This window comes from Rhinatrema bivittatum, chromosome 8, assembly GCF_901001135.1.
Source record: "Rhinatrema bivittatum chromosome 8, aRhiBiv1.1, whole genome shotgun sequence".
NCBI classification, from domain to species: domain Eukaryota; kingdom Metazoa; phylum Chordata; class Amphibia; order Gymnophiona; family Rhinatrematidae; genus Rhinatrema; species Rhinatrema bivittatum.
In genome coordinates, this window is record NC_042622.1 from 84055462 (window position 1) to 84340339 (window position 284878).

Consider the following 284878-nt stretch of genomic DNA (forward strand, 5'->3'; position numbering starts at 1 on the left):
TTTTGAGACCCCTCCAAATTTTGGCGCCTTAGGCAACCACCTAATTCGCCTAATGGAACACCAGCCTTGATTGAGGTTAAAAATATGCTGAAGCTGTCTGTTAACCACAAATGTACCTTGAATTTCATCCTTCAGTGCCAAAGGATGAAATGAAGAGTCATGAAGAGGATGGGAGAAAATTCAGGACAATGACTAGAGAAATAAAACCAGCAGCAGTTATTTGCATGTTTTGTGCATGTCTGTCTTTTTCTGTATATACGTACATATTTCTATACATATATAAGTAACCGCACCAGTTTACAGCTACTTATGTGAATGAACTGCCAGAGCCGACTCCATGAAACGGGCACATCTGTTCATTTCAAAAGTCACTGAAATGTTCCTCCATTGAGCAGGATCCATGTGCATTTCTGCCACGTCTCCCTTTGTTTCCTACTCTTCTTCTGTGTCTGCACTGCCTGCGCCGCGAGGCCTGGTGAGCCACACAACATTTTTGATAATGTTAGTGTTCCTTGGGCTTGCAAATGCACCTTGGGACACGAACCACCGCACTCCTACAGCGGCATTGCAACAGCACTCGCGTATCTCACAACTGCACAGGAATCCCACCTCCCTGCCGCCCTCACGTGCTCCCGGGCTAAAGTCGCGGCCCACTCCTGACTCCGCCCCCCTGCTTCCGACCTCGCGCTCTGTATAAGGCGAAGTTCGCGAGCCAGCCCGCTGACATCGGAGGCGCGAGGCAGCGGGTGAGAAGGGGAAGTGGAAGGGGAAGTGGAAGGGTGCCGTCATTGGTTCTACTGGAGAGCTTTCCCTCGGTATCTGCCCAGGCACGGCGGTGGCACTGGCTCGCCTCTCGCCCGCGCTACCTGTGGTGGGGAGGCTTGCATCGGGCTGGGGCAGTGCTTTTCCTGCTGAAAATAGAGAAGTGGGGAGGGAAGATAGAGGAGGAAGAGCAGGGCTGGCGCTCTCCAGCCCCAGCAGTGCCTGAATTCGTCTCCTTCCTATCACTGCGTGAATCCCCCTGCCCCGCCTTCCGTGTAGGCTATATTTCTGCAAAACAGGTTAAATTGTCATGCCGATAAAGTTATTTGAATGTTGACTCACATCGGTTGGAGGGGGGATGTCCTACTTAATCCACCTTTACCCACCCTTATATTTTTAAATCTGCATTCAGGAAGCATTATAACAGAACAAGCTTTAATCTCCTGGAGTGATTCTCCAACAGGAAGCCCTCACCAACTGCCCCATTGCCTCTCTGTCCTAGGACAGGTGCACAGACAGGGGATCGGCCCCCTTTTACATCGCAGAATCTCTTATCGTCGTTACCATCCAGTCACAGGTTTTCAAAAAGTGGAAACCAGAATAGTGTGGGATTTCAAAATATATTTCCAAATCTGGAGATGGGCAATTAAAAATTAACTGATCCACAGTCTGCCTGTAATTCTTAGTTCCAAAATAATTTTGGATTTTAGATTGCTGTCCTCCAAATCTGGAAACGTTCTCTTGGTTTTTTTTTTTTTGTTTGTTTTGGCTTTTTCATATTCATTGCTTCATTTCTGCTTCTTTCCATAAGCTTTGGGTGTTGCCGGGTTTCAAAGGTCTTCCTGAAAACTCTTTCCATATTCAAGATCCTTGCGTTTTTCAGATGTTGAAGGGGAAGCCACTTTTTTCTTTTCTTTTTTTTCTCCCCTTTCCTATTGCTTTCCTTTTTCCCTTCTGTTCATTCCTTGGCGATCCCTGTGAAATAGGTGGGGGACACAAGGACCCACTGGAACAGACCATCTCTAATGTTGGAATAAGATCCCAGGAAACCGAGGGAACACCTCTCCCATCCTGAGTAGACTTGATTTTCTGTTCCTGTACAAAAGTAATCTGCCCGTTTTAGAGTTGCCTGCTTTGTAATGCGAGCTGCATGCAGGCAGGCAGAGTCTGATTCACTGCGTGATTGCACAAATGTGCAGATATTGAATTATGTACTAGCCTGCTTTCTATCACAGGTCAGAGGAAGAGGAAATGATGCTGACACTGCTCTGTACAGTTAGCAATAATCCTTCTACTTCATGCTAGAAAAATGGATGCATGCGCTTCTTTAGTATCTAGATTCGTGCTTACTTCGGTCCTAACAAATTTTCAGTCCTGCTCTAGCACATTGTCCCCTGGATAGAACTGTGAAACGTACAAAATTGCCTCCTGGCACTGCTGTGCTAATTGGCATTATGAAATCGTTGCTTCCTGCCCAGTCTGTGATTAAACTAATAGGTACTCAGCACATAGCCCTGCAGTAATCCAAGGACCACTGTTAACTTTAAAACTGATTGGACTATGTTGCCCCTAAACTTCTGAGGGAGTAGCAAATTGACATGATTAGCAGGTAATTATACAAATCCTAGAAACCAGAATATATTAAGTTTCATAGAGGTTTTTGGTTCCTACATTGCTAATAGAGCTATAGAAATGATGACTAGTAGAAGAAGAGCTGAATCATGGATTGTCAGAGGGATTTCCTCTACTCTCATCCCTGGCATTAGCTGATGCATTGTCAGCGTGTTTATTTATAAATGGTGTCCCTCTTCCCAGTGCAGCTGCAGAGCAGTGCCCCTTATTTCCTTGTGATGAATTGTGCTTCTAACCTTTGCTGAGGGTGACAGAAAGAAGCAAAAAGAATCCTGTGATAAATTTCTTTAAAGCCTGATCCAAGCCCAGAGAATCCCTAGTTGTGAAGAAGCAAAAGGAAAGTGAGATTGACTGGGGTCTACAGCACTGCACCAGGAGACAAACTGGTTAGACTAGTTGAGTCTTGTCTGCAGTCACATTCTTAGCTATCTTTGCACTAATTGTTGCGCTGGAGGTGGACCCTAGGGCTGAGATGGGGTTGACACAACCCGCAGGCGAGGGCCTTTGGGTTCCCACCGTCAGCAGGTGGAGTGGGCTGAAGCTAGAGGCCACTGGAGCCTCACCTATACCAGCCCACGTTCCCCTCGGGTTGAGCCTTTGGGTGCCGGGGCCAGCAGGACTTATGCGGGCCTCACGGTTAGCTGGAGGTAAGAGGTGATTCAGCCCAGAGGCAGCAACTAGTATAGGTATCAGTCTGTACTACACGAGGCAGAGTCCCGGAGACCCGGGCGCCAATAGGAACACAGTTTGACAGAAGGTGCCCGAGCAAGAGCAGGCCGAAGCCTGAATGTACCACGCCCAGAACAAAGGCTGAAGAGACATCTCTAAGCAAGTTGGGATCAGGGCTGGCAGCAGTCTGGAAGCAGTGGCAAGCAAGGCTGAGATCTAGATGAGGAGAGAGTCAACAGGATGGTCAGGTGAAGCAGAAGTCCAGGGCTGGAGAGAGGCAATGGAGTAGTCAGGCAATGCAGAGGTCCGGGGCTGGAGAGAGGCAGGCGTGATCAAGCGATGCAGAGGTCAAAGTCCGAAGAAGCAATCCAAAGGTAGAAGGATTCAGGAACTCGAAGAATCGCCAGGAGGCAATAGGGAATGAGAGAACCTATTGCAAAGGCAAGCTCTGACTGCCAGAGCTTACCTTAAGTAGATCCTGGTGGATGACGTCACAAGGACGGGCCGGCAGCCTCAGTGTGCCGCAGCCCCTTTAAATCTAGCTAGGGAGTGGGCACACGCGCCTAGAGACCCCGGAAGGAGGAAGCAGCCAGTGGCGATGTGTCTGCCGCGAGGCAGGGCCGTGAAGAGAACATTAACGGCATCTCCATCGCGCCATGATTTCCAGGACTGCCGAGAGGGGGGGCAACGTAGGAGGCGCTCCTTCCGCATCGTGGAGAGGCCCTCGCTTGCTCCTGAGACGGCGGCAGGAGGTGAGGAAGGCCGGCCACGGAACCCGACGTAACACTACATAAGAACATAAGAAAATGCCATACTGGGTCAGACCAAGGGTCCATCAAGCCCAGCATCCTGTTTCCAACAGTGGCCAATCCAGGCCATAAGAACCTGGCAAGTACCCAAAAACTAAGTCTATTCCATGTTACCATTGCTAATGGCAGTGGCTATTCTCTAAGTGAACTTAATAGCAGGTAATGGACTTCTTCTCCAAGAACTTATCCAATCCTTTTTTAAACACAGCTATACTAACTGCACTAAACACATCCTCTGGCAACAAATTCCAGAGTTTAATTGTGCGTTGAGTAAAAAAGAACTTTCTCTGATTAGTTTTAAATGTGTCCCATGCTAACTTCATGGAGTGCCCCCTAGTCTTTCTACTATCCGAAAGAGTAAATAACCGATTCACATCTACCCGTTCTAGACCTCTCATGATTTTAAACATCTCTATCATATCCCCCCCTCAGTCGTCTCTTCTCTACTAATCACTAATTACCTTTGTTCTCTTATATTTTTTCATTTTTCTATTCCTGGATTCTGTTTCTTATTTTCAGTTGGGAAACAGAAGATCTTAGCAGAAAAGGACCACTAGGTCCATCCAGATCAAGACTACTTGATCTGTAGTCTTCTCCTTTCCTCCACCTCCAAGGTCCCTTTGAGTCTATCCCATACATGCTTGAGTTATGCCATTGTTTTGGCTCCTATAACCTCTATTGGAATTTTTTTCCAAATTTCACTACATGCTCAATGAAAAAGCATTTTCTCACATTCTTTCTGAGTCTCCCTCCCTTCAGCTTCATATTTATTTTATTTATTTATTTATTTTAACTTCTTTTACTATACCGACACTCAAGACCAGGTCTTATCGTACCGGTTTACATTAGAACAAGGGGAAAAATCAATTAACGTATAAGTGGAAAAGAGAAGAGAATAAGGTAAGGTCAAGAGAATAAGGTAAGGTAGGTAAGGTCATATGATGACCTTGACCTACCTTATTGAAGCCTGCTAGACATTTGAATGTTTAAATCATTCCCTTTCCTTTTTCAATATGGAAAGTATATTTTTATCCTTCCCTGTCTCTCTGTATGGCTTATAGTGCTGTCCATGCACCGTTTTGGTTGCCTCCCTATGAACTGCCTACAACTTGTCGATGTCCTTTTGTAGATGCGGTATCCAGAACTGAACACAGTTCCTTCCCTCATTTTCATGTTTCTTCTTGGATTGTTGAGGGCTATAAGTAGAGTTAAACTCTTTAGAATCTGCACATTACTGCAGATGACCCTGCCCTAGACCTTCTGCTCTGACTCCATCATGGGGCCTTCCCTCTCACGCACTCTGTGCATGACTTGGGTTGTCATGTGCTTTGCAGCAGTGTAGTTATGACATTGTATGTTTTGTGTCTGTAGAGTAATCCTGTTGCATGTTTGAGGTTAAGTAGTAATAATGTTGCATGCTTTGCAATAACAAGACATGTTTATATCATTGCAGAGCAAATCACTTGGCATTGGATTTCCCAGGATTCCTTACTGTCTGTGCAAGAACCACATTGGCAATTAAAAGGTATGCTTGAGATGTATTCTCTCCGCTCCTCCTAAACAGTTTTCCAAAACATCTCTGCTGTCAATCCCGGTCTTTTCTCCTCCTAAAACAGGACACCCAGAATTTTTAGAAGTGTAAAGCTCCAATTAAATCACAAATGACAGAAGTTTATAGTGTGCCTTCTGGTATGGTATTTGGAAGAATATTTACAATTGAGGGGTCTAGAAATTTTGGAGTTTCAACCAGTAAATTAAATACATCTCATGTGATGAGAGGTACACGCTTTAGAAGGCATTGAAGTAATCTGCATGGAGTCAGGATTGCAACCCTAAACAGCAGTAGTAAAACAGCATCCGGCTTCTAAGAAGGCTAAGGTAACCTGCATGGAGGAACTATTACTGAAAGCCAAACTTCAGTGAGCATGGGGAAGCTGGATTTATTTTATTTTTATCTATTTATTACAACAGTCTTGGTGATGCAGGACCCCAGGGGCAGGCAGAGCTCCAGAGTTTCAATGCATGGATGAGACGATGGTGCAAGGAAGAGGGCTTTAGATGTGTTAGGAACTGGGAAACATTCTGGGGAAGGGGGAGCCTCTTCTGACAGGATGGACTCCACCTTAACCAAAGTAGAACTAGGCTACTGGCACTAATTTTGAAAAACTAGACCATGGACAAAAGCTGACAGTTGCTCAGAAGTGCATGGTTCAGAGCGAGAATCTTCCAAAGATTCTTGCAAAACGGTATTTAGAATATCCCAGTAGAGAGGTTGTGGTTAAGGCTGAAGTAGCCCAGATGGATATAGACAAAGAGCACACATATGTGAATGACTCTAAACTGCTTGTTTAATTTGCTAATAAGCAGGTTGTGAATAGAAAGAAAAATGAAAGTAAAAATAAAAAACATACTTTAAAATGTCTGAATGTGAATGTCAGAAGTCTGAAGAGTAAAACTAGTGAGTTAGAATGTTTGGTATTGTACAAGAATACAGACATTATAGGTATTTCGGAGACATGGTGGAAGGAGAATAACCAGTGGACACTGTGATACCAGGGTATAAATTATATTAGCGTAATAGGGCAGATCAAATTGGTGGAGGGGTGTTACTGTACGTAAAAGGTGGCATTCGACAAATCTTGCAGGAAACAAAATGCACTGTGGAATCCTTATGGATAGAAATTCCATGTGTGACAGGAAAGAGTACAATAGTGCTTGTACACTACTGGCCACCTGGCCAAGATAAAGAAACAGACTGAAATGTCTGAAATTTAAAAAGCAAATACATTTCTCAACACAATAATAATGGGAGATTTCAGTTGCCCCAGAAGTGATTAGGTCAATATCTCATTAGGACATACTAAAGAGGTTAAGATTCTAGATGCCATAAATGACTGCCTCAAGGAGCAGCTGGTCCTAGATCCGATGAGAAGGACAGTACATTTAGATTTAGTTCTCAGTGGAATATGTAACCTGGTGCAAGGAGTTACTGTGGTGGGGCCGCTAATCAATAGTGATCATAATGCAATCAAATTTGACATAATCACTGCAGGGAGGACATTACCTAGAAACATAGAAATGATGGCAGAAAAGGACCAAATGATCCACCCAGTCTGCCCAGCAAGGTAATGATAGCATCTGCCGTGCTGTGCAGATTACCCCTTGCTTATCAGACCGTAAAAGTCAGGGCCCTCACTGGATGATGTTTGAATCCAAGTTCCCTTAACCCTTGTCATGGAAGCAGAGAGCAATGTTGGAGTTGCATCAAAAGTATCAGGCTACTGAAGTAGCTTCTGCAGTAGCGTATAACTTTATAAAGGGTGACTATGTTTGAATGAGAAAATTAGAAAAAATAAAAGACTCATTTGCCTAGGTTAAAAGTTTGCATGCAGCGTGGACATTGTTTAAAATTATAATTTTGTAAATCCAGATAAAATGTATTCTGTGCATTAAAAATATCAAAGGAAGATTAAACAACTGCCAGCATAGCTTAAGGTTAAGGAAAAGAAGGCAGTTATAGCTAAAAGGGCATTGTTCAAAAAATGGAACACAGACTGTAACACAGTGGGGTAGATTTTCAAAGGGGTACGCGCATAAGATACGCGTGTACCCCCCGAAAACCTATCCCGGGGCTTGCAAAAAGGGGTGGTCGGGGGCGTGGCCAGGGGGCGTGGTTTGGGATCGGGGGCATGTCCGGGGGCGTGTGGGCGGTCCAGGGGCGTGGCCGAGTGCCCCAACACAGCAGCCTGTGTCGGGGCCTGCTGCACCGGCGCGCCGTAAGTTACTACTGCCCGGAGGCAGTAGTAACTTTTCCGATAAAGGTAGGGGGGGGTCTAGATAGGGCCGGGGGGGTGGGTTAGGTAGGGGAAGGGAAGGGAATGTGCGGGGGGGGTGTAGAAAGAAAGTTCCCTCCGAGGCCGCTCTGATTTCGGAGCGGCCTCGGAGGGAACGGGCAGCGCGCGCAGGGCTCGGCGCGCGCAAGTTGCACAAATGTGCACCCCCTTGCGCATGCCGACCCCGGATTTTATAAGATACACGCGACTACGCGTGTATCTTATAAAATCTGGTGTACTTTTGTTCGCGCCAGTGGCGCGAACAAAAGTACACACGCGCGTATGTTTTTAAAATCTACCTCAGCGTGAACAATCTTTGGCTTGCTGGGGGACAGAGACGACTGGACTCCAGCTATTCTTTTACAGACTTGTATTATTTATAGGCAAAAATTAAACCACCAAGAGCCTGCTTACATCAGCAGTGCTTGAAATAAAAGTTCAGCAGCAATATACGTGCAGTATTTCCTGCTTCCTTGTCTAGTCTGGGGCCTCCTGGTGTTATCCTTCTGCTAGGTGAAATGCCCTGGGACCAGGATTCCTTTGCTGTGTGTGGCTCAAGGTGGGCCAGACCAGATCCCTGAGGCTTGTTCCTTAAGATGTTCTGAAGCTCCCTATTATACTTTGTTACACAGACCCAAATGAAGAAAATAGGCAAGAGCACTATTTTCTGGCAAGTTAGATATAAAATAGTAGTAGTAAGACAGACTAAGAAATAATTTGAGAAGAAGCTTGCCAGTGAGGTAAAAACTAATAACAATTTTTTCAAGTACATTCAAAAAATAAAAAGCCTGCAAAGGAGTCATTTGGGCTGCTGGATGACTAAGGGGCAGAGAGGGTGTTCAGGGAGGACAAGGAAATAGCAGAAAAACAGAATGAATTCTTTGTCTCAGTCTTTACTGAGGAGGATGGTTGGGAACATATCCATGCCTATAACATTCTTTAAAGGTGGCGATTTTGAGCAACTAATCAAATATCTGTTACAGTGGAGGGTGTCATAGATCAAATTGACAAACTAAAGATTAACAATCACCAGAACTGGATGGCATCCACCCCAGAGATCTAAAAGTACTAAAACATGAAGTGATCCATATTCAAAAGCATTTAGCTGGATAACTCAGCAGTTATCCAGCTAAGTGGAGATTTGGAAATTTATCTGGCTTAAGTCTAGCTGGATAATAATCAGCCAGCTAGAATTTAGCTGGATAAATTAGGGGCATTCTAGTGGTGTAACTGGGAGGAGTTGAGTTAACCGGATAACTTATCCAACTAACTCTGGTTGGCTCGTAGGGCTGTCCTAAAGTTAGCTAGATAAACTTATCTGGCTATCTTTAAGATAACCGGATATATTCAGCGGTATGGTTGCACTGATGACGTATATATGGGTTAAGATAGTCGGATACGTTGATCTGGTTAACTAGCTGAACTGCTCAGCAGCTGAATAGGGCTCTCCAAATTGCTAAACTGTTACTAGCAATCCGTAACCATTAATGTAAAACAGCCATAATACCTAAAGACTAGAAGATGCTCAATGTCACACTAATTTTTGAAAAGGGCTCCAGTGGTGATCCAGGAAATATAGACTGGTGAGCCTGGCATCGGTGTCAGCAAAATGGTAGAAGCCATTCTTAAAATAAAATCACTGGCCATATAGATAGACATGACTTAATGGGGAAGAGTCAATATGGTTTTAGTAAAAGGAAGTCTTGTCTTATCAATCTTTTTGATTTCTTGAAGGTATAAATAAATATGTAGATTGTGGGGTAGATTTTATAAAGATGTGCACACGTGTACTTTTGTTCGCGCACCAGGTGTGAACAAGAGTACGCGGGATTTCAATAGGTACGCGCGTAGCTGCGTGTATCCATTAAAATCCAGGGTTGGCGCGCGTAAGGCTGCCCAAAATCTGCAACCTGCACGCACCGAGCTGCGCAACCTGCCTCCGTTCCCTCCGAGGCCGCTCCAAAATTGGAGCGGCCACGGAGGGAACTTTCCTTCGGCCTATCTACACCCCCCTACCTTTGTCGCGAAAGTTACACCTGCTCAAGGCAGGCATAACTTGCGCGTGCCGGGCCGGCTGCCGGCGCGCCATGTTCCAGTCCAGGGGCTGATCCAGAGGCTGCGGCCACGCCCCCAGAACACCCCCGGGCCGGAACCGAGTCCGCGGCCCTGCCCCGCCTCCGGATGACGCGCTGGCCGCATCACGCCCCCGATGATGCGCCAGTCGCGACACACCCCCTGACACGCCCCCCCAAGAAAGCCCCGGGACTTACGCGCGTCCCGGGGCTTTGTGCGCGCCGGAAGCCTATGCAAGATAGGCTCGGCGTGCGCAGGGGGGGGTTTGGGGTAGGTTTTCGGGGGTTACGTGCGTAACGTACGCACATAACCCTCTGAAAATCTACCCCAAAGTGTATTTGAATTTTCAGAAGGCATTTGACAAAATCCCCCATGAGAGATTCCACATGAAATAATGAAGTCCTGGGATCGGGGGCAGTGTCCTATTTTGGACTGGTAACTGGTTAAAAAATCAGGAAACGGAGCACCGGAGTAAATGGTCAGTTTTCCAGATGGAGAAAAGTCATTTGTGAAGAACTACAGGAATAGTACTGGGACCTGTGTTGTTTAACATAGCCATAAATGTTCTGGAAAAGGAACAACAGTTGAGGTGATCATATTTGCAGACGACACAAACTTATTCAAAGTCATTAAAACAGCAGCGGATTGCAAGGTACTACAGAGGGACTTTGTGAGACTAGGAGGCTGGGCAACTGAATGGCTGATGATATTTTTTTTTCAATAATATCTTTATTCAATTTTCAGTGAATACAGTTATTTCAAGAACACCAAATAAACAAGTAACATTAACAATCCCCAGGGCCGGTGCAAGAGTATTTGCCGTCCTAGGTGAACCTTTGGTAATGCACCCCTTCCCCATCTTACCTATTGGTGGCAGCTCCAGCACAGTACTCCCTCCTACCGGTGGCAGTGGCTCCAGCACGACGCCTCCTTCTTTGGTAGTATTAGGTCTTGTACAGCATCTCTCTATGCTAGCACTGGCAGGACTGCCTAGTTTTCCTAATGGAAGCACCAGCCCTGACAATCTCCCATCAGATCACTAGCAAGAAAAACAAGAAAACTCCCTCAGTAATCTGACAGAACCCCAACAATAAGCAGTCACGAAATATTCCTAACACAGCCTCAGATAGTCTATAACCAGACCCCATTTGATCTTATGTAAACCTTTCTTGAATGGTCCAGGGTAATGAATGAATATAAGTGCCCCACACTTGCATAAACATTTTGTGTGAACCAGGCAGTTTAATATAAACTGTTTTATACTCTAAACACATAGAAGCTAATATTTAGCATAAATTAGCTGGATAAATAGGGAGTTATCTGGCTAAGTAGATAGCCAGATATCTTGAGGGTGGGCAACAGGCAGATCGAAGCAGGGCAACATATCCAGTTATTTTATTTATTTATTTATTTATTTGGTGCTTTTCTATACCGGCTTTCATGATACAATCATATCATGCCGGTTTACATGGAACAGGGGTACAATGAACCTTAAATATTAACATAGCGAAGAGAAGCAGACGTTACAATAAAACAGGGGTGCTGGAACTGGGGAAGGAAAGACAAAGCAAAAGTAACTCAACGGTAAGAAGAGTAATTATTTACATTGTGTTGAATGTATAGTAATGGTTGCTATGGTGAATCAGTGAGTTTCGGGAAAGGCTTGTTTAAATAACCAAGTCTTAAGCCTTTTTCTAAATGTCAATAGCCATGGTTCTTGTCTGAGATTGGGGGAAATAGCATTCCATATGGTAGGTCCTGCAGTAGAGAAAGCCTGTTCTCTAGATGCTAGATGGAGTGTGGATTTGGTTGGGGGGGCGTGCAGGGAACCTCTGTAGGCTTCTCTGACAGGACAAGATGAGGTGTGTAGTTTGAGTGGGAATTGAAGGTTGAGAGGGGTTTGGTTATGGATGGTTTTGTGGATGATGGTGAGGGATTTGTGTAGAATTCTGAAACGTATTGGTAGCCAATGTAGATTTTTTAGAATGGGAGAAATGTGGTCTCTTCTGCCAGAGTTTGTCAGGATTCTGGCCGCCGCGTTTTGAAGCAATTGAAGAGGTTTGATTGAAGAGGTGGGGAGACCTAGCAAAATGGAGTTGCAGTAGTCTATCTTGGAGAATATTACGGCTTGGAGGATGGTTCTGAAGTCTTGAAGGTGAAGAAGTGGTTTAATTCTTTTTAGTACCTGCAGTTTATAGAAGCAGTCTTTGGTTGTGTGGTTGATGAATGTTTATAAATTCAGACGGTTATCAATTAATACTCCCAGGTATCTTGCTTGGGTGACGAAGGTATTGGTGAATGACTTTTGAAGAGTATTGTTGTCGTCTGGGGAAATGAGGAGGAGTTCAGTCTTAGCTGAATTGAGTATTAGGTTTAGGTTAGAGAGGAGGAGGGTGATCTCTCGGAGGCAAGTTTCCCAGTGTTTGAGTGTTTTTGTAATGGATTCTGTAATGGGGATCAAGATTTGAACATCGTCGGCGTATAGGAAGTGTTTTAGATTAAGGTTAGTTAGCAGTTGGCACAGGGGAAGGAGGTATATAAGTGCCTTTATTTACCCTTATCTGGTTAAGTTAACCAAATAATGTAGACCTGCTCAATAGCAGGTCTAAAGGCATCCGAATATAATGTATCCAGCTAACCAGAACTTATCCGGTTATATTCAGCAGCATAGCCATGCCACTGAATATCCTTTCTAAGTTAGCTGGATAAGTTATATCTGAATAACTTAGATAACTGGATATCTTTGAATATTTGGCCCAATAATTCCAACATTTCTACTTTCCAGAAGGCAACCATTGGAGTCTTAGCAGCTAATCATGTAGTTAATATACATCACTTGGTTGGTAAACAATATTTAAATACAAATAAAATGTACTCTGGCTGTGGCCCTCCAATTCCAAGACTAGGCCTAAAATGCATAAGACGAGATGGGGAGCATACAACAGAGCAAATATCTTGCCGGAACTGACTAATAGGAGCACATTCCCACAGATCATGATTGAGAGAAGTGTGATCTGCCTGGCACATTATACAGCACACTGATGTTGACATCCCAGCTCTGAATGCTCTCTGGAAGGAAAAAAATCATTCTGTGCAAGATTCTATACTGCAGCTCATGCAACAGGACCCATTAAGTACTTTTATAAATTCAGGTTATGCATAAAAACACATCGTCCTCTAAAATGTTCCTAATAATCATCTCGCTCCATATAGTGGTAGGATCTCATAGCCCTGAATAAGCCATAAGAGTGGAGAAATTTATATAGGTCGATAATGAGAATTTACCTGCTTTAAACAAATGCCTTGTTCTTTGGAACACACCTGATGTGAAATTATCTACTTCCAATTTAAAAGTAATAGATATATAACTCTTAATTTGAGTGTAGAATAAACAAAATAATCAAAAGGGGTAAATCTGGTTAGTTTGAAGATCAACAAAGTCATAAATAGTCTGAAAGCCCAGACATTTACCCCCCCCCACCAACCTGTTACAGACATTGTACATGACCCCCTGCAATCCCAGAGGAAACCAGACACTTTCTTCACAATTTCCAAGGTATATTGCATAGATATGACTAAAATTGAATTTGTCAAATTAGCAGGTAGTTGCCTAGGTTCCACAAGCATAATACACCTAAGATCAAATGGGGCCAACATCTTCTTCTCCAGTTGTAAGTCAGTAAAATGGCTGTTATCCTAAAGCCAATTTCCAAGCAATCTTGTGAGACTAGTTATATTACACAATTTAAAATTAGGAAAATGTAAACCTCCTTCCTCCTTTGGATTGATAGTTTTGTGACCTTTAATCTTGTGCTCTTTCCCTTCCATATGAAGGTAGAACAGTTAGAATTCAGCAAACAACAATCTTTACTTCTCAACCTTAAGGGTAGCATTTGCATAGCATAATAATTTGGGTAATAAAGTCATCCTAAGTAAAGCTATTCTACCGGATATAGAGATAGGGTAATGTATTGAGCTCATCAGTTTACTTTTAAATTCCTGAAACAGGGCAGGTATATTCATACTATTCAGATCAATATGTACCTTTACTCCAAGATATTTAACATGCTTTCCCACTTACTTCCGTCTAAAATGGCCCAAACTCCCTCTCAGGGAACCCTCCCAATATCTGTTGCTTCCGATTAATCTAAATTTATTTTATATTGAAATCTTTTTATTAACAACAATGCACAACATAATCACATTAGGCTTAAAACATACGATACATACCACATGCTCATACAACTCTTACCAATATTCATCATAACTATGGAACCAAGCCCAATTATCCCCCCCCCAGTCCCCTCCCTCCACTCCAATCCCCCCTCTACCCCCTCCCCCCCTCTGCTGAGAGGACATGAACATACACTACCAAACATATATTAGTAATCAATATAGTTTAGTATGCGACTCTGCACTCTGTGCGGCAGGGACTGTATATAAGGCATCCAATGTCCGCTTTTTAAGCCAAAAAGAATAAGACTCTTTACACGAGAGTAGTTCCATAATTAGTAAATTGTAGATACTGTTATGCCACTGGGTCAAAGCAGACATACCTTGAAGTCTCCAGACGCGTAGAATAGCCATAACTGCTAGAATAAAAATGTTATTAATCCACAATTTTTGTTTCATGTTCCCCAAAAAAGATGAAAGAAATATACCAGATAATGCTGTTTGAGGAAGAAGAGGTATGTAGGTGGTCAGCATACTGTTTGTATGAGCATGTGGTTGTTTGCTGAACATCTGAACACAAACACAGTCCCATAGAGAATGTTTGGGATGAGCAATTCCCTGGTTACACTCTGTAAATTTAGCTAGACAAGCCTGATATGGTGAAATATAAAGTCTATACAGAATGTTATATCGAGTTTCTCTCATTTGAACATTGCAGGATATGGTGCGAACAGCAGAAAAGCTAGCAACATAGGCTGATAATGGAAATTGGGTCCGGAATTCCTGCTGCCATTTAACCCATGCAGTGTCCAGGGACCCATTATTAAACTTATTTGCCATAGCCTTATAGAAAAAAGATATAGAGTGTCGGCTAGGCTCCTGCACATCAAATTGGAATTGTGAAGGTCTGTGGCATTAAGAGTCTGTGCACAATGACGAATTTGATAGTAAGGGAAAAAAATCCTTCATGGATAGGTTAAACCCCGCACACAGGTCGGGAAAGGGAAAAATACACCCATTGGTTTTAAATAATTGCACAATGAATATTAACCCCTTCAGGTCCCATGCTTGGAAATAAGACGGACCAGGACCCGGAGGGAAGACCACGCTCCCTTGAATAGGCAAAAAAGGAGATGAGCATGAATGTAAGAAGGAGCGGGACATAAGCCACCTCCACGTTTTTCGAAGGGTGGGGGCAACAAAAATTGCAGATTGCACATATTGAGTGGTGAGAGAATAACGAACCTGGAGTGTACGCCTGAGGGAAATAGGGGAAGTCAGGTTTGCTTCCAAATCAGTGTCAGAATAGTAATTCATATACATAATCCAGTCTCCAATGTGCCCAAGGTGAATCGCATGATGGTACATCTGCAAATCGGGTGAGCCAAAGCCTCCTTTATTGAGAGGTTTTATTAGGACCTTCAATGCCAGTCTGGTTTTCTTACCCCCCCCCCCCCAAAGAAAATTTCTAAATGACCCATGCAACCTCTTAAGAGTGTCTAAATTTATTTTAAAGTCAGAGAATCATTCATAAAAATATGAAAGATGCTCTGTAAATACACTTTGGCCTGGGATAAATAAGTAAAGCAAAATGTCATCCACAAAAAGCCAAAACTTCATAACAGGGCCTCCCCATTCATACTGCCTTTCTGTATAATGGAGTTCACCTTATGTACGAGTGGTTCTAGAGACAAAATAAACAAGAGTGGTGACAAAAGACACCCTTACCGAGTACCTCTGTAAAGCTGAAATGGGGAAGAGACAGTACCAGTCGTCCAAATTCTAGCACCCAGGTTAGTATACGGTACTTTAAAGTATTGTAACGTTTATTCCTGGAAGCCAAACCTACATAAAGTGTCATCTGAAAAGACCCATGAAACCCTATTGAATGCTTTCTCCATATCAAATCCAATAAGGATAGGGTCTACAAGGCCTGTGGATATGTATGCTAGAGATCCTACCCCATACACTCACTTCTGGAACTGAACTTTAACCTTGATACAGAGAGCAATGAGGTTGTCCAGGCCTGGTGGTACCTCTCTTCCAGCAAGCTCTTCCTTAATGTGCTCTGTCAGTAAGGCCTTGCCAAAAAATGGCCATCACGTTCTCTTGATTCCATTGGAGACCAGATGTGAGGGTTCAAAGTGGATGGCATACTCGCCAACTGTCTTGCTACCCTGCTTCAGGTGAAGTAGTTCTGCAGATGAGGAGGGTCCAGGCTCATCAACAATTCTTTGGGGCTGTGTCAGGAATTTGCCTAGGTTCCCCGTGAGGGGTTTGTTTCTTTCCCAGAGGGGAAACGCCCAGGTTAGGGTGGGACCGGCTAGCAGGGATAGGATGAAAGTTACCTTTGCCAGTCTGATGGGACGTTTGCCACTTGAGGCTCAAAGTACATCAGGCATTGGTTAATGAAGCTTTGGCAGAGTCTCCATTCTGCCTGGATGGCAGAGCCAGGTGTGGCATAGGCATAGCTGTATGAGGTGGAGCAGGCAACTGCAGAACTGGAGGTGCTGGTGCAGGCATCTAAGACTGCTTTGCATCCTTATGCACCGCCAGACCCTGCAGTAAATCTGCCATCTGGTTTAGCTGCTTCTGTTGTTGCTGTACCCAGTGAGCCAGACCGGAGATAGCCTGAGATGAGGGTGTGTCCGCCAAACTCATGGCCTCGGCAATCTGTCATAGGAAGAATCAGCTGGGCCCACACTGACGCAGGCAGACAAGCTTGAGCAGGGACTGAACTAGGTATCACCTATACCAGCCTCTTCCCCCTGCAGGTTGAGCCATTGGGTTCTGAGGCCGGCAGGACTTAGGCAATGGTCCAACAGGAGAGCGGTCAGGTGGAGTCAGATCACAGCATTGGTCAGGGCAGGCTGCAGTCAGGCAGAGTCAGGGTCAGGACAGAGGGCAGTCTTGCAGAGTCAGTATCCGAGCAGAGGTCAGGGCAGGCAGCAATCAAGCAGAAACAGTATCCAAGCAGAGGTGAAGCACAAGAGAACAGTCAAGAGGGGAGCAGGAGGCAGGAGCAGGATGAGGTGTGGAACAAGGCAAAGGCAGGATGAGGTGTGGAACAAGGTAAAGGCAGGAGCAGGACAGGATGCTTGCAACTCGCACTGCAGGCAGGAAGCATGGTAGGAGACCTGTTGCTGAGACGCTGGTATGTGGGAGCACTGGGGTTTAAGTGGCCCGCTGGCAGTGATGTCATCTTCTGGGGCTGCGGCCAGATTACCACTGCAGCGCCAGTAAGAGGGGAAGAGAGGCGCTTGTGCCTACAGAGCAGCAGTGCCTTGTGGACGTGGCAGTGTCCTGCCGCGATGGCCTGGTTAGATGAGGCTGGCTGCGGGACGGCACTGCAGTTGGTCCATGGTTACATCTCAAACCAGAAATGAACATAGAATCAGATTTTGTTTTAACCAGATTTGTTTGCCTTGTTCCCGAATAAAAATAACTTGTATTTCAGGAAAGTCAGAGAAGACAATGCATTTTATCATTATGTAACTGCTGAGATGTAAAAAATGTTTCCTTCATAACTTTAGCATTCGGACCCAACATTCCTTTCTTATAGGTTTCCAAAGCCTTAGTCAAATCTAATATATCCCTTTCCTTTTCTCATTTTTTTCCCCAATTATGTCTCTTAAAACTGCTTTTACGGTCTCCCAAAAGAATAGGATTATCTCTATGAGCTGCAATATTAGTCTCAAACTCTAGCCATTTTTCCAGTAGAAAATCAGAGAATTTCTTGTTAGTCAACCAAAATGGCATCTGCCATCTCTCATATACTTTGCTCAGAATATGTTTCTCCAGTGAACACGAGACTGGACAATGGTCAGAGATGACCAAGGCTTCAATCTTAGTCTTTATGACTGTAGTGAATAAGTCTTTTGAAATCAATATATAATCAATTCTAGATTTTGAATTGTGAGCTCTGGCTAAATAAGTAAATGTCCTTCACCATTGGATTGAAGATCCTCCAAATATCTAGGAATTGTAATTCATTTCACAAAAAATCCATTCCTTTATTCTTTCCTCCCTGTCAGATACCCTATCCAAATCCGGATCTCAAATACAATTTAAATTGTCCCTCAAAAACATTTAGTGGGCCCTAATCAAGAGATGAGCACAGAAAATTGAGAGAAAAACCCAATAGTCATAACAGTTGGGGGCGTATATTAAGGCCAGAGCTGTAACCTCTCCAAATAGCATTCTCTGAACCAATATATCAGTTTATCCCTCTAGAATGAAATGTTTTTATGCATTAAGATTACAACCCATCATCTTATGAAGTGTCTTGAGCTGCAAAAACCTCAGCCACCCATCTTTTATGAAGTTTTTTATGCTCTTTCTCAAGCATATGAGTCTCCTGCAAAAATGCTATATTACCTTAAAACCTGTTCAAATAGGATAGGGCCTTCTCCCGTTTAACAGGGGTACACAACCCTGCTACATTACAAGTAATGTAATTAACCTGAGTCTCTATCCCATACCTCCGAGACAAAAACTAACAAGTTGGACATAGCTATAAACCCCTGAGACCCACCTAGTCCCAGCACAGCAATGGGCTCCAGAAATACAAATAATTTCCTTGTTTAGTAGTCCTTCTTGGGAGTAGGCTCCAATTGAACATAAGTGTTCTACTATCTCCTTTCCAATTTTCCCTACTACCCCCCCCTTCCCCAACCCCCATCCTCACCCCTTCCTCCCAACCAAGCAAACATTCCATGAACACAAACCACAACATACTCAGTATATCCCCTGGTTCCACAGAGGCCTGGAGACAACAGGATGTATTCAGGTGCCACCCTCACACACATATATTTACATTTGTAGAACACAATCTACTTAGATGAATAAGAGGAATCTTCAACACAAACAACAAACAGGCTTAAACTTCAATATCTAACACATACAGTATGCTGTGTCCAGTCGGATATACCCCACTAGCATATCATTTGTAACTTAATTAAACCAGATCTCCACATCTACTAACAAGAATTATACACCCATCTTCAGGCTCAGACCAAACAAGAAAAATCAGGAAACAGTGCTGCAGTCACATAACATCTGTAAATCAGTGTGTCATAAAGACTGGTGAGGTAATGCCACTATGCATTCTCAAGTCAAACGAAGAACTAAGGATGAAAGAATCACACTGACCAGTAAATCAGCATGAAATAAAATCTCACCATCGATACTCATGCTTAGGAGTGCATTGTCCCCTATCGCCATCTTCAGCTGAGAAAGGCTACTTATATCTAGATACCCTCCAGAGTAGCAGGCACTAGAGATTCCACTAACAAAGTTTAGTAGAGGACCTCAGTCCGTCACACCCAACAAGAGAGGGTGTGAAAACAAAAATGAATATGGTACTCAGTAATATCTTTAGCAATATTCAGACTATATTACTGAGTATCCATACTTGTCGCAGAACCATGCAGCCCTTCATACCAGCTCACCTGCAGCAACTGAAGATGCAGCGTCCTCAAGTATAAGTGATCCAGGCAATTTCATGGAGCTACACAACCCATTGAACTTGCGCTCTGATCCAAAAGAAAACTCTCTCCAAAATAATATCACAGTTGCAACATAGTTCTCATAAGAAATCAGAAGCATACAGTGCTTTATACCGAAGCGGTTATCAATTTGTTCACTCATCCATTAATGGCTTGCAGGCCATTGACAAATTGTCATGCCAAATCTGAAGTTTAGCTGGATATTGAAATGCAAACTTTGTTTTTGGGTGAGCTCAGAATATAATGGCACAAACCTCTTTCTTTTCATAGAGACTTGGTTGGAGAAATCTTGGAAGAGCAGAATGCATTAGTTTTGATGTAGAAGTTCCTTCTTTTTGTGGTACGCTTGCAGTACTATCAATTTCTGGACATAGCTAAGTAGTTTTAGAATCACCACACTTGGACTTTCCCACCCAGTCACCTTACCTCCCAACCTGTGCGCCCTCTTGAGCATTAGCTTGCCTTGAAGTTCTGCTAGGCCCACCTCGGCAGGAAGCCAGGATTCCAGGACGGTCACAAGCTCCTGTTTGGGGACAGATTTCAGGAGTCCTACCAACCGGCGGTTACTGCAGCATAACCTGTTCTTGAGATCATCTAATTTATCTTCACAGTGGGTGAGAGATTTTTCCGGTGCTTGCAGTTTTTCCCTAAGGGACTTATTGTCATCTTCCACGATTTCAATTCTCCCTTTCATCCAAATATGAGCCAGTATCAGAGGTCGAATTCTTGACCTCAGCATTCTGCTTTGAAATAAAGTCCAATTTTCTGTTCAAAGCTAAGGCAACAGCAGAGGTACCACCGCCTCATCTAGGATGGTGCATTTTCTTTAGTAAAGTGATCTTTGCATTGGTAAGGCCAGCTTTGTCCTTACCGTTCTTCCCTGATTTTGAGGATATTACCTCAGGAGATTTGTGTAAAAATCTATCCATAGGTTTTCGGAGTCCAGTAAACTAAAATTCTAACCTTATATTAGTGGAAGAGCAGAAGAATTGTAGCTGTTTTGGGGACTGGCACCCAGAGCTCAGAAGGAGACACCTATACAAGTTCACCACATCATGTCAGCAGATAAAATTTAAAATGGAAAAGTGCAAAGTGATGCACATAGGGAACAATAATCCCACCTACAGGTACACGATGCTGGGTTCTATATTGCAAGTCACCACCCAGGAAAAGGACCTTGGAGTCCTTGTGAACAACATGTTGAAATCCTTTGCTCAGTATACGGTGGCAGTCAAAAAAAGTAAATAAGAATGTTAAGAATGATCTGAAAAGGAATGGAGATGTAAAATAGAAAATATCATATTGCCTCTGTATCGAGCCATGGTGCAATCACACCTTAAGCATGGTGTGCAGTTTTGGTTGGCCCTTTTCAAAACAGACATAGCGGAACTGCAAAAGGTGCAGAGGAGGGTGACAAATAATAACAGGGATGGGACAACTCCCCTAGGATGAAAGGCTACGCAGGCTAGAGCTTTTCAGCTTGGAGAAGAGAAGGCTGAGAGGGGATGTGATAAAAGTTTATAAAATCCTGGGTTGAACGGGTAAATAAATAATTGTTATTTACCCTTTCAAAAAATGACCAAAACAAGGGGACACTCTATGAAACTAACAGCCAGCAGATTTAAAACAAATTGTGGAAAGAATTTATCCATGCGGAACACAATCAAACTGTAGAAACTGTTGCCAAAGGACATAGTCAAGGTAACTAGCAAAGTGGGGTTTAAAAAAAGATTTGAACAAGTTCCTGGAGGAAACGTCCATAACATATTATTAACCAGGTTGAGTAAAGAAAGCTATTGCCATCCCTGGGAGTGAGTAACAGGAAATAGTCCTACTTCTGGGATCTGACAGGTACCTGCGACCTGGATTGGCCACTGGCCTGGCTCAGTATGGCATTTCTTATGTTCTGATGTTCTTATGTTGATAATAATGATGGAGGCTGGCAATTGGTATAGAAATGTATTACTTTATTATTTTTAATGTTACATTGTATTTTTGTATATTGTATTTTGTTTTATAATTGTACATCGCTTTGGGCGGGGGCCTGGGTGTTGGCTTATGTTTCAGCCTAAACGCTGAAGGTGGCAAGGCCTGAGATGGCTAAGTATTGGAGGTGGTGGAGGCCATCACAGGAGCAGATTTTGGTCATTCTTGAAATAGATGTGGAGGGCAGTGGTGGAAAGAGGGATGAAAGGTCACATAAAAGACATGGGGGAGGAGGGTGTTGATGTTTGGGTAGATGAGTAAATAAATACATGGGTATTTAGATGCTCATATACCCAAAGTGGACAAATCTATAATAATAATAGTACTTATCCTTTTTATAGTGCACAATGGTGACAAGTATTCAGGTACAATAAGTCCTTGCCCCAAACAATCATGGAGGATAACTTTCAGAGCTGCCTGTGTGCGCCCATATACGCATGTATATATGCTCATGGTAATTTACTACTGTATTTTATAATCTGCGCACAAATGATATGCACAGGTTGTAAATATGAGTACATATGTGTGCATACATGCTTATGTATTTAAACACCGTGAACCATGCAAGTTTGTACTTATCTGGAAAAGTAGCGGCACTTATCCAGATAAGTTCTGATTTATGCAGCTAAGTAGCGGCACTTTTGCCAGATATGTCTGAAAAGCGCTACTTGTCCTTCTAATTAGCACTTTTTGGACTTATCCAGGTATGTAAGGTAGCTGAATAAGGCTTAAACAAAGCGCTGTTTGAGTTGAAATTTGTCCATTAAGTAGAGGTAAAGGCGCTACTTAGCTGGATAAGTCGTAATTTAGCCAATAAATGTGTGCAAAGGATATACCCGCATATTTGTTCTTCCAGTTTTAAAGGGATATCAGCTGAATTTTAAATCGGCCACGTTCGCAAATATTGTCACTTAACGTGTGTGGCCGGGCCCTGTGCACGCTGCACTCATTTTCAAAAGGGCCCAGCCATGCGGGTAAGTGACGATACGCACATAATTACCAGGCCCTGAAAAGGAGGCAGGCTGGGGGCGTGGTCTGGGCGGGGAGGGGAGGGGTGGGACGGAGGCCGGCCGGGACAGCGGCAGTTGATCGGCGCGTGCAAACTACTTCTGCCCACAGATTTTATAACACGCACACAGCAATGAAATAACCAGTTTTACCAATTAGTCTACCAGTTTGCCCAGGCCATCTGCAGCTTCTGAAGACTCCTGGTTCTTCATCTGAAGTCCCCACTTTTCACCCAGACCCTCTACCTAGTCATTTTTTCACTTGTAAGATGTTTACGTTCACTTATACTACATATTGTGCAGGAGTAACTTGTGTGCGTCACTTTGGCAGTTTGCAAAACAGCAACTATTGCGTGCAAATGTTAGCCCTTCCCTGGGATGCCCTGGTCCACCCCTTTTTTACACATCCAAATGTACTCAAAGTCCCCGATATGTTGCAGCTTTTAAAATAGCACAGGCAAAATACAAGTAGTAGGCGAGCCCGCATCCAAGCAGCTCCAAGTCACAAGTGTAATGCGTGAGATGGGTTATAGGTGTCCCCCACTGACAACCAAGGTGTTGTTAAACAATGACCTAGGCTTTATTCAAGAGTTTCAAACTAGCACAGTGGGAGGGACTGCAGGGCAGAGAGCTGAAACCTTTTCAAACAATCACCCTTCAAGCCCTCACGTTGCAGCCTTCGGGCAAAACACGGGTCCGTGGCGGGGGACTCACCGCTCTGTTAATCTTCCTGAACAGTTTGGACGGAGCGCACTGTTACCCTGCCATTGGATGTGCGTTTTCCCTTACCCCTTATTCAGTAAGGGGCGGAAAACGCGCGTCCAACCCGCGGCACCTAATAGGGCCCTATTAGGTATCGCGCGCGATTCAGTAAGTAAAATGTACAGCCAAAGGTCGGCGCTAATTTCTTCAGACACCGGGAAAGTGCACAGAAAAGCAGTAAAAACTGCTTTTCTGTGCACCCTCCGACTTAATATAATGGCGATATTAAGTCGGAGGTCCCGAAGGGTAAAAAAAAAAATTAAAAAAAAATTTTGAAGTCGGCTGGCGGCTGTCGGGTTGAATACCGGATGCTCAATTTTGCCGGCGTCCGGTTTCCGAGCCCGTGGCTGTCAGCGGGCTCGAGAACCGATGCCAGCAAAATTGAGCGTCGGCTGACAAACCCGCTGACAGTCGCCGCTCCGGGCCAAAAGGAGGCGCTAGGGACACCTCCTTTTGCCCGTTTCTACCACCGGACCTAATATAAATACTGAATCGCGCGCACAGGTGAGTGGCCTGTGTGCGCGCCGGGAGAGCAGGCGTTCGCTTTACTGACTCGGCCCGTATGTGTGTGCAGTTTGTCCCCAGAAAACACCCTGGAGTCACTGAGTTAATGTCCAAAATGAAGATCTTTGCTAATGGGCAATCAGGCTGTAGAATTGCAACAGCCACAAAATCCTCTGCACCACAAATGTCTCTTTTCTCTTACAGTCCTTCCCCCTCTGTCTGTGCATGACTCAGGACTAGGACACGGGACGCATCCACCCTCCAGGACTTGGATAAATGGAGTTCCTGGGTGGGCAGGGTATCCTTAAACTGGGTGGAAAAACCCCTTCCAAACTGGTAACAATGATGAATACTGTCTTTTACACAGAGAGTCAAATCCTCTCTCTACTCAGGGTGTGAAGACTGGATGGGCGTCCTCAGTGAGCGCTTATTCACAGTTAGGTGATCTTCTGTTATCGCTCTGGTTCCTCTCTCTCTTTTCTGGATCCCTGATGGGAAGGATCCCCTGGAAACAGGCAGCTCCCCCTGCTCCAGTGCAGGCAAGGGGCAGCCAAATCCCTTTCTCCTGGATCTCAAACTGAAGTCCTTTCCCTTTCAACAAAATTCAGTACCGGAGCTCTTCCTTGCAGCAAGTCCCTCCCATACCTCCTTCCTTGCTGAGGGTGTGGTCGTCCCAAGGCTGGGAAGTCACAGACATAGGGTTCCCTGGGCCCTGTATCCCGGGGGTACCCCGGGTCTCCCAGGGCTCTTACCATGAAAAAGTATCAAAACCTGGACAAATGAACCCAGAGGGAAAATCTCAGCCAGCCCGCGGGAGGACTGGAAAGAATACTCTCCAGACCCTGATTAGGATGCCCAGGCAGTATGCGCCTAAAAACCAATTCAGGCAATTCAGGCTCCTCATTTCTAGCAAACCATAAGAGAGTGCCCATAGTCTCTCTGGAGAGAGCTAATTAAGAAACCTTTCCAGGGGACAGCTATTCCAGCATCTTCAAAGGGTTCATCCAGGGCTTAATGGTAACAAGCGGAGGGTCCGTTACACATATATTTGCATATATGGCATTTTATGCATGCATCTTTTGAAAATTCACCTCTAAGTGGGTACCTCAAACAATAGGAGATTAAGTGGCGTGCCCATGGTCACAAGGCATGTCAGTGGGAGCGGTGGGATTTGAACCCTAACTTCCCTGGTTCTTAGCCCATTGCTGCAGCCACTAGGCTACTTTCCCTCCTGAATGTCAACTGGGCAGAATGGATGGGCGATTTTGGTCTTTATCTGCTGTCATTTACCATGTTACTAGGTTACCTTACAGTACTGACCAGTCTCCTAATCCTTATAGTGGATGAAAGAGTCAGAGCCCTTTAGACACCCATCTCCGCAGAGCTGTGGTGTTCCTAACACCGCATGCTCTGCCATCTTAACTTGCTTCTCTTGGACTGCAATCGCCATTTCCTGGGACTGCGTTCACTTCTTCGGAGCGCCCTAATCATTCATGGCGCTGTGCTCACCTTCTCCTTGGGGTGCTGTAGTCACTTCCCTCTTTTTATTACCATCTTTTTATTAATTAATTATTCTAATAGAGTGAAATGCAGATATTGAGGAGAAATATCCCAACGTGTAATGGGGAACATTTTGGAAACAAGGCAGGGATGGTTTTCACCTTAACTAGGGTGGAGCCTGGCTGCAGACACTAAGTAATTCAGACACTGTCCTTGTTTCACCACCTTCACTGGCAGGCCGTTCCATGTAACCATGTAAAGAAATGTTCCTCATCCCCTTTCAACCTCATTTCATGATCCCTTGTATTAAAGCCTTCTTTCTGTTGAAAAAGGCTCGCCTCTTGTACATTGATACCTAGGGGATTTTTAAATGTCTCTAGCACAGCGGTTCTCAACCTTTATAGTTCTGCGACCCTTTTAATACAATTCCCCACTATGTGGCGACCCCAACCGTAAAATTATTTTCGTTCATAGGCCTAAGTAACTGTACTGTATATACCGTATTTTCCGGCGTATAAGACGACCCCCAACTTTTACAGTTAAAATATAGAGTTTGGGATATACTCGCCGTATAAGACTACCCCTCTTCCAACGCATTCCAACGTTTAAAGCAGGAGGGAGTGACTCGAGGAGCGAAGGCACGCTGCCCGATTGGTCGGTGCTGGGCAAAAGGAGCGAGGGAGCGCAGAATGAACTTTTTTACTGCATCCGGTGAGGGGAGGGAGTGACTCGAGGAGCGACAAAAAACCCATATTTCCGATGGTCTCTTAGGCGACCCCTAGCAAATCGTCATTCGACCCCCAAAGGGGTCGCGACCCACAGGTTGAGAACCGCTGCTCTAGCATATCTCCCCTATGCCACCTTTCCTCCAGGGTGTACAGGTTTAGATCTCGTAAGTCTACCCCCTTGTGCTTTAGATTGAAGACCACTGTCGATTTTAGTAGCCACCCTCTGGACCAGCTTCAGCCGGTTTATATCCTTTTGAAAGTGCAGTCCCCAGAATTGAATGCAGTATTGCAAATGAAGTCTCACTAGCAGGGTGCAAGTAGATTTTAATTCTTACTGGTACTATACTGACCTCGCCCCTTGGAAGACTGATTTGGGCAATTGACCTTCACTGCCTTCATTTACTGTATGAGAATAAAGGTTAACAAATAAAAACAAAAAAATATATAAAGTGAGACTTTTTATTATAAACTCTATTCTAACCCAAGGAAGGGAGTATTAGGTCCTGAAAGCTAGCTGAGAAATGTGTTAAATTAGTCCAATAAAAAGGTATCACCTTATATATATATTTTTTTGTTTCTTTTGTTTTTATTTGTTAACCTTTATTTCAATGTATTCAATTGGACTGCATGGCAATCACACTATTTTACTTCTACAAAAATAACTTTCACTTACCTAATGCTTGTCATTCAGATTGGAGTGCTTGGGTTTATTGTTGTCAGATCTGTTTGGAGTTGGATAGTGTATGCACAGAAAAAGAATGTGCCTAGCTGCCAAGTCACTCAGTTCCTGGAGGGAGATTTTAGACCAGACAAACCCCATCCTGATGCACTCTGGTACTTGTAGGGCTGACTTAAAATAGGAGAAGCAGAGACTACAAATCCCAGAATGCATTGAGATGCAAGTTAAAAAACCAGGACCGGCGCGCGCATGTTATAAAATACGTGGGCCGCGCGCACATACGCGCCGGATTTTATAATCCGCGCAAGGGCGGGGGTGGGGGGGGGGGTGTAAAATTTTGCAAATTCGTGCAGCAACAAGATCGGGGCTCCCCCAGTTCCCTCCCAGTCTGCTCCAATTTAGGAGTGGACTGAGAGGGAACTTTCCTTCCCCCTACCCTAACCTCCCTTCCCCTTCCCCTCTCCTCCCCACCCTTTAAATCCCTCTTTTTTTTTTTTTTTACCTTATTTTCATTGAGTTTCTTCAGGGCCCGACCTGGAGAAACTTGCGCCCTCCAGCAGCCGGCCGGCGAGCGAGGCTCCGGGACAGCGAGGAATGGCGCTGTCCTGCTCCGCCCCGCTCTGCCCCATGGACTGTCCATCTCCTCCCCCCGGCCCGCCCATTTGTCAGAGCGCTGTACTTATGCGCGCATCGCCACTTACACGCGTGGTCGAGCCCCGCAGGGCCCGGCCACGCACGTAAGTGGTGATTTCTACATGCGTGGACGATTTAAAAACTGGCCGTTAGCCAACTAGAATTTAGCTGGATAAGTGCCCAAATACTCATTCAGCCAGATAACTTCTGAGTTATCTGCCTAAGTGCTTCTGACTATGGACCTTCAAATGTATATTTTTCCTTTAAAAACTGCTGCAAAGACACCAGGTAAAAAAGTGCTCACAGTCTTTGCAACAATGCAGGAAGTTTGAGAATTGCCATCCCATATGACCAAGAGATAGAAGTATTTCCAGATATTTCCAATGTTGCTGAAAGTAATAGGAAAAGATTATTTGAATTGCACTGGTATGTGATTTCCATTGTAAAAGTTTACCTGCCAGTGCATTTTGTGGTATGGAGGGAATAGGTTTATCTTTTTTTGAATCAGAACAGTTGGGTTATGCATGTAGTTTTCTCCCCTGACTTAACCCTGAACCGGGAATGACCCCGCTATAATGTGGGTAAAAGTGACTGGCTTGTGAGACCCTGTGTGTAATTTTACCTGTGTACAAATGGGCATTTATCAGACCAGTAATTCATGTCGGTAAAACACTCAAAAAGGTAAATCTCTGTTCTTTTTGGTTTTTAAAAGTGTGTTTAATTGTTTTATTGAGGGTTAGTTACAAACAAGTACATCAAAGCACATTTTCTATATCCATACATCTTACAAACACGACCATTGTTTGTTTGAGATGCAGTATTGCCTTGCGGAAAATGGGCGCTCATGATTGAGCACCCGCTCTCCTAACACGCGTCAATCAACCTCTCTGGGGCACCCGATTTAATATTTAAATCGGCTGCCGCTGCAAAAAGAAGGCACTGGGGGAAATTGGGCACCCCTAGCGCCTTCTCGGCAGCGAGAGCCCAGGAGAGGTCGGCTGTCAGCGGGTTAGGAAAATGGACGCTCAATAATTGAGCATCTCTGTTCCTAAACCCAACCGTCGGGAAAAGTTTTTTTTGGACAGTTCGAATTTTTCATTGACTCCAACTTTTTATTGGGCTCCTCAAAAATTAACACCTGCTCCAGGACAGGCATTAATTTTGGAGAGTAAAAATGTGTACATTGGGCACACAGTTTCTTTTTGCGTCGGGGGGAATAGCTAATAGCCTCATCAACATGACTTTACATGCAGTGAGCGCCATTAGCTTCGCAGGGGGTTGGACATGCGTTTTGGATGCACTAATCCCCTTATAGAATAAGGGGTTGTGTTCTCGTGTCTAAAACCTGCGTCCAACCATAGGTTAAACAGTGCACTCGGCTGAGCGCACTGTATTTCATCGGCCCGTAGAAGAGTTAAGGCAATCAATAATCAAATATTTGACACAGTCAGCTAGAGTGAACACTAACCATATCAAGTATATTTATGACACCTATGTTAATCAAGTTTTGGCCAATGTTAATAGCTGCATGATACTGCCGTTAATTCCCATTGTGCATCTAGTGCATCTGTGTTAGCAAATACAGGACCCGGATGCAGAATGTCTCTGAACCTCAGGTTACTATAAATGATGAACAGCTCCAGGCCACCAGTCTGTAGCAGAAGACTCCAGGATACGTGTTTGTGACCTCTTGCTTTGCTTTTGTCAGGCAGAATGTCACAGCAGAAGGGCACCGTGGTTCTTGCCTACAGTGGTGGACTGGACACGTCTTGCATCCTGGTGTGGCTGAAGGAGCAGGGGTATGATATCATTGCTTTCCTGGTGAGTACATGGTACAGTGGAAGTAATTTTTATTATAAAAACATTAGGTTAACTTTCTGGGGGGTCTTCAAAGAAAATCCATCAGGTCATATCTGCATCTGTTTAACAGAGATTATCCATACTAAATACAGGACTACAGTTTACAATTCCTAATTACTCTTTCAGCAATAATATTTTGCTGGCACAGTGCAGTGGAAAATACATTCGTTATCCTGGGCTGATGGAGGGGAACAAAGTCAATGTTTACACTCTATTGCCTTTTAATATCCTGAGGAGGGGAGGTTTCAAAATGATTTCCGTGGATAAACAGTGTTTTAGCCACATAAATCAGCTGTCTAAAAACTGCAGCTAAAAGTCCACATCTTGTGCCACACAATGTGCACATTTTTAGCTGCATGGCAAGGCGGCAATCCTGGGGGCGTGCTTTGGTTGGGAGAGTTAAAAGTTCACATGTAAATTGCATTTTCAGATCTTTGCACGAGGTTTTCCCGCACAGTTCTGCTCGCACAGAAAGCAGACACAGGTGTCCGTGTGCACTTTGTACCCGCACAAGTTTCAAAGCGAAAGTCCTCACATATTTTCCTTGGAAAATGAGCGCAAAGGCTGGGCTTTTTGAATAGTGTCCCTTTAGTTCTTTATTGTATGTGTTAATGATTTTATTTTTTTTTCTATTGATCAGGCAAACATTGGGCAAAATGAAGACTTTGAGGAGGCAAGAAAGAAAGCCCTGGCTCTGGGAGCTAAAAAGGTAAAGTGAGAATCACAGCACGGGCTGGATGTCATGCCATGTCTCTCTCCCCGTGCTGCTTAATAACACAGTGACATTTACTGTTTAAATAGTGCCAGCCATTCAGTGTTTCTGCTAACCTAAGGTTAAGCACAGGGAGGCTAAGGGACATGTCAAGGTGAGTGGTGGAGTGAAAGAAATTCCTCCACATTCACAGCTTTGACCTTTTACCCGGCTCATTTCTGGGTGCTGGCCCCAGTATTTTCTCTGTATTCTTGATGGGTTGAGAACAGTGCAAGATACGAATAATTTTGAAGTTTTGTTCTTCATTAGCCAGTAGGTGGCAACAGAGAGCTGTGATACTGCTTAATAGCGATCAGCAAGGGGAGAAAGGTGATCCAGAGCAGTGCAGCCCAGGTTTGGTTTTCACCAGGGAGCTAGCAGCATAATCTCACTTTTTAACTCCTTCCCATCTTTCTAAGCAGAAACATAATTCACAATTGCTGATATTTCTCCTTTCTTCTTCTCCTTCACCTCCCACTGAAGGCAGAACTGCAGTGCTCACCTGTATAAGGAAGAACAGGATGCTGCTCCATCAAGAGCTGATTTCAAAGCCTGCCCACCAGCTGCTGCTATAAGTAAAATAAGTCTTGTCGCAGCCTCCCACAGGACCTATGAACATTCCTTCAGTGCCACTTGCAGCCCCAAGAGCAGAAGCTAGAAATGGAACCCAAGCTATGCAGACATCTGAGCCCAAGCTGGGACTGGAATCCAGAGTCTTGCATAGCAGTGCAGGTCACTAAGCCGATGCAGGGGTTGCCTGAGAGGACTCTGGATCTGTGGGAGCTTTGCTGAGACCGCGCTCTCTTTGGGAGGCCAGAGACTGGGTTTGGGAGCCTGGGCATTAGACATTTGGTTTGTGCAATGAGCTCATTTTTGACCAGAAGCAAGGGAGGAAAACTAAGCTGAAGAAGAGAGGGAGGATGCATAAGAAAAGGTCAGATCTTGCATCCTCTCTCCAGGTTTTCCTGTAAATCTACAGCAGCTGTATGTGCATAAGGGCCTGCAGAGCTCTGCACTTCTTGCTTTTTCTAAGTGTCTTCTGCTGTTCCACCGAGCATGTTATGATAACAAATGTAAGCAGTTCCTGTCTCGTCCTGCAGGTTTTTATTGAGGACGTGCGCAAGGAATTTGTGGAAGAGTTTATCTGGCCAGCAGTGCAAGCCAATGCCATCTACGAGGACCGTTATCTGCTGGGGACATCGCTGGCACGGCCCTGCATAGCTCGGCATCAGGTGGAGATTGCCAAAAAAGAAGGAGCACAGTATGTGTCTCATGGCGCCACAGGAAAGGTGAGGCCCATACTGCTCTTCCTCTCATTTACAGAAGATGCATTGAACCATTGAATTCGTTGTATGCATGTGCAAACGAAACCTCTGTAGAGCAACCCCCAAGGGTTCACTAGTAAAATGGAAATACTCAGCTGGGATTGTACAGGACTGTAGATGTGTGGATTCATATAGGAATGTCCCAAAGTATATGATGGCATATCATTGAATTTTAAAATTGTATAAAATTCAATGACGATATGATGATGGTTGCTGCCAATTATAATTAGAAAAATGTCTACCTATATGTCATACACTGTATGAGGTAGAGTGTGCTAAGAATCTATGAATTGGCTTTTCATCCTTTTAAGTTATGTAACATACTAGTTAGAGGGTTTCTTGAGATATATATACAATCGTATATAATTACATACATAGTTTGCATGTGGTTCAGTGCCAGATATGCACCTAAGTGCAGGTCTGCTAAACCCTTATCAATACTCCCACAAAGCAGAGTCTGGCTGGTACATCTGCTTAGAAATGTCTTTATGTGTCGGTGTATATTTTTTTTCTGCAAAGTATGGTAGTCTTTTTACTCAAATGAAATATCATGATGTGTATTTCAGGTCTTGTTTCCTTGCTGACTGCCTTGAGCCCCTCCTACGCAATCGGCATGGTTTGTGTGTTAGCATTAGAGGGAGCCAGAGGTCTGCATATTCCCTCCAGAAGTATCATGATTACCTTGGCATGCCAAAAACTGGGGGGATGCAATGAGATGTGAGATGCCTGCTGAAAACGGGCGCTCGTACTGAGTGCTCATTTTCCTAATGCGCGGGCAGTCACATCCCCTGGGCTCCTGATGCAACATTTAAATAAGAGGCAGCGTTAAAAAGGGCGCGCCAGCAGAGAATTGAGTGTCCGTAGCGCTTAATAGTTTATTGCATCGGGCGCTCAATACCAGCATCCGTTTTGATCTCACTTCTTTTTTTGCTATAATTCACTTCAGCAACCTCAGCAAAATATTAGGCGTCCCTTGCTATGGACGTCCAGATTGTGTGGCGATAAGAAAAGTGGTATTTTTTTTAATGAAGTGATAATATACAATTATTTTTCTTCACCATAAGAAGTAAATGAAAGTGTCACAATGATACTGGGGGAGGACACACTTAGCACAACACAGAGAACTTATTTTTCATGTTTTTCATGAGCCTTTGACTGCAAGCTGACTTTACTCCACCTCCGAGGCTGGAGTTAAATTTGCTGCATTAAAAAGTGTGTGTTGGGGGCCCAGTGCTTTACGGCATCGGAGGTAATAGCTAATGTCCTCATCTACGTGCAATTAACATCTGACAGTTGCTATCGGGTTCGTGTTTTTGTTACGGCGCATGTTTTGGACATGCTAATCTCCTTGCTGTATCCAGTGCTAGTCTAGCGCATCCAAAAGATGCATCCAGTCGCATGTTAACCGGTCGTGTGCTAGGCTGGGTGCACTTTACTGCATTGGCCCCAGAGTGAGGGAGAAGTGCCGGGTAGAGGGCCTCCCACTGCAGACAGACAGTCAGACAGACTGGCAGCACCCTGGCTGCACGCAGACTCTGCACTCCTTCTTTGGATTCATAGATATGGGTGACACACGTGACAGGATAAAAGAAACCTGGAAAGTGCGGGAGAAGCTCTGAGCTTAAAGCATAAAGTGTGGGAATATTGGGCAGGGCAGGGAAGATGGAAACCTGAAGTGGGGCAGCAACCCTGACCCCAGTTGGTACAGCAGCAGTGACAGAGGCCTCAGCTTCTGTACGGGGCACCATCTGTATCACTGCTCTTAGGAGCAGAAGGAAAATTAGTGGGATAAGGAAATATCTGGATGTTTGTGTGTCTGTCTACATACAAGTATGTACATATATATATTTCCAGGAGTATAGATCGAGGCAAGCCTGCTTATGTTAATCACATTCAGGCCGCTACAGTACAGTGCGCTCCGGTGGACTGCACTGTTAGCCGGCATTTGGACGCGCGTTTTCGACACGCTAGCTTTACCCCTTATTCAGTAAGGGGTAATAGCGCGTCGAAAACGCGCGTCCAACCCCCCCCCGAAACTAATAGCGCCTGCAACATGCAAAAGCATGTTGCAGGCGCTATTAGTTATGCCCGCGCGATTCAGAAAGTAAAATGTGCAGCCAAGCCGCACATTTTACTTTCAGAAATTAGCGCCTACTCAAAGGCAGGCGTTAATTTCTCTCGGCACCAGGAAAGTGCACAGAAAAGCAGTAAAAACTGCTTTTCTGTACACCCTCCGACTTAATATTATGGCGATATTAAGTTGGAGGTCCCAAAAGTTAAAAATAGTTGAAAACCGGACGCTCAATTTTGCTGGGGTCCGGTTTCTGAACCTGTGGCTGTCAGTGGGTTTGAGGACCGACGCAGGTAAAATTGAGCATCGGCTGTCAAACCCGCTGACAGCCGCCGCTCCTGTCCAAAAAGAGGCACTAGGGACGCGCTAGTGTCCCTAGTGCCTCTTTTTACCGCGGGCCCTAATTTAAATAACTTAATTTACTGAATCTCGCGCACAGGAGAGCGGGCGCTCTCCCGCTCTCCCACGATTTTTACTATATCGGCCCGATAGTTAGCACACACCCAAGGAATCCCTGGGTACCCTGTTCAGATGCTGCCAGGAGGTGAAGGGGGCGGGAAGTGTTAGTCTGCAGTAGTAAAACTGACACAGAGGCTGGCGGCACCGTATAAACTCAAGGATTTACTGGGCCATAGCCTGGAGCAGCAGATTCTTCAGTCTGTCTGGGAAAAAGGAAAACAGTGAGATTTTCTCTTCAAGACATGGACCTCAAAATTGCTCGACTGGTCTAAGCCATTCAGGCTACTAACTAACGGTATAAATACGAACCTAAAAAAAGCCACAGCGTGTACAGTAGGTGACTTGAGGCCTACCAAAAAGCCAGAGAGTTGACCTAGGCCAGAGGCTCAGTTAGAGCACTTTACACTGTTGTGCAGGAGACCTGGAGTCGATTCCCAAGCCTGGTTTCTGCTCCCTAGCTCATCCATGGGTGGAGGTGCTAGGGAGGCTGCACTCAAAGCTCCTAGGGAGGAGAGAGTCCCAGCCATGGCATGGCAATGACATCTGGCAGGACGAGTGTACTTGTGCTGAATTCCAGAGAGAAGGCCGTTTCCTGTTTCCCAGGCAAAAGGCAATTGCTGCGAACATTGGTCTCGGTGGGTGGGGGTTAAGAATGGAGGGAACAGAAGGTAGCAGTGCTTGAAGACTCAAGGTACCACAGCCTCAGAAGGGCTTGCTTTTCATTGAGCTGGAAGCCCAAAGGAGCAGGAGAAAGATGCAGAGTCCAAAAAGGGGGGAAAAGACACAGATGCCTACTAATGTTTTCCTTTCTAGCCCAAAAGACTTTCCTGATGAGACACAGCCTCTCCCAGATATTTGACTGTCTCTGCAACCTACCTGTTAATCCCTCTGGCTGGGTGGAGTATAGACTGGAGTGGGATGAGGACTCTTTTTGGAGGGGTGTGTGCTTGGTACAGGCTGTTGTGGGATGAACATTATTTTAGGGGGTCTGTGTTTAGTACAGACTGCTTTGGACTAAGAACTCTTGGGAGGAAGGAAGGGGTTTGCTACTGGAGTGGGAGAGGTGTGTGCTTGGCACAGACTGGTGGGGAATGAGAACTCCCCACCAGTTTGGGAGGGGGGTTCTGGGTTTGCTACTGGTGTGGAGTGGGAATAGTTTCTGCAGGTTTCCTTTTCACTCAGATGTTTGAAGGAGAATTTAAGCACTGCAAAGGATGTGATGACAAGTAATTGCTAAGCAGATCATATCACTGTATTAGCAGCAGTCAGCTCTAATTAGCTAATTATTATTAGCACACTGTCTGCTGTAAGGATTTGGGTCTTGTCTCTGGTAAGTTGTGAGTGACAGTGAAAGTTCTGGGAGTGCCAGGATGCTGTCAGAGCTGTCCTTATTATGGGGGAAGGAAAGGGGAGCCTTGGGAGGTGTTTTCATGCCTTCTGCAGGTTTACAAAATAGTTGCTTAAAGCTTTTGATCTGATTGTTACTGCGGCCATGTGTATGGTGTAATTCTCTTTATTGGAGCCTTGCTGCCATTGTGCACACGGTTGCCTGGTGCATTAACTATTGCCTTCATAAAGGACTTGTCTCAAGTATTGTGTAAAATTCCTAAAGTTGTATTACTTTAGAAACTTGCTGAATACAGTACTACTGTACTTCTTAATGTTGAAATCTGTTTCTTGCCAATGGTAGAATAGGTTCCTTATGTCCCTGAGACCTTGATGTGGGGTTGTTGGGGGGGGGGGGGGGGGGGGGGTTAGAGCTAGATTATGGGAATTTTGCACATTTTATGGGAATTTCTGTAATTCTTGTGGGTTCCATATGGAGAAATGGAGCAAGCTGTGAGCCCAGACCTGCAGGGAGAGAGACGTGGAGCGCCTTGAAGGCACTGCTGGTACCTAAAAAAGATGGGATCGTGGAAACATGAGGTTAATAAGAGAGAGAGAGAGAGAGAGAGAGATTCTCCCCTAGTCCACCTTTCCCCTTCACCCCCATAATCCCACTCTTGGGGTTTGAGGTGTGAAGCATGGAAACCGCAGGAACCGTTCCAGTGGTCAGCAGGCTGGGGTCTGAGGTCATTCTAAATGGTGACATCACACTACTCCATGGGAGAAGGTGGGGGTGAAGGGCGTTTGTAACCCCCCCCCCCCCCCGATACGTTGTACTTCTGTTTAAAATAAGATTCAATATTTTTCTTTACATGTGTTGTGTGCATGGTGTAATATTTGCAATATGTCAGCAAAAAAAAGCTAAGAAAATAAAAAGATTTAATTGGTTTAGGAGTCATGTGGATCTGAGGTGTTAATAATCACTGCTGCCAGTGATGTCTCCAGGAAGCAGGAGTCTTCTTGTACTGTCGAGAAGGGTGGTGCAAAATCCATTCCTTTTCCTTTGCAAAGGTCTTGCACAGCCAGCATAAGGGGGCATCTCTTTCTTCTCTATACCATAAAAGTGTCATAGCAAAGAACAATTCTCAGAAGGGCAGTGGAGCAAGCACTGGTCCAGCCACCACCTGTGTTCATGCCCTGGCACACTGAAAGCACTTCGACCTAAAATGTAAAGGGAATTCTCCAGTCTACCATTACCCTCCCATGTCTCTGCACGCTCACTGTTGCTTCCACTGCTGACCACCTCTTCTCTTTGTGTTTCAGGGCAATGACCAGATCCGATTTGAGCTGACTTGCTATGCTTTGCATCCAGAAATTAAGGTAAAGGAGCTGCAGGGCAGGGTTGAGGTGAGATGTGTGTGTGTGAGGGTCATGTCTCAGTCCCTGCACAGCTGGGGGTACTGAATGAGATGCATTGCAGAGTGAGTGTGTGTGTGTGTGTGTGTTGGGGGGGGGGGCCCTCAGTACTGGCATTAGAAGAGGGTCCTGCAGGGCAGGAGTGAGGGGGAGATGAAATTATTATTGGTGTGCTTCAAGAAAGTGACTGGTATGTTTATTGGCTGCTCTTAACAAAAAAAAACAAAAACCTTCTGAGGTGGGAGAGATCTGAAGGATACACTAACTTAAGCCAATGATACTGTACATCCCAGAAAATTGTTCAGTTTGGTTTTGTTTAGAGGAGGTGGCAGCTGGAGAAATAGGTGTTTTGATGAATTTTCCTAATTATCTTTGATGGGCCAAACAAGGCTGTGAGAAACAAACAGTAATAAGAGCCTGGCCTGGGGCGGGCAGTAATGGGCTCTTCACCACAAGCACATCCCATCACTTGTTGGGTTACAGTGGCAGATTGGGAGAGCTCAGGTTACTCCGCCTTTGTGTGCTAGGATTAAATCTTAAGAATGATCATAATCAGCTATCCCTGTTCCCTCTGCTTTGTGTGTGGGGGCGGGGGGCAGAGGATTGGAAAGAATAGGACCGGATTTAAAGTAATAGTGTAGGACTCCTCTTTTAATATGGAAGCACATATTTCTATAGTGGCTAAAAGAGAGTTTTTAAACTTCAACTAGGGCAGCAGTTCAGCTATTTTTGGACCAGAGCAGTTGTAAAGTGGTTATGCATGCACTTGTGCTTTCTCACATTGATTATTGCAATGCCTTTTCTAATGGGTTGCCAAAACAGTTCATCTTTAATTTGCCGTTGGTGCAAAATACAGCAACAAGGGCGATTTTTTTGAAAACCTGACACGGAAAGAGTGCTCCCTCTGCTTAGAGATCTGCACCAGCAGTTGCTGGACTCATGCATTAAATTTAAGCTCCTCACTCTCACATTTCGAGCATCGAGAGAAGCAGGTTTGCAGTATCTGAAGGGCTGTCTCAGATGGTACTGCCCTGGCAGCTCCCTGAGATCAAACCAAGAGGCTTTGCTGTGTCTGCCCTCCCTGCCAGAATTACATTTGAGTAGAATGAGGATTTTTCTTTATTACCCCTTCCCTGTGGAAGAAGTTGTCCCTGGAGGCAGGATGAGTGAATAATGATTTAGGCTTCAGAAAACTTATAAACTCTTTTTTAATTTTCCCAATTTATAGTTTGAGATAGTTGCATCTAGAAGAATATATGGCTGTTTGGTTTTTTTTATGAGGGGCTGATTTGTTAAAGTGTTTATTTTTTAGGTCTGATTTTGTAATGGTATTAGTTCTCATTTGAGTTTTTATGACATTTGTTTATATCTACCCTTTTATTGTCTGTTTTCGATTTTGCATGTTAATGTAATCATTGTAATCCACTCTGATTCTAGAAAAGCAGAATAAATATTATTTTAAATTAAAAGAAGTGAGCCCAATTCTGAGAAGACCTAAGGGCCTAACTTTCAGTCCAATGCAATACCGAGCACTGGCTGCAGCACACGGCTCAACCCGCGATTGGACGCACCCCATAACCCCCCCGATGCAAAACGGAGGTTAATGTGTCCAAGACGTGTGTCCAATTGCGCGCGTAGGTAGTAGCGCTCATCACATGCAAATGCATGTGGATGAAGCTATTATCTAGTCCCCTGATGCAAAAAAAGAAATGTGCACCCGACACGCACATTTTTACTTGCCAAAATTAATGCCTGCCCTGAGCAGGCGTTAATTTTGGAGGAGCCCAAAAAGTGTACAGAAAAGCAGAAAATATCGCTTTTCTGTACTTCCTCCAACTTAATATTGTGGCGACATTAAGTTGGAGGAACTATAAAATTAGAATGTCCCAAAAAAAAAAAAAAGGGTACTGGCCATCAGGTTCGGAAAAGGAACGCTCAATTAACGTGCGTCCATTTTCCTAACCTGCGCTCTAAAACTGAGCATCCCTTTTCTAACCAGCTGACAACCAGCTCTCCCAGGCGCCTGCTCCCGAGGAGGTGCTAGGGGCACGCAATTTCCCCTAGCGACTCCTTTTTACCATGGCAGCCCATTTAATTTGCACTGAGTGCCTCGGAGAGGTGGATAGGCATGCATTAAGGGAGCGGGCACTCAATCATGAGTGCCCGTTTAACACGCACCAATATTGAATCGGCCTGTTTTAAAGTTAAGCTCCCAATGTCAGGTTGAAGGCTTCCCTGAGTCAATGCCAGCTCAGCAAATATACAGGGAAGTTTATTCAAAGATATTTGATCAGGACAGACATAGCAATCTGGCTTACATTTCTACAGTATATACTACACAGCATAGAAATAATGCAGAAACAGTCCAAGAGTGAACTGTGATCAGTTAATCCAAATATCTCAATCTTCCATGCACTTGACAAAGTTACACAAACTTCATAAGAACATAAGAATATAAGAAATTGCCATGCTGGGTCCATCAAGCCCAGCATCCTGTTTCCATCAGAGGCCAAACCAGGCCACAAGAACCTGGCAAGTACCCAAACACTAAGAAGACCCCATGCTACTGATGCAATTAATAGCAGTGGCTATTCCCTAAGTAAACTTGATTAATAGCCGTTAATGGACTTCATAATATTTTAACAAGGCTCTTCTACAGGAACAGATACATAGGTATGGGCACTCATAGGGCTCATCTTGGCCTCTCGCCCTCAAGTTGCCGAAACACTGGTTGCTCCCAACAATCCTTTTTGAACTTCTGAGGACCAATCTGGATCCTCAAGGGCAGGACCTTGTATCAGGCTAAGAGCTGTCTGAGCAAAATCTCAAAGTGACCACCACCAGAGACAGCGATCCACTAAAATCCAAATCAGATCAAAAGCAGAAAAACTGCTCTATCGCTGTGTGAAGAGTATTTTTAAAAATTCTCTTCACCAAAATACTCTTCACCAATATATTGTTCATATACAGTGTAGGGGACACCTACACTGATTATGAAACCTTCTACTCTTCCTAAAAAAATGTTCTTCTTCAGGTTTTTTCAACAATTTTGAAAATTAACAGATCCACAGGGTGTAGGTATATGAAGCAATAACTGAGGCTATACAAAGAAAATGTTTTGAGTAATTTATTTTTAAGAGCTGTCTGAGCCTGTCTCTGTGACTATATGAAAGTACCAGCCTTTGACCTTCTAGGTTTTAAAGCCCATCAGAACACTTTTTGCCCTAACACTATACTTTTGAATTTAAAAATTTGCCATTTAAGAGTGCCTACATTTAGGGGTAGATTTTCAAAAAGTGCGCCTTCGCGTACTTTTGTTGGCGCATCAGGCGCAAACAAAAGTACGCTGGATTTTAGTAGATACGCGCGTATCCGCTAAAATCCTGGATCGGCGCGCGCAAGGCTGCCGAAATCGGAGCGGCCTCGGAGGGAACTCGCTTTCGCCCTCCCCTCACCTTCCCCTCCCTTCCTCTATCTAACCCACCCCCCCGGCCCTATCTAGACCCCCCCCCCCCCACCTTTGTTGGGGGATTTACGCCTCCCGGAGGGAGAAGTAAATCCCCGCGCGCCAGCGGGTCGCTAGCGCGCCGAGACGTGACCTGGGGGCAGTTCCGGAGGGCGCGGCCATGCCCCCGGACTGCCCCAGGACGAAACCACGCCCCCGGGCCCGCCCCTGACACGCCCCCCTCGAAAAACCCCGGGACTTACGCGAGTCCTGGGGCTCTGTGCGCGCCGGTGCACCTATGGAACATAGGCGCACCGGCGCACAAGGCCCTGCTCGCGTAAATCCGCCCGGATTTACGCGAGCAGGGCTTTTAAAATCCGCCCCCCAGGATCCTAAAATCACAAGGTGCCTAAAAAAGGGGAGAGGACAGGTCAAGGAAACCAAATTAGGTGTCTGGTGCTGTTTTCCAGCATAGCCATTCCTATAACTTGGTCTAACTTCAGGAGTCTCAGTTTAAAATTAGGTGCTTATGTTCTGAAAAAAATATTTAAGCGCCTGCACTTGTTGGATATAGGCGCTTTCATTCAGAGTCTCACATTCCGATTAAATAAAATGTGATCAGCTGAGCGCATGGTTTTGCCCACACTTTAAATGCACATTTTGTACAGATAAACATTGCTACCGATTCAGGAAGGAGTTTTACCTGCACAAAATGTGTGTCTAAGAATATGCGGTCAGTTCAGTGCCCTCACATGGAAATTCCAAGCAAATGAGGGCATTAAGCATTCCTCCCAATGCAGAGAGGTGCGCTGGCTGAGTGCACATTTTCTTAACACCAGAAACTTTACTCCTGGTCAGAGGGGGAGTAACGTTTCTAACCCTGGATCTAACACCCCCCCCCCCCCCCCAAGACAAGCAGCAGAAGCTCAACAGTGCATTTATTTTTTAAGTCTAACCTTGGCTAGATAGCCAGCTACCAGCACAACAAAAGATATGCTCCTAAATTAGAAGCACCAGAAAAGATATGCTCCTGTATGCTCTCTCCCGTTCAGTCCCTCCCCTCCCCTCCTGAGCTAAAATGTGCATTCAGCTTGTGCTGACCGCACATTTTAAGACAGTGCATACACATTTTAACTCCCGATGCATTAGCAGAGCATTGGATTACTGCACTGGGAGTTTTCAAAATTTAACCTGTGTGTTAAAACCATGCACTGAAATTCAGCACACAGGCTGTTAATCCACAGGATATTGCATCGGCCTGTCAGTATGAACAGATCCAGTCAGCAGTTAACGTAAACCTTCTTCTGGCATCTATCCCTTGTGATCTTGGAAAAAGGCAGTTTATAAAGTTCCTTTCCTTTCCCCAGTGCTATCAGACATCTATATCAGTGTTGTGCCAGTTTCCCCTGCACCAGCATCACCTGGTCTAGTTTTTGATCACCCAGATACAAAGCCTCTGTAGGAAAAGGATTCAGATTGGACCTTGTTTGAGTTTTTCACCCTTCCCAGAATCTGGCAACTCTGCAGTTGCATCACCTAAAACAAAAGGAGTTTTTCAAGTAGTATTCATAATACAGAGGTGTGCAATAAAATAATGAAAAGCTGTGAATTGGTAGTGAGAACTCCCAGAGTTTCCCAGTGCTCTTGCAGAGAGAAGTATTGTTCAAGTACTCTTCTGAATCCTCGCATGATGCCTGTGAGGTACTGGGAGACTCTCCCTGTATCTGTAAACTACAGCTTTCCACTTTCAATAATATGAACTCTTATAGGAGGAGGGGCTGTGCCTTCTTCTTTGTGACGCGCCCCTAATTACAGAACTGATTGTAAGATTTGATTTCTGAATGATTGAATAAATGAAAGCCCCCCAGGCCAGGCCACATTAAGGCTCTGGTGCACCCTGGTGAAGGATCAACTGGTAGGTCCTTTCTCCCTCCCCCAGCATACCATTGGTATTTTGTGATCTTCCAGGGTCCTAATAATCATGTCAACCTGTGATTTACCTGTGTGCAAGTTTATAGCACAAATATCAAAAACTTCTCCAACGATTCACCAATAATGTTGTCAACATAATGAATTGTGGTAGTCAGTCAATGTGACTTATGTCAGGTGCGGAGTCCACACAAATCAAAAAAGACTTTGTTGCTTTAATTTCTTCCTCAACTGCATTCTGTACCTGGAAATGAATAAACGAATAAACCCTTCACGGATCATCAGGGATAGGTTAGCGAGGTCACCGTTACCTTTGTTGCCTTATTATGCAGTGTGTGCAGCTAAGAATGAGTCGCTCTTTGCTGGTGTTCACCAGCGTTTTCCTACTGTCTGAGCCACTATGTGCATGTTTCCCATCACTGACAAGGCAGGACCTCATACAGAGCAGGATGTGGGCCTTTTGCCTGTTGGATAAAATGGCCTTGCCCACAGGAAAGAATCTTTGGCACTCAGGAAAACATTATTCCCCAGAAGCCCCTATGGGGGTTCTGCCAGCCAGCAGCGACACTGTTTTTTACCAGGTTGGTTAGAAATTGCACGTGAAGGAGGGGTGATAAGCTCAAGTGCCACAGTGAAAAGTGTCAGAGCCGGCAAGGATTTCAGTTTTCTCTCCATCCAAGGCCTGCTTGCACACTTTATTAATCCTGGTGGGAAGAAGATCTTCCGCAAGGCTGTTAAAGTTATCCTGTAGGTGGGGGGGGGGAGGAGCAGGCCTCGTACCATCCCTCCTTACTTTTTTTTTTTTTATGTTTCTTTTGACACACTACAAAGGGGGCTCAGTAGTTGGGGAGCAGACCTTCTCATATCCAAGGGTCTCACACTCACTACCCTGTCACACTCCTTCTGTGCAAGAGAGGCTTAACAGATGGGGTGCCTGTGATTTGTGTGAGTCCTCCCATATAACTCTTAAATGGCCAGACTGAACTGAACCAAACTTTGTGTGCAGCAAGGCCCTTGGGTGGACAAGTGACCTTTCTGGTTTTCAGTGTTTGAGAGTGATGATTGGAGAGACACAAGAGAGGGGTAAAATGGACAATTTTCCAGTAGGAAATGCATAGGGGGAGCATTATGAACGAAACATAATATCTGGACAGAGGAACTTTAGTTGTATGGAATATATTACAATTGGGGAATGATTTGGTGGGAGGCACAGACTTATCTGCTTGTTTTCTATTTGCTCTTGCCCCCTCTTGTTCTTTCACTCGTGCTTTCTCTGTCTTTCTCCGCCTCCCTTCTCTTCACTCTCCCTGCCCCCCGTTTTCTCGTTACCTGCCCACCCTATTTCCATCTCACCATGTTTCCCTCTCTCTCTAGATCATAGCTCCCTGGAGGATGCCAGAATTCTATAATCGCTTTCAAGGCCGCAGTGACCTGATGGCCTATGCAAAGGTAAAGCAGATTTTTAAATGTATTCTTTACTGGGTTGCTCTGGTCACATCACATAGCCACGAAAACAGACAAGAGTAACAGAAAGAAAGCAATGAGTGCACCATATTCAACTTTCTCTTATACCGAAATGGCAACCAGTCATTGTGCCAAACATGTTAGCAAGGGGGGAGAATATGTTTAGCAAGCTTAGTATAAGATTTAGTGGTTTGGGGGTTAAAACAAAAAAAGTAAAAAATGTATATAGGGATTAGTGGAGCAAAGGATGATGATTAGCTAAAGGACACACTAAAAAAAACCATGAGTGAAATCTTTCCTTTTGATAAACAACAGGCATTGTAGATTTCTGTAACTTCATGCTAGGAAAGCATAATTTAGATATCTGTGCACCCGTTGCAATATACTTTTGAGCGCCAGAAACACACATTTCTCCCTAGCGGGCCCTTTTTTTTTAATGCCACTTCCATTTTATTCTGATTGATTTATTTATTTAGACTCTTTTATATACCGAAGTACAGCAGGCTGCCTTCACTCCGGTTTACAATGTAAAATATTGAATATTGCATCGGGCACACAGGGTTGTGGATGCGGGCGCAATATGGACACCCGTTTTTTTGGCATGTGTCTTATTGCATCGGCCTGCAAAAGAGGAGGACAGGCAAAATTGCCAAGAGAAACAAGGGGAGACAAGAAAGGCAATTAGAGAGGCAGAGGGATATAATGGAGGAGTATATTGCCCAGGGCTTAATTTCTGGGGAAAGGGCCTGTAATGCAGAGCCCCCACTTCTTTTCAGACATTTATTTATATTCTGCGTGTTGGTTCTACAAAGTGGATTGCATTCAGGTGCTGTAGGTATTTTGATATTCCTTGAGAGTTTATAATTTAACTTCGTGCCTGAGGCAACGGAGGGTAAAGTGACTTGTCTAAGGTTTCAAGGGGCGGCAGTGGGATTTGAATCCTGGTTTGTCGCCTGCTGCTCTTAACCACAAGGCTACTCCCCCACTTAAGAGGCAACGCAGAAGGGATGTTCTGCTCCAGTCCTTCCCCTTCAGGCAACCTGTATGGAAGAGGAAAGGAGGGGAGAGGGGTTGAGCCTGGAAGACACAGTTCAGAGAACAGCCATTTTGCTTTCTAATCCAGTCCCTCCCCCTTCCCTTCTGCAAGAAATAAGAGAAGGGGGTGTTATTGAAGCAGAAACTGCAGAGCAAAGAACAGACACAAAAAGTTACTGAAATAGCACTAGTTTGAAACTTACGAGCAGTCATCAAGACTTCAGCTATGGCCTTGATGATGGGCACTACAGCTTACAAGATTCAAATATGATAATTCAATCTCTTTTTGTGTCTGGTCTGAATTTTTGGTGGAACCATCCAGAATGATGTTCGATCATCTTTTCTGGGGACCAAGGAAATGAAGCAGTGTAAATCAGTTCCAGCTGCCCTGCAGAAATGGAGCAGGGCCAGTGGTGGTATCGATCATTTCTAGCTCCTCGGGCCCTGGAAGCAGGGAGTGTTGGAGCTGCTGAACCTGAGACAGGAGCAGCCACACGGCTTTGATTTCTGGGCAGCTTCCTGGCACAGTTGATGAAGCCATGAGGGAGAATGGCCATGGTTGAAGAGGCATGATGTGAATGCTTCTCTCGCTACTGGGTGTGTCAACTTCCGGGCCCAATGGCTTACTGGGCTGGCTTCCTGGGCCCCAGCTCCTCTGCTGCTGGTGACCACACTGGGAAGGGAGAAGGTGCAAGAGAGTGAGTGAGGGAATGGGGGGGAGAGTAAATGAAGGGATTAGAGGGAAGGATAATGAAGATTATGGGGAGGGAAAAGAGTGACTGAGGGAATGTGGGGGGACAGGGGCAATTGTATAATGAGGCAGGGCGGCAAAGTTTTTGAGTGGCAAAAAATGCCCCCAAAACGCTCTGGCGGCTGCCTCACCTTGCCACCAAATTTACCGATATGCCCACAGGGTTCCCAATTCCCGCAGGCCAGAAAAAGAGCCTCGCGGCGGTGCAGGAAAATGACGCGTCCACAAGGACAAAAAAAAGAGAAAAGTCCCTACGGGCCGGCAGCAAAGAAGAGAAGAAGCCCAGCGGGCCGGCAGCGGCCAAAGATTGGAGAAGGCGGGTTGGCCGCTGGCGGAACCAAAACCCGCCAGTGGGCTGCCGGTGGAGCCCAACCTGCCAGCAACCGGCATATGTGGAAACTCGCCAGATTCGACCCGGAGACTCCAGAATTCCAAAGGAATTGCCAGGGCTCCAGGTCAAAACTCTGGGTTCGAGTGTTGCTGCTGCTCAGAGCTCCTGCGTGGGCCTTTATCAGGAAGTCAGCTGTGCCCGCGTGGGCGGAAAGAAGGCGGAGCTTCGGGCCCACGCCAGAAGGAGCAAGGAGAGCGTCGGGCACGTGAAGGATCAGAGCAACACATCAGTGGGCCCTCACGTAAAGAAGGAGCAGGGGGCGTGTCAAGGCACACCGAGTTGGAATCGCCCGCGTAGCAGGAAGATAGAGCAGTCCTGAGGGCCGCGCGAGAGAGGTGGTGAAAGTTACTGTGTGTGTGTTTGGACATATTTGTGTGAGGAGTAAGTATGTGAATGGGCATATGTATGTGGAAGGGTTAAAGAGTGAGTTAAGTGGGTTTGTGTGTGTGGAAAGAGAAGTATGAACGTGAGAGCATGTATGTGTGAGAATGAGCATGTATGTATGTGTTTGTGTGGGTTAGTGTGCGCACTATCCTCCCCAGTCCCCTTGCCTCCCCCGCCCCCTCCAATCCACAACAATCTCAGGGTGGCTACAAATCAAAAGTCCCCAGTTATGGCGGCAGGCTGCTAGCGGAGTCCAACCTGCCGCCGCGAAAAATGGAGGCCACCCACCAGAAGACAATGAGGCTGCTGAGCTCATTGGCCCACAGCCAAAAGGTAAAATGTGAGTGAGGTAGAGGGAGAGTGTGTGTGTGTGTGTGTGTGTGTGTGTGTGTGGTGAGTGTGTTTTTGTGAGGGAGCATATGTGTATATGAGTTATGTGTGTGTGTGTGTGTGTGATAGAGCATGTGTGTATGAAACAACGTGTGAACGTGTATGAAAAAGCATTATGTGAAAGCATCTGTGTGTGAGAGCATACTGCTGGCAGCAGTAGCATGGGATCTTCTTGGTGTTTGGGTACTTGCCAGGTACTTGTAGCCTGGTTTGGCCACTGTTGGAAACAGGATGCTGGGCTTGATGGACCCTTAGTCTGACCCGGTATGGCAATTTCTTATATTCTTATATGACAGCATCTACGTATGTGTGTGAAAAAGAATGTGAGCATGTGTATTTGTGAAACAGCATATAAAAGCATGCATGTGTGTGCAAAAAGGATATGAAAGCATCTGTGTGTCAGAGCATGCATGTGGGTGTGTGTGTCTGTGTGTGTGTGAAAGTATCTGTGAGTGAAAGCATGAGAGCATTTGTGAGTGTGTGAAAGAGCATGTGTGAGAGCAACTGGTGTAAGAAAAAATGAACATGTGTATATAAGAGGAGGAAAATCCCCTCCTTGCCCCTCCCCCTGCACAATTCCAGGGCAATTTCAGGAAACTGGAAATCAAAAGTTCCTAGATATGGAAAGTGGGAATTTTTAAAATCTCTTAGTTTTAATTATTGGGTGTTATTTGATGTATTTGTTATTTTTTAATATTTTATTGATATTTGGGAAATTTTGTATAATTTTTGTATGAGTTTTTAATAGCTGTTGTTCTATTCACCAGCTGTTTTTTGAAATATTATTTTTATTAGTACGTTTTTACTATTGTGATATTTTATATTCTTTGATTTTATTATTTTGAGGAGTAGAATTTCAATTTTTCCATTTCTGCATTGCATAGTGTTTGGCTTGTTGTGGTTTTCAGTTCAGTTTCTGTTTATACTTTATGGTCTCTTCATTCTGTATTTGGTAATGCTCTGCATGTGTGACCGAGATGAGGTATTTTGCTGGCATGTAGCTTCTGTATAGGGATCTATAGCAGCCTGGCTTGTTCTGTTTTCCTAACAAGAGGTGTATTGCTGTTTAGGGCCTGGTATAATATTTGCATTGTTGCTTTTTTGTATTTAGGATTTTTACTGTTTGAGTGCTGGCAGTTAGTTCTCTTTTTAGTATGGGAGGTTTACTGTAATGTAATTGTAATTCAGTTTACTCTGGGCTTTCTGTGGGCAAAGCCCACATCTGCATTACAATAGGCCTAATACCATATGCCCTCCACGTGCGTTTATTGCAAGGTTGTGGTTTTTTATCTGAGAAGACTATACTTTCAATGTCCTTTTTCTAGTAAAATTGGTTATTTTAAATGTGGAATTTTGAATTGTGCGTTGTGAGGGTGGTGGTGGTGGTGGGGGGGTGTTATGGGTACAAGGCTGTGAAGTTCACCTATGGTGCCAAATGCCCTTGCAGTGGCTCGGAGAGAGTTTGCCACACATAGATCTGCACCATTCACCCAATATCCCACTTCTGCGGGGGAGAACGCTGGGGAAAAGATGGGAAACAGGTTTTAGGGTTCCTGGGAGTGTGGCAGGGTTGCCGGATTCCTAGAAATATTATCACTGACACTATTTGCCAATCTGCCACTCCTCTGGGAACTCTGACCCCTGCGTTTCCTCTTCCACAGCATTTGAAATAACAGAAAGCGTGCCGTGTCTTGGGGGGGGGGGGGGAGAAAGGGGAGCGCTATCTCACCCCTTGCCTCAGGCAGCAGATTGCCTTGAACTGCCCCTGTGGGGGGGATAAGAGAGTGAGTGAGATCGGAGGGAGGGAAGGTGAGGACAAAAGAGTGAATGAGGGGATTGGAAGGACTGTAAGGAGTGAGTGAGATGATAAGATTGGGAAGGGCATTCTGAGAGTGAGGTAATTGGAGAGAGTGATTGAGAGGAAGGAAAGAGATAGGAGGGTGTGTGGTGGGGGACAGGAGTAAGGAGTTTGGGAGTGAAAAGACAATATGGTGTTGCTCCCTTCCTTCCTCCCCCAAGGAGGCAAAGAGTAGGATGCACTTTTGGATTCCAGGCCTCCCCCACCCCATCTGAGGAGGTTGCCATTCTGCCCCACCCCATGAGGCAGAGGATAGCCAAAGAGGATGCCTGTGCCGTACTGGCCAAGGAGGGAAAGGAGGAGAGTTGCTGGAGAGGATAATTTTCTGGAGAGGGGGAACTGGTGATCATCAGAAGGGGAGGGTCTCAAGGATCCCCAATGATTGGGGTGAGACTTAGGAGCTCTAAGACCACTGAAGAGGGGATGAGAACCACTGGAAGATTCATGGGGGGCTTGGGATGAAGAACCAGGATCACCAGGACAGAGATGAGAGGAATAGAGTAGAGAGAAAGGGCTTATTCCTTATTGTTCCCCAGACCAGTCCAGATGCATAGTTTTTCTCTCCTACCAGCAGATGGAGACAGAGAATAAAAGCTTTGCTGCATTTTTGGTACTTAAGCTACTGTGCCACCTGCAGTCTCTCAGTATTCTCTGTCTCCAGCAGATGATAGAGGAGGCTGCGATTAGACATTTTTCTGAAGAAATTGCTCCCAGGAGTGTTAGGTTCTGGATTGGGACCATCCCCCTGGTAGATTAGGGATGAGCAGAGGGTCTATGGCCCATTTTTGGCTTGTGCCTTGGATTTTGGGAGCGTCCGAAAGCCAGTGGTGCTGACTTCCGCAGACCTTGTCCTCTTCCTCCCCTCCATAGAAGTCCGGATCTGCCTTAAGAAGGCTGCTATTAAGGGAAGTACCTATTTTCCTTTCCTTTTTAGGGTAGTCTCTATTCGAGATGCTATTTCTTTAAAGAAACCTTGCTTTAAAAAAAAAAGTGAACTTGGAAGCAGGGCACAGAGTGACTGGAAAGCTGTGAAGGCTGGGCAGCACAGGAGAGTTTGTGGCTCATTCCCCATGGTGCGGGGTCCTGGGAGGAGGTAGATTTGACTGCATGGAGGGTGAAGGAAGTATTTGCAGATAATTTTCTTTCTTTCCCATGCCAAATATGGCTGCAGCGGTGCAGTGCAGGAAGCACTGTGCAATGTATGGGGATCGTAGGGTTATTCTGTTAGCTTCCAACTTTCTGTGATATGTGCAAAGGCAGTGGAGAGGGTCCTTTGGGGGAGGCCTATTCCATGGATCTCAAGAAAGGGGAGAAAGCAGTATTTAAGGCCTGCAGAAACTGCTTCTCATAGGGATGCAGTGAGAGCAGGAGCAGCAGCAGCCATTTTAGAAGCTGCTCCCATGGTGCAGGGATCTGTAGGGGAGAATTCCACTGATCCTCCATCTTTAATTCCTCTCAGGCTGGGCTCATGGACGCCACAGAAAAGAACAGGGGACACTTCTGGGCTGCACTGTGAGTCAGATGAGGAAGAAGGACTTTTTCACCAGAATTTCTGTTGCTTATGGACAAGGCCTTATAGTGAAAAAGGGGCTGCCTGCAAGAGGTCTGTTTCAAAGAGATATCTCTCTAGGAGTTCACTGGCTAGTTCTCACCCCAAGAAGAGGAAGTCCAACCCCTGTCAATTGGGTTTGGATTTGGGTGGACTGGGGAGTATTCTCTTACAGAATTTCTCGTAGACCTCCCATGTGTTGTGAGCATGGGTGCTCGAGGGCATGCTGTGAGAACGGGTGCTGTGATGCAACCAACACATCCCCAAGGCTGGCCATGGTCCATGCTGCTGGTGGACAAGCGCATCTGAGCATGGACTAGCTGAAACAGAAACACTCTTGACTTGGAAAAGGAACATTTAGACATTCAACACTCACCAGGAACTGAGAACCAGCAACCCATGCTTGTCTCTGGGGTAGCCTTCCGGCCATTCCGAAAGCTCTTTTGGACTACCACTTGGAAGTGATTTGCGTGAGGACAGACGGAGGCAGAGGACTCAAAGGTGACTCTGGAGACGTGGACAAGACGCAGGGGACTTGGACGTAACATTGAAGACTTGGACATAACGAATGCTGAAGACTTAAATGTCCAAAGGCTGAAACATGCTTGAAGACTGAAGCATGGCTTGAAACAGGAACATGGCTTGAAGATGGACACAAGGCTTGAGATAGGAACATTGCTAGATAGAGGTCCATACTTGACAAGGAATCAGACATGGATTGGAGACAGGGATCCAGGTGAGGACAAGGAATAGGCAGAAGGCTGGAACAAGGACTTTGGAGACCAGGGACAGACTCAGGAACTCAGACTCATGACTTGGACTCGGAACTTGGATTCAGGAATTCAGACTCAAGAGACTCGAATCAGCAAGGAAGGCAAAGACAGGACTACAAACCAGGAGCAAGAACTGAGGCTCTGAAGATTCTGGAGACTGGAACAAGATGATGAGTTTCAGCTTTTCTGCATATCTCAGATTCTGGGGTCTCCCTCAGGACGATTCCGTCCTTTTTACCGAAGGTGGTCTCCTCCTTTCACATTAACCAATCGATGGAGATTCCGGCATTTTCGGCTTTGGAAGAGGAAGTGCCGCATGCTCGGGAATTACGGCGCTTAGACGTCCACCGAGTTCTCCTGCGTTATTTGGAGGTCACAAATTCCTTCAGGGTTTCTGATCATTTGTTTGATTTTGGCATGGTACAAAGAAAGGCCAACATGCATCCAAGGCAACTATTGCATGTTGGTTGAAAGAGGCTATTGTGTCTGCTTACATCTGCAGAGGCAGGCCTGTTCCTGAGGGATTGAAAGCACACTTACTGCGTTCTCAGGCTGCTTCATGGGCTGAATGTCAGTTGGTTTCGCAGCAAGAGATTTGCAGAGTGGCAACCTGGAAGATGTTGCAATCGTTTGCTCGCCATTATCGATTGGATGTCCAGGCTCCGGATGTTAACAATTTTGGCAGTGGAGTCATTTGAGCGGGACTCTCAGGGTCCCACCCTGCATAGGGAAGCTTAGGTACATCCCAGCAGTCTGGACTGATCCAAGTACAGGGAAAGGAAAATTGGTTCTTGCCTGCTAATTTTCATTCCTGTAGTACCACAGATCAGTCCAGACACCCTCCCAGAAAGAGGGTTCAGTTCTTTTCCTGGAGAGTCCGCTCTAGTACTTGGTTTAGTAGCCGAAGGTATCTGAAGAAGATGACATGTTACTCTTTCCTATATTCCGGTTGCTCAAAGTTGGGTTTATTATTACCAGTTTGACTTGTTGATCTGCCAAGTTAGTCTGAATTTTTTAATAGTTCTCTGCTTTGAGACTGTTTATACTGAGGAGATGCAGGAGATGCAAGATTTCTCTGTCTCCATCTGCTGGAAGGGAGGCAAAACCCAGCAGTCTGGACTGATCCGTGGTACTACAGGAATGAAAATTAGCAGGTAAGAACCAATTTTCCTTTTCTCCTGCTTTTTTTGTAATAGAGCAGGGCTGGCCAGCTCCGGTCCTCCAGAGCTACAGACAGGCCTGGTTTTCAGCATATCCATAATGAATATGCATGAGATAGATTTTCATACAATGGAGGCAGTGCAAGCAAATCTATTTCATGCATATTCATTGTGGATATCCTGAAAACCTGGCTAGTTTGTGTTTCTTTGAGGATCAAAGGATCTACTACCCCGGTAGTAGAGGTTGGATGCATTTTTTGTCTAAAGAGGATAATTTGTTAGATTATTTTCTGCTGTTGTATTTTTAGATATGTTATGCTTATTGTTGTTAACCAGATTGAGTCTTCTTTGCATTGAGGAAGGCAGTATACAAAAGTGAATATTATGGTCTCCCAGGAGAGTTTCCTACTCATTCTTTTATGGGAAGTGTTTCATTTTTTTCTGTCAGTTTGGGAAATGTGCATCTTTGATATCTTGTATTTTGAACAAGGAGGAAATGCATTTCTTTTTCTCCAGCGTTGCACTGCAGATAGACTAGCTTTTTGGTGTTTCCAGTAAAATTTGTGTCTGCGTTTTTTCTGTTTCTTATTTGTGTTTACTTATTCTGCATTTGATGAGGGTCTGTCTGTGTTTTGCATGTGCTACTAAGATGAGGCAATCTGCTGGCATGCTGTTTCTGTGTAGATATCTCTAGCAGCGAACTCCCCTCTTGTCATTTTTATAGCAGTCCAGTTTATTTTGTTTTCTAACTTGAACTTCCCAGTAGAGTTCTAAGATGTTGGTTCTCAACCTTTCTTGACAATTGTGATCTTTTTCAGGAGTTCTGGATGTTTCGTGTGCCCCTAGTGTCACAAAATTCTAAAATTCACAGCAAATGCTATAGTCCCTATTCAAAAATGTATAATAAGGCATTTGTCATTAAAAAAAAAAGGGTGAAGAATATGTGCTAAATTATGGTAAATATTTTTTCATAACATCCCACAGGGTTTTAAAAGACTTTGGAAGATATAATAAATGAACAGTGGAATCAGCTATCAATTTCATATAGAAGACATTTATATAGGTTAATTGTGTCTCTGAGAAGAGTGTGTGTGTTTGCCGGGCAAGTGGCAACTTATAGACTAATCAATATATTGAGGCATGGGCTTTTGAGGTCAGAATCTACTTCGTCAGATGCATCTGCATCCTCGAAAGCTCATGCCTCAATAAATTGGTTAGTCTATGAGGTACCATTCACTTCTTGTCATTTTTACTACTCCAGACTAACACGGCTGTTTCTCCAAAGATATATATAAACATATATATATATCAGATGTAACCAAACTTGTGGGTGGGGTGGGGAGGACTCAACTAATTGCACTGATGGAAAGGGTGTACTTTACTTAGTTATTTAGGGAAAATGACATTTATTTGCAGATTTTTTTGGCTCAGTTCTGCCAGAGGTGTATGTACTCCAGGTCACCTGATGTACCTCTCGAGGGTCTGCTTGGTGGTCTTTAGGGAGCTGTTGAAGCTCGCGCTGCAAAGAGAGTGCAGCAGGGAGTCAGATATCTTGTGGGCCAGTTTAGAAAAAAAATCCCTCTGGGGTTGATCTTTTCCTGCAGTTTGCCCCTGTTGTTCCTAACAAGGGTCAGAAGGCATCTAAGACCTCTATTGCTAGATATGTTAAAGAAGCGATTGTATCTACCTACATTTGTAAGGGCCTGGAGGTGCCCATTCTACTTAGGTGGTGGCGGCCATCGTAAAGATGGCCGCCGCCATCTTTAAAGATGGCGCTGGCCATCCAGTGCTCCTACCATGTGACAGGAGCCGGCCAATGGCACAGATACCCTGTCACATGGTAAGGGCAAAGGGCCATCGGCGCCATCTTTATGAGTGGCAGCTGATGGCCCAAGAACGGGAGATCGCTCCCAGGAGCACCACTAGACCACCAGGTAATTTTAAAATGTTTTGGGGGGCTCGGGAGGGTGGGGGAAGCTAAGGGGTCGTTTTTAAAGGGTCGGGTGTTTTGGTTTTTTTATCGGGCCATCGGCGCCATTTTTGAGTGGCAGCCAAAATCGTGCCGATGGCCCGAGAGCAGGAGATCGGTCCCCGCGCCCCACTGGACCACCAGGTAATCGTAAAAAGTTTTGGGGGGGTTCGGGAGGGTGGGGGAAGGTAAGGGGTCAATTTTAAAGGGTCGGGCCTTACTAAAAAAAAAAATAACGATGTGAATCGGAACCTATTCCGATTCACATCACCACCGATCAGATTTTTTTCCCCCTCTAGCCGAACCCGATCGTTAAGACGATCGGGCACACGATTCACATCCTTAGTATTCAATATTCTGGCACAAAGGAAAATACACAGTGTTGTGAGATCTGATGGGGTACATCCCAGAATACTGGAGGGGCTAAAGGAGCTTCTGACTGTATCCCTCACAGCTCTATTCAACTTAACACTTGAAAAAGGAATGGTTCTAAGAGGTTAGAGAAGAGCGGATATAGTACCACACAAGGGTGGAAACAAGAAGGAAGTGGAAAACTACAGACCTGTTAGTTTGATATCAGTGGTGGGCAAGTTAATGGAAGCTTTACTGAAAGATAGACTAGTGAAGCACCTTGAAGACAATGGTATAATGGCTACAGGATCATAGACAACATGACTGAGTTCTGTAAGGAAGTGACCAGAATAGTAGACTGGGAGGTGCAATAGATATGACCTATCTTGATTTCCATAAAGCCTTTCACACTGTTTCACATACAAGAATGTTGAACAAGCTAGTCAGTCTAGGAGATGGAAGAAAAATGATAAACTGGGTGAGAAGCTGGTTGAACACAGCACTTAGAGGTCGGTAATCAGCAGAGTCCATAGTGTGGATAGGAAAGTGACCAGCAGGGTCCCCCAGGAATCAATGCTAGGTCCACTAACATTGAGGAAGTGTTGGAATGTAAAGTATGCCAGTTTGCAGAAGATACCGGTAATAAAATATACAATTGTGTAGATATTCCAGGAAGAATAGATAAGAGAAAAGATTACTTTAAAAAAATTGACTTTAATTCAAAAATTGCAGAATAGTGCCTCTGGAGTGCAGAAATCTAAGGGTCAAATCCCATTTTGGAAGGAAAGAGCCTGCAGTCTTCGGGTAGGACTGAGAACCACTGGCCTGACTAAAAAGAACTTCCAGGCATGTGATATCTTATCTACTCCAGGAGGAAGCGCTTTTTGACACAATGCAAATATTAAAAAGGGCATTAGCAGTAAATTTGAGAGATGGAGATCATACTCAGCATGCTGTGGCTTATGAGTGAGGTTCATTCCTCTCAAGGTATTTGCAGTCTTAATCCATTTGGAGACATTATTCTGAGCGAGAGCTAGTAGTCACTATTCCTAATGACTTCAGGGTAGCTAGTCAGTGTGACAAAGCAATGGGAAACCCAGGTGTTGGCCAGGGGGTCAAAGAAGGATAGAAGTTTGGTTTTAGTAGCTGTTTGGATTGTTGCAGGATTCTGTGATTGTTGTGTTCCACGGCTGCGGACGGCCGCGACCACGTCCCCCTACCTGACTTGGGCCGGCAGGCTGCCACGGCAGTGTCGGGTAAGTTGCGGGTACTGAGGCCTGTAGGCCTCTGCGCGCCGGCGCGGGCATCCCCAAGGGTCCCCAGGCTTGGGAGCCGTCCCTGCTCCCTCCTCGCGGCGTTGGGCAGCTTCCCCCGCGGGCTGGGAATCCAAGATGGCCGCCACCATCTTAGGCATGAGGCTCGCCTCCTCACCAGATTTAAAGGGACCTGATCCCTTTAACTACCTACAGCTGATTCCAATAAGCCAGAGCAGAGGAAGTATAAAAGGAGGCTTCCTCTGCTCATTCCTTGACTTGGCAACGGTCCTCGTTGGTCAGGTCTGCTTGCTTCGGTGAGTCTTTGTGTGTTTTGGATCCTTGTTCCTTGGTTCCTGTCTCGTCTTAGTGATTCCTGGTTCCTGACTTCGGATTGGCAAGCGGTGATTCCTGGTGTGTGACTTCAGACTGGCAAGCGGCAATCCCTTGGTGTGTGACCTCGGACTGGTAAGCGACGACCCTCTGGCACTTGACCTCGAACTTCTTGTGGAGTATCGTCTCCAAGGGCCCATCTAAGTCCCAGCTGCCTGCCTACGGGCTCCTCCCGGGGGGACCGCAGGCTTCCAGGGGTGAAGCTCCAGTTAGCCCTTGCACTGATCTCACGACTCCTTGACCTCTCAAAGGTCCACCTAAGTCCCAGCGGCCCGGGTCCCTATGGGCTCCTCCTGGTGGGACCACGGGTCTCCAGTGGCAAAGACTCAGTTGCCTCCTCGACATCACGACTCCTCATCTGCCTCCACAGCCACCTCAGTCTCCAGTGCTGAGAGTCAGCCGGTCGCATCTTCTGTCCTACCTCGCCACCCGACGGGAGAACCTACGGATCCACCTCCTAAGGTATTCCATCCTCCCGTCGGCCCAAGAGTTCACAGTCTGAGCATAACAGATTGCCAAATCCATGAACCGGCGGAGGCATCCGCCCGCCAGGCCATTCCTGGAATGGCCCAGCATCTGATGGACCAGCAAAAGACCCTGGACGCCCTTGTCTCTGCAGTGGAGGGCCTGAACCAGCGCTTCGAGGCATTGAGGCCCATGAACCCCACTCTGCCGTCTCTGGCGGTGGTTTCCGGGGGCCGTCCAGTAATCCGCCTGCCTACACCGTCACACTTCTCAGGGGAACCCCGGGCCTGCAGGGGTTTCATTAACCAGTGCAACATGCATTTCCGCCTGTAGTCGGCCCTCTTTCCCGACGACGCTACCAAGACCACCTTCATTTTCTCGCTCCTCGAAGGGAAGGCCCTAGAGTGGGCTTCCCCCCTCTGGGAATGGGATGACCCCTTTCTGAGCAATCTGAGGGAGTTCTGGGAGCTCTTCCGGATGAGCTTTGGTGATCCTACACAAGAGGTTTCCGCTGGGCCCAAACTGCTTCAACTACGCCAAGGTTCAAGGACATTGGCCGAATTTGCCATAGATTTCCGGACCCTTTCATCGGAGCTCGGCTGGGGCCCCGACTGTCTAAGAACCATCTTCCTTCAGGGGCTTAGCTCCAGAATTAAGGATGAGCTCGCGGGCCAGGAACTACCTAGGTCCTTGAACGCTCTTATCGATCTGGCAGGGCGTATAGATCGGCGCCACCAAGAGCGCCGTCAAGAGGCCCAGATGACACCGAAAGCCACAACTCCTTCCAGGCGCCCTCGACGCTCACCTTCTCCCAAGGCTAGATCGGGAACCTCCCGACCTCCGCCCAATGAGCCCATGGAATTGGGTCATGGGAGACTTTCCACTCAGCCCCGGCGGCGAATGAAGGAAGGCCTCTGTTTTTATTGCGGTGCAGTGGGCCATCAAATAGCGCGACCGGGAAACTCCCGGGTCTAGGACCTGAAGGAGGTCTCTTCTTGGGCCTAACCTCACCTATACCTCCACTAACACTACCAGTGGCACTAACGTCGGTGACCAGAGAATTCCACACGTTAGCCCTGGTAGACTCTGGCGCCGGCGGCAACTTCATTATGAAGAGTCTGGTGGAGCACTTGAAGATGCCACAGGTCCGTGTTCCAGCTCCATTGGTCATCTCATTTATCCAGGGTAAACCCCTCCCGGGACGTGTGACACACATCACGGAACCCGTCCAGTTGAGGGTTGGACTCCTTCATTGTGAGCAGTTACCCTTCCATATTTTGGAGCATTCCATACATCCTGTCGTTTTGGGCCTCCTCTGGCTCCAGGAACACGGTCCCCAGTTCGACTGGAAGACCTTGCAGCTATCTCGCTGGGGGCGAATTGTTACGGCAATTGCCTCCAATCAGTGATTCCAGTCTCATGCTCCATTGCCTCCACCAGTCTTCAGGGCCTGCCGGCCTCCTATGCCTCGTACGCGGATGTCTTCTCAAAGCAAAAGGACGAGATACTTCTGCCTCATCGACCATTCGACTGCGCCATCAACTCCTCCCTGGCACTGTGCCCCCTCGGGGGTGCACCTATGCCCTCTCGCCTGCGGAGACACAGGCCATGACACAGTACATCAAAGAGAACCTGGAGAGGGGCTTCATTTGGAAGTCAATGTCCCCAGCGGGGGCTGGGTTCTTCTTCGTTGGAAAGAAGGATGGAACCCTTCGCCCTTGCATCGACTACTGGGGCCTGAATGCTATAACGGTCAAGGACTGCTACCCCTTGCCTCTCATCTCCGAGCTCTTCGATCGGCTGCAAGGTGCAAGGATCTTCTCCAAGTTGAATCTCCAAGGGGCCTATAACCTGATCCGCATCAAGGAGGGTGATGAATGGAAGATGGCCTTCAATATCCGAGACTGCCACTATGAGTATTTAGTGATGCCGTTCGGGCTCTGTAATGCTCCAGTGGTGTTCCAGAACACCATGAATGAGATACTCCATGATCTCTTGTATCGGTGTGTGGTCGTGTACCTGGATGACATTTTGATATTCTCGGACTCTCTGACCACTCACCGTCAGCACGTCGTCCAAGTATTGCAACGTATAAGGGAACATAGACTGTATGCGAAACTTGAAAAGTGCCTTTTTGAGCGGGAGTCCCTTCCCTTCCTAGGGTATATTGTCTCCAGTGAGGGATTCCATATGGACCCCCAGAAGCTAAAAGCCATTCGGGAATGGCCGCAGCCGTCCGGACTGAAGGCACTCCAAAGGTTTTTAGGTTTCGCCAACTATTACCGATCCTTTATTCCTCATTATGCATCCATTGTTGCCCCAATGACAGCCTTGACCTGGAAAGGTGCGGATCCCAATAACCGGCCTCCGGGAGTGGAGGCCGCCTTCCACCACCTCAAAGAGACGTTCCTGCAACAGCCGTGCCTACGCCATCCGGACCCGCAACGGCCGTTTGTCATCGAAGTGGACGCCGTTCTGAGCCAGACTTCCAAAAATCACAAGTTACGCCCATGTGCCTTTCTCTCTCGTCAGTTCTCTCCAGCAGAGCGGAACTACGCCATTGGTGACAAGGAGCTCTTAGCCATAAAGGTGGCCCTAGAAGAATGGCGTCCTTGGCTAGAGGGGGCACAACACCAGTTTACGGTCTACATGGACCATAAAAACCTTGAGTACCTGTATCGGGCACAACGACTCAACCCTCGACAGGCATGTTGGGTGTTATTCTTCACCCGATTCAACTTTATTCTACGCTATAGACCTGCCAGGAAGAATCTCAAGGCCAATGCCTTGCCACGTGTCTTCAAGGCTACTGAGACGTTGGATGACCCTCAGTTCATCATTAAGCCGTCACGTGTCCTACTGTCCGCCACCACGACCATCCCTCCCGGGAAAACTCTGGTTCCGCCGCACTTGCGGAAACAAGTCCTGGCGTGGGCTCATGACTCTCGTTACTCCGGCCATCCAGGACAATCTCAGACCTTACAGACCCTGCGCTGATACTACTGGTGGCCTAAGGTCAACAAAGATGTCCGGTCTTACGTAGAGTCCTGCCAGTCATGTGCTCGTCATAAGAGGATCCCACATTCGATGCCAGGCTTGCTTCAGCCCTTACCAGCTCCCTCGGAACCATGGACCCATCTTGCGATGGACTTCGTGGTCAATTTGCCATCATCCAGTGGGAACATGGTCATATGGGTGGTCGTTGACCGATTTAGTAAGATGGCACACTTCGTGCCACTCCCAGGATTGCCATCCGCACCACATTCGTCCAGCACATTTTTAAACTACATGGTCTACCAAGAATTATCCTCTCGGACCGAGGCCCTCAATTTACTGCCAGATTCTGGAGGGCCCTCTGCCAGAAGTTCGTCACCCTGGACTATACTTCTGCTTACCACCCGCAGACCAACGGTCTTGCGGAGAGAACGAACCAAATGTTTAAAGCAGTTCCTCCGTATTTACGTAAATGAGAAACAGGATGACTGGGCAAGTCTGCTGCCATGGGCAGAATTTGCACTCAATTCTCATCTTTCCATGGCTACTGGGTCCTCGCCATTCCAGATAGTCTATGGGAAGCAGCCACACCCGCCGCTGCCAATTCCCATTTCAGTCACGTCCCCGGTAGCCCAACTTTCTGCAGATGAGCAACACTGCCTGTGGATTTCCACACGGCGCGCATTGATCAAAGCCAGTCAAGTGTCAAAAAGGTATGCCGATCAGCGATGAAGACCATACCCGCCCCTAAGGCCGGGTCAAAAGGTATGGCTGAGCACCCAGTTCATCTGCCTGAAGCTGCCATCAGCATGATTGGCCCCTCAATTTATTGGGCCATTTTCCATCATTCGACAGGTTGGTGCGGTATCATATCAGCTCCGTCTACCGCCTTCACTCAAGATACACAACATGTTCCATGTCTCCCTCTTGAAGCCTCTGGTGTTATCTTGGCCTTCCAGTACGCCTCTGACTCCCCAACCTATTGCCTCCGAAGACAACCTCACCTATCAAGTCCGGGAGGTATTGGACGTACGGAAGCATAGAAAGAAATGGGAGTATCTGCTAGCCTGGGAGGGGTTCGGCCCTGAAGAGAACACCTGGGAGCCGTTGGCCAACATACTAGACTGGGGCTTGCTTGAGCAGTTTCATAAAGACCATCCGTCTAAACCCAGGCCTCCGGGGAGGCGCCCTAAAGAGGGGGGTACTGTTGTGTTCCACGGCCTCAGGCGGCTGCGACCGCGTCCCCCTACCTGACTTGGGCAGACAGGCCGCCATGGCAGCGTCGGGTAAGTCGCGAGTATTGAGGCCTGTAGGCCTCCACGCGCCAGCACGGGCATCCACAAAGGTCCCCAGGCTTGGGAGCCGTCCCTGCTCCCTCCTCGCAGCGTCGAGCAGCTTCCCCCGTGGGCCAGGAATCCAAGATGGCTGCTGCCATCTTAGGCGTGAGGCCGCACCTCCTCACCAGATTTAAAGGGACCTGATCCCTTTAGCTACCTACAGCTGCTTCCAATAAGCCAGAGCAGAGGAAGTATAAAAGGAGGCTTCCTCTGCTCATTCCTTGACTTGGCAACGATCCTCATTGGTCAGGTCTGCTTGCTTCGGTGAGTCTTCGTGTGTTTTGGATCCTTGTTCCTTGGTTCCTGTCTCGTCTTAGTGATTCCTGGTTCCAGACTTCAGATTGGCAAGCGGTGATTCCTGGTGTGTGACTTCGGACTGGCAAGCGGTGATCCCTTGGTGTGTGACCTCGGACTGGTAAGCAATGACCCTCTGGCACTTGACCTCGGACTTCTTCTGGACTATCGTCTCCAAGGGCCCACCTAATTCTCAGCGGCCCGGGTCCCTACGGGCTCCTCCCGGGGGGACCATGGGCTTCCAGGGGTGAAGCTCCAGTTAGCCCTTGCACCGATCTCACAACTCCTTGACCTCTCAAAGGTCCACCTAAGTCCCAGCGGCCCGGGTCCCTACAGGCTCCTCCCGGTGGGACCGCGGGTCTCCAGTGGCGAAGACGCAGTTGCCTCCTCGACGTCACGACTCCTCGTCTGCCTCCACAGCCACCTCAGTCTCCAGTGCCGAGGGTCAGCTGGTCGCATCTTCTGTCCTGCCTCGCCACCCGACGGGAGAACCTACGGATCCACCTCCTAAGGTATTCCATCCTCCCGCGGCCCAAGGGTTCACAGCCTAAGCATAACAGTGGTGGAACATGGTGGCAGTGAAGGCTGATGTTGGATTAAACATGGGATCTTATTTATTTATTTATTTATTTGTTTGTTTGTTTGTTTGTTTGTTTTTATATACTGATGTCCATGGGGAAACATCACATTGGTTTACAATGTACTAATATATAAAAACACAATTTAAAAATATACAATGAAGTACATGATTAGTTAAAAGAAACATTAAAATAAAGATAAAGATTTTTCTGAAAGCATCTTAAGACAGCAATTACTAAGTTAGAGTAAGATTTATCAGAAATGAAAAGGTAAATAGAGATGACCATTTTTGATTATACATAAGCTTATTTGGGAATCTACCCATGATGGTAGAAAACCAATGAGGAAGCCAACAAAAACCGAGTCATACTCTACAAGTGGTTATACTTCTATGGCTGGCAGCTAGGATATATCTTTGCATTGTGTATAGAAATAGCCAGGCAGATTAGATGAGCCAATTGGCCTTTTTCTGCCATTATCTACTATGTCACTGTAATATTGTACTTGGGTGTATAAGCAGATATGTCTTTTAGGAAAAAGAGGGGAAGTAATAGTATCTATCTCTATGCAGGTCTCTGATGAGACCCCCATCTTAAGTACTGTGTTCAGCTCTGGAAACCACATCTACAAAAGGACTGATAAGGTTGAGGCAATTCAGAGAAGGGCAGGCGCTCAAGATGTACTCTCTAGAAGAAAGAAAGGAATGGGGAGATGTGTTACAAATATTCAAATATCTAACAGGCTTCAGTAAGTTACCAGAAGGAAGCATTTACCATAAAATGAAAAGTTCAAGGATAAGGGGTCATCATATGAAACTAAAGGGAAGAAGGCTTAAAAGGAAGGAGAGAAAATACTTACCACTGAGAGGATGTATACTTAGATCAGGTGTCTTGTGGAAGTTATGGGAGCCAAAATAATAGCAGAAGAGGGGAATAACAGAGGAAGTGAGGGAAAGAGCAGAGGTTGAGCCATACCTGTGTCAGCACAGTAGACAGGCACACATGGGCAGACTGGGTGGATCAAATGGTTTTATATGCTGACATCTATATTTCTAGTGTCTTAGAGCACTGTCAGTCCTCTGTCTTATCATCAATGAAAATGAAGGTGTGAAAAATTATTTGGGAAGTTGAAAAATGTGTCTGACAGAGCTGAACTCTCTTTAGAGAGTACCCTAAAGTCCTGATAAGCAGAGAGGACATGAAATCAGCTTCCAGGGTTAAGGAGCATTGTAGTGTGTGAGCACCAAATAGGTCATAGCTATTGACTCTTCAGGACCGTGCGGCCAGAATCAGCACTGCTGCTGACAACATAATATCTTAGCAGAATGTACCGAGGAAACCTATGTAGTGACAGTACCCCAGAGCACAGTCATGTGAGCAGCCGTGTGCTGGAGAGGGGTATTGCTGCATTCCTGGAAGCTTCGGGATAGCTGTTACTGAATCGGAATAAGAACAGATAGTCAGTTCCCTCCTCAGTCATAATCCCATGTGTTATTGAGGTGATAGAAACCGAGGTAGCAGGCATTATTCTGAGATAATTTTCTCCCGTAGCAGAGGTCCAACTAAAGGTACTATTACTGTCTGAAAACAGAAAGTTAATTTTGGTTCCAGCTTTCTTTTCTCCAGGCTCTCTATCTCTCATTGCTGATAGTTGGTTCTCTCTCTGTCTCTTCTGGGTGCAGCTCTCTCTTTCTCTCTCCCTGCTGGTTACTGGATCTCTCTCCCTCTCTTTCTGTGACTCCTGTAGAAGTGCCAGTCACTATCTCTATCCTGGCCACTGCAGACAGTGCCTGCTGTAGAGTGAATCTGATTGGCTCAGGCAAAGGTTCCATGTTCTGATGCCAGGGTAAGATTGTGTAAAAATTATTAGATGTCTCCTGTGGAAGTGAGAATGTGATAGCTTCTGAAACAAGTCTGTGCAGCCTGGGAGGGAAGGAAAGAGCATTACTTTACGGCCCCCTGTGCTGGTGATTACAGCTCATTCAGAATAAACAAAGAAGAGCATTAATCGGCTAACAAGCTCTTGAAAAGTAATGGAGCGAAGTGTGACTGTGAAGTCACTGGGGCATGCAGACCTCTTCTATCACTGCAGTACACTGAAACAGCAGTCTCATCCCTGGGGTGTGAGTGAGCGACAGGTGGGGGGGGGAGGGGGGAGGGATAAAGGAATTATGAAGAACTCTTTGCAGTCCCTGGGAGAGCATGCATATGGAGTGTAGTGGAGGGTGTCAGATGGATTAGAAGGAGGCTATCTTTGCAAGCCCTGGGGGAGCCTGATGGATAGGTTTGGAGGAGAGAGGCTGTGCAGGCTCTGGGGGGAAACTGTTGGATGGGTTTGGAGAAGAGTGGTGTTGCAGACTCTGGGGGAAGCTGTTGGATGGGTTTGGAGGAGATGGGTGGTGCAGGTTCTAGGAGAAGCTTTGAATATGTTTGGAGGAGTGTTCATGCAGGCTCGAGTGGAAGCTGTCAGATGGGTTTGGAGGAGCCTGTGCAGGCTGTGGAAGAAGTTGTTGGAGGAGTTTGGAGGAGAGTGGCTGTGCAAGGTCTGGGGTAAGCTGTTGGATGGGTTTTGAGGAGAGACTCAGACATGGTTTGGAGGAGGCACTGTAGTATGTTGTTACTTTCCTGATGTACTTGGTTTATGGAGCAAATGGATGTATTTGTAGGGCAGTAAAGATTTGGCAAGCTTCCATACATTTCTGTCAGATAGAAGTATTACACCATGCATATCATCACAGCACAGCAGAAACCTTGTTACTTTTTCAAAGATGTTTTCTTTCTTCCCCTACTTTGCTTTCTCATATGTTTCCTGGACAGCATCCTAGTTTCACAGAAACATAGTAAATGATGGCAGAAAAAGACCCAAGGGGTCCATCCAGCATGCAGGGTACCCTAGTTAATACGGGTTACCCTGTAACTTCATCTTCATCCTTTAGCCACTAGAGGTTCTTTGTGTTTATCCCAGGCCCTTTTGAATTCCATCACCATTCTTGTCTTCACTGTTTCTTCCCGGGGGGGCATGCCATGTTTCCCCCACCCTTTCCATGAAAAAAATATTTCCTGAGGTTGGTCCTGAGTCAGCTCCCTTGGAGTTTCATATCATGACCCCTAGCTGTAAAGCTTTCCATCGGAAGAGGTTTGATTCCTCTACATTATTACCTTTCAGGTATTTGAAAGTCTGTATCATATCACCCTTGTCTCTCCTCTCCTCCAGGTTATACATAGTTAGGTTTTTCAGTCTCACCTCATAAGTCTTTCGGTGCAGAGCCCACACCATTTTGGTCAGCTTTCTCTGAACGATCCTGTCTCTATCCTTTTTGAGATACAGTTTCCAGAACTGAACATGGAACTCCAGATGAGGCCTCACCAAAGACCTGTACAAGGGCATCACCACCTCCTGTTCCCTGCTGGTTATTCCTCTCTCTATGCAAGCCAGCATCCCTCTGGCCCTGGCCACTGCCTTGCCAATTGCTTTGCCACCTTCAGATCCTTAGACAGTATCGCTATGAGATCTTTCTCCCGGTCCATACACATCAGTCTTTTACCGCTCCCGCCCACCCCTCCCCTCCCCGAGCACGTACAGCTCCTTTGGATTTCTTCACTCCAAATGCATGACTGCACTTCTTAGCACTGAATCCCAGTTGCCAAACCTTTGACCACTCTTCAAGCTTTCTTACATCATCTCTCATTCTCTCTATTCCTTCAGGTGTGTCCACTCTGTTGCAGATCTTATTGTCATCTGCAAAAAGACAAACTTTTCCTTGTAACCCATCTGCAATATTGTGCACACTGAACAGAACCGGCCCCAGAACTGATCCTTGAGGCACTCCATTTTTCATGCTTCTCGCTGTCTGTCAGTCAACCAATTTCTAATCCATTCTACCACCTTGGGATCCACTCCCAGGCTTCTCATTTTGTTCATGAACCTCAAGGTCAAAAGCTTTGCTGAAATCCAAATAAATCACATCAAGTGCTCGTCCTTGATCTAATTCTCTAGTCACCTAATCAAAAATGTCCAATCAGACTCATTCAACACGATCGTCCCCAGCCAACCCTTGTGATCCTGAGTCTCCTATCCCCTAGGGACCCTGATCCTCTGGTCAGCCTGATTCCATAAGAACATAAGAACATAAGAAATTGCCATGCTGGGTCAGACCAAGGGTCCATCAAGCCCAGCATCCTGTTTCCAACAGAGGCCAAAACCAGGCCACAAGAACCTGGCAATTACCCAAACACTAAGAAGAACCCATGCTACTGATGCAATTAATAGCAGTGGCTATTCCCTAAGTATAATTGATTAATAGCCATTAATGGACTTCTCCTCCAAGAACTTATCCAAACCTTTTTTGAACCCAGCTACACTAACGGCACTAACCACCTCCTCTGGCAACAAATTCCAGAGCTTTATTGTGCATTGAGTGAAAAATAATTTTCTCCGATTAGTCTTAAATGTGTTAATAGTCCTTCTATTATTCGAAAGTGTAAATAACCGAGTCACATCTACTCGTTCAAGACCTCTCATGATCTTAAAGACCGCTATCATATCCCCCCTCAGCCGTCTCTTCTCCAAGCTGAACAGTCCTAACCTCTTCAGCCTTTCCTCATAGGGGAGCTGTTCCATCCCCTTTATCATTTTGGTTGCCCTTCTCTGTACCTTCTCCATCGCAACTATATCTTTTTTGAGATGCGGCGACCAGAATTGTACACAGTATTCAAGGTGCGGTCTCACCATGGAGCGATACAGAGGCATTATGACATTTTCAGTTCTATTAACCATTCCCTTCCTAATAATTCCTAACATTCTATCTATTTGCTTTTTTGACTGCTGCAGCACACTGAGCCGACAATTTTAAAGTATTATCCACTATGATGCCTAGATCTTTTTCCTGGGTGGTAGCTCCTAATATGGAACCTAACATCGTGTAACTACAGCAAGGGTTATTTTTCCCTATATGCAACACCTTGCACTTGTCCACATTAAATTTCATCTGCCATTTGGATGCCCAATCTTCCAGTCTTGCAAGGTCCTCCTGTAATATATCACAGTTTGCTTGTGATTTAACTACTCTGAATAATTTTGTATCATGCGCAAATTTGATAACCTCACTCGTCGTATTCCTTTCCAGATCATTTATATATATATATTGAAAAGCACCGGTCCAAGTACAGATCCCTGAGGCACTCCACTGTTTACCCTTTTCCACTGAGAAAATTGACCATTTAATCCTACTCTCTGTTTCCTGTCTTTTAACCAGTTTGTAATCCACGAAAGGACATCGCCTCCTATCCCATGATTTTTTAGTTTTCATAGAAGCCTTTCATGAGGGACTTTGTCAAACGCCTTCTGAAAATCCAAATACACTACATCTACCGGTTCACTTTTATCCACATGTTTATTAACCCCTTCAAAAAAATGAAGCAGATTTGTTAGCAAGACTTCTCTTGGGTAAATCCATGTTGACTGTGTCCCATTAAATCATGTCTTTCTGTTGCGGTCTCCACCGCTTCCCCTTCTTTAGCTCTGAACACTGCTCACCTCCGCTGCTGGAAACGCCGCGTTCTGCATGCCCGGGACGCCTACGGCTCTGCCGGTTCCTCGTGGCAGCCGCCATTGCTTGCCCGTCTCCCCGCTGCCTCACGCGCGCGTGAGGACGCACACTATGTACGCACAGTTCCCGGAAGTCTGGCCCCGCCTGTGCTAATGGCGTCACGCCCTAAGCCTGATATAACCGGCGTCCGGACACCTTCTCTTTGCCTTGCAACGAGGTTCACTACTGCCTTGTAGTTTTGAGCTGCGCTTCGTCTGTTCCTCGTTCCTGACTTGACCTTTGGATTGCCTTTGACTTCGCTTCAGCCTGCCGCCTGCCTCCGACCTTGGTCCGTTCCTGACTTCGCTTCAGCCTGCCGCCTGCCTCCGACCTTGGTCCGTTCCTGACTTCGCTTCAGCCTGCCGCCTGCCTCCGACCTTGGTCTGTTCCTGACTTCGCTTCAGCCTGCCGCCTGCCTCCGACCTTGGTCCGTTCCTGACTTCGCTTCAGCCTGCCGCCTGCCTCCGACCTTGGTCCGTTCCCGACTCCGCTACAGCCTGCTTCAGTTCACAGCCAGCTACAGACTCCGTTCCAGTCTACAGCCTGCTCCAGTTCCACTGCCAGCTACAGACTCCATTCCAGTCTACAGCCTGCTCCAGTTCACAGCCAGCTACAGACCCCATTCCAGGCTACAGCCTGCTCCAGTTTACAGCCAGCTACGGACTCCGTTCCAGCCTACAGCCTGCTCCAATCCACAGCCAGCTGCAGACTCCCTTCCAGTCTACAGCCTGTTCCAGTCCACAGTCTGCTATCGATTCTACCTCAGCCTTCAGCCTGTTCCCGGTCCAGTATTCTCCAAACCCTGCCTCACGGTCCGGCTTTCTACAGGTATCGCTGCCGCTCGCTGTCCTGTCATCAGCTGGCCCTTGACCTGCACTGCCGGCCTGCAGACTATCCTTCACTCTTTGGACTTTTCTTACTACACTCCCTGCCCAGGCTTTATCTGCTATTTGACTCTGAGCTGATATCCCAAGTCCCAAGGTTCCAGGACCCTACGGGCTCCTCCTGGGGGGCTCCTGGTTCCCGGGTGAACACCGCCAGCCTGTGGCTCTGCCTCCCGGCCTACCCGGTCACCCTGGGTAGACCGGCCCAAGGGTCCACTATCCTGCCTGCAGCACCCAACTGCATCATCTTTCTATATGCTCTACGATTTTGATCTTGAGAATAGTTTCCACTATTTTTCCTGGCACTGAAGTCAGGCTCACTGGTCTATAGTTTCCCGGATCGCCCATGGAGCCTTTTTTAAATATTGGGGTTACATTGGCCACCCTCCAGTCTTCAGGTACAATGGATGATTTTAATGATAGGTTACAAATTTTAACTAATGTTACTCTGAACTGCCCCTCCCCATTCCCTTCCTCCCCATCTGGCGCTTCTGACCCTCCTTTCTGGTTGTTATAGTGCTCCATTTGTTCCCCAGCTGGGGCAATGTTCTAGTCACATCTGTTTGACATTAAATGCAATAATTCATCAAAATTGGCTCCCTGATTAGCTTCTGTGCCAGGGTGCATGGTGGTATGCCCGCCTGCATCCCCCAGTACTCAGCAGTGTTGGGCTTATTATATTCACATTTCAGAGGACTTACTGGCTCCTTTCTCTCTTGTGCATTACCCCAGACACTTCGCTGAGTTGATTTTCTCCCTCCTTGTCCCCCTTTCTTTCTTTTTCTCTTCTTGTCTTTCTTTCAGTCTTGCTTTGTCTATCTGCCGTTCTCACTTGACTGTCTCTTGCCATTTGACTTCATGCCTTGGAGCTGCCCTTTTCAAAGGAAACAAATTAGCCAGTAGACAGACCTTCAAGTATAACAATTGAGTAGATAAAGGGAGTTTCTGAAAAGGAAAAGGAGTTTACTGAGCAATTTATCACCCAAACCCTTGTGTCTACTTAAGAGGTTCCCCCACCCACCACCACCACCACACACATCTCTGCTGGTATTTATCTCCCCAGCCCTGCCCAGGGAGATCTGTCAGGAGCCTTCTGGGAGGGGAAGAGGCTTAATGTACAGAGTTAACTCAAAGGAGGTTATTAACTGGGAAATTACACCAGGAACAAAGTGGCAGCAGCCCTCAGAGATTCTTCCTGACAGCTAAGATAAACACCTCCTAGGTGCCCCAGCCCCCTCCCCTAGATAAACAGGAAGACGAGGGAATACTTCAGCAGGAACACTTAACATGGAAATTAACCCAGGGGGAGATGGGGGCCCCCCAACTCAGGAGGGCACGCGATTGAACGTCAGAATGAGACAGGCCCACCTTGACCAAGGGCTGAAACTGGGCATAGGGGTAAGAGGCAGGTGTCAGGGAGCACCTGGGCAGTTGGCTTTGGGTAGCGGTGGCCGCAAGGTGGAGACTGGTTTCTGCTGGCAGGTGGCAGGGGGAGCGCAGCAGTCACTGGCTTTAGATAGTGGGGGGCCAAATAAAGGTTATTAACAGCAACAGAATAGTTTTGCATAGTGGAAACTGTGAGGTGCTTCTCAGCTTGTTGCCAAGCTGGTAAACACGGTCTTTCTTATATGTGTGCTTACCTGATCTGGTTCACTGGCCTCACCCTGATGCCAGGGAATAGTATCATGCATTATGTTTTTAATTACCTTAATAAAACCTCAGCCCTTTTTTCACTCCACGTCTGTCCGCTTGCTGGTTGTCCGGGGAGAAGGAAAGGGGAACTCCAACTGCCAGAGTTAGTCTCAGCAGTGGCAAATGAAGATCGAGGTCACAGCCTTGCTCAGAGCCAACCTCTGTGTTATCTCAGCTTTGGGCAAACCTGGAAATGAAGTTAAAGACTGATAAATTTCCTGCTGTTGAATGTGCTGTACTGTCCTGCAGGGCAGACTTCCTCCATGCCCCATGAGCAGGCAGCGAGCCTGGCCCCAGTGGAAGGCTGTGACAAGGGCTAGGAGTGGGCTTATGTTCCGAAATAATCTTATAGCTGTTTTCTGCTGTTGCATCCCAGTGCATTATGGGGTTTTCAGTCTTGCTTATTTCATTTTAAATCAGCAGTACATGTACCAGAATGCATTGGGCAGGAGCGGGTGGTGGGGGTGGATGTTCAAAAAGCCCAGCCTGGTCTAAGGTGACACTTCAGTAACTGGGTCTCAGGAAAGTATGGGCCTTCTCAGATATTCTGTTCTTGACAGTGTATCTCGGAGGGGTGATGGTGACTAATGCCAATTCTGACTGTATACTGTTCCTTCCTCTCCTTTAGAAACATGGGATTCCAGTTCCCACAACTCCCAAGAATCCTTGGAGTATGGACGAGAACCTCATGCACATCAGGTGAGAGGCTTATAAAGTGTTCCCTCTACCACCTCCAGGTTTGCTTCACCTGCAATGATCTCTGAGACACAGGGGGCTAAAATGGCAGAAACTCAAATGGAAAGTGAGCTAGATATCAAAGAGATTTGCCCTGGAGAAACCCCAAGGTTTAAAAGTCTCCACCCTCTCACTGGATGATGCTGCCAGGAGCAGTGTGAGTCTACCATGCGCCCAGCAGCCTTCCAGTTTAATTTATTATTCGTTTATCAGAAGGATTTACAGTTGTCTGCAAATGTTGAGGCATCCCTGGTCAAACTATTTTTCAATGAATCTCTAAGTGAACCGAAGTGGGCATAACCTCTGTATAGTACAAAGTTAAACACTATACAGAGGCATAACCTCTGTATAGTACAAAGTTAAACACTAAGAAGCACAAAGAACCTCACAAAAATTACAAAATAATCTTAAACATTAGTACCAGTCTTCTAAAAAGTAGGATCTAATGGTATCCAAAAGATGATCAATCCATAGTGAGTGCAGTCAGTCAAAGAATCTCCTACAGGCTGGTGGTACTTAAAATATAATTATTTACTGTTAGTAGAATCCCTGGTTTACCGTGGCAGATTTTTCAAGATTCTGTGGCAAGACTTTTTTAAAAATCTGCAGATATAATGTGACAAATTTGCATAATTTTGCCTATATTTCCATATTGAAAATGTACTTTTTTCTTTATAGAAATAAAATTATTTTTCTGACATTTCTGTTTCCTATTTATGTGGTTCTTTATTATATGACGTTCATTCAATCCCTAGAATCAAAAAAAGGGGTGGAGGGATCCTTCTAGCCACAAAAAAAGGCCTAGGGCTCTCACTCCAATTATCTACCACAATAAACAAGACTGAAATTGCCTTCTTCAATTCGGACCATCTACAAATAGCTTTAGTCTACTCACCACCTGGAACTTTAGACACAGACCCTTCACCTCTAATTGAGTTCACAACAAACATTGCAAACAGGACAAACCAGCTATTTTGATGGGAGATTTCAACTTACATGTAAATAACACACCACTAACTCATAACTGTGATATCCTTCTCTCAGCTCTCAACCACTTAGGCTTCAACCAGATAGTCAAAGATCCCACGCACAAAGCAGGACACACACTCGACCTGATCTTTCTCAACAATGGCATATCACCAACCAATAACCCTACCTGCGTCCCAGTCCCTTGGTCGGACCACCACGTCATCTCGGCAGAACTTCAAATTTCAGACCAGCCTCGTCCCATATATCCAGTAACCACTATACGTTACAGGAAACCCTGCCCCATAGACAATCTTAGTAACTTACTTTCCACAGAACTCGACCGACTGGATTTAACAGACGCATCCTCAGCTATTACCTCCTGGCTCAATATTACAAACAAGATTGCCGATCTTACCTGTCCCGCTACCACCAAATCCTTAAAACCACCCCAAGCAAAAAGACAACCGTGGTACACTCCAACACTCAAAACCCTCAAACAAGAACTCCGGAAAAAAGAAAACAGCTGGCGCAAATCTCCGTCCACCATCACAACGCGAATTTACAAATACCATCTTAACACATACAGATTAGCCATCCTAAAAGCCAAAAAAGACTTCTTTGCAAAAAAAATTCACAACTTTGCACTGGACCCAAAAGCTCTATTCTCATTTGTATCTTCCCTAACAAAACCTACTCCTCCTAGCATTCCAGATGAACTAGCAGCCAACAAAGCTGAGGAACTAGCAATTTACTTCAACAAAAAGATCACCAACCTCCTCAAGCCTATCCTTACCCAACAAAAAACAGTACTACAGCTGACAACCACACCATTTATCAAAGAATACAGCCTTTCATCGTTCGAAACTCCTTCATCGTTAGAAATCGAACTTATCCTCAAGAAGCTCAAACCATCTTCCCATCCTCTGGATACTATACCCTCCAATCTTCTCCTAGCGACCCCAAACACCATTTCTAAACCCATATCAGACATCATCAACTGCTCCTTAATACAAGGAAAGGTCCCAGACCAACTCAAAATAGCAGTTTTGAAACCGTTACTAAAAAAACCAAACCTTTCAACGGATGACCCTGCAAATTTCCGACCTATCGCTAACCTTCCCCTTATTTCAAGAGTGATGGAAAGATTCGTCAACAAACAATTGTCGGAATACCTGGAGGATAACAACATTCTCTCCCCTTTCCAATTCGGCTTCAGGAAATCACAAAACACTGAAGCACTCCTAACATCGTTATCCGACACCATACTTCTTAATCTGGAAAAAAAACAACCTTACCTCCTCGCTCTTCTTGACCTATCCGCCGCATTCGACACAGTCAACCATACCATACTACTCGAGCGACTATCCGACATTGGAATTCAAGGAGAAGCACATAGCTGGTTCCAATCGTTCCTGGATAATAGATTCTACAAAGTAAAAATCAACAATGAAGAATTGCAACCTATCAAATCAACTCGAGGAGTACCACAAGGATCATCTCTCTCTCCTACGCTATTTAATATTTACTTGCTCCCACTCTGCCACTTACTCTCTAACCTCAAGCTAAAACACTATATTTTCGCTGATGACATTCAGATTCTCATGCCCATCACAGAATCACTACAAAAAACTTGGGCGCATTGGAATATCTGCTTACAAACCATCAACTCTCTCCTATCCAGCTTGAACCTCATACTTAACCCAAACAAGACAGAAATCCTCATCATCTCACCAGACGAAAATCACACCCTTACCAACTTTCAAAGCGTAACTCAATTCTCAAATACAATCACTAACCTCTCCACCTCCGTCAGAGACCTGGGGGTGCGTCTTGACAACAAATTTAACCTAAAATCCTTTATAACCAACACAACTAAAGAATGCTATTACAAACTCCAAGTGCTGAAAAATCTCAAACCTCTTCTTCACTTCAGCGACTTCCGACTAGTAGTCCAGTCTTTAATTCTGTCTAAGCTGGACTACTGCAACTCTCTACTGCTAGGTCTCCCAGCTTTATCCACCAGACCATTACAGATGGTGCAGAATGCAGCAGCAAGGCTACTCACCAACACTAATAAAAGAGCCCACATAACACCTATTCTTCACAGCCTACACTGGCTTCCGATAAAAGCTAGAATCACCTACAAGACTCTATCAATGATCCACAAGGACATAATGGGCATCGCCCACCTAAATCTAAATTCGCTTCTCCGCCTTCACACATCTCAAAGACCCATCAGGCACAACTACAAAGGTTCCTTATATGCTCCCCCGATCAAAACCACATTAACAAAACAAGCACTCTCAACAGCCGGACCCACACTCTGGAACTCACTACCGCCAGATCTACGCCAAGAGACCTGCCATCTAACTTTTAAGAAAAATCTAAAAACGTGGCTTTTCAGGCAAACATATACAGAATCACAAGTTTACTTAGACACCGGCCAAAAGAAAAATAGCTCAACACCAGATCCAGTTTCACCTTTACCCCCCATCAAGACTCAACTACATCAGATCTGAACTTCTCACCTTAAAGACTTCTTAAAGACTTCTTCTCTGATTCATCTGTCTTCCTTAACTCATGGATTTCTCGCATACTTTGCACATCAACATGGTCTGTGCACCCTCAAATCTCAATTTAGTCTACCCTTTAATTTTTTTCTAGATATTTATTCTCGCTATAAACATGCCGAATATTTACCTACGTCCTGTTGACGAGTTACTATTATTATTATCTATGTAATATTTAATTTAATTTATTATTAATATCTATATGTTATAGGTTATATGCTAAATGCAATATGTTATACGTTATATGTTAAGAAACGCTGTTCCATGTAACGCCATTTGTGCGAAAGTTTTGTTATATGTAAACCGACCTGATTCGATACTTGTATTGAGAATGTCGGTATATAAAAATCCGAAATAAATAAATAAATAAAATAAATAGTAAAATCTTGGTGTTGGCGACAAAGAGGAGGAGGGGAAGGGATCTGGGAATGGGAAGTGAGTGGGTCTAAAGCAGGAGAAATAAGGGATGGAGAGGGATAGGGGCACAGAGGAAGGAGAAGAGAGGAAGGATGGATCAGGGATGGGGGGAGGAGAAAAAGGGGATAAGGAGAGGAAGTAATAATCCACTCACACCACTCTCCCTATCATATATCCTGACTCTCACTTACACTCCACACTTCCTTCAATACCCTCACTCACACCCCACACCCACTCCTATTCTTTTACTCGCTCTCCCTTCATACACACCTCTCCAATCTTCAGCCTCACTGTCTCTCCACACACACCCCTATGATCACCCTACTCATACCTCACAACTCCTTGATTCTTTCACCCCCTCCCAATTCCCTAGCAAACTCCACAGCAACTCTGATCCTCTCATTCAGTCCGTCTCCTGTATCCTCTCCAATTCCCTCCCTGCCTCCCCCACATCCCCTCCAATCCTCCCACCCACAGCCAATCTTGCCCCTTGCACCTCTCACTTACTTTCCTGTCTCTGCAATCCCTGACATCCCTTCCCTCATACTTGCCTCCTCACCACCAACCTTTCACTCCCTGTTGCACCCTGCACTTCTCACTCCCTCTCCTCACAACCCCTCAAGTCCTCTGTCCTCTCTCCCAACCTCTTACTCACTCTTGTCCCCACCCCCTTACTCTACTTCCCCCCCCACCCACATCCCCTCAAATCTGCTACCACTGCCTGGCCTCCACTCCCCAGTCCCTCCACTCACCCTCCCATTGGCTGTACAGCAGCTCAGATCATGTTGTTCTCTTCTGCCGGGGGCCGATGCACAGTGAACTGCTAAACAGTGGAGCAGTTGGGAACAGAGTCCTTCTGGCTGTGCTGAGCATACCAAGGAGTGAGGAGGAGGAGAGAAGCAGTATTGCAGCACCAGGCTCTGGAGGATGATGTGTTTTTCTCTCTCTCCCCTCCTCTCATCACGAGGCAGTGATCCTACTGGCCACCATAGAGCTGATTACGGCACATGTAGGTGATGGAGGGAGGCCTGCAGGACAGAAGGAGCAGGGACAGATTTAAGTGGTAGTGGGTGGGAGGAAGTGACGTCATCCATGCAGATGGCAACCTGAACCCGCGGCTCCTCTGTTCCGAGACAGCATCTTACTGCATCGAGCACTCCAACGGCCCTAGTTCGGGGCCAAAAAGCACACGGGGCACCCCTGCATTCATCTAATGTCGAGTCGGAAGAAACCGCTCGATTTTAAAAAATACTCATACCACAAATTGGCGCTGGCTGAGGAATCGCTGGGAGGCAACATGGCGGCTGGCAGCGTGGACGCGGCGGAATCGCCCGGGGAGATGGTGGAGGACCCGCTGGATACCTCAGACCTGCCTACCAGGGCGGACATGAAGCGGTGGTTCGCAGATCTAAAGCAAGAATTGGCTGCAAACACGGCAGACCTACGTGCCTCGATAGAAGATATTAAAGGGGACTTGGCCGAGAACGGGCGGCGCCTATTTGAGGTGGAGACCCGAGCTGAGGCAAACAGCGAGGAGGTGAAGGTAAACCGCGAGAATATTACCCTTATACAATCTGAAGTGGACCGTTTGCAAGAAAAGGTTGAGGACCTAGAGAATAGGTCACGGCGGAACAACCTCCGTTTTCGCGGAGTGCCTGAACTCCCTGCTTATGCAGACAGTGCGGCTGTGGTGAAACAAATTTGTGATATGCTCCTGACTGATGGAGAGACGGCCCAGTCCCTACCTGAGGAAGCAGAGGTCAAGCTTGTTCGGGCGCACCGGGTTCTGGGCCCGAGGGTCAATAATTTCCCCAAAGATATTATTGCCTGCTTTCAGGACTATGTGTTAAAGGAGAAAATAGCAGGTATTGCCCGGCGACAAAACAAGTGGCATTGGCAAGGCCACGAGGTTATGGTTTTCATAGACCTTTCCCCGGTGACCATTAAGAAAAGGCGGGATTTCAAACCAGTTACTGAGCTTTTGAGAAGGGAAGAAATCCGCTACAGATGGCTGTTTCCCTTTGGGCTGTCTTTTTCAGTGAAAGGTGAAGCGCACCGAGTGAAAACCCCAGCGGAGGCTTCGCAAGTGCTACAGGCAGCCGTCTTTGGAGCGATTGCGGAGCTGCCCGCGGCCCCTAAGCCACCCACGCGCAAGGAAGATCCACCACGGTGGCAAAGGGTTAATCGAGGGGACAAGAGGCTGCGGAGACATTCGGATAAAGAACCACAGGGCTGAGCTTTTTCTGGGCCCGGGTTTATTGTTGCTTTGAGTCTGGACAGTGCAGATAAAATTTCCTAGCGCTGCGCTGGGAAGGCGCAGAGTATGCTGGGATTCACAAGTCCTGCATGGTTGCAGGTCTTTTGGACTGTTTATCTTCAGTTAAAAACTTGGTGCTGCCATGCTCTCTATAGTTGAAATGTTGATCATTATTGGTTTGGTTGATAATCAGATTTATTTATTTATTTATTTATTTTTAATTTTTATATACCGAGGTTCTTATAGAGACTACAAATCACTCCGGTTTACATATAACGATAAACTGCCCAACAGAGATAAGGGGCTTTACATAGAACTGTGGTACATATGGAACAATATAACTGGATGACAATTTAACATAATAATAAATAATATGGTATAGTTTAACATTGTAATTAATAAAATTATGTAATATAATCTATAAATAATAATATAAAATGAATTTTTGAACTTAGAAATTGTAGTCCAGTTGCAGAGGAAAATATAAATAATAAGATTAATTTTTAGAACTCAAAGATTGTTGTCCAGTTGCAGAGACCTGAAGGTAGGACTTGGTATGGTGACCATAATTAGGGGATACTTCTTATTTGGGAAGTCTTTCCGTCTTGGTAGTATTGTGAGTCTGGGAAGACTTGTTGGAAAAGAAGAGTCTTTAGTCTTTTTTTGAACTCTTGATGATTTTCTATTTGCGGGAGTGCTTGAATGTCTATTTTTGAAAGTATATAAGGTTTATAGCTGTCGGAGGGGGAAGGCTGTTGCTGGAATGATTGTGTCCTCCCATAGTTACAGGGTATGGGCCTCTGCGGAGGACCATACCGATCGGGGGGTGGGGGCTCGGGGAGGGGGAATAGAGGTGGGTTTGTATTATGCTTTCTTAACTGTCAGGGGGCATGCCAGATGTTTGTTTTGGGGACAGGCTGGGAGTTTGCTACTGTTTCGCTTTAGTCCGACTCAATTAGGACTACCAATATGCTTTTGTCATGACGACCATACATATCCAAGCACTAAATGTTAAGGGACTCAATACCCCCTTAAAACGTCAGTCCCTTTTTTCGGATCTGGCCCAGCATCACACTATGATAGCGTTCCTACAAGAAACGCATTTGAAAAAACGATATGAACGCTTACTACGTAATGGCGATTATCCGGGACAATACTGGGCGGCTAGGCCGCCAGCCCACAAATATCTGGGGGTGGGTATCCTTATCCATAAGGATTTGCACTATGAATTTCTTGGTTGCTGCCCAGACCCGGAGGGCAGATATGTTTTAGTAAATGTGGCCATTGCGGGTATTAAATACTCTCTACTTAGTGTTTATGCTCCTAACGTGGCTCAGGACATCTTCCTGGCTCGCCTGTCGCAGCTTATTGATCAGAGCGCAGAGGGCCACCTCCTTATAGGAGGGGATTTTAATTTAACCACGAACCCCAGGCTAGATAATTCTAATGGCCGCACTTCCAATAAGCGGAGGGAGCGCCAGGGCTTCCATAGTTTTTTAAGGCGTTATAGCCTGATTGACACATGGCGGGTTTGGCATCCCAAGCAAAGAAATTATACCTTTTATTCTAGGGCCCATAAAACGTACTCCAGAACTGATTATCTCCTAGTCGACCAGGGATGCTCTAACTAGGTTACTCAACCTGCCATTGGGGCTATCACCTGGTCCGACCATGGTCCGGTGTCTTTACAATTAGCTATTATGGCATCAGATTCCGGACAATGATATTGGAAGCTCAACGATAGCCTATTGGAGGACGAGGGCTTCTGCGCTCTTTTGTATTCAGATCTTCAGGAATATTTGTTAATTAATGATAGTCCAGATATCGCCCCGACCACGCTATGGGACTGTCTCAAGGCCATAATAAGGGGTAAACTCATAGCTAAAGGAGCCTCCCTTAAGAGACAAAAGCAGAAGGATAAGCTGGAGACCATACAACAGTTGCAGAGGCTGGAGCTTATACACGCCAAAACTGGGGAAGCTCGCATCTTGCTTCAGATGGACCAATTGCGTATGCATTTGGTGTCCATAGAGGCGGCGCAGATAGCCTATCAACTGGCCCGAGTAAAACAGCTCTTCTATGAAGGGGGGAATAAGGCAGGGAGCAACCTGGCCCGTAAGCTGAAGGCTAGGCAAGCCCAGTGCAACATAGTAAAAGTAAAGGATGAAAGGGGGAATATTCTTACCTCTAATACAGCTATTAGGCAGCGATTCACTCGTTTCTACTCCGAATTGTATGCCTCCAATTCTAACATTAGCCCAGAAGCTATAGCGGAATACATACAGTCTACACCGCTTCCACAGGTATCCCTAGAGGACCAAAAGTTCTTAACCCGCGACATTACGGCAGCGGAAGTACTGTGGGCGATCCAATCACTGAAAGTGGGCAAGTCCCCGGGCTTGGATGGGTTTACTGCAGTTTTCTATAAAAAATGTGCTAATATATTGGTAGCCCCCCTAGTAAAATTATTTAATTCGCTCCAAAACCAGAGCTCCCTGTCTAGGGAGGCTAATTTAGCTGGGGTGACTTTGATAGGCAAGCCTGGGCGTGACCCTACGGTATGTGGTTCTTATCGTCCCATCTCCTTAATAAACCTGGATTTGAAACTCTTAGCGAAAATCCTCGCCCAACGGCTCAACACCTTCCTGCCTGCTTTGGTTCACTCAGAACAAGCTGGTTTTATTCCAGGTCGGATGGCATCCGATAATGTTCGTAAGGCGATTGATGCTATGTGGTGGGCTAGAACTCAGAATATACCCATGGCCTTGTTGGCCATCGATGCTGAAAAGGCCTTTGATTATGTGCACTGGCCCTTTTTATTCCAAACCCTACAAAAGTATAATTTAGGGGACACATTTTTAAGGTGGATCCGCAAATTATATGAGGGGCCGACAGCCTGCTTAAAAATTAATGGCGGTTATTCCTCCTCATTCGCTGTTCAACGGGGAACCGGCAAGGTTGTCCCTTATCCCCCCTACTCTTTGCCCTATTCTTGGAACCCTTTACCTATCGAATTCGGCATAATAATAACATAGCGGGGGTTCGGGCCGGTGAGTTCTCCTCCAAATTGTCCCTCTTTGCGGAAGATTTACTGTTTACCATTACGGACCCCTTGCTATCCTTACAGACTATTACGAGGGAACTCCAGGCTTTTAGTGCGGTTTCCGGTTTCACCATCAATTGGGAAAAGTCTGAACTTTTCAATGTCACCCTAGCCCCAGAGATGGTAACGCAGATCACACAACACTTTCCATATCGATGGGCTAGGAATCAGTTGAAATATTTGGGAGTCAATCTGGGACTGGGCTCCGATTTGTTTCAACTAAATTACCCACCATTATTGGCTAAAATATATAAGTGGTAGTGGGTGGAGTGTAGTGGTGTTCGAATCTAGCAGTAGCAGCAGCTTCCAGTTAAATATAAGGATGCTCCTGCTGATTCTCTGACACCTGGTCCCCCATGGCAGTTCTGCAGGGAATGGGCAGGCCCACTGGAAGGCCTAGATTTTGTGGCCTTTCCCGGGGATACGGAATAATGAGAGACTAGAGGCCCTGAACATTAGTCACTTCATTCTATTTTTATATCTACTGTATGTATATGTGTTTTTTCATTGCAATTAAAATGTGCAAAACAGTCTAATCAGTAGTCCCAATAATTCTTTCTTTTAAACAAAATTACAAAATGAACATACTTAGATTGCTAATAATCCAATTGTAAAAATCCCTTGAAGCCACAAAATGTGATGTTCCCACCAGGTGAAGGACCATAGATGACAAATCATGACAAATTTCTCACATCATTCAGAGCACAAAATTCCTGATAACCAGCGTTTCAGCAGTCATGACTTCTTTATTTTATTTAACGCTTTTATATACCAAAGTTCATATGGAACATCACTTCAGTTTACATAAAACGGATAGAGAGGAGGAAATGGAAAAGGAAGGGAAGAAGAAAGGTTACATAATAACAGGGATAATGTTAATTACATTCAACAAGAATTCTTTTTATGGTGTTCCACTGGACAAAACATTCTCCTTTTCCTTTTAGGACAACAGATATGGCGCACCCTTTTGTAATTTTGTTTGAAAGAAAGAACTTTGGGACTACTGATTAGACTGTTTTGGACATTCTGATTGCAATGAAAAGCACATACGCATACATGTAAAAGAGTGAGGTGATTAATGGTATCATGTATATAGTTCAGATGGACTGAATGAAATCACGGTGAACCTAGAAGATGTGGTAGGCCTGATTGACAAACTGAAGAGTAGTAAATCACCTGGACCGGATGGTATACACCCCAGAGTTCTGAAGGAACTAAAAAATAAAATTTCAGACCTATTAGTAAAAATTTGTAACCTGTCATTAAAATCATCCATTGTACCTGAAGACTGGAGGATAGCAAATGTAACCCCAATATTTAAAAAGGGCTCCAGGGGCGATCTGGGAAACTACAGACCGGTTAGCCTGACTTCAGTACCAGGAAAAATAGTGGAAAGTATTCTAAACATCAAAATCACAGAACATAGAGAAAGTCATGGTTTAATGGAACAAAGTCAGCATGGCTTTACCCAGGGCAAGTCTTGCCTCACAAATCTGCTTCACTTTTTTGAAGGAGTTAATAAACATGTGGATAAAGGTGAACCTGTAGATGTAGTGTACTTGGATTTTCAGAAGGCATTTGACAAAGTTCCTCATGAACTTCTAGGAAAAATAAAATGTCATGGGATAGGTGGCGATGTCCTTTCGTGGATTACAAACTGGCTAAAAGACAGGAAACAGAGAGTAGGATTAAATGGTCAATTTTCTCAGTGGAAGGGAGTGGGCAGTGGAGTGCCTCAGGGATCTGTTTTGGGACCTTTACTTTTCAATATATTTATAAATGATCTGGAAAGAAATACGACAAGTGAGGTAATCAAATTTGCAGATGATACAAAATTGTTCAGAGTAGTTAAATCACAAGCAGATTGTGATAAATTGCAGGAAGACCTTGTGAGGCTAGAAATTGGGCATCAAAATGGCAGATGAAATTTAATGTGGACAAGTGCAAGGTGATGCATATAGGGAAAAATAACCCATGCTATAGTTACACAAAATAACATATTAGGTGCTTCTACCCAAGAAAGATATCAGGACGTCATAGTGGATAACACATTGAAATTGTCGGTTCAGTGTGCTGCGGCAGTCAAAAAAGCAAACAGAATGTTGGGAATTACTAGAAAGGGAATGATGAATAAAACGGAAAATGTCATAATGCCTCTGTATTGCTCCATGGTGAGACCGTACCTTGAATACTGTGTACAATTCTGGTCGCCGCATCTCAAAAAAGATATAATTGCGATGGAGAAGGTACAGAGAAGGGCGACCAAAATGATAAAGGGAATGGAACAGCTCCCCTATGAGGAAAGACTAAAGAGGTTAGGACTTTTCAGCTTGGAGAAGAGACGGCTGAGGGGGGATATGATAGAAGTGTTTAAAATCATGAGAAGTCTAGAACGGGTAGATGTGAATCGGTTATTTACTCTTTCGGATAATAGAAAGACTAGGGGGCACTCCATGAAGTTAGCATGTGGCACATTTAAAACTAATCAGAGAAAGTTCTTTTTCACTCAACGCACAATTAAGCTATGGAATTTGTTGCCAGAAGATGTGGTTAGTGCAGTTAGTATAGCTGTGTTTAAGAAAGGATTGGATAAGTTCTTGGAGGAGAAGTCCATTACCTGCTATTAATTAAGTTGACTTAGATAATAACCACTTCTATTACTAGCAACGGTAACATGGAATAGACTTAGTTTTTGGGTACTTGCCAGGTTCTAATGGCCTGGATTGGCCACTGTTGGAAACAGGATGCTGGGCTTGATGGACCCTTGGTCTGACCCAGTATGGCATGTTCTTATGTTCTTATGTTCTTATAATTGTGATTCAAAGTTGACGAATCCATAATGAGTGGAATCAGCCAATGGCACTCATTATGGATTAGTCAACTTTGATTCACAATTATATACATGATATCATTAGTCACTTCTTTTTTAGAAGATTGGTGCTATGATATAAGATTTTTTTGTAGAACATTAAACACAACATCTTTCTGCAATTTTTGATAAAAAATTATTTGTTGTTTTTTGTTTTTAAACTTTTTATTTTAAACCACACATAACAAAGTAGGTTCATCATGCATTACAATTTCACATCTTTTCTAAAGTTCCCGGTTAGTACCAGTACCCCAAATCATATTGATACTGCTAAATTTGTTTGACCCCTACATACTTTTTTTCACCAGTCTTTCTTTCTTTATTTAAGAAAGCGCTTCAAGCCCTCTCCATGCACAGTACGGCCCCCAATCTCTTTCATAAATGTATGTTTTATCCTTTAACTGGAACCTGAGCTTTTCCATCCAGGTAATGTATGTAACTTTGGTTCTCCAACAGCAAATCAAAGGAATTCTCTTCTACATCTGAGTCATTGTCAAGTGTCATTTGTAGGTTTTAACATTTAAATAATATAACAGTGAATATACTATGTGCAAAAGTTTGCATACCATTCCACTTGATTCATTACTACTTAAAAAAAAGTTATTAATAAGGCCCAAAACATTGATTGACTCATTAAGCCTTCAATTAGGTGAAGACAATTCTACCATTGAACAAATACTCTGAGCCTTCTAACCTCTCACGGTGTGATTGTTGTGCTGTATACTTTCAACAATTATGGGATTCTCTAAGAAGTTATCTGAACATATGAAAATGAAGGTAGAGAAATGTACTCTTACAAAGTAGGGAAAAGCTGTAAAAAAAACTTCTAAACATGACCAGCTAGCAATTTCAATTGTCAGAAACATTGTTAAAAAAAATGGGAGTTGCAGTATCTTACGTGGCTGTGGCCAAACAGTTCAATTTTTATTTCATCAATCTAAAGCAGTTTCAGGCTTATCTAGATTTTGTTTTGCATATCTCAGACAATGTCTTTTGTGATGAAGTCATAGAAAAGGTTTCCTTCTGACAGCTTTCTCATGCAGATTGGTGTTGTGTAAGCAACTCTGTATTGTGGAGCTGTGAACAACTACTCCAATGTCAGCTAAACTTTTTAGTATGTCATTTGCAGTAATCTGTGGAGTCTATTTTACATATCTGACTAGTTTGCAGGCAGTTTTACCAGAGATTTTTCTTGTTGTTCCAGATCTTGCCTTGACTTTGACAGTTCCAGCTAACTTCCATTTCTTAATAATATTTCTGACAGTTGAAATTGCTAGCTGGAAGCATTAAAAGATTTTTTTATAGCTGTCCCCTGCCTTATAAGAGTGAATTATCTTAATTTTCAAATGCTCAGACAGCTGCTGCTTAAAGAATGGTTGTTGAAAGTAGACAACAACAATCACAGCCTTAGAAGTAAGAAGAGTCAGAGTATTTTTTCAACCATGAAATTTTTTTTACCTGATTAACTGAAGGCCTAATGAGTCAATCAACTTTATAGGGCTTATTAGCAACTTAAAAAAAAAAAAGAACAGTAATGACTCAACTGGAAGGGTGTCCAAACTTTTTCGCGTGCCTATGGGAACGAGCAATGATTCCCACAGGCTTGGAGACAACCTAGTATGATTCTAGCAAACAGTATCTCTTTATTATAACTTCACAAATGCACACAATAGACTGTCTTCTCCTCAGACAGTGTACGCTCTTTACTTGCAGTATGTTGCTTTGTCTCAGTTCAGTGTTTGAACAGTATTGCATACAGGAACTGCCTTCTCCCAGAGACTTGGGCCTGGTCTGGTTATCCCCACCTGGATCCTAGCTCTTATTCCCCAATCTCTGATTACGCCCTCTGAGCTCCACCTGCCCCGCAGGATCCCTCTTATAGAGCATACTCTCCTTAAGGCATTTAAGGTGGACCAGGCATCGAGCCTGGTCCTACACAGGTATATAAGGGGAACACTAGGGGCACTGCCTCACAAAGCCATATTTACTGTTTTATTATTTTCAATTGATTAAAAACAGCAAATAGTAATTTTGCATTAAAAATTGCAGAAAGATGTCATGTTTAATTTTGATGGGATTTTGCGGTGGTTTTGAAAGTTACTACAGCATCTTACTTATAAGATAAGTGCCTGTTTAAGGTATATGCCTGTATTTTTATTGCAACAAAAAACAAAAAAAAAACCAAAATGTTGGAGGCCTATGATTAAAATATTGAGCTAATTTCATGGTGTGAGTAAAGTGATTTAGAAGCTTTGTTTGGCAAAGTCACAATGCCCCATATTCTCGCATGGTTTGTTAATATGATGGTCTCTTGATGCAGCATGTGAGTTAGCTTATGTCCTCTGGATGTTTAGGACACTTCAGCTTCTTGGCATTTCTGATAAAACTGGACTTACTACCATTCTCAAGTTATTTATATATAATGGGGCGGATTTTAAAAGCCCTGCTCGCATAAATCCGGGCGGATTTACACAAGCAGGGCCTTGCGTGCCGGCGCACCTATTTTCGATAGGCCGCCGGCGCGCGCAGATCCCCGGGACTCGCGTAAGTCCCGGGGTTTTCAGTCGGGGGGGGTGTCGGGGGCGGGGCCGATCGGCGCGGCGTTTTGGGGGCGGGACGCGGCGTTTCGGGGCGGGCCTGGGGGCGTGGTTTCGGGCCAGGGCGGTTCGGGGTCGTGGCCGCGCCCTCCGGAACCGCCCCCGGATTGCGTCTCGGTGCGCCAGCAGCCTGCTGGCGTGCGTGGATTTACGTCTCCCTCCGGGAGGCGTAAATCCACGGATAAAGGTAGGGGGGGTTTTAGATAGGGCCGGGGGGGGTGGGTTAGGTAGAGGAAGGGAGGGGAAGGTGAGGGGAGGGCAAAAGAAAGTTCCCTCCGAGGCTGCTCCGAAATCGGAGCGGCCTCGGAGGGAACGGAGGCAGGCTGCGCGGCTCGGCGCCCGCCGGCTGCCCAAAATCGGCAGCCTTGCGCGCGCCGATCCTGGATTTTAGTAGATACGCGCGGCTATGCGCGTATCTACTAAAATCCAGCGTACTTTTGTTTGCGCCTGGAGCGCGAACAAAAGTACGCGAACGCGCCGTTTTTAAAAATCTACCCCAATATGTTTAACTTGGTACTATATAGAGATACTAGCAGAGTCTCCGGTTTCCTGTGGCAGATTTTTCAAGATTCTGCAGCAAGAGTTAGCAAATTTTGTGACAGATTTTTCAAAATTCTGTGGTAATTGTGGCAGTTGGCATAATTTTGCATAAAGATTCACAGCTATGACTGTCAAAAAAATCAATTTAAAACCATTCATTTTGTTTTTAAACATTATTTAAACTATACAAATATAACATTTTTATCAAGTACAAAAATCAACTATCAGGTAAAAATATATGTTACAAACTTTTTAACTGTGAAACGTTATTTTTATTTTGAATTGAAATATAGTGCAAACAACCTTTTTATATTTTCTTGAGAAAATTCTTGCCTTTCTGAGTATATGTTTATATATGCAGAAAATGCCCTCAGTATCAGCAGTCTGTCATGCTGTTAATTACACAGAAAAATAGATGTAAATATATTGGGCACATGGTAACAAAGGTTTGAAATTTGACAGCAATAGTGCAAGTCATCAAGGCTTCTATGAATTGAAATTAATGCTCTCTCTGCCATTTGTGCGACATCAGCAGTTGTAGACTTCCAAAAAACACAGCCAAGTCTTTGTAGCAGGTTAATGGTTCACCACATATGCAGGTGCAAGAACCTTTGTATAAAGGGACATCACCCTGTTAAGAATTTATATCAGAATCATCTTTGGTTTGATAAGGATTTACGAGATCTTTGAGGGATCAAACATTCTGACTGCTTTCTCTGTCCACTCCAACTTCACTCGTTGCCCCCACTCTTGTTCACTTCAGGACAGGAGGAAGGGGATGGGTGGAACAAAAGAAGGAGAGAGTTCCCTGCAAGCTTTTTGCAGGAGCAGAGAGAGAACTGAGACTGAAGGCAGACAGCAACTTGTAGTTTTCTTCAAAAGATTGAATTAAGAGGTGGGAAAGCTTTCAGGAATGTTGCTTCTGTGGCAGGTTGTCAGTTATGAGGCAACAAGCTAATTATGCAGTTTCTTTCCTGTGGAATCCTAGGAGCACGGGGTACTAGAGTACTCAGAGTGAGGTACATAATTACAAAGTAGATTATATCTGAGGGGTACAAAGGGTTATAGAATAAGTTAAATATAACTGGAGGACCTTGAGTTATAAATTATGGAAATCATGCAGTATATAATATACAATGTAGTTTATGTACAAAGATAGGGGCGGATTTTAAAAGGGTTATGCGCATAAGGTACGAGCGTAACCCTTCTAAAACGGCCCTGTGCGCGCCGAGCCTATATTGCATAGGTTTCTGGTGCGCGCAAAGCCCCGGGATGCGCGTAAGTCCCGGGGCTTTCTTGGGGTGGGCGTGTCGGGGACGTGATGCGGTTGTCATGTCATCTGGTGCCGCAGGCATGGTTTCGGCCCGGGGGGGTTCCAGGGGCGTGGCCGCGGCCTCCAGACCAGCCCCCGGACTGGAACATAGTGTGTGGCAGCCAGCCCAGCATGCGCAAAGTTACGCCTGCTTTGAGCAGGCGTAACTTGTGAAACAGAGGTGTGGGGGGTTTAGATAGGGCCGGGGGGTGGGTTAGGTAGGGGAAGGTGGGGGGAGGTGGAAGGAAAGTTCCCTCCGAGGCCGCTCCGATTTCGGAGCGGCCTCGGAGGGAACGGGCAGCACGCGCAGGGCTTGGCGCACGCAAGTTGCACAAATGTGCACCCCCTTGCGCGCGCCGACCCCGGATTTTATAAGATATGCGTGGCTACGCATGTATCTTATAAAATCCAGCGTACTTTTGTTCGCGCCTGATGGGTGAACAAAAGTATGCGTGCGCACTGTCTTTTAAAATGTACCCCATAGTGTGGTAATTATTATACAATACAGCAGATGTCAAACAAATGCAGTACATATCAAACAAAATTGTATCCTACATGAAGAGTGAAACTAAAAGGTGATAAGGAACAAGATGTCGAGACAGATGAAGAAATGGCAGAAATATTCAGAAAATATTTCAATTCTGTATTTGCTAAGGAAAACCCTGGAGAAGGACAGTTACTGGTAGATGAGGCCATAGATGGGAATGGGGTAGACTAGACACAACTTCTTTTATAGAAGAAAATATATGGAAAAAGCTAGGAAAACTGAAAGTGGACAAAGCAATGGGGCCAGATGAAGTACATTCCAGGATATTACGGGAACTCAGAGATGTGCTGGTGAGTCCTTTGAAAGACCTATTCAATAAATCCCTGGAAACGGGAGTGGTGCCGCAAGATTGGAGAAAAGCGGTTTGTGGTCCCACTTCAAAAGAGTGGTAGAAGAGAGGAGGCTAGAAACTACAGGCTGGTTAGAATCACCTCGATGGTGGGAAAATTAATGGAGACTCTACTGAAAGAAAGAATAATGAACTATCTACAATCCAATAAGTTGCTGGGTCCAAGGCAGCATGGATTCACCTGGGGAAAGTCCTGTCAGGCAAATTTGATTTATTTTTTTGATTGATTGGATGACTAGAGAATTGGATCGAGGAAAAGTGCTCGATGTGATTTAGTTGGATTTTACCAAAGCTTTTGATACAATCCTACATAGGAGGCTTGTAAATAAAATGAGAAGCCTGGGAGTTAGCACCAAGGTGGTGGAGTGGATTACAAACTGGTTGACTGATAAGAGACCTCAGGTAATGATAAATGGAACCCACAATGAAGAGAAAACGGTGTTAAGTGGAGTGCCACAAGGATCAGTTTTGTTACTGGCTCTGTTCAATATCTTTGTGAGCAACATTTTGAAAGGGATAGAAGGTAATGTTTGTCTATTTGCAGATGATACTAAGATCTGCCACAGAGTGGACACCTAAAGGAGCAGAGAGAATGAAAAGTAGTTTAAGAAAGCTTGAAGAGTGGTCTAAGATTTGGCAGCTAGGATTCATTGCAAAGAAGTGCAGAGTCATGCATCTAGGGTGCGGCAATCCAATAGAGTTGTGTGTGATGGAGGGAGAAAGACTGATGTGCATGGTCCAAGAGAGGGATCTTGGGGTGATAGTGTCTGGTGATCTGAAGGCAGCAAAGCAATGTGACAAAGTGATAGCTAAAGCCAGATGAATGCTGGTAGGAATAGAGAGAGGAATAATCAGTAAGAAAAAGGAGGTGATAATGCCTTTGTAAAGGTCCTTGATGAGGCCTCATCTGGAGTAACTATGTTCAGTTCTGGAGCCCATATCTCAAAAAGGATAGAGACAGAATGGAGGCGGTCCAGAGAAGGGCAACCAAAATGGTGTGTGGTCAGTATCGGAAAACTTATGAGGAAAGGCTGAAGGATCTAAAAATGTATACCATGGAAGAGAGGAGGTTCAGAGGAGATATGATCCAGACCTTCAGATATCTGAAAGGTTTTAATGATGCATGAACGTCAAACCTTTTCCGGTGGAAAGAAATCAGTAGAACTAGGGGTCATGAAATGAACTCCAGGGGAGATGACGCAGAACCAACACCAGAAAATATTTCTTCATGGAGAATGCCCTTCTGGAAGAGGTGGTGAAGACAAAAACAGTCAAAGAATTCAAACACTGCAGATCCCTAAAGGCTAGATGATGGAAATGAAGAAAAGAGGTCATGGAGCGTTACTACCCTTAACCAATAAGCCTTGATAATTTTGATGTAACTGCAACATTATTCTCTGAAAGGTACACAAAGATGAGATTTGTACAATGTACTATCAGCCTAGTTTGATGCACTCTCTACCTAGCTGCTATCAAACTAGGTTGAGAGTACAAGGTACAAATCTCATCTTTGTGTACCTTTCATCACTCTAAATCACATCAAATCTTCACTGATGGTACCTGTGCTGTTCGTACCTCTGACTGTGCATGTAAAACTGCCCCCCAAAACCTAGGCTACCACCAAAACCTCACCCTGAGATGCTAGTTGCCCCTCCTACTGTGGTATAAATAGTTTACTTATATGAACATTTTATAAATAGTCTGTCTCTCTCTTTCTCTCTCTCTACCTCCCCTTTTTTATCATAGGCACTTAGGGGCAGATTTTCAGACTCCGCGAATAGGCCTACTTTTGTTTGCGCTCCAGGCGCAAACAAAAGTACGCTGGATTTTAGTAGATATGCGCGGAGCCGCGCGTATCTGCTAAAAACCTGGATCGGCGCGCGCAAGGCTATCGATTTTGTATAGCCGGCACGCGCCGAGCCGCGCAGCCTACCCCCGTTCCCTCCAAGGCCGCTCCGAAATCGGAGCGGCCTTGGAGGGAATCCTCTAACGCCCTCCCCTCACCTTCCCCTCCCTTCCTCTACCTAACCCACCCGCCCGGCCCTGTCTACACCCCCCCCTTACCTTTCTCCGGGGATTTACGCCTCCCAGAGAGAGAAGTAAATCCCCGCGCGCGAGCGGGCCTCCTGCGCGCCGGGCCGCAACCTGGGGGCGGGTACGGAGGGCGCGGCCACGCGCCCGGACCGCCCCGGGCCGTAGCCACGCCCCCGTACCCGCCCCCAAAACGCTGCCGACATGCCCCCGAAACGCCGCGACGACCGGGCCCGCCCCCCGACACGCCCCCGACATGCCCCCCTCGGAGAACCCCGGGACTTACGCGAGTCCCGGGGCTCTGCGCGCGCCGGTAGGCCTATGTAAAATAGGCTCACCGGCGCGCAGGGCCCTGCTCGCCTAAATCCGCCCGGTTTTGGGCGGATTTAGGCGAGCAGGGCTCTGAAAATTCGCCCCTATATTTATAGCAAAATGATAAATCTAGGGGTAAAAGCTTACATGTACTTTTACTTTGAAAATTGGTGCAAAGACAGAGGGCAAAAATTATCTAGGGTTAGCGGTTATGTGGGTAGTATGAATATTGCCCCCCTAATGTCTAGTAAATTTTCAGGCACCTGCAGCCCAGTTCTGCATCTAAGAATCTCTGTCTGAGCACGAATTCCAGAAGCCTCCTTTTCAAAATTTTGGATGTATAAATGTAATGGCATTTCTCCATTTAATCCTGCAGCAAATTATCAAACAGACATAGAAGTATTTAGACTGGGAAGGTTCCTGTATCATTTTTCTAGTTGCCTACATGTTGGCGAGGCACTGCCTGCATTGTCTGACTGTGCCCCTTTTGTAAAGGCTGTATTTGAATCTCTCAAGTGTCTTGTTAATTCCCCCAATCTCTGCTCTGTTTCATATAAATGTTCTGCATTCTCTGCTCCTTTCTTTTCTTTTCATAATAATCAGATTTTTTTGATTCAAGCGCTAATTAATTTATAGTATTTTTGGTTCCACATAGCTTAATTCAGATCTTGGATGCGTCATTCTAAGAATATATGAACAATCTTTGTGCTTGCAGTTAGAATTCTCCTTGTTTTCAAGTTCTTTTATGGTTATAATCCCCTTATGGTGTTCACTGCGTTCGTCTTTCGTACACTGGTTCATTACTATACTGTGACTGTTTCTTTCCCATAAAAGTTATACATAGACTTTACTCCCAGCCATACAGTTACAAAATTACCCTCCCTACATTTAAGCACCCAGTACTTTGAAAATGAATTTATTTTGTATATCTACAATATATTGCATTTCGATGGGGGAACTTTTAGCACTGAGACAGGACATCTAGTGATCTTTAAACATTCCTTTCATGCTTTATGCATGTAACATTAGGGGTACATTTATTTTTTTACTCCTCCTGCTCCTTAGTATTTCCAGCTCAGTTGGAGTCAGAGCTGGCACCATGAGCCTTCATTTGAAGTCGCCTGCAGGATATTTTCCCTTATTTTATATGCCCAACCAAATTACTTTAATCCCATCATTCCAGTGTCAAGCCGGGATATATTGTTGGCAGTATTGACAGGAATAACTGTTTTCTGCAATAAAAAATCATTCGGGAATATAGTTGGAAACCACATGTGTACACTGTAAAAAATGTATGTGTGTAGTAGGCATGCTGCTAATGTACTCTACCTCACAGAAACATAGAAGTACGATGGCAGAAAAAAAAACATATGGTCAATCCAGCCTGCCCAGCTGTCCAATTTATATAGTCCTAACAATTTCCCAAAGATCCCCTGTGTTTATCCCATGCTTTCTCGAGTTCAGATACTATATTTGTCTCCATCACCTCCACTGGAAGGCCATTGTTTAACAGTGCTTAAGTGTATTATAATAATGTATTTTATTGTTTTAATTTAACATTTCTGTTCTGCTTTTCATGGCTGGTCAGCTGCCTCAAAGCGGATTACAGTGGGGTAGATGTTTAAAGCTAGCCGTGTAAGTAATTTAGCTGGTTAGAACTTACAATATACATTCATTGGCACGGCAAAGCCACTGATTATATGTGTATATATTCGCACTTAGCCGAATAAGTCTACCTGGCTAAGTTTAGACCAGCTCTATGGGGCGTCTAAACTTACACATATACTTATATGGCTAACTCCGAATATCGGTAATTAGCCGTGTAAGCCATGGGTATGACTCGGTATAACTCACTCCGCCCTGACCTGCCAGTACGTGCCTCTTTTTTTGCGTGTAACTTTTAGCCATATAAGGGAATTATACAGTTAAGCAGCGGCCATTGAATGTAGGCGCGTATTCAGCGGCTGCTAATAAGCCGTATAAGTCCCGCTTATCTGGTTAAAAAGCGCTGAACGCACCTTTGAATATCGGATCCAGTGTAATAGATTAGGTTAAAAGGGGTTAAATTACAGTAATGTAGATTAGGTCAAAATTACAATATAGATATTATATTAGAGTAAGATAGATTACTATTACATTTAAGGCATTATGTCAAGGTCTTTACATAGATCAAGTTTCTTGAGTCTTTGTGCTGCCTAGTTTTTGAATGATGCAGTTTCTTTGTGATAAGCCAATGCTGATCAGGAGGATAGATTGCAGAGGGCATCAGTTTACTGGGTAAGCAACCAAGATTTTAGTTGGTGTCAGAAGTCTAAGTAATAATTGATTCCTTGTAGGTAGGAGGGAAGTGCATTCATTACATCTGGTGCTGCACCTCTGAAGGCTGTTGACCTAGTGTTGTGTTTTTTTCCCCATCAGATTGTTTTCTTATATGAATTGTGTTTGTGAAAATGTATGATACTGTATTTTTAATGTACTTGTTTTGGGCGTTCCCATTCAGTTTGAAAAGGTGGGATACAGGTTTAAATAGAAACAGGAAAAAAAAGAAGAAGAAAAGAGTCTATGCATGTACTTTTAGTAACAAAGTAAGCTGATATCCATACATAATGTGAGCAGGTATCTTGTGTTTGAAGATAGTCTGGTTTTGTGCGGGCTGAGAAGTCCATGCAATACTTTTCAAGTTAGACACCCTGCGGAAAACGAACCCTCAAATGTGAAACATCAGACAGACACACAGCAGTATAGTGTTGAAGTTGTGGCCCTGTATAGTGAATGTGACTGCCCTGGAGCCTTTCCAGGGGACGTAGTGCCATGCTGACAGGAAATAGTTACTAGCTTCAAAGCTTGAGGCTGGACTGTTTGTGCCAAAGGACTGGTGCTTGAAACTACTGAAATCACAGGAAAATAGAGTTTAATAATGTCATCATGTTGACTAGTGTCTATATTTAGAGTAATAGGTTTTAAAAACTAAAAATTGTGCTACAAATCTACATTTTTACTTCTGGTGAGTGTGTTTTTGTATGTATGTATAAACAGATATAGATATATCACTCAGTGGTTGCAGAAATGTGTATCCTTAGAAACCTTTCTACTTACAAACAAATCATCTTAGTTTTCAGATAAGGAAATTGCATGCTTTTTGTCATTGCTGGGTGCCATTTTCAGCTGACAATATGTGTTTGCTGGTTTAACAGTATTTTCCCCTAATGTTCTGTTTCTAGTGGCATCAAGCTAACCTGAAGTGCTGATGAGTCTGGTTGCTCAACCATTTTTGCGACTGGCTCTGAGTCCCACCTTCCCTACCGCACATCCACCCATTCCACTTACTGTTTTTCTTATAAAGACTCCTATGAGGGCTTCATGTCTTGAACTTTAACACAAAGTTGCCCCTTTCTCAGTCAGTCCTACCTGTAACCCTCTTGGTTTTGTTCTACCCAATCACTGTTTTTAACTCAAAGCCTAATTTTTGTATCTCTGCGTCTTATCTGTGCATTTTGCCTAGATTGTAAGCTCCAGGGAACAGTGATTGTCTGTTGTGTGTCTGTATAACACGATATCGGTAGCACTATACAAATGACAATAATAGTTATATTTTTTTACTCACATCCGTATATATATATATATTTGTGTTTATGCACAAGCATCTACCAGTGAAACAGACAGACAGTCAGAGCTGGCAGAAACTGGCTCTGATAATTTCCTTTCAGCCGGTGTTACTACATTAATTTTGTTTTTCCTTTTTTTCTCCCCCCAGCTATGAGGGTGGTATCCTGGAGAACCCCAAGGTAAAAGATTTCCCCTCTTCTGACCGGTCCTGTGGCAGCAGCAGCAGCTAGAAGACTCTGGCTGTGTGTGCCGCAGGTTGCCGTGCCTAGTTTGTGATTTAGTGGACTGTGTGTACGCCCGGCCCTCTTCTGTCAGCAGTGTAAAGCTCTGCAGGGTCTGTAAATGTAACCGGGATGAATAGGGGAAGGGGTGACTCCGCAGGAGAGGGCATCGCCAGGAGCAATGAGACTCTTATAAGAAAGACGGGTGGGCACAAGGGTTGAAAATCTCTGTAGTGCCAGGAAGAAATGAAGCTTTTCTCACTGACTGCAGAAGGGTTCTAAAGAGTTACAGTGGCTTCAGCCTTCCCAACCTATCCACTGTCAGACGGTGGCCTCCTGCTCCTGCAGTTAAGGGAAAGCTACCCCACCCCTCCAATTCCATGCTCATTGTAGAACATAAAACCAAAGGCCTGGGAGGTTCTCAGGATTAAAGGGAATGAGGGGAGTGCATTAGCCCTGGAGCCCTGTTTCTCTCTGTGTGCTGGGTTGGGGGGGGGGGGGGACTGGTAGAGAGAAAGATTTTTTTATGAGAATAATATCATCTCTGTATGAGATTTTTTTCCTTCTGAAAGGTCTTTTCTGTCCACAGTGGCTCATTGTATGGAATGTGTGTTCCCATAACATGGGGCTTGCTTGCTTACCAGGAAAGGAGGCAAGCACAGCAAGATAAGACTGCCCCTGATAGGGCAATATTCAGCCTCCTATACCAGGCCATACTGCCTTACAGGAAAGCCATAGTTAACAATTAAAGAATGAGTAATAAATTAACGAGAGAATGTAAATATCTTAAGACAAAGTACTGACCATCACATGAAAATTGCTAAATTATAACTCCTATAGTACTAGCCTGATGTCGTAGACTTTTAGTTAATATGTATTAGAACATCTCAGTAGATTTAAATTAACCCCTGTTGTGTTGATTTATAGTAAACCGTTGTGATCTTTATTTGGAACGACGGTATACAAAAGTCTAAAAAAATAAACAAATCCATTTTGGGAAGCAGGTGCATGGTCCTGTATTTCATCTAAGAACATAAGAAATACCAAACTGGATCAGACCAGTGGTCCAGTCTGGATCACGTGGAAAAGGCACGTCAGATCCAGGTTGCTTCCTCCCAAAGGCAGGAGGTGTTTGAATAGCTGCGGCCCTACAGTAATAACAGGCCCGTAGCGTGGAATGGAGAGGTAATGTTGAGACTTCCCAGCATGCCGTTCAGACAGAGCGGGGCAAGGGGAGGGAACTTTCTTTTTGGTACAGAAAGGACTTTTGGTGTAACCTGGCTCACGTGAGACTGGGGTATGAGAGCGAACGTCCCCCCCCCCTCCATCCTACCCTCTAACATCCTGCCTCACTCAGGTCACTCTTCTAATGTTGCCCCCCCCCCCCATCGCCTGCTGTGATCTTAGTTTTCAAGTTAATGCTCTGCCGGTCTCACCACCCTTTGAGGCCCTGCTTAAAGGTCTGTCAGCAGTAATTACACAAACCAACAGGAAAAGTGTTGGGAGAAGAAGATACAGGGAAAAGAGGGGAGGGGGAAACAGAAAAGACAAGGAGACATCCATTTCGATTCAATATTTTAATTAACATTTGATTTTTTTTTATTTTTCTCGCACACCCAGCAGCCAGAGTTCTTAATGGTGAGAAAGAGAAGGGTGACTGGGGTGGAGGGCTGAAGATGACCTATCACCCGTCCACCAGAAGAACAGGGAGGCTTGACAATTACAGTTTGATGAAAACTAATCACTTTTTTTTTTTTTGTAATCCCGTAATCCATTTTGTAGTACCAGGGCTTTGGTTGCACCGAGTGTCTGTGGCAGGTTATGTGCTTTAGAGTAAAGGACTGTCATTATAGTGTAGACACTGCCATGTATCCCTGGATTTCACAGAGACACAGAAAGGCACAGAATAGGGGAAGGAAGTAAAGAAGAGAGAAATAGGAAGCAGACCAAATGAAGGACTGAGAAAGCCAGAGGTAGGCCGAGCTGGTGATCCATCATGGAGAGAATGTCTGTGCTGCTGTGTGAGCACCTCCCGCTGGCTGGGCAGTGATACACTCTGGGGAGAGGTCTCACTGGCTGTGCCCTGATAACCATTCTTGACTCCTGTCCCTGGATCATCGGGGGGGGGAACCTGAGGTTACAATGAAGTGTGTCCTTCACAGGACTCAGCACTACCTATGTAGGTCCATCACCTCCCAGAAGGTTGACAGGGGGGGGGGGGGGGGGGGGACGACTTAAAACCGGGGCAAATCCATTAAAATCCATTAGTTATCGGTCAGAATTTAATTGAGACCGGCCTCCTCCTCCCTCCTTCCGTCATACCCTCTAATACTGAGCTTAGGTTCAGGTGCACAGACTGCAGAAAAAAATGACCAGAGCCAAAGTAATACAGGCAGCCGCGTATACACATACACACAGCCTGTGCGTGCACATCCCAGCCCTCCCCCGGCAACCCCTCCCAGGCAAGACCTGCCGACTGCAGGGATTTCAAAAGCAGATGGTTGGGCCATTTTCTGCCTCTGTGGGGCTCGATTGAAGGGCAATGAGGCATCTAATGCGGAGAAAGATAGACATTTACTTGCTTTAACTTCATACGGCACTTTGAAAGAGTTCATTCAATGCCCGGCACAACAACATCAGCCCACATGAATAAACCATTTACAGCATCGATAACTCTGCATCATAGCTCACTTCATGCTCCATTTCCTTCCAATTTCTTCTCTCCGTGCCGCCTCCTTCCTGCCTTTCTTTTCTCCCTCCCTCTCTCTCTCTCTTTTTATTTTTTGCCACCACACTCTCTTCCTTTCTCTCGCTCTCCCCATGGCAGGCCCACCCCCCCCTGCAGGGACAGATAAATGGAAGGCACTGATATACTGCAACAAGTGATTTGTCAGCTGAACTGCGCTTCTGAAAGAGAATAAAGACCCAGCAGCCATTCAGCATAATGACGGCATGCCAGCCAAAATGTCACTTTATTTCTATTTAGTTATTTTATTTAATAGAGGTTGTCAGAGTTGGGTAAGAAAATTGGAAACTAACTGGCTTTGACTTGCAATGTTTAGTAAAGGGATTTTAATGCTTTTTTTTTTTTTTTCTGACTCCCTGGCTGCCGTGGGCTCTGTCGTCAGCTCACAGTTTTTACCACCGCATGCACGTTTTGTCTTGGTTAATGGTCACTCGCCAGGGCCCGGAACTGGCAGGTGGCGCATAGCGCGCTGGCCTTATCATCTCTCTGCAAGGGCGTCTGTCGGAACACGTCCGCAGTTCTGGATGTGATGAGAGAGCGGGTCCAAGGGCGAGTGTGAGACCTTGAGTGTGAAGGGCCGACTGAGAAGGGGATGGGCGGAAGGAGCTTGTGAGAGAGTGCATGTGAAGAAGAGCGTGAGAGAGAGGAGTGAGGGGTTGGGTATAAGAGGGTGCAAGGCAATGTTGGGCATATAACAGTATTTGTAGAGCTGACATATGTTGCTAAAATTTTGATAAGTGGGTTTTGATTTTTTTTTCTTTTTCTGCACATTCTGTAAGGAAGGGGTGGCGGCTGGGGGGGGGGGGGGCGGGAGGCAGGGGAGAGGCAGCATGAGGGAACCTGGGAAAGGAGGTGGGAAGAAGGAGAGAAACCCAAAAAGTTTGTGTAGTCTAATGCCTGCCTATAGGCATTGGATTAGGAGGCAAAGAATTCTTAGCTGCAGACAGCAGAGCCTCCCTTCCTCGGTTGCTCCCCAGCTCCACGTCTCAAGCTTAATTGCTCGGAGCAGTTTTCCAAAGAGAGAAGAGGGTTCCTGCTTGCTTCCCCCTCCCTCTCCCGCTCAGGTAGTTATTTGTGGGGTCCAGGGCACTAAGGTGTCTCTCTACTATAGCGTCTGCAGCGATAGACATTAGGGCTGATGTGTTTGGAAATAGGTTTCTGCGTTCCTCCTCTCTCTTCCCCCTGGGTGTATTAACCTTGGGGACACTGCAGAAGAGCGCTTGCTGCCGGCACACCTGCTGAGGTCACAGCTAGTCATTAGTTTTTCGGTCAGTGCAGAATAAAACCCAATTCTTGCTCTGTTTGTGTGTGTGTGTGTGTGTGTGTGAATATATATATATATATATATATTTATATGTGTGTGTGCACGAGTGGATGTGGCTGCAATGCGTTGCTCTCACACTTTGCTGCCTGACTTGCTTCTCTGTAGCTATGTGGGCCTCCAGCTGAGGGGGGCGGTGGTGAAAGAAGATGAGATCAAGTTGAGAGGAAAAATTGTATGATTTCCTTAGGCCTTTGTTCCCAATCTGGCAGCCAGCACTGAGCGCATCCATGTAACAGCATTCACTGATTACTAGCGGGGCCCATGGGTGCAGAATGGCATCCTATGTCTCTGTGTGTACTATGGATGTGTTGTGCGTGGGTGTACCTGTGTCATCACTCACATTCTTGTCTAATTTCCAGAATCATGCTCCCTCTGGGCTCTATGTGAAGACCAAGGACCCCGCAGAGTCTCCAAACACACCAGATGTGCTGGAGATTGAGTTTAAGAAGGGTAAGTGCCCTTGCAGAGGTGAGCGGGGGGGGGGGGGGGGGCCTCATGTAGCATTCTAGAAGGTGCAGCCCAGATTTACCTATTGAAAAATCAGTGCCACAGCATCCCAACAATGTTCCGTGTGTGTGTGAGGGGGGGAGGGAGAGGGGCATTCACTGGAGGGAGTGTGTGTGTGTGTGTGTGTGTGTGTGTGTGGGGGGGGGTCCAGGTACAGCGGGGCCCAGTCACATGTGCGTTAGTCAGGTGGAGATGACCCAAGCAGCACCAGCTTATAAGAGGCAGGCTGAGCCAGTCCTGGTTTTAACCCTGGTGCATCCATGGACTTGTAGTTCTAGTTTCTCTACTGAAGTTTGTAGAATTAACAAAGTTATAGGTGAGACCATTTTATTGGACTAACGTTATACATCTGTGACTAACTTTTACAGCAGCTATAGGTTTCATTTCAAGTCCATAGATACTAGGAGGGTAAAACCAGGACTGGCTTAGGCAGTTGACCGTTCCCTGTTACATGGAGCTGAGTGCTTGCTTTCAGGTATGGGGGGGGGCTGTGTTTTACCCCTCCCTCCTGTGTTTACCACCCTTCGTGGTTCACATTTACTCTTTATCTCTCCCACCAGTGCAGGCACAAATTCCCTTCACCCACACACATGAATGTATGCCATAGTATGTACACATTGATCATGCACTGCACACCTCACAACACTCCATTTCACACACACATATAAAGTCAAAGCTACCTGGTGTTTCAGTACTCACATACACACATAGAGACCAGTGTGTACAAAGATGTGTGTGCAGGTTCCATACCAAAGATACAAAAACAGACCCACACGGTCACCATGCTCACAGGCGCGCACATACTGCACACAGGGGAGGGGGACTTTTCCTTGCACACAGATAGAAGGCCCAGGACATTTTAATGACTTCTGAGAGTAAAAGGAACAAAAAAAAAAAAAAAATCACCCTGCCTGCTTCTATTCCCCAGTCATTCCCCAGTTAATTTATTTGAAGTTTTAATCTAATTATTAAGTATTTTAAACGCTAAGCAGCTTTCCTAAAGAAGATTCCCTCTAAGCGAGGCTCTCTGGCGGGGGGTCCCTCCGTGATGGGCGCCTGATAAAGCCCCAGAAAGAATGGGCTGTGGGGTCTGCAAGGACGGCTCACGGTTCATTATTACACAGACTTACATTTAATGGCAAGAAAGACTAAAAAGGAGCCATTTAGGCCTGATTGGCAACTGATAGCACACTAAATGCTAATAGGGAGGACAGATGGAGAGCTGATTATTCTCCGCTCTGGAACAGCTTGCTTTGTGGCCACACAGACCCCTTGTCAGCTTCCTAATACATTTATTGCTCATTTCACACTGCTAAAGAAAATGCCTTCTTTCTTTTCAGGCCCTGTTCCCTCAGCCCCTTCCTCCCTCACCAGGGCCTTTTTTTTTTTTTTTTTTTTTTTAATAAGGTGTAATAATTAATTCATAGACTTCCCTCAGCACTGATGATGGAGTGGGGCTGGCGTGGATGTGGACAGGCCCCATTCACTCTTGTCAGGCAGATAACTTGAAGCATGCGTTGTCTGTGTCCATTGAAAGAGACATTACAGGAGGGGGTGTGTGTCACACTCACATCCCTGGCTGGTGGGACAGAAGGGGCACCTCCTCAGACAATGGTGCAGCGTGAAATTTAATTAGTTAAGGGCATGGTTGCAATTTCACAGCCCCTGCAAGCACATAAAAAAAGGAAGAAAGGTGTGTTTGGGTACTTTATCCCCTTTTCCGTTTCTCTTTTATTCTCCAGTTCTCTTTTCTCCAAAATGCAGCAGCTAGAGGGTGCCATTAAAGAAATAATTTAGTGCTCTTAATACGCAATATTTATGTATAAAATGTTGATCTGTCCTGTAGCTATCTCCATGCCTCCAGTCTCCCCCCAGCTGTTTCCTCCCAGTCTCCCTCTGTCCTTTCTCTCCCCTGTTGCTCTCCCTCACGGTTTTTGTTTGTGCCTTTTTCCTTACCTTGTAGGTGTGCCTGTGCAGGTCACTAATGTGAAAGATGGATCCACTCGCCATTCCTCCCTGGAACTCTTTATCTATCTCAATGAGATCGCGTAAGTTGTTGCTTCTGCCTGGAGAGGCCAAGGCGATTTATGCAGGCAAAAAAAAAAAAAAAGAAAAAAAATGTTTTTATCCAAGTTGATGGGCTGCCTGAAAACTGCAGGCCCTCAATGTGGCTAAATGTCCACGTGATGTCCCGCAGCTTGTAGCCTGCCTTTAGAGGAGGCACTCCCCGGGGAGAGAGATGGGGAGGAGGGGGGGGGGAGTTAGGATAGGAGAGGAAAAATTGCATATAGATTGTACTTTTACAGCAAAAATTGACCCACAGAAAAAAGTACAGGGTGGTCCATGGAAAAGTAGCCTGCCTGCGTGGCCCTGGTATTGGAGGCGGACTACTTTTCGAACAGGCCACCCTGTAGAAACAAATGTAGATAGATAGCTATGGCAAGTTATAAAGCCTACTTTCTTTCACTTTGTAAATTGGTGCAAGCCCTTAGGTAAAAAGTCTGTGTGGTCTTTGTCCCAATGCTGACTGTTTGAAAATTACGCTCTCTCTCTCTCTGCATGTTCAGTCTCCATTCTCCTTGGGACCTGGGACCGCTTGCATCTCATCGTTAAAGCCCTTCAAGTCTTACTTTACTTAAGCCTTTCTGTCGTGCTTTGAGCATACTGTGAGGGCAGGAGCCCAGAGCCCCCAAACAGGGCTGAGCTACCCAGGCACAAGCTGTACATTATTCCCCGAAACCATTTTGAAAATTGTTCTTTTATGTTTATGACTTATGATGTGCCGTCTGTTCTTCATGAGCTTGCATCAGGCGGCCACCTCGTCAGCCCCCAGGACCAGCAGTCATGTGGAAATGGTCTTGTCTAAGGGTCAGCTTGAGTAAGAGTTAGCAGAAATTTCTTAAGGTGGGTAGGTCTGTGAGTGTGCATGCTATGGCCCCAGAGAGATGTGGCAGCACATGGTATATCACGGCAGTCCTACTCATCACCTAGAGCCAACTTGTCCAGATGCAGACTGTGAGCAGTCACAAATTTCCGCTGCCAAATCTCCCACAGGCCTGGCACTTCAACTTTATAATCAGTTTAAAGAATGTTTCTTTTCTTTCCCCCATGGTTCACCCTATGCATAATAGTGGGATGGCCATCAGCTTAAAGCTAGACCTGAACCAAGGATGCTGAAGAGGCTGCAACAGCACAGAATGAGCTGCGCCAAAGAGAATGTTCCATGATTACAGCTCCATCCTATAAAGGAAACCACAGTCCCCAGCTCACTGCAGCTTTCCCAGGAGCAGAGACAGTACATTCAGACATTCAGTGATTACAGCTTCATTCCACAAACAGGACCACAGACCCCCGGCACTCACTGCAGCTTTCCCAGGAGCAGAGGCAGTACATTTAGTGATTGCCCTTCCATCTGCTGGGCAGAACCACAATCCCCAGCTGTCACTGCATAGCTGCTGTCACTGGGTCTCATTATGGCTCAGATCTACTTGATTTAACTTGCTCTCTCTTTGGTAGATAAAGAGCAGTGTCGGGGTCTGACGGCAGTCTTGGCTTACATCCTCATATAGCATCTGTGCAGGAATCTCCCCTGATATGCTCTGAACCTCCCATCATGTTACTTTTCTCTCCCGTCCTGCATCTTTGTTCCTTCTTGTTTCTTCCCTTACTTCGAAGTCCAGCATGCAGACCCCCACATCCTCCTCTTCCTGCCCCTCGCACTTTTTGTCTCTCAAAGCTGAATTGTAATGAACTCGTTTATGGACTGCTCTTTTTAAATGTTAATGATGGATTTGGAGATTTTCAGCCAGCAGGGTTGCAGCTGCAGTGGAAGGCTACCTTTCCACCTCTCATTCTCTTCACCCCTTATTTTGGTCAGTGTCAGACTTAATTGTGGGTTTTTCTGTGCTTTTTTGATAAAAGGGATTTACCCTGCCAATGAGACGGCTCCTGTTCTTCCCTTCCCCCACCAATCCTCCCCCACCCCCCATGTGTGAAAAAAGGATATTTGTTGCTTGTGGAGAGTGAAGGTCGGGAGACAGGCAATAAGTAGTGCTGGCATTAGATACGGGCTGGCGGGTGGAGCGGGCAGTGAGGGAAGTCCTAGCTTTAGACAGGGACCGGCAGGTGGGACAGGCAATGAACAGTGTCCTGCCTTAGGAGCTGGTGAGTGAAGCAGGCAGTGAACAGGGTCTTGCCTTTGATTGGGGCTGATAGGTGGCATAGGCAGTGAGCAAGGTCTCACTTTAGGGGCTGGTGAGTAGGGCAGGCGGTGAATGGGGTCCTGCCTTTGATAGGGGCTGGCAGGTGGGACAAGCAGTGAATGGGGCCATGGACTTTTCTGTAACTTCAGCATTGGTTCTTGTCCTCTTCTTAATTTGCTTCTCCTGTCTTTTCATTTTAAGTTCTTATTTTGTGTAGCTCTTTTGTTTTGGAGGAGAGTGAGAGGTCATAGATTTCCTCCTCACATGCTTCGAACACTTAATTCTTTTTCATAAATTGAGTTGATGAACACAAGTTCATGGGCTGCTTTGTACAATATCTCACAAGAAGTGCCTACTCTCCCCCCAGCCAGCCACTATGCAGCTAAGCAGCACTTCTGACAGGTTTCTGAGCATTTTATGCTCACTCCTCATTTCCATTGAAGGCAACAAGACCACATTGCCCAGCCTGCACCCCTAAGGGGCATAGGGACCAGAGAAGTTGGGGAAGATGCTGTCAGCAGTATTCTTGTACCGGTTCCAGATTAGGTTTGTGCATGCTCTTTGCCTCCTTCCCTTCCTCTCCTGATTATGAGTCTCTGGATGGGTGCCGCCATGGATACCTTGCTGAATAATGTTTCCTAAGAGACCATAATATAGGATGGAAAACTAAGTTCATGTAGGAGTCATCATCTACTTGTGGAGCTCTAAGGCTTCATTCCTCTGGTGTCATTAGAGAGTGTTGCAACAGTGCTTGGTTCTGGAACATATCTGAAACCTGCCATTTCCTTTTTCTTTGGCAGTGGGAAGCATGGAGTTGGACGCATTGATATTGTAGAGAACAGGTACATCGGAATGAAGTCCCGAGGTGAGTCTCTGTGTAGAAAAGCCACAAGGAGTGTGGGTATTTGGAACCAATGACTGTGGGTGTTAGATGTTAAACAAAAAAATCGTTGTGTGTGTACCCGTTGGGTGCTAAAACTAAAGCAGTCCAGTTTAAGGAAGTGTGGCATGAAAGCTCTGAGGTTTGTGCATGGCTAGTTAGCCTGCAGGAAGTCCATTTGTCCACATGATCATCATAGAAGAATTACAGCATCCCTTCGGTCCAATTGAGTACGAATGTTCGATATCCCTTACAATGAAATGTAGGTGAGAAAGTTCCTTAATAAGGCTTAACCCTCTTTGACGTGTTGCAAATGTCAAGAATTTAATATAATACATTGTAAAGAGATGAGATTGACTGAGAGTAAGACCCGGTTCTCTATCTCTTTTGCGCACATAAAGAAGGTAAGTGCTGGTTTGCTGCTGCTGAATTAAATTGGCAGGGAAGGAAGCTAATAAACAAATTCCTTTCATGTCACAATGAAAAGGCAGGACAGGGACAATTCATTAGTAATTAAGGATTACATTGAACCCCTAATTAGCAGCCTGCATTAATGGTAAATAATGGTAATTGTGTTAGAGGATCCACAAAGGCCTTGGATTGAGTGAAACAGAATGAGCTGCTTGGGTGGAACCTGCTCTCCCAGGTACACAAGCTCTGAAAGCAGGGCCTGCTGGAGGGAAGCGCCAAATCCCAGCCATCCAATTGCAAGCAAACTGTCACACGTTGATGACGTCATTTGAGAAGGAGCCAAGTTAATCATGTCAGTGTGTGGTTTTGTAAGGCCCCTCTGTGCTTATGGTTTGCATAGGACTGTATTTGACTCTTTCATGCCTTGGAATGAGTGGAGGTTGATTCTTTTGTGCTCTGGAGACAGTCATAAGTCTGTGCAGTGTGAGCCTAACTCTGCTGCTTTCTTTTCTACAAAGCAGGAGGCGTGCTGGATGACTGTATGCAGCAGGGGAAGGAGAAAGGCTTGTGGGGAGAAGGGGAGCAAAGGAAAATACATTAAAGAGGCGGCTTCTCATGAAGATCCCTTAGGTCGTGCAGTGTCCTAGATAATTCTGGGTTCTTTGTAGATTGATAACTTTTGCTGGATTCTAGTAAGATTTCTTCAGGGCATCTGGAAAATGAACCTGCATGGTCTTTAAATTCTTGCATAGCATTGTCATAGGATAATTCTTTTTTGTTGCAATATAACTTATAAACTACAATCCACAATATGCCTCCTTGACACACCCCTTTCAACTAAACAACAAACATTCATGAATATGTTAATGGCGTGCTGGATTTCTCTACGGTTTGTGATAACTTATATTGCAAAAACCAATCTTGGGGTTCCATTGCCTATATGGCTCTCTCTGACTGGTATCATATATCACAATATATGCCACTGTATTAGCTATTATAGTTATGTATAATCATATAACTCTATAATGTTCTTATTTATTTCATCTCCTTTTTTTACTTCCATTTTTTTTTGGGTATTTTTTATGCAAATAAAACCATTTAAAACTTTACTATCTTTGTTTCATTTCGTTTTGTTTTTCTCTCTCTCTGTATGTTATCACACCGCGGGATATAGTCTCACTGTGTGCATGACTACCCACTTATAGTCCTTTTATTGCCACACTTATCCTTTTTAAAATGTGAGATATGGTTGCGTTGTCCTTTTCAGGTGTTTTGACTTGTACTATTCCCACCTTCTCTGATGCATGACACTGCCAGCATTTCGACGATTAACCTCTGCTTCAGGAGCCAGAGAGAGTTGTTTAAAATATGATAACATACAGAGACAGAGAGAGAAAATCAAAATGAAATGAGACAAAGACAGTAAAGTTTTAAATGGTTTTATTTGCATAAAAAATACCTTAAAAAATGGAAGTAAAAAAAAGAGATGAAATAAATAAGAGCATTATAGAGGTATATGATTATACATAAACTGTAATAGCCGATACAGTGGCATGTACTTTGATATATGACACCAGTCAGAGGCAGCCTCATAGGCAATAGAACCCCAAGATTGTTTGTTGCAATATAAGTTATCACAAACTGTAGAGAAATCCAGCACGCCATTAACATATTCACGAATGTCAAGAGGAATCTTGATATTAGAATGTGAAGCATTACCTCCCCATCCCTTAGAGATGTCAGAAAAAAGGGATAAGGCAGTGAGAGACAGAGGTGAGACAGACAGATTACAAGCAAGTAGGACAGAGAGAAGAGCATGGAGGGGACAGGGCAGAAACAAGCAGAAGGATGGAAGGGAGTAGTATGGAGAAGAGATGGGGAGAAGGATGGTTGTAGGGGGGGGGGGAGGACAGGGGGTTGGTAGGACAAAGGACAAAGCAGAGATGAGAAGAAAGATAAAGGAAAGAAGATGAGAGAGAGGAGGCGGTAGGAGACAAAAGACAGCCAAATCAGCATGACAAAATCCTCCTTCCTTTATTCAGTGTAAATTATGAGTAGGAGCTGGTTAATTGTCAGGAACCTTCAGGCTCCTCTTGGAAGACACCATTGTCCTTGGTTCCAAGTGCCACAAAAGGGAAATCATTAGTATTGATTTAAACGACCTTGGAATTGAAATTTGTTAAAACTACAGAGATCTAGTCACCCATTTTTATTTATTTTTTTTTACTACCAGTTTCCTTTGGCTCCTTCCAGGTCAATCAGAACCAGCCCCTATTGATCTACAGTACTGTGAGGTTTCATTCACAGCTACCTGGGGTTTGTCCTCTTGTTTTATATCCCCTCTCAACTTGCAATGAAAGTCCTGAGCAGGGAGCCACCAACCAGAGCTCCACCCAGAATGTGGAAATCTTAGGCCCTAGGCATAGCCAGTCGGTGTCATTACTCTTCCGCTGGCTGTGAGAGCTGCCTCTGCAGTATCTTCAGCCAAGGCTGGACTGAACAGGAGAATTGACCTGGGAATCAAGCCTGAGTCCTTCTCTCATGGTAGATTGAGCCACTAGGCCAACCCATTTTGCTGCCATATAGCCAGCGCCCTGGGTCTTCCAGGATTGTGCGGCCATGGCAAGGGCCACAAAATTCAGCCCTTGCTGCAGAATTGGCCAGTCTTGGCTAAACTGCCATGGGAGACCAGGGGTCATCCCAGCACAAAAGTAGTGGAAGTAGTGGAAAAGCACATTTACCCTCTCCCGCCCATGCCAGAAGAGAACCATTGGTGGCAATGGGCAACACATGTACCCTCTCCCTCTCACCCATCCACCCTAGAAGAGACATATTGGTGGCTGTGCAATCTAGCCATCCCCCACTCCCCAACCCCTTAACTCACTGGCTTCTATCAGCCAAACAGGAGAAGGAGGTTGGCTTTGCAGTGTCTCCTGCATGTCTTCCTTCTTCCCCAGTTGGGGCCTGAATGGCTCACTTTGAGCCACATGTTTCAAATTACAGTGCTCAGGCCCTGGAAGAGGAGGAGAGACGATGCTTCAAAGGCACTGCAAGTCTGGCATCCATCCTGCTGTTTGGCTGATAGGAGCCTGTTAGTGAGGATGTCTGGGGGGGGGGGGAGCAGGAAGAGAGTAATCGGATGGGGGGGGGGGAGTGAAGTGAGTGAACCAGGGAAAGGAGGGAATGAGTGAATGAACTGGGGATGTGGGGAGTGAACCTGGGTAAGTGAGGGGTTCATGTGGTGGGGGAGGGAATAAATCAGGGGGAGTGAAGGGTTTGGGAGGGGAGTAAACCAGGGTGAATGAGAAGTTTGTGGGAGGAACTAGGGTGAGTAAGGGATTCGTGGGGGTGGAGAGGGAACTGTAAATGAGTGAGGGGATCAGGTGGGGGGAGGAAGTAAAAGAGGGAGAGTGAGGAGATCAAAGGGGCTTTAGGCTTAATGGAAAGAGGATATGGGAGTGTGATTTGGGGAGGGCTGTGGCTTCCTTCCCTCCTTCCTTCCTTCTCCTTCCCATCCCAATCTTCCTTCCTTCTCCACCCCCAGTCTTTAGTTCCTCTTCTTTTTTTTTTTAATTCAAATTTTTTGGCAGATGATATCCTCCGCATTGTAGTCAACATCATGCGAAAACAACATAAATATCAAACTACATAACCCTCCGATGCTCCATAACGATACATACATTGCACTACAATTTCTCAATATAAACAGCATTGCCACACCTGTATTTTGAATTATCACCTCTCCCCCCACTAAAAATCCCCTTTCTAACATATTATGCAACATAGTCAAATTATTAATCATATCAGTAACCCCCCGCCCTCCTCCCTGCATAACCTTTCATTTATTCTTCCAGTGTCGGTAGGGTCCCCATATGTTCTCAAAGCCATCCAACTTATCATTTTTCATAGCTGTGAGTTTCCCCAAGTGGTAACCTCTCTCAATCCTGACTCCTATCTCTAGCATCGTAGGCATTGCCTGCCTCCGCCACTAGTAGGCAATTTCGCATCTGGTAGAAATGATAATTTGTATTATTGGACACTGTTGCGACTCATTGCCCACTTCTACTGGGATATTTAATAAACACATTTTCTGATCCTTAGGAATTTAGAACCCCAACGAGTCCTTTAGAAAACCTAGGATTTGATCCTAGAGTTTACCCACCTTTGGAAATGTCCACCATGTGTAACAGAATGTACCTTGGGTACCACACCCCTTCCACACCTATCACAAGTTGCTAGTACCATTTTACATAATTTAACTGGTGTCAAGTACCACCTGTATAGCAATTTGTACCCATTTTCTTGTATTGAAGTGGACACTGAACTTTGACCAATAACACATGAATCCCATTCAATGTCCTCCAGCTCTTCCGCAAATCTGTCTCCCAAGCCAGCCGGGATATAGGTCTCTTGAGCTTATCCGTTTGCTCACAAAAGTTAATGAATAGCATTCTCCCTTTTTTCATTTCCTAACCGATCTTATCAGAGAGGAAATAGTGAGCTAATTGATTGTAGGAAAATTGATCCTTCTGCGACAAACCATAGATTTGCTGCAACTTGGGAAAAGGGGCCAGATCTTGACCATCCCCTTATCTGCTCCTGTCTGGTTATCCCCCTCTCTCTCCATTTCGCTATTTCCTTAGTCTCCATCCCTGGCCCTAAAAGTTTTACTAAACAGAAAGGAAGTATGATGGAATACCCGTCCAACACCTGCCAACTTCCAACACTGTCCGTGAAAAAGGTGAGAGCCCATTAACATGTATTTTCCCTTCTTTCCACACCCTAACCTCTAAATGAGGACCTCCTGCCACTGCTTGAGCTATGTTTACCCATGGCCTATGTTGCCCTTTCTATGCCAGCTAATTAAAGCTCCTAACTAGGCTGCTACAAAATACCATGAGAGATTTGGGACACCGACCCCCCTTCTCAATTTCCCTTGAAAGAGAACTTTACTGGATACACTTGGTGGCTTCTGTTTCCAAATAAATCTCAACAACTTACATTGCCCTAATTTCAGAGCCCCTTCAGGAACCCTTACTGGAAGTGTTTGAAAAAAATAACAAAAACGGGGCAAAATGTTCATTTTGATAATAGCTGTCCTTCATAGCCATGAAAAATCCATTCTATCCTATCTATCTAAATCCCTTTGCAACTCCCGGTTCAGCGGATCGTAGTTGAACTCAAACAGTTCCTCCGCTCTCGGACCAATTTTGGCCCCCAGATACTTCACCCATTTTTTAGCTAATTTGAATGGAAGCCTACTGCCAAGCTCTGCAAACCGCTCCCCAGGGATAGTTATATTCAAAATCTGAGTTATCCTCATTTACCTTAAACTCTGAGATCCTCCCAAATATTCTCATTTCTCCCAAGAACTCTAAAGAAACCTCAAGTTCAGTAACAGCAAACAGTAAGTCATCCACAAACAGTGATGTCTTATAATCAATCTCCCCTACCCAAACTCCCCAAATTAGGGAATAATGTCGTATCCTTTCTGCCAAAGGTTCCAGTGATAAAGCAAACAATAGCGGAGACAACAAGCAACCCTGCCTCGTTTTTCTCTTCACCTCAGATGGGGCAGAATAAGCACCATTCACCTTTATACACACTTGTGGTGCATCATATCATTTCCGAACCCATCCTATAAAGTCCTTCCCCATCTGCAACTTCTCTAATACTTAGCCAAAGTACCCTATCAAAGGCTTTCTTTATGTGGACAGCTAATCCAACAGCTGACAAAGTCCTCTGCTGCGTCTGCCAAATTAGTTCCCTCCTCTTTTTCATCCTAATCTTTCTTCCTTCTCTTCTACCCCCTCACCATTCCTCTGTTTCTTCCCATCTCCCCATCTCCCCATCCCTAATCCTCTCTCCTCATCCCCACTCCTGATTCTTCTTCCCTCCCATCCCTCCTTGCCTTTCCTTCCCTTTCCTTATCTTCCTTGAATCCCCCATCCTTTCCCTCTGTCCTCCTCCATCCCTTACCTCTCTTCCTCCCTGCCTAAGATTCCTTCTTCATTTCCCTCCTCTGCACTCTGCTCTCTTCCCATTCCCAGATCCCTTCCTTCCTTCCCAGCCCCAATCACTAATATCCCTTCCTTTAATAAAGAACCAAATAAATTAACTGAAAACAGAAATGTTATAAAGTAAAAAAAATACATTATTTAAACTGCAAATCTATACAAAATTATGAAAATGTACTACATAATTGCACAGAATTTGCCAGCATTTGCCACAGAATCTTAAAAACAAAAATCTACCGCAGGAAACCGGGGGAGGGGGGCTCTGCTTATAGCTATTCAACAAGGCCGGTGAATAAAAGTGTTTGCTGTTGTTCATGCTGTTTATTGTGTATTGCATTATTTGTTGGGAAATGTTATTGTATTGCTGGGAGAGAATGATATTTATAGTTATGTACTTTGGCTTATAGCTCTCTTAATGAGAGTAAGGAATGGGGTAGGTTATCTTCAAGGACAAATTGTTATATATTTTATATTTGATGTATTGCATTGTCTTTTATTTAAAACTGTTTATTATTATTATTATACAAAACAATCATAGAAATCATAGAAATGAATAGTACATTAACTTTTATGCACAATAGCCAGCTTACATACAATGAAATGTTTCCAAAGTTTTTTCTCCTTTTCCCTATAGTGCAATATCCATAATGCAGTGGTCAGCAACAAAATCTTTTCCACCCCTGTCCCACCACAGCCAGAAAACAAGGGCATAAATAAGTCACTGCCTCCAAAATTAATGATGTAAACCTTCTTTGGTTTCCTTTGGAATTAAAAGGCAGTATAAAAATAGAAATAGAAACTATCAAAAGCTGACATGGGGTCAAATGGGGCAATAATGAGCGGGGTAAAGAAGCATATTGGGTTCTGTTACCAGTTGATGGAATGGCCTCCCTCCAGAGAATCTAGGAGAATTCTAGAACATACCACAGCCGGGATGTCCCAATCAACATCTGGCAGATTGAAATCCCCTAGCAACAGCACCTCTCCTTTCGTATAAATTTTGTGAATGTCCTTCATTAAATCTCTATCCATTTCTTCTGTATGTGATGGAAGTCTGTATATTACACTGTTAAACCCTGGACCCCAAATAAAATTGGGGGTGTTCTGCAGAGCTCTTCGAGCCCCTTGATCAGGTGGTATCAGACAATAAACACACCTAGTGGTTCCAGTAATAATTCCCTTTATTAGAATTTACTTGTATGCAAGGAGTTTAGCATAACCATATGCTAATTTTAAGAAATCAGAAAACAAAAACAATATATAATTTCAGTTGCTCAATATTAAAAAGTAGCTCATTATTCAGTATACAGTTATTAACTGGAGCTTTGTTCTTTTGGTTGGTCATGCTCACAATATGATTTATTTCCGTATAAGTTAAAACTCAGCTTCTGACCAGTAAAAGCTCTCTTAGTTAACTATGAGATCCATACTCTGAAGCATTTAGATGGATAACTCAGAAGTTATCTGGCTAAATTAAAATTTTGGGCATTTAACCAGCTGTTTTAGCCAGATATCTTATTGTCCAGCTAAAACTTAGTGGATAACTTAGGGGCATTCTGGGGAATTTTGGGGAGGAGTTATGTATCTGGCTAAGGCCTGGATTTTCTAAAATCGCATGGCTTTCTGAATCCCATGGTAATGGGCGGGGAGCGAAGTGGGGGGCAGGCCTGCGAAAGCCGGCAGTGATCGCACCACCACTGTGTTATTGCTACCGGCTTTTCCACCCAATAGCACCACCGTGCTTATCGCCGCCAGCGAAGTTACCACCGTGTCCGCCCCGATACCCGCCCCAACTCCTCCTCTTCCGGTCCCGACTCCGCCCCTATCTAGCTATCGCACGCAAAAAGGGACTTTTCGCATGTGATATCAATAGAAAATGACCCCCTAAGTTAGCTGGTTAACTTATCTGGATAAGTCTGGTTGAGCCAAAGAGCTATATTAGCCAGCTAACTTTAAGAATATACCTGCAAAGTTAGCCGGATAAACTTATCCGGCTAACTTTGCTATCAAAGCAGTAGCTGAATCTAGACTTCTGTATTTCTAACAGTTTGTGAACCTTATGAATAATAATTTCTTACTACATACAGGGGCGGATTTTCAAAGGGTTATGCATAACCCCCGAAAACCCGCTCCTGCACACGCTGAGCCTAGTTTGCATAGGCTTGGCGACGCGCGCAAGCCCCGGGACGCACGTATGTCCGGGGCTTTGAAAAAGGGGCTGGGCGGGGGCGGGGTAGTCCGGGGGTGGGGTCGGAGCCTCCAGGCACAGCGGCCATTTGCTGCTATGCCCGGGATCGCGGCCAGCCATTGGCCGGCGCGCGCAATCTACGCCTGCGCGGAGGCAGGTGCAAATTATAGGACAAAGGTAAGGGGGGATTTAGGTAGGGTTTAGGGGGGCGTATTAGGGAGGGGAAGGTGGGGGGGGGGGGGCGGGCCTGTTATAAAATCGGGTGTAGATTTGTGCGCGCCGGGTTGCGTGCACAAATCTACGCCCGCACGTAGTTTTTAAAATCTGGCCCACAGTCTTTGCTTCTCTAAACATTTTACTGCTAACAGTAAGAAAATTCTAGTTTATATCAGTTCTGGTCAGTGTAAAACACTGACTTTGGCTTCAGCCTAGCAAAAATAATTGTAGTTCACATAATTTTATGAGACCTGCACAATGAGCTTAGCTTGGCCTTAGAAAAAGCACAAACAGGCCAAAGGCCAGTTTTCTAAGATTCTAAATTAACTCTTTAGTGATTATTCATAACTGTCAAGCTAAGAAAACCCTATTATTAGGACTTTTATGCACATACTATGCACCACACCATTACAGCTACACATAGTCTTAGATATCTTACAGCAACTCAAAATTCATTAAACAAACAGACTTTTCTTGAAAGGAGAGCTCCTTTATTTCTTATTTTTCAGTACGTAATGTTGGAATCTGTGGGAGGGAGCGCTCCTGATTCCGGGGAGATGTGTGCCATGGACCACGACACGACTGCAGAGAGGAGCTCCATGGAAGCACTGTGGCAGGCAAGACGTGTCCCAGCATGGGAGGAGTAGGCTGACCACTGCCCTAACCTCTGCCGAACCTCCACCCACCGGTAGAGACCCAACAACGCAATGCTGGTCTCTGGGGTAGCCCTCCAGCTACTTGATAGCCCTTTCGGACCTGCCACTGGATAGCGGCAGATGTGGCAGGACGGACAGAGGTCGAGGACAGGCGATGGTACTGGAGCTTGGAGCAAGACAAGACCTCGGTCTTAGACTAGGCTGATGGCTTGAAAAAGGCGAGGAAGCTTGGAGGCTCAGATGAAATGAAGACACGTGGAGCTTGGGACTCAGATGAGATGAAGACACTTGAATACTCAGACAAGACGAGGACACTTGAGGACTCAGACGAGATGAGGACACTTGGTATTTGGAAGCTCAGACGAGATGAGAACGTGAGGTGGCTTGGAACTCAGACAAAGACGCTCAGACATAGGTGGAGATCAGAAGTGGATTCTAGAGAATCAGGCGAGGATTCTGGATCCTCCGATGAGGATTTGGAACTGATAAGGACTCAGGATACTCAGATGAAGACAGAGGCTCAAGAACTAGGAGGAATCCGGGCAGTGCTCGAAGACAGATCTTCTCGGAAGAGGGCTCCAGCCACCAAACTCAGACACCGGATAGAAATGGATTTACTCCCAGGAAGGTCAGCTGAAGATGAGGTCCAGGGCGAGCGAGCTGAATCCGGAACTTAAGGACTGACGGTAATTCAGGATCAGGCCTGGACAAGGACATCAGGAGCAAGACTTGAAACATCAGGGTTGGAAAGTAGGACATCGGAAATGAATGGACATTGGTACCTTGGGACATCAGGACATCTGTGGCATTTGGACATCAGGGACCTCTAAAGAAGAGGACCTCAAGGGCATCAGGAACATGACGGACAAAGACATTAGAAGATGGAGACGTCAGGACAAATGAAGACAAGGGAACATCAGGACATCCGAAGATGAGAAGACATCTGGACCTCTGGTGACACGAAGACATCAGGACATCTGAAGACAGGAGGATGGGATCCGTCGAGAGACCAAAACATGGAATGAAGACAACAACAAAGGTTCAGGAACCATGGACGAAGACAAGAAGGACCAACGAAGAACAGAGTGCCTTGAAGAAATGAAGAGGGATCATGGAGGACTCCTGGAATGAAGAGCTGAAACTGAAGATCCAGGAGAAGTCCGAATCCATGACCAACTCCATGCGAAGGCGAAGACTGACTGAAGGCTGAGCCCTATTGTATAGCTGAAGAGGAAACACCTTGATGATATCATAAGGTGTCATCATGAGGAAGAGCCAGGAGGACTGGCCCTTTAAATCCTGTGGAGAGGCGCAGCCCTGCGCCTAAGAATGCAGGACCAGGGACAGCAACCATGCCGAGAAGAGGAAGCAGAAGCAAAAGAAGCAGGCCCGAGGCATCGGGGAGGCTCCTGCCGTGAAGAGAAGCTAGGGATGGCTCCAGACTGCGTGGAAGGAAGACTTGAAGATAGAGACTCCCCGTGCAGTGGAGAAGACTGCATTGGTGGCCTCCGGGCCACGAAGAGGAGCTCCGGGGCGGCCTCCTGGCCGCAAGAGGAAGAAACTGAAGTCAGCTCCTGCTGCGGAGGATGGTGCTGTTCGGCGGCGGCCTCCAGGCTGCGAAGAGGAAGGCTTTGGCAGCGGCCTTCAGGCCGTGGGAAGAAAGAAGCAGTTGTGGCTCCTGAGCTGTGAAGAGGAGCATCGAAAGCGGCAGCTCTCTGCCGCAGGAAGATCCAATGGCAGTGGCTCTGTCCGCCACAAGAGGTGGCTTCAGCGGCTGCTTCAAGGCCGCGAGAAGAGGCCTGGTCAGCGGTGACTGGCCCGCCGCATGGAGGAAGATAGACGGCGGTCTCAAGGCCGCATGGAGGCCTGGACAGTGGCGGTTCCCCACCATGGGTAGCAGCGGGACTGACGGCGGCTTCCAGGCCACGGAGGAAATGGCGGTCGGTGGCAGACTATGGAGAAAAGGTGAGAGGCTGCTTGTGGGCTTATTCCCGCAAGCAGAATCGTAACAGCTAATGGGGAAGTAGCCATCATAACAGTTGCACTGGTAAGTCTTATGGGATATATAAATAAGATATTGGGCACTGAGACAAATGCACATCACCAAGCAAATAACAATTAAAATGATGATAAAGGCAATCTTTTTACCTAAGTCCCCAAATAATAACCCTATGTCTAGAAAATCTCAATCTTGTTAAAGGGCCAATATTGATAGAACATATTGCAGGTCACATTTTCTTCCAGCCAGGGAGAAGTGTAAAGCTTCTATTAGGGTAAGCTTCAACAGTGTAAAGAATTGTAAATAGTCATCCTCATGAGTTTGTGATGTCTTACCTAGATTGTACTGGAAACACCATTCGAGTCAAGAATATGAGACAATTCAATAGCCTGTATGGTCTGGATTATTTCATCTCGTTTTCCAGACAAAGAAGATTGTCTGTTCTTATTTTTTGATGATATGCAAACTTCACTGTCAAAACAAGTAAAAAATTTAGAGATCATCATTGATCAATCTTTATCTTTACACCCTCAGATAAAAAGTGTCTTTAGAACTGCTTTTTTAAACTTTTCATGTTACGCCAACTAAAACCATTCCTGAATATGTCAGATTTGAAGACCGTGATTCGTGCTTTGGTAGCTTCAGCACTGGACTATTGTAACTCTTTATATATAGGGTTATCCCAAACAATGTTACGTGCTCTCTCTAATTAATGCAGAATGCTGTGGCTTGGGTGGTCTCAAGGGCAAGTGTGCAGGATCTCATTACTCTGATCCATTGTCTACCTGTTCTTTGGAGGGTGAAATTCAAATTAATTCTGGTTTTTAGGTCTTTCATGGGCTTACCTATGCAACTTTTAATTCACTGTTAAAAATTTATCAGCTTGGACACTTTCTGAGATCTGTGAATCGAAATCTTTTAATAGTTCCATCTTATAAGAAGATCAGACTGGATAAGTTCAGAGATCATCTGTTTTTAATAGCTGGTCCATCTCTCTGGAATTCACTACCTGAGAATCTGAAGAATGAAACTATGCTCTCTGTTTTTTGAAAGGCCCTGAAAGCCTATTTTTCACTTTCACTTTTGATGATTTAGTATAATTTCTTGAAAGTTTAAGATCTATTTGGATGATGCTTTTATAATATTGGTCAGATGGGGATGTGCTTTGTCTTTACAGTTTGGTATACAGTAGTTTACTGATGGCCAAGGGCTTGTAGCAATATTATATGAACCTTGATTATGTTTTATACAGTAGTTTGATGGTTAACAGCTTGTAGCAAGATTGCATGTATTATGACTGTTTTATATTTTATTGTTTTATGTGGCTTTGTCTTTACAGTTTAGTATGTAGTTGTTTGATGACAGCCAAGAGTTTGTATTAATATTATATGCAGTAGTTTAATGATGGCTAATGGCTCGTAGCAAGATTGTATGTACTCTATCTTTTATATTTTATTGTTTTATTTTACTGTTTATAATTTTATTATGCTGAAATTTGATTTTTAGTCTTGTTTAATGTATTTAATGTGTTATTTATGGATATCTGTGGATATTTTATTGTAATCTGCCTAGATATTGTTCGATGATGCAAGATATAAATTTGGTAAATAAATAAACATGGCTTTTATATATGAGGTCAGAGTCCATTCCGGCAGTAAGATGTGCTGGAACAGCAAAGAAGTCATTAGCTGTAAAAGATGAAGTGATTGCAATCAGAAGATGAATGCAAATCCAGCAATTGGTAAGATTAAGGCTCCTCTGGTTTATAGTTATTAGATGGATATTTGTTTCTTCCAGGAACAAGCGTTACTGTAATAACATGAGTCTGAATGAGAAGAGTAATGTTCAGCCATTTCTTGTGCAGGGTACAAGCACCTGACTACTGTGGAGCCCTGATGGCCCATTCCCAGTAGAGTTCAGGTAAATTGTTGGAGAGTTAGCTTTTATTTGTTCAGCAGATGAGGGACTTCAGGGGCCTGTCCATTGCCAGACCTGGAGGGGCCTGTCCCAGTGGAGTTCAGGTGTGTCTCATCTGTATTCATAGTTGTAGGATCAAAAGTCTTTTTACGGTGGCTGGCATGCACTCAGTGGCTAGGTCCTTGTAGTTTTAAAGCTGAAAAGTTCACCAAAAGTACTTAGTAGGGACCCTTGCACTGAGGCTATAAACAGTCCTTTCGCTGGAATACCTTGAGTAGTACAAATTCACCTGGCTGAACATCTGGCATTGTCAGATTGGGTACTGCAGACACCCATTGGTACTTCTTCGTAACTTGTTGATGTAACTATAAGACAAAATGCAAAATCAGTTCATCCTGGGCAAAGTGTCCACAGATGATTTTGGCATGTTCCTTATACTCATTATGGTAAGTGGGAGAGGATTCGGCTATTGCAAGGAAATCTCATGTGTGAGTTTGCCAAGCTTAATCTTCATGATCCCATTTAGTCACTTTATAAGTTCTAGAGCATGGGGTCTGAGTGTACAGTGGAAATGCAGTCAAATCCCCAGGGATTATGAAACTGGGAATAATCTCCTAATAATATCTTTTCTACTGTCATTATGCATACAATAGTTAAAATCCATTGGAACATTAATATTCTTTATGGCATGTATAAAAGTCCATTTGCAGTCTCATAAAAGGGCCCCAAGGGGTTTTCAAAGGTGAGAGTACAACCTAAAGTCTTTTCCTACATTACGAACTGTACAGGTACTACAGCTTTGAGTAATGTGTTGTACAACAGCACCAGTGTAGAGAATTTCATACATAACTCCATGGCTGGATTTGCATTGCCAGTGCCCTTAGGCAGCATGGGCATTCGGGGTGGCTGACAACTTCCACCAAGATACGGGATGGGAATATCCACTCCCAGTTACTTACCTAAAGTGGCCCCATTCTGATCTTGTGGCAGAAGTAGCAGCAACCTAAAAAAAGAAATTCAGTGCGGGGCCTACAGCTACACCACATGCTCAAGGCCCGGCCTCTCACACAGGTTTCTATAATAACAGGAAGCCTGCATGGGAGCAGGAGACAGGGCCTTAAGCATGCAGCAGCCCATTGTAGACCCCATGCTGAATTTACTTTTTTTAGTTTGCTACCGCCACAGGATCAGGATGGCACCACTTTTGGTAAGTGGTTTGGATAGAAGTATGCAGCAGTGCCAGTGTTCTGGAACCTATCAAAATTTGTCACCGGAGGCAATAGCCTATGTTGCCTATGCTTAAATTTGGGCCTGCATAACTCCCCTTTTTGCTTGAGTGTGAACCAGTCAAGCAAGATATGGCAGGAGGGATGGGGTGCAACAAAAAATGCGTTGAAGCCTAAACAAAGGCTGTCAAGGGAGTGTGTGCAATCTTGTTTTTTCCCCACTGGGTGTTTATCAGCAGCATCTTTCTGTAAGGCAAATAAATAGTTAGGGACTGGGGAAAGAACCTACAAAGGAAGAAGACAGTTCGTAGAGAGGGCAGCTGCTTGGGTAGCTGAATCCTCTAGGCAGTGCCTTTGTCCTCAAAGATATTTGCTGGTAACCTGTACAGGATAAAAAAAAAGAGAGTGCAACAAAGTATTAATAAAAGCAGAGGTTTTAATGGGTGCGCTCAAAGAGATCAAGAAATCCAGTTTCACTAGAAGGTATCAAAATCATGCATAACTCCAAAGGCATAACAGGAGTCCATGTAAATCATGACAGTTTGGCCTTCTGCCAAAAAGCAGGCCTGAGAGAGAAAGTAGAGCAAAGAGGCTAAGAGGTGGATGGGCAGCCTCAAATACATCTGTGGGCAAACAAACAGAGTAGGCCATTACAAAGTATCCAGAAGGATTTTAAAGACAGGAATCACAATTGGGTCTTAAAATGTGAGAGGTGGGTACTGAATGATGGACATTGTTAGAAAAAAACTGAAAGGAGCATTGTTAGAAAAAAACTGAAAGGAGCAGCTACAAAAGTAAAAAATGTCCAAGAGGCGTGGTCATTGTTAAAAAATACCATTCTAGAAGCACAGTCCAGATGTATTCCACACATTAAGAAAGGTGGAAAGAAGGCAAAACGATTACCGGCATGGTTAAAAGGGGAGGTGAAAGAAGCTATTTTAGCCAAAAGATCTTCATTCAAAAATTGGAAGAAGGATCCAACCGAAGAAAATAGGATAAAGCATAAACATTGGCAAGTTAAATGTAAGACATTGATAAGACAGGCTAAGAGAGAATTTGAAAAGAAGTTGGCTGTAGAGGCAAAAACTCACAGTAAAAACTTTTTAAAATATATCCGAAGCAGAAAGCCTGTGAGGGAGTCAGTTGGACCGTTAGATGATCGAGGGGTTAAAGGGGCACTTAGAGAAGATAAGGCCATCGCGGAAAGATTAAATGATTTCTTTGCTTCGGTGTTTACTGAAGAGGATGTTGGGGGAGGTACCCGTAATGGAGAAGGTTTTCATGGGTAATGATTCAGATGGACTGAATCAAATCACGGTGAACCTAGAAGATGTGGTAGGCCTGATTGACAAACTGAAGAGTAGTAAATCACCTGGACCGGATGGTATACACCCCAGAGTTCTGAAGGAACTAAAAAATGAAATTTCAGACCTATTAGTAAAAATTTGTAACTTATCATTAAAATCATCCATTGTACCTGAAGACTGGAGGATAGCAAATGTAACCCCAATATTTAAAAAGGGCTCCAGGGGCGATCCGGGAAACTACAGACCGGTTAGCCTGACTTCAGTGCCAGGAAAAATAGTGGAAAGTGTTCTAAACATCAAAATCACAGAACATATAGAAAGACATGGTTTAATGGAACAAAGTCAGCATGGCTTTACCCAGGGCAAGTCTTGCCTCACAAATCTGCTTCACTTTTTTGAAGGAGTTAATAAACATGTGGATAAAGGTGAACCGGTAGATATAGTATACTTGGATTTTCAGAAGGCGTTTGACAAAGTTCCTCATGAGAGGCTTCTAGGAAAAGTAAAAAGTCATGGGATAGGTGGCGAGGTCCTTTCGTGGATTGCAAACTGGCTAAAAGACAGGAAACAGAGAGTAGGATTAAATGGGCAATTTTCTCAGTGGAAGGGAGTGGACAGTGGAGTGCCTCAGGGATCTGTATTGGGACCCTTACTGTTCAATATATTTATAAATGATCTGGAAAGAAATACGACGAGTGAGATAATCAAATTTGCAGATGACACAAAATTGTTCAGAGTAGTTAAATCACAAGCAGATTGTGATAAATTCCAGGAAGACCTTGTGAGACTGGAAAATTGGGCATCCAAATGGCAGATGAAATTTAATGTGGATAAGTGCAAGGTGATGCATATAGGGAAAAATAACCCATGCTATAATTACACGATGTTGGGTTCCATATTAGGTGCTACAACCCAAGAAAGAGATCTAGGTGTCATAGTGGATAACACATTGAAATCGTCGGTTCAGTGTGCTGCGGCAGTCAAAAAGCAAACAGAATGTTGGGAATTATTAGAAAAGGAATGATGAATAAAACGGAAAATGTCATAATGCCTCTGTATCGCTCCATGGTGAGACCGCACCTTGAATACTGTGTACAATTCTGGTCGCCGCATCTCAAAAAAGATATAATTGCGATGGAGAAGGTACAGAGAAGGGCTACCAAAATGATAAGGGGAATGGAACAACTCCCCTATGAGGAAAGACTAAAGAGGTTAGGACTTTTCAGCTTGGAGAAGAGACGACTGAGGGGGGATATGATAGAGGTGTTTAAAATCATGAGAGGTCTAGAACGGGAAGATGTGAATCAGTTATTTACTCTTTCGGATAGTAGAAAGACTAGGGGACACTCCATGAAGTTAGCATGGGGCACATTTAAAACTAATCGGAGAAAGTTCTTTTTTACTCAACGCACAATTAAACTCTGGAATTTGTTGCCAGAGAATGTGGTTCATGCAGTTAGTATAGCTGTGTTTAAAAAAGGATTGGATAAGTTCTTGGAGGAGAAGTCCATTACCTGCTATTAAGTTCACTTAGAGAATAGCCACTGCCATTAGCAATGGTTACATGGAATAGACTTAGTTTTTGGGTACTTGCCAGGTTCTTATGGCCTGGATTGGCCACTGTTGGAAACAGGATGCTGGGCTTGATGGACCCTTGGTCTGACCCAGTATGGCATTTTCTTATGTTCTTATGTTCTTAAGAACAAGAGAATTTCACAAAACAAAAGATATAAAAAGCCTCCACAAGCGAGGCAGCTGCACCTACAGCCTTGAGCCAAGCCAGCAAGGCCTGAGCCACAGGATTAAGTTGCAATTTGTGCTTAGAAACCCATTCCGAGCCAGTTGTATCAGAAACTGCAGTATGTTAGGAACAGAGGTCTGAAAAGAAGAAGAACAGAGCAGGAAATCATCAACCTTTAATAAAATCGGAGAGGCAGTTATAAATGTGTTAAATCAAATAAATAAATAAACATACTTGGAGATTAGCATGCACACCTTGTTCCAGAACTTTGTTAATAGTAGGCCCAAAGGCATAAGGGATACTGATACATACACATCCAGCAAGTAGCGGTGTAAAGCAACAGAGATTGTGACTAGAGCAACTGCAAGAAGACCTATATCAATGCTGGATCTAGCCCAAAGACTGTCAAGCACTGCCAAGAGATCAGGTTCAGAGGACAGTACAGGAGTAGCTGCAAGGATTGATTCCATGCAAGCCTGTATTGCAAGGAGGGTTTGCAGCAGTGGAGGGGCTCCTGAAATGAGAATGAATTAGGAAGTTGAAGATAGACCTTGACTGCTATATAGTACAGTCAAACTTACAAAAAGGTCATGGTGTAGGAGTTTGAGAGGATAGGAGGAGGAGAGAAGGAAAGAATAAGAAGTCTCAAGGTGGCCTAATGTCACTGGGAAGATTCAGCAAGAGGGAAGTTCTCAGCAATGTTTACAATGCCCACAACCTAAAAATTCTGAAAAGAAAGTAGAAGGGAAGGGACAGACATCTTCCGGAGTATACAGCAATAATAGTAGTAGCAGCACAGACGTCCCAGACAAATCAATACCTGTCAGTGCAATAGTAAAAATAGGAATATTAAATGGGCTAAGGTGTCCCTGAGCAAAGAGCTTTCAGCGCTTTAAGAGTTAAGAGAAGAAAGAAAACATTAGTACAAGAAATAACCTGCAGAGAAGCAGGGCGAGCAAGAAGTGACAGGGCTGAATTTATCTGGAATACAAACAGAAAATCACTCACATATGGGTTTGCCTCATATAATATCTGGCAGTATATTCTTACTGTAGCTGAACTACCTTCTAAATAAGCAAAAGTCCACATGTATGACTTCCTGTCAGTTTTAAAAATGCATCATTAATTTAATTAATATAAAACAGAGTTATCGTTTCCCACTAACAGCTAATAAAAATAAGCAACGTAATGCATCTGCTTAAATAAATCTCAACACTAATTTGTTACGCTCAGGCGGAGTCGTGGACCCTTGGGCCGGCCTGGAGGATGGTATAAGGAAGGCCGGTAGGCGGAGTTGGTGAGGATTGGCAGGAGTCTTCACCCGGTACCCCCCAGGAGGCGCCCGTAGGGACCGACTGCGGGGACTCAGGCGAGGGACGTCGGAGGAGGCTGGTATAAACTGGAACAAGAGCAAGGGAGAACCAGCAACAGGAGTACAGATTCTATGATAATCCCTGGGAAGAGCAAGAGGGCGGATGGAGAGTCAGGCCCTGGCTGGCAACAGAGATAGGTGGGCGTGCCAAGCCTAGCGGTCAAGGTCCAAGCAAGGCCAGAGTAGGGGCCAAAGGCCAGCAGGGAAATCAGGAGCAATCCGAGGTCGAACCCCGGGGGTCAGCAGCAAGGCAGGAGTCCAAGGTCAGCAGATAGACCGGGGTCGAAGCAGGCAGAACCCAGGAGCGTCAGGAACCAGCTGGAGTCAAAAGGCCAAGAGTCAATGACAGAACTAGAGTCCAAAGTCGGTAGCCAAACCGAGGTCGGGGCAGGTGGCAAGCAGGAGCGTCTGGAACAAGCCGGGGTCAAAAGCCAAGAGTCCGCAGCAGAACTGGAGTCCAAAGTCAGTAGGCGAACTGAGGTCGAGGCAGGCAGCAAACAGGAGCGTCTGGAACAAGCCAGGGTCAAAAGCCAAGAGTCCGCAGCAGAACTGGAGTCCAAAGTCGGTAGCCAAACCGAGGTCGGGGCAGGCGGCAAGCAGGAGCGTCTGGAACAAGCCAGGGTCAAAAGCCAAGAGTCCGCAGCAGAACTGGAGTCCAAAGTCGGTAGCCAAACCGAGGTCGGGGCAGGCAGCAAGCAGGAGCGTCTGGAACAAGCCGGGGTCAAAAGCCAAGAGTCCGCAGCAGAACTGGAGTCCAAAGTCAGTAGGCGAACTGAGGTCGAGGCAGGCAGCAAACAGGAGCGTCTGGAACAAGCCGGAGTCGAGAACCAGAGATCAAGAGCGAGACTGGAGTACAAGCAGCAACTCAAGGCACAGAGGAACTGTGTGAACCTCGTTGCAAGGCAAAGTGAGGAAGTCTGGCGTCTGCTTAGATACTCTAGCTGATGAGTGACCTCACCTCGGGGGCGGAGCAGCACTTCCGGGTACCGGGGCTGAAGTACCCAGCCCTCGCGCGCGCGCAAGGCCATCGAGGTGGGCGGAGTCAGGAGAGGCTTCGGCGGCGTTTTTGTGAGGCAAGGCCGGAGCCATGTGGACCAAGGCGTCCTTCTCCGTGGACAGGAAGAAGGCAAGAGAGCCCAGGCTTAAGTGGAGCGAGGCCAGAGCCGCGCGGGGAGTCCTCACGGGGAAGCACAGGAGCCATGCGGCCCGGTGGTCTGGAAGCAGGGTGTCCCCCTCCACGGTCCCCGGGAAGGTAAGAGGCCCCGAGCCCGACGGGGGTGGAGGCGGTCGGGACCACAACATAATTTACTGAAACAAGATAAGCAAAACCAGAAATCCCAGAATGCCAATCAATGGATATGATGTCACACATTCCACATGGGAGAAAAAATCTCTTCCTAAACAAAAAAAAACAAGTTTAAAGTGAAACTACCTTAAAAAATTAGCACAACTTTACTGGTAAAGACAGTTGCCAGTACATTCATGTTTAATATATTGAAAATAAAACAAACAAATCAGTTGGAGAAGTACCAGAGTAGAGCAGACAGTTCTTATCTTTGCCTATAATTACCATACTAAATCAAACTAAACTCCGATAGCATTAGACTTAGTAAGGAGGCTATTTAACTCGTTAAATAGCTAAAATGCATATATAAAAACTCCTTTATATTTTTTAAACAATCCAAATTACTGGCATAAATTAAAAGCGATTGTTACACTTATCACACTAAGGGGCCAATGCAATAAAAGTGCGTAGAAAGAGGGCGCTGAACAGTCAGCACCCGCTTTCTTAACGCACCACAGGCCCCCCCAAGGGGGACGCAATGCAATATTTAAATTAGGAGGCCCCTAGCGCCTCCTTGCTAACATGACCCCGATCGGTTTTCCTAACTCGGCCGTCTGCTGGTTAGAAAAACCGACGCCAATTTTAACGACGTCGATTTCCCTGACTCGGCCATCTTTTAAGTACAGTTTCTTTAAGCATTTAAAATAAGTACAGAAAAGCATTTAAAATGAGCAAGAACTTTCTGTTCTCTGGACAGACATCTCCATTAGCTGCCTAAAGTTATTTGCATGTTTGCGCTGATCGAGGAAGGTTTGTGCTCTGTGGTGAGATATCTTGAGAGGTGGAATATTACTTCCTATTCTTTCTTTTCTATAACATAAATCCAGATTTCATGATATCTCACCACAGAGCAAAAACCTTCCTCGATCAGAGCAAACATACAAATAACTTTTGTAACTCTAGTATCAAACTATCAGAACATAACAGAAATCTATTTTAAAAACATAAGAAATTGCCATGCTGGGTCAGACCAAGGGTCCATCAAGCCCTGCATCCTGTTTCCAACAGAGCCAAACCAGGCCACAAGAACCTGGCAAGTACCCAAACACTAAGAAGATCCCATGCTACTGATACAATTAATAGCAGTGGCTATTCCCTAAGTCAACTTGATTAATAGCCGCTAATGGACTTCTCCTCCAAGAACTTATCCAAACCTTTTTAGAACCCAGCTACACTAACTGCACTAACCACATCCTCTGGCAACAAATTCCAGAGCCTTATTGTGCGTTGCGTGAAAAAGAATTTTCTCTGATTAGTCTTAAATGTGCTACTTGCTACGAACATAAGAAATTGCCATGCTGGGTCAGACCAAGGGTCCATGAAGCCCAGCATCCTGTTTCCAACAGAGGCCAAACCAGGCCACAAGAACCTGGCAAGTACCCAAACACTAAGAAGATCCCATGCTACTGATGGAATTACTAGGAGTGGCTATTCCCTAAGTCAACTTGATTAATAGCCGCTAATGGACTTCTCCTCCAAGAACTTATCCAAACCTTTTTTGAACCCAGCTACACTAACTGCACTAACCTCATCCTCTGGCAACAAATTCCAGAGCTTTATTGTGCCTTGAGTGAAAAAGAATTTTCTCCGATTAGTCTTAAATGTGCTCCCTGCGAACTTCATGGAATGCTCCCTAGTCCTTCTATTATCGAAAAGTGTAAATAACCGATTCACATCTACTCGTTCAAGACCTCTCATGATCTTAAAGACCTCTTTATATCCTCCCTCAGCCATCTCTTCTCCAAGCTGAACAGCCCTAACCTCTTCAGCCTTTCCTCATAGGGGAGCTGTTCCATCCCCTTTATCATTTTGGTTGCCCTTCTCCGTACTTTCTCCATCACAACTATATCTTTTTTGAGATGCAGCGACCAGAATTGTACACAGTATTCAAGGTGCGGTCTCACCATGAAGCGATACAGAGGCATTATGACATTTTCTGTTTTATTAACCATTCTCTTCCTAATAATTCCCAACATTTTGTTTGTTTTTTTGACTGCTGCAGCACACTGAGCTGACTATTTCAAAGTATTATCCACTATGATGCCTAGATCTTTTTCCTGGGTGGTAGCTCCTAATGTGGATCCTATCAACTTGTTGTTTATCAACTCAATAACAAACTTTATGACCACTAATGACATACCCCCAACAATTATCACATGCTATAACTTTCAAAAAGAAAGCAAGATTTCCAAAGTATAAATATTTAATACTTAAATAAAATACATGACTTTCACTTTAAGGAAAGAAAGTAATGTGATTGCAGATAAACACAGACTGAAAAAAAAACCCAGAGAGAAACAGGAGAAATGGTTGGGAAAAAAATCTGGAATGGATTTTAGGCTTTTTTCCACTGCAAAAGAACAATTATGAAAAGCATTGTCTTCAGCGAAAAAGAGACACAATGCAGGTTTAAGTAAAGACACTCAAAGGAGCAAGAGAGTGGAAGAGGGTCTGGAGATGTTCCTTTCATAAAAATATCCTTACAGTTTTATCCAAGGTTTATTGAAGATCAGAAAGAGTAGACTCCTGCTTCTACAACGTTTTCCCCAGCAATCCAGGAAAGTTATCTGCGGGACCCACTACCCTTCCTGCCTGATAAAACAACTTTTAAATGCCCAATCCTGTCTAAATCAAAAGTACTATCAACAGGAAATTGCAGCTTAGGGTTGTCATTAGTATAATGGTTCCCTTTATACACATTTTTCATATTCTTGTAGCTCTATCTATCACAAATAGATTTTGCCGGCCCTATTCTTGGTGGGGAGGTGGACTTTGACTCTGCACTCCCCAAAGCAAACATAAACACCCATGTCTGTTACGTTCTCACTCACTCCCTCACTCATGCAGCCTTAGCCAAGGTCGCAAAAACAATCTGTGCTGAGTCAGCCGCCATGCCAATAGTGGACTCAAATCCCCCTCTGGACCAAACGAAAACCATTCGCTGATGTTTTTTTATGTTCTGAGAAGACCTAAAACTCTACACCAACAGTTAATGTGATGAATGAGCACCCATAAACTGCTCGCAGGCAGCTACCCTCCTTTACACTAATAGGCATCCTCTGTTCACTGACAAGGAAAGAAAGAATTGTCAGGGGAAGGACTGGGGGCAACAGGACAGTGTTATATTTTTGTATAGATGTGAACCCTGGGTCGAGATGAGAGATGTCTCTGCCCACAGGGAGGAGCCCTGTGGGCTTCACCGTCGATGGGCGTGGTCTCAGCGACGTAGGACACAGCTGTATGATAGACTTTATTATGAAGGAAGGAAAAGCAAACCCGCAGAGCGGGGACTGCAAATAAGTACAGTTCTGAGCAATAGGAATGCCCAGGGTGATACCACAGATGAGAAGATCCAGTAGTGGCCCGCAGAGCGGGGTACGCCAGGAAGTCCCTTCAGTCGAGTAGATATTACCTCAGAAGTGCAGATCCGGTAGTGGCCCGCAGAGCGGGGTATGCCAGGACGTCCCTTCAGTCGAGTAGATATTACCTCAGAAGTGCAGATCCGGTAGTGGCCCGCAGAGCGGGGTACGCCAGGACGTCCCTTCAGTCGAGTAGATATTACCTCAGAAGTGCAGATCCGGTAGTGGCCCGCAGAGCGGGGTACGCCAGGAAGTCCCTTCAGTCGAGTAGATATTACCTCAGAAGTGCAGATCCGGTAGTGGCCCGCAGAGCGGGGTACGCCAGGAAGTCCCTTCAGTCGAGTAGATATTACCTCAGAAGGGCAGATCCGGTAGTGGCCCGCAGAGCGGGGTACGTCAGGAAGTCCCTTCAGTCGAGTAGATATTACCTCAGAAGTGCAGATCCGGTAGTGGCCCGCAGAGCGGGGTACGCCAGGAAGTCCCTTCAGTTGAGTAGATATTACCTCAGAAGTGCAGATCCGGTAGTGGCCCGCAGAGCGGGGTACGCCAAGGATGACTGTACTGAAGATGATGATGAACCAGTCTGAGGCGTAGGAACCCAGAAGTGGATCTTGTAGTTGGTATGGAAATACCCTGCAACACAGGGTGTACTGGAACAACTTCTACTGAAGAGGAACGGTAGTGGCCCAAGGCACAGGGTACACCGCAGAGAAGCTTCAGTAAAGCTGGTATCGCTGAAGTCTGTAGAAAGGTACTCACAGTGGTAGTTCCAGGAGGAGTGACCCGAGAAGCAGATCAGGTTGTAGTCCAAAGCAGGAAGGCCCTCCGAGGAGCGGATAGCCAGGAACGTGGAAGGGCCCCCGAGGAGCGGGTACCCAGAGCATCCACATACCAAGAGCAAGTCTGGAACAGGAAGTCCAAGAATGGAGTGGCTTCAGCAACGAGGAAACTCCTTGCTAACTCGTAGTAGCAGAGGGCCAGTCAGCTTAAGTACAGCAGTGGGTTGACGTTATCGGGAGGGGACGCCCCCGAGGTTCTCGCCATGATGTGTACAAAGGAGGCCGCGCCTTAGATGATTCCAGAGACAAGATGGCGGTCGGCAGTGCCCATGCTGTCCCGGGGATACCGGGGAGGTCGGCGTTGGTTAGCGGAGGCCACCATTCTTCCTAGGATTGACGGTGCAGGGAAAAAGGAGGTGAGCATGAGAGGTCGCATCCGTCTGCGACCGGGCGTAACAGACAGTCTCCAGACTGCCCCTCCTTTTGCACTGGCTGAGGCCTTTTCCATTCTCTCTTTCCAGATTAATTCACAGTAGTTCCACCTTACTCATAAATCCAGCAATGCTGTTGCTTTAATATTTTTTTATATATATAGTGCCACGCCTTCTCCTTTCCTTGTCAGTCCTTCCTGAATAGATTGTAGCCTGTTATACAGTAACTATATCCCAGTCATAGTTTTCCATGTAGCACATCTCCATGACAGCCACCAGATTCTTCCATGATTGCCTCTACATTTGCAACTTTATTTTCCATACTGTGAGCATTGGTATAGCTTTCCAGATGTTGCCCTTTTTTCCCATTTCTATACAAGTATTTAATGTTTAACTTACCTTAGGGTTTTGTTCACCCATCCTCAGTAATCGTAGTTGAAAGACCTTCTCCGTAGGTTTGCCAGTCTATGTTGGAAGATGCTGCACCCCCTTCTTTGACAGGTGGACCCCACTTCTGCTCAGCAGTCCTTGAAATATCATCCCATGGTCCAGAAACACTCTCATTGACACCATTACACACCCATTCATTCATCTCCACAATGCAAATTTCCCTGCCTGGGCCTTTATTCTTGACTGGGAGGATGGAGGAGAATACTACTTGTGCACCTATCTGCTTTACCCTCTCTCCCAAAGCCAGAAAGTCATAAGGGACACTGAGTCTCCAGCAATTGACCTAGTGTATAAGGCAAGGAGAGGAAGGCCCACAGGTTCAACTTTCAGCCCAGGGAAGTGGAGATCTTGGTGGAAGAATTGATATCACATTTCCCAGAGCTCTATGGGGACCATTATCAGATCATTAACAGTACTACCACATAGCAGATATGGAGTCAAGTTCATACTGCTTTAAATAACATTGGTGTGACATACAAGAACCTCGGTATATAAAAATTAAAAATAAATAAATAAATAAAATATAGGGTGGTGGTAGAATTCAAGAACAGATGGAGAGATGCCCATCTCCCATCCCAGCAGTCTCAGCATGGTAAGTACAAAACCAATGTCCTGTTATATAGCTATACTACACGTGTAGTTTAGCTGCCTCAATAAATATAAGTACAGCTGCAAGGGGACCTGTTTATATAGACATTCCACTCCAAATGGGGCCAAAGATTTAACAATAGAACATTTATGGCAGGGCTTCCCAAATCTGTCCTGGGGATCCCACAGCCAGTCAGGTTTTAAGGGTATTCACAGTGAATATGCATGGGATACATTTGCATGCCATGGAGACAATATATGCAAATTTATCTCATGCATATTCTGTTGTGAACCTGCCCGCGAGGAGCGCGGGCAGTTCCCCTACCTTGCCGCGGCCAGTTGGGCTGCTGGCGCTGCTTCCTTTGCGGCGGGCGTGCCGCCGTCGCCGGGCTCCTCCCCGGCTGCCTCTGGCCCTGCGCGGCAGGGTCGGTCCGCTGGGGGCTCTCCCTCGTGGCCGGGACCACTGCTGCCGCTCCTGCTCTCCCCGACGCGCTGCAGCCACTCCCGGGGTCCTTGGGAGTGGCTGCAGCGCCATCCTTGCCGTGCTGGGGTCTTCAGCCGGCAGGGAAGCCATCCCTGCCGGTGCCTGCTGCTGCCCGGGTCCTTGCCCAGCAGGGAGGCCGTCCCTGCCGGTGCCTGCAGCCCTCCTTCTCTCCCTGCTTGATGTCTTCACGGCTGGAAGCCGCTCCTGCAGCCTTCCTTCCTCCAGCTTCTTGGCAGGGCTGCTCCCGCTGCCTGACTGCTTCTTGGGCCTTCCACGTGGCTGGGAGGATGCCACAAACGATCCTGCTACTCTCCTCCAGCTCTTCTTAGGTGCGGGCGCGTGCCTCTCTTCTCCTTTTCAAGGGCCAGCCAGGTGTGGCCCTCTCCTAGCTCCTCCCCGGGTGTTGGCCTCTCCAGCCCTACAAAAGGGTCCAGCGTTCAGTCCAGCGTTGCCTTCACAAGGAGTTAGACACTCCTGGCATCCTGATGTCCTTCGCTCCAGGAGTCGTCCCTGTTCCAGCACTTCTTCAAGGTCCTGTGTTTCCTGTTCTTCGTTGGAGCTCCTCGTTTTGACCTGATGTCCAAGTTCCAGTCCAAATGACCGCCTGCTGTTCCTGATGTCCGTGATCCAGTCCGGATGTTTGTTCTCCTGATCCTGATGTCTGTGATCCAGTCCAGATGTTTGTTCTCCTGATCCTGATGTCCGTGGTCCAGTTATCCTGAACCCCTGGTTCCTCGTTGCCACCCTTCCTGGCATGCCAAGTTGTGGTCTACGACCAGCCTCACAGGCAGGCTGTGTAGGGCTCTTCGTGGTGCAATGCCTCCTCCACTTCTGCAGCACAAGCCTCCGGGAGACTTCCGCTTCTGTCCTTATCCCTGGTCTACGGAGTCCCTTGTGCTTTCTCCGTCCGTGCCAAAGACTCTGCCAGAACCTGTGCCGTCCCAGCGTGGTCCGTGACCAGCCACTGGCGGCTGTGTAGGGTGCGCCCCCGGTGCAGGCCTCTACAGCTTCTGAGATATGTTCCTTTCATTATTCCACATCTCGTCTAGAGGCTACTTTGAGTCCAGCGTGGTCCGAGACCAGTCCCGCGGGTGGACTGTGTAGGGCGCGCTCCGTCGCAGTCTCAACCTAGTACTTTGCTTGACTCTCCTCAATGCCTTTAACCTAGCTTGACTCTTCTGAATACCTTGAATCTTGCCTGAGTCTTCTGAATACCTGAACCTTGCCTGAGTCTAGTCTGTGCATCCAAGTACCTCATTCCTGAGTCTCGTCTGTGCTTCCAAGTACCTTGTTCCTGAGTCTTCGTCTGAATCTCCATGTTCCGGTCTTCACTGCCCTGGCCTCCATCCGGCTTGCTGCTTCTTGCCGTACCCTGCGGCAGGTCCGAAAGGGCTTGGAATGGTCAGAGGACTGTTCATAAGACCACCATTGCGTTGATGGTCTTCCTGAAGCGTGCAGGTCCGGAGAAGGGTCAGTATCTTCACTCATCTGTCTTCAGTCCAGCCTTGCTCCTGTCCAGCCCATGCTCGGGCATGCCTCGCCTGCCGCGGCACCTCTTCGGAGTTCCTCTGGGGTCGAGTCGTGGTCCAAGAACACACAAACCCCTGGAAAGTGGAACCGCTCTCCTAGCGCTTCTTAACATATTCATTGTGGATATCCCGAAAACCGACTGGCTGTGGGGTCCCCAGGACAAGTTTGGGAAGCCCTGGTTTAGTGTGACTTCTTATTCTGCAGGCATACACTTAGGCCATCACCTCTCACTGAACCAAATGTAGAATCCATTCCATCCCCCACCACCTCCCCAACAACAGGACTCCTCACTATATCCAGTAAGACTCACAACAGCCAATAGGAATTGTTAGTATAGCAGTTTCTTTATATGTATCTGTATGGTTGAGTAACTTGGAGTACCAGGCTAGGTACAGCACTGTGCAAGCAACTATATCACAGTAAAGACGCCCCTAGATAGTGGCAAAACAATTCTGCTAGAATACATTAGAGTGGTATATAAGTAAGGTCTGTATGAAAGGAGGTTGTTTTTTTATCCCAGATCACACCAATGTCCAAGTCACTGAGCAGGATGCTGGTACTCCAGAGCTAGAGAAGGCTACATTGGTGTGGTGGTGAATGGATTTCACATATTTTCCAGTCACTTCCCATCACTCTCTACATATCCCTCATCTCCTGCACAACACATGTCCTCTGCACGTCACTCACCTCCCTTCTCTCTCCAGGTAATGGATGAGGGGAACACAGATATGGGTTGCCCAGTACAACCAGAGCATAAAGAGGCTGAAGTGTAGTCCCTGTAGTTCTCCAGGGACAGACGGGATCTCTCCACCTTCTCCTCCTGCCTTACATGAGTCAGTCCCAGGAGTAGGCAGTGTCCTAGAAAAGTTCCTGTGATACAGCTGGCCTTAAAGCAGAATCTGCAGCAGCTGATTCTAGAAAGGAAATATGCTGCCTATTTGCAGCTTCATCTAAAGTAATAACATGAACTATTGATCTCTTTAGTGACTGCTCAAGAGAATCAGCAGGCTCAGCATGTAGCTGAGTTATGTCCATGCATGAGGTGCATGTCGCTAATGTTGCAGTCATGTTTATTTATTTGTTTACTTCTCAACTAATTACCCACCTCTCTACACAGTACAGAAATAACCATGAAAAATACAGAATAATAAAATCCTAGTAACTTAAGCCCCTAGTTTTGCATAGAACATTAGACTAACATAAATAATACAACCAATTGCAGCAGTATAAATAATAACCCAAAACAATTAAACAATATAAATAATAAAAACAATAAAAAGCCATGTGCCAGATATTTATGCAACATTTGACTGGCATATGCCAAACATGAGTGGAATATCTGACACTGCACAGAATGAAGAAGCTTTTTGCACACCTTGGGCCTGATTTTAAAAAACATTTACATGCTTAAAATTGGGTTTTACATGTGTAAAAACACTTTACACATGTAAGTGGACTTTTGCCCTGGGTAAAGCCATGCTGACTTTGTTCCATTAAACCATGTCTTTCTATATGTTTTGTGATTTTGATGTTTAGAACACTTTCCACTATTTTTCCTGGCACTGAAGTCAGGCTAACCGGTCTGAAGTTTCCCGGATCGCCCCGGGAGCCCTTTTTAAATATTGGGGTTACATTTGCTATCCTCCAGTCTTCAGGTACAATGGATGATTTTAATGATAGGTTACAAATTTTTACTAATAGGTCTGAAATTTCATTTTTTAGTTCCTTCAGAACTCTGGGGTGTATACCATCTGGTCCAGGTGATTTACTACTCTTCTGTTTGTCAATAAGGCCTACCACATCTTCTAGGTTCACCGTGATTTGGTTCAGTCCATCTGAATCATTATTCATGAAAACCTTTCTCCGGTATGGGTATTTCCCCATCATCCTCTTCCGTAAATACAGAAGCAAAGAAATTGTTTAATTTGCTCTGTATGTGCAGTTTAAAAGTAGTGAGGGTTACTTTGGAGCGTTTCAACAAATGGTGAGCGCGTCATGGCGTCTTTTTGGAAAAGAGTTTGAACATCACAGAAGACTTTCGGTACACCGACTGATTATAAATAGGATAACATCCCCTGAAGAAAGGTCCGGGCATGGACCAGAAACGTGGCTACGTCGGGTTGTCAACTTTTACCAGATAAGTCGGGACTTTTAACATTATTCTATGAAGTCAGTTGCTAACGATATTGAAAAAAGAACAAAAAATATGAAAATTCACATAAATAAGGATATAAGTGTTTAATTTTGTTGCACACCTAAAAAACTTCGGATGGAGGTGGTCTGGTTTATGATTATATTGACAAAAAATTGAGTTCACCCTGGATGGGGTTTTAAACTCATATATATGAAACCAGTCCTCCATCTTTCAAAACTTTTTCTATTACCTTTTTTCATTTTCAATGGTTAGGCGAATTCGGGTCAGAACATAGATCCGACAGCCTTTTCTAGTAAACAGCTTTGAACGAGAAGATTCATGTTTTGTGAGCCTTTAAGTGTTTATTGATTTGATATATAAAAATAATTTATAAAGGGGTGTTTGAATGCGAATTGATTAATCTATAACTCCCCAAAAATTTTTTTGGTGCTGGTTTGTATTAGGTATCATTCACTGCTATACATTCTAATTCTCCCATCTTACTTCTTGGACTTCTGGCATTAGCATACAAACATTTCAAAGTTTGTTTTTTGTTTGTATTTTTATTCGACTTTTTACTTGATAGGGATAAGTTCGACTTTTTTTTTTAGCTCAGATGAGTTTTTAGTTACAGGCACTTGGACTACTTTTCTTATTATTGGAACCTCACTGTTGGGATGCCCTAATTCTAATGCATCATTAGTATCCTTTGAAGATACCTCCCTCCGAACCATGCGCGGCTTTCCCCTTTGTTCTAGTTAAAAGCTGCTCTATCTCCTTTTTAAAGGTTAGCGCCAGCTGCCTGGTTCCACCCTGGTTAAGGTGGAGCCCATCCCTTCGGAAGAGACTCCCCCTTCCCCAAAAGGTTTCCTACAAAACTGAATCCCTCTTCCTTGCACCATCGTCTCATCCACGCATTGAGACTCCGGAGCTCTGCCTGCCTCTGGGGACCTGCGCGTGGAACAGGGAGCATTTCAGAGAATGCTACCCTGGAGGGTATGGATTTAAGCTTTCTACTTAAGAGCCTAAATTTGGCTTCCAGAACCTCCCTCCCACATTTTCCTATGTCGTTGGTGCCCACATGTACCATGACAGCTGGCTCCTCCCCAGCACTATCTAAAATCCTATCTAGGTGACGTGTGAGGTCCGCCACCTTCACACCAGGTAGGCATGTTACCAGGCGATCCTCACGCCCACCAGCCACCCGGCTGTCTACATTCCTAATAATCCTAACCCTTCCCTCTTGGGAAGTAGGCCTTGGAGACACATCCTCGGTGCGAAAGGATAATGCACCAACTGGAGAGCAGGTCCTTGCTACAGGATTTACCTAAGGGAAGTCTTGCCTCACAAATCTCCTACATTTTTTTGAAGAGATGAATAAACATGTGGACAAAGGTGAACCGGTAGAAGTGGTGTATTTGGATTTTCAGAAGGTGTCTGACAAAGTCCCACATGAGAGGCTTCTAAGAAAACTAAAAAGTCATGGGATAGGAGGCGATGACCTTTTGTGGATTGCAAGTTTGTTAAAGGACAGGAAACAGTAGGATTAAATGGTCAGTTTTCACAGTGGTAAAAGGTAAACAGTGGAGTGCCTCAGGGATCTGTACTTGGACCTGTGTTTTTTAATATATTTATAAGTAATCTGGAAAGGGGTACGACGAGTGATGTGATCAAATTTGTGGATGACACAAAATTATGCAGAGTAGTTAAATCTCAAGCGGATTGTGAGGAATTGCAGGAGGACTTTGTGAGACTGGAAGATTGGGCTTTCAAATGGAAGATGAAATTTAACATGGACAGGTGCAAAGTGATGCATATAGGGAAAAATAACCCTTGCTGTAGTAGCACGATGTTAGGTTCTACCTTAGGAGTTACCATCCAGGAAAGAGATCTAGGCATCATAGTGGATAATATATTAAAATCGTCATCTCAATGTGCTGTGGCAACCAAAAAAGCAAACAGAATATTAGGAATTATTAGGAAGAGAATGGAAAATAAAATGGAGGATGTCATAATGCCTCTATATTGCTCCATGGTGAGACTGCACCTTGAATAATGTGTGCAATTCTGGTCACCGCAACTCAAAAAGGATATAGCTGCACTGGAGAAAGTGCAGAGAAGGGTGACTAAAATGATAAAGGGCATGGAACAGCTGCCTTATGAGGAAAGGCCAAAGAAGTTAGGGCTGTTCAGTTTGGAGAAGAGTCGACTTGAGGGGGGCTATGTTAGAAGTCTACAAAATCATGAAAGGACTTGAACAAGTTAAGGTAAATCAGTTATTTACTGCCTCAGATAATAGAAGGACCAGGGGGCACTCCATGAATTTAGCAAGTAGCTCAATTGAAACAAATCAAAGAAAAGCAAGTTTGCTTACCGTAAACGATGTTTTCTGTAGATAGCAGGGAATTTCATCATGCATGCTGGGTGACGTCATCTGTGATGTCATGAAGGTGGAGCTTACTCTCATAGCTCGCAGAGCTTTTGAAGTGTGCATGATCTCGGGTTCCTGTGCTCCTCGAGCTTCCCTTCAGTTAGTTTTCCAAGCTGAGTGCTGGTGTAGGCGTTGTTTAGATGGATGGCTAGGCTATCCAGGGCGGTGGGTGGGAATGCATGGCTAAATTCCCTGCTATCTACGCAAACTTGCTTTTTTCCATCGATAAGCAGGGCATTTAGCCATGCATGCTGGGAGTCCCAAGCTCATAGGTTGCAGTTTTGTTTATAATGTTTTTTGGGGGTTTGTTTTTTTTTTTGCAACCTGTGGGAGGTGGACAGCCATTAAGGCTTTGACATAGTCTTTAGAATTGCAGATCCCAATGAAAAATCTGATGCAGACTGCTGATCGAGGCAATAGTGTGATGTAAATGTATGAAAGGATGACCAGGTTGCTGCTTTGCAAATGTCCTGGATTGGCACACCCTGGATATGTGCTATGAAAGCTGCAGTCGCTCTAATTTGATGAGCTTTTACTGGACCTGTGAGAGGTATGTCCTTTGTAGAATAGCAGAAGTGTATACAGACAGTTAGCCAGTTAGACAGTGTTCGCTTTGAGACAGGTTGACCCGGATTATTTGGGTTGAAAGAGACGAATAATTGAGAGGAATGTCTGATTGAGTCAGTTCTATTCTTGTAATAAGCCAAAGCTCTTTTACAATCTAATGTATGAAGCAGTCTCTGCCATTCATCAATATGTGGTTTTGGGCAAAAAAACGGTAGAGATATTGTTTCATTTATGTGAAAAGTGGACACTACTTTTGGTAGGAAAGAAGGGTGAGTCCACAATAGCACCTTGTCAAGATGAAATTGAAGATATGGCGCATTGATTACCAATGTTTGAAGTTCACTTATTCTTTCCGAAGTGATGGCGACAAGGAAAAGAACCTTCCAGGTTAAGAATTTTAGTGAAGAGGATGGAATTGGCTCGAAAGGAGGATTCATCAGCGCTTCTAGAACAATATTAATATCCCATGGAACTATTGGTTTAAGAAAAGTCGGGTGAAGATGAAGTAATCCCCTCATGAATTTGGAAATCAAAGGATGGGAAGAGATGGAGCCGTCCTTATCTCTATTATGATAAGCCACAATTGCACTAAGGTGCACTCTTATGGACATTACTGCTAGTCCTGAAAGAGATAAATTATGTAGATAAGTTAAAAGCGATGCTGCTGGACAAGAAAGGGGGTCAAGTCCTTGACGGGAGAACCATGTAGAGTACCTTTTCCATTTGAAGGCATAATTTCTCCTGGTGGAAGGTTTCTGAGATGCTATGAGAACGTCCGTTATGTGCGGGGGAAGTTGCAGAGAATTTAGTACGTGCTGTTCAATCTCCATGCCGTCAGGTGAAGGGAGGATTGCATGGAGTAAATCAGAGTTCCCTTGTCTTGTGAAAGGAGAAAGGGGACTGTAAGTAATGGTATTGGAGAGCTGATCGAGAGTCGAAGAAGATAAGCATACCATGGTTGTCTCGGCCATGCTGGAGCTACTAGTATTAGATCTTCTCTGTCCACAATACATTTTTGGATTGTGCGTGAAATTAGTGGTATGGGAGGAAAAGCGTACAGAAGGCCATTGCTCCACGGAATCAGGAAAGCATCCTGGGACATTCTGTGTATACTAGGAAGAAGAGAGCAGAATTTGTTCACTTTGCGATTCTCTTCTGATGCAAAGAGGTCTATCTCTGGTGTACCCCATTGCGCGAAGATCTTGTTCATTTCCGTTTGATTTAGTGATCATTCGTGTGGGTGAAAAAGGTGGCTGAGCCTGTCCGCCCGTGTGTTTGCAAGCCCTGGAAGGTAGGATGCTTGAAGAAAGATTTTGTTGTGTTCTGCCCATTCCCATATTTGAACTGCTTCCTTGCAAAGAGGCAATTAACTGGATCCCCCTTGCTTGTTTATATAAAACATTGCCACTTAGTTGTCGGTGTGGATCATAACTTATTTACCTTGTACCCATGACTGGAATACTCTTAGAGAGTTTTGTATTGCTCTGAGTTCCAATAGATTTATTTGGAGACCTTTCTCGGTGTTTGACCAAAGTTCCTGTGTTTGTAAATGCAAGAGATGTACACCCCATCCCTTCGTGGATGCATCCGTTGTGTGGATTAGCTGATGAGGGGGCTGGTGGAATGGGTTTCCTTCGGTCAATACTGAGGGGCGAAGCCACCATTTGATGTCTTTCTTCATAGAATTTGTTACGTGAACCTTGTGCGACATTGGTTGTGTCAGTTTGTTCCATTGAGATTTGAGACCCCACTGGAGACGTCGGATGTGGAGTCAAGTATGTTGGACAACATGTATTGCTGCAGCCATATGGCCCAAGAGCACCATTATATGCTGTGCCTGAACTATCTTGTGACATAGAAGTGCACGAGAAAGGTTTTGCAAAGTTTTTGTTCGGACCAGAGGTAGAAAGGCTCTGGAAAGTGGGGTTCGAATAACAGCTTCTATGAATTGAATTGTCTGGGAGGGATGGAGTTGTGATTTCTTGTAATTAGCTATCCAACCTAAGTTCTCGAGGCAAAGAAGAGTGGTTTCCATCTGCTGCAATAGGAGTTGAGCATTGAAAGACACAATGAGCCAGTCGTCCAAGTAAGGGAATATAGTTATCCCTTGTTTGCAGAGATGCGCCACAACAACAGCTAGACATTTTGTGAAGACCCGTGGGGCCGATGAAAGACCAAAGGGGAGTACCTTGTATTGGTAGTGGTGATTCACCACTTGGAAACAGAGGTAACGCCAAAAATTCTTGTGAATGGGAATGTGAGTGTAAGCATCTTTCAGATCTAGTGAGTACATCCAGGCATTTGGTTGCAGAAAGGGGAGAACTGTCTTAAAAGAAGTCATTTTGAATCTTTCTTTTACTAGATGTTTGTTTAGCACTCAGAGATCTAAGATGGGACGTAGGCCTCCTGATTTCTTGGGAATGAGGAAGTATTTGGAATAGAATTTGTTCTCCCTGAGCAAGGGAGGCACTGGCTGTATCGCTTTCTGTTGAAGTAGGCGTGACACCTCCTTCTTGAGAGATGGGATTTGCATTTGGGGTGTTTTGGAAGCGAACAAATGCGGAAGTATTGGGAAGGAACTGAAACGTAGACGGTATTGTTGTGAAATGATGATTAATACCCATTGGTCCTTGGTGATTTTGGCCCATTGGGAAGAAAAGAAAGATAGTCTCCCCACCACTTGAGCTGTTGTTGTGGCCTTCTGATCTAAAAAGATTGTTTTGGAGTTTGCTGAGAACGATGTGGCTTCTGTGGCCTTTGGTTTCTTTGCCGTGGTCTTTGGCTTTGTGGCTGAGAAATAGGCCGTTGTGGCTGGAATGATTGCTGCCTATAATTGGATTGATAGGGTTGATAGTAGCTGTATGGTCTGTGATAGTAATAACCCCTTTTATACTGGTTGAAGTAACGGCGAGAAGTGGAAGGCGTGTCCAGAGGTGCTGCTAAAGACTGGACTGCAATATTCTGCCAAGCAAGGGAAAACAAGCTGATCGGTGAAAAAACAGCCTTTATTGGAAAAAGCCCGACTCTGCCTGAGTTTCGCTCCTGCAGGAGCTGCCTCAGGGGCTATTGTTAATGGGTGTCTTCAATGTGATTGAGCATTCATCAAAATTATTTGATCCAGGCTGGGCAACTTGGTGTAGTAAACATATGTATTCTGCAAAACTGGTGCGATGAAATCCTTATGTAGCCGTGGTAAGGACTCACTGCATGTGTGTTCAAAAATTACTCTATGTTCCTTGTACACACATGATGGGAACATATATTGAATGTGTGCAAATTCTGCTCTGGCACGTCTTTGAGTGTCTATATTTAGGACCCTAAAATGTGAGTGGCTACAGGGGTGGAGTCAGGGTTGGAAATATGGATGCTTTAAAACAAGCTGATGTTAAATCTGTCTAAGAGTGAAATATTGCAGATAGGTCATAAAACAAAACCAGGTTATTTCCAGTCATTGGAGCTTATACCCTTTACTAAACAGAAGTACGAGAGTTGGGAGTAATTCTTGATATCCATCTCAGATTCAGAGCAAAAATAAAATCTGTAATAGAAGGTGTCTTCTATAAGTTGCAGCTGCTTAGACGCCTAAGATTTTATTTAAGTCAATAGGATTTTTGAATGGCAACACTGGACTATTGTAATTTAATGTACTAAGGTCTGCCTAAGAAGTGTATAAAATCTCTGCAGGTGATACAAAATGTGACCGCTAGATTGATAATGGGATTTAAAATATCTGATCATATTACCCTGAAGCTGCATTGGCTCTGTGTTTCAGTAAGGATCACATTAAAGTTTACAGTGATGGTCTTTAAAGCTGAGCATTTGAAAAAGATCATTAAGAAGTATGCACCGAAGCTTTACTTGAGAGTCCCATATTAGAGGGAGAAGAAAGAGGGTTACCTATGTCTTTGAACATGACTTAAAATGATTCTGAAGTTCTATTTTTGTAAAGCTCAAACCTTATTTTATGGGAAGAGAATTTGGATCTATCTAGATGTTACAAAAACTACCCAGGAGAGAAGGAAATTATTTCTTGCAATGCGTCATGAAACTTTGGCTCTTGGAATCATCTTTCAGCTTAGGGATCCTTGTAAATACTCAGGATGTTTAAATTTGGCTATCAAAAGGTGTATTCTGACTTAGTAACAAGTTAAGCCTTTTCTTTTTTCAGTTTACTTTTTCCCTATTCTTCTCCCTAGTAATGTTGTTTATCCACCCCCTTTCTAAATTGTGGTCTACGGGGAGTTAAGTGTTATAATTCTTTTTATTTAAATTGTTACCCTGAAAAAATATATTCTTTGTTTCATTGCATGATAAGTCCTGTATGTAAGTGTGGAAATGTAAAAATAAAAAATAAATAGGAAGTATGCTTCCAACTGTATGTTACAGTCATCTAATGGCTGTCAATTAACAATTCTGTCTATGAAACGGGTAAAATGGCTGACAACGCATGCGTGAGCATTTTTTGGCTGTGAATTCTCTATTATGGAACAGTTTACCACTGTCACTTTGCCAGATATCTGATATCTTGGCATTCAGGAAGCAGTTAAAAGCTTACCTTTTCATTTAAGCTTATCCCATGCTGGGTACTTAAATGATTATCTATTGCTGGTTATTTTTTGCTTACTGGTTTTATAATATGATGTCCAGGAGTTAAGTTATGTTATGCATAGGGATGGTAACTTTAAAACAAGCTCGCGGGTGCTCATATATATGTGTATGCGCGCGATTGTACATACGCAGGAATTTTAAATTGTCCGCACAAGTGTGCACACACTATTTAAGGTACACCTAGCATGTGTATGTGTGCTCCTAATCTTTAAGTGGTTAAACAAGCAAACATTATTCATGTATTTTCCTTTCCAATCTGTCGGTTTTAACACGCACAACTAAGATTTTAACACGTGTGCATGAAAGAAAAAGCTAGTTTGACCAATTAGTCCACCAGTTTGCCCAGTCTATCTGTAGGTCATCCAGAACCCTCTGGTTCTTCAGCCTGCACTCCTCCCAGTTGACCCAGACCCCTCACCCAGTCATTTTAGGCCTAAAACGAGTTTTATTCAGACTTCCACCTTATCAAGAACAGAAGTAAATAAGCGTGAGTATCAGCCCGACGCACGTTGTAGGCATGGGATTTAAAATCTGTATTTACACACACAAATGCTGGCCCCTGATACGCCCTAACTCCATCTCTTTTGTCCATGCACCGGGTTGCTTGTGCACGCACGTATAAGAGCATAAATGGGTCATTCAAAAGCCATTTAGACAGATAACTCACAAGTGGCAAATGAGGCACATTTATCCACTTACCCAGCTAAATTATAGCCAGATAGCTACTTATCCTACTATAATTGAGCCAGATAAAAATGGGGCATTCCAGGGAGGGGTTGAGATATCTGTCGATGGCCTACTGTGATCCAGGCCATATGGAACAGCAGTTTTAAGATACAAGGTGGGGTGGGAGGGATAGGGCTGGGGTGAGGGGTGAGCAAGGGGCCCTGGATATACAACAATTTATTTTTTTTTTTAAATGCCAAGAACTGAAAGGGGAGGGGGGGGGATGATGCAAGTCCAGCCCTTTTTTCAATTATATGAAGATGCCCCTGCTCTGAGAAAGTGGTGGCAGCATATTTACAATTTTGTGGAAGGGAGGAGGGGGGGTCTGAATCGGGCTGTATGCCCTATGATCATTATTTCTCAAGTGAAACGCCATTTAGCTGATTATGTGTAAATTATCTGGCAACTGTTAGCCAGATAAGTTTAAACAGGGATATTCAGTGGGACGGTTATCCTACTGAATATCCAGGACAAGATATCCAGCTAAAAGTAGCCGGATAACTTGTCCACTAAATGTCCTACTAAATATGGACCTTATATTGTCTGGATTCCGCCTAGCACTATGTTATTTGAGAAAAGTGGAATAGAAATATATTTAAATAAATAAACAAGGTTAGGTGCTTTGTACTGACTTTCTGCATGACCCACTTAACTTAGGCTCCTCAATCAAAGCAAATGCAAAGCAGACCTCCGTATAGGTTCCTAAGTTTTAGAGTCGTGAATTTTCAGCTGAAAACCTAGAGCCCTGTTTACTAACAGGCCGATACAGTACAGTGCGCTCCAATGGAGCGCACTGTTAACCTGTCCTTGGACGCGCATTTTCCCTTAACTCTTATTCAGAAAGGGGCGGAAAACGCGCGTCCAACCCACCGAACCTAATAGTGCCCTCAACATGCAAATGCATGTTGATGGCCCTATTAGGTATTCGCGCACGATTCAGAAAGTAAAATGTGCAGCCAAGCCGCACATTTTACTTTCAGAAATTAGCGCCTACCCAAAGGTAGGCGCTAATTTCTTCCAGCACCGGGAAAGTGCACAGAAAAGCAGTAAAACTGCTTTTCTGTGCACCCTCCGACTTAATATCATGGCGATATTAAGTCGGAGGTCCCGAAGAGTAAAAAAAAGTTTTAAAAAATTAATTAATTAATTAAAATTTGGAAGTCAGCCGGCGGCTGTCGGGTCGAAAACCGGACGCTCAATTTTGCCGGTGTCCGGTTTCCGAGCCCGTGGCTGTCAGCGGGCTCGAGAACCGATGCCGGCAAAATTGAGCGTCGGCTGTCAAACCCGCTGACAGCCATCGCTCCTTTTGCCCGTTTTTACTGCCGGGCCTAATTTAAATACTGAATCGCGTGCACTGGCGAGTGGGCAGTGCGCACACCGGAGTTCGCCCGCTCTCCCGCGGACTTTACTGAATCGGCCTGTTAGCGAGTAATTTTGAAAAGAGTGCACGAGTGCCCATACACGCACATATCTGCGCACAAGCAAGATACACTGGAATTTTTAATTGTGCGCGTACTTGCGCTCCTTAAAGATGAATTTAAAAGCCCTACGCATGCCAAAGCCGGGAGATACTCACGTGCCTTGGACCGGCGCATGCCACACAGATTTTAAAAAGCACCCAAGTACGCGCATATTTCCCGGTACGCACACAAATCAAACAGTGCAAAAAAGAGGTGGGGTGTGGGTATGGTTTGGGCGGAGCTTGGGTTGGACATGGGCATTGCAAGCAGGTCCCTTGAAATATGTGCGTAACCCGGGGTCCCCTACCACGTAACTTTATTCTACTATGGATGACGTGGAAGCTTTAAAATAAAAAATCAGGACTAGTCATCAAGGTTTGAAGAGTCAGGGCTAATAGGGTAAAAGGGATCAAGGTTAATTAGGGGAGTTAGGAAGTCGGGAGCTTTTACCTGAGCGAACTGGGAATGGCCTGAGGAAACTGGTAATTGCGTTGGCGTGCGTATCTAAAAGAATTGGCCCACTTGCGCGGTAGAGCAGGCATTTGCGCTCACAAGTGCACGCCCATACAAAATTGCGTGTACATGAACGCATGTACAGCCGATTTTATATCATATGCACATATAAGCGCCTATATTCTAAAATGGCTGCATCCATTCGTGCAAGCCGCCATACACATGTACGTGTACACCCACACGGCTGTTTAAAAGGTACCATCTTATGTTGTAAAATTCACCAACCATGCATAAGTATGCCCCTAAGTTTAAGAGGTTACTCGAGCACAGCTAGCACTCGAGTATCTTCCATAGGACTTTGTCGGCTTTTATGCACGTATGTCAGTGGGTTTTAAAACCTGCTCGTGCGAGGGACATTCCCAGTTTTCCACTTTATTCACCAGTTTATCCAGTTAATATTGAGGTCTTTCAGACCCTCTGCTTCTTCATCCTGCCTGCTGCCCAGTTGACCTGGACCCCTCACCCTGCTCTATAAGCCCTAAAACTCGAGATCTACAGACTTACGCCTCATCAGGAGCAGCAGTAAAGTTACGTGGATATCTTGCCTATGCGTGCTGTGGTTCTTGGTTTTAAAATATGGAGTTACGCATGTAAGTCTTAGCCCTGTCCCGAAATGCCTATGCCCCGCCCCTTATATCTTACGCATGCACAGGTATATAAACGCATGTATTATGCAGCTTTTTATAACCCGAGTTGCTCGCGCGCGGCCCACATATGCGTTTATGTGAGCATTTTTGCACAAGCAACACTTTTTAAATCGATCTGTATGCACTTTCCCTATAGACACAAAATGGGAGAAAAATTTTAGTAAGAGCCTGATTTATTAAGGCTTTTTTCCCCACTCTGTGTCTGGGAAAATTGCTTAGTAAATGAGGGCATAAGTTTGAAAATAGGATCCTAATTTAAGAGCCTAAATTTAGAAGCTCAGCTGTTTTTGAATATTGGGCTCATAGTAAATACAACACAGAGTAATTCAAATAGCTTGGAAATCATAAGGTAACATTGGTTACATAGCAGATACAATAAAAGTCAATTAGATACACTTCAAAAGTTACTTTCAGTACATAGTAATCACAGAAAAGGACAATTCGAAAAGAGCTTTGAAACATTAAGACAAGGTAATACCACAAGTGGCATGTTAAATACATCACAAGTATTTAGGTGAGTTTGGATACATAGCAGAAACAGTAACAGGCAAACTTTGCAAACATTTCGATTACTTTGGGTTCTTAATAAAACAATGAAAACAGTGGGGTCAATATTCAGAGGCTGAGCGCCTGACTAAACTAGCTGGATAAATGTATCTGGCTAACTGAAACCAGATGTTTAGCAGCACAGACACATTACTGAATATACCCTGCTATCAGGAAGTTAGCCAGCTAAGTTTATTCAGCTAACTTTAGGGCACTCATCAGAAGTCCTAAAGTTATCCAGCTGCGTTGGCCACATAGTGCTGGCTGAAAAATGGCGTTTAACCAGCTAACTTACAGACCGATACAGTAAATATCGCGAGAGAGCAGGCGAGTGCCCGCTCTCCTGTGCGCACGATTCAGTAAATTAATTTATTTAAATTAGGGCCCGCGGTAAAAAGATACGCTAGGGACACTAGTGCGTCCCCAGCAAAATTGAACATCCGGTTTTCAACCCGTGAGCTGCGAGCCCATTTTAATTTTAATTTTTAAAATTTTTTAAATTATTTTTAACTCTTGGGACCTCCGACTTTAATATCGGTGCTGAGAGAAATTAACGCTTACCTTTGGATAGGCGCTAATTCTGAAAGTAAAATGTGTGGCTTGGCTGCACATTTTACTTACTGTATCGCGCGGGAATACCTAATAGGGCCATCAACATGCATTTGCATGTTGCGGGTGCTATTTGTCTCGGGGGGGGGTTGGATGCGTGTTTTCGGCACGCTATTACCCCTTACTGAATAAGGGATAAAGCTAGCTCGTCAAACGCGCATCCAAATGTGGGTTAACAGTGCGCTCTACCAGAGCGCACTGTGCTGTATCGGCCTGTTAGCCAGATAGCCAGTTCCACTAACTTGGGATGTCAGTGTGGCCATTTGTCCACATAAGCCTGAACTTAGCCAGAGAAATAGCGCTGAATATCAGCCTCAATAAGACTATGTTAATAGTTTGTACATTTGAGTTAAGGACAAAAAACCAAGGATATGGATGGTGCCAGACCTCCGCTAACTTGCCAGACAGACCCGGTTGTTTTCTGGGGTGTTATATAGCCTGTCCGCACCAGCTTGACTGCCCCATGGCTTGCCAGGTTTATTAAGATGAAAAAGCCTTCTTCCTCCTCAGGCCCATTCATGATGATGTAGTCATGGAGCAACGTCCGGCAGGCCTGGGTAGATACTGTCTCTGCACGAACAATACCCTAGACAGCTCCTGATGAAGAAAAGGGCATCTTTGATGTCATAGAAGAGCCTCCAGGCCCCCTGGATGGCTTCCAACATGTGCATCTTTGGGAACAGTCTGCATAACATAGATTGATGGTTATGGTAATGATTAGTTTATTTATAGCCCACCTATGCAGTAGCCCTAGGTGGTCGACAAAGCCACGTACACAATAAAAGTGTAAAAAACAGAGTAAATAAAATATACCTGATAAAAACAGAACAAGAAGTTAACCCACTGTCATACCAAAATAAACAATAAAATGAGACAGCAAAAAAAAAAAGAAAGAAATCATTAATAAAATCTGAACAGGTAATTAAAAGCCCATGGGCATTAAAAGACGCTGTAAAGACTATCAAGCAGCATAACAGTAGACCTGTTCAAAGAGCAAAGCTTTTAAATGCTTCTTGAAACTTTTAATACATGGCAGCGAACATAACTCAGTTGGGAGTTTGTTCCACACATCAGGGGCAGCACCCGAAAAGGATCTTTGGTGAGTCTTAGACAAACGTGTTACACGCACTGACGAACTTCGAGTGAGGCTTTTTATGAGGAGCACAAAGTTCTTTTGGGACTGTATGATTTGAGCAGGTCATGAGTCCAAGGAATTGATGGGCCATTAAGCAATTTAGATACTAATAGAGCAGTCTTGAATTTGAATGGGGAGCCAGTGAAGAGCCAACAAAACTGGGGTGATCTGCTTACTAATTGGAAGCCCTGCTATAAGGCATGCATGTTTTTTTTAGTTTGTCCTGTGTGAAAGGGAGCTCCCAGAACAGGTGGAAGAGGGTCTCTTCTGCACTGCCTCCCCTTGGGCAGTGTCTGACTCTGCTGAGGCCCCCTCGCATGTAGGAATGCCCTTAGGGCTTGTTTGTAAGTCTCTTGCATTTGATGTTCTGTTACATCCTGGTGCACGTGGCTTCTGGTGGCTTGCTGATGGGTTCCGTGGGTTCCCTTGCACAGATCAACGTGTAGATATTTCTTGGGATCCATAAAGCTAGTGTGATGCACTGTGAGGAGGGCTATATTTTGGGGTGGGTTCCAAAAATAACATCCATCAATTGAAGTTTCAAATCTATGCACATTATTTTCCAGCAAAATGTTTCCCACACTGAAAGGAAATAGAAAATATGTTTTCAGAGGGAAAGCACATGCATAATTTACACTATGCACCAAGATGGACAGTTTGAAGATTGCCCCCTTACAGGTGAATTTTCAAAGGCGTTACATGTGTAAATGTAACATACTATCGTAGCAATTTTCAAAAGTCATTTGTAGAGCTGTAGCTAGCTTATGCCGATGTGGCCTAGGCCATAGGCGTCAACAACCAGGGGCGCCGTCACGCGAAAACTATTGGCCTCCAGCCTCCTTCTCCCTCCCCCTACCCTGGCAGTAAATAGCAGCGCGGTCCACGGAGTTTCGAAAACAATTGATTTCCTGCTTCTTCCTCCCCCTGGGCCAATGAAGAGCAACGCAGCACACACTCCTGACTCCTCTTTGCCCCCCTCCCTGGTAATGAAGAGAAGCGATCCCCATAGGGCAGCAAAAAACATCAGCCTCCTTCTTCCCCTGCCGCGCCCCCCCCCCCCCCCCCCGCCTCAGTAGGGCAGAGAAGCTCGGCCCCAGGGCCACAAAAAGCGTTGGTCTTTTTCTCCCTTTCCCTACCCTGCAGAGAAAAGTAGCGTGGCCAGCAGGGGCTCAAGGAGCAGCAATGAGCAGCAGCAGTGTGGCCCGCATGATGCCAAGAAGCATTGGCCTATGGCCTCCCTCTCCATGCTTCAGCATAGCTGAAGCATGGAGAGGGAGGCCATAGGCCAATGCTAGATGAGAGAGAGAGTCTGAGTGTGTGTTTATGACTGAGGATGTGAGAGAGAGCTAAGAGCTTGTGTGTGTCTGATTGAGCATGTGAGAGAGAGCCTATGTATGCTTGTGTATAGTTGAGCATGAGATAATGAACAAGTGTGTATGTGAATATGATTGAGCATGCATGAAAGAAAGCATATGAGTGTGTGTGAATGACTGAGCCTGTGACGGAGTATGAGCCTGTATGTGTATATGATTTATTATGTGACAGAGACTGAATGAGTATATGTGGATGTGGGTGTGTGTGTATGATTGAGCCTGAAAGAGAGTGCGAACGAGCATGCGTGTATGTGTACACAGCTGAGCATGAGAGAGCAAACACACGTGTATGTGTGTATATGACTGAGCATGTGTGAAAGAAAGCATGGAGAAAGTTTGTTTGCAACAATCCCCTCCTCTCTCCCTGCTAATCCATGACAATCTCAGGTAATCTAGAAATGAAAACTTCCCAGGTATGGATAGCAGGGGATTTTTTTTTATTCTTATGGGTGATATTTGATGTATCAGCTGTTTTGAAATATTTTATTGACTTTTGGAAATGGATAGAGATATGAGTTTTAAATTATTGGATGTTCTGTCCATCAGCTGTTTTGAAATATTTAATTATGGTTTTACTATTTATGATTTATATATCTTGATTTTATTGTTTGATGTTTTATGAGGAATGAGGTATTTCTGTTTTTCCATAGTTGCACTGCATACAGTCTGGGTGTTGTGGTTTCCAGTTCAGTTTTTGTCTCCACATTTCTCTTTACACTTTACAGTCTCTCTGTTAGGAATTTGGTGAGGGTCTGTCTGTGTTCGGCATGTGTGAACAAGGTGAGGAGATCTGCTAGCTTGTAGTTCCTGTGTGACGATCTACAGTATAACAGCCTTGTTTGTTCTGTTTTCTTAATAGGAGGTGTTTTGGTGTTTAGGGCCTGGTGTACTATTTGCAATGTGGCCTTTTCATAGGTAGGATTGAATGCTGCCAGTTAGTGCTGTTTTGGGATGGGAGGTTTCGCATATTGTAATTGTAATTCAGTTACTTGTGGCTTTCTGAGGGCCAAGCCTACACCTAACATGCGCTACCATAGGCCTAATACCATATTGGTTCCAAGTGCCTTTATTCTTTTACTTGTTTTTCAGGGTTTTCTAGTTAGCACCACAGCAATGCATGTAAATATAATATTGATGCAGTTGTAAGTGATATTTTTAGCTCAGATTGTCATTTTTCATGTAAAATCTGAATTATCTTTAATTATGTGTGGGGAAGGTGTAACTGGGAGGGGCTGACTCCTAGTGCTTGGCTTGGGGGCCCCTGACTGCAGGGTTCTGAAGGGAACCTTGGTGCATGGCCCCCAGCCCAGGACTGACTCTGCAGTGAATGGATTAAAGAAAGTTGAGGGGAAAAAAAGATCCCCAGGAGTTGTGAATGAAGGCTCCAGTGTTATTAAAGCTCTGTTGTTAAAGCTGGGAATTAGCAATCTGTTATTAGAGCTGTGTTGTTAAAGCTGAGAGATAGCAATCTGTTATTATTTAGAATAGTTGTGAGTGGATCCTTGGACCAGTGGCAGGTGACCACGCCCTCGGGGGAGATCCCGAGAGGGACCACTGGTCAGGCTTAGTGTAGGAGACAAGACACACACTAGTTCTTTTATTAGACAATATATTAAACCACCAGAGGTGGCAGTAGTGAGCTGGAAAAGCCCGGCTGGGCTGTAGTCCCTCAGGTACTGGAACAGCGATCCCAAGGTGGCTGAGCTGTAGAGAAACTAAGAAAGTGAGTAGGCAGTATATACAGAATTCTGGAACATGTCCTTGATGGTAACACTCACACAATAATCTCTTGAAGCAGCTCAAGAGTTGGGATGCAGTAGGTCCTCGAGGAGCGAGTACCTGATACCAGGGAAAGCTCTGAGAGATAGATGGAAACTCACTAATGTTGTAAGCAGCGATGACTTTTTAGCAGAAGTGGTATTCAGGAGCTGGTCCGGGACGCAGGCCCTCAAGGAGCGAGTATCTGTTCCGGACTGCGACCTGAAAAGAAAAAGAGAGAGCGAGGCCCCTGAGGAGCGGGTACCTCTAGTGAAGTCCGAGGAGGCAGAGTAGCTAGGTTTGCGGAGCGCAAATCCCATCCGCAGCGACCTGGAGGAAGCGAACCCTTGCTAACTCTTCTTGTTAGCGAAAACTGAGACTTTAAATATCTGGAGCTGATGACGTCATCTCAGGGGGACGCCCCTGAGGTGCGCGCCAACGCCGGTACATCAGTCAGGCCGCGCGCGCCCTTAGGCATCTGGTCAACATGGCGGCTTGCAGCATCGAGCCGGTCTGGGAACGCCGGAGAAGGACGGCCTGGTGACGCCGCAGTAGCCAGCCTTCCATCCACCCCGGAGGGAGTCGCCAATGAGATAAGGTGGGCGGAGCAGAGACGTCGGACAGCGACGGACACAACATCCTGGTTCCAGGATCTTTCTACTGGTTCTGATTGAGTTGGAAGCCCAAAGGAGCCGAAGGAAACTGCTGGGTGAAAATAATTCTCAAAGCCCCCTCTATTTATCAGTCTCCCAGCTCATGGTGACGTGTGTTGTGCTCAGGATGAGGGCGCACTTTTTCACTTGGCCATAGGTGCCACGTGGTCTGGCTATGGTTCTGGTCATTTATGCGTGTTAACATGCACTTGATGTGGGTAAAACTTAGTGACAATTCAATAGCAAATATTGTAGCAATTTCAAAAGTGCACTAACAGATCGATACTCTAAGGCCGCGGTAGAAACAGTGCAGCAGTGCCGGGTGCACCCTCGTTCCCCGCACGCACAGTTCTCTTCACCTACCGCTCGATACTCTCTTCAAATTGCATGCAAATGCAAGCCGCGGCTGCGAAGCGTTAGGCAAGCGTTAGGTCCGCACAACCCATTTTACTGTATAGGTGCTAATACAGCGCCTATACAGTATCCTGGGTGCGCTGGTACCTGTCATTTCAAATGTCATTTCAAATGACATTTGAAATGACAGGCACCAGGAAGTGGATGGTTCCCCCCCCTCCCGAAGCAAGGCGCAGGGCGAAAATTAAAACGGGAATAAAGTGTAAAAAATGGGGGTAAAACCAAAGGGAGTAAAGTGTAAAAAACCATGGACGACCTCCATATTAACATTGCAGCGTAAGTTGTTTATATATATGTATAAATACCTGTCACTTTCCGAATCCCCCAGGCGTGCGGTCATCGAGGCGGCGGCGGGAGCCGGCGGGTGGATGGGCGCCCGTTCATCCAGGCGGCAGCGGCGGTGGGAGCCGGCGGGCGGGTGGGCGCCCGTTCATCCAGGCGGCGGCGGCGGTGGGAGCCGGCGGGCGGGTGGGCGCCCGTTCATCCAGGCGGCGGCGGCAGCGGCGGGAGCTGGCGAGTGGGTGGGCGCGCGTTGGATCCAGGCGGCGGTGGGAGCCGGCGGGCGGGTGGGCGCATGTTCGATCCAGGCCGCGGCCGGGTGGGCGTGCATTCATCCAGGCAGAGGGAGCCGGCGGGCGGATGGGCGCCCGTTCATCCAGGCGGCGGCGGCGGTGGGAGCCGGCGGGCGGGTGGGCGCGCGTTGGATCCAGGTGGCGGTGGGAGCCGGCGGGCGGGTGGGCGCCCGTTCATCCAGGCGGCGGCGGCAGCGGCGGGAGCTGGCGAGTGGGTGGGCGCGCGTTGGATCCAGGCGGCGGTGGGAGCCGGCGGGCGGGTGGGCGCATGTTCGATCCAGGCCGCGGCCGGGTGGGCGTGCATTCATCCAGGCAGAGGGAGCCGGCGGGCGGATGGGCGCCCGTTCATCCAGGCGGCGGCGGCGGTGGGAGCCGGCGGGCGGGTGGGCGCGCGTTGGATCCAGGCGGTGGTGGGAGCCGGCGGGCGGGTGGGCGCCCGTTCATCCAGGCGGCGGCGGCGGCGGGAGCCGGCGGGCGGGTGGGCGCGCGTTGGATCCAGGCGGTGGTGGGAGCCGGCGGGCGGGTGGGCGCCCGTTCATCCAGGCGGCGGCGGCGGTGGGAGCCGGCGGGCGGGTGGGCGCGCGTTGGATCCAGGCGGTGGCGGGAGCCGGCGGGCGGGTGGGCGCCCGTTCATCCAGGCGGCGGCGGCGGTGGGAGCCGGCGGGCGGGTGGGCGCGCGTTGGATCCAGGCGGTGGTGGGAGCCGGCGGGCGGGTGGGCGCATGTTCGATCCAGGCCGCGGCCGGGTGGGCGTGCATTCATCCAGGCAGAGGGAGCCGGCGGGCGGATGGGCGCCCGTTCATCCAGGCGGCGGCGGCGGTGGGAGCCGGCGGGCGGGTGGGCGCGCGTTGGATCCAGGCGGTGGTGGGAGCCGGCGGGCGGGTGGGCGCCCGTTCATCCAGGCGGCGGCGGCGGCGGGAGCCGGCGGGCGGGTGGGCGCGCGTTGGATCCAGGTGGCGGTGGGAGCCGGCGGGCGGGTGGGCGCCCGTTCATCCAGGCGGCGGCGGCAGCGGCGGGAGCTGGCGAGTGGGTGGGCGCGAGTTGGATCCAGGCGGCGGTGGGAGCCGGCGGGCGGGTGGGCGCATGTTCGATCCAGGCCGCGGCCGGGTGGGCGTGCATTCATCCAGGCAGAGGGAGCCGGCGGGCGGATGGGCGCCCGTTCATCCAGGCGGCGGCGGCGGTGGGAGCCGGCGGGCGGGTGGGCGCGCGTTGGATCCAGGCGGTGGGTGGGAGCCGGCGGGCGGGTGGGCGCCCGTTCATCCAGGCGGCGGCGGCAGCGGCGGGAGCTGGCGAGTGGGTGGGCGCGCGTTGGATCCAGGCGGCGGTGGGAGCCGGCGGGCGGGTGGGCGCATGTTCGATCCAGGCCGCGGCCGGTTGGGCGTGCATTCATCCAGGCAGAGGGAGCCGGCGGGTGGATGGGCGCCCGTTCATCCAGGCGGCGGCGGCGGTGGGAGCCGGCGGGCGGGTGGGCGCGCGTTGGATCCAGGTGGCGGTGGGAGCCGGCGGGCGGGTGGGCGCCCGTTCATCCAGGCGGCGGCGGCAGCGGCGGGAGCTGGCGAGTGGGTGGGCGCGCGTTGGATCCAGGCGGCGGTGGGAGCCGGCGGGCGGGTGGGCGCATGTTCGATCCAGGCCGCGGCCGGGTGGGCGTGCATTCATCCAGGCAGAGGGAGCCGGCGGGCGGATGGGCGCCCGTTCATCCAGGCGGCGGCGGCAGTGGGAGCCGGCGGGCGGGTGGGCGCGCGTTGGATCCAGGCGGTGGTGGGAGCCGGCGGGCGGGTGGGCGCCCGTTCATCCAGGCGGCGGCGGCGGCGGGAGCCGGCGGGCGGGTGGGCGCGCGTTGGATCCAGGTGGCGGTGGGAGCCGGCGGGCGGGTGTGCGCGTGTTGGATCCAGGCGGCAGTGGGAGCCGGCGGGCGGGTGTGCGCGTGTTCGATCCAGGCCGCGGCCGGGTGGGCGTGCATTCATCCAGGCAGAGGGAGCCAGCGGCGAAAGCGGCCTCCGGAGGCCGCTTTCGCCGCTGGCTCCCTCTGCCTGGATGAATGCATGGCCCCCGCCGGCAGTGAATGAATGCCCGTGCGATTTCGGCGCTCAAGGCGTGACGTCACGACGCTTGACGTCACGCCATGTGACTGCCTTGAGTGCAGAAATCGCACGGGCATTCATTCACTGCCGGCAGGGGCCGTGCATTCATCCAGGCAGAGGGAGCCAGCGGCGAAAGCGGCCTCCGGAGGCCGCTTTCGCCGCTGGCTCCCTCTGCCTGGATGAATGCACGCCCACCCGGCCGCGGCCTGGATCGAACACGCGCACACCCGCCCGCCGGCTCCCACTGCCGCCTGGATCCAACACGCGCACACCCGCTCGCCGGCTCCCGCCGCCGCCGCCTGGATGAACGGGCGCCCACCCGCCCGCCGGCTCCCGCCGCCTGGATCCAACGCGCGCCCACCCGCCCGCCGGCTCCCACCGCCGCCGCCGCCTGGATGAACGGGCGCCCATCCGCCCGCCGGCTCCCACCGCCGCCTCGATGACCGCATGCCTGGGGGATTCGGAAAATGACAGGAAAGTGACAGGTATTTATACATATAAATAAACAACTTACGCTGCAATGTTAATATGGAGGTTGTCCATGGATTTTTACACTTTACTCCCTTTGGTTTTACCCCATTTTTTACACTTTATTCCCGTTTTAATTTTCGAACACCACACTAACACCACACTAACACCAAGTAGAGGGTAGCGGTAATCTAACAGGTTAAGGACGCGGCAAAATAGCGGGTTACAAAGGAGATAATCTGAGCGCGCGTCACAGTATCGGAGGGGAATAGCTAATTCCTTCATTATACAGCTAATTCGTTCATTTACATATCATATACATGCTGGGTGCGGAAAGGGTTATGCGTCTGTTTTAAGAAGCACTAAGGACGCGTGAAACTGGAGACTGAATCGCTGGATCGCCTTACGCGTCCGAATTGTGCGCTCACAGCACGTTACAGACGGGAAATCTTCAACCGCACGTTACAGTATCGATCTGTTACAGAGGTAAAGTGCATTTACACATGTAAAACCCAATTTTAAACGTGTAAATGCTTTTGAAAGTCAGGCTCCATGTGTACACATTAAACCTTTTAGTAAGCATACATTAAAAAAAGTTAGTGTAAGTTTTAGTGGATAGATCTTTAAGTTTGTGCTCTATTTGTGCACATGTGACCGCACAGTGCTTGTGTCTAGCAAGTTCTTGATTCTGTGTAGATATGAATGTGTGTGTTTGTGCTTATGAGTGTGTATATACGGTTGCATGCTTCTTTACATGCTTTGATGGGCATATGCAACGTTTGTATGAGGTTACATCAGGCAGAGTGACTGCGCGTGGGTGTATGAGTCTCTGTAAGTGATGTTGGTGTGTGTGCTTGTGGGTGTGTCTTTATGTGAGAACATGCAGATGTGTACCGACGACATTGAATGTTTGTGTGTATGAATGCTTATGTATCTGGATATTTTTATTAGTATGCATCTATAGGCATATCTGTATGTGCATGTGTCTGCATGTCTACATGTTTTATAAATGTATGGCATGTACTTGTACCCAGCTTTATGTGGTTCCCTCTGCCTGGTAACTGTTCCAAGCTAACAATAGAGCTTCTCAGAGTGGAATTGTTCAGTTCAAAGCAAAGAGAAGTGGGGAGGGCTGGAGGTGGATTGGGGGGAGTGCTTGCAAATGTAATAGTTTTCTAGCATATTGTGTCTTTTCACACCCTCATTATCAAATTATGGTTTTTGCTCTGAAGGAGGGCTAATTAAGTGAAGTAAATTAAATCTGCAGGGATGAAGGGAGGAAAGCACTAACGCATTAGACCTCCTATTTTCTACCAGAAGAACAAAGCTTTCTGGGGTTGGATTTTCTGCTTTAGTATTTTCTGTTTAACCCTTTGGAGAAGGGACAATTTAGCATAAGACAGAGCTTATTTCCTGTTCACTTTTTTGCTTCTGTTCACAACAAAAGCAAAAGGGTACAAAATTTCCAATATAAGAAGATTCCAAATCCTGAAAAGCCCCCATCCCCCCCTGCCCACACTGCTATAAAGCCAGAATGGTCCCCAGATATTTATAGCATTCCTCTCCCTCCCCCTCATTCCTCTCTCACTCCCTGTGCTCCTCTCCCTCCCTCCCCCCTCATTCCTCTCTCACACCCTGTGCTCTTCTCTCTCCCTCCCCCCCTCATTCCTCTCTCACTCCCTGTGCTCCTCTCCCTCCCTCCCCCTCATTCCTCTCTCACTCCCTGTGCTCTTCTCCCTCCCTCACCCCTCATTCCACTCTCACTCCCTGTGCTCCTCTCCCTCCCTCACCCTTCATTCCTCTCTCACTCCCTGTGCTCCTCTCCCTCCCCCCTCATTCCTCTCTCACTCCCTGTGCTCCTCTCCCTCCCTCCCCCCTCATTCCTCTCTCACTCCCTGTGCTCCTCTCCCTCCCTCCCCCCTCATTCCTCTCTCACACCCTGTGCTCTTCTCCCTCCCTCCCCCCTCATTCCTCTCTCACTCCCTGTGCTCTTCTCCCTCCCTCACCCCTCATTCCTCTCTCACTCCCTGTGCTCCTCTCCCTCCCTCACCCTTCATTCCTCTCTCACTCCCTGTGCTCCTCTCCCTTCATCCCCCTCATTCCTCTCTCACACCCTGTGCTCTTCTCCCTCCCTCCCCCCTCATTCCTCTCTCACTCCCTGTGCTCCTCTCCCTCCCTCCCCCCTCATTCCTCCTCACTCCCTGTGCTCCTCTCCCTCCCTCCCCCCTCATTCCTCTCTCACTCCCTGTGCTCTTCTCCCTCCCTCACCCCTCATTCCTCTCTCACTCCCTGTGCTCCTCTCCCTCCCTCACCCCTCATTCCTCTCTCACTCCCTGTGCTCCTCTCCCTCCCTCCCCCCTCATTCCTCTCTCACTCCCTGTGCTCCTCTCCCTCCCTCCCCCCTCATTCCTCTCTCACTCCCTGTGCTCTTCTCCCTCCCTCCCCCTCATTCCTCTCTCACTCCCTGTGCTCTTCTCCCTCCCTCACCCCTCATTCCTCTCTCACACCCTGTGCTCTTCTCCCTCCCTCACCCCTCATTCCTCTCTCACACCCTGTGCTCCTCTCCCTCCCTCCCCCCTCATTCTTCTCTCACTCCCTGTGCTCCTCTCCCTTCATCCCCCTCATTCCTCTCTCACACCCTGTGCTCTTCTCCCTCCTTCCCCCCTCATTCCTCTCTCACTCCCTGTGCTCCTCTCCCTCCCTCCCTCCCTCTTCATCCCTCTCTCACTTCCTGTGCCTCTCTCACTCCCTGTGTACATCTCCCTCCCTCCCCCTAATCCCGCTCTCACTGCCTGTGCATCTCTCCCTCCTCCCACTTCACTCCTTTCTCACTTCCTGTGCTCCTCTCCCTCCCTCCCCCTCATTCCTCTCTCACTCCCTGTGCTCCTCTCCCTTCCTCCCCTCATTCCTCTCTCTCTCCCTGTGCATCTCTCCCTCCCCCTTCATCCCTCTCTCACTCCCTGTGCATCTCTCCCTCCCTCCTCCTCATGCATCTCTCCCTCCCTCCCCCCCTTCACTCCTCTCTCACTCCCTGTGCACCTCTCCCTCCCTCCTCTCTCATTCCATGTGCTCTTCCTCCCTCACCCCTCATTCCTCTCTCATTCCCTGTGCATCTCACCCTCCCTCCCCTTCATCCCTCTCTTACACCCTGTGCATCTCTCTCTCACTCCCCCTTCATCCCTCTCTCACTCCCTGTGCATCTCTCCATCCCCCTTCATCCCTCTCAGTCCCTGTGCATCTCTCCCTCCCTCCCCCATCATCCCTCTCTCCCTCCCTGTGCATCTATCCCTCCCTCTCCCTCCCCTTTCGTTCTTTTCTCACTCCCTGTGCATCTCTCCCTCCCTCCCCTTCATCCCTCTCTCACTCCCTGTGCATCTCTCCCTCTCTCCCCCTTCATCCCTCTCTCACTCCCTGTGCATCTCTCCCTGCCTCTCCCCCTCCCCATTCATTCCTCTCTTACTCCATATGCTCCTCTCCCTCCCTCCCCCTCATTCTTCTCTCACTCCCTGTGCTCCTCTCCCTCCCTCCCCCTTCATCCCTCTCTCCCTCCCTGTGCAGTTCTCCCTCCCTGTGCCGCTCTCCCTCCCCCTTCATTCTCTCAACCCTGTACAACTTTCCATCTCCTTTCATTCCTTTCTCACTGCCTGTGCACCTCTCCCTCAGTCCCCCTTTATTCCTCTCTCACTCCATGTGCTCCTCCCCTTCATTCTTTTCTCACTCCCTGCCCAACTCCCCTCCCCTTTCATTATCTCCCACTCTCTGTGTATCTCTCCCTCACTCCCCCTTCATTCCTCTCTCACCCCCTGCACAACTCTCTTTCCCTCCCCTTTCATTCCTTTCTCGCTGCCTGTGCACCTCTCCCTCAGTCCCCCTTTATTCCTCTCTCAATCCATGTGCATCTTCCCCCCTTCCCCTTTATTTTTCGCTCACTCCTTGTGCACCTCTGCCTCCCTCCCCCTCACACATCTCTCACTCCCTGGGCACCTTTCCCTCTCTCCCCTTTCATTCCTCTCTCACCCTATGTGTACCTCTCACTTCCTCCCACCCGCTTCATCTCTTACTCAATTTCCTTCTTCTCCCTCCCTCTTTCATTCTTCTCTCAGTCTCTGTGAACCTCTCCCTCTCTCCTTCATTTTTCTATCCTTCCATGCACACCTCCCCCACCCTCATCCTTCCTTCCTCTCTCAGACCATGTGTACCTCTCCCTCCCTCTTTCTTCCTTCTTCTCTCACTCCATGTACACCTCTCACTCCCTCACTCTTCATTCTTCTCTCACTCTGTGCACATCACTCCCTCTCTCCTGCTTCATTCCTCTCTCAGACCATGTGTACCTCTCCCTCCCTCTTTCTTCCTTCTTCTCTCACTCCATGTACACCTCTCCCTCCCTCACTCTTCATTCTTCTCTCACTCTGTGCACATCACTCCCTCTCTCCTGCTTCATTCCTCTCTCACTCCATGTGTACCTCCCCTCCCGCCACCTTCATTCTTCTCTCAATCCATGCCCCCCTTTCTCCCCCTTCATTCTTCTTATTCCCTGTGCACCTCTCTGTCCCTCCCCATTTATTCTTTTCTCACTCCCTGTGCATCTCTCCTTCCCTCCTCGTTTATTCTTTTCTCACTCCCTGTGCACCTCTCCCTCCCTTCCCCTTTATTCCTCTCACTCCATGTGCACCTTCCTCCAGGTCTCACTCACTCTCTATGCACCTCACCCTCCCTCCCCTGTTCCTCTCTCTCCCTGCGCACCTCTTCCTCTTCTTCCTCATTCCTCTCTTACTCCCTGCACCTCTCTCCTCCCTCCTTCATTCTTCTTTCACTCCCTGTGCACCTCTCTCCCTCCCCTATTCTTCTCTACCTCCCTGTGCACCTCTCGTTCCTTTACTCCCCATTCCTCTCACTCCCTGCACACCCATCCTCTCTCCTTCCTTCTTCTCTCTCTTCCCTGCACACCTCTCTCCCACCTTCATTCTCCTCTCACTCCATGTGAATTTCCCCTCCCTCCCACTTTCATTCTTCTTACTATATTTCTCTCTCTTCCTTTCTCTGTTAATGTTTTTACCTCCCTTTTTTCTCTTCTCACATTTCTCCAGCTTTCTCCTTCACTTCTTTTAAGATTTCTTTGTCCCTTCTTTCACTTTTTGTCCCTTTTATCTCTTTTCATCTGTCATGCTTTCTTTGTTTTTCTCGTCTTTTCTCTATTGAGACATGGTGACCTTGATGTGCCTTTCGTGTTGCCTCTCATGTCTCATCCTGAGCATCCTTTGGTGTGCTCCTACTGTCCTTATCTGTAGTCTTCCCTCTCTCCTACTCCTCCTTTGTTCATATTACTAAAATCAGTACATGAAGGATTACTGCTGAAGGGACCAGTAGACAATCAATATATTTTGAAAGTGAGTAAGGGACCTTCTAAATCTTAAATACATTTACATTTATTAAAATGTATGAATCGCCTAACAATAAAAATAGGTCTAGGCGATGTACAAGGGAACATACATTTACATTATAAGAAAACATAAAAATAGATTTAACGAGGCTCTTCCGAAAGTATCCATCTCCTGAGGAGATAAAAGATAATCCTAAACGCAGGGCATGCCCTGCAAGGCATCTCTAGCGTTATGGATCATTTGGCTGCTGTTTGTGGGATGTAAGGGATATGGGTAATAGGTGGTCAAATCTGGCTGTGAAATCTCATCCCATGACCCCTTCTCCCATAAAAATAATAATTTTGGGCTTTTTAGTTTGCTTTTCTAGACAGTGTTTAAGGTGGCATACAGTATTATTAGTATTCAGGGACAATAAATTCATGACCCCCCAAGGCTTACAATTAAGTGAGTACCTAAGGCAAGAGGAGATAAAGTGACTTGTCAAAAGTCACAAGGAGTGTCAGTGGGAGAAATAGGATTTGAACTTTGGCTTCCTTGGTTTTTAGCCCATTGTCCTAACTTCTAGGCCACTTTTTTTTTTTCTATTCTGTCTTGACTGTATCACCAGAGCAGTTTAGGGGCACAATGTCCCAGGATGGAGTGACTAGACTGTGCATTCAATAACTCACCATTGCCTCTTTGGCTATCTGTGCCAGTGTTTGGGGGTAAATATTCGCTGACATTGCATGAGAGAGAATCACTGCTGCCATTCAGGAGTGTCTAAGAGCATCCCAATGCCTTCCTGGTGGACCCCTGGGAACATTTTTCGGAGACACTTGTACAGCACACCTCCTTCCGTTTTTTCATTGAAGGACACTGTTGGCTTTGCTTTGTGGGAGGGAGCTAAATAGTTCTAGACTTTTCCCACACATGAATAAAGAGGGGACGATGCTGTCCATTTCCAGGATGCAACAGGCAGGCAGAGGTTTAATTCTCCTGGGTGGGGCTCCCTGCCGTCTTGCAATGAGGTTGGAAATGTTATTATTGAGCACTCCAGCCCTCTTTGTGCCAGACCTGCTGCAATGCTGAAATGCTTTTCCCAGGCTGACATCTCATGTGCCGCCAACCTCCATCTTCCTCAGTCAGTTTATTTATTTATGGTTTTTGATTATCTGTTTATTGTTAGGAATCTCAGCCCTTCTCCTCCTCCAGCAGCACAAGGGCCCACATGTCTCATCAGCATCAAAACAGCACTGCGTTAGCGGGCGTAGCACTGCTATATCATAGGCAACTCAGAGAAATTGCCCAATTTGGGAGACAGTAATGCTTGCAAATTAGAAATATGCACAGTGCTAGCTGCTCTCCCACATTCTCCCGCCTCACTGTCCACTCGTACACCCCCATCACATAGACATGCACCCACCCACCCAATCTTCCTCTCTCCAGTAATTATGGTGCGTGGTGGGAGGGGGGAGAGCTGTAGTGCCTCCATTCTGTCACCTCTGTCTCCTGTAAATGTAGAGAGATAGAAATAAACACTTGAAGAGGCAGCGACTGTCACTTTGAAGGTGTCTCTTCATTTAGTTTTTTTATTTCTCGGAGGCGTGGCTGTCAGCTCTATTTCCCCCTGCAGTATCTCCTGTTCCCACTGTCAGAGGCTCCAAGCTCACTGCAGCCTTGTAACATCAAATGACTGTCACAGCAAAGGAGATTGAAAAAGTACCAGAAACTCCTGCAGTCACTGGATTTAAGGGAGAAAGATAAATTCAAGGGAGGGTTGAGACAGAAGTAGAGGTTCACTTTCTGATTGGACAGGCTGAGTTAGGCATGGAGACTGGGATCAGAGGCTCACTTTATGGGTGGCTAGGCTGAGAGATGTGGAGACTGTAATTAAAGGCTCACTTCGTGAGTGGCTGGGCTGAATTAGGCATGGAGACTAGGATCAGTGGCTCACTTTATGAGTGGCTAGGCTGAGAGATGTGGAGACTGTAATTAAAGGCTCACTTCGTGAGTGGCTGGGCTGAATTATGCATGGAGGCTGGGATCAGAGGCTCACTTTATGGGTGGCTAGGCTGAGAGATGTGCAGACTGTAATTAAAGGCTCACTTCGTGAGTGGCTGGGCTGAATTAGGCATGGAGGCTGGGATCAGTGGCTCACTTTGTGACTGGCTAGACTGAGAGATGTGGAGGCTGTGATTAAGACTCACTCTGTGAATGGCTGGGCTGAGTTTCAGTCTCCTTTTTTGCATGTATACAGCTGTTCTTACAGCATGCTGCCTCTGGTCAGTGGAGGCTGGGATTTATCACAGACAATTCTAGCCATGTAAGGTGGCAGTGATGGTTTCTGAACTCTTCCCAATAAGGACCAGTAGAAGATGTGTCAGTGCAGATAACTTCTTATAGGACAAAAGTACTGAGATCAATGGGAGAGGGTGCCAAATTGATGTGTGTATATGTATTTGTATATTTGTGTATGTGTGCAGTGATGTGTGTATGTATTAGTATACTTGTGTGTGTGTAAATATATATATATGTGTGTGTTTGTAGGTGTGTATATATGTGTGTGTGTACTGGTATGTATATGTGTGTATATATGTGTGTGTGTCTGTGCATATAATGTATTTTTATGTGTCTATGGATAATGTAGGGTTTTGTAGGTGTATGTGTGTGTATAGTGCAGTTCTAATAATCATGTTGGTTCTGGAGAAAACTGAAATCTTTGAAGGTTTTATGCCTGCGTGTGCTTGTGTGCATGTTTGTGTGCCTGTGCTGGTTGGGGGGGGAGGGGGGAGGAGATGAAGGAAAACTGAACTGCCCCTTCCTCCCCTAAGGTAACAGCATTTGACATTGTCTTACAGCTAAAGCTTCTCGGGCTGAAGGAGAATGGGGGAGGGTGTGAGAGGGTATTTCTGGCCCCCTTCTTCCTGTGCCTGTGCTCTCTCACATTGCTTTAATTACAGGTTTTCAGAGGCAGGCCGGTGGGCACGCATCGGCAGGGGGATCCGCTCCTGAACCCTGTCATTTAGCCTCTTCAGAAAGGGGAATCTAGACATTTTCTCCACAAGGTGCGGAGTGGTCTGTCTCGGGCCCAGCAGGACAGTAATGACAGATGCATTTTACGGCAAGCTGGGACTGAATGGGGTGCGACCACAGCTCTCCTGTCACCGCCGTCATTATTTGTGTCATTTGCTGACAATTTCAGTTTCTTACATTTCTCTTTTTCTCTCTCTCTCTTTTTATGTTCCCCCTGCCTGGAAAAATGGGTAGGTATCTACGAGACCCCAGCAGGAACCATCCTTTACCATGCACATTTAGACATCGAGGCCTTCACCATGGACAGGGAAGTGAGGAAAATTAAGCAAGGCCTTGCGCTCCGCTTCTCTGAACAGGTCTACAACGGTATGTATGTAGTTCCACCTTCAGAAAAGACCCGCGCTGTGCGGGAAACGTCAGGAAGGGCATACCTGGGGAAGGTCATACTATTAAATGGTCTTTCTTTGTCCCAATTCCCAGCCTTTCAGGTTTCCAGTGGAAAGGGGGGTAGCCGGATTTTATACACTCAGTCACCGGCACACCCTACTAGGACCCATTCAGCACAATTTCTGAGCTTTTGCATCAGGGCCTTTTGTTTTTCTTGTGCTGTTTAACTAGACAGACAGAGGGGAATGTGGAAACATATATCATTTTGAGGTGGGGAGAATATTAAGGCTTCTTGAGAGGAAAATAAATAGAAGAAGCATGGTGCTGGCATGTTGGGACACATGGTGGTGTGCTGGGATGTGAAGTCCTGGCAGGTAGCAACAGAGTAAGAAACATGGCCTTGATCTGTTAGCATGTAGTCTCAGAGTAAGACATGTATTTTGAATTCTGGGACCCTGAAAATAGCTGGGACCTTGGTGAAAGAATTGCACTTTCAGAAGTCAGCCTATTCCCCTCCTACGGCCCCTCCTGCTCCTCCAGAATGCCTCCCCTCTACCGACTATAGAAGTGCAGCTTACCTAGGACAGGTGTGCACCACCTGGGACCTGGGGAATCACACTGCCATCTGTTTTCCTCTCCTTCAGATGTTTATGACATGTGGTGTTTGATACTAAAGTAGCATTTTCTTATTTGTGGTGAGGAAGGTAAAAGTCTACTCCTCCTTACCCTGCCAGCAATACAGCTGCAAACACTGTGCTGTAAGCTAACACAACCATTTATATGCCAACATGGATGAGTGTGCTTGCAAGCACACACACACACACACACACACACACACTCTCAATAGGGTACATGTGTGCACACTGACACACAGGGGTGTGATTTTATGTATTGGGCTTCAGCCCTGTGGCAACATTATCACACTTTTAATGAGCTATATGAGGCGATGCAGTTGGCCAGGCAGATTTGCATTCTCTTGAAATGGTCATATAAGCAACGAGGATGTATCTTTGAAGCCCAGTAGGAGGAACTGCAGGTACTGCAGTGGCTCTTAGCAGATAAATGGGGGAGAGGGAGTCACTCCAGAGTCTTCTAACTGGTGGGTAGAGATGGGTTCTGCAGGGACTGCAGTGGTTTCTATGAACAGTTGGGGTGGGAGGCACTGCAGCAGCTCCTCTGAACAGGTGGGAAAATGGGGGGGGGGGGGGGTGAGAGAATTTGCAGTGTGGATTTTGGCTGGGAGCTTTGAAATGGCTCTACAGTCTCACCTACTGCAGTCCTTAGCTCCTCATTATTGTAATGAGTTTTAAGGGGATTCGTGCCCATTGCCAGGAAGTTTTGACTTTGAAATGGATTGCTCCTATCTCCAGGTATTTAAACCCATTGCCTCCATACCCCACCCCATCATACAGAGGATTACAATCTGACTAGAACTGCAAAGAGTCATCAAGGAAGTCCTTTAGATGAAGGAGAGTTCTTTCTGAGTAATGAAAGGAAAAGAATGTCAGAGTTTTGGACAATAAATTCCTTTAAGTGCCTGATTATTCACTTTCAAAACATCCCTGACAGAAATCCATAAATGCGGCGTGTACACCGGGTGGACTTGTTATATACACAACCTGTACACCAGACACTGGGGCCGAGGCAATAAAGTCGCATAGAAAGTGGGCACTGAACAGTCAGCACCTGCTCTCTTAATGCGTGCATGGCGCACCACAGGGGGGCGCCATGCAATATTAAAATTAGGGGGTCACGTTAGCAAGGTTGTGCTAGGGTCACTTGCGACCCTAGCGCATCCTTGCTAATGCAAACCCAAACGGTTTTCGTGACTGCTGTACGCCGGTCACGAAAAACGATGCCGATAAACCCGGCGTCGGTTTTCGTGACCACCGTACGGCAGTAAGGAAAACCGACGCCGATAAACTCGGCATTGGTTTTTAGCGGTCATGAAAACCAATGCTGGGTTTATCGGCGTCGGTTTTCCTAAGCGGCGGACAGCCACGAAAACCAACGCTGATAAACTCTGTGTCGGTTTTTGTGATGGGTCCAACTGTAAAATTTTTTTTCTTTTATTTCTTTTCTTTTTCTTCTTTTTTCGATGCGCACATCTATTAAAGCCTGCTCCTGGCAGGCGTTAATATATGACAGTGAAATGTGCGTCTGAGACGCACATTTTTCTTTTTGCACAGGAGTGAATGCCTAATAGCCTCATTCACATGCATTTGCATTTGCATATGAAGAGTGCTATTACATTCACTCCGCGTTGGATGCACGTTGAATATGTGCTAATCCCCTTATTGCATTAGGGGATTGATTAGCGCCTATTCTATCCGCGTCCAACTGCACGTTAAGAGTGCGCTCGGCTCAGCGCACCATATTGCATCGGCCCCACTGGTAAAGGACATGGCATGTATACCACATGAATACCAGTTTCTGGTAGGGGATATGGCAAGTGTACATCCTGTAAACCAGGCACTGGTAGAAGATGTGACATGTGCATACCATGTACTCCGGCCACTGGTACAGGATATTGGGTATGTGTGGCATGTATGTCAGTCAGGCACTGGTAGGGGACGTGGCATGTGTGCAGCATGTACACCGAGCACTGGTAGAGGATATGCCAAATGTGCAACATGTACCCCGGGCACTGATAGAGGACATAGCATGTGCCCAGCATGTAACAAGGCACTGGTAGAGGATGTGACATAGGTACATACTGTACACTGGGTACTGGCAGAGAATGTTGCATGTATGCCACATGTATACCATGTGCTGGTAGGGGATATGGTGTGTGTGCAGCATGTATACCAGGCACTGGTAGAGGATGTGACGTGTGCATACCATGTACTTTGGGCACAGGTAGAGGATATTTATTTATTTATTTAATATATATTTCTATACCGGACTTCACGAATAGAAATTCACATCAGGCCAGTTTACATGGAACTTGGGGGGAAAAACAAGTGTAACCAAGAACAAGAAGGCTGAATCAAGCAAAGTTACATAAAACAGGGGCATTGAACTTGGGGGCTAGAGTAGCCAGGAAGAAAGGTAAGGCGGAAATAAGCAACAAATAAATAATAAATAACTGGTTATGAGATTGGTAATTATCTCATTCCTTAGGCTGAGTTCGAAGTGGCATTTTGACTAGGGGAAGGCTTGGAGGAAAAGCCACGTCTTCAGTTGTCTTCGAAAGGTATGAAGGCAAGGTTCCAGTCTTAGGTCGGTCGGAAGTCTGTTCCAGAGGACCGGGCCTGCTGTGGAGAAGGAACGTTCTTTGGTGGTTTTTAGACGGGTGTATTTTGAAGGTGGGACTTGAAGGGTCCCTTTATAAGCTTCTCTGATGGGTCTTTCGGACAAGTGGTGTTTGAGAGGGTTCTGAAGGTCTAGTGTGAGCTGTTGGTGAATAGATTTGTGGATTATCGTGAGAGCTTTATATAGGATTCTATATTTTATTGGCAGCCAATGCAGGTTTCGAAGGATGGGGGTAATGTGAGCACGGCGGTTGGTGTTGGTTAGGATTCTCGCTGCTGCATTCTGGAGCATTTGTATAGGTTTTGTGGCTGAAATGGGGAGCCCCAGGAGTAAGGCATTGCAGTAGTCTGTTTTTGAAAATAACGTGGATTGAGGATGGTTCTGAAGTCCTGAAAGTGGAAAAGGGGTTTGATTCTTTTTAAAACTTGAAGCTTATAGAAACAGTCCTTGGTGATATTATTAATTGATTTCTTTAGATTTAGATGATTGTCTAGTATAATTCCTAAATCTCTGGTTTGAGAGATCTGTGGGTCCAGAGCTGTAATGTCAGTGTTGGTCGAGTGTTCAGGGGAGATAAGAAGGATTTCCGTCTTGGATGCGTTTAGAACCAGGTTCAGGCTAGAGAGGAGGCTTTTTATGGACTTCAGGCAATTTTCCCAGTAGTCGAGCGTTTTTGGCAGAGAATCTTTTATGGGGATCAATATCTGCACATCATCTGCATAGAGGTAATGTGTTAGTTTTAGGTTTGTGAGTAGATGGCAGAGGGGCAGTAAGTAGATATTGAAGAGGGTAGGGGATAGAGAAGAGCCTTGTGGGACGCCTAGCGTTGCTTTATAAGTTGGTGATTCTCTGTTGTTGACTCTAACCTTGTAGCTTCTGTTTTTGAGGAAAGAGTTGAACCATCTGAGGGCGAGTCCAGCGATTCCAATGTCAGATAAGCGGTTTAGAAGAATGGCATGGTTTACCGTATCGAAAGCCGCTGAGATATCTAGGAGGATCAGTAGGTATGAAAGCCCTTTATCAAGACCCAGGAGGATGTGGTCTGATAGGGAGATGAGGAGGGTTTCTGTGCTGGAGGATTTCCGGAAACCGTACTGTGAGGGGTATAGTATTTTATGTTCCTCGAGGTAGTCAGAGAGTTGTGTGTTCACAATTTTCTCTGTGAGCTTTGCTAGAAACGGAAGGTTAGATATAGGTCTGTAATTGGAGAGTTCTTTTGTATCCAAGTTATGTTTCTTCAAGAGGGGTTTGAGAGATGCAGATTTTAGCTCATCTGGATAGTTTCCTTGAGTTAGGGAACAGTTTATGAAGTTAGTCAGTGCTCTGGAGATGGTGCTGGGGATGAGGAGCAGAAGTTTAGTAGGGATGTGGTCCGTCGGATGGCTGGATGGTTTCATTTTTTTAAGGGTTGATTCTATCTCCAAAGTGGTTGTAGGTTCGAAGGAGTCGAAGGTGGCTCTGGGATGATGGGTGGGATTGGAGTCTAGAGCTGGGTTCATTGGGTTGGTAGGAAGGAGTGCCAGTGTGTTTGTGATTTTATCTTGGAAGAAGCGTGCTAGTTCATTGGCTTTTGATTGAGCCTGTTCATCTGGGATGGTAGGGGCAGAAGGTTTTGTGAGTTGGGATACGAAGGAAAACAGGGCCCTGGCATCGTATTGTATGTCGTGGATTCTGCTAGCATAGAATTTTTTTTTTTGTCTGTAGAATAGAGATCTTATAGAAATGCAGGGTACGTTTGTAATCAGATAGAGTTGTGGTGTTGGGGTTATTACGCCATAAGCCTTCTTTGTGTCTGAGGTCTAGCTTCATCAGTTTCAGTTCTGGGGAGAACCAAGGTTGTTTCTTTTTTTGTGACCAATTGATGGTTTTCGACATTTTAGGACAGAGTTTGTTGGCTATTGATTCCGTGATGTTGCTCCAAGAGAGAAGGGCCGCGTTGAGGTTGGAGATATCCATATTAGGTAGATCTTTAGTTAGATGTTCGCTAAGAGTGTCGGAGGGGCATGCTTTCCGGAAGTGGATGGTAGATTGAGGTTGAGATTCAATATGATTTACTTTGGTGGAGAGAGTAGTTGATATCAGGGAGTGGTCCGACCAAGGTACAGGGGTGCAGTCTGGAGAATTATAGTAAGACAGGTTAGAATTAATGAATATGAGATCAAGCGTGTGACCTGCTTTGTGGGTTGGTTTATTTATGATTTGTTCAAAACCCATGGCTCTGAGAGTTGAGAGTAAGGATTCAACATTGGTAGAGAGAGGTGAGGCATCTACATGAAGATTGAAATCCCCCAATATCATAGCTGGAGAGTCTGTGTTGATGTATTTGGCGATAGTTTCTATGAGAAGGGAGGCTTCGGTGTCGAGTATACCTGGTGGAGCGTAAACCAAAAGAATTTGGATATGTTTTGACTTGAAGAGACCTAATTCCAGTTTTTTTGTGGGGGTCTTGACTGGTTGTTGTGTGAGATGGAATTCTTTCTTGGCGGCTAGTAGAAGCCCTCCTCCTTTTTTTTTGAGTCTTGGTATTGAGAAGAAGTCGTAGAGGTGTATCGGTAGTTGGTTTATCAGGGGAGTGTCAGAACTTTTTAACCAGGTTTCTGTGATGGCACAGATGTCTGGTTTGGAGTCTAGTAGGTAGTCATTGAGGATTTGGGTTTTCTTAGTGAGGGATTGGGCATTGAAGAGTGTCAGAGAAAATAAAGTGAGTCCTAATAGCTGGGTGAGAGGTGTAATCATGATGGGGATGAGAGATCTCTTGGTGTGGCTTAAGGGATGTTGTAGCAGTCTCAAGTTGTGAGAGTAGTGATGGTGAATGACGGGGATGGGGTAGGTCAGCATATTGGCTCCGCAGGTGATGTAGGAAATGAAGGTAATTGTGAGGGAGAGTTGAAGGTATTGGTTTTTGGTACTCCTGTGTTGTGATGTTCTTAGCTAAGGTTGTTGGTGCTTGGATGAGCGAGCTAGAAATTTTTTTTTTTTGTGTGCATCCTGTAAACCAGGCACAGGTAGAGGATGTGGCACAGGTACATCCTGTACACTGGGCACTGGAAGAGGATGTTTCATGTGTGCCACATGTATACCAGGTAGCAGTTTGCACACTGGATGCTGGCAGAGGATGTATCATATGTGCATCCTGTACGTTAGGTGCTGTAGAGGATAAAGCATGTTGCATCCTGTACACTGGATGCTGGCAGAGGATGTATCATATGTGCATCCTGTACGTTAGGTGCTGTAGAGGATAAAGCATGTTGCATCCTGTACACTGGATGCTGGCAGAGGATGTATCATATGTGCATCCTGTACATTAGGTGCTGTAGAGGATAAAGCATGTTGCATGCTGTACACTGGATGCTGGGAGAGGATGTATCATGTGTGCATCCTGTACATTAGGTGCTGTAAGGGATATAGCATGTTGCATCCTGTACACTGGATGCTGGCAGAGGACGTATCATGTGTGCATCCTGTTCACTAGGTGCTGGTAGAGCATATGGCATGTTTGCAGCCTTCACATCGGGTGCTGGTAGAGAACCTGGTGTGTGAAAGAAACCACAACTAGGAAGGGAAAATTAAAATCAGTTTTAAGGGGATGTGGTATGTTGCATAGCCTGAGTAGCTACGCTCCCCAGCTGATTAGAAAAGGATAAAGAATGACCCCTTAGGAGATGGTGGAGTTTATACAACTGCCAGGTGGGTGATCTCCTTAGCAAGACAGGTGATGAGCAGACCTAGAGCAATGTAGACTGGAATAACTGGGCAGACTGGTTAGGACAAACAGTCCTTATCTGCCAACATATTCTGTGTGACTATAAATGAATAAAGTAGAAGTTATATAGTTAAAGTTGTTATTAATTAAAAACCTTTAATCTTTCTCACTGCCTCACCTTTCTCTTTTCTTTCTACCCTGTCTGTCTTCCTCACTCATCTCTCTTCTTCCACTACCATCACCCCCTCCTGTCTTTTTCTGTGCTGCTTTCTCTGTCTCCCCATCTTTATTCTAATTCTTGAAGAGATTAATGAGCTAATGAGGTGCTTAGTGACAGGAGAGTGCACAGGAATGGCAGACTGGCAGTCAGGTGCAGAATCTGCAGGAGCTCTCATCCGCCTGTCTCTCGTCCACTCAGCCCACTTCGCTCTCTCGCTGTACATGATGATTATTTAGGGGTTTCTCTTCTGTCTGTCCCTCTATGCCTGCTGATTTCTTCTGCCCTCCTTTTTCTCTTAGATTGTCACTTTCCTACTCTTTCCCTGCAGCCTTTCTCATAATAAGATAAGAACATGCCATACTGGGTCAGACCAAAGATCCATCAGGCCCAGCATCCTGTCTCTGACAATGGCCAAGCCAGGCTGCAGGTGCCCAGCAGGATCCCAAAGAGTAGATCCAGACCTTATGCTGTGACTTTTTCTGTTCCTCCCTTTTTCTCCTTTGTTCTGTCATCCCGCCTCATTCTCATTTTATTCACTTTCCTGTTCTCTCCTCCTCCACATGTATTTTACCACCAATCGTTTCTAGAGCACCATGAGGTGATACACATCAGAGACCGCTCCTGTTTCATGAAGCTTACAGTATAGCGAAGACACACAGACAAGACAAAGAGGAGGTTTCAGGAAATGCGTGTGTTTAATATTTATTACAGTGAACATAGTTAAAATCAACAATGTTATGATTAGAAAGAGCCAAGGTTTAAGTTCCTAACTACAGAACACAAAAAAAAGGGGTTGGAAGGTTACAGATTGACTTGTCCCCAAAAATTTGAGTACTGGAAAATGCTATTTCAACTGTCCTCCCTCCCCCCCCTCCAGAAAGGTCATTATTTCAGTGTCTGGTCAGGGCTGGAGACGCCCATCTGGTGCTCTGAACTGGGTTTCCCTCTATTTGTTCTGATGAATGTAGGAAAGAGAGCCTATATGAAAGAGTTACCTTATCCTCCGTGCTCCCAGAGGACAGGGGGCTCCATCATTCTTGGCAGGCCTTGCGAGGGCGGTAAGGAGAGACGAGGTGCGTTTGTATCCTGCATTTCCTAATGTCACATTAGAAGCAGCTGGAAAGGTGAGTTCGCGTGACTATGCTGGAGCCTGCTGCCCAGCACATATGGGACTTTGATTCTTGTCCTTGATAAGCACAGGGGTCAGGCCTTTGCTGAGGGGGCCTGGTGCCGGTCTTGGCAGAGCATAGTGTAAAATCACAACCTGCTCTAAGGCCTTCAGAGTGACGAAACTTCAGCTGTCTTCAGAGCAAGGATTTTGAAGTGATTCCCCCTACTTTGGAGCAGGGCTTTTCATTTGCACAGGTGGTATGATGGGGGGGGGGGGGGGGGGCGGCGTAACAGGATCATTCAACAGTCATGACTACAGGGCAGAGAAAGGGAGAAAGGTAGACTATGACAGCAGATAAGGATCATAAGGGCTATCTATACTGCCCATTTTACCGTAAGCTCCCAGGTGATCTCTGTCTTCCCCTTTACTCCTTCGCAACTAAAGAGAGAGAGACACCAGAGAGAGGAGAGAAGGATTGTCATTTAGAGGAACAACTTTAGGATGTAAAAAAAAAAAACCCAAAAAACTTTTCAAATGCCGTTGTGATGGAGAAGGTACAGAGAAGGGCGACCAAAATGATAAAGGGGATCGAACAGCTCCCCTATGAGGAAAGGCTGAAGAGGTTAGGGCTGTTCAGCTTGGAGAAGAGATGGCTGAGGGAGGATATAAAGAGGTCTTTAAGATCATGAGAGGTCTTGAACGAGTAGATGTGACTCAGTTATTTACACTTTCGAATAATAGAAGGACTAGGGGGCATTCCATGAAGTTAGCAAGTAGCACATTTAAGACTAATCGGAGAAAATGCTTTTTCACTCAACGCACAATAAAGCTCTGGAATTTGTTGCCAGAGGAGGTGGTTAGTGCAGTTAGTGTAGCTGGGTTCAAAAAAGGTTTGGATAAGTTGTCGGAGAAGTCCATTAATGGCTATTAATCAATTTTACTTAGGGAATAGCCATTGCTATTAATTGCATCAGTAGCATGGGTTCTTCTTAGTGTTTGGGTAATTGCCAGGTTCTTGTGGCCTGGTTTTGGCCTCTGTTGGAAACAGGATGCTGGGCTTGATGGACCCTTGGTCTGACCCAGCATGGCAATTTCTTATGTTCTTATGTTCTTAAAACCCAGTCAGAGTGGGAACTCGTCCCACAGTCCATTCCTCAGGCAGGAGAATAAATACGCAAGCCCAGAGAGGAACAGAAAGCCCAGAACAGAAGGAGAGAGCATCAGGAATTACACCAAAATCCTGTATGTGTGATTTTTGCTGTAGCAGTGCTGAGGTAAGCAGGCTTATTTTTCTACTTTTCTGTAAAGTGTAAATAATAAATGTGTTTTCTGTCATCTGGAAACCCTCCATGAAGTCAAGAGCTGCCCCCACACTAGCACATGTGGTGGAAGGAGTGGGATTACCTGTTTAAGCTCAGCACAGACCAAGGACTCATACTACCAATTTTTGGCTTCTGGGCTTGGCTGCAGTGGCAGCCTAAGAGTTAAATCCATCAGGCTAAAGAACCTAGCCTTGCTTGAATAGAGAGGAAGTTTTAGTATATCAGAGCTGGACAGGCTAGGATTTCTTTTTTTTCTCTCTCTCTCCCTGTTGTTCTGCAAGGGGCCTACTAAACCCAAGCACTTGCTGAGCCAGCATGGAGTGCTTATTCCAGCCTCTCACAGAAGAGTAGCAGCTGCAGACTGCCATAGAGGGCCAGTGTGCCCAGCAGTATGTGTAACAACAGCATTTGGACTAGCAACAAGCTTCAATAACACAATTAGCACAAGCTGTGCAAACTATTTCAGCCTGGCCTACCTCCATGGCTCCCATGATCCTTAAGATGGCTCTGGGAGATGATGTGGACTGTTTCTTAGGGAATCTCAAATGAACTACCTGGCTAGCAGGATGGATCATATGCCTGTGTAATTTGCTGACAAGCAGCAGCCAAGCTGCCTATCAGACTGCAAATCCAAATGGAAGGGTCACCTATGCAGAAGTTAAGGCTGCCGTTCTTGAATGATCGGGGTGTACCCCAGAAGTGTACTAGCAGCAGTCTCAGAGCTCAGAGAAAGCCCACAGAACCTCTTTTTTGGTTAAAGGATATATTGTTGAAATGGCTACATTCTGAAGGAAAAACTGGCAAAGAAGTGGTCAAGCTGGTCTTCCTGCCTATGAGGCAATGGGTATGCTAATACCTAACGCTTATACTAGAAACCACCATGGAAGTTGCAGATGCCTTCCATCAAGCCCAGGCAGAGCAGGAGTGCCCCAGGCTGTGAAATAGTCAACCCTTGATCCTAGACTCCAAGAGCGCCCATCAAGGTCCCTAGAGAAGGACCGACCCAGGTCCTGCCATAGGATACAGGCCTGCTGCTACGCTTTAGTTGTGGGGAGAGGGGCCACTTTGCTAAGGAATGTAATCATGTGGAGAGAGAACCCATGGATGTTAACTTGATGGTGCCACATTTTTGCAATTTTGTGGACATTCTTCGCCCATTTACAGGTTTACTGTGCACTTGCAGCAAGATACAAGATCAGGGCACTTCCCTGGTGAGATCCTCGATGCTCAGAAAAAAGGCCAGTATCCCCAAGGCTCTTCCCCTTCTGGACAGTACCTGCTATCCAAAATCAAATACATACTCACACTCTGAGTCAACACACAGTGGATTCCTGAATAGCAGTGTTTTATTATACACCCAGCAGAAAGCAAAGGTATTACACACATACAGAGCAAAGGCAATAGTTGCAATAATAAAGCAATTACATACTTCCCTCTCTCTGTTGTCACAAGAGTACAAAAGTGCAGCATGATGCTGTTGTTCAGGAATGCAAAATCATCTTTCCTTCAGTTATAACCCCTTTCCATCTGCTTATCCTAAAGTAAGTTTTGAAAGACCACATACAGTTTTCCCCAAATAACTGGCTTTTTCGTATGATTCTGCACAATTCTGTGCATCTTTTCCTTTCCCACACTTGTTCACAGTCACATGATGTATGAGAACCAGGGCTTAAATTGTGGGAGAATGGCCTGCATCGCAGTTCCAGCACTTCTTTTTAAGCTTAAGAGGCAGAGCAGCAGGACTGTTCTGCTCCAGCCCCTCTCCTCCAGGCAGCCTACAGGGAAAGAGAAGAGGGGTGAGCCTGGAGCACAAAGAGACGAGAGCAGCCACTCTGCTCCTTAATCCAGGGCCTCCCCTTTTGTTCCCCCTCCCCCCACCCTCTCCTATTTTGCAGAGAACAGAAGGGGAAGGGGTGATACTGAAGTAGACACTGCAGAGCAAAGAACAAACTCAAAAAAGGGTTTGAATTTATATTTCTGCAGAGCAAGAGACAGTTCTAGCAGACATATTGCAACTGTATTGCACAAGAAACATTGCCAGTGGGGAGATCTGACAACCAGACAAAAGGGTCTCATGACAAAAGAGACTCATCGAAACCACAGGCGCCATGGTGAGGTTGAAACTCAGACAGAAGAGAGATAGCCTGTGGGAACAGGCTATCTCTCTTTTGGGTACTTGCCAGGTTCTTATGCCCTGGATTGGCCACTGTTGGAAACAGGATGCTGGGCTTGATGGACCCTTGCTCTGACCCAGTATGGCATTTTCTTATGTTCTTAACAGGAAAGATACTAATGTTGGGGCAATATGGGCTAAGAAGAAAAGAAGCAGACCCAAATGTCATGATGTACTGAGGTAAAAGGAAGCTGGTAAACAAAGAAAGAAATTCTCTATATAAGTGGCTAATGTGCAAGCAGAGAACAGAAGGAGCTCTGACAGTGACTGTCAGGTCATTTGTCTCTCCTTCCTGATACTCGGACTTATTTTGCATCCAATAAATGCTTCTTACCTGACTGAATACCGTGTCTGTTTATCTGTAAACATGGGGATAAGTACTGTAAGAAGCCTTCATTCTGATGACCCCTAGCAAATTAGCACAGTTTGAAAGTTGTGAGCAGTAGTGCCAATTGTCAAGGCTTCAACCGTGGCCTTGATGAATGGCACTACTGCTCACACCTTTCAAACTTGTGCTAATTTAACCTCTTTTTGTGTCCATTACCAAGGGCTTAATTTCTGGCAGAACAACTTAGAAAGGCATTCTGCTACCTTTTTTTCTGGGACACAAGAAAGCAGAGCAGAACCAGCAGTGTATATCAGTTATGGCTCCCCTGAGGAAATAGAACACAGCCAGTAGATGAATGGATTATTATGGCTCCCCAGCCCTTGGAGGAAGCAGAGAAGAAAACAGGTGTTGGATATGCTTGCCCTGAGACAGGGGCAACCACATAACTTTGATTTAGATATATGTGTGTGTGTGTGTGAGAAAGTTCACACTTGGCCCTTGTCCCAGCCCTTTTCACTACTCACACCTGACCCTGGCCCTGCCCATCTCACTCCCCTCCCCCCCTTCCATTTCCTTTTTTGTCTATAAATTAAGCCCTGGTGAGAATCCTGAGTCCACATACTTAGCCAGAGTAGTCAGGCTAAGCAATTCCATTACAGCCTGGGGTTCAGTACTTTCATTTGAGCTGGATAGATCTCACACTCAAGTTGTAGTAGACTCTGAAGTGTAAAGATTCTTATTCAGAGAGAGATAGTGAAGAGAACACAGATTGACTATGAAAAATACAATGACTGTAGCCTGTATTCACAGAGACCAATGGCAATACCCCACCACCCAGCTCTCACTGAAGACCCCAACTGAACAGGCCAACCTAGAAACGAGAGTATTCCTATGTCTCCCATACCTCATCATTCTGAGATGTGATCTCCTGCACTTTGAGACTCTCTGTGCCAGCTTACAAATGAATCCGCCATCTCAGCCAGTGATAAGAGCTAAGCATCCGGACTTATAGCTCATCTATATCATCTGTATCTATTGAAAAGAATTCAGTCCCATAAAGGCGTTATTGGACTTATAGTTGTAAATGCAGAAGGAATCCCAATCAGAACAACACTGGATAACTCCACCACAGTGCAATATGCTGGTCTCCTCCATCAGCTGTCAATGAAAGCCAGAAGCACAGTGAGAGATATTGATCCTCAGAATGATCTCACTTTTCTCCGGATTAGATCAAAGAAACATGAAATAATGGTAGCCCCAGATAGAGAGTATCTTCTCATTGTAATCCAAAACCCATCTGAGTAGAAGAACAGACATTCAATCTATTCTAGACACCTACAGCCCACTATTCAGAAAAAAACTTAGCTGGCTAAATTGGATTATTTGGCTAAGTGGTGCCGCCAAATATTTGGCTATACTCAGCGGGTGCCACTTAGCTAGATAAGTGACTTTTCTGGTTACGTTTTTAGCCAGATAACTCAGGGGCAGGGAACGGATGGATCGGGAAGAAGTCAAATTAGCTGATTTTGAAAGTTAGCCAAATAACTTATCCAGTCAGCTCTGGTCGGGCCACAGGGCTGAACTAAAGTTAGCCGAATACACTTATCCGGCAAACTTTAAGCTAGCAGAGTATATTCAGCAATGCCACTTAGACCTCTTCCTTAGAAAGATCTGCCCATGGAAACAAATATATTCTGATCATCCTGGACTATGCATCCGATATCCAGAGGCCTTATGAAATAGGAAGTCCCAGATAATAGTGTTTGCCTTGATGGACGTCTTCTCATGAGGTTGCCAAAGCAAACTAGGGAGTTGTCTAGAACACTACAGTGTTGGGTGCGGGGCAGTGATGGCATATCTTCTTTCCTGTCCCTGTGGCCCAGAAGAAGTGATGTCCCATGGGGCTGCAAGGGTGGGAATACTGCCACAGCCAGTAAGAGTGGTGGGATTATGGTAGTCATAGGCTGCAGCAACAACTCTGGATTATGGTGACTCAGGCTGTTCACTGGAGCAGTGCTGTGGTGGTCAGCTAGACATAGAGCAGGCTGCACAGTTATTGAAAGCTGGAGCAGCAGGCTATGCAGCCTGAGCAGGAGTAAGCTGTAGCTACAGGGCCCTGCGGCTGTAAGGAACTGGAACAGTGGGGCTGCATGGCCTCCCCATCAGAGGCTGGAGCAGGTTGTCTGGAGGAGTAGCACTGTTACTCAGGAAACAGAGAGGAGCAAGAGTTCTGTTGGTGGTCCGAACTGAAAGAAGGAAGCTACTGCTACTACTATTTGTGCTTCTGGGGGGGGGGGGGGGGGGGGGGGCAACAGGAGAGTGAATGAGTGAGGGAGGCTGTGTCTCTGTGTGTTAGATAGAGGCTGTGTGTGCGATTGAGTATATATGTGTGTTAGCGAGAGATTCTATATGGGTCTGTGTATGTGATTGAGTCTGTTTGTGAGAGAGAGGCTGTGTGTGTCTGTGTGATTTTGTATGTGTGTGAGACAGGCTGTGTGTGAGAGAGAGAGAGGCTGTGTGTCTGTATGTAAGAGAGAAAGAGGCTGTGTATATGATTGAACATGTACATATGTGGTTGACCATGTATGTTTGTGCGAGAGAGAGAAGCTACATGTGTGGTTGAGCATGTGTGTGTGTAAGAGGGAGGCTTTATGTGCATGTGTGTGTGTGATTGAGGAGAGAGAGGAGAAAGATATATTGTGGGCAACAATCCCCCCTTTCTGCCCCTGCCACTCCTCCTGCTAATCCACATCAATCTCAGGGCATCTGGAAATCAACAGTTCCCAGGTATAGAAATCAGAGAATTTTTTTTAACCATATTAGTTTTGATTATTGGGTATTATTTGATGTGTCATTTTTAAATATTTTATTGGCATTTAGCAAATTTTTATATGCATTTTAAATTATTGGATGTTATTCTGTTTTGCAGTTGTTCTGAAATATTTATTATTTTTATTAGTATGTCTTTACTATTATTGATTTACATTTTTTTATGTTTATGAGGAATAATAACATTTCTGTTTTTCCATTATTACACAGCATATAGAGGGGTTTTTTTTCTTGTTTCCAATTCAGATTTTGTCTGCACATTTATATTTATACTTTATGGTCTTCTTATTTTGAATTTGGTGAGGGTGTATCTTTGTCTGTTTTTAATGAGGATATGTCTGCAACCGAAGTGAGGTATTCTGCTATCGTCTGGTGTAAGGATCTAAATAGCCTGGTTTGTTCTATTTTCCTAATAAGAGGTGTATTGGTATTGTAGGGCCTAGTGTAATATTTGCAGTGTTGGCTTTTCATAGGTAGGGTTATTACTATTTGAGTGATAGCAATTAATGCTGTTTTAGTATGGGAGGTTTACTATATTGTAATTGAAATTCAGTTTACTCATGGGTTTCTCAGGGCCACATTACAAGGCTTAATGCCATATGGACTCCAAGTATCTTTTTTGCAAAATTTTCTGGTTGGCACCAGAGCAGTATATATAAACATAATATACATATTGAAGACTGTACTTTGAATGCCCATGTAAAATCTGTTTTTACACATACATGACTTTTTTATTGAGTGTGGGGAGGGTGTGATGGGAAGAGGGTGAACAGCAAGGCTCTAAGCTTTGCCTAGGGTGGCTAATATCCTTGCTTTGGCCCCTGAGGAGGTGTCAACAGACCAGGGGACCCCATTCATCTCCAGGGTAATGAAGCAAGTTTATGCCTTACTGGGCGTGAAAACTCTCTAGACCTCAGTCTATGACTCATAAACTGACAGTCTCGTGGAACGCTTTTAATAATATCCTCAAGCAAATACTGAGGAAATTTGTTGCCAAAGATAAGAACTGGAACTCCTTATTGCTGTATGTATTTGTGATCCAAGAGGTTTCTTAAAGCACAACCAGCTTCTTCCTGTTTGAACTGTTGCATGGGAGAAGACCTTGAGGAATTCTAGATGTGGCCCAGGAAACCTGGGAAGAAGAACCAAGTTATTTACTCTTTCAGATAATAGAAAGACTAGGGGGCACTCCATGATGTTAGCATGTGGCACATTTAAAACTAATCGGAAAAAGTTCTTTTTCATTCAACGCACAATTAAACTCTGGAATTTATTGCCAGAGGATGTGGTTAGTGCAGTTAATGTAGCTGTATTTAAAAAAGGATTGGATAATTTCTTGGAGGAGTAGTCCATTACCTGCTATTAATTAAGTTGACTTGGAAAATAGCCACTGCTATTACTAGCAACAGTAACATGGAATAGACTTAGTTTTTGGGTACTTGCCAGGTTCTTATGGCCTGGATTGGCCACTGTTGGAAACAGGATGCTGGGCTTGATGGATCCTTGGTCTGACCTAGTATGGCATGTTCTTATGTTCTTAACCTGGTCAAGTATGTAATATGAATACAGGAAAGGTTGAAGGAGGTCAGGGAAGCCATCTACCTGTATTTAGAAAAGGCTTAAATTTTTAACCCCAGTTCAGGAATATAATTGATCCACTGTCCAGTGAATTTTCCAGCCAGGAGACTGCATCTTCGTCTTGTTGCCATTTTCCAAGAGCAAATTACTAACCTTCTGGCAAGGCCCTTATGAGATCATAAAGAAAGTTGGTGCAATAGACTACAAGGTAGCCCAGCCAGATAGATGAAAGAGGGTTCAGACCTTCCACGTAAACCTTCTGAAGAAGTGAGTCACTCCAACCTGCAGCCTTGTTCAGGGAGAAGACTTCAGCCTAGAAGTTACAACAGTCCAGTAGTCACTATGAGTTCCTTTTAGATTTCAACTCCTCATCACCCAGAAAGCAGAGTTGGACCAGCTGGTGAGCCAAAATAAAGATGTCTTCTCCAGTATGCCAGGATGGACCCACCTGACTTGTCATAACATTATCATACCTCCAGTGGTAGTGATTCGACAGTGGCTTTACCAGATCCCCAAACCCAAGTATTGTGTTGTGGAGGCTGAGGTAAAGGAGGTGTTCCACCTTGGTGTGGTTGAAGAATCCAGTAGTGACTAGTCTTCCCCATCATGCTAGTTCCTAAACTTGATGGCAGCTTCCGCTTCTGTATTGACTTCCAGAAAGACAATAATGTCTTGAAGCTCAAGGCATATCCGATGCCCTGAATGGATGAACTTATTGAAAGATTGGGGGGCTGCCCAGTTTATATCCATGCTGGACCTGACGAAGCGATATTGACAGGTACTTTTCACTCCTGCAGTGAAAGAGAAGATAGCCTTCTCCACCTCTAAAGGACTGTTGCATTTCACCATCCTCCTGTTTGGACTGCATGAAGCACCTGCCACATTTCAGAGCCTTGGTCAACTATCCCCTGAGTCCGCACAATAGCTATCCTGCCTGGATGACATAATGGTTTAGAGTGAAAATGGGAAACCCATTTAAAACAACTATAAGCAGTACTCACAAGTCTTTGGAAGACCAGGTTGACCCCAGCGAGTGTCGTCTAGGGGCTAAGAAGTATTTCCTAGGGTACTCCCTAGGAAAGAGATAAGTCCATCTGTAGGCAGGGAAAATCTATTTATTTATTTATTTATTTAAAGGAATTTATAACCCACACATTCCAATGTTTGCAGCAGGGAGAAAAATTCACAAAATCAGAATATACAAAGGCACAAAAAAAGACAATGCAGGAAAGGATTTACTAAGAGGTGATTGAAAAGGGTGACTCTCTTTAACAGTGCCTAGGAGTTAAATTCAAAGGCACAATGGAGTAAAAAAGTTTTTAGTGCCTTTTTAAATGCTTGCATATCAGTAAGGGATTGCAGCTGTTTGAGTAGATAGCTTCAACAAAGGGGACCAGTGATTGAAAATACCTGCTTGCGGATTTCCATAAGATGAGCTAATCTGAATGAGGGTACCTCGAACAAACCACAGGGCCAGATCTTAAAAGATGCGCGCAAACAAGTCTACGTCCGATTTTATAACATGTGCACGCTGCCAAGCGCATGTTATAAAATCCGGGCTCAGCGCGCGCAAGGGGGTGCACACATGTGCACCTTGCATGCGCCGAGCCCAAGGGAGCCCCGATGGCTTTCACCGTTCCCTCCAAGGCCGCTCCAAAATCGGAGCGGCCTTGGAGGGAACTTTTTTTCCGGCCCCCCCCCCACATTCCCCTCCCTTCCCCTATCTAACCCACCCCCATCCATAACTAAATCCCCCCCCTACCTTTGCTCCAAAAGTTACGCCTGCCCTGGTTGGCTGCTGGCGCGTCATGCCCCGGCACAGGCCACTGTGCCAGAGCACTCGACCCTGCTCCTGGACCGCGGCCACGCCCCCGGCCACGCCCCCGGACCACCCATTTTGGAAAGCCCCAGGACATGCGCACGTCCTGGGGCTTGCGCACGCTGCCGAACCTATGCAAAATAGGCTCAGCGTGCGCAGGGGTAGTTTTCGGGGGTTACACGCGTATCTTACGCACGTAACCCTTTGAAAATCTACCCCACAGTGAGCAACCTAAGAGTGCATGTGGGATTGTAAAATCAAAGAACAGATGTAACCCATGGTGAGGGGGAGTTATTTAAAAGTTTATGAACAAGCATTATTAACTTAAATTTAACCCACCATTTGTACAGTGAGCCAGAGAAGGAGCAAAGAACAGTGGTGATGTGATCTTTCATATATGATCCAGTCAAGGCGCAGGCAGTGAAATTCTGAACTATCTGGAGGGCTTAGAGAGCAATGTGAGGAAGACCTATGTAAAGTGAATTGTAACAGTCAATACCAATCAGGACAAGAGCTTGAAGTACAGTGAGAAAATCATCTGGCTGAAGCCGTTCTCACTGGAAGATTCTTATTTTCCTGTAATGTGATTTTTTTCTGTATATTGCTCCCTTTCTGGGTTCTCCTCTTTCTTATGGTGGTCTGTTACCTGGGATGTGATTTTCTCACTTTTCTTATTTTTCCTGTGATTATTATCATGTAATTGGCTATGTCTGTCTGCAAGTGTATGCTTGTGTATTATATTTAAAATGATAAAGAAAAAGTTAAAAAAAAAATAATACAGCAGACTGTTATGATTAGTGTGTATGTGGACCCTTGGCCCGAGTTGATACAGCCTGTGGGGAGGAGCCCCATAGGTCTGCACTGTCAGGATATACAGAAAGGCAACTGACAAATAGAATTAGTAGATTGTAAGCTCTTAATTTTATTTTAGATGTTGTTTCTAAGTAAATTGGATAGTTTCTGTTGTAACCGTTGTATTTTTTTTTTACTCCTGTTGTAAACTGCCGTGATTGTTTACAGAACTAAGGTATACAAATCAAATAAATAAATAAATAAAACATAAATTTTTGCCATGCTAGGTCAAACCAAAGGTCCAACAAATCCAGCATCCTGTTTGCCACAGTGGCCAATGCAGATCACAAGTAGTTGGCAGGATTCCTAAGTTTAGTAGATTCCATGCTGCTTATCCCAGGGACAAGCATTGGATGACCTTAAATCTAAAGAAGAGGGATTCCTAATTAAAGCACAGGGTTGTGGTCTACAAACAAGATGGTTCACAGTCAACATAGAAAATCTTGAAAAAAACCCAGATAAATATAGATACTGGAAAACAGAACTGGAAACAGTTGCCCATCCTGTAACTGGGTGTCAAGTGCTGGTGTCAGAAGGCATATATGCAGAAATGCACAATAAGGTGGCAGTGATTTATTTATTTAACATTATTTTTATTTTCAACGGTTTTTATTATGCACATGGAAAAACAGGTCCTGGGACGCATGGACACTTATACGGCCCAGGGAATGAGTCAGGTACAACCATTTGTAAACACAATTTTTAAAGCCTCTCCTGTAGTCTCACAACTCCCTTCCCTCACTCCCCTCCTCGCCAAAGAAAAATATGGAGGAGTTTATCCAGATCTAAGAGATCCTTTCGTTTAATGTGGAGGGGCATATTCTGTAGCACGTATAGCCATTTGGGGAGTAAAATCATTTTAAAGACATTAATACCACCCCCTAATGAGAGCAGTAAATCTCGCCAGGCTTACAACTTGTCTCGAGTGTGTCGTAAGAGCGAGGAGATATTCAATGCATATAAAGTCGTAAGATCAGTGGACAAGTGTGTCCCCAAGTATCAGATAGTGCCTTCTGCCCAATGCAGGAGGAAGGGCTCTTCCCAGCTCTCCTTAAGGGTTGGGGGAAGGGGGTAACTCAAAGCTTCAGATTTATCCCAATTTATCTTGAGGCCAGAGAAGGCCCCAAAGGTACGGAATTCCTGTAATAGTCAAAAATACCAAGATATCATCTGCAAAGGCCGCATATTATTTAAACACATTCCCTTGAAATTGTATCCCTCTTATCTCTTTGGTGGCTTGAATAGATCTTAACAGGGGCTCCAGAATTAAAAGGAACAAGAGTGGGGAAAGAGGGCACCCCTGCCTAGTCCCCCTGCTAACCTGAAACATGGTGAACTGTGAGCTATTTGCTACAATTGAGGCGGTCGGGTCGGTGTATAAAAGTTGTATGCTGTTAAAGAAAAACCCCTCAAAGCCCATGCGGCGTAGGAGATGGAACATGTATCCCCACGCCACCCGATCAAATGTCTTCTCCATGTCAAAACTGATCACCAGGTAGGAATCCTCCCCTCTATTGCATAGCGCCATTGCAGTCATGTTAGTAAGGGCGTAGCGTTTCCGCACAAAGCCCACTTTGCCAGGATTAATTAATTCAGTCATAATGTTGGCCAAGCGTTTGGCCAGGATCTTGGCCAGCAATTTTTGGTCAAAGTCCAATAGTGAAATGGGGCGGTAGGACGCCGTGGATAGAGGATCTCTACTTGGCTTCGGAATCAGCGTTATGTGGGCAGTATTGGCTGACGCAGGATATTTTCCAGACTGAATCAGGGCATTGAACGTGGAAGATAGCGGGAATCCTAGTTGGTCTATCAGACTTCTATAAAATTCTGCCGTGAATCCATCGGGGCCTGGGGCCTTGAGACGGCGCACTTGTCTGATTGCCATTTTAACCTCATCCTCCGTTATTGGACAGTTCAACCGTGCACACTGCTCCGGAGTCAGACAGGGAAGGTCCGCCCAGAAGCAGAATTGGTCATACATATCCTGGTTTTCTCCTTCCGAGGAATAAAAGTCAAAGTAAAACTGTCTATAATAATTTAAGATTGTAGGGGTATCATTGACCACATGGCCGGAAGAGGTACGCAGTGCCGTAATATGTTATGGGTTACATGCCGTTCGTATTAAAGTGGCCATCATCTTTCCCGCCTTATTGCTAAATTAGAACAATTTATATTGGTAATATATCAAACTTTTTTTTGTTCTCTGATGGATCAGTGAATTTAACGCTGTTTGAACGGCCAGGAGTTTCTCTCGATTGGGACGGGTATTTGAATGAAAAAGAGGTCGTTTGGCACGGTGAAATTGGGCAGTCAGGGATAGTAGACGTTTGCCCAGCATTTTCCGATGGTGCACTAAATAGGAAATGATATCCCCATGTATCACTATCTTGGTGGTGTACCACATGTTCTTTGTTCAAGTGAGAGTAATCCTGCCATTTAGAGCAAAGAAAGTCACGAAAATGATTATCCTCTGCCAAGAAGTAGGGGAAGTGCCATATGTAGGAAGGCTTAGGAGGGAAGGCCAGGTAAGTTCAATCCAGATTGGGGCATGATTGGATATGATAATTTCCTCAATACTAGCGTCACTAACTTTAGAAAAGGCATGAGCGTTAATTAGTAGATAATCTAGCCGAGAGTATGTGGAGTGGGCTCTGGACTGTCCATGGGGTGAAGGATCTGCCATGCATCTACCAGGTGTAAGGAGTTTTCTAAAAAAAAAAAAGCAATCCCCTTACTCAGTTTACAAGTCGGCCTATGGTCATGGGATGTATCCAATTGAGGATCTCTGGTTGCGTTAAAGCCACCCCCCACTATTATAGTATGTTCCAAATAGGGAATGAGGAGGCCAAAGAGCTCCCGGAAGAAAGCAGGCGTATAATTATTTGGGGCATACAAATTACATAAGACCAAGGGGGTATGATGAATTTCCACTATCAGTATAATATATCTACCTTGGGGGTCCCTGAGCTCTGTTTGAATTGTAATAGGTACATGTTTGTGATAAGGATTGCAACCCCTGCAGATTTAGTTGATGCAGAGGTGAAGTATACCACACCCACCCAACCTTGATGCAATTTTTAATGCTCATTGTGCATGAGATGTGTTTCTTGTTGGAAGACTATATCACCTGTGTTAGGAACGCTGGCTGCGGCGCCCCGCGACCGGGTGTCATGGCCGTCAGCCGTGGCGGGCCACGGCCAGAGTCGGGTCGGCGTTCACAAAAGTAGTTTACTCACCAGGAGCACTGGAGGCTCCCGCGGTGGAAGGCGGGCCTGCTTCAGTTTTTTCACGGCGGCTGCTGCTGTCTTGCCCGGCTGCTTGGTTCTCGGCGGTCCAGCTCCGCCTCCTCAGCCCCTAGGGGCGCGTGCGCGGCTGCAGTAAAGATTTAAAGGAGCCATGACCAGATATTGTCATGGCTCCTCCTGAGACTCCGCCTCCTGGCTCCTGTATTTAAGGCAAGATCTGACACCCAGACCTTGCCTTGGTATAGAGGCTCTGTGCTTGGTTCCTGTTTTGGTGTTCCGGATCATCTCCTTGCTCCGTTCCTGCCCTCCTCCTTGTTGGACTGATTCTCTGGCTCCTGACCCTTGGACTGGTGGTGGTGAATTCTGGTATCGACTTGGACTGGCTCTGGACCCTTCTCCTTCTCTGCTTCTGGATCGGCTTCGGACCATTCTCCCGCCTGCTCCTGGACCGCCTCTCGACCCTCCTCTGGACTTCGACCCTTGGACTGGATTGGAACTATTCTTCTACTATACTCCCGGACTTCTCACGACCTGCTGGAGGTGCCAGCCATCTGGAACCCACGACCTGCAGGAGGCGCCTGCATCCAGACCATCTTCATTCTTCAGGGAGTCGCCTAAGTCCCAGCGGCCGTGTCCCTACGGGCTCCTCCTGGGGGGATCACGAGTTTCCAGGGTGAAGTTGTCCTCTCAACATCTTCTACAGGCCTTGCCATCTGACGGTAGAGATCGACGAGGGTTTACTTCCTTCTCGGCAGCGCAGACTCTACCTCAGAACAAGGGTCCACTCTCTGATTCATAACAAGCTGACTTCCTCTAAGGGCAGTGAGAATCTTATTTCATTAACAGGGGGGTATATACTACACACATTCCAGGATACAATACACGTCCCTGGGGACATCATCTCCAGGGCCTAAAAGTATTGGATTGCAGCACTGATATCAATAGTAGTAGTAGGGGTACCCTCCCAGCAGGGGTCCCCCCACCATTCACAGTGATTACGATGCATTTCCCAGCAAGTACTCCCAGAATTAGGCGGCTTTGCGTTCCCATACACAGTAATAAACCCTGTGAAAACCCAGAGCATCCCTTCCCAAAAACTCCCTCCCCTTTCCCTATTCCCTACATTCCCATTTATCTAATCAGAGTCAGTAGGAGATCACCACCACACATTTGGTTTCCTCCCCTCGCATCCAATACCCACCCCAAACAGAAATATCAAATCAGTACTAAAAGGATATAAGGGAGTTCCAGTTATGCTAGTTAGCAGTTTGTCCTAACTGGGTCCTTGGATTGTGCTCAAATTAGAGCTCCAGAGGAGTAGATTGCCGTGATGCAAAAAATGTAAAAAAAAAAGTAGAAAAAGACTTCTTAGATGTGTTGTATAGAAAAACCATGTGAGTCTCTGCCCAGCCTTATGTTGATCATGCTGAGAGTAAGGCAGGCTATTAATGAAACTGCTTCCGAACTGATGTGCCTGGTAGAATGTTCTTAGTGGAGAGGGGCACCGTCCCTAATAATGACTTGCTATCTGATGGAAAGCACTGTCAAAAATTAACATCGAGTCAGGTGAACGGAGGATTTGCCATATGCGTCACTGTAGAAGCTCCGTGCTGTCGGAGATCTCTCCGTTCTAAATCAGGGGACGCCATTCTCGGTGTGCCTTGGATCCGCTGGCTTCACTGCTGCCTGGGTGGTAAGAAATTGCTGTATCTCTGTGGTGTCGGAGAACCAGCGAATCCCCTCGGCTGTCTGCACCCAAATTTTTGTGGGGTATATCATGATCGCTTGAAGGCCCAGATCAAATAATTTAGTGCAGTAAGGGGCTAGCGCCCGGCGTTGTGCTGGCAGTGAGGCCGAAAAATCTTGAAAAACGAGTACCTTCTTATTAGCGTACATCAGCGTTTTCCCAGCTCTTATGACTCTGAAGATTTCTGTTTTATGAGCAAAGTTGAATATTTTTGCTATCACCACCCTTGATCGTTCCCCATTTGTTTTCTTGGGCCCGAGCTGGTGGGTGCGCTCCACCCGCAGTGGGCCATGAGTATTGGACAGATTCGATTCTTGTAGAAGCCAGGTCTCAAGGAACAGCGGCAGGTTCTTTTCTTACACCGATTCCGGTAGGCCAACAAATCTCAAATTTGACCGCCGAGAGCGGTTTTCTAAATCTTCTATACACTCAGCTTGTTTGGTGAGCATGGCTTTCGGAATTGATTATCCAATATCCTCTGTTCTGCTTCAGTAATTCTCTTTTCAAAACTTGCCATGCCTGCCGACAATTCCGTCAGTTTCTCCGAAATATTCTTCAATTCCGGTGCTAGGGCTTCCACCACTGCGGTCTTCATTTCAGGTAGCATTGCCGTTAGTGTTACCTCGGCTTGCCCTGCGTCTTCTTCTGCAGGTGGCTCGGCCATGCGGGCCTATTCTTTTTCTTTTTCCTTTTTCGTTGTTTTGGATGCCATCAAGTCGCCTGAGAGTAAAGGGAGGAATTTTCAGAGTGAGTAGGCAATGTTTCGACCCGATTTGCTGTTTTGGCTGGTAGGGATGGGGCTGGATGTGATGGTCAGACTCCGAGAAGGGAATTCACATCTGCTCCTTTCAGTGCATCACATGATCTCTTATTTAACATTATTTTTAACTCGCACCCTCCAATGTTCAGGGCATGTTACAACATTACTAGCATAAAACCAAGTGTTCACATGCACAATCTAGGAAAAACAAACAACAACAAAACAAAAACAGAAATCTTTTGATGTTGCAATCAGATTATTAAATTAAAAAACCACAGCTATAATCTTACTGCCTTAATCATAAAGGTAATTTGAAGAGAAATAATGACCTTCAATTCTATATGGCAACTGTAAACACTATAACATTGCCGTACCAGAAAAACACTGGGATAGCAATCCTGGCAGAATTGTAGAGAATGAAGATGTGATCACCTGAGACATTCCCGTTCCAACAGATAAAAATCTTGATGGAAGAAAACCAGATATTGTAGTAAAGGAGAAAAGCACAAGAAGGTCATTGCTGCCAGAAGTGTCAGTACCAAGCAACTATTCTATACTAATTCTGGAAAGACAGAAGATCATCAAGTATCAAGAGAAGAAATCAGAGACCAAGAATGGGTTAAGGTTAAGATTTTAGTGCTTATTTTAAATCGATTCATAACATGGCTCCTACATTCTTGACAAATTTTGTTTATAGAATAGGTTCCCAGGTGTAACTTGTGGTCGGCTGATAAGAAACTTCTTCATCTTCCTTTAGTTAAGGATGTTTGATTGCAAGCTACAAGGTCACGGGCACTTTCTTTTGAAGATATTGTCCTGTGTAATAGTTTACCAGTGTAGTTGAGGGAGCTCACTGATCTTAAATTGTTCCATAAGACTGTAAAAACAATGCTGTTTAGAAAGGCTTTTATGTAGCTTTTAAAATGTATTTTTTAGCTGTTTTTTTCTTTTATTGTTGTATGAATCTGTTGCAATCCACCTAGCATGATATGTTCATTATAGAGAGAATATAGACAGAATATAAGTGTTTTAATAAATAAATAAATAAGAAAATGTGACACAAAGATACAGAAATAGTCCTGTCCTAATTAAAAAGACCTTCCAAGTGCACCTTGATATGTTGCCTGTACATATTATACCCTATGACTTCCACATGGGAACTCTCTTTGGCACAATGCAAGTATTAAGGAGAGTGATAGCAGTAAATTTGAGCTCCTACCCAGCATATCCTGGCTTAGGAGTGAGGTCTAGTGCTGTCACAGTATGCGTAAAACAAACCTATTTGGAGAGACTAATCTGAGACAGGCTGAAAGAGATTGATGCCAGGAATTCAGATGGCGCAGGCCATCCATTGCTTCTACCATGTGACAGGGGCGGGCCAATGGCACCGATAGCCCCTGTTACATGGTAAGGGCAAAGGGCCATCGGCGCCATTTTGATTAGTGGCAGCCGATGGCCCGAGAGTGGGAGATCGCTCCCGGGACTCCCACTGGACCACCAGTTTCTTTAAGAAAGTTTTGGGGGGGGGGTCAGGAGAGTAGGAGATTCTAACTAATTAGATTTAAAGGGTCTGGGTGGGTTTGGGGGTTTTTTTTTTTGTGTGCCCTTTCTTCCCCCCCTCCCCCAAAATGATAAGAAAACCACATGAAAAATTTCATGGGGTTTGCCTATCACTTTCGGGGACCCCCTGATATCTGACGGATGAGAAAATATTGTACGATATTTTCATCTGTCAGAAAAACGATTCACATCCCTATTAGCTATTACTCCCCAATGCAGAAAGGCATGTAGGCTTAACTCCTGGTTTCTTAACACTGGAAATTTAAATCCTGGTCAGAGTAAAGTTACATGGGCTAATGTTAGTCTATGGAACTGAACTCAGTTTGTGGCATGGAAGTCCTGTATTTGGGATTTATACGCATAAAACATGATTTGTACACAAATCAAATTTTCTGCAAATAAAGCATTTTTTATGCTTTTGTGCACAAAATGTATATACACAAATTCTGTTTTATGTGCATAAATCATATTTTGTACATGCTAAGCATGTCTTTTGCGCACGTTTTCAGGGTAGTGTGCTTTTTTTAAACTCCCTGAGATCACGTTTCAAAGGGTTTAGGCTCCTAACTTTTGGAGTTAGGAATCTAAATTGGCCCTTTTGAAAATTAACTAGGGCTGAATGCCTGATTTTAAGCTCCTAGTTTCACTAGGCACCAAAATTTAGGACCCTAAAAAGTAGATGGCTACAAGTGAGGAAACAAACTTAGGAGTTTAGCACTGATTTCAACACTGATTTTCAAAACTAGGCACCAAATTTAGAGTCCTAAATCTAGGCAAATGACTTGCAGGCCTAAATTTAGGGCTCTACATTTATGCGAATTTTCAGCTGAAAACATAGGCCCCTAAATTCAAATGAAAACAGGTGCCTAACCTTGGAGCCCCCATTGCAATAGAACCCCATTATCTTACTGCATCAGGCGTTAACTCAATGTCTCCACCTGAGAAAAGACAACGTGGACTCAAATTTAGCTCACGTTTTGTACTCACATTTTATTGCATCAGGTTCAGAGCTGTCACACTAATAACAGGACGAGCAACTCAGCTTCCACAGATTGATAACATCATTCATGAACTCTTTTGTTTTCCCCCCAGGTTTTTGGTACAGCCCAGAGTGTGAATTTGTCCGGAGCTGCATTGAGAAATCACAGGAGCTGGTGGAGGGGAAGGTGCAGTTGTCTGTGTTGAAGGGTCAGGTGTGCATCCTGGGCAGACAGGCCCCACAGTCACTGTACAATGAAGAGCTTGTGAGGTAGGAGCAAGATTCATCCCTGTTACCTTGCACGGAAGCAGTGCTAGTGTGCCTGCCTGGGTTTTTAAGTGCCTGTAACCAGGGCCCCTAGTCTCCCATGATTCCATTGCCTCAATAAGGGCCACAAAATCTGCCCCTTTCTGCAGAATTTGATGGTTCCTGCAGGATCGCTGTGTAAAACCAGGGGCTGAGCCAGGCTGGGAGGTGGAGACTGTTCTGCTGTACATTTCTAACACCTTTCCTGTTCCCTTGGCCAATTACCATCTCCCTCACATTGATTGGGTGACTGGAAGAGGAGGAGAGTGGCAGTAGGACTGACTGTGCCCTCTTCCTCTGCTGCCCAGGTCCTGAGTGCTACTTTGAACACGCAGCAGTATGGTGTCCTGCACAGTTCAAAGTAGCAGTCTGTCCCTGGGTAGCAGAGGAAGGCGACACAGCTCAAGGTGTTGCTCCCTTCTACTTCCTCCTGCCATCCCTGATCAGCATGGTAGGAGGGTTGGTGTGTTAGGAAGGTGAAAAAAGGGGTTGGGGGATGGGGGTTATGTGGAACATGGACTGGGGGATGGGGATGTGATAGAGGAGCTGGTGGAGGTGGTATGAATAGAGAGGACAGGGGTTGTGTCACAGGGACTGGGGTTATCAGGTTGTGTGTGTGTGAAAGAGTTGCTGGGGATGGGTGGATGGATGTGTATATGAATGTATTGGCATATGGGATGGAGACAGGAAAGTGGAGAAAGAGGACTGGAGTGGGAAAGGAAGAGAAAGGTGATAAGGATTGGGGATGGGGATATGGAGAGAGGGGGAGCAGGACTGGAGCCAGTGGAGGGATAACTCCTTCTTTTTCTGGATAACCCCTCTCAAGATTCCAGAATCTTATTCTCCCTCTTCCGTATCTTCTTCAAGATCCTAGAACCTCTCTCCCCTTCTTTTCTCCTTCCCCCCATCCTGGTCTTCCTTCCTTCCTTCTTTCTCCTCCTCCCCCCCCCCCCCCCAATCTTCTTTCTTTCTCTTCCCCATGATCTTCCCTTCTTCTCAGACCCAATCCTAGTCCTTCATCTCCTTCCATCCATCTCTTCCTGCTTCCCCATATCTGATCTTCCCCATCTCCCCATCTCTGATTCTCTCTCCCTCTTTACTCCCCAACCCTGATTCTCCCTCCCTCTCCTCTCCCATCACTGAGATCTCTTCCTCTTCTTCTCCTCTCCTATGTCAATACCTGAAGTTCTCCACATGCCTGCAACGTGTACATTTGTACCAGCGAATGGCTGCTCCACCCATGTAAATCCTGTCTCTGCAGTTCCATAACTCTTCCGCGTTATGCGTACCTGTGCGTTCAGTGGCTGATCCTCCGCTCCTGCCCTTTCTCGCTGCTGTCGTTGCAGGCCGACACAACATTGTGGCCTGCTGCAGGGGTGGGTCGCCACCAAAGGGGTGAACCAAAAGGGTTTGCCCTTTTGGGATCTTCTTTGGGAGTGAGTGAGGATTATGGAAACATCACTCTGGGCTTTTTGATTGTTTAAGTTTATTGGGGGTGGGAGTAGAGATTAGTTTTGTTTTTCTTGCCTTAACCCTAATGAGAAAAGGGGCTAGGAATAGTGTGCATTTATCATTCTTTGTGCTCCTTTTGCTTATAGAGGGTAATTTTCAAACAGCCTGCAAAGCAGTAAAGTTTGCATGTACATTGTGCATTATGGAGGAAATTTAAAAAGGAGTAACGTGTAAATGTAACATACTATCATAGCAATTTTAAAAAGCCTTCTACACGCTTAAAGTGAATATTGTATGGACAATTCAATGGAATATTTTGTAGCAATTTTCAAAAGCCAGGCATTTTGGGCCAGCCACGGTATCTGGAACAGCCAAGGAAGGCAGCAAGATTTGGCTGTTCTGACCAGGAACAAAGGTTTATTTACAGGAATTCAAAGAAACAGCAAAACAGTAGCTCACTTCGCTTTCAACTAACCATGAGCTCAAAGCAGCTCCCCAGGGCCTTTCTAACCCTTCGGGGCCCTGATTCTTTATACTGTTAGGAAGGTAAATCTGAGTTTTCTTTCTTTTATTTGGCTGAGCTATTTTATAATTGACCCGGCCTTTTTTCCCAAGACCTCCTAAAGTCCTTGCCAACAGGCAAACAACTTGCTTTCTAAAGAGGGGAAGAGAACGAGAATCTGGACTCCAGGATGGAAGATTCTCTGAACTGTGGGACAGTTATATGCGTGGGCTGCCTCCCCGGCTTTCTTGAGGCGCTCTTGTATCTAAATGACATAGTCCACGAGACTCTGTCCAGGGTTTCCTTCATACTTCCATGTCTCTCGAGCCACATCTAATATGCCCCTTGGTCTTCAACTTTATAATAACTCGAAAGGCAAAAAGTCCCAATTTTTGCCATGTTCATCTACGAACTTTCGCGACATTTGCTTAAGTGTCCAACTGAAGCGCTTCACGCGGCCATTGGTCTGAGGATGATACACTGATGTACATAGAGTTTTCACCTTAAGCAGGCTACAGAGTTGCCTTATTAATTTAGAGATGAATGGGGTTCCTTGACCTATCAGGATCACTTTAGGGAGCCCCAGCTGAGAGAAAACTTTCATTAGGCCAGTCGCCACCATCAGGATTTCATATTTCTCAGGGGTAGTGCTTCAGGGGATCTGGTCGCATAATCCAAGATCACAAGAATATAATTATTACTTTGCATTGTTCTTCCTAACAGCCCCACAAGGTTCATGGTCACCCTCTCAAAAGGGGTTTTGATTATGGGCATGGGAATGAGAGGGTGCTGCCCTAACACCACCAAGCTTAGTGAGTTGGCAGGTAGGGCAGGCCTGGCAGAACAATGGACCTGTTTAAATAATCCTGGTAAATAAAATTGGGCCAATATTTTCTCTCGGGTCTTTTCCTCTCCCAAATGACCCCCTAGCAGGTGACTATGTGCTAACTGCATGATCTTTTTGCGGTAGGCCTTGGGGACTAGGATTTGCTCTATCAGCTCCCCCCTCACAGTCCCCTTGGTAACTCAGTATAGCAAGTCTCTTTTCATTATGAAGTATGGGGAAGCAGGTGGGGTCACCAGGGTCCCCGGTACTAGCTTACCATCAAGCCTCTGTAGGCACTCCCATGTCCACTTAAAGGAGTCATCCTCCCTCTAGGCGCATTTGAAGTCCTCTGACTTACGCTCTCTTTCCCAGTTAAAGGGGTCAGGGATAAGATCTGAGATGGGGGATGTTCTTCCTCTGACTTGGAGGTAACCTCCCCCTCTGACTCTTGGTCAGCTGCAAAACTGTACTTGTCCTGTCTCATTGTCTCTGGGATTTTGGCATTTTTGAGACTTTAGGAAACTAGGCTTTGTACTCTGTGGGGAAGAGTTCAGGGAATGGTACCTCCTTCTGGGTGACCCCATCGTGAACACCCAGTTCGGACAGTCTTGCCCAATTAGGACGGTAGGAGAGCCATGGAAGAACTTCAATTTTGTCTTGGCTGATGGGTGCCTTTAATTGCACTTGGCAGGTTGGATATTGTCTGTGGTTGCCATGTATGCAGCTCAACATCACCACATTATCATAGTACTAATCTCACACTCCCCGAATCAACTAAAGCCTATGTTGGAATGCCTTGTATTTCTACTGAAATTATGAAGGAGCCAGCCTCTTGCATGGGAATGTCCACAAAATGACAACAAAGCAGTGTCACAGCATTGATGTCCATAGCTTCTTCACAGTGGGGACAGTCCAGGGCAAAATGGCCACTTTCTCCACAAGCGAAGCATGGGGGCCTCCCCAAAGTTGGACATTGGGGTTATGAGCTGCATTTGGGCTGTTTCTTCTGGCAGCCGGAGCCACTGATTCTTAGGGCCTCGTCGGCCTCTAAGTTTATCCTGTAACTGCTCAGGGAGCGCGGTGTCTCTGTTATAGAGTGAGCTTGATAGTAGACCTCTGCCACTTCTAAGGCCTTCTCTAGTGTAAGCTTCAGGTGTTGGTAGACCCACTGCCGCAGAGGCAATCCAAGGATATCTAGGAATTGCTCCAAGAGAATTGTTTTGGTGACCTCCTCGCTAGTCTTCCCCTCTGGGTGGAGCCATTTACAGGTGACATCACAAAGCCTATGGAAAAGGTTTCTTGGATTCTTCTCTGGCTACAGAAACCCACACCGGAAGTGTTGCTGGTAGATCTCTGGTATGAGCCCAGTTCTCTGAAGAATGGCAGTCTTCACTTCCGGATATGAGGTGGTGTCATCGAGGTTCGCAATCTGGAAAGCAGCCAGCTGGACAGCTGGTCAGTCTAGCAGTTTGCTGGAAATTCTTTAAGAAACTGTCGGGGTCCTCTCCATGAGTCATTTTCGGTAAGCCTGTGGCCAAGAGGTGGTTTAGTCACTGCCGTCTGCTCTGCCTGTGTCACTTAAGTCAATAGTGTGTTCTGCTGAGCCACTTACTCCCGCAACACGGGCTGCTGGTCGATCTGGACCTGCAAAGCATTTAGCAGCTGTTGCTTCCCAATACTCAGAACCTATATGATTTGCTCCATATTTGCCTGCATTCTGGGGGAAGGGGAGTGCTAGGCAGGCAACTCTCCAGAGAAAGGAGAGAGGAAAAAGGAGAAAAATAAATAAAATCCTGCAGGCCTGTTTGGCCCTGCCTCATTTCTTGACCCCTATCTATTCCAGGTAGGATACCCCCTTAACCTGTTTGTAGCACCATTGGGCAAGAAACTAGGGAGGCCCCAGGAAACAGAATAAAAACCCTCTGGGGTATTTTTTTTTCTTCTACTATAGCTATGGATCGGTGCTTGTGGTTCCTTCTGTAGGTCACAAATTCCACTCTTGCCACTACATTTTGGGCTGGGCACGGCATCTAGAAGAGCCAAGAAAGATTGCAAGACTTGGCAATTTTGATCAGGAACAAAGGTTTATTTATAGGAGTTCAAAGAAACAGTAAACCAAAAAGGTACCTCACCTCGCTTTAAACATCCAAAGCAGTTATATGTACACCGTAAATGCATACCATGGGCTCGAAGCAGCTCCCTGGGGCATTCCTAACCCTTCTGGGCCCTGATCCTTTATACTGTTAGGAAGGGATCCTGCCATACCCAGAATCCTTTGTGGGTCTGTGCCTTAAGGCGGACCGGGGTAGATAGCTCTAGCCTGTGTTTTAAGGTGATTTGAGGGAGTCTTTTGTATACTCCCTCACACCCTCTTACATGGGTAAAGTGCATTTACACTTGTAAAATCCAGTTTTAAGCAAGTAAATGCTTTTTAAAATCAGGCCTAATGCACATACTTTCACTTTGAAAAATACTTGCGTAATTGGCTGAGTTTGCCAACAGCACTTATACCGTTAGTTAGCAGCAGTCATTGCAAAACCTTTTGACCATGCAAGGATGCCAGCCATCAGAGGCAGGGCCTCTGATGGAGAGGGTCTTTACTAAATTGATTTCAGAGGCCTTTCTAGTGTCATGTGATTCTTGATGCACTGGATTCTTGATGCTCTGATTTATGCTTATTATTATTGTACTGTTTTTTCTTTGTAAACCACTTTGGGTTGTAAGGAAGGCAGACTAGAAAGGTAAAATAATGTAATATAATATAACATATTCACTCATGTAAAGTTACACCTCCTCTTCAGAGGGGCTACACGTATGTGCATTCAGTATGTTTCATAATAGAAAAAAGTATGCAAAGTGTGCCGTCCCTGCCCCCAGTACACCTCTCGTCAGTACATGTTAACATATGTGTGAAACTGGGCTATGTACATACTTTTATGTTAGGAGCCCAGGTCAATTCTACAGCAGCCATTTACTCACAGATATAAACAAGATTTTTGTGCGTAAATGGTTTTGAAAAATAACTCCTGCCTGCCTCCCCCCCATATTGTGTTTTATGCTTTCCTGTTTTTATTGTATTACGTATTGATTTGTGACTTGGTATTTTTGGACTTGCAAGCCACGTTGGTGGAATTCTGAATGTAGCTAGAAAGTTGTCCTCTCTGGGGGCAGATCTCAGTAGCTCACATAAGTTGCAAAGCACAGGGGCTAATTTTACTGTGCGCACTTTGTGGCTCATCTTCGGTAAGAAACCATGCAGGGATGGGTTCTGTGAGAATCACGTAAAGTGTGCCCACTAAAATCGTCTGTGAAAGAAGTATGTGGCGGGGGGCGGGGGAAAGAGTAAAATAGCACATGTTTTACTCCCTCAGTCTGAACACCACCAGGGAAATGTCTGTTTACAAACTGGTTAAAATTACTAGCACCGAGGAAGCCCACTGGTACTTTATAGCTGGCTAGAGGAGGGCATTTTCAGACATGCCAATGTAGTCGGGTAAATGATTCTGAAAATTGCCCTCCCCGTGTGCATGACTGCGAGCGTTCACAGTGTCATTGCAGGAGTGAGCCGAGGCTCCCGCGGTGTCACCCTATGAGTCAGGCAGTGGGATCCCCTTACAGGTTACTCTAGGTCAGTCAGGGCTTCTTGCTGTGGGTGAAGGATGTTGGTTTTTCCTGAATCATCAGCTCAGCGGGAGCAAGAACTGCCAGAGCTCTTGTACTGAGAAAGGTGACTGCTGCCTGGAATCACCACCAGCAGGACTGGGAGCAGTCAGGGCAGTGCCAGGATGTACGCTTGATCGGGACAGGTACAGAAAGCGGTGGTCAGGGCAAGAGGGGCTCATGAGCAGAGAGTAGAAAGGGCCCACATGTAGAAGTAACTGGGCAGACTAGATGGGCAAACTGGCCCTATGTATGGTAGCTACTATGGCACTGTTTATCCACTTAGAAAACAATAGACTGGAATTTGGGGAGATATGGTGTGCGCTTTTTGGGGGAGGGGGCTAACTGGTACTGATTAATATGTCCAGACCTGAGTGTTTCAGAGCATCTGGATCTGGTAACTGTAAACTGCAGCCGTGCGGTCTCCTAGCACTGCCCTCTCTCCCGTTGCTAGAGTTTGAGACCATAAAACAAATTTTCTTTTTAAATCCATATATTTCTTTTTTTTTTTCCTTTCCCAAACATATCATCTTGCGGTAAACATATAACCGGTTCCCTTTTAGATCAGGCAGGGTGAATATGTGAAATTATCTGCTCTTGTTCTCTTGTTCCAACTTTGCTTCCTTCCCTTCCTCCAAATCAGCCACCTTTAATAATCCTTCCACCCCTTCATTATACCTAACGTTCGCAGTCAGGGAGATGCTGCGAATAAAGTAAAAAGGGGAAAAAAATAGCAGAGAGAAAAGAGACTGTGGAGCACTTACTTCTCCCTGCGGCTTCCACCATTTTGCCTTTCTCTTTGATTTCTACATGGTTGGGCTGAAAGGCTGTGAGTGACAGCATCATGGGAACCGGAGAGATGGAGCTGCGAGAGGCAGCCGAGGGTGGAAATGCCTTCGCACAGTAGGTAGAAAGTAACGTAATTATAGAGCAGGTCAGAACTACTCCAATGAGCAAAAATAAAAGCAATGAGGCTTTTTTTTTTTTTTTTTTTAAATTTTGTATTTTTTTTTTTCATTCTCCCATCGGGGGAGGTAAAATCATTCTGAAAACACTTTTCACACTTTAAGGATTGCAATAATTTATCAGAAGAAACCGAAGCCGCGGAGCCTGGGGTGCAGCTTGGCTCTAGTTTAGTTTGGTTTCTTTTTTTCTCTCTTTACTTTAATAGTTTGGTATTTTAACTGTACACAGGATGGGAAAAGTTCAAGAAGAAATATAAGGAAAAGGGGGAAGGATGACAGAGAGGAGAGGCAAAAGCTCCTAGCCTTGTGACTTTTGGCTACACAGTTTCCTGCAAGTATTTGTTTTCTTAAATCCTTAGGCTCCCAACTTGTAAAGAGCACCCACTGTACCTGCTGTGTCCTGCTACTGCCAGTCCCCACTCTGCTTGGAACCCTTCAGGGCCCGTTTCTACCCCCATGCCTAAACAGCTGACTTCTCACACCGCAACATACAGCTGCCTGTAGAGCTACCAGAGGTGGGGGTTGACCTCCATATCAGAAGCTAAAAAGGTTTCTCTTCCTGAACACAAGAAATTGCCGTGCTGGGCTTGATGGACCCTTGGTCTGACCCAGCACGGCAATTTCTTATGTCCTTATGTTCCTGCAAAGAACCAGGTGGGCCCCACAACCATGTGGCAGATGGTGGAGGTAGTCTGGCCCCAAACTGTGCTAAGTGGAGGCGTTCGTGAACCCTCTGCCTTGCACTGCTGACGTCCAACCGTCGATGCTTGGACCAAACAAGCATCGGAAACCTTTTCTTCCGAGATGGATTTCGAGTTCTTTTTAAGCTCCAACGAACCCTTGGTTTGAGAAGAGCAATGTGGCGTCAAGGGCATGGGAGAAAAAGACCATTCGACTTGCCTTATCTCAGTGGTGCACCTTCATTTTAAAGCAGGGCCTTCATTTCTAGTATTTGTTGGTTCCACTAAGCTTGATTTACTTGGGGAGTTATAAAGCAATAATAATTTTTAATGCTATGGAAGAAAAAATATTGTCCAAACAGTTGAAGTTGGCACTGGGGAAGAAGTGAAGTGTATGGAGTGGGTGGTAATAGTGGCAATACATAACATAAGAACATAACATGTGCCATGCTGTGTCAGACAAAAAGTCTATTGAGTCCAACATCCTGTCTCCGACGGTGGCCAGTCTGGAATTTTAGATAGTAGCCGGCACATATTAAAGAGTAAATTAATTTCTTGTAGCTCACTTCCAGGTATAAGTGGTGGGTTTCCCTGGGTCCATCTGGCCAGTAACTGTTTATGGACTTTGCCTCCAGGAACTTGTTCCAACCCCCTTTTAAACATAGCTATGTTTGTTGCCTTCATCAATTCCTCTGGCAAAAAATTCCATAGCTTAATTTTGCGTTGAGTGAAAAAAAACTTTCTTCAATTTGTTTTAAATCAGCTTACCCGCTAGTTCAGAGATGAGCAAACTAAGACCTACAGGCAGGGCCGGTGCAAGGGGATTAGGCGCCCTAGGCGAGCCTTCTCCCTTGCACCATCCCCCGGTCTCAGCCCCGACTCCTACCTCATTCTCGATCACACTCGCTGTGTGGTTTTCTGGGTCGTGAGCAGGTTGGGCACCGCTTGCGGCCCGCCAAATCTCCACTCCTCTTTGCCACCGCTTGCGGCCCCATATGACTCGCACCCAGTGGCGTACCAAGGGTCTCCGGCGCCCGGGAGCGAATGCATTTGTGTGCCTCTCCAGCATCCCCCCCGTAATCCTTCTTGTACTAATGCTTAAGGTCACAGAAAATCAATGGCATCTCTAGACAGAAGAATTTGGGTGGGGGGGGGGGAGCCAAAATGACATTTCTTCATCACACCCACCTCTATAACATGGATCCTGCTTTAAAATTGGTTACAAAAAAAAGTGTTAATAAAATAGTCCAAAGGGTCTTCTGCGTAATTTTAAAAAGCTGGCCAGTTTCACACTTCTAGTAAAACTACTATAAAATTATTTGATAGCCTCATTCAACTAATTCTATATGGCTATGAGAGTGAAGCCTGGAATATATAGGAAGGGACAGAATGTCAATATAAATCCTGCACCTCCAGTTCTGTAACTCTGTGCATCCACTGAAATTCCCCCAAACAATGGAGCTGGGATGTTTCCCTTACAGCTCATCATACTAAAAGATATTTTCAAATTCTGGTGTCACCTCACAGTAACAGCAGCACAAACACTTTCCACTGCCAGGCACATTGTGACCTAACACAAAATCCCGCAAAAAAGACACTCAAAATCTATACTGCAATCCCATTGTAACATAACAGTAATAACACCAAGGACTCAAACAACAATAACCCTACCTGTGAATAAGCAAGGGTAAATATTACACTGGGTCCTAGAATACCAATACACCACCTACTGAGGAAACAAAACAAACCCAATTGCTATAGATCCCTATACTGACACTACAAGCTAGCAGAATCTCTCATCATGGTCACACACACAGAGCAGAGACAGACCCTCACCAAATACAGAATACAAAATAAAGGAGCACAAATTAGAAAAAACTGAAATGGAAACCCCAAGAAGCCAGTCTCTGTGTATTAACAATGGAAAAACAGAACCACCATTCCTCATAAAATAATAAAATCAAGAAACATAAAGCATCAGTTATAATAGTAAAACCATACTAATAAAAGAATATTTTAAAACTACTGACAAATAGAATTTCTATTAATTAAAATCATATACATTTTTACAGTTTCCCAAACACCAATAAAATATTTCAAAACAGCACATATATCAAATAACATCCAATAATTAAAACTAATAAGGATTTTAAAAAGCCCCTGCTGTCCATACATGGGAGATCTTAATTTCCAGTCACCCTGATATTGTCGAGGATTAGGAGGTTATCCTCTCTCTCTCACACATACTCACATGTCTATTCTCTCTCACATACATACACATTCATGCTCTTACATCCACCATAACCTCTCGCTCTCACAGACACTGACACACTCTCAGGCTGTAAGACACTCTCTCCCCTTCCTCACCCCCCCCCCCACACACACACACTCTTACTCCCCTGGATTTTCTCATACACACTCATGCTCTCACTCTCACTGGTTCCCTCACATACACACAAACACACACACACCCAGGCAAGCTCCCAATCATTCTCACACAAACACACACACACACACACACAGGCAAGCTCCCAGTCATTCTCACACACACAGACCCCCAGGCAGGCACCAATTAATTCTCACACACACATATACCACACACAGGCAGGCACCTATTCTCACACATACAAACCCCAGGCAGACTCCCATTCATACACATGCACACACTAAAGGCAGACCCCCCTCTCTTTCTTTTGCCAGCAACCTCAGAGCCTCTCTCATTCCTCTGCTGCCACTGTCACTGCTGCTGCGTGGCTATTGGGGAGGTGCTGATTGCTGCTACTGGCACTGAAGCCCATTCTGCTGCCGTGGGCACTGAAGCCCATTCTGCTGCCGTGGGCTACCACTTCCTCCATGCTGATCTCGTACATTGTGAGATCTGCATAGAGAAAGTGCTACTCTTGCACATTCCCAAAGATTACATGTGCCAATCAGTAAAAAGTAATTTATTTTTTTTTACATTTGCTGTCTGATCTTAGTTTTCTAATCGGTTGGTCACAGGCTTTTTTTTTCCACCTTCCCTTTCTTATTTTTTTGCCAATTCCTTTTCTATTGTCTTTTTTTTCTATTTCTTTTCTCGCCATCTGTCTTCTTCCCTCAAACACATAGCCAGGTTCTCATTCTCACATGCTTTCTCTCATACGATCATTCATACACACAGTCTCTCTCTTGCACATGCTGTCTGACTCTCTCACACACAGGCATCTCTTACTCCCACATGCTGTCTTGCTCAAGCACAGGCTCTCACACACAGAGGCTCTCACATGCTGTCTCTGCAAACATTCAGGTCCTTACTCCCACACACAGTCTCTCAACTCATCTCATACAGAATCTTTCAACTCATCTCATACACGGACACATACACACTCTACAGGCCCTCAGCCTCTCTCTAACCTCTGGGCCTCCTTTTCACGGGTCGCCGCAGGATGGGCTCTGCAGCAGCCCTGATCTTCTCGGGCCGCCCGTAAGCACTGCTCCTCTTCTGCATGTGACTGATGCTCCTCCTTCTTCCTGCCCGCACGGCTCTAGCAACATTTTTCTTCCGGGGCCATGCGAGCAGGAAGGAGGAGGAGGAGGAGGAGCACCTGCACGTTGAGACGCAACCTTTTCTTCAGGCCGTGGTGACATGAACATAAGAAATTGCCATGCTGGGTCAGACCAAGGGTCCATCAAGCCCAGCATCCTGCTTCCAACAGAGGCCAAAACCAGGCCACAAGAACCTGGCAATTACCCAAACACTAAGAAGATCCCATGCTACTGATGCAATTAATAGCAGTGGCTATTCCCTAAGTAAAATTGATTAATTGCCATTAATGGACTTCTCCTCCAAGAACTTATCCAAACCTTTTTTGAACCCAGCTACACTAACTGCACTAACCACATCCTCTGGCAACAAATTCCAGAGCTTTATTGTGCGTTGAGTGAAAAAGAATTTTCTCCGATTAGTCTACTTGCTAACTTCATGGAATGCCCCCTAGTCCTTCTATTATTCGAAAGTGAAAATAACCGAGTCACATCTACTCGTTCAAGACCTCTCATGATCTTAAAGACCTCTATCATATCCCCCCTCAGCGGTCTCTTCTCCAAGCTGAACAGCCCTAATCTCTTCAGCCTTTCCTCATAGGGAAGCTGTTCCATCCCCTTTATCATTTTGGTTGCCCTTCTCTGTACCTTCTCCATCGCAACTATATCTTTTTTGAGATGCGGCGACCAGAATTGTACACAGTATTCAAGGTGTGGTCTCACCATGGAGCGATATAGAGGCATTATGACATTTTCCGTTCTATTAACCATTCCCTTCCTAATAATTCCTAACATTCTATTTGCTTTTTTGACTGCTGCAGCACACTGAGCTGACGATTTTAAAGTATTATCCATTATGATGCCTAGATCTTTTTCCTGGGTGGTAGCTCCTAATATGGAACCTAACATCGTATAACTACAGCAACGGTTATTTATCCCTATATGCAACACCTTGCACTTGTCCACATTAAATTTCATCTGCCATTTGGATGCCCAATCTTCAAGTCTTGCAAGGTCCTCCTGCAATGTATCACAGTCTGCTTGTGATTTAACTACTCTGAATAATTTTGTATCATCTGCAAATTTGATAACCTCACTCATTGTATTCCTTTCCAGATCATTTATATATATATATTGAAAAGCACCGGTCCAAGTACAGACCCCTGAGGCACTCCACTGTTTACCCTTTTCCACTGAGAAAATTGACCATTTAATCCTACTCTCTGTTTCCTGTCTTTTAACCAGCTTGTAATCCCAAAAGGACATCGCCTCCTATCCCATGACTTTTTAGTTTTCGTAGAAGCCTCTCATGAGGGACTTTGTCAAACGCCTTCTGAAAATCCAAATACATGAGCTCCACCATGGCCCTGCCGATCTTCTTGCTATGTGTATCCGGAAAACAGCACAGCAGTAGTTCACTGCTCAGCTGCCAATGGGGTGAGGTCCACCGGTGGCCACATGAGCCTTCATGTCGGCCATCAGCGGCTCGGCGCCCCCTAATGCTCGGTGCCCTAGAACCAGGCCTAGTTCACCTAGTGCTTCCACCGGCCCTGCCTACAGGCTAGAACTAGCCCATCACTACTTTTTTTTGTGGCCCACCTCCTTGTATTGTGAGCTTCCTTATCTCCAGTCTGCTGACACCTCTATGCAATCCTCAATCTGTCTTCTCAATGTCATCGCCAATGGCCCAACATTGCACACATCAGGCAATCGAGGATGGCATCAGCAAACTAAGCCAATCGCAGGAAAGATGCCACACTCCGGCATCCCAGGGCCCCAGTTGCAGCATTGGCGGCTCCTCTCCAGCGCCCAGAGCAGGCTTTGCAGAAGCTCTGGGCTGCCATGTCACTCAGGTCACCCTGGATCTCCTCCCTGCCGCTGGCCAGGTAGATGCAAAGGAGCTTATGGTATAGGCCAGCCCACAAGGGCCCTGGTGCAGAAAGCTCAGGTAGCAGAGCTCCAAGCAGCACCCAGAGGCTCATTGCCCCAGTGACATGCTCTACTTACACCCCCTCTCCAGAGTAATCAGATCCTGCAAACTGCAAGGGAAAGGTCAAAAGAGGAGTGAGCAGCAGGTGATAATGTAGAATTACTGTATGTGTGTTGGCTAGGGGTTTGCTTCTATTTTTTGCATGTCAACACAGCTCACTTTCATGTAAGCCAATTGAATTAGCCCTGTCGTTCTTGTTGCCTCTACTGGGTTGGTTTTTTTTAACTGTGTAAAGATGTATCTGAAATACACTAATGCTCCAAGGGGGATCGCTGCCCTCCACACCCCCAGCTGGATGAGCTGTGAGGGAGGACCCCGGGTACACACAAGAACCACTAATATGGCCTCTGTGGAAAAAGAAATTTGCCCATCCCTGTGCTAGTTTCATGGAGTGTCCCCTAGACCTAACACTGTTTAAAAGCATAAATAAATAAATGTATTTACATACTCCACCCCACATGTGATTATATAAATCTCTGTCATATCCCATCTCAGTCAACTCTTCTCCAAGCTGAAGAGCCCTACCCTGTTTAACCTTTCTTCATAAGGGAGCCATTCCGTCCCCATTCTCATTTTTGTTGCCTTTCCCTGTACTTTTTTCTAGTTCTGTTATATTTCTTGACGTGAGACCACCAGAACTGCACACAAGGCATGATCACACCATAGATCTATACAGAGGCATTATAATATTCAGTTCTGTTCTCCATTCCTTTCTGAATAAGTCCTAACATTCTATTTGCTTTTTTGACTGCCACTGCACACTGTGCTGAGGATTTCATTGTGTTGTCCTCAAGGACTCCAAGATCCTTTTCCTGAATGGTGATTCCTAATAAAGAACTCAGCATTGTGTACCTATAGTTAGGATTATTTTTCCCTATGTGCATCACTTTACACTTGCCTACATTACATTTTATCTGCCAGTTAGATGCCCAGTCCCCCACTCTCACAAGGTCCTTCTGCAGTTCTTCACAGTCTGCTTGTGTTTTAACTATGAACATCTTTGTGCAATCTGCATATCCGAACACTCTTCCCTTTTCTTGATCATTTATGAATATATTAAATAGCACAGGTCACAGTACAGATCCCCAGGGGGCTCCACTACTCAATTCTCTTCATTGGGCAAACTGACCATTTAGGCCTACTTCCTGTTTCCTATCTTTTAACAGTAAGACATCGCCTCCTATCCCATGACGTTGTAGTTTTCTGAGAAGTCTCTCATGGGAGACTTTGTCAAATGCCTTCTGAAAATCCAAATACACTATATCAAGAGCTCACCTTTAGTCATATGTTTATTTATGCCTTCAAAGAATCGTAATAAGTTAGTAAGCCACAACCTCCCTTTTCTAAATCCATGCTAGCTCGTCCTCATTACATAAGAACAGAAGAAATGACATAGTGGATCAGATCAAAGGTCCATCAAGCCCAGAATCCTGTCTCCAACAGTGGCCAATCCAGGTCACAAGTACCTGGCAGGATCCAGGTGCTTATGGCAACAGGGGGAGGAGTGCCATTGCCGCCAGCAGGAAGGTCCTGTGGTGGTGCAGAACAGTGACGTGGCAGGGGAAACCCCGCCAGCAAAAGCAAGGACCTGCAGTGGCAGAGGACAGTGGCAGAGGCCAGCAGCGCCACCGGCATTTCCTGGAACTGGTGCGGCGGCAAAGAACAGGCCCAGCATTGCCGCCAACATTTCCTGGAGCCGGCGCAGCGGCAAAGAACAGGCCCAGTATTGCCGCCGGTGCTCTGTTTGCCGGTGGTAGAATGTTGCATTCGTGCCTATTCTCGTGACTCCCTTCGGCTCAGACGGACAGATGCACCCGCGGCTTCTCCCCGCCTCTTGGTCCAGGAATCCCCGGGCTGGCCTGACGCCACAGATCCGCCATGTTCCTGATGACGTAAGGGCGTGCGCGCGCTCCAGACTTTGTACCAGCAAGGGCATGAAACTTGGGGGCGTCCCCCCTCCCCCCCCGTAGTGACATCATCCGTTTTCAATTTAAAAGGTCTTTGTTTGCTAACTACAAATGAGTTAGCAAGGAACTCCAACGGGACTTGTTTCGGCAGTCCACGCTACTTGCAACAACGATCCGAGTCAGCAAGGGGAAATCTTTCTCCACTGCTTGGCCTTTTCAAACTTACCAGGAGTACCCGCTTCTTGGGGGCTCCGCTCTCTCTTCTTGATTTCAGATTGTTGGATGGGATCCGGTACTCGCTCCTCGAGGGCCTACGTTCCCGAAGACTCCTATTGCCTAGAGGCGATCGCAGACGTGAACCGTGAGTCCTATTACAGACAGGAACCGGTACTCGCTCCACGGGGACCCTTCTTCCTAATCTCTAAGACTCCCTTCAGTCTAAGACGTTATCGCAGGTACGGAGATCGTGAGTTACTATTGCAGATTGCAGATAGGAACCGGTACTCGCTCCACAAGGGCCTATGTTCCTAATACCTTTCTCAGACTCTCTTCTTCCTCAGAAGATATCGCATACCTATATCTTATGGGTTACTATTACAGATTAACAGATAGGAACCGGTACTCGCTCCACGAGGGCCTATGTTCCTAAATCTCTCCTAGCATCTCTTCTATTCCAGAAGCCATCCCATACACAGTTATTGTGAGTTCTATTTCAGACTGCCTATAGGAACCAGTACTCGCCTGCGGCTCCTGTTCCTGAATACTGAAGCCTCTCTCTTGCATAGAAGACATTTCTGATATCTACAATTGTGAGTGTATCATCTACCACTGGTTATGTCCAGCATACCCTGTCTAATCACTACCTATAGTCTCTCCTTACAGCTCAACAACTTAGAGATCGTAGTTCCAGTATCAGAGGGACTTCAGCCCTGCCGGGCACATCAGCTCACTACTACCACCTCTGGTGGTTCTACTTCCAGTCTAATAAAGAACTATCTGTGTTTGTCTCAATACTCCAGCCTAGCCGGTAGTCCCTCTCAGGATCTCCACTTGAGGGCGCTGTCATCTGCCATCGGCCCAGGGATTCACTATTTCTACTAATAGAGCAGTATTATCATCTGCCACTCTGTGGGAGCCAACCCACATCAGACCATTACTCCTCTTTCTGCGGAAGCTGATCCATATCAGATAGCTATCTCCCCATGGGGATCATACAGGTTGCTGGCTCATCTTTCTACAGGAACAAAGCATAACAGTTGCTACTCCTTCCCTCTGGGGGAACAGAGCACTAACAGATTGCTAAACTCCTCCTCCTACAGGAGCCAAGCCTATCGAGGGAGGAGCTGATCGATACCAGATTGCTCACTCCACCCTCCTGGCGGGGTAAGCGCTAGCAGATTGCTAACTCCATGGCAGATTCCTAACAGATTGCTAAGTCCCTAGCAAGATCCATAACAGCAGAAGAATAGACCCAGAGTTGCGCTGGCACTCCCATAGCCACTGGCAGAAGAAAAGACCCTGCAGTACCACTGGCAGCTGAAGAAGGGAGAGACTGGACCTGTGAAAGTAAATGCTAGTATATGAAGAGATTTGGAGTGTGTGTGTGTGTGTGTGGGGGGGTGTGTGTATGAGAGGATGTGTATGTGTGTTGGTGTGTGTGTGAGTGGATGCCTGTGTGTGTATGAGACAGTGAGTGTATAGAAAAGTGAATGTGTTTGTGCCTGTGGGTGCGCATGTGTGAGAGGATGCCTGCGTGTGTGATTGAAAGGGTGCCTGTGTGTAGGGGTGGTGGTGGGGGTGACAGAGAGGAAGCATGTGTGTGTGTGTGCATGGGTGAGACAGGAATCATGTGTGAGAGAAACAGAGGAAGCGTGTATGTGTGTGAGAGAGATGGAGGAGACGTGTGTGTCTGTCTCTTTCACACACACACACTCAAGCTCCCTCTGTCTCTACCAAGTGTGTATATGTGTGAGAGACAGAGGGAGTATATTTTGTTTGTGTCTCTGTGTGTATGTGTACTCCCAGTTCACGACAATTTTAGAGTGACAGGTTTGGAGAGAGGGGGATTTTTAAAATCATTATTAGTTTTAATTACTGGGTGTCATTTGATGTCTGCTGATTTGAAATATTTTATCGGTTTAGGAAATTTTTAAAAATTTGTACATGAGCTTCTAATTTTTGAATATTATTCTATTAATCAGCTGTTTTGAAATGTATATTTTTTAGTATGGTTTTGCTATTCTGATTGATTTATATTTCTTGATTGTATTGTTTTGAGGAACAGTGATTTTCTGCTTTTCCATTGTTGCACTGCATACAGAATCTGGCTTGTGGTTTCCAGTTCAATTTTTGTCTGCATGTGTGCGTGTGTGAGAGAGAGAGAGAAAGAGGAAGCACGTGTGTGTGTGTGTGTGTGTATGTGTTAGCGTGTGAGAGAGTCACAGAGAAAGTGTGTGTGAGAGAGGTACAGAGAAAGTGTGTGTGTCTCACACATGCTCCCTCTGTCTCTCACCAAGCGTGTATGTGTGTGTATGAGAGAGAAGGAGCATGTATGTGTGTGTGCATATGTGCTCCCACTGTACAAGAATCAATCTTAGGATGACAGATATGGAGAGCGGGAGATTTTTAAAATCCTTATTCGTTTTAATTATTGGGTGTTATTTCATGTGTCTGCTGTTTTGAAATATTTCATCGATGTGTAGGAAATTTTAAAATTATATATTGAGGGGCAGTTTGCCAAAGAAGTATCCACCCCAGGTACCAAATACTCTAGGTACGCCTCTGCCATAAACAGGGATAAGCAGTGGCTTTCCCAAATCTACAGAACTAATAATGATTAATGGGCTTGTCCTTCAGGAACTTGTCTAAACACGTTTTAAACCCAACTATGCTAGCTGCTTTCACCACATCCTCTGGCAACAAGTTTCACAGTTTAGTTGTGTGCTAAATACCTACAGTACCTGAATGTAATCTGCTTTGAAGAGCCAAAAAATGAAATATAAATAAAACAAATAAATAATTAAATAAAAATACATGAAAAAAGATTTTCTCCAATTTGTTTTAAATGTGTTACCTATTAACTTCATAGTCTCTCTCCTAGACCTGGTACTACTGGAAAGGGTAAATAACCATTCCCTCTCTACCCGCTCCATGCCACTCATGATTTTATAGACCTCTATTGTAGCCATCTCTTTTCCAAGCAGAAGAGCACGAACCAGTTTAACCTTACCTCATAGGGGAGCTGTTCATCCCCTTTATCATTTTGGTTACCTTTCTCTCTACCTTTTTTAGTTCTGCTATATCTTGTTTGAGATGGTGAGACAAGAACTATGCACAATATTCAAGATGCAGTTGCACCATGGATTGATACAGGGGCATTATCATATTCTCTATTTTATTTTCCATTCTTTTTCTTTCTTACTCATACCTAACTTTCTTTTTGCTTTTTTGACCACTGCTGCAGATGGGGCTGAGGATTTCAAAGTATTGTCCACATTGATTCCAAGATCCTTTTCCTGAATGGTGACATCTAATATGGAACCCAGCATCATGTGCCAGTAGTTTGGATTATTTTTCCCTATATGCATTAATTTGCTCTTGTCCACATTAAATTTCATCTTCAATTTAGATGCCCAGTCCCTCAGCCACGCAAGGTCCTCTTCTAATTCCTATCAATTGGTTCGTGATCAAACAACTTTGAATAATTTTGTGTCATCTCCAAATTCAATCACCTCTCTCTTATCTTCCTTTTCTAGATCATTTATAAATATATTAAAAAGCACTGGTCCCAATATAAATCACTGGATCACTCAACCATTTACCTTTCTCCATTGAAAGAAATGGCCATTCATTTCTACTCTCCGTTTCCTCTCTTTTACCTAGTTACCTATCCACAATAGGACATTGTCTTCTATTCCATGATTTTTAAATTTCCTGATGAGTCTCTCATGAGGGACTTTGTCAAATGCTTTCTGAAAATCCAGATACACTATATCAGCTGGCTCACATTTATCCATATATTTGTTAACCCCCTTCAAAAAAATCTAACAGATATGTAAGGCAATATTTCCCTTTGCTAAATTCATATTGTCTCTGCCCCATTAGTCTGTGTCTGTCCAGATTGTCAGTAATTTTGTTCTTCAGATAGCTTCTACTGGTTTGCCAGACACTAATGTCAAGCTCACTGGTTTGTAGTTTCCCAGATGACCACTGGAGCCCTTCTGAAAAACAGGCATTACATTGGCCACTCTTCAGGTACTGTAACTGATTTGAATGAGAAGTTAAGAGATTGCTAGTACTACGTCTGCAGTTTCATTTTTTACTTCTTTCAAAACTCTGGGGTTTATACCATCTGGTCCCAGTGATTTGTTATTCTTTAGTTTGTCAGTTTTCTCTGTTACATCTTCATGGTTCACAGTGATTTGATTCAGTTCCTCTGATTCATCGCCTCAAACGGATTTTTCTGGCATAGGAATCTCCCCAACACTCTCCTCATCAAAGACCAAAGCAAAGAATTCATTTAATTTTTCTGCTATGGCCTTGTTTTCTCTAAGCACCACTTATGCCCCTTGGTCATCTAGCAGTCCAGCCAACTCCCTCACAGGCTTGTTGCTGTGATTATACTTGAAAAGGTTTTTATTTTGAGTTTTTGCCTCTCTAGAAAACTTCTTTTCAAATTCTCTTTGGTCTGCCTTATTAATGCTTTATATCTGACTTGCCAGTATTTATGTTCTTTCCTAGTTCTTCATTTATATTCACCTCCCAGTTTTTGAAAGAGGTTATTTTGGCTTTAATAGTCTTTCACCTCACCATTTACCCATGCTGGCAGTTCTTTGGTCTTCTTTCTACCTTTTTATGCGTGGAATACACTTAATCTAGGCTTCCTAGATGGTGTTTTTAAACAGCGTGAATGCTGCATGCAAACTTTTAACTTTGCACTATTCCTTATAGTTTTTTCTAATTCTGTCATTTTACCATAATCCCCCTTTTTCAAGTTAAATACTATTGCAGTAGTTTTCCTTAATGCTTTGTGAGGAAGTATTGCAGAAACTCCATCAAAACACCTTAAAGGACCTACCACAGCTATCTGTATCAGTCCTTGAGTCCCTACCCAGCAAGGGGTTCTGGGCTAGGGTGGATCACTGCAGATCAAGGATAAGAAACCAGGGCCCAGAGGATTGGGAGAGGCCCCAGAGAGTAGAGAGGAATCCTTCCTATGAGAGGACGTGTTTCCATTGATGTTTGAATACTGTCAGAACAGCATCTGTGTTTCTGTTTTGATTTCACTGTAAATAAAGTGCAGGTAAGGAAACAGCCCGAGTTGTCTCCTTTGTTTTCCTGGCTGTTTCCCAAGCTGCTACTGCTCAAGTTACCACAGTCTTTTATAGTGATTATATTTACTTTGATTGCCTTATGATCACTATTGCCCACTACCATTACTTCTCACACCAGCTCTGCGTTGCAGTGAGGATTAAATCAAGAGTAGTCCCCCCCTCTCATCAGTTCTAGGACCAGCTGCTAGAAACGTTGTCATGGTTTTGCCTGCTATGCAGCCTGCCCTCCACCAGGAGACCTCAGCGAGCCCTGCTCCCAGCTGCACAAATTACTTCCGTCTTGATTATCTGATGCCTCAGCCCTAACCGTACTTAACCCAACCTGTCCAGTCCCTCTGTGCCTCTTCATGGAGTCACCTCGGCTCTTTGTCCTGGCCAGTCTTATCTTGCTATACCTGGCCTTGTGGCATACCCAGGCCTTCTGCCTTGCCTAATGGCCTGGGTATGTCTGGGCCTCTTGCCTTACTCTGTAGCCTACCATGGCTCCCTGTCTTGCTCTATAGCCTTCCAGGCTTCCTTGACTTGTTCTCTGGTCTTCTACACTCTCCTGCCTTGCTCAGTAGCCTTCTGGGACTGCTTATCCTGCCTTGTGTCCTCTGAGTCTTCTAGAATTACCTTGTTCTGTCTCTTGCCCTGTTTGGCTTGCTTTTATCCTGTTGCCTGTCTAGTCAGGTCCTTGCCCAATCCTGTCCTTGTTTAGTCCTTTCCTTGTTCAGTCCTGCCCTTGTTTGGTCTTTGCCCTACCAAGTCCAGTTGAGTCCCTTGTCTATTTTCCAGACCTTGCCCTTGTCCTTGATTCAAGCCCAACCAGTGCCTGGATCCAGCTCCCAGCCAGTACCTGGATCCATCTCCCAGCCTATGCCTACACCCTGCTCCCAGCCTGTGCCTGTACCCAGCTCCCAGCCATGATGTTCACCAGGAAGAAAGTTCAACCAGCCCCCAGAACTCAAGCACTCAACCTAAGGGGGAGGGGGCTAGTTAGGCAGAAGACCAGCCCTAGTCCTGCCTTGCAGCCCTGTGCCACTTCTGCAGGGGTGCTCCCTGAGTCCAGCCTGCCAGACCATGACCCTTTACTTTCTTAACATGTTCCAGTAAGACATTTACCCAATCAATATTGGAGTAATTGAAATCTCCCACTATTATTATGTTTCCTAATTTGTTACCTATTCTCATTTCTGTTTATATTTGTTATGTTCGTGGACCCTTGGGCCGGTTGGGACAGAGGATGGAGTGCTGTAGAGGTCCACAGCAAGTGTCCCAACCAGGAGGCGGTTCGGAGACTCGGAGCAAGCTGAGATACTGGACTACGGTGGAGTCCTATGCGACCAAGGACTCGATACCCAGTGGGAGGACAGACGACATTGGACCCTGGTGATTGAAGAATCTTCACCCTGGAGACCGGCACTCCCCCGGGAGGAGCCCTTAGGAGTCCAGCTGCTGGGACTTTTGGAGATTCACCCTGGAAGCCGGAGTCCCCCCAGGAGGAGCCCATAGGGACACGGCCGCTGGGACTTAGGAGACTCCCTGAAGGTTTGAAGATGGTCTGGATGCAGGCGCCTCCTGCAGGTCGTAGGTTCCAGACAGCTGGCGCCTCCAGCAGGTCATAGGTAGTCTCTGTAGAGAAGCTGAAGAAAATCCAAAAACCGGTCCAGGAGTCTGAGTCCAAAGAGCGGTCCGCAGCCAGTCCAGGGGTCGGTGTCCAGAGAGCGGTCCAAAGCCAGTCCAGGGGTCGGTGTCCAGAGAGCGGTCCAAAGCCAGTCCAGAGGTCGGAGTCCAGAAGAATCAATCCAGCAAGGAGGACGGAGCAGAAGCGGGACGAAGAACCAGAACCAAGGATGAAGCGGAGAGGAGTCAGGAGACAAGCCGGGTCGGAACGAAGAGCAATCCAGGAACGCAGCAATAACAAACCGGAGACCAGGAACATAGAAACATAGAAACATAGAAATGACGGCAGAAGAAGACCAAATGGCCCATCCAGTCTGCCCAGCAAGCTTCACACACTTTTTTCTCTCATACTTATCTGTTTCTCTTAGCTCTTGGTTCTATTTCCCTTCCACCCCCACCATTAATGTAGAAAGCAGTGATGGAGCTGCATCCAAGTGAATATCTAGCTGATAAGTTAGGGGTAGTAGGGGTAGTAACCGCCGCAATAAGCAAGCTACACCCATGCTTATTTGTTTTACTCAGACTATGTTATACAGCCCTTATTGGTTGTTTTTCTTCTCCCCTGCCGTTGAAGCAGGGAGCTATGCTGGATATGCATCGAAAGTGAAGTATCAGGCACATTTGGTTTGGGGTAGTAACCGCCGTAACAAGCCAGCTACTCCCCGCTTTGTGAGTGTGAACCCTTTTTTCTTCTCCCCTGCCGTTGAAGCAGAGAGCTCTGCTGTATTTGCATAGAAATTGAAGTAACAGGCTTATTTGGTTTGGGGTAGTAACCGCCGTAACAAGCCAGCTACTCCCCCTTTGTGAGTGCAGATCCTTTATTCCACATTTCCTCTTGCTGTTGAAGCTAGAATGATGTTGGAGTCACAGTAAGCATGTGTACGTTTATTGAATAAGGGTATTGTCTCCAGGCAGTAGCCATCATTCTGGCGAGTCACCCACTCTTCATTGGCGGCCTCTTGACATTCTGGCGAGTCACCCACTCTTCATTGGCGGCCTCTTGACTTTATGGATCCACAGTGTTTATCCCACGCCCCTTTGAAGTCCTTCACAGTTCTGGTCTTCACCACATCCTCCGGAAGGGCATTCCAGGCATCCACCACCCTCTCCGTGAAGAAATACTTCCTAACATTGGTTCTGAATCTTTCTCCCTGGAGCTTCAAATCGTGACCCCTGGTTCTGCTGATTTTTTTCCTACGGAAAAGGTTTGTCGTTGTCTTTGGATCATTAAAACCTTTCAAGTATCTGAAGGTCTGTATCATATCACCTCTGCTCCTCCTTTCCTCCAGGGTGTACATATTTAGATTCTTCAATCTCTCCTCATACGTCATCCGATGAAGATCCTCCACCTTCCTGGTCGCCCTTCTCTGTACCGCTTCCATCTTGTCCTTGTCTTTTTGTAGATACGGTCTCCAGAACTGAACACAGTATTCCAGGTGAGGCCTCACCAAGGACCTGTACAAGGGAATAATCACTTCCCTTTTCTTACTCGATATTCCTCTCTCTATGCAGCCCAGCATTCTTCTGGCTTTTGCTATCGCCTTGTCGCATTGTTTCGCAGACTTCATATCATTAGACACTATCACCCCAAGGTCCCTCTCCTGCTCCGTGCACATCAGCCTTTCCCCCCCCATCGAATACAGTTCATTCGGGTTTCCACTCCCCATATGCATGACTTTGCACTTCTTGACATTGAATCTCAGCTGCCATATCTTCGACCACTCTTCCAGTTTCCTTAGATCCCGTCTCATTCTCTCCACTCCTTCCGGCGTGTCCATTCTGTTGCAGATCTTAGTGTCATCCGCGAAAAGACAAACCTTGCCTTCTATCCCGTCCGCAATGTCGCTCACAAAGATATTGAACAGGACCGGTCCCAACACCGATCCTTGCGGTACACCACTTAAAACCGCTCTCTCTTCAGAGAAGGATCCATTTACCATTACACATTGTCTTCTGTCCGTCAACCAATTTGCAATCCAGGTCACCACCTCGGCACTCACTCCCAAGCTTCTCGTTTTATTCACCAGTCTCCTGTGCGGAACCGTGTCAAAAGCTTTGCTGAAATCCAAGTATATGATATCGAGTGCTCTTCCTCGATCCAATTCCTTGGCTACCCAGTCAAAAAAGTCAATCAGATTTGTCTGACAGGATCTTCCCCTGGTGAATCCATGTTGCCTCTGGTCCATCAATTCTCCGGACTGTAGATAGTTCACTATTCTCTCTTTCAGCAGTGACTCCATTACTTTTCCCACCACCGAAGTGAGGCTGACTGGTCTGTAGTTGCCAGCCTCCTCCCTGTTCCCACTCTTGTGAAGTGGGACCACCACCGCTCTTCTCCAATCACTCGGCACCACTCCTGTTTCTAGGGATCTATTGAACAGGTCACACAGCGGAGCCGCCATTAGGATCCTTGTTGCAAGGCGAAGATCTTCTCTGAACTGCAGGGTGATATACCCTGCAGCGTCTGACGTCATCTGCCGGCAGTCCCTGGTTTTCCCGCGCTGGCCCCTTTAAGAGAGGAGTCCCCGCGCGCGCGTGCCTGGGGGGCAGGGCCAGCGACGGGAGTCGTGGCATCTCCCTCGCGGTGGAGACGCCGCGGCAGGCAGCAGGACAGGCCCCGGGGGCTGCAGCGAGCGTCGCACGGGCCGGGCCGGCCCCGAGGTGAGTGGAGGGACCGGGGCACGGCCCGGTCCCATAACAGTACCCCCCCTCCTACGCCCCCTCCCTGGAGGCCTGGGTTTACCTGGGTGGTCGAGATGGAACTGGCGGAGGAGGTTCTTGTCCAGGATATTGGAGGACGGCTCCCAGGAATTTTCCTCAGGGCCATACCCTTCCCACGAGAGGAGGTATTCCCACTGGCGGTGGTGGAATCGAACATCCAGGACATCTTTTACGGTGTAGGTGACATTAAGATCCGCCGTGGCGGCAGCCGGCTCGGGCGGCTTCGTATGAAACTTTGAGAGGATCACAGGCTTGAGTAGGGAGACGTGGAACACGTTATGGATCCTCAACGTGGAAGGCAGACGTAATCTATAGGAGACAGCCCCGACTCGCTCGAGTACTGAGAAGGGACCAATGTACTTAGGGGCCAGGCGCATAGACGGGGTCCGTAAATGAATGTTTCTGGTACTTAACCATACCTTCTGCCCCGGAAGGAAGACCGGAGCAGGCCGGCAAGGCTTATCCGCAGATTTCTTAGCCTTGGCCGCTGCCAGACGGAGTTTCTCCTGAGTGATTCGCCATAAGTGGTGCAAATGCTGTGCCGTCAATAGGACCGCTGGAGACGGCACCATCAGAGATAGAGGTAGAGGAGGTCTTGGAACCTTCCCATAGACCAACTGAAATGGGGATTGGTCCGTCGCAGAGTGCTTGTGCCGGTTATAGGAGAACTCTGCCCATGGTAATAAGGACACCCAGTTGTCCTGGAGATCTCCCACAAAGGAGCGAAGGAATGTCTTCAAAGTCCTGTTGGTGTGCTCACTTTGCCCGTTGGCTTGGGGATGGAAGGCCATGGTCAGGTGAAGCTGCACACCAAACTTGCTGCAGAGAGCCTTCCAATACTTCGCAGTAAACTGCGGGCCACGGTCTGAGGTTATATGTGACGGGAGACCATGGAAGCGGAAAACATGTTGAGTAAAGAGGGTGGCCAGTTCCGGTGCCGATGGCAGTTTAGCGAGAGGCACGAAGTGGACCATTTTAGAAAAACGGTCGACTGTGACCCAGATCACGGTCTTCCCATCAGAGGCTGGTAAGTCGACAATAAAATCGGTGGACAGGTGAGTCCAAGGCTCGGTAGGGACTGGTATTGGCTGAAGAAGACCCCAGGGGCATCTATGCAAGGGTTTTTGCCGTGCACAGACGGGACAGGACTGGCCGTAGAGACGAACATCCCTCTTCAGTTGTGGCCACCAGTAGAATTCTGATAGGAGATTCAGGGTCCTGGCTATTCCTGGGTGTCCGGCAGTCAGAGAATCATGGGCCCAGGCTAATACTCTCCTATGGGAACGAACAGGAACTACAGTCTTCCCCGCGGGAGCCACCTCAGCGGCCACTAAGAGGACTTTGGCTGGATCCAGGATGTACTGCGGCGGCGAAGAGTCCTCTTCAGTCTCAGAGGTACGCTAGAGGGAGTCCGCCCGGATGTTCTTGGATGCCGGTCGGTAACATAGGGTGAAATTGAACCGGCTGAAAAAGAGGGACCAGTGTGCCTGCCGTGGGTTAAGGCGCTGGGCATGACACAAGTATTCCAGGTTCTTGTGATCGGTATAGACAGTTATCGGGTGTTGGGCCCCCTCCAACCATTGACGCTATTCCTCAAAGGCGAGTTTAATGTCTAGTAGCTCCTTGTCCCCTATGCCGTAGTTCCTTTCAGCGGAGGAGAACTTGCGGGAAAAATAGGAGCACGGCAAAAGTCTTCCTTTCTTGGATAATTGACACAAAACGGCCCCAACTGCTACGTCGGAGGCATCGACCTCAACGATAAATGGTCTTTGTGGATCTGGATGGCGGAGGCAGGTGTCCTGGAGGAAGGCTTCTTTCAGGTCCTGGAAGGCTTGTATAGCCGTCTGCGGCCAATGTTTAGTGTCGACGCCCTTCTTGGTAAGGGCCGTTAGTGGAGCCACCCTTTGGGAATAGTGGGGAATGAACTGCCGGTAGAAATTGGCAAAACCCAGAAAGCGTTGGAGCGCCTTCACTCCCAGAGGTTGTGGCCAGTCCTTGATCGCTGAAACCTTCTCAGGGTCCATAATAAACCCGGTGGAGGATACAATAAACCCTAAGAAGGGTAAGGAATCCTGCTCGAAAATACACTTTTCCAACTTGGCGAATAATTGATTATCTCGCAGCTTTTGTAGTACTCGTCGGACCTCCTGGCAGTGCGTTTCCAAATCCTTGGAGTAGATAAGTACGTCGTCTAAGTAAACTATGACCGAAGAGTGAAGCATGTCTCCGAGAACCTCATTCATGAGTTTTTGAAAAACCGCTGGAGCGTTGCAGAGGCCAAAGGGCATAACCAAGTATTCATAATGACCGTCCCTTGTGTTGAATGCGGTTTTCCATTCGTCTCCAGGACGGATCCACACCAGGTTATAAGCCCCACAGAGATCCAGCTTAGTAAATACCTTGGCCCCTTGTAGCCTGTCCAGGAGCTCCGGTATCAGAGGCAGAGGGTACCGATCACGGCGGGTAATGCTGTTTAAACCCCGGTAGTCTATGCAGGGGCGGAGTGACCCATCTTTCTTGGCCACGAAGAAAAAGCCGGCTCCTGCCGGGGACTTAGATGGCCGAATGAACCCTCGTTCCAAGTTCTCCCAAATGTATGCAGACATAGCTTGAGTCTCAGGAAGAGATAAGGGATATACCCGACCTCGTGGGGGTGTAGTACCGGGCAAAAGGTTTATCGCACAATCAAATGGGCGATGTTCGGGAAGAATTTCAGCTTTCTCCTTGGAGAAGACATCATGGAACTCCTGATAGTGCGGAGGTAGCGCCAAGGGAGTTGTCAGGAGCAGCACCTGGGCTCGAAGCACCTTAGTCAGGCAGGAGCGAAAGCAGGTTGGCCCCCAGGAAGCCACCTGGAGGGAGTCCCAATCAATGACAGGTGAGTGTTTCCGAAGCCAGGGTATTCCTAGAATGATAGGATGCATAGATTTCTCCAGAATGAGGAAGGAAATCTCCTCCTGGTGCAGCACGCCAGTACGTAAGGTGAGCGGTTGGGTGCGCGTAGAAATGGTTCCTGGAAGAAGTCCTCCCTGGATGGAGGAAATGCGAAGCGGGGGAGTTTGGGGTCGTACCCCAATCTGGAGTTGCCGAGCTAACTCCTGAAGGATGAAGTTTTCTCCTGTGCCAGAGTCAATTAAGGCTTGAGTCTCAAACTCTCCCTCTGGTAGAAGCAAGGTCACCGGGACGAAGCACGGGGAGTCAGTAGTGGTATGACCTAGGGGAAGCTCCCCACTATTTCCTAGGTCCGAGCGTTTCCCGGGCGCTCGCTACACTGGGCAATGAAGTGGCCTCTTCCACCGCAATATAGGCAAAGGCCCAGTGAGCGACGTCTCCTTTTTTCTTGTTGGGAGAGAGGTCCTCGACCCACCTGCATGGGTTCAACGTCTTGGGTTCCAGAGGAGGCTAGCTGGGAACTTCCCTGGGGGGACGGAGCGGGTCCAGAAGCGGCAGGTCTATGAACCGCCCTCCTCTCTCGGAAGCGACGCTGGATGCGGCAGTCCACCCTGCCAGCCAAGTCAATAAGTTCATTCAGATCATCAGGAAGATCGCGGACGGCCAGTTCATCTTGTAATCTCGGGGAGAGACTCTCCAGGAAAATACCATGTAAGCTGTCGCTTCCCCAATTTAACTCTGCAGCGAGAGTCTGAAACTCCATGGCATGTTCCGCTAGGGGCCGATTGCCCTGTCGCAGCTGGAGCAACTCGGAGGCAGCCGTGGGTTTACGGGAGGCCACATCAAAGACCTGCCTAAAAGCAGAAACAAAGTGGATCAGATTATACAGGCGGGAATCCTGGCGTTCCAGGAGATTGGAGGCCCAGGCCAAAGGTTTCCCATCCAGTAGAGAAATAATGTAGCTGGTCTTAACTCTGTCAGTAGGAAACTGAAGTGGGAGAAGGTCAAACCGAATGTAGCACTGGTGCAGGAATCCTTGACAGCGTTCTGCGTCTCCTGAGAACCATGAAGGTGCTGGCATCTGGACAGGAATGGTAGCTGCAGCGGAGGGACCAGCTCCGGACGGCGTAGAACTGGCAGCAGTGGCTCCACCGACGTGGTCGGCTAATGCTTGAACCGTTGCCGTCAAGGTATCGAGGCATGCTTGCTGTTGTTGTAGCCTCTGGGCTATACCGGGAATGGCCTTCAAGCCTGCAAGGTCCGCCGAGTCCATGGCCTTGCAAACTGTTATGTTCGTGGACCCTTGAGCCGGTTGGGACAGAGGATGGAGTGCTGTAGAGGTCCACAGCAAGTGACCCAACCAGGAGGCGGTTCGGAGACTCGGAGCAAGCTGAGATACTGGACTACGCTGGAGTCCTATGCGACCAAGGACTCGATACCCAGTGGGAGGACGGACGACGTTGGACCCTGGTGATTGAAGAATCTTCACCCTGGAGACCGGCACTCCCCCGGGAGGAGCCCTTAGGAGTCCAGCTGCTGGGACTTTTGGAGATTCACCCTGGAAGCCGGAGTCCCCCCAGGAGGAGCCCATAGGGACAACGGCCGCTGGGACTTAGGAGACTCCCTGAAGGTTGAAGATGGTCTGGATGCAGGCGCCTCCTGCAGATCGTAGGTTCCAGATGGCTGGCACCTCCAGCAGGTCGTAGGTAGTCTCTGTAGAGAAGTTGAAGAAAATCCAAAAACCGGTCCAGGAGTCTGAGTCCAAAGAGCCAGTCCAGGGGTCGGTGTCCAGAGAGCGGTCCAAAGCCAGTCCAGAGGTCGGAGTCCAGAAGAATCAATCCAGCAAGGAGGGCGGAGCAGAAGCGGGACGAAGAACCAGAACCAAGGATGAAGCGGAGAGGAGTCAGGAGACAAGCCGGGTCGGAACGAAGAGCAATCCAGGAACGCAGCAACAACAAACCGGAGACCAGGAACCTTGTTGCAAGGCGAAGATCTTCTCTGAGTTGCAGGGTGATATACCCTGCAGCGTCTGACGTCATCTGCCGGCAGTCCCTGGTTTTCCCGTGCTGGCCCCTTTAAGAGAGGAGACCGCGCGTGCGCGCGCGCCTGGGGGGCGGGGCCAGCGACGGGAGTCGGCGGCGTCTCCCTCGCGGTGGAGATGCCGCGGCAGGCAGCAGGACAGGCCCCGGGGGCTGCAGAGAGCGTCGCACGGGCCGGGGCGGCCCCAAGGTGAGTGGAGGGACCGGGGCACGGCCCGGTCCCGTAACAATATTTCATTCTGTCTCTTCTTTCTGGCCAGATGGCTGGTAGTATATACCAACCACTATACTCTTCCCTATCACACATGGAATTCCGTAATGCATTTTGTCTCCTGCAGGACTTTATTCCTTTTTTACTCTTTGCCATCTTTAGCATGTAGTGCCACCCTTCCACTAATTTGACCCGGCTTATCATTTTGTTATAATGTGTACCCTGGTATCACAGTGTCCCATTGATTATCCTCCTTCCACCAGGTCTCTGAGATGCCTGTTATGTCTCTACAGCTTCATTTAGCACCATATATTCAAATCTTATTTTCTAGGCTTCTGACATTCATATACTGACAGTTTAGAGTATGTTTTTTAATTTTATTTACAACCTGTCTAGCAGTTGAAATGGGTAGTTTGGAATTATTTATCTCTATCTGCGCTTTTTAAATGCATCTGGGCTACTTCTACATCATCAAAACCTTTCTGTTGGGATATTCTGACTTCCCTATTATGCTAGTATCCTTTGAAGATACCTCCCTCTGAACCATGCATTCCTGAGCAACTAGTGCCTTTTCCCTATGATTTAATATAAAAGCTGCTCTATCTCCTTTGTAAATGTTAGCACCATCAGTTAGATTTCACCCTGGTTAAGGTGTGTAGCACAACACATAAGTGGTCAAGGCTTTTCTCAGTGCTTTATATTAACAGTGCTTCAAATTTTCAACACTTCACATAGCCTTTCATCATGATAAAACATTTAACACTCTTGCTTTCTAGGTGCTGCCTCCACTCTCTGCTCATGGTTATTATCTTCCTTTCAGGGCCCCGAGCCTCTTCTTGCTCCCCTCTGAGCTTACATTATATCCTGCTCTGGGAGCCACCTGGTACCCATAATGCTCCCGTCTTAATGTGGACCGGGACCAGACAGCTGGGCTTTACACTATTCAGAGGGCTTCCTGTATATGCTCCTCCACAAGGTGAAGCCCCTCCTTTTTTTTAATAGACACCCCCTTCCCCAAAATTTTGCCCAATTCTAACAAATCTAAAGTGCTTTTCCCTGCACCATTGCCTTATCCACGCATTGAGACTCTAGTACTCTGCCTGCTTTTGGGGTGAAATGGAGAGCATTTCTGAGAATGCTACCGTGAAGGTTCTGGATTTCAACTTTCTACCTAAAATCCTAAATTTGACTTCCATAACCTCTCTCCCACACCTTCCTTTGTCATTGGTGCCAACATGCATCATGACAGCTGACTCCTCTCCAGCACTCTCAAAAATCCTATCTAGGTGGTGCATTAAGCCTGCCACTTTCCTCCCAGGAAGGAAACCTATCCAGAGGCCCTCATGCCCACCAGCCACTCAACTATCTATCTTAATGACTGAAACGCCAGCTACAATGGCTTCCTAACCCTTTCCTCCTGGGCATATGTCCCTGGAGACCCATCCTCAGTACAAGAGGATACTGCACTGCTGGAGGACAGGTCCCTGCTATAAGATCAATTCTAGGGTGGTGCTATCTTTCCTGGTCACCTTGCTCCTCCAAGGAAGCACAGGGACTGCCAGGCTGGAAGTGGGACTGCTCTTCTACTATGTCCCTGAAGGCCTCCTCTATTTATTTATTTTTTATTTTGAAAAATGCATAGGCAGCACCATGCAAAGATTTGGCCGACTTCCATGTGTACATTTATAAAAGTCACCAAAAAAATATCAACATAATAAAATAAAAATAAAATAAACAATTGTTTACATTACACATACTTAAAAATAATACAATGGAGTAATTACACTCTAATTGCTGTAGCATGCCCACATCATCGGTAATCCAGAGGTATTCAAGCCTTGATTATACTCATTCCTGCTTAATAAAAAGCTTGTTTGAATAAGTGGGACTTCAGCTGCTTCCTAAAAGTTTTGCTACAGGCCTGGAAGGTGATTCTACAAAAGGGCACCTGCCACTGAAAAAAGTCTCTCTCTAGAATCAGCAGGACAGATAACCTTATGACTAGGGGCAAGCAGTAAACACTAATGGGCGGATTTTAAAAGGATTACGCTCCTGCGCACGCCTAGCCTATTTTGCATAGGCCCGGCAACGCGTGCAAACCCCGGGACTCGCATATGTCCCGGGGCTTGAAAAAAGGGGCGGGGAGTGGGCAGGGCGGGGGCGGGACTGAGGCCTCCGGCACAGCGGCCGTGCCGGGGGATCGCGCACCGTCACTCGGCTGGCAGGCGCAACTTGGGGAACAAAGGTTAGTGGGGGGGGGGGGGGTTGGTAGTGCTGGGGGGGCGGGTTAGGGAGGGGAAGGGAGGGGAAGGGGGGGGGGGGGGGGGCGGAAGGAAAGTTTCCTCTGATGCCGCTCCGATTTTGGAGCAACCTCGGAGGGAACAGGGAAAGCCATCAGGGCTCCCCTAGGGCTTGGCGCGCGCAAGTTGCACAAGTATGCACCCCCTTGTGCACGCCGACCCCGGATTTTATACCATGCGCATGTTATAAAATCGGGCGTAGATTTTAAAATCTGGCCCTGTATACTCTGTCTGCCTCAGCTCCTCGAGATCTGCCCTTCTGGATTTATTCTTTGAGAGCCAGGAGTTCTTTGTACCAGGTGCAAATATATAACCTCTCATCAACTGGTAAATAATCATACATGTAGCACTTGGTGCAAAGCAGTGGACAACCCCCATCTCACTGGTGGACTGCTATCTGCATCTTAATATTATTGAGTTGTTAGTTATTTAAGGTTGCTAAGAGAGTAGGGATGCCATGTTTATCCATATGACCAATAATTTTGTTTTTAACAATAGCTTCCACCATTTTACCCAGCACTGATGTCACGTTCACCAGTCTGTAGTTACTTGGGTAGCCCCTGGAGACCTTTTTGAAAATTGGTGTTACTTTGGATGACAGGTTGCAGATTATCAGTAGCAGGTCTGAAATTTCATTTTTGAGTTCCTTAGAGCTCTGGAGTGAGTACCATCAGGTTTGAGTGATTTGAGATGGAGACCCTCAAGTTTCACAGCTCAGCACTTGCAATATGACGCTGCACTGCCAAGCCTGTGGCATGGCCTTCATCTCAGAATATACCCTTTCTGAGGGCAGTTTTAATATTGTCTGTGGGACTGCAAGCTCATTTTCAAAGGAAACTCCTTGGTGATTTTCCTTGAAACTGAGGGCCAGCATGTGCACCACAGGTAAAGAATACCCACATACTTCCTGCATTGAAGAAGGTGCAATGTATGTGCCATAAAGTAGAGTGGTGACTGGAAAATGCAATTACTGCACTTGCTTTCCCTCCCCCAGTCTAACTCTTACCACTTTTTCCAATGGGTAAATGTACACCTCCTTTATTCCCTTACAGGCCAATACAGAAAGAAACGCGGGAGAGCGGGCAAGCGCCCGCTTTCCCGGCGCGCGCACAGGCCAGTGTCCTGTGCACGCGATACAGTAAATAAAATTATTCAAATTAGGGCCCGCGGTAAAAGGAGCGGCGGCTGTCAGCGGGTTTGACAGCAGATGCTCAATTTTGCCAGCGTCGGTTCTCAAACCCGCTGACAGCCACGGGTTCGGAAACCGGACGCCGGCAAAATTGAGCATCCGGTTTTCAACCCGCAAGCCACGGGCTGATTTTAAATTTTTTTATTTTTAATTATTTTTTACTTTTGGGACCTTCGACTTAATATCGCCATGATGTTAAGTCACTTTCCTGGTGCCGAGGGTAGGCGCTAATTTCTGAAAGTAAAATGTGCGGCTTGGCTGCACATTTTACTTTCTGAATCGTGCAGGAATAACTAATAGGACCATCAACATGCATTTGCATGTTGCGGGCGCTATTAGGTTCGGGGGGGTTGGACGCACGTTTTCGACTTGCTATTACCCCTCACTGAATTTATTTATTTATTTATTATTTTTATATACCGACATTCAATCTGAGATATCACGTTGGTTTACAGTCAGGTACTGTAGGTATTTCCCTATCCCCAGAGGGCTTACAATCTAAGTGGAGGGTAAAGTGATTTGCCCAAGGTCACAAGGAGCACTATTACCCCTTACTGAATAAGGGGTAAAGCTAGCGCGTCAAAAGCGCACGTCCAACCGCGGGTTAACAGTGCGCTCCACCAGAGCGCACTGTACTTTATCGGCCTGTTAGTAAGTCTGGGGGCTGTAATCAAACCATATTTACCCACATAAAAACTTTTGTTTATTGCCCTTCTGTATCCAGTCATCTTCCTGTCTGAATGTAAAATCATGGCACTCTTACCTCTCTTCTCCCTGCCCTCTGATCAGTAAATCATCAGCTTACAGAGAAAAATGATGGCAGACAAGAAGCACAAAGCCCAATTTATTTCCTGTTATAATAGACAGAACTGTTGGAAGAAGAGGGTAGATGGGTAATTGTCTAGGGCACCAGGCCAAAGGTTCTCCAGTGCATATAGTCAGAGAGCAGGGTGCCAACAGCAAGCATCATCAGCCCTGGTGGGAAGACGGGGACCTCTGATGAAGCTGCTGGCCAGGATCCATCTCTGCGGATGCATCATTGGAGGGTGGTATTGCCCCTACCCCCTTCCATGGCTGGACAGCACATTGGAGGGGGGCCATCCTCCCTTATGGCTGGAACTTTGAAGTGGGACCCTACCTCCAACTCGCCTTGCATTGTCCAGGGTGATGAACCTGGCTATAGATCCCAGTTGATCTCTGGCTTTCCCTTCACCTCTCTGCCCTTTCAGATTCTTTGAAGTCCATAATCGGTGCCATTTGTCCAGCTAAGTTTGGACTCATCTGGATATATGGTAGAATTTAAAAATCCGACTATACCGACCAGATAACTGTTTATCCAGTTAAAAAGTTATTCAGTTAGTTTGGGGGCAGGGCAAGAGCATTCCAGGGTGAAGTCGGCTATCTGTCTAAGTTAGCCGGATAAATGCAGATTTTCAGTGTGTTATCTGGCTTACATAACTGGATAACTCTAGGACTGCAGAAGAGCTGTCCTAAACCTATCCAGCTAACTTTGACATAGCTGGGTATATTCAGTGGCACAGGCGCATCACTAAATATCCCAGCAAAGTAGCTGGATATGTTTATCCAGGTAACTTTGCTAGCCAGCCACCATCTGAATATGGACTTCTTTGTTCTTACCCCAGGTTTTCTTGAAATCTGTTACTGGTTTTGACTCTATGCATCTACCAGTTTGGATGGTTTCAGAGTTTGTACATATTCTATGCAAAACCGTTCCTTCAGAGTGAGAATGGAGAAGCCTAAATCAGAGATCCCAGGCTCTGAGGAGTGAGAAGTGAGGGTTCTTCTGAGTCCACGCCAACTCCCATTGAATTTTGGGTGGGGGTCCTGTGGAAGTTGGGTTGGGGATAGTCCCAATCACAGATCCTTTAGAAGGATGAGATTGAAGGGGACATTACAGCCCTCACTAAATAGCAGTGAAATTTACACCAAGCATGGGTCTCGTCCCCTAAGAAAGCATAAAAACCTTAACCAGAAGCAAAAGACAAAGGTAGAATGAAAGACCTTGAGCTTTTTTCTGACTCTAGTGCACTCCCTCCCTTCCCTCGCCATTATTTGTTCTGACAAAGAAGGGTTGCAAAGGCAGGGAGGACAAACCAGCCTCTTTTCTTGAGGGCTTTGGGAAGCCGTGTGCTTTGTGCAGTTAAGATGTCACACTGCTGAACATGCTTTGTAGTGCTGAATAGCTCAGGGACACAGAATTGTCAGTGTGGGAGGTGCAGATCACAGGGGGAGGGGAGGGAAGCAGGGAATAGGTTGTGGAAGGATGTACTCCCAGATAGTGCACTAAAGCAGGTCACACCTGGAGAGACCAGAGCTCTACAACTGACCTGAAAGGCGTGGAAGGTGAGCAAGGGTCTTTGTGAACTGCAGCAGATGTCACAATAGGTCATGGAATGCTCTGGAATTCTGGGAATGACTCCAGGTAGCAATGGAGTTTCTTGCTAAACATTCACTGAAGTTTGCAGCATTCTGTGTTGTATTCATGTTGAAGTGTGTTTCTGTTTGTGTGAGCGTGTCTCTCAGTCACTTTCTTCTCTCTTTTGCACCATCCCCTGATCTTTTGCTGATGAGCAGGGAGACAGATGTACCCCAAATAAACTCTTCTTACCCTGCTCTAATCCTGACACTGCTCTGGTCTTCGTTCTGGTTCTGATGCCATTAGACATTAAACACAAGTAGAAAAAGTTGGTCTTATGTGTCAGCTGCTTTTCCATTTACCATCTTCTTATGTTTTCCCTTCTCAGTATGAATGTACAAGGTGATTACGAGCCATCTGATGCATCTGGATTCATCAAAATCAACTCAGTCAGGTGAGGGAAGTCACTCAAATCCTACATCTACCCTGACCTTCCAGCACTTCTACACTTCTTTTAGTATGTGTGACTCAGCGTGCACTCAGGACTGTTTGCTTAAGGTGTGTGACTGTCACCATTTACATACAGACCTTGTGCTCTTGATATGTGTGAAAGTGAAACTGTGTGTCAGAGAGCTTGAACTCATGGTGTGCATGAGAGATTTACTGTGCGTGTGAGACCGTGTGCTCATGTTGTGTAGGTGAGAATCACTGTGCTTGCAAAAACATGAGCTTGTTATGATATGTTTGTGAGAGTTGCTATGCATGCAAGGCTTCAGGCTTATTATGATATGTGTATGCAAGAACGTGCACTCATGCATAAAAGTCATTGTATGTGCCATAGTAGATTTCTGAGTAGTGTTGTGCATGTGAGAGCTTATGCTCGTAGTATATGTGAGGGCCATTCTACATGTGAGAGCTTGTGCTCATGGAATGCATATGAGAGACCCAGTACATGCAAGAACCTGCGCTGGTGATGTGTGTGAGGTTCATTGTATGTGAAAGACTTTGGACTCATGGTATGTTTGTGAGTGTCACTATACTTATAGGAACTTGCTCTCATAGTATATGTGAGAGTCAGCATACACTTATACTTTGTATTTGTGGTATGTGTGTGAGAGTCTCCATATGCATGAGACCTTTTATTCGTGATATGCACAAGAGTCACTGTGCATGCAAGACATTGAACTCATGGTGTGTGTGTGTGTGTGAGTGAGATTCACCATTTGTGCAAGACCTTACACTTGTATGTGTGAGGGTCACTGTGCAAGATCTTCCACTCCTAGCTTGTGACTGGTGCTTAGGTCACTCCTGAAAATCCTCTTGTTGCATTGTGTCCATGACACAGTGGAAGTGTGAGCTTCATTATCTGTTAACTGCACAGGACTGAGCGTGGTTCGCCAGTCACTGGGGCTGGAACCAGTTAGAAATCTCAGCATCCCAGCTACAGGCAACCCCTGGCTGTCAGCACACATTCTCTTTATTTAGGGAGTAATTTTCGGACTGTCCACTGTGGGATAAAGTCTGCGGGTATAGTTTACTGGTGGACTTGCTACCAAATTTCAAAGAGAAAGTCTCCGTGGACCTGTGCGTCTGTTTTTTTGTGCAGTTAGATATTTTTATGAAAAATAACATTTGTACACTTGAAAGTAAAACACACCCTTGGGAATCTGCCCCAAAATGCTGCTAAAAGTATGCGCATTGTGGAACAGCATATGCACTTTTAGCACTTTCAAGGGAGGAAAACCTTAGACGGTCAGTTTACACACATACATTACTTTTTCCTCCCCATGGATTGTTTAAGACCAGCTGTTCCCTCGGGCTTCCAGGTTAGTCCTTACTGGCTCCCACTGGGTTACAGTCCATGAGCCTTCATTCACATAACCTAAAGTTTTTCCACATTTTCTTCCCTTTTGCATCCTTTCCTTTATAACCCAGCCATCTCGGCAACTCTCCTGGAGCCCTTTGCCCCAGTCATAGGTGTCATTGTTGTGTAGTTACAGGGTCTGCCTCCACAGCATCCAAGCCCTCTTTAGACAGGTCGGTACACAGACTGAGGTATTCCTGCATTCTGCACGCACTTCTATCACTGTCTGTCTCCCTCTCTTAGGGGCCGATGCAATACAGTACGCTGAGCCCAGTGCACTGTATAACCTGCAGGTAGACGCGGGTTGTAGAGGCACTAACTAATCCCCTTATGCAATAAGGGGATTAGTTAGTTCGGCATCCATTCTCCCAACCTGACTACCGGCACCAGAAGGAGTGTATAAAATCAATATTAAAGTGTCAGGCACTTAATATTCATTTATTCACTCCTTCACTTATTGCCCATTGGTCCTTTTCACTGACATTTGTTAGTGAAAGGACCAATCCCCTTTCAGGACAGCCTTCTGAAAGGCGATTGGTCCTTTCACTGACATGTGACAGTAAAGGGACCAATCCGCAATAAGTGAAGAAGTGAATAAATTAATATTAAGTACCCGACACTTTTATATTGATTTTATACATTCCTTCTGGTGCCGGTAGTCAGGTTGGGAGAATGGACGCCGAATTAACCAGCGTCCATTTTCCTAACCCCTGCATGTGCGCTGGTTAGGAAAACGGGACGCTGATAAATTCAGTGTCCGTTTTCTTAACCGGCAGACAGCCACCATAGCAGATCTCTTTCTAGCTTGCGCTGTCAATGAGGCGTTAGGGGCACGCAATCGCCCCTAGCGCCTCTTCCACAACGCGAGCCCTAATTTAAATATTGCATCGCACCCCAGGAGAGGTGCCTGGGGGCACGTTATGACAGTGGGTGCTGAATACATCGGCCCCTTAGTAGCCTAGTGGTTAGTGCAGTGGGCTACGAACCAGGAGACCAGGATTCAAGTTCCACTGTCACTCCTTGTGACCTTGGGCAAGTCACTTTACCCTCCATTGCCTCAGACACAAACCTAGGGGCCGATGCAATGGAAAGCAGGCGACCTTAGCACCTCCTTGCTAACGTGACCCCACCACGACTGCCGGTTACAAAAACCGACGCTGGTAAACTCAGCATTGGTTTTCATAACCGGCCGTCTGCCAGTAATGAAAATGTCCGGCAGGCGTTAATATCTGAGAGCTAAAGTGTGTCTAGGACGCACACTTTTTTTTTTGAATGCGGAGTGAAAGAGTAATAGGCATTTGCATTTGCATGTGATGAGCGCTATTACATTCACTCTGCGTCCGACGCAGGTTAAATAGGTGCTAATCCCCCTATTGCATTAGGGGGTGGATTAGCGCCTATTTAACCCGTGTCCGAGTGCTGAGCGCACTGTATTGCATCGGCCCCTTAGATTGTAAACGCTCTGGGGATAGGGAAGTGCTGAAAAAAGTGTGAAAAGCAGACTATAAAAATCTAAATAAAAAAAAAATCTCCAGCTCCTCTACTTTTCTCCCCCAACAACTCCTTTCTTTCACTCCTTCCTTTTCTCTCCTCCTCATTGCCCCTCTCTTTCCTCTCTCCTTCCCTCTCCTCTTTCCTCATGGATTTCACAGAGGCTTGTGAAATGTGGTACATTAAAATAATAAGTTCTTTATTTTTTTCATTTACCTGTTAATAGCCACACATGGAGGGGAAGGGGGGTTTTCTTTCCTCAAACAGAAATTAATTATATGGTGATAAGTGGAAAGGAAAATAGAAATCATTCTTCATTTCTTAACAAGCAGCTTCCTCCCTCCTCCTTCCTCCCCCCTCCCCCCCCCCCATTCCACCTAAATTAAATTAATTTCTTTGACTACATATTCTATATGTTAATTTAAATAATTTTTCTTTCTCTCCTTTATAGACTAAAGGAATATCACCGCTTGCAGAGCAAGGTCACAAGGCATAAAAAGTGAATGAAAAGCAAGTCGATAAGACACAGCCTTCCCTCCGCTCCCTCTCTTCTCCATGTCATCCCTCTCTCTTTTACCGCTTCCCTCCCCTCCCTCGCTCCTTCATGCCAGCCCTCTCTTTTCCCACCTTCCTCTCTGCTTGTCTCTTTTAGTCATGTCCCTAATCTCTGCCTGTAGTTTGTAATTGTCCTAAGTTTTGGAGAGTAGGGCTACGTGGATGCTCTGTGCCTTCCGGCTCTTGGATAACAAAATAACATTCCTGAAACCAGTAACTGTCAAAAAGAAATAAATAAATAAAACTGCAATGACAGAACATGCACCGGTTCTCCTTTCTTATTTACTTACTGTGTTTTCTTCCCGTGCCCCGACTAGCTTTCTCCCTCTGTCGGGGAAGAAGAGCGGGTTAGAGATCTGACAAGTTAAGCTCGACATTTGGGCTGGAGAGTGGTCCATAAGGCTTACTTCAGGATAGTAATTTCTCATGTTTAGTAAATATTACTGAAGAAGGTCGTTGAGCTGTGTTGTACCTCCTTGTGTCTGGCGTATATATGAGAGTTTAAAAGGATACTCCTTGTAACTCATGACGACAGATAAAAGACCAAAGATTTGCAGATTCCTACATGAAACCCAATACTCACTCGCCTTACTCCCATGTGTCATTTAGGGTTGTAATTTCCACTCTGTGTAGGATACCCCATTAGCATTCTCTTGCCACTAGGGATCCTCTGTGTTTAACCCATGTGTAGCATATTTGGGCCTGCTGCAGCCGCAGGAACCGTTTAGAAATACAATAAGACTGGACCAACTTAGTTATGATGCAGGTATTTATTTACAGTGCTTCAAAGATAAAAGAATCAAGATCGCAGCTCATCTTGCGTCAGGCACAACTAACGGGTAAACGTCCACCGCCTGGATGTATCATGAGGTCCTACCAGCTCCCTGGGGCCTAACAAGCCTTCCTAGGTCTGGGTTCTTATGCTAGAGTGAAGGGAACCTCCCTTCAGTTTTCGGTTGAATACCTTTATATTAAATAATAGGGACACCACAAGTCAGAGATAGGCAAACCTTTTGACCCAAAAGCACAGTGTAAGCCAATAAAGGTTTTGGGTGGGGCTCAAGGAACCTTAGTGGTCAACTCCTCTGGAACATTGCTGCAGCCATTTCCAGCCACAGGTCAGGACCCACATTAAAAGTATCTGCTGGCTGTAGTTTGATCACCTCTGCTATGGATACTATAATAAGAATGTTATACAAAATTGGAATTTACTGGAATAGGTTATAACAAAGGTGAATGGTTCCCTCCAAGTGAAGCATTCTGCCTTAAGGAAAACTGGGCTAAAACCTTGTACCGGGCTCCTTAAGGTAGAATGAAGGTATTGTCAGTATACTTCATCACATACCCTCCCCCTCAGCTCGGCCATGCCCAGTCGAGCATCCAGACTTGCCCGGGGCACACCCTGGCTCTGTGTCAAGTGCCTCCCTTCTCCAGCTGTATAGTCCCCAACACCCATAAGTTGTCTCCATAATGTTGCAAAATGGGGATAATCTCAACCCAGGACTACTAGGTATGGAAGCTCAGAGAGGGCAGCTGCTTCTAATACAGCTTGAGACGTGAGAAGTTAAACACTTCTGTTCATCCCCATACATACAAGTTTCTGTCTATTTTCTTATTAATATGTCCTTGAAACAGTAAGTCCTGACAAATGAGTACTTTTCTACAGCCGGAATCTATCAAGGCCTGGATAGAGGCTCCCTCCGGTTCCACCTGGATTATAAAGTCCTTAAGTCTTGCACGCTGGGCACCCACAAAATTGCCGCTTTGCTCCTTCTCACGTTATTCCACTAACTTGTGCTTGCAGTCCAGGTCATCAAGCCAAGGACGTTCTTCCTTTGCATGGCCTTCTGTTTTACAGAAAGAACAATCCCGTAGGTCCGTTCGGGTTTCTGCCTTACCAGGTTATCTTAAAGACTCTTTGGTTTCAACTGCCTATATGGACAGCAGTCTTCTTTATGCCCGTACTCCGCATAAAATACACAAAAAAAGAGGGTCTGCATGGCTCCGTTTCTGGGTTGTTCAAGCCTCTCCAGATTCCCCCTTTTTTTTCAGGTTGCAGATCATCGCTGCTTCAGAGCATTATTTTTAAGTATGTGCACTTCCTTTTCTGGCATTGGCTGGGTCATCAGGCAAACGTCCGATAGGTGTCCTTTCTGTCCATAGTTAAAACGTGGACAAAGATTGGCATCTGGAAACTGGGTTCGGAGGCTGAGTCCTGTGTCTCAGAAGTTCGTTGCTGAGGTCTGTCCTCTGTACCACTCCAGAAAATTGTTCTGGGTTGTCTCTCTAAGCCTCTTATGCCAGCGGGCTCCTTAAGGTAGAATGAGGGTGTTGTCAGTACACTTCATCACACTATGCTTTTTAAAATTCTGTTATTGGAATGGAATACTTTTTTGTATTCTATTACAATAATAAAATTATAGGGAGGCCTATGGCCTGGAGCAAGATAATGTACTGTAGGTCTCTGAATTCCTTTATATTAAATAATAGGGGCACCACAAGCCAGAGATTGGCAAATCTTTTGGCCCAAGGCTCACAGTGGAGGCCAGTAAAGGTTTGGGTTGGGGGATAGCCCGCTGACAGCTTGAGGAGCTTCAGCGGTCAGCTCCTCTGGAACATTGCCGCAGCCACCTCCAGCCACACACATCCTGCTGTAACTGCCACAGGTCAGGACCCAACTCATCGGTGTGGACCACATTAAAAATATCCGCTGGCTGTAGGTTGATCACCTCCGCTAATGATATTATAAATAGAATGTTAGATAGAATTGGAATTTACTGGACCAGGTTATAACAAAGGTGAATGGTTCCCTCCAAGTGAAACAGAACAGAGCAATCAGAGTCGGAGATCAGCTAGAAACAGGCTCTACCCAAGGATCAGGGACTGATTATTAGAATATACAAAAAGCAGACTCCACCTTTCTGAAGAATGTGTCTTGTCTGCTATTTACTTTGGAGTCAGTTTTCAAAGGGGGTCTATCCGATAGATCAAAGGCTTTGAAAATGTACCCCTCCACCAGCAGTAGTCTAAATTTAGCCGCTGAAATTCTGGGCAGTCCAGGGGTGGATTTATAGCAGGAAAAGAAAATTCACTGGCTAGTATGGCTTTTCAGCACTAGCCGCCTAACTTGGCTGGCCAAATTTAGGCCCTGCAATGGAAAGCCTAATCTGGCTGGTCCTGTGCTCACAGACCCTCCCCTGGAGTCCTGATCTCCATTGATTCCACCACTGGTAGCCACAATTAAAAAAGGAAAGCTGCGCTAGACCTCTGATCCCTCCCACCGAACCCAGTTCCAAAAATAAAACTGCCCTGGACCTCCGAGTCCCACCTTCCTCTCTCCCATCACACCTCATTCAAAAAGAAAGCTGCCCCAGATCTCTCACCCCCCCCCCCCCAACCCTTTTGACCTCTGACTCAAACCCCAGTGGTCCCCGGGATGGCCTCCTCCCATCCCACCATTCCTCTGAAATCTGTACTTAGAATCGCGGGGAACCTCAGACTTCACAGGCAGGAGGGATGCACCACAGCTGGCTGCTGAGTGAGGCCTCCTACCGGCACTTCAGGAGGTCCCTTTGTGGTAAGCACAGCAGTTAAGGTGAGAGCAGAGTCCTCGTCCTAATCATAAAATTGTTTATATATAAACATGTACAAAGATATATCTATATATTCATACATAATTTACAAATGCACACATTTATAGCTGAACTTGTTGTTTTGGGTGCAAATCAGTCAGTCACATTCCTGTCACTCAGTAGGCAGGGCTTTTTTGTATTAAAAGCATTTTGTGATAATCACCTCTCCCGTAACATTGTGCCAAGGAATTCTTTTCTTCATAGGCAAAACTATGCAAAATCAGCTTTCCTTTGTCCCACCAATGACACCCGTACTCCTCTGTGTTTCCTCTGCTCTTCAGTGTTTCCAGTATAACTTCAGATCGTGAGATGCTCATTTAGTTCTGGTTTTACAGCTTTCATCCCAGTGTAGCCTTAGGCCTGACCTGTAATATGTAGTGGGATGGAAGCTGAATCAGTACCTCATGCTCCGCACCCAGAATACTTCTGAGATCCACATACATCATTTTCCCCTCAAGATGTATGTGATTCCTTCCTTCAGAGTTACAGTTGCATCTGAAGAAAGGATCAATGGAGTCTCAAAAGCTCATCTTTGGATAATTTTCATGTTGGTTCAATAAAAGGTATCACAGCCTCAGGGAGTCCAACTATCTCCAGTTCTAATACAGCTATGAGGAACCTGTCATACCATTTCTTCACAGTTCTGGTCAGAGTAACATAGTAAATGATGGCAGATAAAGCCCAAAATAACCCATCCAATTTGCTCAGTAATGGTTGTAACTGCTGCTCTGTGCAGGTTACTCTCTCGCCTTTTGTTTATGGGTTGTAACTGCCACTCTGTGCAGGTTAACTCCTCACCGTCTCTTTAGGGTTGTAACTGCAGCTTTGTGCAGGTTATCTCCTCGCCTTCAGTTTAGGATTGTAACCACTGCTCCATGCAATTTACCCCCTTATCTTCTGATTAGGGTTGTAACTGCCACTCCATGCAGGTTATCACCTCACCTTCTGTTTAGAGTTGTAACTGCCGCTCCATGCAAGTTACCCCCTTGCCTTCTGATTAGGATTGTAACTGCCGCTCCATGCAAGTTATCCCCTCGCCTTCGGTTTAGGGTTCTATTTGCAGCTTAGTGCAGGTTATCTCTTCATCTTCTGTGTAGGATTGTAACTGCCGCTCCATGCAAGTTATCCCCTCGCCTTCTGATTAGGATTGTAACTGCCGCTCCATGCAAGTTATCCCCTCGCCTTCTGATTAGGATTGTAACTGCCGCTCCATGCAAGTTATCCCCTCGCCTTCTGATTAGGATTGTAACTGCCGCTCCATGCAAGTTATCCCCTCTGTTACAGTTTTGGCTGCAGTGCAACCGCCTCACCACCAGGGGTCCCTCTAGTGCTGGCTTTCCGGACAGGCTCAGTCCATCTCCTATGTCCACTCTATGCTCTGGGTGTGCCCTTATAACCCTGCCTGACAGTTGCCTCGGTGCTTCGGCATCGAGCTCACCTGGGCTCCCTGCTCTAGCCTTGCGCGGCCTTCGGGCCTCCTTCCTCGCTGTTCTCACCTGGCCTACGGGCCTTCTGACCTGCCTGCTCTGCTTACGGTGTGTGGCCTACGGGCCTTCTGTGTATGTGTGGCCTATGGGCCTTCTGACCTGCTTGCCCTGACTACGGTGTGTGGCCTACGGGCCTTCTGTGTATGTGTGGCCTACGGGCCTTCTGACCTGCCTGCTCTACTTATGGTGTGTGGCCTACGGGCCTTCTGACCTGCCTTGCCCCGCTTATGGTGTGTGGCCTACGGGCCTTCTGTATGTGTGTGGCCTACGGGCCTTCTGACCTGCCTTGCCCCGCTTATGGTGTGTGGCCTACGGGCCTTCTGTATGTGTGTGGCCTACGGGCCTTCTGACCTGCCTTGCCCCGCTTATGGTGTGTGGCCTACGGGCCTTCTGTGTGTGTGTGTGGCCTACGGGCCTTCTGACCTGCCTTGCCCCGCTTATGGTGTGTGGCCTACGGGCCTTCTGTGTGTGTGTGGCCTACGGGCCTTCTGACCTGCCTTGCCCCGCTTATGGTGTGTGGCCTATGGGCCTTCTGTATGTGTGTGGCCTACGGGCCTTCTGACCTGCCTTGCCCCGCTTATGGTGTGTGGCCTACGGGCCTTCTGTGTGTGTGTGGCCTACGGGCCTTCTGACCTGCCTTGCCCCGCTTATGGTGTGTGGCCTACGGGCCTTCTGTGTGTGTGTGGCCTACGGGCCTTCTGACCTGCCTTGCCCCGCTTATGGTGTGTGGCCTACGGGCCTTCTGTGTGTGTGTGGCCTACGGGCCTTCTGACCTGCCTTGCCCTGCTTACTGTGCCCTGACCCAGCCTGGACCCAGACACTGCCTATTGCCGCCTGCCCTGACCCAGCCTGAACTTAGACTCTGCTCCTTGCCGCCTGCCCTGACCCAGCCTGAACTAGACACTGCTTATTGCTGCCTGCCCTGACCCAGCCTGGAACCAGACACTGTTTCTAAGCTTCCTGTCTCTCTCCACCTGGAGCCACCCTGCTGGGTGGTGTTCACGCCTCCTGACCGGAGCCCAAGCGTAACAGTATGCCGAAGCCATCACATTTTCCAGGGGAAGAGATAGGTCTGTGTCCTGCCGGTGAGTCAACTTTTCACTAATTCAAGATGCCTCCTTCTTTAAAGTTTTATACCTGCAATTCCTGTCAGACTTTGAATTATCCAAGCTATCAGAACTCTCTAGCCTGTGAACTTGTTGGTCAGGAACACTGGTCATGCAATAACTGCAACAAGAAAAATGTCTCTGTCTATCAGGAGTGTTTGAACTGTCTGGCTCCTAAACCAGGGTGGTGGAAATGCCCCTGTCTTCCGTGTTTGTTACCACCAGGCAAACCCTGCCCCCGTTGTTCTGCTCTAGGACCAGCTGTGCAATTAGAAAAAGCTATCAGCTCTCCTAACCAGTATTCTGTTTCTGGCTCAACTAAAACAGACATTTTTGCTGGCAGTTTGTGGATAGAAAAACCCAGGACTTACCTGGCCAAGAAGGCTTCTGTGAGACCAGTGCTTGAGCCTCAGGAACAGGTTTCTCTCAAACGGAGAGAGTTGATTAACTCTAGCAGGGCTCTGCTGCCCACAGCTGCTGTTGAGACACTAACGAGCACATTCCCTAGACGTCCTAGAACTGCCTGTGCCTTCTCTAAACTGCTCCTCCAGAAACAAAATAAGGAGCCTCAGAGTGTGGCTCGAGGTATCAAGCCCACAGCAGTGCTACTTGAGTCTTCTATGTGCACTGCTTCAAACCTTGCTGCTCTGCCATCTGAGCCTGTTTCATCGCCCCAGGAGGGGGCCAAGCCTGCTGCATCGCCCCAGGAGGGGGCCAAGCCTGCTGCATTGCCCCAAGAGGGGTCCGATCCTGCTACAATGCCCGGAGAGGTGTTCCAGCCTGCTGTTTCATCCCGAGAGGGGCCCGAACCTGCTGCACTACCCCGAGAAGAGCCTGCTAAACTGGTCCTGCTGCCACCCCCGGAGGGGCTCAAACCGGTTACCACTAACAGACTTTCTAACTCAGCCATCTGAGCCTGTTGAATGGCTCCAGCTGTTGTTGCCCTCGGAGGGGCCAGATCTCATCTTTGAGTACCCCCTGCTAAGATGGGACCCAGGAGGAGGGGGAGGCCTTGAGGAGGGGGTACTGTTAGTTTTGGCTGCAGTGCAACCGCCTCACCACCAGGGGTCCCTCTAGTACTGGCTTTCCGGACAGGCTCAGTCCATCTCCTATGTCCACTCTATGCTCTGGGTGTGCCCTTATAACCCTGCCTGACAGTTGCCTCTGTGCTTCGGCATCGAGCTCACCTGGGCTCCCTGCTCTAGCCTTGCGCGGCCTTCGGGCCTTTCCTTGCCTTGCGCGGCCTTCGGGCCTTTCCTTGCCTTGCGCGGCCTTCGGGCCTTTCCTTGCCTTGCGCGGCCTTCGGGCCTCCTTCCTCGCTGTTCTCACCTGGCCTACGGGCCTTCTGACCTGCCTGCTCTGCTTACGGTGTGTGGCCTACGGGCCTTCTGTGTATGTGTGGCCTATGGGCCTTCTGACCTGCTTGCCCTGACTACGGTGTGTGGCCTACGGGCCTTCTGTGTATGTGTGGCCTACGGGCCTTCTGACCTGCCTGCTCTACTTATGGTGTGTGGCCTACGGGCCTTCTGTGTGTGTGTGGCCTACGGGCCTTCTGACCTGCCTTGCCCCGCTTATGGTGTGTGGCCTACGGGCCTTCTGTATGTGTGTGGCCTACGGGCCTTCTGACCTGCCTTGCCCCGCTTATGGTGTGTGGCCTACGGGCCTTCTGACCTGCCTTGCCCCGCTTATGGTGTGTGGCCTACGGGCCTTCTGTGTGTGTGTGGCCTACGGGCCTTCTGACCTGCCTTGCCCTGCTTACTGTGCCCTGACCCAGCCTGGACCCAGACACTGCCTATTGCCGCCTGCCCTGACCCAGCCTGAACTTAGACTCTGCTCCTTGCCGCCTGCCCTGACCCAGCCTGAACTAGACACTGCTTATTGCTGCCTGCCCTGACCCAGCCTGGAACCAGACACTGTTTCTAAGCTTCCTGTCTCTCTCCACCTGGAGCCACCCTGCTGGGTGGTGTTCACGCCTCCTGACCGGAGCCCAAGCGTAACACCCTCGCCTTTGGTTTAGGGTTCTGTTTGCAGCTTAGTGCAGGTTATCTCTTCATCTTCTGTGTAGGATTGTAACTGCAGCTTCATGCAGGTTACCCCCTTCGCCTTCTGTATAGGGTCGTAACTGCAAGTTACCTCCTTGCCTGTTTAGGGATTAACTACTGCTCCTTGCAGTTTATCCCATGCATTCTGTTGAGAGTTGTAAGAGAAAGAACTGAAGAGATGGCAACAAACTTGCATAGTAAGGGAAAGCTAGAGATCAATTGTGTTCTATGGCATTGAACCAGGAAGTAAAATGAACAGACTAGATGGGCCTTAGGGTCCTTCCTGTTGTAATCTAACTATGTAATCTCAAAGCTGTGTTACAGATGGCAGGTGCTATACCCTCAGGCAGTGCAATAACAGTGACAGACTAGTGTTGGCCTCTCATCCTGGTCAACCCGAGTAGGTTGCTCCAGTCCTGGTTTTTCTCCACTGCATGCATGGAGTTGTAGTTCTGATTTCCATAAGACTAATAGGTCTACCTCTCCCTTCGTGTAATGAAATAAAATAAGGACTGGATCAGGTAGACCTGGGTGAGGTGCCAGCCCTCAGGGACTGCAATACCAGTGGCAGGTCTGTACGCTCGGGGCTATACCAGTAATATGGTAGTACTCTGGGGGTTGCGATACCATTGGTGGACCTGTTTCTTTGCTGGCTGTGGTAATATGAAGGGGCTTATCTGCAGGCGCCTCAGGCTTGCTAGGGTCAGCTCAATCGATATCTCATCTTCAGGCCTCTCCTAGCGGAAGTGATAGTCTATTGGAACATGGTAATGGGTCCTGTCTTGTGGAAAAGGCTAATCTTCCCCAGCTGTACAGGATCACTGCAGGTGTCCTCCAGCTCCCTCCCTCATGGAGATTCTGGGACAGGGAGAAGATGGAGGCTTAAAAATAACAGGAACAGAGGACAGAGTAGAATAACCACTGGGGTTCACTTTATTAGTCCAGTCCTGGTATCTCAGTGGACTCTGGGACATGTGTTCTTGTTTTAATCAGATGGAAATGCAGAACTATAAGTGACAAAATATATTATAAATTACGGGGGAGAATTACTGTAATATTAATTAAAACGTGTGTATGACATTTATGGTCTTAAAGCCATGGAGAGGCAATTCAGGCAGAACACAGTCCAGTTTGTGTCAGTGACTCCTTTTAATGTACATAGTTACAGGTAACAAAAATGCTGTGCTGCTAGAAGGCTCCAAACACTTTTCATTTCCTTCTGGTCAGACACCAAGGCTGCAGCAAAGCCTTACTCTGAATATAGAAAAGCAAGTTTCCTGCAACTGGCAAGACAGCACTCACAGGGTAGAAAGCAATCAGTTGTGGAGCAGAGAGCAGTCATACATTTATATTCTACCTTTTGGCACTTCAAAACATATTGGGGTAGATTTTACAAAACTACGCACACGCATACTTTTGTTCGTGCACCAGGCGCAAACAAGAGTACGCGGGATTTTAATAGATACGCGGTAGCCGCGATCGGTGCGCGCAAGGCTGAGCAAAATCGGCAGCCTGCACGCGCCGAGCCACACAGCCGGCCTCCGTTCCCTCCAAGGTCGCTCCAAAATCGGAGCGGCCTCGGAGGGAACTTTCCTTCCGCCTCCCCACACCTTCCCCTCCCTTCCCCTACCTAACCCACCCCCCCCCCCCCAGCCCTATCTAAACCCCCCCACCTTTATTCCAGAAGTTACGCCTGCTTGAGGCAGCGTAAATTGCGCGCGCGGGCCGGCTGCCGGCGTGCCATGTTCCGGTCCAGGGGCTGGTCTGGAGGCCACGGCCACGCCTCCGGGAACACCCCCGGGCCAGAACCACGCCTGCGGCCCCGCCCCCGGAACGCCCCCGGATGAAGAGCTGCCGTGACACGCTCCCCGACACGCCCCCCCCCAGGAAAGCCCCGGGACTTACGTGCGTCCCGGGGCTTGTGCACACTGGTGAGCCTATGCAAGATAGCCTCGGCGTGCGCAGGGGGGTTTTGAGGTAGGTTTTCGGGGGTTACGCGCATAACCCTTTGAAAATCTACCCCATTATGTTCACGTACACCTGGTATTTCCCTCTCCTTAGAGGACTTACAATCTAAGGGGCGGATTTTAAAAGGCCTGCGCGCGCCTATTTTGCATAGGCCGCCGGCGCGCGCGTAAGTCCCGGGGCTTTCGAAAAGGGGCGGGAGGGGGCGTGTCTGGGGCATTCCCGAAACGACGCGGCGTTTTGGGGGGTTGTGCCGCGGCATTTCGGGGGCGGGCCTGGGGGCGTGGCGCCGGCCCAGGGGCATGGTCGAGGCCTTCGGACCAGCCCCCAGGACCGGAGGACGGAGCGGGGCTGCCAGCCGGCGCACGCAAAGTTACGCCTGCTTTCAGCAGGCGTAACTTTGCCGACAAAGGTAGGGGGGGGTTTAGATAGGGCCAGGGGGGTGGGTTAGGTAGGGGAAGGTGGGGGGAGGGCGAAGGAAAGTTCCCTCCGAGGCCGCTCCGAAATCGGAGCGGCCTCGGAGGGAACAGGCAGCGAGCGCTGGGCTTGGCATGCGCAGGTTGCACAAATGTGCACCCCCTTGCGTGCGCCGACCCCGGATTTTATAAGATACGCGCGGCTACGCGCGTATCTTATAAAATCCAGCGTACTTTTGTTCGCGCCTGGTGCGCTAACCATTAAGCTAATCCTCAACTCATGGAACAGAAAGCTGTCATACGTGGGACAGGGAGTACTTAAACAGGGCAAAGTGCAGTCATATGTAAGGCACCTGTGGGGGCAATCACACAAGTGAGTGTATTTATTTTAAATTCTTATTAACCACTTCCCTAGATTTCAATAAAAACCACCCAAATCAGCATTCAAAGAACCAAACAAAAAAATACAATACATTTAACAAACCTCACATAAAATACACAACAGTTAAAAACAGCTAGGGACTAGCACAGATCATCGTATTTGTGACCTAGTTCCAGAAGTCTTCCACCCACCAACCCAGTCATCCTAGTATTTCCTTAAGCATTCCCGTATAACCCATTAACACCATAAACCACTTCTATCACAACCCAATGACTCCAAATCCTGTCCCATCATTTCCGCCCCTCACCTCAACCATATATCAAATTGTATACCACAACCCTCCTGTTCTTTTAATAACCAATCCCTGTATACCCAAAATAGACCTCCTTTCACCCTGCCACTATCAAACTTCCCTTTCCACCAACACTACAAGACTACCACCCACCCTCCCATCAAGGGTTAGAGAAAATCCATGCATTTAGTTTCCAGTTGAAAGATACATAGCTCAACGCGAGTCTGATTTCTACAGATAAGCTATTCCACAGGGTAGGGGGCCACTGTAAAAAAATGCCCTTGCTTTTCTTTCCTCTCTCTGTAATGGAGCCCCCCAGTAAGGTTGCTTGACTTAATCAAAGATCTTGCCCCAGCCTATATCAATGTAATTTCCTCCATAAATAACCAGGGTCATTTCTTATCACCCAATGCACCATAGTCATATGTTGTGTGGGAGAGGCAGAGAGCAGTCATATGGAACAGAGAGCAGTCACATATGGGTCAGGAAGCAGGCATGAAGGGCAGACATGCAGCAGGAAATAATTATCAAGGCAAAGAACAGTCATACACAGGACAGTCACATGCAGGATAGGGAGCAGTCACAGAGCAGAGAGCAGTCAGCATTAGACAGGGAGCAGCAAGCTACCATGTTAATCTATATACATATTTTCTAACTGTCATACAGAACAGGTATGAAATTTTATTTTTTTTAACTGCTGTGCACCTGATAGTGAGATGCTGGAGAGTAACAGTTGATTCATTTTTTAGCTCAGCTAATTCAGTATGGAATGCCCTACATAATATGACAATTATAACAGTTATGCACCCTATTTGCTTATTATTGTAACATATCTGATGCTGTATTAATGTTTGCTTTTGTAAATTTTACATATCAAACAATTATGTTTCTTTTTTTAAGCAGAGAGCAATCACATGCAGATACAAGGCAGGAAACAGTGACATACGGTAGCAGAGAGCATTCACAAACGGGGCAGGAAGCAGTCACACAGCAGAGAACAGTCACATGCAGGACAGAGCAGTCACACATAGGGCAGAGAGCACAGAATGGTCTCATGCAGACCCTGAAATGCTTTTCTTTGTAGTTCCCTTTAACAAGGTGGCTTTGTCCCAGTATTTAACAAACATGGGCTTGTGGTTGTTTCTCCGTAGCTTCCCAGGCCTGGCCCAGCATACTTTGAAAGGATGCATTATGTCTGGTTCTAGGACACAGTGTCAGAGAGGTGGAGGACCTTAAGGGCTTACACATAGACACATTTCAAAAGATACCCTGGGGCCACATGCAGTGAAAGCCAGGACAAGGGGCCTATACAGATTCTGTAGGAGCCAAGAGGGATGTCCATCTGGTCACTCAATAGTGGTGGTCAGTGACCTGGCTTCTCATTCCCAGCCCTGCTGAGGAGAGGAAAGCAAAAGGTAAGTGTTTGTAAGCTGGGGGAGGACAGGTAACTCCGACTGGTCTTTGGTAATCTGAGCAGAGGTGTTACCGAGGCTCTGATCCCTCTCTGTGAAAAGCACAGGCTGCGGTCATACCTGATGACCTCTTGGGTCAGGTCTGCTATCCCCATAGGCTTCTTTTATCCTCTGCCTCCCTGGGTGTACATCTTGGAGGAAGAGCAGGGAGAAACTTAAAACACTACTCAGTTTGTACATGAAAAGGACTGTATTCCGAAAAAAAAAAGCATCCTAAAACATACGAGAGTTAAAAGAGTCCAGGCAGGACCTTGTAGGGAAAGGAACAATTAGTAATCTTATTATCAGCCAATAAAAAGAGGTTAATGAGGGATGTAAATTCACTTCTGCAAGCCTTATTGTGAGTGGATATTTGGTTTGTATCCAGAGGAGCAGGTGGGGGGGATTTCTCTGGGAGTAGGATTTCCTGTATTAGATATAGTATTATTTTCATGAGCAGCTCAGTTTGTTGCTATGACAGCTGCATTAGATGTTTCATATAGTTTCACTATGTTTGTATTTTGATGAAAATAAATAAAAAGTTAAAAAATTAACCTCTGCAAGTGCACACTGAGTGACAGGCAGGGCTTTGGGACTAGGACTGTCCCTGGTTTTCAGGCCTGAGAGAGGACTAAAACTGAACCAAGAGGTAAGTGAATAAGGGTGAGCTGCCCCAGGAGCTCTCAACCTTTTGGCTAAGATCAGTCTGGGCTGAAGTCATGAGCTGAGGACGAGCTCTTTTTGGCCTCTCGACTGAAAATGAGAACCTATATTAAAATCCCAGTGAATGAATTGGTTGAATTTATGTCACTGTGACATGAGTGTGTGTGTCCTCAGCCTCCATAGATTCATATCTTAAGCCCCCAACCTGTAAAGAATGGTGTGCCCAGTGGGAATATAAGGGCGATAGACTGTGATGGAGGATAGGAGAGGTCAATCTGTGCTCCCCTTCTTTTCAGTTTCTCTCTCATAATGATTAAAATAGAACAGTATTAATGTAGTTCTGCCTCAGCAGAAGGAAGGATTAGTGTAGTCAACGGCATCTCTTGGGTGGGCCAGCAGAGGGTGCAGGTTTGAATAGCCCACCTTATTTGTGATATATGAAAGTGCATATTTGGGGTAGTTTCCATTTGAAAATTAGAAAGTACATAGACAAACACACATGGCATACTTTATTCCCCCTAATGAGCATAGGGTGGATTTGAGTCTTAGTTCTAAATTATAAAGGTATTTAGGGCTCTTCAGCCTGGAGAAGAGACAGCTGAGAGGAGATATGAAAGAGGTCTATAAAATCATGAGTGGACTGGAACAGGTAAATAGGAAATGGTTATTTACCCTTTCTAGTAGTACTAGTATTAGGGGATACTCTATGAAGATAATAAGTAGCACATTTAAAACAAATTAGAGAGAGTATTTTTTCACTCAGCACAAGGCCCAGCATGACTAGGTATTTCTACCATGCATTTCCACGGGGCAGCACACCTTGGGGGTTGGCAGCAGCAGGAGAGGCTGCAGTGCCACCAGTAGAGCCCAATCCTCTGTTGGCCCAAAAATGAAGAAAGGCTGGAGTGTTTCCTCTAAGTTATGAGCATGTGCCCCCATGAATAACTTTTTGTGCAGGCATGCACAGATTCTCCCCCCCATCCCCAGTGCAAGAAGACCAACAGGGCCATGGTGGAGCTCATCCCACCATGGCTCGAAGCAAAGAAAAGCCCGGCAGGGCCGTGGTGAAGCTCATCCCACCACAACCCAAAGAGAAAAGGAGGCCGCTGGGCACTGCGGTGGAGCTCATCCCACCATAGCCCAAAGCAAAGAAGAGCCTGGCAGGGCTATGGTGGAGCTCATCCCACCATGGCCTGAAGTGTGGAGGTGGCCCGCGGAGTCATGGTGGAACACAGTAATTGTTCGCACAGGGCAGCAAAAAAGCTAGCACCAGCTCTGTCAGTCACAATTAAATTGTGGAATTTGTTGCCAGAAGATGTGATGAGAGCAGTAAGTTTAGCTGAGCTTAGACATGTTCCTGGGGGAAAAGTCCATAATCCATTATTACCCATGTAGACTTAGCCATTGCTTATCTTGGTTATGAGCAAGAAAGATTGGATCATTTCTTTGGGGTCCTGCTGGGTACTTCTGACCTGGATTGGCAATTGTCAGAGAGAGGATGTTGGGCTTGATAGTCCCTTGGTCTGACACAGGGTAGCATATCATATGTTCTTTTTAATATATATGCCCAGGAGGGAAGGGTTAGGACGAGCATTATAATTGGTGTTGCACCCTCTGTTGCTTACCTTTTTTCTGCCCAACATTGTGTAATTATAGCATGGGTTATTTTTCCCTATATGCATCACCTTGCGCTTATCCACATTAAATTTCATCTGCCATTTGGATGCCCAATTTTCTAGTCTCACAAGGTCTTCCTGCAATTTATCACAATCTGCTTATGATTTAACTACTCTGAACAATTTTGTGTCATCTGCAAATTTGATTATCTCACTCGTATTTCTTTCCAGATCATTTATAAATATATTGAAAAGTAAGGGTCCCAATACAGATCCCTGAGGCACTCCACTGTCCACTCCCTTCCACTGAGAAAATTGCCCATTTAATCCTACTCTCTGTTTCCTGTCTTTTAGCCAGTTTGCAATCCACGAAAGGACATCGCCACCTATCCCATGACTTTTTACTTTTCCTAGAAGCCTCTCATGAGGAACTTTGTCAAACGCCTTCTGAAAATCCAAGTATACTATATCTACCAGTTCACCTTTATCCACATGTTTATTAACTCCTTCAAAAAAGTGAAGCAGATTTGTGAGGCAAGACTTGCCCTGGGTAAAGCCATGCTGACTTTGTTCCATTAAACCATGTCTTTCTATATGTTCTGTGATTTTGATGTTTAGAACACTTTCCACTATTTTTCCTGGCACTGAAGTCAGGCTAACCGGTCTGTAGTTTCCCGGATTGCCCCTGGAGCCCTTTTTAAATGTTGGGGTTACATTTGCTATCCTCCAGTCTTCAGGTACAATGGATGATTTTAATGATAAGTTACAAATTTTTACTAATAGGTCTGAAATTTAATTTTTTAGTTCCTTCAGAACTCTGGGGTGTATACCATCCGGTCCAGGTGATTTACTACTCTTCAGTTTGTCAATCAGGCCTACCACATCTTCTAGGTTCACCGTGATTTGATTCAGTCCATCTGAATCATTACCCATGAAAACCTTCTCCATTACAGGTACCTCCCCAACATCCTCTTCAGTAAACACCGAAGCAAAGAAATAATTTAACCTTTCCGCGATGGCCTTATCTTCTCTAAGTGCCCCTTTAACCCCTCGATCATCTAACGGTCCAACTGACTTCCTCACAGGCTTTCTGCTTTGGATATATTTTAAAAAGTTTTTACTGTGAGTTTTTGCCTCTACAGCCAACTTCTTTTCAAATTCTCTCTTAGCCTGTCTTATCAATGTCTTACATTTAACTTGCCAATGTTTATGCTTTATCCTATTTTCTTCTGTTGGATCCTTCTTCCAATTTTTGAATGAAGATCTTTTGGCTAAAATAGCTTCTTTCACCTCCCCTTTTAACCATGCCGGTAATCATTTTGCCTTCTTTCCACCTTTCTTAATGTGTGGAATACACATATGCGAAGCTCAAGAAGTGTGCTTTTCACCAGGAGTCAGTGCCATTTCTGGGATACATCGTTTCTAAGAATGGCTTTCAGATGGACCCTCAAAAGCTGAAAAGCCTTCAAGAATGGCCTCAGCCCACTGGCTTAAAAGCCTTACGCCGTTTCCTTGGCTTCACTATTACCGTACCTTCATCAAGCACTATTCCACCCTAACAACACCACTCACGGCTATGACCAGAAAAGGAGCTGATCCATCTCGATGGTCTGCTGAGGCTGTTGCAGCTTTACAAACTCTCAAAGAGGCCTTCCTAACTAAGACTTGTCTTCACCATCCCTATCCTCAGCATCCTTTCATCGTCGAGGTCGACGCCTTTGACGTCGGCATGGGAGCAGTACTAAGCCAATATAGTGATGCCAATGTTCTCCATCCCTGCTCTTTCTTCTCACGATGATTCTCACCCACCGAGAAGAATTATGGAATCAGAGATAAAGAACTGCTAGCTATAAAATTGGCCTTTGAAGAATGGCGTCCATGGCTGGAAGGTGCGCAGCACCAAATAACGGTGTATACTGATCATAAAAATTTGGAATATCTACGACATGCCCAACGCCTCAATCACAGGCAGGAGAGGTGGTCGTTGTTTTTCAACCACTTTGACATTTTACTAAAATACCGTCCTGCAGAGAAGAATGTTAGAGCAGACACTCTATCGCGCTCCTTCTCTACTGTGGATGTACTCGATGAGCCTCGTCACATCATCAGTCCGGAGAAGGTGGTGTTAGCGGCCACTCACACCGTCCCCGCTGAGAAAACAGTGGTGCCACTGGGAATGAGGAAGAAATTACTAAAGTGGGCACATGACTCCTGTCTGGCTGGCCATCCTGGGCAAGAACGTACATTGGCTATGCTCCAATGTTTCTATTGGTGGCCTACCATGAAGACTGATGTCCAAGCCTTCGTGGCTTCCTGCGCCACCTGCACTAGACAGAAACCTCCTGCCGAACAACCCTGGGGTGTCCTCAAACCTCTGCCTGTACCAGAGGAACCTTGGATACACATCGCGACTGATTTCGTGGAGGACTTACCCCCGTCTGCCGGAAACAATATGATCTGGGTGACCGTCGATCGGTTTTCGAAAATGGCACATTTTGTGGCCCTGCCAGGATTACCATCTGCTGCTGAACTTGCTAAATTATTCGTGCAGCACATCTTTTGCCTCCACGGCATGCCCAAACACATTTTGTCTGATAGAGGCGTCCAGTTTACTGCAAACCTCTGGAGAGTTCTGTGTCGGAAGTTCGACATTGCATTGGATCTGACCTTGGCCTATCACCCGCAATCCAATGGCCAAACAGAGCGAATGAATCGGATGTTCAAACAATTCTTACTCTCCTATGTTAATACTAGACAAAATAACTGTGCAGAATTACTTCCTTGGGCTGAATTCGCCCTAAATTCACATCCAGCTGCTGCCACGGGATCAACACCCTTTCAAGTGGTGTATGGCCGCCAACCATTACCTCCAATACCTCTGCCTCTCTCCGTGACACCTCCAGCAGCTCAAGCCACCACTATGGAATTACAGCAATTGTGGAAACAGACTAAAGATCTACTCCTCAAGGCGGGGGAAAGAGCCAAAAAGACATATAATGCTCATCACAGGAAGGCTCCTCAATTTCAGCCTGGGGATAAGGTAGGGCTTAGTACAAAGTTCCTCCGCTTGAAACTACCATCTGCATGCTTTGCTCCATGGTACGTCGGACCTTTTGCTGTCCTCCAACGCCTTGGGAATTTGACTTACAGTTGGACGCTACCACCATCCATGAAAATTCATAATGCTTTTCACGTGGCCCTACTGAATCCTCTCGTACTGTCTGAATTTTCCAGAAAAGCTCCGGAACCAACACCGCTTTATGCAGAAGAAGATATTGCAAATACCATTGATGACATTCTGGATGTACGCAAGAGAGGTAAACGATGGGAGTACCTTATCTCCTGGAAGGGGTATGGACCGGAGGAGAACTCCTGGGAGCCCATGGCTAATATCCTGGATAAAGACATGCTCCGTCGCTTCCATCAATCTCATCCTCATAAGCCAAAACCCCCTGGGGGGGGCCCTTGGAATGGGGTACTGTTGAGCCCGTCAGTCACAGATGGCTGCGCCCTCTGTTGCTTACCTTTTTTCTGCCTAACTCTGTTCATTTTGGTAAGATGCCTGCCTCCGCTTCTCCACATCGAACCCTCTGGCGTTCCCGGTCCAGCATGGGCGATTGCATTAGCCATCTTTCTCCAGGAGTCACCTAGGGCACGCGTGCGTGCACAGCCCTGTCCTTTATGTGCGTCATGGCGGGAACCTCGGGGGCGTCCCCACTGCATGATGTCACTAGCGCTGGTATTTAATCTCCATTCACACTTCACCGTACGAGTTAGCAAGGAATCCTCCATGCTGATCTCTCCTCGTTACCAAATGCTCCCGCTCTGTGTACTCTCGCTCCAGGACGACTTTGGTACCCGCTCCTCGGGGGCCTTGCCTCGCTCTTCTCTACCACTTGGGGTTGACTACCTACTACCAGGACGCCTACAGTACCTACTCCTCGGGGGCCTTGTTCATAGGAGACCTCTGCTCCTTGGGGCTCTCTCCTACTACAACCACCAGCATCAGAGTGAGTACTGCTGCTCTAGTTCTGTCTTGCCTTGTCTCATCTCTCTTTCTAGATCCTCGGCCTACCCTGCACTGCGGCCTGATAAGACTGTGGAACTGCCTTTTCCATCCTGCAATCTACAGACAGAACATTACCATCTGGTTCCTCCTCTCCTAGCTGGAATCATCACCCGATCCTTGGTTTACCATCTCCGTTGCAGTACAATAAAGCTATATCTCTCTGTCCATCTCTGCCTTGAGCTAGCCTATCGCTGCAAGTCCCCACAGGGCTCTGCCCTGTGGGAGGTGTCATCTCTTACAGCGACCAAGGGCCCACACTTCAATGTCCAAAGTACAACAATTGGTGATTCACTTATTAGGAAGGTTGATAGCTGGGTGGCTGGTGGACATGAGAATCACTTGGTAACTTGCCTGCCTGGTGAGAAGGTGGTGGACTTCACGCATCACCTAGATAGGATTTTAGATAGTGCTGAGGAGTGGCCGGCTGTCTTGGTACATGTGGGTGCCAATGACATAGGAAAGTGCAGGAGGGAGTTTCTGGAAGCCAAATTTAGGGTTTTAGGTAGAAAGCTAAAATCCAGAACCTCCAGGGTAGTGTTCTCAGAAATGCTCCCCGTTCCACGTGCAGGACCCCAGAGGCAGCCAGAGCTCCAAAGTCTCAATGCGTGGATAAGACGATGGCGCAGGGAAGAGGGTTTTAGATTTGTGCTTCATTTTGGGGAAGGGGGGCCTTTTCCGAAGAGATGGGCTCCACCTTAACCAGAGTGGAACCAGGCTGCTGGCATTAACCTTTAAAAAGGAGATAGAGCAGCTTTTATTTATTTATTTATTTAGAAATTTTATATACCGGTATTAGTTGTGGACATCATATCGGTTTACATTAAACAAAAAAGCTTGGAAATTACATGATAAACAGGGGAACAATGGAACACAGGATGCAGAGGTGTTGCGGTCCCGCTCGCAGCGTTTACAACCGGGACCTTACCTGGCTGGCAGACTCTGGGTTCTCGGGGCGGTTCGCCGCTTCAGGGCTCGGCTTCGGGGCGACTTCCACCGAGGCCGGCATGGCATGCGCGGCAGCGTCTCCACGAGGGAGACGCCGCCGAGACTCCGATTCTGGCTCCTCCCTTCCTAGGCGCGCGCGCGGGGGAGCAATTTAAAGGCCGTTTCCCGCCAGACCGCGGGCCGTCCCTCCTGTGACGTCAGATGCCGGCAGATATTTAAAGCCGGCGTCTGCCTGTATCCTGTGCCTTGCAACAAGGTTGCTTGCCTTCCCTGTTGCTGTGTGCTCCTGGATGCACTCTTCCAGTGTTTTGACCTTGTCTTCTACTCCAGCTCTCGCTCCGGATCCTTGTCTGCAGTTCCAGCTCTCGCTCCGGACCCTAGGCTTCAGATCCAGTTCCGGTTCTGGATCCTTCCTGCTTGACTCTCTGGTACTGACCTCTGCTCGCCCCTGACCTCTCTTGCCTGCCGCCAGCCTCGACTTCGGACCGTTCACCTAAGTCCCAGCGGCCCGGGTTCCCATGGGTTCCTCCCGGGGGAACCTCGGGCTTCCAGGGTGACACCTTCTGCAGCCGCCTAAGTCCCAGCGGCTCGGATCCTCAAGGGCTCCTCCCGGGGGGATTCGGGCTTCCAGGGTGAAGACCGTTCTTCTCATTCAGCTTCGTCCGCCTACCGGCCTGGGGACTCTTTGCGGAGGCTCCTTGTCCATCTATGTCTCCCTCCAGCAGGCCGGCCCAAGGGTCCACTGCTACATCCGCAGCAGGTCTCACAACACAGAGGTATATATAATTAGCATTTCAGAGACATGGTGGAAGGAGGATAACCAATGGGACACTGTGATATCAGGGTATAAATTATATCGAAATGATAGGATAGATCAATTTGGTAGAGGGGTGGCACTATATATTAAAGAGGCATTGAGTCAAACAGGATAACAGTTTTTTAGGAAACAAAATGCAATGTTGAATATTTATGGATAAAAATTCCAGATGAAAAAGGGAATAAAATAGTAATGGGGGAGTGTATTACCACCCACCTGGCCAGAATGAACCAACAGACAATGAAATGCTAAAAGAAATTAGGGAAGCTAACAAAATCTGCAGCACAGTAATAATGGGTGATGTCAATTACTCCAGTATTGACTGGGTGAATGTTACATCAGGACATTCTAGAGAGGTAAAGTTCCTAGATGAAATAAATGACTGCTTCATGGAGCAGCTGGTACAAGAACTAACATGAGGGGAAATTATTTTAGACCTAGTCCTTAGTGGAACACAGGATTTGATGCAAGAGGTAACAGTGTTGGAGCCACTTGGCAATATCATAGTATTATCAAATTTGACTTAATAACTGGAGGAAGCACAAAAAAGAAATCTACTATGACAGCATTTAACTTTCAAAAAGGTGACTATAATAAAATGAGGAAAATGGTTAGGAAAAACTGAAAGGAGCAGCTGCAAAGGTTAAGAGTTTAGCTCAGGCATGGATGTTTAAAAATACCATCTTGGAAGTCCAGAACAGATGTATTCCACACATTAGAAAAAATGGAAAGAAGGCTAAACAACTACTGACATGGTTGAAAGGTGAGATGAGAGAGTCTATAATATCTAAAAGAACATCTTTCAAGAAATGGAAAAGGATCCGAATGAAGAAAACAGGAAAAAGATAAGCACTGGCAAGTCAGATGCAAAGCATAGATAAGGAAGGCAAAAAGAGAATTTGAAACGAAGCTTGCCATGGAAGCAAAAACTCATAATAAAAACGTTTTCAGGCGAATTCGAGGAAAAAAACCTGTGAGGGAGTCAGTTGGACCATTAGATGATTAAGGGGTAAAAAGAGCACATAGGGATGACAAAACCATTGCAGAGAGACTTTGCTTCAGTATTCACTGAGGAAGATGTAAGAAATAATATTCAAAGGTGATGGTTCAGAGGAACTGAAACAAATCTCAGTGAACCAGGAAGATGTACTAGAGAAATTGACAAACTAAAGAGTAGCAAATCACCTGGACCAGATGGTATACATCCCAGACTGCTGAAAGAACTGAGAAATTAAATTGTGGACCTGCTACTGGAAATTTGTAAACTATCAATATCATCATCTATGGTACCTGAAGACTGGAGGGGTGCCAATGTAATGCAATTTTTTAAAAAGGATCAAGGGGTGATCCAGGAAATTACAGACCAGAGAGTCTGATGTCTGTGTCAGACAAAATGGTAGAAAATATCACAAAGAACAAAATTGCTGAACATATAGTGTTAGAAATTGTGGTCCCTTGCCCCAAGGTGGGGATGGCGCTACCTGCGGGGTTGAGCCCCGCAGGTCCCACTGTCGGGAGGCGAGGCTGGCCGGGAACAGAGGCAGACAGGAACTTCGCCAATACTGGCCCTCGTTCCCCGCAGGTTGAGCCCTTGGGTGCCGGGGCCAGCTGGTCTTAGGTGCACCTCTGTGTGGCTGGTTCCGGAAAGAGCAGGCGGCTGGAAGCAGAGAGTGTCAGAGAGGTTAGGTACAGTCCAAGACCAAGGTACTCTCAGAGAGAGAGAGAGAGAGAGAGAGAGAGAGAAGAGCTCAAGGGGTGAGGTGCTACAACAGTTCCGAAGGCAATGGAGCAGGACCATGTGGGGCTGGCCCTGAGGAGAGGAAGTGCAGGAGCAGAGGCTTGTATAATAGTATGCTGAAGCAAGGCTAGAGCGGGGAATCCTCTGTAGCAGGTTCAAGTAGAGAAGAAGCACAGAGGGACTGCCTGAGGGACGGCAGTGCAGTAACAGGGACCTGTGATGTAGGAGCGCTGAGAGGTGCCCCGGGGAGCGGGGACACTGAGACACAGTCCTGTAATGCAGAAGTGTTGAAACAGGTCCAGAGCAGAAGCGTAGAGACAGGGTCTCGTGATGTAGCAGCACTGAGCCAGGTCACGAAGAGTGGAAGCGCTGAAGCAGGATCCCTGATGTAGAAGTGCTGAGGCTGGTCCCAAGGAGCGGAAGCACAGAGGCAGGGTCCCAGATTTAGAAGCGCTGAGCCAGGCCCTGATGAGCGGGAAGCACCGAGGCAGGGTCCCAGATGTAGAAGCGCTGTGCCAGGCCCCTAGGAGCGGGAAGCACAGTAACAGGACACCAGCGAGTAGAGCAGGAACAACAGGTCCGGAGTACTGGAGCAAGCACCAGCTAGGAACCAGGGAACTCATTGCTAAGTCGGTTAGTGGTGGCTGGAGGTAGTCCTTAAGTATCCCGGGCCAGTGATGTCATCAGCCAGGGACGAGCCTGAACTTCCCACCATTGGCCCTTTAAAGGGAGGACAGATGGCGCACACGTGTGCCTAGGGAGGCCCAGGGTCGGAACGCTGGTCGGCGGTGTCCGAGCCGCCATGTGGAGCACAGGAAACCAGGAGGAACTCGGTGGCAGCGACTGATTATGGCCGCGAGTGTACCGGGAGTAGAGGGCCAAGCATGACATGAAGTGAGTTGAGCTGGCCATGGGTGGCTGCGGCCTGCGGGCGTAACATATAGTTAAGCATATTTAATGGGACAAAGACAACATGGATTTAGCCAAGAGAAGTCTTGCCTCAAAAATTAGCTAAATGTTTTTGAAGGTGTAAATAAACATGTGGATAAAGGTGAGCCAGTTGATATAGTGTATCTGGATTTCCAGAAAGCATTTGACAAAATCCCTCATGAGAGACTTCTTAGAAAATTAGAAAGTTATGGGTGTTGAGAACGGGGTGTTTAGTGTGCCCATGGGCCTCAGCCCGACCCAGACCTTCAGGGCCGAGCCGAGGGTTGACGGTGGCTCCGCATGGCTGACGGTCTGACCCTCTGCCAGGCCGGCAAGCTCCGAAGGCCAACATCCGAGGATGTTGGAAGTTGAATGGTCCTCCGACCATTCCGAGCCCTTTCGGACCTGCTGCAAGCAGCATGGAGCAGCAGGCCTGGCCTGAGGTTGAGGGCAGACGGGCCTTGACATAAAGACAGGACTACGGTCGATGCAACGGCATCCATGATGAGACTGGGTTGATGCAGATGGCATCCATGACAAGACTGGGTTGATGAAGACGGCATCCATGACGAGACACTTGACATCCACAAAGGCAAACACAGGGCATGGACACTGGCACTGTCTCTCAGGGCGCCCTACTTAGTCCACCCGCGGAACTGAGTCGCGGACCACCCTGTCCCACCACGCGCCCTACCAGCCCCAAGAGGCTGGTCACGGACCACGAGGGGAGCGGGACAGCACAGGGATGAGTCCAACCCAGGCAGAGCTTCGACGACGGAGCCATAAGTCGCCCGGAGCTCCACAAAGGCTGGCAGGCATGACGGCTCCAGAGCGCAGGGACAAATCCCTCCTGCAGGCTGCTCCATTCCCGGGCACGACATCATCCGGAAACACAGCCAGACAGGACATGAAGGATCAGAAGCATCAGACGAAGACACGGGACAGGACATCCAGGAAGGCAGGAACATCAGGACAAGGAAAACCATAACGAGACATCCAGACGTGGACAGGGACCTCAGGCAAGACATCAAGATGAAGACATGAAGAAGGGAGACGAGACGAGGAGCTCCATGAAAACAGAGGACCATACAACTCTGGCAGGCAGGAGCCTCCAGCTGGAAGTCACCACGATGCAAGGCCCAGAACAACTGACGGATCAGCCCTTTATAGGGCTGAAACAGGAAACAGTCACAGAGGTGGGGTCAAGACACTTCCTGTGTCTGGCCCTTTAAATATTGAAGACAGGTGCGCGCCGGCGCCTAAGGAGAGAGCAGGAGCTGTGCAGGACTGCGGACAGCGGCCTGCACTGACGTAATCACGGCAGGCGCAGGGCAGGGCCTGAGGAGTAGGCCCTGACGTCAGCAGTGGCTCTGGCCGCTGCGGGGAGCCCCAGGGGCGGCTCCAGCCGCCGGGCCAGCCCGGGGATGCGGTCCTAGCGCCGCGAAGACGGAAGCAGCGATGGGAGCGGTACCCAGGCCCCAAAGAAAGCTGGAAAGTCCGCGGCTCCGGCCGCGGTGAAGAGGAGAGAAGCGGGCAGCCTCCGGGCCGCGTGGGCAGGCCGACGGCGGCGTCCTGCCGCATCGGCGAAGAAACAGCAAGTAGGTGAGTGGCCTGCTCGCGGGGAGACCCGCGGGCAGGAACGTTCATAACAATGGGATAGGTGGCAGTGTCCTATTGTGGATTGTCAACTGGTTAAAAGATAGAAAACAGAGAGAAGGGCTAAATGGTAAATTTTCCAGTGGAAAAGGTGAATAGTGGAGGGCCCCAGGGATCTGTTCCGGGACTGATGCTTTTTAATATATTTATAAATGACCTGGAAATGGGAGCAACAAGTGAGGTGATCAAATTTGCCGATGACACAAAATTATTCAGAGTTGTCAAATCACAGGAGGATTGTGAGAAATTGCAAAACTGGGAGACTGGGCATGCAAATGGTAAATGAAATGTAATGTAGACAAGTGCAAAGTGATGCATTTAGGGAAGAGAAACCCAAATTATAGCTACAAAATGCAAGGTTCCACATTAGGAGTCGCTACTCAGGAAAAGGATCTAGGTGTCATCATTGAAAATAGGTTGAAATCTTCTGCTCTGTGTGCAGCAGCAGCAGCAGCCAAGAAAGCAAATAGAATGCTAGGGATCAATAGGAAAGGAATGGAGAATAAAAATAGAATAGCATATGTCTCTGAAGGTTCAAGTAGAGAAGAAGCACAGTGCACCCTCATCTTGACCATTGTGTTCAGTTCTGGTCACCACATCTTAAAGATATAGCAAAATTAGAAAAGGTACAAAGAAGTGCGACCAAGATAAAGAGGATAGAAGAATTGTTCTATGAAGAAAGGCTAAAGAGGTTAGGACTCTTCAGTTTGGAGAAGATGCCTGAGGGGTGATGGTTTTTAAAGAGTGGAATAGAACAAGTAAACAATCAGTTTTTACTCTTTCAAAAAGTACAAAGACCAGGGACACACAATGAAGTTACTGGGTAATACATTTAAAACTAAGAGAAAATATTTTTTACTCAGTGCATAATTATCTGATCTCCTGTCAGAACAATGGTATATATAAAGCATAAATCAATAAAATAATTAAGCTCTGGACTTCATTTCCAGAGGATGTGGTGAAAGCTATTAGTACAGCTGCGTTTAAAAAAAGGTTTGGACAAGTTTCTGGAGGAAAAGTCCATTAACAATTAAGGGAGAGTTGCAGAAATCCACTGCTTATTTTTGGGATAAGCAGCTTGGACTCTATCTGTCACTTGGGATGCTGCCAGGTACTTGTTGTGACCTGGCTTGGGCACTGTTGGAAACAGGATACTGGGCTTGATGGACCCTTGGTCAGTATGGCAAGCCTTATGTTCTTATATGTATTGTTTGTATGATGTACAGTATTTACTGCTTAATGTAAACTTCCTTGGGTTGAACTTGTTTTGAGGAAGGTACTATAAAAGCAGAACATAACAAAACTCCTGCTATTTGTGCAGATGAGGAGGGGTAGAAGTTAAAAAACACACCAGCAGGAGCACCGCTAAACACAGCTAGAAGTGTGCAGTGCTGTGAAAGTCAGGCAAAGCCACTTTAACTGGGTCCTTGACTTTGAAAATTGCCCTCAGAGGGTTTGGTAGAACTTTTTCTTGTGAAAGACTGAGACAAAGAGGATCAGGAAGGATTTGTTCCACTGCTGTCAGAGGAGCAATGGGAGCAGGACCAGGCAGTTCATTCCCAGCAAATAGTGAGAGATCCAAGGGAAGGATTTTGATCCATTATGAGATGGTGAAAGGCCAGCTCTCCACCACATTGTTTGAATTCGTAGTCCAGAGACAATGCGGTACAGCTGGGATGCCCGCAGTGGATGCGATCTGTTGGACGCTATTCTTGAGGAAAGGCTTCGCCACAGTGTCCACTGCTAACAGTAACCTGGGAGTAGAGCCCCTGTGCTAAAGTAGTTTATGGATAGCCAGGAGACAGGCCGCTATTAGACTTGACAGAGTGGGTAGGAGTCAAATGGAAATCTCTCAGCGCATGTAAAAGGCTGTTCTCTGTTTATTCTGAAATGTCTGTGACTGGGGCATGCATTGCCTTTTAGCAGGTCTGGCACTGTGTAATGCACTAAGAAGAGGAGTTCAGAGACAGACAATGGCTCATTGCATGGATCTGTAAATAACTTGGAAATGCTCAGAGTACAGACTTTCTGCTCAGCATCATTTCCTAGAAAAGACAGCTGTTGGGAACAAATTTCCACTGTGTGGCCATGACTCATTCCAGAGATGTCTGAAATGCCCTTTGCCTGTTTTCACCAGTAGGATCTTGAAGTATAACTCCCCTCACCCAAGGGGAAAGAATCCCAACAGTCCTTGAGAGAATAGATAAAGAGGATCTCAAATGTTTTTCTGAAATGACTCAGAATGCCTGAAGAGTGTTACATACGCCCCACGGTAGCTGAACTGTTCCACTGTGGACCATAGGAGGAACTTGTCTTTGTAGTATTTTAAAATAACTCCCTCCCCCTCTGCCCCCAATTTATTATAAAGCACCTATAAATGTGCACTTCCGGTGATTTCTAGAGTATGTTCTGCTAGTAATGTCTCTCATCTCAGTGCCACTGAATCCAATTGTGTGCCAGCTGACACTCTTATGTAATAAGAGACCACTGATGGCCTTAAGGTTGTTTTTTAACCCTGGGCAAGAGGGTAATTAGCGGCTCCTTGGAGGCTTAATTTTAGTGACCTATAAACCCATCATTCACAACATCCATATATAAACACTGGACATTCACATAGTGGGAATTCAGGCAGGACATATTCTGATAACATCAACTTCAGTTTAAATACAAGGGAAAGTGTTTTACAAATGTTTACATCATAATATTTTCATTACAGGGCAGTTACTAAAAATATCATAAATATTAAAAAGGCCTCTTCCCACATGGTTATGATTAGAGAATATACAAACCAAGAAGCATGATGTGCTCAGATACATTTTAACCTACCATAGCTGTGTTGGGGATCTTTTCAATATTCTTTAGGTGGAATTAAAGTTGAGTGCTAAAATGCAAACAGAGCTTCTTTTTTGCAAAACCGTCACCACCCCCCACCCCCCCACCAAAAAAAAAAAATCTTCCAAACTTTTGTGGTCCCCTAAATTATGGGACCTCCGGGCAGTCAATTAGTTTTCTCTCCCCTACGTACCGCTTGGTTAATGTGTTTTATATAAAGTTTTAAGAAATGAAACAAAATGAAGAGACGCTGCCTGCTGAGTGCTCACATGTTGCTTAGGCCTTGCCTTCCTCCTAAGGGCTCATTCACATCACGCATTTGGCTTGTCTGAGCTGAGATCTCAAACATTGGCCTAGGAACGAGGCTCCCACCTCCCAGAGTTGACTACAGATAGTTGCCCTGGTGCCAGCTGCTAAAGGCTGGGTCTCGAGCTCTCTAAGGCTGCTGTTAATTGAGCTGAACACCTGCTTTTCCACAAATGCGTGTGTGTGGATGCATTTCTGTACATATATGTAGCAGGATACTGACCGTGGTGATAGAGGATTTATTCAGTAAATCAGCTGAGGAACTTCTTGTTGCTCTCCTGATCGCCTCTGGCCTCTGTACTGCAGTTTTGCACGAGCAGGACACATCCGTCCATCCGCACCCCCCCCCCCCCCCCATCCCTGGTCCTCTCTTTCCCCTCCCCACCCATCTCCAAGTCATCACAACACAGATTTACTGTCACACATTAAAACATGTTTGAGCAGCTATGGGGGTCACAGGTCACAGTGTGCCCCCATTGATTTGTTTCTACCTCCTCACCCCCCCCCCCCCCCCCGAGTGGTATCAAGCTTCAGGAAGACTCTTGCCCAGCTTTCCCCGGCACCCTCCCCAGAGCTCCGGGCACTCTCAGCTCTCAGCAGAAGCTACCATGGGCTTAAAAAGTCACTGTAAGGCAGGTCCCAGCTGTGTGGCTGAACCTCTGACCTTGGAAGGAGATGTAATGTCTCCCTGGTTTGTTTTAATCAATATTTCCATAAAAAACAGTATGCATATGGGGTAGGAAGGGGTCCTCAGGACCCTCACAATCCCCAGAAGAGCCTTGATTTGTTTTCAAGCAAAAATCATAAAGCTTGTTTTTCAGATAGGAGTAAATAATGAAGTCATTTAAGACTTGCCCTAGCCAGGCATAAATATTTCTTTGCCCTATGGGGCTTCCTGGCTATGTAGGAATCTTACTTTGCCCCAGAGGGCTCCTTTGCCTTCAAGAGGTTCTTTGTCTTTTAGGGGCTTCTTGCCTGGCATGGGTCTCTCTTTACTCCATAGGAAACCCCTCTTTGTTACCTTCAGCCCCGAGCCACAGACGGGATTCCCCGACTTCGGGGCAGACCCCCTGGACAGAAGCGTGGCATGCTGCCGCACCTGACCAGGCCTGACCCGCCGGTCTGAGCTGCCTCAGGTGTCCCTAGGCGCGCATGCGCTGAACTTGCTGCTTTATAAAGGACCCACGGCGGAAAATTCCCCGCGGCACCCTCTGATGACATCAGGAGCTGCTCTGAATTTAAGGCTCCTTCTGGTGCTCCTCAGATGCCTCGGCAATAGATCGACTCCGTGGGAGTTGCGGTTTACCTCTGTGTTCCTGATCCTTGCCTCCTGGGTTCCTGTTCCGCTGTGTGTCTATTTGAGTTCCTGTGTCCTGTTCCTGGTTCTCTCGCAAGTCTGGTCTTCTACTGAGTTCTTGTCTTGTGGTCTGCCTCTGTCTTCAGCGTCTCGTCTGTCCTGCTGTTCCTCCTCATCTCGTCCTTTGGATTGGACTCCTGGCTTTTGACTTCGGATTGTACCTACACACTGCTTAACCTCCACCTGCCTTTGACCACTGCCTGCTCGTCGATTTGCTTGAACTCTGCCTGCTCAGACCTCTGTCTGAACCACGACACTGAAGGAACTCCGCCTGCCTCTGGCCGCAGCCTGCACCAGTCTCTGCTGCCTGCTGCCTGCCCCGACCACTGTTCGTACCGACTCCACTTCTCTCCGTGCTGGCCTGTAACCTTACGCGATGGATCTACATCTCCACAGACGCCTGCACCTAAGTCCAGCTGGCCCCAGCATCTGAGGGCTCAACCTAAGGTGAACAAGGGCTGGTACTGGTGAAGCTCCTGTTGGGCCTCTGCTCCAGCCAGCTCCGCCTGCCAACGGTGGGGACCTGCAGGGCTCCTCCCTGTGAGTTGTGCCAACTCCACCTCGGCCCAAGGATCCACGTGCGCCACAGTCTTTCAGGGATCTCCATTTGCCTTCTTCAGTCCTTCTGCTCTTTGCCAGGGTTTGGTATCAACGTCAAAATATCCATCATTTCTCAGTTTCTACCACATTTCCAGGAAGGGAGATTGAGGGCTCTGTTGTACCTCTTAAGGCCCAAATAATTCTGTTGGATCTGTTCATGCATAGATTTGAAAGCTTTTGAAAAGATGATTTGGTGGAGAAAGATGGAGAAACCCGATTCCTTCCCTAAATGCAGGAAGCAGAGAACTTTTGGCAGAAATAAATGAAAAAATGAAACACTTCTTGGCTAAAAGAAAAGGGAATTTCCCTCCAATCTTGGGGAGAGGGGGGATGGTGCACATACACCTAGGCACATGCTTCCCATCAAGGTATCACCAGAAATCACCAGGAAAGTAGCTGTTGGAGTTTTCAGTGTCCGATTTCCATAATTAGCATTAAAACATAAATGTGAAAGCAAGGATTTGACACGCTTGTTATTTCGCACTTCGATATCCCATAAGGCTTGAGCAAGGAAGAGGTCAGCAGCCAGAAAAAGGCAATGCATGACCAGAAGCATCTTAACACTATCATGCAGATTATTTTAGTCTCTTGATTTAAACGTTTCCATTTTCACCTACGGTGCTTGACATCTTGATGAGATTTGGATAAGTATAGCCCCACCTGGCAGAAGCAGAATCATAGAAGGGGCTAAGAGCCAGGAGTCCATATGACTTTCAGTCTTGTGTACCAAGCACCAGATCCTTTTCTGCAGAATACGGGCATGTCAGTAAGAGCAGCTAGAAAGAGAGGCACCATGTGGCTGTGTGGTGGAGCCTAGGCCTGGCAAATGCTAATCCTGCACCAGCGAGATAGATTCAAGGAGCTACCTAAGTGACGAGAAATATCACCCTGTAGCTCATAGTCCTTCCACGGCAGTTGGCTCTCTCAGGACCAGTAATATCCTGATCCCCAGCTTCCCCTTTCTATGTGCTCAGTGCAGGGTGAGGGGTTAGAAAGAGCAAGAGGTGGGCACAAGAGGCTTCCAAAGCATGCCTGAACCTGCCGCCTGGGAGCAGAAACCAAACTTAAAATCCTCGTGTTAAGCTTTGTTTAATAAAAGCAGCAATTAATCTGTGGAGGATATTAAATAGGGAGGCAGAGTAATGCCTTGGACCCTACAGCAGGAAATCGATGCTCCAGATGCTAAGTGCAGAGTCAAGCTAATAATTCATACTCACTTCCACTCTTTATGGGAGGAGGGGGTTATGTGCTCTAAGATGGGTGGGCAGGGGGTGAGGCTTATTGAGGTCTCTCTTCCTGTTGCTCCTTCTGGCCTGTCTCCCTGGCTATCCCTCTACTTCCTCTCTCCCCCCCCACCCCCCCAACTGTTCCCTTGGTACCAGGCTGAGGTGCAGGATACTGTGAAAGTGCCATCAGATTCCTTTTACTGGTGTCAGCTGGGCACTTCTGACATCTGCACACCTCTGCAAATGCTGTCTGAAAAGTTTCTTAATAAAATGTTAACAAGAGAAAGTGGCTGCACTCAGATTTCTTTGCTTTTGAATTGGATCCTAATTGGTAGTCTAGGACCGTAACTAAAAGATGAGAAAAAGGTAGTCCATGCACCCACAGGTCAGAGGGAAAGTGGACTTTAGGACCCCTTTGGAAGGTGGGTGAGGGGAACTGAGTATGTACAATATCTGTCTGGACAGCAGGACGCACTGATTCAGGGAGCTGTTCTCTTGTCTCCATAAACCCCACCACCCTGTCATCTGCCACAACTATTTCTTTCCCCACGTCTTCTGTCTTCCTACTTATGATTGTAGCTTATTAAAAACATAAGAAATGCCATCCTGAGTCAGACCAAATGTCCATCAATCCTAGCATCCTGTCTCCCACAGAGAATAATCCAGATCCCAAGCTCCCAGCAGAATCCCAAAGAATAGATCCAGTCCTTTTGCTCATAACCAAGGGAAAACAGTGGCTTTCCCAAGTCTACTTGACGAATAATGGCTAATGGACTTTTCCTCCAGGAACTTGTCTAAACCCTTTGTAAGTCCAGCTACACTAACAGCTTTCACCACATTCTCTGGCAAAAAGTTCCACAGTTAAATTGTGTGCTAAAAGGGAAAAAAAAAAAAAGCTTTATCCAATTTGTTTTAAATATGCTACCCATTAACTTCATGGAATGTCCCCCTAATCCTAGTACTATTTGAAAAGGTAAATCCCACACATGATCTGATAAACCTCTAGCATATCTCCTCTCAGCCACCTCTTCTCCAGGCTAAAGAACCCTAACCTTACCTCTTATGGGAGTCATTCCATTCCCTTTATCAATTTGATCGCCTTTCTTTGTACTTTTTCCAGTTCTGCTATATCTTTTTTGAGATGGGACAACAAAAGCTGGACACAATACTCAAGATGCAGTCGTACCATGGATCAATACAGAGGCATTAAGTGATCTTCCATTTTATTTTCCATTTCTTTTCTAATAAAACCTACCTATCATTCTATTTGCTTTTTTGTTGGCTGCTGCACACTGAGCAGAGGATTTGAAAGTATTGTCCACCATGACTCCAAGATCCTTTTCTTGGGTGGTGACATTTAATAAGGAACCCAGCATCATTTACTGTTTTGATTATTTTTGCCTATATGCATCACTTTGCTCTTATCTATATTCAATTTCATCTGAAATTTAGATGTCCAGTTCCCCAGATTCACAAGGTTTTCTTGCAATTCCTCACAATCAGTGACCTAACAACCTGAATGACCTAACAACCTGAATAATTTTGTCATCTGCAAGTTTGATTACCTCACTTTTCACTCTCTTTTCCAGACCATTTATAAATATATTAAAAAGTACAGATTCCTGTGGCACTGAACTATTTACCTTATTCCACTGAGAGAAATGACTACTCAGTCTCACTCTGTTTCCTATCCTTTAGCTAGTTACCATTTCACAACAAGACTTTGCCTCCTATTCCATGACTTTTTGATTTCTTGAGGATTCTGTCCAGAGCCGTAGCTACACAATTTGGTGCCTAAGGCCAAGTGAAAAATTGCACCCTTACCCATTACAGAACAATTGACACCAGAGTAAGGAGACTCTGTTAAATGTTTGCACAGCAATGCCAGTGGCTGGTGCATGGGTATTAGGTACCCCAGGCAAATCTTACAGCCTTCACCCTGTCACGCCCTCCCTACATACTATTAAAAGTTATGCATTTATAATAACAGATTTTATATGAAAAAGGATACTCAAAGCATAGTATTTGGAGGTAAAATATCAAATGCAACATTGTGGTGCCAACCAGAAAACCCTGCAAAATACAAAACAGACCCATATCGCATTAGGCCTACTGTAAAACACTATGGGCATGGGCTTGGCCTCAGAAAGCCAGGAGTAAATAGAATTACAATACAATAAACTTTCTATATCAGAATAGCACTAACTGCCAGCATTAAAACAGCAACAACCCTACCTATGAAAAGGCAACACTGCAAATATTACACGAGGCCCTAAAACACAAATACACCATCTATTAGGAAAACAAAATAAGCCAAGCTGCTATAAATCCCCCCACAGAAACTGCACTCTAGTTGAATACCTCACTTCAGTCACACACGCAGAACATAGACAGACCTTCAAAAACAGAATAAAGAGACCCATAAATGTAAATAGGAACATGCAGACAAAAACTGAACTGGAAATTGCAACAAGTCAAATTCTATATGCAGTGCAACAATGAAAACAAGAAGCATTACTATTCCTCATAAAACAATAAAAGCAAGAAATATAAAATTGTATCAATACTAGTAAAACCACACAAATAAAAAGTATAATTAAAAAATGTTTATGAATAAAATAAAATGCAATAATTAAATCCTCATATAAACATTTTCCAAACACCAATAAAATATTTCAAAACACACACATCAAATTACAACCAATAATAAAAACTAATAGGATTTTATAAAAATCCCCGCTTTCCATACCTGGGAACTTTTGATTTCCAGATGCCCTGAGAATGTCATGGATTAGCAGGCAAAGAGGAAGGGGGTTATTGTGCACAAACTTTCTCCTCACACAGATGCTCTCTCTTAGTCTCACACACACGCACACTCTCTTTCATTCAAACATGCTCTCTCTCACACACACACATTTACTCTTTCACATACACACACATGCTCTCTCTCACATTCACATGCTCATGTTCTCTCTCACACACATATATATGCTCTCTCACATTCACACACACACATGCTCCCTTTCATTTTCACATGCTCAAGTTCACTCTCATTTTTGCCCCCTTTTGAAACAGCAGCTGCAATCTCCTTTTTCAGGCCTGCAGCCAACAGGATGAATTCAAAGGGACTGACTCAGGCTCCATTTCTGGCATTGTACTCTTACTGCAGAGCAAGATGCTTCGCTCCTCCTCCTAAGGCCCCACTGGAGTCACAACGCTTCTCCTTCTAAGGTCTCTCCAATGTTTCCGGCGGGTCTGCAGCACTGCTCCTCTTACTCAGCTGAGCCAGCAATTTCAGCATGGCCGCGGCATACCTCCTTCTCCTAAGGACCCAACGGCAATGCTGGTGGGGCCACAGTGCTCTTCCTCCTTCTCAGGGCAGCTCCGCCGCCCAGAGAGGCTACAGCGCTCCTCCTCCTAAGGGCCCATCGGTGATTCCGGCGGGGCTGCACTGCTTCCAACAACAGCAACAGGAGTCATTACTAGCAGCACTAGGGAGCCCTTCCAATAGCGGCGCCTATGGTAAGCTATTGCTCTGATTCTGACATGAGCTTAGTCAAACACTTTCTGAAAATCCAGATAGACTATATTAACCGACTCACCCTTGTCCACATGCTTATTAACCTCTTCAAAAAAAAAAAGTAAAAGATCTATAAGACAAGACTTCCCTTTGATAAATCTATGTTGGTTCTGCCCTATTAGTCTGCGTCTATTCAGATAGCCAGTAATTTTGTTCTTCAAGATAGCTTCTGCTATTTTGCCTGGCATCGATGTCAAGCCATTCAGTCTGTAGTCTCCTGGATCACTCCAGAACCCTTTTTTAAAATGGTTATTAGGTTGTTCATCCTCTGATCCTCTGGTACCATAGCAGATTTGAATGAGAAATTAGAGATTACTAGTAATAAGTCTGCAATTTAAATTTTAGTTTAGTGTATACCATCTGGTCCCAGTGATTTGTTTATCTTTAGTTTGTCAATTTGCTTTATTGCATTTTCTTGTTATTGCCACAACCCTTCTTATTCATTGTACTTCTGTGCTTAAGAATTATTCACTGTATCTCTATATTGAGGAGGGGGTCATTGGGATAACATGGGCAATAGTGGCTTGGGAAACAGCCAGGAAGAATAAGACAGAAGACTCTGGTTGTTTCTTTATGTGCAATTTTATTTACAGTGAAAAGCAAAAACAGAAAATAATAATAATGCAGCTCACCTTGCAGTTCTGGTAGCACTCAAATATCAAACATAACATGTTTTCACATATCCTGGGTTCTTGCCTGCTCCCCGGGGTCTCTCTAACTCTTCTGAACCCTGACTCCTTATAGTATGGCGAGGGAAGCTTCACTTCACCCAGAATCTCTTGTGGGGCTGGTCCTTAAGGAAGGCCAGGCCAGATGGCTGTGACTAATCCCTTAAGTTGTTCTGAAGGAGTTTCCGCTATACTTCCTCTCATACCCTCCCCCTCAGCTCAGTCTGTACTAGGGACACCTCCCTAGACAGGAAATACGCATTGGAAATGTCCTTTCCTGCTATAAGTTGGATCCTATAGTTGAAGGGTTGTAGGACTAGAAACCATCTCATCACTCTTGCATTAGACTCCTTATTTCTGTTTATCTGTAGGAGGAGTTGATGATTTGTCATGAGCAACAACTACTGCCCTAGCAGGTAGTATTGAAAGGCTTCTAAGGCCCATTTGACTGGCAAGGCTTCTTTCTCTATTGTCAAATACTGCCTCTCCCATGGCGGCTAATGTATGCCACGGGGTGTTCTTGTCCATCCTTTTCTTGGACCAAGACTGCTCCAAGGCCCACCTCTGAGGCATCAATTTGAACTGTAAAGGGTTCGGTGAAATCTGAGCATAACACTTCTTCTCTGTTTTGGTGGTCCATTGGACCTCCTCAGGGGCTTTCTTCACTAACAACTGTGTGAGAGGTTCCACCTTCTTTGAGTGATTAGGTATGAATCTCTTGTAATATCCCATGATGCCTAGGAACTCTCTCACTTTTGCTTTTGTTTGTGGGACTAGCACCTGGGTGATTGTCTCAACCTTCTGGATCTAGGGGTGGACTTTCCCCTTCCCAAGAGTATAGCTGAGCTACTGGACTTCTTGCCCTCCCAGCAGTACTTCATGGAGTTGGCTGTCAGTCCTGTTTTCTTCAGGCTAGTTAGTAGGGCTTGGAGCTGGATTCGATGTATCCTCTAGTCTGGGCTATACACCACGATGTTGTCCAAGTAGGCGACTACATAACCTTGATGCAGGCACAGCAGGTGATCAACTGAGCACTGAAACATTGTGGGAGCTCAGTGGAGTCCAAACAGGAGAACAGTGGACTGGAAGAGTCCACCCGGCATAGAGAATACAATCTTCTCCTTCGCCACTGGCATGAGAGGCACCTGCCAATACCATTTCATGAGGTCCAGGGTAGAAATATCCTGGGCTGATACCAGATGCTCAATCAGCTCATCCACTCGGGGTATCAGTTATGCATCGAGCTTTGAGACCTCGCTGACCTTTTTTAAAGTCAATGCAAAACCTGATGCTACCATCTGGATTTGGCACCAGTATGAAGGGTAGAACCAGTCATTGTTAAATTCCTCTATAATTCCAAGCTGAAGCATCTCCTTCACTTCAGCCTCAATGACACAGCACCTGGCCTTGGGAATCCAATACGGCTTCTGTCGTACGACGACTCCAGGAGGTGTAATGATGCCTCTGGGTTTGACCTGGTAGGTTTGAGAAGCTCTCCTTGTTTTGCTCTACTAGCTGCTTTAAGTCAGCTTTCTGAGTGATGGAGAGTTGCTTTCCAAAAGGAACTTATGTTCTGTCCATTTCGAGGGAGACCTCTGGGCCAAATTCTTTTTATCATACTATTCTGCACCCCAGTGCAACCCGCTTCTTCAGAAGGTTTAAGTGATAGATTTGAGTTTTCTTCCATTTATCAAGCTGGTCTATTTTGTAATCCACGAGCTCCATTTTCTCCAGAACCTCACAGAGCCCGTGCCAATGGGCTAACAACTGGCTTTCCAAAGATGGAAGGAGGCCAAGGACACAATCTCCCAGCTGGAATTATTGCATTTGGCAGTCCGCGGGCTTCCTCTCCTCCACCCCCAAGCCACCATCGTCGGTTCCTGATGTCACCAAGAAGTCCGCGGGCGGCTATGTGGCAGGCTCTGACACTAGACGTGGCAGGATGCCGCCGACTCTCCCCAGTGCCATCTTTAGGAATGCACTTGCCCAACATTCTTAACTTAAAAGGCTCACAGTCGGAAAATCCCCGCGGCACCCATGGATGTGTTGTGTCCATCGGTTCCCGACGCCCTCTCTCCGCCCTCCTTACCTCTTTGGCGACTCCCTCTTCGATAGCGGGAAGATTGGCTGCCGCGGCGTCCTTCTGCCGAAGTCCTCCGGCGTCCCCAGACCGGCTAGACACTGCAACCCGCCATGTTTCCTGGAGGCCCCGACTGAAGTACTGGCGCGAACCTCAGGGGTGTCTCCCTGAGATGACGTCACCCACGACGGATATATAAGGTCTTAGAATTTGCTAACAGATCGAGGTAGCAAGGGTTCAGGTTACTCTACCTAAGCTACTCTGCCTCCTCAGACTTACCAGGGGTACCCACTCCTCGGGGGCCTCACTCTCTTCTTTGTTTTTCAGGTGACAGTCTGTAACCAGTACTCGCTCCTCGAGGGCCCTCGTTCCCAGACTTGCTCCGTATTCTCTTCTGCCTGGAAGTCATCACTGCCAACTGCATCAGTGAGTTACCATCGCTCTCTCAGAGCTTTCCCTAGAACCAGGTACTCGCTCCTCGAGGGCCTATACATTCCAGCTCCTGGGCTTCTATGAGACATTGTGTGAGTGTTACCATCAGGTTTGGTACATGAACGCTGCAAACCCTGCCTACTCACTATATTCAGTTTCTCTACAGCTCAGCCTCCAGGGATCGCTGTTCCAGTATCTGAGGGACTACAGCCCAGCCGGGCATTCCAGCTCACTACTGCCACCTCTGGTGGTTCAGTATATTGTCTAATAAAAGAACTAGTGTGTGTCTGTCTTCTAACTCTGAGCCTGACTGGTGGTCCCTCTCGGGATCTTCCCCCGGGAGCATGGCCACCTGGCACCGGTCCAAGAATCCACCCACAACTCTCCTAAATAACAACAGATTGCTAACTCCAGCAGATTGCTAACTCCCTAGCAGAATGCTAACTCCTAACAGGATGACATCACAAACCTGGGCTTATAAAAGGCCCTCTCTCCCTGCAGTCCTGGCATTGGCAACAGATCTCCCTATATTCCGTAGCATGAGTTGCCTCGGTATTCCTTGTCTTTGTTCTCCAGTTCCTGCATTCCTGTTCCAGTGATCCTTGTCTTTGCTCTCCAGTTCCTGCACTCTATTCCAGTGGTTTTTGCTTCATCATCAGTTCTAGAGGTCCCTGTCTTCGTCTTCAGTGACTGTGGGCCTTCTTTGGTTCTTTTGTGTTCCTCACCTGCAGTTCTGCTCCTTGCCTTCCTGCCCTGCCTATATGTCCCATCTTCTCTACGGACAGATACCCGATATTGACATTGACCTGACTTCTAGACATTCCTGCTTGCTGCCTGCCACTGATCACTGCCTGTGTCTTGAATATTCCTTTGCCGCCTGCCTCTGACCATAGCTTGTCTCCAGATTCGCTTCATCTATTTCTGCTCTAACCCAGCAACCTCAACAGATCTCTCCATCTGCAGAGGCCCCAACCTAAGGCTTGCCAGCCCAGCACCCGAAGGCTCAACCCAAGGAGAGCATGGGCTAATATAGGCAAAGCTCCAACTGGGCCTCTGCCTCATCCAGGTCCTCCTGCCAATGGTCGGGACCAAGAGGGCTCCTCCCTGCAGGTTGCATCAACACCACTTTGGCCTAAGAGTCCATGTCCACAACAGAAATACTCTTTGAACCATGGGGAGATTGTAACCTTGGGCATGGTTAACCTGGGCCTTCTCTAGACATAGGTGGACTGCCTCCCCAGCTTTTTAAAGGTGATCCTGCACTCATATAACATAGTCAATGAGGTTCTGCCTGGGGTTCCCTTCATCTTCCCAAGTTTCACGAGCTATGTCCAAGACTCCTCTTGGTCTCCTTCCATATAGGAGCTCAAAAGGGAAAAACCCCATCGAGCTCTGGGGTACTTCATGGATTGCAAACAGCACATAGGGTAGCAATAAATCCCAATTCTTGCTGTCTTTGTCTACAAATTTCCTCAACATTTGCTTGAGCATTTTATTGAAGTACTCAACAAGACCACCGAATTACACAGAGGTTTTCCTTGAGCAAAATACAGAGTTGTTTCATTACCTTGAACATGAATGGGGTCCCCTGATCTGTCAGGATCTCGACAGCCCAAATCATGAAAAAACCTCAATTACAGAGTGGTCGCCACCATTGGGGTCTTCATACTCTGTCGTGGTACTGTCTCTGGATATCTTGTGGCATAGTCAAGGATGACTAAGATGTACTTACTTCTGCGAGTAGATCTCTCTAGTTGTCCCACTAGATCAATGCCCATTCTCTCAAAAGGGGTCTCAAAAATATGTATTGGTATGAGAAGTGATGCCCATATGCCTGCAGGTTTTGTGAATTGGCAGGTAGAACAGGACTGGCAATGCAACCTGTCTGTTTAGGCCTGGCCAATAAAATTGTAGCAATATTTTCTCTCTGGTCTTCTCCATCCCCAAGTGACCCCCTAAAAGGTATCTGTGTGCTAGTTGCAGAACCTTTTGATGATATGTTTTAGGAACTAGGAGTTGTTCTATCAATTCCCCCTCCACACCTCTCTTTGTGATAAAGTAGGTTCCCTTTCATTACAAAATAAGGAGAAATAAGGTCCTTAACCTGCACTCCAGAACTAGCTTTCTGTCAACCCTCTATATATGCCCCCAGACACACATAAAGAACTCATTCTCCCTCTGGGCCTGTCTGAAGCTCCCCGGGTCACCTCCATTTTCCCACTCAAAGGGGCTAGGGTATGACATTCTGGGTGGGTTGATGCTCTTCCCCGATCTCAACCCTTTCTCTTTGGGGGTTTGTAGGATACTTTTGTTGGCCCCGTGCATACATGCCAGGGTCACAGTTTTCCTGTAGTCAATCTGGATCCACTTCACTAAGTCTCTTCGAATGAGCGTTTTCACACTCTCAGAGTCTACTAATGCCTGGGTTGCAGAGCCTTCTAATTCCACAGGAATCACAAACATAGAGACTTCCTGGCTGGGTAAATCCACAAAATTACAATAATGTGGGGCCATGAAATTAATGTCCATTGACTCATCTTACCTGTGGGGACAATCTCTGGCAAAATGGCTCTTTTCTCCACAGTTGAAACACAGTAGTCCAGCTGAGGTTTGCAGTTAGGGTGAAAAAACTTGTCGAATCTGTGTTACTAGTTGTTGAGGCCTCTGGCTCTTAGGACTATGTCGTACTCTGCTCATGTTGATTGGCTTCTCTGGGGACCATGGCAACTGAGGCATGGTCTGGACCTGGTAATAGGCCTCCGCCACTTCAAACGTCTTTTGAAGCATAACGTTTGAGTGTCAGCAGACCCACTGTCGCATAGGCAGTTCTAGATTGTCTAGGAATTGTTCCAGCAGAGCCGCTTTGGCTATCTCTACCCCAGTCTTCCTTTTTGGGCGCAGCCACTTCCAAGCAACATAATTGAGTCTGTGGAATAGGCTGAAGAATTCCCCTCTGAAATCGCTGTTGGTAGGCTTTTGGGGGGAGTCCTGCTCTCTCTAAGAAGGCAGCCTTGACTTCCTGATATGTGGCCCTCCCTTCCAGATTGGCAATTTGGAAGGCGTTTTGACTACTCTCGGTAAGTAGATTCCCCAGGTAGGTAGTCCACTTGTCGTCTGACCAGCCTGTAAGTCGAGCTGTGCATTCAAATTTTTTAGGAAACAATCAGGGTCCTCTCTTGGTGTCATCTTAAGTAGTACCGGTCACAAGGTAGGTGGACTGGTTATGGTGCCTGTGCTATCTGGGTTAACACAGCTTGCTAGTGCTACTGTATAACTGTTGCAACCGTCGCTGCCCGACGTCTCCACCCCGCCCACCTTACCTCTGTGGCGACTCCCTCTTTGCTTGTTGGATGTTTGGCTGCCGCGGCATCATCTTGCCACCCTCTTCTGGCGTCCCCGGACTGGCAAGATGCTGCACTCCGTCATGTTTCCCAGAAGCCTAAGGGCGCACGCATGGCGCAGCCCCGACTCAAGTACCAGCAGTGGTGCGAACCTCAGGGGCGTCCCCCTGAGATGACGTCATCCGCACCGGATATTTAAGGTCTCTGAATTTGCTAACTAATCGAGTTAGCAAGGAAAGTTTCTTACGCTCCTAGCTACTCTGCCTCCTCGGACTTACCAGGGGTACCTGCTCCTCAGGGGCCTCGTTTCTCTTTTGCCTTTCAGGTCGCAGTCTGGAACCGGTACTCGCTCCTCGAGGACCCACGTTCTCGGACCTGCTTCTGAATACCACTTCTGCCAGGACGTCATCACTGCCTACAACACCAGTGAGTTACCATCCTTCTCTCAGAGCTTTCCCTGGAACCAGGTACTCGCTCCTCAAGGGCCTAATCCATTCCAGCTCCTGGGCTGCTTCAAGAGACTATTGTGTGAGTGTTACCATCAAGGTTCTGTTCCTGATCTCTGCATAACCTGCCTACTCACTATACTTAGTTTCTCTACAGCTCTGCCATCCTGGGATCGCTGTTCCAGTATCTGAGGGACTACAGCCCAGCCGGGCGCTTCCAGCTCACTACTTCCACCTCTGGTGGTTCAATATACTGTTTAATAAAAGAATTAGTGTGTCTCTGTCTCCAAACTCTTGAGCCTGACCGGTGGTCCCTCTCGGGATCTTCCCCCAGGGGCATGGTCATCTGCCACCAGCCCAAGGATCCATCCACAACTATCCCAAACAATAACAATAACCTGTTCTCCCAGCGACTGCTACTGGCCTATTTGATTTTGCATAGCGTTCCACAGTGGTTGCTGCTCTGCCATAAAGAGCTGTACCACCTGCTCCATCACCCCTGCCTTTCCAACTGCCTCCGAACTATGTAACTCTCCAAGGAAAGGAGAGGAGAAGAAAAAAAACAAACCTCTGCTGGCCTTACTGACTGCTTGAACCCTGACTGCACAGATGGGGCTAGCCCTCTTAACCTGCTGTAAATTATGCTGGGTGAGTGAAACTGGGAGGCCCCAAGAAAAAAGAAAAATATTCAGTAGGGTTTTTATTTTTTTTATTTTTGTTCTCTGCTGCTGTGGATGTGGGCTTCTGTCTGTGCTTTCTGCTTAGACCAGATGGTTCCACTACTGCCACCATATGTGATAGCTTGGGCAATAGCAGCTTGGGAAAAAACCAGGAGCAATAAGGCAGCAGACTATGGCTGTTTCCTTATATGCAATATTATTTACAGTAAAAAGTAAAAACAGAAAATAATGCAGCTCACCTTGCAGTCCTGGTGGCACTTAGACATCAAACACAGCAGTAACCCAGGGTTTCCTGCCTGCTCCCTGAGTCTCTGTAATCCTTCTGGGCCCTGACTCCTTATAATATGGTGAGGGGAGTCTCACTTCAGCCAGAATCCCTTGTGGGGCTGGTTCTTAAGGAGGACCTGGCCCGATAGCTGTGGCCAGTCTCTTAAGTTGTTCTGAGGGAGTTTCCTGTACACTCCCTCAGTCACCCATAATGATCTTCTCTTGCAAACAAACTCAGAAATGCTTGGGAGGAGTTAATTTTAAACAGATTGCTATCTCTTCCTTCACTGTATCACCATCACTCTCACCCCATTGTTCATCCCTCCATCCCTTTCTTTACTGTATCACCATATCTCATCACTATAACCCCAACCGCCATCCCTTCCCTCACTGTATCACCATTACCATCACTATCACCTATCTTCTTCCCTCATTGTATCACCATCTCTCCATTACTAACACCCCATTCTATATCCCTTCCTTCACTGTATCACCATCTATCAATCAGTCACCCCATTCTTCATCCCTCATTCCCTTCCCTCCCTGTATCACCATTCCTTCATCCCTTCCCTCTCTGTATTACCATCTATTCATTATCATTCATCCCTCCATCCCTTCTCCCACTGTATCTCCATTACTATCACCCCATCCATCATCCCTCCATATTTTCTCTCCCTGATTCACATCTGTCCATCTTGACCACCCCATCATCCATCCCTCCATCCCTTCCCTCATTATATCACCCTCTCCATCACTATCACCCTATCCCTCCATCTCTACCCTAATTGTAGCTCCATTTCTCAATTACTATTGCCTCATTCTTTATTGCTCCATCCCTTCTCTCATTGTATCACATCTCGTCATCATCACCCAATCTTCCATCACTCCATCCCTTCCCTCACTGTATCACTATTTCTCCACAACTCTTGCTTCATCCTTCATCCATCCATCTCCTACATCCCTGATTCCCTTTTCCCCTGCCCTTCTGATAACCAATAGCTGAAGAGCAAGTGGCCTGGAGTGGGGGTTCAGGGAGCCCCCAGAGGGTGCACTAACTTCGGTCTGTGCTGGTTTTCAAGCCCCTGCGCTTCTGCTCTTTATCAGCAACTTCTGTCCTTGGGTGCTGGAGTGTTATTATATGGCACATAGGTAGCTATTAAAGTGAACGGAAGGCACACATTATCCCTTTAACAATATCATCGTTTGCTAATTCTTTTATTATATTTTGATTTCAGGGGTTTTTTTTTTCTAAAGCTGCTCCTTCACAGAGAGGAATGGCGGGTCCCATCTGCTCAGCATGCTCTGCTCCACTCTTTTCAATCCATTATGCAAGCACTTTGCTGGTTTGAATTTTTTCCACTTTCTTTTCTTTCCCTTTTATTTTTCAGCTTTTTATTTTCCCAAACACAGAGCAGAACTTGCTTAATAGAGTGATGTCAGACGTGTGCAGAACGCACCAATCCAACCTAATGCATTTGCCTTTTGTCTGGGAATCTCAAGAGCCCAACATTTTCCACTCAGAAAGACACTTAAAACACATCAGCAACAATCCCGCACAAAACAGGCACTTGCTAGCTAATTGTGTTGAGTGCCTGCTCTGAGCTTCCGCCTACTGTGTCTGCACTTCAGCCTGCACACACACATATAAACACGCGTAAACACAGACACATGCAAACACGCATAAACACACACACACATACAGACACTCCTAAATGCACACACACACACACACACACACACACACTCAAATGCAGATACACACATACATACTTAAATACACATATATGCAGACACATAAAAGCACTTAAACACACACAAATGCAGACACATATAAACATGCCTAAACACACACACAAAAATATAAATATAAAAAGGCTTAAATCAGCAAACCCCCGTTTTTAACAAGAAGCTATAGACACAGGCATAACAGACCAAACACTCAAAACCACATACAAAGGCTGGTCCAGTAGCTCAGAGTGTGATTCCCAGCTCAGGTTTTTCGGGTTGGCCAAGGCTAGAGATGCTGTCCAGGCAGCATTTACAGCCCCTATGTGGAGGGAGTTAGAGTCATTGTGCAATGGTGACACCTAGTGGCAGGATTTAGGGTCTATAACTGCAGATTCCAGAAAAAGACCTGGTATATGGAGCTGGGCCAAGGACTGTCATTGTGATGACTGGGTTGATTTAGGAGGATATACAAAATAGATAGGGACTTTAATTTTCTGTTTTTATTTTATTTTCCCCTGGAATTTACCAGTGTTTATTACAAGAACAAAAGTGACCCAAAAATGGCAAATCATGTTTTTCTCTCATTCTTCTGTTTTTGTTCTTGTTGTATAAACACTGATAAATTCCCAGGAAAAATAAAAAACTGAAACTGAAGGTCCCTAAAATAGAAAAAAAATTCCAAATAGTTGCAAATGAAGCCCACGTCACGAGCTAGATCGCAGCTCTGGTTCCCATTGAGCTGGAAGCACAAAGGAGCAGGAGTAAACTTAGAGTCAGAAACTAAAACAAAACAGAGCAAACCAAGCCACATACAGAAACAGATGTATAGATAGTCCTATATCAGAGAACTATTTCTGCAGAGATGCAAGAAAAATCCATTTATGAGCTTAAATCAGAGATCCTTATATCTGATTGACGTTTTCTAGTAGACGGTTTTATATGAAAGATCATCATCAGTGAGAGCAACAGTGATAGACCGGAGGCTGCATCCACGTCACGCTACCCCACGTCAAAACTGTCCCAATGCTCAAGAATAGTCTGTGAAGGGGCTGCTCTATTTTAAGTCCGCCACTAGGGGGCAAAAGATACAGCACCACACGCTGCTGGGCTCTGTATCAGCTCTCACTGCATGCCGTCCATGTTAACGCTGTACCTGCTATCAGGACGTACGACCTGAACTGCGCTCAGTAGGCCATACCAAGAGTGTCTGGGGTTCCATTCCCAGCGCCTTCTCCTCAGTCTGACTATGGCTGGGAGTGTCTGGGTTCCATTCCCAGCTCCTCCTCCTCGGTCTGGCCTCAGCTGGGAGTGCATGGGTTCCATTCTTGGCTCCTCCTTCTCAGTCGGACCACGGTTGGGGGTGTCGTGGGTTCCAAGAATGGCCGATAGTAGATTCTGGACTATTACATGGAGAGAACAACGCTTATGTCCCTTTTCTCTGCCCCTCTTTCCACATATACCTCAACCTGCAAACACAGGGTTAAATGCATACCGTACGGGGTAGAAAAGTGAGGGCTAGGAGGCTGCGGCTGGACAGTCCCATCTGTCATAGAGCCAGAGAGACATGCAGACCCCGCCCCTTCGTCACTGTCAGCTCAGAACTGCGAACGGCAGCTGTCAGCGCACTCTCAGCCACGCTATAATTCACTCTACTTTCTTCTCAACGGCGCTTTAATAGCAGGGCTCTCTGTCTGATGGGCCAATTTCCCAGCTTCTTCTGGGGGTTTTTTTCCGTCTTAAAGACACAGCGCTGCACTGCCTGACCATCACTGGAGGGTCACCTGGGAGCTGCTAGCCGTGTCTTTACTGTATCGGAGTGCACCAGGCACACGTTTGATGTAAATGCCCTGGGAAGCCAAACCTTCAATGACTCTGCTGAGACGGACATTGTCCCCTAAAAAAATGCACCAAAATTTAGAATACAACATTGTTATTTTGTAAGTTTAAAAAAGCCACAGGAAAATTTTCCTGTGGCCTTTGGTGAGATGCTTCGACTGTGCCCATTGCCTACCAAGATCAGGAGAGGGGGCAGATTAGTCTATCATTGGATTAGTTGACCTCTCCCTCGGGCACTTTATAAATATACCTCCCTGCCCTCCCCTTCTTTATGACTATGGTTTGAATTTTCCCAAAGTTATTCACGGTTTAACTATTTGATTGGGGATTACAGTTATTGCTATATCTATGAATTTAGCTTTTGAAAAGTAAGGTGAAAATAGATATTATTTCGGTTCAGGGGTTTCCACTGATTCACTCTCCTCCATTGGCTAATGCTCTTTTACCTACAGCTCACCATCTGTCAGTGCTCTCTCCCCTTCCCTCATATCTAGCACTCCTCCACCATTCTCTACAGCTCCCCTACAACTAGTGCCCCCTTCTACTCCTCAACTGCTTACAGCCAGCACTCCTCCACCATTCCCTACAGCCAGTGCTCCCTTCTACTCCCAACTGCTTACAGCCAGCTCTCCTCCACCATTCCCTACAGCTAGTGCTCCCTTCCACTCTCAACTGCTTACAGCCAGCACTCCTCCACCATTCCCTACAGCCAGTGCTCCCTTCTACTCCCAACTGCTTTCAGCCAGCACTCCTCCGCCATTCCCTACAGCTAGTGCTCCCTTCCACTCTCAACTGCTTACAGCCAGCACTCCTCCACCATTCCCTACAGCCAGTGCTCCCTTCTACTCCCAACTGCTTTCAGCCAGCACTCCTCCACCATTCCCTACAGCCAGTGCTCCCTTCTACTCCCAACTGCTTTCAGCCAGCACTCCTCCGCCATTCCCTACAGCCAGTGCTCACTTCTACTCCCAACTGCTTTCAGCCAGCACTCCTCCGCCATTCCCTACAGCCAGTGCTCCCTTCTACTCCCAACTGCTTACAGCCAGCACTCCTCCACCATTCCCTACAGCCAGTGCTCCCTTCTACTCCCAACTGCTTTCAGCCAGCACTCCTCCACCATTCCCTACAGCCAGTGCTCCCTTCTACTCCCAACTGCTTTCAGCCAGCACTCCTCCACCATTCCCTACAGCCAGTGCTCACTTCTACTCCCAACTGCTTTCAGCCAGCACTCCTCCGCCATTCCCTACAGCCAGTGCTCACTTCTACTCCCAACTGCTTTCAGCCAGCACTCCTCCGCCATTCCCTACAGCCAGTGCTCCCTTCTACTCCCAACTGCTTTCAGCCAGCACTCCTCCGCCATTCCCTACAGCCAGTGCTTACTTCTACTCCCAACTGCTTACAGCCAGCACTCCTCCACCATTCCCTACAGCCAGTGCTCCCTTCCACTCTCAACTGCTTACAGCCAGCACTCCTCCACCATTCCCTACAGCTAGTGCTCCCTTCCACTCCCAACTGCTTTCAGCCAGCACTCTCCACCATTCCCTATAGCCAGTGCTCACTTCTACTCCCAACTGCTTTCAGCCAGCACTCCTCCACCATTCCCTACAGCCAGTGCTCCCTTCTACTCCCAACTGCTTTCAGCCAGCACTCCTCCACCATTCCCTACAGCCAGTGCTCCCTTCTACTCCCAACTGCTTTCAGCCAGCACTCCTCCGCCATTCCCTACAGCCAGTGCTTACTTCTACTCCCAACTGCTTACAGCCAGCACTCCTCCACCATTCACTACAGCCAGTGCTCCCTTCCACTCTCAACTTCTTACAGACAGCACTCTCCACCATTCCCTACAGCTCCCCTACATCCAGTGCTCCCTTCTACTCCCCAACTGCTTACAGCCAGCACTCCTCCACCATTCCCTACAGCTCCCAGCCACCAGTGCTCCTCACCATTCCCTACAGCTCACTCTCAGCCAGTGCTCCTCCACCTTTACAGTTCCCTCCACATCCACTGCTCCTCCTCCTCCATTACCTACAGTCCTCCCACCCCCAGTCAGTTCTCCTTCAACATTCTCTAAGGTTTTCCGCACACCCAAAGTTCATCTACCATTCCCTACGTCCTTTCCACCCCCAGCAAGTGCTCGTCCACCATTCCCTACAATTCTGTCAGTACTCTCCCACCATTCCCTATAATCTCCCCCTCTACAGCCAGTGCTCCTCTACCCATTCCCTATGACAACTCCTTCACATGCAGCACTCCATCATTCCCTATGCCTTCCCTCCCCCCAATAACTAGTGTTCCTCCACTATTCCATATGGCCCCTCCTCCTCTACATCCAGCGCGCCTCCAGTATTCCTTGCAGATTTGACTATTGGAACAGCAAAAAGCAAATCCCTGTTTCTCATAATGGAGCCACAGTGACAGCAGCAGAAATAGAGAAATTCTTCCTCCCCACAGGGAGTAGGAGTGAAGGAGAGGTGTGCCTGGTTGGCAGGCCTGGTTGAGTGCTGGACCCCCTGTGGTGTAAAATACCCTGAAACAACAAACAGCAAGCCAAATAAAGAGGTCTAGAAATGGGCAGCTTTCTGCCGAGGTTTCTAAAGGCGCTATTGTAGGGATGGGAAATAATGAAGGATGAGATAAAAAGGAGAGGGATGTGTTCTCTTACTGAGTGAAAGCAGGGTGTAGGGGAAGGTGCTATTACAGGGTTTGCAAAGGGAGGAGGGAGATGTGGAAATATAGTGAGAGACAGATGGAGAGAGACCTAAAATGCAAAGATATCAGAGATGCACATTTCCTAAAATTAACAGATAAAATCAAAGACTTCCCACAAAAGAATGAGGAGAAAAACTGTATAGGGGAAAGAGAAGAAACAACAGTTACAGCAGCAAAATATGCTGTATCGTGCCACCAGGCCAGAAATCTAATCTGAAAAGGGACAATAGAAACCAGCATCAGAAAGCAAGAATTATTCTTGTTGCTGTCCTTTCTGTCCTTTTGAATTTTACTATTATCACTATTGTAAAACCCTTGGGAGCAATATTCAGTTTGCCAGTTAGTGGACAAGTTATCCAGCTAAAGTTATCTATATCCAGTGGGATAAATGTCCCGCTGAATATACTATCCAAAAGTTATCCGGCTACATACAGCCGGATAACTTTAACCCTAACTGGTCATCATTTGAATATATCTGGTTTGGCCTAACTGACCTCGTGTGGCTGGATAACTAGCTACTTACCTGGATGTCTTCAAAAGATATCCAGTTAAGTAGCGCCACTTAAATAAAAAAAATAGAAAAATGAGTCATAGGCCAACCTGCACGATTCCTACCCACCACCACAAAAGTTCCGACCCACCCGCTGACCAAGAACCCCGCCCCCCCCCCATCCCGACCCCTTGAAATGTTTTAGAGATATTGGCACTGACGGACCTGCCCCTCCCAGCTAAATATAACTCAAAATCTGGCCTTCCTCCCCAAAAAAACATCTTCCCCATGCTGCCAACCCTTCCCCTGAAGCCCTCCTACCCAGCTGGTACCTGAATCAGGGTACCCTATTTGTATCCAGGGATCGTAGTACAATGCAATCATAGTAACACAGTAAAATAGTAATGATGGCAGAAAACGATCAAATGGTCTATCCAATCTGCCCAGCAAGCTTCTTATGGTAGTATCTGCTGTGCTGTGCAGATTATCCACAAGTTTCTTTTTTACTGGGTGATAAGCCTTCTTGAAAATTCAGACAATGCTGCTTGACATGTTTTGCTTATTGACTTGGCCATAGAAGCAGTCATGTGCTTTTTCCCTTATGTCTGCATATCCGTATCTCAGATTGTAAAAATCAGGACTCATGTTGGTTGTCGTCTGAATCCAATTCCTCTTCCCCCTCCCCACCCCACTGTCAAAGCGGAGAGCAATGTTGCAGTTGTGTCAAAGGCATCAAGGCTTATTAGTTAGGGGTAGTAATTCCAGGCCTTTTGTTAAGGGTAGTAACTGCCGCTCCATGCGTATGTTATCCCCATGCTTATCAGTTGCCCAGACCATAAAAGTTGGGACCCTCGTTGGTTGTTGTCTGAATCCAGTTCCCTTTTTCCCCCTGCTGTTGAAGCGGAGAGCAATGTTGCAATTGCATCAAAGCATCAAGGCTTATTGGTTAAGGGTATTAATCTCCATACATTCTGTTAGCTCTTGTAACTGCCACACCAGCAAGTTACCCCATGCACTCTTTTTTTTTTCATTTCCATCCTCTAACATTTAGGGATCCACAGTGTTTATTCATGCTCCTTTGAATTTTTTAACTGTTTTCGTCTTCACCATCTCCTCTGGAAGGGCATTCTAGGCATCCACCACTCTCTCCGTAAAGAAATATTTTCTGACGTTGGTTCTGAATTTCATTTCATGACCCCTAGTTCTACTGATTTCTTTCCAGTGGAAAAGGTTTGAAGTTTGTGCATCATTAAAACCTTTCAGGTATCTGAAGGTCTGAATCACATCACCCCTGCACCTCCTCTCTTCCAGGGTATACATATTTAGATCCTTCAGCCTCTCCTCATAAGTCTTCCGATACAGATCCCACACCATTTTGTCACCCTTCTCTGGTCTGTCTCTATCTTGTCTCTATCCTTTTTGAGATATGGTCTCTGGAACTGAATATAATACTCCAGGTAAGGCCCCACCAAGGACATGTACAAGGGCATTATCACCTCCGTTGTCTTATTGGTTATTCCTCTCTCTATATAGCTCAGCATTCTTCTGCCTTTGGCTATCACCTTGTCACATTGCTTTGCCATCTTCAGATCACCAGACACTACCACCCCAAGATCTCTCTCTTGGTCCAAGCACATCAGTCTTTCAACTCCATCATATACAACTCTTTTGGATTACCGCATCCCAAATGCATGACTCTGCACTTCTTGGCACTGAATCTCAGCTGCCAAATCTTCAACCACTCTTCAAGTTTTCTTAAATCACTTTTCATTCTCTCTGCTCTTTCAGGTGTGTCCACTCTGTTGCAGATCTTAGTATCATCTGCAAATAGACAAACTTTACCTTCTATCCCTTCCACAATATCACTCATGAAGATATTGATGTATATATATGAAGATATAAGACTTTAAATAAATAAATAAATAAATAAAATATTTATACATAGTTAGAATTGTTTCCCTCAAACCTTTCTGCGATGTTTCCGTTTTGTCTAGTTAATATATGTCTAGTTAATATGATACCCATTTTATGTTCGTTATCTGTATCAAGTTATTTACCTGTATCAAGTTGTTATACTGTAAACCGGAGAGAAGGCAGACTGCTATTCTTCGGTATATAAAAGACTTTAAATAAATAAATAAATAAAATATTGAAAGAACCGGTCCCAACACCGATCCCTATAGCACTCCACTTAACATGGTTCTTTCTTCAAAGTACTTTCCATTTACCATAACACGTTGTCTCCTAACAGTCAACCAGTTTTTAATCCACACCACCAGCCTGGCACTCAGTCTCAAGCTTCTCATTTTATTCATGGCTCCTGATTGGGACCGTATCAAAAGCTTTGTTGAAATACAAGTAGTTCACACTGAGCGCTCTTCCTCGATCCAATTCTCCAACCACCCAATCAAACAAATCAATCAGATTTGTCTGACAGGACCTTCCCCTGGTGAATCCATGTTGCCCTGGATCCAGCAATCCACTGGATAGACAGTTCACTATCCTTTCCTTCAGCAGTGTCTCCATTACTTTTGCCACTACCAAGGTGAAGTGAACTGGTCTATAGTTTCCAGCCACCTCTCTGCTACCACTCTTGTGAAGTTGGAACACCACTGCTCTTCAACCATCTCGTGGCACTACTCCCATTTCCAGGAATCTATTGAACAGGTCCTTCAGCAAACCTGCCAGCCCATTTCTGAGCTCCCTCATTATCCTGGGATGTACGTCATCCGGCCCCATGGCCTTGTCCACTTTCAATTTGCTTAGCTCTTCCCATACATTCTGTTCTGTAAATGGAGTTTTGTTTACCCCGTACCCATCTACGGTCTTCTCAACCGACAATTGTCCTTCTCCAGGGTCTTCTTTAGTGAACAACAAACTGAAGTATTTGTTTAATATTTCTGCCATTTCTTCATCTCTCTCCACACACTGCTTGTCACCTTTCAATTTCACTATACCACTTCTGGACTCCCTTATTTCTCTGCCATATTTGAAAAATGTTTTTGTCACCTCGCTTTACTTCTTTGGCAATCCTTTCTTTTACTAGACCTTTTAGCTTTCCTTATTTCTTTCTTCGTCTCTCTAAAATTTCTTTGTCACTCAGTTTCAACAGGTGCTCGGCAGTAATGCTAGCAATAATGCTGGAAGTGCCCAGATACAAACAGAAGTGACCTAATTCAGGTACTGGGTGAGTAGGAGGGCTTCAGGGGGAGGATGGCAGTGTGGAGAGTGTTGCATCGGAGGTGGACCCTTGGGCCAAGGTGGGGTTCACCCAACCCGTAGGTGAGGACCTACGGATCCCCACCATCGGCAGGTGGAGTGGGTTGAAGGTAGAGGCTGCTGGAGTTTCACCTATACCAGCCCTCGTTCCCCGCGGGTTGAGCCTTTGGGTGCCGGGGCCGGCAGGACGTAGGTGGGCCTCGAGGTAAGTTAGTAAAAGAAGTTGGTTCAGCCCAGAGACAGCAGTTGATAGATGGCGCAGTCCTACCCTGGCATGGGTACAGTACTGGAACTCGGGCGCCAATGGAATGGAGAGTAGCTGGAGGCGCTCAAGCAAAGATAGGCCAAAGCCTAAGTCCACATTCAGGGAATAGGCTAGGAGAGGCATCAATGACAGGCTTGGATCAGGGCCGGCGGCAAGTGGAAGTCATGGCAAGCAATGTAGAATTCTGAACACAGAGAAGTCTATAGAGTAGTCAATCAAGGCAATGATCTTATCATGGAGAAGTCAAGCGTAGTCAGGCATAGCAGAGGTCTGGGTCTGGAGATAGGCAGTAGAGTAGTCGGGCATAGCAGAGGTCCGGGTCTGGAGATAGACACTAGAGTGGTCAGGCGTAGTAGAGGTCCAGGTCTGGAGATAGGCAGTAGAGTAGACGGGCGAAGCAGAGGTCTGGGTCTGGAGATAGGCAGAAGAGTAGTCAGGTGTAGCAGAGGTCTGGGTCTGGAGATAGGCAGTAGAGTAGTCGGGCATAGCAGAGGTCCGGGTCTGGAGATAGACACTAGAGTGGTCAGGCGTAGTAGAGGTCCAGGTCTGGAGATAGGCAGTAGAGTAGACGGGCGAAGCAGAGGTCTGGGTCTGGAGATAGGCAGAAGAGTAGTCAGGTGTAGCAGAGGTCCAGGTCTGGAGATAGGCAGTAGAGTAGACGGGCGTAGCAGAGGTCTGGGTCTGGAGATAGGCAGAAGAGTAGTC

The 284878-nt window shown here is 46.3% G+C and overlaps 1 protein-coding gene and 1 pseudogene across 2 annotated transcripts; both read left to right on the plus strand.

Moving 5' to 3' along the window:
• Positions 1-669: 669 nt before the first annotated feature.
• On the plus strand, positions 670-231166 carry ASS1 (argininosuccinate synthase 1). 2 transcript variants are annotated; one of them, XM_029612119.1, is made up of 16 exons: positions 670-746; positions 5326-5397; positions 28966-29078; positions 29758-29826; positions 30969-31157; positions 36373-36429; positions 43214-43288; positions 70021-70091; positions 93755-93785; positions 98257-98347; positions 100368-100452; positions 103407-103471; positions 162824-162955; positions 190571-190727; positions 227383-227448; positions 230801-231166. In XM_029612119.1, exons 3-16 carry the CDS (start codon positions 28971-28973, stop codon positions 230850-230852), a joined length of 1248 nt encoding a protein of 415 aa, XP_029467979.1. In that variant the 5' UTR covers positions 670-746; positions 5326-5397; positions 28966-28970; the 3' UTR covers positions 230853-231166. The 2 variants fall into 2 exon arrangements, with proteins under 2 accessions (XP_029467979.1, XP_029467980.1); XM_029612120.1 differs by having other exon boundaries at positions 674-746; positions 28970-29078.
• On the plus strand, positions 169037-176404 carry LOC115096702 (annotated as a pseudogene).
• Positions 231167-284878: the final 53712 nt, after the last annotated feature.

Coding starts and splice junctions, on each gene's coding strand:
- ASS1 (XM_029612119.1), top strand. CDS start 28,971: ATGTCACAGCAGAAGGGCACCGTGGTTCTTGCCTACAGTGGTGGACTG. Junction 31,158..36,372: donor CTCATGGCGCCACAGGAAAG/GTGAGGCCCATA, acceptor TTTGTGTTTCAG/GGCAATGACCAGATCCGATT. Junction 98,348..100,367: donor GGAGATTGAGTTTAAGAAGG/GTAAGTGCCCTT, acceptor CTTACCTTGTAG/GTGTGCCTGTGCAGGTCACT.